Source organism: Symphalangus syndactylus, chromosome 18, assembly GCF_028878055.3.
Source record: "Symphalangus syndactylus isolate Jambi chromosome 18, NHGRI_mSymSyn1-v2.1_pri, whole genome shotgun sequence".
Taxonomy (NCBI): domain Eukaryota; kingdom Metazoa; phylum Chordata; class Mammalia; order Primates; family Hylobatidae; genus Symphalangus; species Symphalangus syndactylus.
In genome coordinates this window covers 29,065,484-29,353,841 of record NC_072440.2, presented here as the reverse complement: position 1 = coordinate 29,353,841, position 288,358 = coordinate 29,065,484, and the positions used below count along the sequence as shown (strand labels likewise).

The following is a 288,358-nucleotide window of genomic DNA, read 5'->3' as shown; positions in this document are numbered from 1 at the left end:
GGAAAGAGTAAAGGAACTATGGTAGATTCATTCTATGAGCTACTGTGCAGCAGTTTTTAAAAATAGATTTTTACATATTTGAAAAGAGCTCCAAAGGGAAAATGCCATTTGAAGAACAGTATATAAAATATTGTTCTATTTATATGGGGAAGATACATGTATACAGTCAGCCCTCTATATCCACCAGTTCTGCATCTGTGGATTCAACAAACCATGGATTGTAATTATTCAAAAAATATATATATAAAAAGAATGGTTGAATCTGTTCTGACCATGTGCAGACTTTTTTCTTATTTCATTATTTCCTAAACAATACAGTATAACAACTATTTACATAGCATTTACACTGTTTTAGGTATTATAAGTAATCAAGATTATTTAAAGTATATAGGAGGATGTGCATAGGTTATAAGCATCATTTTATATAAGGAACTTAGGCGTCCCTGAATTTTGGTATTCACAGGGGAGTCCTAGAACCAATCCCCTACATATATGTGTACATTCTACACACACACACACACACACACACACACACACACACACACACACACACACACAATAGTTTAGCCTCTAGGAAGGGGAATAGAACTAGGGGTAGCAAAGAAGGAACTTTTATTTTCTTTAGGATGTGTTTTGTTTTTCTTGTTGTTGAAGGAGAGTGATGGGAAGGACCCAGTTCGCACAGTTAGGAAAAGGGACTTGATTTCAGTCAATTGGCCTTCCAGTGTGATATTTTTTTCCACTGTTCCACCAAAAGAAAATAAGAGGCACTTTCAGAGTCAAGGATGATTGAATAGAAAGAAGTATAAGACATTTTCCTCTGGCTATGAAGCTCACTACGGAATTTTCAGAAACATCCCTCTTCTAACTAACCTAATAGCCACTGTTAAGAGTTAGGCCCATTTATTTTATGGGCATAGAGAATGGCTGCAGCCATCAATGATACAGTGTATAGATTATCCTTTTAAAATGTTCTCTAATACTTCATACCTTGTAAGTCTTTTCCCTGATTTTCCTTTTGTTTCTTTCCCCAGGCTCTCTGTAATTTTTCTATAGCTAGCTTAAAGTTTGGAAAGGAAGGACTGATAAATGCTGAGTAAACAGACTATTTCTTGACACTTAAATGACATACTGTCTTAAGTTACACTCTAGAGAATGACTTTAATTCTAACTAACACAACACTGGAGGCTCATTCAATGTGAGATTTACTCTGACTCTTTTATTCTTCCCACCAATCAATACTTGGGCTGTGCTTCGTTTCCTTTATTTGCTTTAATTCCTATAGCACCAGGGAAGGTGTCATATAGGGGAGGTCATAGACTTTGAAATATGACATAGCAGAATTCTTTTCAAAAGTTTTCAACTTACTATCTTTGTGATTTGGAGGAATTGTCTAACTTTTCTCCATGTCAGTTTTTCATCTGTCAAACAGCAATAATAATAACTAATGGCTAAAAAGAAATCACAATGACATTAGAAAATATTATGAAATGAATGATAATGATAATAAACATACAACACATCAAAATGTGTACAGGGTAGCTAAAGCAGGAGTTAGAAATATTTAGCCTTAAATGTATTTATCAGAAGATAAGGAAAACTGACAATCAATTACTTAAGCTTCTCAAGCAGCTAAAATAGGAAGTAAGATAAAACCCAAAGAAATTAGGAGTAAAACAGCATAGATAAAAACAGCTTCAGTGAAAACATATATACACTTACATAAAATAGCAAACTATCAATAATGTCAAATGTAGGTTTTTGTAAAGATTAACAAAATTGATAAACCCCTAGCTAGACTGATCAAGAAGAAAACAAAGAAAATAAAAATTATCAAGATCAGAAATGAGAGACGTCAATACAGACTTTAAGCCATCAAAAATATAAATAATATCAATTTCTTAGAAAGTTTGTGGGAATTCACTGAAGTACTTTAAGCACCTAGCACACTACCATGGCTCATAGAAGCCATTCATTTAGTCATTGAATATGCTTTGACTGAGCATATGCCCTATGCTGAGCGAGAGGAATACTAAGGTATATCGGTGACTGGGTGGGTGTGTAAAGGGTGTGTGGGGGTGGGGATAGACATGTTCTTGGCTCTTGTAGAGCATAGAGTTCAACGGTGAAGGGTGAGACAAATTTTTTAAATTGCATATATAAATGCAAAATTACAATGTTGAAAAATGTCAGTGGGGCATGGGACTAAAAGTGCATTTAAAAAGGTTAACTGACTTAATGAGGAAGGTCAGAGTGGGCTTCCCTAAGAAAGTGATAGCGGAGATGCTATCTATGAAATGAGAAGATATTAATTAGGTGAAGTTAACTAGTCAGTGTTTGCTATGTTTAAATGTGTCCTCCAAGGTTCATGTGTTGGAAACTTAATTCCCATTGCAACAGTACTGGGAGGTGGGGCCTGATAAGAGGTGATTGGGTCATGAGAGATCTGCCTCATGAATGGATTAATGTTGTTATCTCTGAAGTGGGTTAGCTATCCAGAGAGTGGCTTTGTTATAAAAAAGTAAATTCAGCCTTCTCTGCTCTCTGATCTCTCACTCTCGCCCTCTCTTGCTCTTCTGTCTTCTGCCATGGGAGGATACAGAAAGAAGTCCCTCAGCAGATTCAGTCCCTCCATCTTGGACTTCCCAGCCGCCAAAATAAATGTATTTTCTTTATAAATTACCCAGTCTGTGGTACTCTGTTACAGCAACAGAAAATGGACGAAAGTAGTGCTCTCATCAGGGGGAAAAGCAAGGGAAAGGCTGTGTTGGAGGGAAGGATGGTCTGGCACAAAGTCATTGTGGCTGATGCTGGAAAGTAAGGGCAAGTGGAGGGGCCAGATGAAGCTGCTGAGATAAATGGGGACCAGACTTATAGGTGACACTGAAAAGTTTGGTCTTTATCCTAAAATGGGGAGCCATTTGTGTTTTAAGTGGAGATGGGGCAACATAACCAGATTAGAAAAGATCATTCTCTATATGGTGTGAAGCATGGATTGGGTGAGTCATTGTGGATACACAGATGCCAGTAAGGTGACTATCGAGGTTGCATAGGGAAAAAACAATAGCTAGACCTACTCTTTACAATATAAATTAAACTGGAAATAGCTCAAATGTTCACCAACGATGGACTGGTTGAGTAAATTATAGTAAATAAACATAGTGGGTTACTATGCAGCTATAAATAAAAATGAGGAATATTAACATATATTATTGTAGAGTTATAGCCAGGATACAGTGTTTGATGAAATAAGCAAAGTGGAGAAAATTGTATGTATATGCTGCTACTTGCATTTTTAAAGTGAAAGGCTAAATCAAGGTAAAAAAGTGTTACTCACAGGAAGAGACAGGGAGAAAGCTGGAGGGGACAGGGATAGAGGCTGAAGTTCTCCAGATATAAATTGTTTTGTAGATTTCACCTTGGAACCATGTAAATATTTTACATTATTGTAAAGCAAAATTAAATTGTAAAAATCAATTCATAAAAACTGAAAACAAAATGAAACAAATGAACATAACTATGCACTGAGTTAGTGGCATAATTATATATAACAGAATTAATTACACTTTAAAACTATATACCTTAGGCTGGGCGTGGTGGCTCATGCCTGTAATCCCAGCACTTTGGTAGGCTGAGGCGGGCAGATCACCTGAGGTCAGGAGTTTGAGACCAGCCTGGCCAACATGGCGAAACCCCATCTCTACTAAAAGTAGAAAAATTAGCCGGGCATGGTGGTGGGTACCTGTAATCCCATCTACTGAGGAGGCTGAGGCAGGAGAATCACTTGAACCTGGGAGGCAGAGGTTGCAGTGAGCTGAGATCGTGCCCTGCACTCCAGCCTGGGCAACAAGAGAGAGAATCAGTCTCAAAAACAAACAAACAAACAAAAAAACTATATACCTTAAAATGTTTTTAGTAATCACATTGTTGGCAAAAGTGTTGCATCTGTATCTAAAACTACCGTGAAGGTAATTTGCATATATTGTGGAACAAGAAAAATGAGAAACTATCTGCTGTTCTAATTCTGTCACCTTGGAGTCTTTGAAAACTGGAATTCTAGGCATAGGACAAAGGAAGTACAGATGCAACATAAAACGTTAAGCAAAATCCCTGTAGTCCTGATTCAGAGTTAGAGGTGTAAGTATGAACTCATACTTGAAAAACAATTTATTTCATATTTCTGTCCACTGAAAATATCTAGAAACAATGATCAAAATAGTAGTAACACCTGGTATACAGGGGTCTTCAAATACCATTACCCACTTAAGGAACTTTGATTCCATAGAGAAACAGCTAATTCCAGGTTCTGAGGCCAGATATGTGCAAGGTAAGCTAGGGATACCTTACCATACTACCGGCCAAAGATGAAAAAATGAAAGCATCAATATGAATAATATAAGTTATATTTTTAATGATACAAAAAATTAGTCACCTTTAGAGAATGATTTGGAATAAATTAATTATGTTGAAAATTAGTAAATAAAGAGAAAAAAATCATGTGTTTATCCTTCCTTTCCTGTATATACTGTACCTCAGGGTAATCAACTGACAGGATAACGCTTCTCCTAACAGAAGTCTTCTAGCTGTCAAATAAATAATAACAAAATTAGAATATTATCATTTTTTCAATCCATAGTGAAATAATAGATCTAGGTAATGATCATCAATAGCTGCTAAAATCACAGAATGAGGGTTAACCAGTCTTTAGGTGCCTTCTGATGGAAGACCACAATGTTACCTATGAAGTATACTTGTAAAAAATATCATATCTGCATCTGATCAAGCCTTTAGGTCTCTCGGAAAATTCAGAAGATAGAAAAACATGTTAAATAACACAACAGGTGATGCAATCGGCAAAATTTATGCTTTGTGAAACTCTGCTGAACGATGTTGCCACTATTCAACAGAAAATTACAAGGAAAAAAACAGTAGGATTACATAGATCAAAGGAGTTTAAGACTGATGAATCAGCTGAAATATATAGACATTATTTCAATCTTGATTTAAAGAAGCAAACTATAAAAATCTATGGATTGGGGATAATGGGTATGTGGGTGTTACTTACATTATACTCTCTCTCTGAAATTTTCCATAGTAAAATGTTAAACAATAACAGCCAAAAACAACTAACCCCTATACCAAAAACAACTAATCCCTATTAAGTGCTCATTATATACAAGGCACTGTTTTAAGTAATTTACATATTTAAACTGTCCTCCTGTCCATGAGGTTGGTACTCATCTCTACTATACAAATGAGAAAACCAAGGTATAGAGTGGTTAAGCACCTTGCTTAAGGCCACACAGCTAATAAATTATGGTATTAGGATTCAAAACCAGGCAGTCTGACTCCAGAACCCATTTTCTAACTGGTACTCTAGTATCTATCACAATGATGCTAGCTTGGACTAGGTTGGTGATAGTGGAGAAACGTGGATGGATTGAATAGACACTGAAGGTGAAATTGACCAGGCTCCATGCTGGGTCAGGGGAGAGTCCAAAATATTTGTGAGGTTTTGGCTTGCATCATGGGATACATGGTGTTATGGTTCATTGAAATAACAAAAGTGAGAGAGGATCCGGTTTGGAGGGAAAAGATTTGGGTTTGGAGCATGTCAAGATTCTCGTGCCTTTGGTATACCCAGGTGATGATGTCAGTTGAGCAGCTGGCAATATTGGTGCTCTTATATGTTAGTTTTCCCCCTTTTTCCTCCTTAGAACTGTATACATTTTCTTGGGATGAAGAGGGGAAGGGGCTACTTTTCTAGTATTGAAGTATAATAATGTAATATTCTGTTCTTGTTTCAGAGGTGTTGTAGCAGTATCACGTGCACATTTTGTAAGACTGCTTTTGCTCCATTGTCTTAGTAACTGGGAGAAAACAGGTCAGTGAATCAACCATCCCTTGATTGCTTACTATGCCCAGCCACTGTATTAGGTGCTTACACATTCTATCATTTCCTTCTTTCTTACAGTTACTTAAACAGTTATAAAGATGTTATTCTTCTCATTAAATAAGGAGATGGAAGATCAAAAACAGTAAGTTGCTTGCCAAAGTTACAGAGCTGTAAAGTAGCATTCTGCATCCCTAGTCTGTGTTCTCCCATTATGCCTCTATTTTTCAAAGTGTGGGTGATGACTTAGGTGGTCACGGTCATGGTGTTTAATTGCACAGACACACACAGTAAGAAAGCGCTCTGTTATAATTTTCATCCAATCTTCTGTTACAACATGGAGAACAACTCAGTTAAGTGTTAGTATCTCTTTAACACCTCTCTAACACTTGGCCAATCTCTGTTTTCAACCAAGAAAGGAGAGCCTTGGACTCAAGAGTCTTGAGCAAATCTTAACAGTATGTAGCAAGAATTTGATCACATCTTATCTTCATTGTGTATATTTTTAGGGATACTTTCTATTAATAAGTGATATTAGTGTTTCCATTTATACAGCAACATAGAATTGCATTTAAAAATAAATTTAAGTAAAATAAATAAAATGCGTAAAAGAAAACTATTACATACATAAAAGTAACAGTGGTTCAAAGAAAGGAAAACCAAACACAAACTAGATGAGGCCGGAATCCAATGGATGACCTTTGGAAAACAGTGCTCTTCACCATATTTCCTGCCCCTCACCCCGATTATGGACTTTGGTGCCGGCCTTACTTCTCGAACAGCAATTGAATATCTTAACCAAAATATTATCTGGAAACACTTCATCTAGTTGCTAGTGAATGCAGCTAGTTGGAAACACTTCATCTAATTACTGGTGAATGCAACTCTCTAGTGATCCTGTCACAGACCCCAAATACTGCGGGCCAAACGGTATTTTCATTCTGCATTGATCAGATTGACATGTTGGATGGAACCCCCCAACCCTTGGCTGCCCAGCATGTCTCCCATGCCAGGGTGTCGGGAAAGATATAAGAGCAAAGAGTACATAACCAATAAGTCATGACAGCTAACACCTAAGACACTGGGTTATTTTGGAAATCTTAAGAATATCTAGGTGATTATCTACCTATTCTATCTATCTATCTATCTATCTATCTATCTATCTATCTATCATCTATCTAATTTTACTAACAGACATTCTAGTATTAAAGCTATGTTGACTAATTTCCATCTATTCCTCTTCCTTAAAGCTCGAATTCCCCAGTCTTCTATGATGATACCACGTTTGCACATTTTGTTCTTTCCTCACCCTCCTCCCCTTTTCTGGGACAGAAGCTATATTCAGTATGTTTGTGAGAAATGGTTGTAAATAGGCTGCCTTAAAAACAAAAACAAAAAAACACATTTTTGAGTTCTTCTAAACATAAACAAAGGCAATAAAAATTCCCAATGCTACATATATTCTAAAAGACATCATTGTCACGAGATAATTTTGCCTGTGTGTTCCCCAAGGAACTGAAAAGTACATTATAGTCACTGTAACCCTGCTGGGTAGAGACAGTATCTTCTCTTTATTCTTATTACTGATACTATCTGTTCAGCATATTAAGGAAAGAAATTGGTATCTAATATAATACATCTGCATTTCTCTCATTTCCCATGAGCACCACAAAGCCAGTACTTTTTCATCCTTGGCCCTGCCAGAGTAGAATCCAAGGCCTGAACAACAGTAGGCTTAAGTTTTGCATTTTTGATGTATTCTTTAAGTGAAGGTGGTAAATATTGACATTGGTAAATATTAGTAAATTCGTCTTCTTAAAGCCACAAGGTCAAAGAAAAGACAGGTTCCGTCTTCTTAGGCGGGGTAACCACAGCCCCGCATCTGCCCACTGTGGCTATCCCAGTTTCTGAGAACCTGGCTACATCATATATGGCACACAAGGCAGAGGCCTGACTAGTGCAGCTCGGACAAGAGAAAGACCCCCACTCTGAAAATGGAAACTCATCCCATTCCCATGCAGACAGGGTGAAGGTGAGGAGTGGGCAGTGGGTGTCTACGTGGTGGGTGGCGTAGGTTGAAAGCGTCTTCCCCCTTCACGGCTGCAGCAGAAGCTCAGCGGGCGCCCCAGCCCCTTGGCTCGCGGCCCTGCCCCGACCATTGTCCGCACACCTCGTCCCTCCAGCTTCCGGGCCGCGGGCGAGATGATTTGCTGCAGATGACATCAGCCCCGGGCCAACGGCTGGAAGAGCGGAGGCAACCACCGCGTGAGGATATGCCGGGTGGTCCTTTCTCCTCCTCTTCCTCCTCCTCCCCGGCTCCCTGCCTAGTCTCCATATAAAAGCGGCACCGCCTCCCCGCCCTCTCACTCCCCGCTCCTCTCCGCCGCGCACTCTCCGCGGCACTAGGAGAGGGCGGAGGGGGAGGCGGCGCGCGGCGCCAGAGGAGGGGAGACGCAGGGGGCGGAGCGGAGACAGCACCTTCGGAGATAATCCTTTCTCCTGCCGCAGAGGAGAGGAGCGGCCGGAGCGATACACTTCGCCGAGGCACAGCAGCCGGCAGGATGGCTACCGTGGTGGTGGAAGCCACCGAGCCGGAGCCGTCCGGCAGCATCGCCAACCCGGCGGCGTCTACCTCGCCCAGCCTGTCGCACCGTTTCCTTGACAGCAAGTTCTACTTGCTGGTGGTAGTCGGCGAGATCGTGACCGAGGAGCACCTGCGGCGCGCCATCTGCAACATCGAGCTCGGTAAGTGGCCCCGCGCCCCCAGGGACGCGTGCTGGCAGACGCGCAAACACGACCCCACCCAGGGCGCGACGGTCACTGCGCTCCTCCCGCGCGCCCCGCACCCATGTCTCTCCTCGCCACCTCTCATACTTGGTCCAGACTCTTTTCTGGGCTAATTAAGAATAATCCGAATTATTAGATATGAGACCCACAGGGAGAGTCTCCAATAACCTTGAGGGATCTGTCACCACGCTGGGTCCGCAGCCTCTGCTGAGTTGGCCACCGCCTCTCCCGCTAAGTGAAATGCAGGTGTCAGGGGAGCAGAGGCCACAGTAAAGCCGCTACCGCAGGAGGCAGAAGGGTGGGGGAGACCTGATGCAACCGCTCCTTTCAGTCCCCTTCTGGCCTCAGGAAAAGGCTGGGACCCCCACCACCGCAGACCTGGGGCCAAAGCCCCATGTGCCAGGGGCCTCGTGGGATTCATCCTCACCACGGCTAACTCAGCCCCTGAGAAACGCTTTTTCTGATTTCAAACCTCCGGATCCTTTCTTTCCTCAGAATGACTAGGCTAGTCCTAGGGCCACGCCCGCTCCCCCCCCCGCCCCCACCCCCCCGCGAGATGCTGGGATGCAGAACCGCCTGCGCTTCGCCACCAGACAGAGCCTGCCTCGCTACCGCCCCTGGGGCCTGGGCTGCAGCTCTCAGAAAGGACAATGGGACCCCAAGTTGTGGGGTGGGGCTGCTGCTTTTAGAAGTCCCAGCCTCGGGAGTGGTAGCTTGAAGGGGGTCGGTGAGGGAGACGTCAACGGGTAGGGTCAGCTCCTCGCCCAGTGCGCGCACCAGTGGCGCGCTCTGCGGAGGCCGAATAGCGGTACGGCGGAAACCCTGGGCGGGGCCGTGAGGGTCCGGGCGGGCACAGCCTCGGGCGCACAGAGAGACCCGCCCCCAGCCCCACCCGAGCTGCCGCAGTGCCCCCGGACCGACTGCCACACCTGCCCCCCCCACACTGCGGCTCCCCCCGTCGGGCACGGCTGGCTGGGCGTGCGCCCCGCCCGGGCCTCGGGCTGGCGGGGGCCGCGCGCCCTCACCTCTCAGTTTGCCTGGCTTTGTTGCACTGGGAGTCCCTGGGTGGGCAGCTCTGGTCTCTGCCTTTCCCTTTATCCCCAGCGTCCCAGCCCTCCCCTCGCCCCTGACAGAGGTCGCCGGGTCCCTCCGCAGCCCCAGCCCGCGCTCTATTCTCCTGGGGTGGTGCTGAAGCGTTTCTCCGGGAGACACCGGTTGGTGGGCGTGGTGCAGTCCGCACTGCGGTCTCTACGGCAGCCCGAGGCGGACAAAGGGCGTTCACGCAGCCCTCCTTACCCGCTCCCCCTCCCCAATAAAAGACGAAAGAAAAACCTTGTTTTAGATGAAAAAATAAATGCTTGTCATCTGCCTCTGCAGTTGGAAACGGCCACTTGTCCCCAGAACAAAAGGCTGCAGGGTGGGGACTGGAGTTGCGGACCTGGTTCTTTTGTTTAACTTTAAAGCACTTGATTTTCCCTTTTAGCTTAAAAAAAAAAAAGAAAAAAGAAAAAAAATGTGAGCAGAAAGTCATAGTATTTTATTCCAAAAAATTCAAGAACAAGAGATATTTCAATAGTGAAATGTCTTATTTGAGCATCTCAATAACCCTTCATTTTCAGACTATAGGCCTTTGGTCTAATCTGTTCTAATTTAGTTTATTTGCACAATTTTCTCCTTGAAAAATTTTACACATACTGACTTTGGGTGTGGCTATTGTGGGAATCAATGACTTTGGATTTTTTTCATTAAAAAATTATTTGTAAGTGGCATTTCTGGGAAATAGGAATATATTAGGAGGTGCTTTTCTATCTACAAAATCTTCATAACCATTCGATGTGGTAGTGCTAGGAGAGGCATCATCGACCCCGTTTTAGAGCTGGGGGCCCAGAGAGGCAGGAAGGGTAAGAGAACCGGCTCAAGGTCACAGCACTCATAAGTGACAGAAGTACCAGTACTGCAGCGTCACTCGTTTTCTGACCCTGTCATGATGTTAGTGCAGGGTTGGCTAACATCCTATGATGGGAGGAAGGTTTCAGTACAACAGTTTTCAGGGCTTGCCTTTGTATGGCCATCCACTTGTGGGCAGCGCCCCATGCTGGGAGATGGTTCAGCAATCACCTTCGGGCCGTAATTACCTTCCTGCTTTGTTACTCATCTGATCATCCTTTCAGTGCCCTATTCCTCAGAGGGTTTATTCAAGATGCATCTGTTTATGGAGAAAACAGACGCATCCACGTACTGCTATGAAGAAGGGCTCCCTGCCTTTACTCGTTTTTACACTACTAGCACTTAGTGACAAAATTCAGATTTGTCTTCTTGACATTAATTTTTTTAAAAATTCGGTTGAAGTATTATATAGAGATGAAAGGGCGCAAATCAAAGATGAGCAGCTCAACGAATTTTCACAAAACGGACATGCCTGGGTTACCCAGATCAAGAAACAGACATTACTGGAACCCCAGAAGCCCCCTTGTGTTCCCTTTGCGATAATCATCATGGCTTCCTGATTTTTTAATTCCCTAATTTGGTCAGGTTTTTGCATGGAACTCTGAAATGACTGTATTGATCCCATTAAGAATCAACCAACTGAGTGAGCAGAGCCATTTCTTTACACACCATAGCAGATGCTGCTTTTCCTCTTAAGATGGCTCTCCTGGGTTCTGGGGTCTTGGCTGCAGCTCAAGATGCAGGCCCGTCCAGCGCTAAGTGAAAATCTTGCTCCCATAGCTTTTCAGACAGTCTGAGATGACTTAGCAACAGAGCAGGCTGGTCCTGTTTTCCTGTGCACGACAAGCTGCTGCTTCAGCCGCCAGGTCTCAGCTGGGCCTCCTCCAGAGGCCACTGCTGTTGTTGCTTGGTGCCTTTGGGTCTTGTGTGAAGCAAGATGGAGCTGCTCCAGGGGGCTAGCTCTGATGATTGTGTGTTGCAGGCTGGGAAAGCAGTTCCTCATCTGTTACTCTTTCTTCCTATTTCCCCTCCTGCCTTAACTGAGAGTCTGGGTTTGGAGACCCTTGCGACTTGGATTCTTGCCATCTGATTACTGAGGGCTCTCTGGGAAGCCTAGAAAATAATCTATAAATCTGTAGAGACATGGTGGTAATGCAGTAAATCAACAGGCCTGGAACGTCCCAGTGTGGATGCTTCGTAAATGCCTCTTGAAACCAGGGAAGAGAGATGGTCCCTCTTGTTTTCTCAACTATATTCGGAAAGCATAATGAAGGCTTTGGACATGTATCCTCCAGAGTTTGGAACAATAGTGTTTCCTCGGACTAGGCTAGCTTCATTTATTTAGTTATGCAGGACTTTATTCCAACTCGTTTTCGCTACCATCAACTACTACTCTTTGGCACCTCCTTTTTCTCCACCCTAATTAGCCCCCAGCATGGATTTAGCCAGTGGTTCTCATTTTCAGCAAAACCCTGCTTCTTGGTTTTATTTTAATACATAGAGGACATACATCCATGCCTTGCAAACTGAATTCTAGAGCTTTGTGAAAGTTTTCATTGTTTCATTTTTTTTTTAAGGAACTAAAACATATAAAGAATACTAAGTGTCTGTTTGATGTTTTCAATTACCGTTAGATTATAACTTTTCCTTTAGTTAACCCTGGGAATCAGCAAGATTTGTTGGTGAAAAGATAGATGAATGTAACATCTACTGCTCTGCATTTTTTACATAAAAGTTTAGCTGATTACAATGTAGCATTCTGATGTCACTTAACTGAATGTCCTTCAGTCTAAGATGGTAAGAGAATTTAAAACCCAGGAAAGATTTGGAGTTTAGTTTTCCTTTTAACAGGGGAAATAAGAAACCAATACTATATGTGGTAAGAATTAAATGTTAGAGAGTCTTAAATTTACTATATTTGTCTTTATACTTTTCAAAGTCAAAGACAGATGGATTTCTGCTTGCACTGCTTAATTGGTATTATCTACGACAGCTCTGTGATCCATGCTGAAACACAAGCCAGTCCCCAAATTTAAGGTCATTAAATTGTTCACCTTCTCTAAGGGCTTACTTTAAAAAAATAAGTATAACTTTTTAGACAAGCAAATAATTATAAGTCACTTCTCATTTGCTTCTATTGTAAGATGTTATCTCCGAACTAAATTATTTATTATCAATGCTTTGAAACTATGAGCTCTGTATGTAAGATATTATCTTCATACATATATATGTTATGAACATCAAGTTGCTGGCTTTAAAAAAAGAAAAAAAGCAAATTAAAGATGAGTTCAAGAGAAAAAATAAGAATTTTTTCCTCTGAGAAATAAAGCATTCCTAAACGTAGCATTTCCTTTAGTTTATTTATGTAGTTTATGATTTCAATCTGATTTCAGACCACTTTTTAGCATAGTTTTACAAATGTAATCTTATGATTATAGGTTAATCATTTAGGTACTTGGAAAAAATATCCAAAAGCCTGTTTTTCAGAGGGAGCAACTAAAGCCCATAAAGGAAAATCAACTTGCCAAAGGCCCAAATAACTGTCAGATAGAACCCATGTGCCATCAACGTACAATGCATGGTCATTTCATTTTGCTTTCCTCAATCCACTGTCACCTTTAGAAATATGAATTTTAGCCTTTAAATGGGAGGTGCTTTTTTAAATTGTTGGTTTCATTAAACAATCCTGCAAATGCTTACATGATTGGTAAACTTGGAACAATCTAGCCTATATACACCAAGAGTACCTGACTCTTCCTCATTTTTCACCCTGACTTGTTCTTTGATGACCACCCCTGCCTCCCTGCCCCATAACCTATTCTTTTCTCCTTTTCTCATCTGTGTATATCATGTGCATGTTAGCCTCCCTTGTGTGCACTGCTACCACCTGGGGTCAGAGAACTGAGAAGGAAAGATCTTTTGTCGCTCCCTGGTCCCAAGGAGCTCACTTTCAGGGCTGGGCAATAGCCACAGAGCAGGCCCAGATTGTTCTCAGAGATGACGGATGCCTTTTGGCTCCAGACATTGAAAGAATGGGGTTCACTGCCTCCAACTGCCTGGAGTTATTCTGCCCCTACCTGGGTAAGCCCAGAAGGGGTACAGTCTTAGACTGTTGAGGAAACAAAGCCTCTGGGAAGAGCTTGACTTGGGGCATATTGGGGTGAAAATCAGAAAGAGGGCTTCCCTGCTCCCCAACAGAGACCAAGATGACTTGCTTCTGAAAGCCTCTTTAGAACCTCTTCACCAACACCCCAGGATGCCCTCCAGCCAGATTCAGAGAGGGGAGAATATGGGAAGGGCCAAAAAGATATTTTTCTGTCCTGTGAACTTTAGAGGGCTCGCTGTTGGCTCCTTGTTAGGCACAAAGGGGAACTACATACACCTACTAAATGCAATATGAACCTTCATTGACAACTACTCTTTGCCTTTACCAATATTATCCAGCAGGAGATACAAAGGAATTGCAAATTATTTTATTTCTAAAATTGGTATGGAAAGTGGCCTGATTCCAAAATTTTCCTTTCCAACTAAAATAGCTGGCAAATCCATCATAACCTTTATTTTATAAGTGGTAGTAGTGGTTGTGCATTGCTAAGAAAACAATTTGGGTGGAAATTGCTCTCTTGAAAAAAGAAGCCTACATTTTTAGTTTCATTGGGAGTGTAAAAATGAGAAATATTTTTATCAGCCATTTACTAGTATAATTTAGAAATTACTAAGTGGATTTATCATTTAGTACTTTTTCTATTGCTAAATTACAAATATATCAAAAATAAAATATGTATGAAAATATAAAGCAAACATTTAATTGTGTGTGCCATGACAAGTTAACTGAAGCCAAGGGAAAATGGCAAGTAACAATGTAAGAGCAAGTCTGCAGATAACCCTGGATGAAGTCATTCAAATAATGTACCAATTTAGACATTACTTAGAACAAAGACGGAAAAATTGTATGAATTTAATTTAAATGCATATGTCTCATTATTAACTTATTGACCCAGCTTGACAGGGTAGAAGACAAAGTGGAGCTCAGACCTGGAACATGGAGAATTCAGTCAACAATACCAATTAAGCAGCCCAGACAGGAACTCGATTTTTTGGCACTAGACTAGTATATAGTGTATAGGTTGAAGTAAAATATTCTAATGAATTCAGACCTCTCAACCTGTCAAGCTCTCTGTGAAACAAAAAGAACCCATTTATCATTTCTGCACTAAAAAGATCTGCGAAATCTCAACATGCCTTTCTTGTTAAAATTTAAATACTCCATTAGCACAAATGCAAACTGAGGCTATTAATGTTTCCAGGGAGAGCCATAAAATTCTCCCTTATAATTTAACCTTTCCTTAAACGTGTTAACTCTTCCACACCTGAATTCTTCCCATTGATCATATGAGAAATTTCTGCCTCTATTTAGTGGACACACATCTATCTGAAAATATTCCTCCTGGTTGAAAAGGTCTGTGGTGTGTAATCTAAAGATATTTTAGATGTGCAGTGAACTGAGTTTCCAGAATCTTTTTTTTTTTTATAATGTCTATGTATAATCCACCTTGATTCTTTACAGGATAGGAAGACTGAATACAATCTAACCAAGGGTAAATACAAATATGCCGTAAGGATCCAGTGTGTTATTTAAGTAACACACTGCTATTTATTCCCCCAAGTGTGTATACATGACTAATGTCCAACAAAAATGATTACGTGACTGGGTGTTAATTTAGAGATAGTTCACCTGCTGTGTTCTGCCTAGGGGTTCAAGCCCTTAACTTTAGGAGGTATGCAATAGATGTTTGTTGTTCTAGAGATTTGTTTCTGGCAATTGAGAATGCTCTATACAAAGGTACAACGATGGATACCACACACTGGCTCCACCATGAGCAACCTATTAGGAAAAATGTAATACATAATATGTAAACATGTAACACACACACACCAGAGTTCTGGGGTTCCCCAACTTTCCCTGGCTTACTCTCCAGACCTCCCTTCTGTGATGCTCTCTGGGGTTCCCTCTGGGCCATCCCCTTTGGGAGGGCAGGAGAAAGAGGACAGCGGGAGGAGGAAGGAAGAGGTTAGAGAGTAGGGCATGAGCACAGGAAGCTGCCCTCATCTCGCCTCTTGCCCTCCTGTTCCTCTCACCCCGGATATTCCTTTCAGCCTAGGGAAAGGAAGTCTGAACTTTGGTAGGAATAGCTGATTCATGCCCCTAACTCCATAAATGTTTTATAAAGTATAAAAAGTTGCCATTTTTCTTTGCCTCTGGATAAGAAAATTGAATACAATGAACAATTGTGAATAAAAGAGCTGCCTGCCAAGCTACTCAGGTAACAGAAAAATGCCTGGAAGGACAGACAGGCCAAGTCTCGAAGATTGAGTGGACCCACCCTGTTTATCAAAAATCACATAAATCTTGGATTGATATCCAGGGCTTGATAAACCAAAGTCAAAAACGGGATTGGTAAAGGAAAGAAATTATACATGTATACTACCGGAACATCATTTTAGAAACAAAGGCCTGTGCTTGAATGGCAGCCCCCATATATTTTCTTTGCCTTTATTCTACATTTTCTTGCCACCTACAAGTGGAGTTAGTCTGTCTACAAGCTAGATTTAGTCTGTTGGCCTCTTAGCTTCTTAAGAACTAACCATCTTCCTGCCCTTTCTAGTCCCTCCCTGGAGTACAGCCTGTCATTTTCCTAATAACTGTTTTCTTTGACTCTTCCAGAAGAGGTGCATTTACATTTTATGAGGGGCAGAAGTTCAGTCCACACTGCTAATTATCCCTCCCTTGTGGCCTGGTGGAGAGACCTCCCTGGCCCTCCCCTTTTGTGGGCATCCACTGCTAAGCCACCAAGCTCTTCAGAAAAGGAGTTCCCACATCCTCCCTGATAGCCTGAGAAATGTTACAGTGATGTTGTCCAAACCACTCTGAAATGACTAACTGGAAGTCTCTCAACTCTCTTTCTTTCCCTCCCTAGGAATCCGATCATGGGACACAAACCTGATTGAATGCAACTTGGACCAAGAACTCAAACTTTTTGTATCTCGACACTCTGCAAGATTCTCTCCTGAAGTCCCAGGTGAGGCTTCCGCTCAGTGTTGGTCAGCCTAGAATTCCAAAGGACAAGCAGCAAGTTAGAAAGCTTTGTCTGGGGCAGCAAAAAGACTCTCTTATTGCTAAAAGGATACTTTGTATTTGTTATTATTACCTAGGTTAGCCAGCAGCCACAGTTAAGGAAGTCACTCTAGGTTATCACTGTGTGGGTTATCTATTTTGTGGATTCTTAATGAGTTTTTAAGTTCTAGGGTTGTGTATGTGTGTATATATATATATATACACACACACACATCAATGATCACACAAATTTTGAATTGATATCCAGGGCTTGAGAAAGAGAGAGAGAGATAGTAGAGTGTGTGTATGTGTATCTCACTGTACTCTGAGCTCAAGGGACTACAAACTATTTAAATGTTAATCTTACACAAATGAAATTGTGAATACAAATTGGATGCTCCTAGGATCCCAGAACTGTCTTCCTGCAAAAGAAAAAGGAAACATATACTGCATTTCAAAATGAAATATACATCATCATTTCATAATTGCATTATCACCTGCCATTGCATTACCACTTATCTTTCTTAGTGTGGGTAAAAGAATCTGACATTACAAACTGCTGTTAAAATAGCCTTTTTTTCAGAGATGAAAAAGAATACCAAAGAATAATTAAAGGTAAGGATGCAAAAATTTGTCATATGTGAAGATGTTCCCACTAAGCAGCCATCTCCCTGGGGCTATGCTCTGACCCATGCCTCTGGCACGGGGGATGTGTTAATGCTGGCCCATCTCGTCTTCTTCTTGTGAGCAATAGCCTATATTCCTCCCATTTGGTCACATTTAGGAATTATGAGACAGTTTCTGGCCCATAAAGATTCCAAACCTGGAATATATTTCTCCAGACCTTTGCCACTGACCCATCAGAAGCACTGTATTACATCTTATTTCTTGACCATCACTTGAATTTTACATAAGAGAAAGCTATTTTCTGTCCATATGCTTTTGTTATATGATTCCTAATTTTATTGGCATTGATACAACATCAGGAATGAGATTCAGCCTATTTTGACTGGTTAGATCGTATTCCATTAGTCTTGTATACACATTGATATTTGAAATCCCTTTTATAGAATATCAGTGCCTTCATGAATCACCTTTGGCTGCAGTAATATGCCCATAGGACTGTCTCAGTTTTTCCTTTTGAGTTTAATATTAGAATAAAATCCCATATATTTGAGTTATTGAAATGCATTGTAGCTTTCAAGTATGGAATTGAGTAAATGTGCTAAGAAAAGCTTAGCAAGAAATGGTTTATTAAAAGTTAAACTTGCTGCAAAGCCACATGAAAAATCAGTTTTTAGGTAACTTTGCTTTGAGAAAAAAGGAATCCAGAGACTGTCAGACAGCATATGATTGCTGAAGGAAAGGTACAGTATAAGGTTGTTTCTCTTGTTGTTATTTTATTGTATTTTTGTCTTGCAATATTTCCATATCTTTTAAAACCATCTCACAAAAAAATGAGGGAAGTGCTGTTTTCCAAAAAGTATGATTATTTCAAAATGTAAAAACTACAAGCTTTTATTTTTTCTCTGTAGGTTGTTCTGGCTTTTTTACTATGATTGTTTGTAAGACTACTTTTTTTGTGTGTACAAGTCATGTGGTTCTCATTGTGTTCATTCATATTTGGATTGACTTTTTAGAGTGACAACTGCATATTGCATAATGAAAGGCTGCAAGCATTGCTGAAGAATTAACCATTTCTAGACCCAAGACCTAGTATTGCTCTTGTGGAGTAGGAAGATCAAGTTCCCCCAAACTGTCACTTTAGCCTAATGTACCCCATTCTCCTCTCCTTTCTCCTGCTATCACCTTCAGTAAGGGTTGGTTACCTACCTAGTTGTATAGTGTTATGCTAGAGGCTGTGTTTGGAGATTGGCCTTTGGACACACAGCATCTTTACTATTCTTGCCAACGCTAGAAAGGACTGATATTACGACTTTCCCTCTCAAGCCTATAAGTACACTTTACAGGCCAAGGCTCCCCTCTGGGAATTAAGCATCTAGAATAGAGCCATTATAGTCATGCTCCTGTGTCAGGAGCATGAAGGTTTCCAACCAGGACTGTAAGGTGATAACAGCACATGTCAGATTCAGTTTCAGATAAGTGTGTTTTAAAGAGAAGAGATGTTAGAGGATAAGAAGACATGGAGATCACAGGATGATCACTGGATTGTGCCCAGGGAAGCCTTTAGCTTTTCCCAAACAAACTGGAAAGGTTTTGTGGGAAAATTTGAAGTCTGTTTTTAAGTGAGTCCAAGTCTCGTGGTCTCTTCCTGTCTCACTTGAAATAATGTAAAAGCTAACTCATGTACTTCAGTTCCCCTGAAATGGAATTAGCTGAACATTTTCCTTTAGAGTTTCAAGAATCTTTCATTGTTTTTTGAGACAGCGTCTCACTATGTTGCCCAGGCTGCTGTCAAACTCCTGGTCTCAAATGACCCTCCCACCTCAGCCTTCCAAATAGCTGTGATTACAGGTACATGCCACCACATCTGCCTAATTTCAAGAATCTTAAATTAACTTAGAGCCAAGGAGCAAGATGAAGGATGGATCCCCTAATAAAAATAGAGCCATTTTTCAGCCAGGTGAAACATTGTTAAATAGCACCTACAATATACCAGGCATTATAGGGTGCTTGGTGAGTGAGGACGCTGTGAAGAGCAAAACAAATACAGTCATTACCTTTATTACACTTATATTCTTGTGAGAGGAGAAGGCATTTAACAGTCATATACAGACCAGCATAAAATCTAGCCCCTTGCATCAAATCCAGGCTTCAAACAGATTTTTGGGGGGTTTGGGTTTAAAAAAACATAGAGACAGGGTCTCATTATGTTGCCCAGGCTGGTTTTAAACTCCTGGGCTCTAGCAATCCACCTGCCTTGGCCTCCCAAAGTGCTAGGATTATAGGCATGAGCCACCATGCCCAGCCACGGTTTTGTTTTGTTGTTTTAAGGCCAGCAGAGTTATAGTAAAATATTTATTGCCTTCTATGACATAAGTAAATTAAGGCTCAGATCACCCATATACCTGTCTTATGTTCCTGTTGGTTATGATAGCTTTTGTTGTTTTTTAATAACTAGAGATCACTTGTAAAGACTGAAGATAGCCTCAAATTGCAGCTAACAGATTGTGCAAATGGCACAAGATTGATTCCTTTGTACTAGTTTACCCCTTATACTAGTTTTTAAATATGGTTTTGAGATTTGATTTGACTATTTCTTCAGGATTGTAGGTCTCATTCAAGACCACTCTGAAAGACTTAGTCATCTTGAATAATATCCTTTGAGCAGGAATCTGGAATATGAGTGCTTTCTCTACACAAGGTGGGTGGTGGGTGCCTCAGTTCCCCAGAATGTTAGTCCTGTGATCTTTAAGCCCTGTCCAACTCTGGCATACTGTAATTCTCGGAGTGGTCAGTCATCTGGGTTTATCTTACTATTACTTTGCCTTACTATTGCAGCATTGCCGTGCCTAAAGATCACTCAACAAACATTTGCTGTGTGCCCAGGGCAGGTCTCTGCTGATTTGCCTTGATATAAAGCCGTTCCTGGCCACATCTAAGCTGGCTCAGTGAGAACAGTCATCTTGAAAGAAAAGGTTAGGTGTTCTTTTATGAACACTCTCTAGTCTTTCACTCAAAGGAAAGTTCAGTAGTTGAGTCTTTTCAAAATAGAGGAACAGTCTTTTGTTGTTGTTGTTGTTTTGAAACAGTCTTAGCTATGTCATCACCCAGGCTGGAGTGCAGTGGTGCAGTCTCGGCTCACTGCAACCTCAACCTTCTGGGCTCAAGTGATCCCCCCACCTCAGCCTCCTGAGTAGCTGGGACCATAGGTGTGCACCATCACACCCAGGTAATTTTTTGTATGTTTTGTAGAGATTAGATTTCCCCATGATGCCCTGGCTGATCTTGAACTCCAGAGCTCAAGCAATCTGTCTGCCTTGGCCTCCCAAAGTGCTGGGATTATAGGTGTCAGCCACTGTGCTCAGCCAGAACCACAGTCTTATATTTCTTTATAGTTATGATTTTAAATACTACCATAAAATTTTTATTTACCTATTATATAATATGTTTTTTGTACTCTAATCATGTTGGATGAGAATCATCTTGGTTAAGTCTGACCACAAAAGCAAAGCTAGCCTTACCATGCTGTACAGGGTTTATTTCATTTTCCATTGCCATTTGCTTCTTTCCCAAATTTAACTTTAGGACTGTCTATGTATAGTAGTAAAGAAGGATATCTCCCAGGGGTTGTAAGAAGTGCCCCATAATTATCTGTGGTAGACAGACACCATTTCAAAACAAGCAAACAAATAAAAACTATTCCCAGGACAAGTGACATCAGACTGAAAATCAGTTTCAATTTTTATTTTTTCCCATCATTTTGCCACTTTTATCTGCCTATTAAAATAATTTAAAAATTTTGATCATCTGAACTCCTCATCAGCAGCCTAGCATAATGATGAAGAGTACAGATTCTGGAGTCAAACTGCCTTGTTTGATCATAACCCCAAGGTTTATTTGCTGTGTCATCTTGGACAAGTTACCTAACTGTTTTCAGTCTTCTTGTTTGTAAACAAGGATGACCACTTCCACTTCATAGTTTCTTTTTTTTTTTTTTTGAGACAGAGTCTTGCTCTGTTGCCCAGGCTGGAGTGCAGTGGCATAATTTCAGCTCACTGCAAGCTCCCCCTCCCGGGTTCACACCATTCTCCTGCCTCAGCCTCCCGAGTAGCTGGGACTACAGGTGCCCACCACCACACCCGGCTAATTTTTTTCTATTTTTAGTAGAGACGGGGTTTCACCGCGTTAGCCGGGATGGTCTTGATCTCCTGACCTCATTATCCGCCCACCTCAGCCTCCCAAAGTGCTGGGATTACAGGCATGAGCCACCGCACCCGGCCCCACCTCATGGTTTCAATGCAGATCAAATGAATTAAAGTGTGTAAAGCTCTTCAGACAGGGCTTGTCACATGGAAACAAATGTGAACGAGTGCTGTCGTCCTTGTGGAGTATCTATTTGACTTGTATATTTGGTGATTGTTATTATCTGTGGGAAATACTGGGTATTGATATTTGGCTCGTTTCCTTTTTGTAGTAATTTTAAATTTGTATTAAATATGTTTCTCAGAGAAATGATTGCTTTCAGCATTCTCAGAAGGCGCAGAGCTGCTGATTATGTGTAAAGGGTGACAACATTCTATGACTGAGCTTCTAAGGTCCTTTGGGCTTGAGAGCAAAAAGCCGGCAATGCTTTAAAGTGCTGGCTGGTAAAGCAGAGCCTGAGAGGGGGGTTGGAGACCATTTGCAAAATGGTCCTGTGGGTGCCCACACAAGGGCTGTCAGGGAACATGTGCACAGTCTGAGGGCTGGCCTGCCTTCTTGCTATGATAACCCATCCATGGTCACTCCCTCCACGCCGTTCTACACTCGCTTTTCTCTTCTGCTCTCACCAATCAACAGGTGACTATAGACGTTGCCAGGTTTAAGAAACAGATTTCTTGTGGTTTATTTTCTTAGCTGAATACACAGTAAGACCTTGATATATTTACATTTTGTCACTAGTTTTATAACATCTAGATCACATTCACAAAAATCATCATAAAATGTGATGGATGGTGTATATGGGCAGTTTTGTTTTAAGAACTGATGCCTTTTTCCTAGAAGATAAACAAACCACAGCTGAGCATCTTTAGATTTGTGCTGAGTGATTGCTAAAAATATCTTGCCTGGAGATTGGTTTTTGATGGAGAATTAGAATCAGCCCTTTGAATTTCAGTCATGCGAATCTTCCCCTTTTGACATTAATGAGGCACGGGTTACAACTAATATTTACCAGTTGAGTGATAAGAAAATGAGAAAATACTCTTAGAAAAGGTCTAAGAATATTTTAAGCCATCTTTCTCTGTCTAGACTTGTGTGTTTAGTCTGTCGTGTGTAGAATTATAGCTTAATTGTATGTGCCTAGAATACATCAACTGCTCTATGACAGGGAGTAATGAATGTGTTTTCAGCCCTGCTCCAACCATTAAACAATAAGGCACACAAATATATGTTCTAGCGGCATTCAAGGGGCTGACTCACCCTCAGGGAACCTGCAATTTCAGAGGGACAGCCGATTCTTTATCCTCATGTTTTCTGTGTTGCTTACGCACACACACAGGTCTAGGTACTTGTCCCCATGCCCATGGGGCTCTGCTCATCTTTCCTCATTGCATCATCATACAAGGTTGTAGGGGGAATGGTGGTGTGTTAGAAGAAAATGACAAATAGAGAGCATTATTTTCGTTAAGGTAACCAGATCTCTGTTTAATATTCCTTGAGGTCATTGCTGCCTGCCTGGGAAGGAGAGTCCCATTTTAATGCAAATCCCTAGCCTTTCTCCCACTTGCCCTGTGCCCTGAGCCCTCCTGGCCCAGTTGCAGGGGACAGAGTGATCGGCAGCTCCTCATGCTGTCCGCTGTCACCCCAGTGCTCCCGTTGAGACTTTGCCGCCTTAGCAGCAGACTGCCCAGTCACCCCCACCTGCATCCTTCTGTAGCGGTGAAAGAGCCAGACCTTCCAAGGAGAAGATTAGAATTTTATAGTGTACGCAGCATAAGGCATAATTCCTGTTAGCTTTACATCTTGGTCCACTTTCAAATTTCAGGATTCTTTATATCCAGATCCTCACAAGGTGAATTTTTTCCCTTGGTGCAGGTATGGCCAGCAGAAAGGAATAAAATGGCGTTTCACTGCCTCACAAGGTGAATTTTTTCCCTTGGTGCAGGTATGGCCAGCAGAAAGGAATAAAATGGCGTTTCACTGCCGTGTTCAGGCTTCCTCATTCCTCAGGGTAGTTAATAATGGCTCATTCAGACCACCCTAGAAATACCTATTCATCTCACTTTTTTTTTTTTTTTTAAGAGTGGAAAGGATGTTTTACTCTGCTGACTGTAATGGCTCTCACGCAGTTCCTAATGGGCACTGTGGAACCACTCAGCATAGACAGGCATAGGCAGGAAGGTAGCAGAAAACTGGCTGCCTGGGCCCGGGAGCCATTTTAGGAGATGTCAATAACCCCTCCATTAAACCCAACTAAGTGCGTTCCACGACAGCTGCTAACCAAGGACAGCACCTCATGCTGAGTGCCACAGCTTTTGTCTTCATCTCCAGAGACCAAAGAGAGCTCATGATTTTTGTTAGTAGAGTTTTTTTTTAAAGGTTTTTTTTAAGTATGCAACAACAGCAAACCATCAAGCAAGCACAGTCCCTTTGCTTTTTCTGCCTGCTTTTTGGTCTTCCTCTGGGGCAGTTTGTTCAGCACCTATGGTAGCATACTAGAAATAATGGTGGAAGATGAAGAATAAAGCATAAACTAATAGATCGCTTTAAAAATGCCAAGTAATGTTTTCGAGTGCTTATTAATAAGAAAGCAACTGTAAGGGAATATTTGGAAGAATGAAGTATTTCCCACTATTTATAATTTTGTTGGGAAAATAAGTCATTCACAGCTTTAAAATTCATTGTGTTGTTCAACAAAGAAAGAGAGTTTCTTTTTATTTTTTTTAAATCTCTTTTTGTTTTTGAGACAGGGTCTCCCTCTGTCACCCAGGCTGGAGTGCAGTGGTGCAATTACAGCTCACTGCAGCCTCTGCCTCCTGGGATGAAGCTATCCTCTCGTCTCAGCCTCTGAAATAGCCGGGACTACAAGCCTGCCACTATGCCCAGCTAATTTGGTTTTTTTTTTTTTTTTTTTTTTTTGAGACAGAGTCTTGCTCTGTCACCCAGGCTGGAGTGCAGTGGCGCGATCTCAGCTCACTGCAAGCTCCGCCTCCCAGGTTCACACCATTCTCCTGCCTCAGCCTCCCGAGTAGCTGGGACTACAGGCGCCCGCCACCGCACCCGGCTAATTTTTTGTATTTTTAGTAGAGACAGGGTTTCACTGTGTTAGCCAGGATGGTCTCGATCTCCTGACCTCGTGATCTGCCCGCCTCGGCCTCCCAAAGTGCTGGGATTACAGGCGTGAACCACCGCGCCCGGCCTATGCCCAGCTAGTTTTTAAATTATTTTGTAGAGAAGGAGTCTCACTCTGTTGCCCAGTCTGGTCTTGAAGTCCTGGCCTCAAGCTGTCCTCCTGCCCCGGCTTCCCAAAGTGTTGAGATTACAGGTGTGAGTCACCCTGCCCATTATGAGAGTTCTCTTAATTTGCAAACTATGTATATGTGTCAGAGAGAGAGACAGAGAGAGAGAGAGAAAGAGAGAGTGTGTGTGTGTCTAATTCCTAAAGAAGAAAGGGGTGAGAATGGAGAGTATAATAAGCATTGCATTTTGATTGTTCAACCATGGGTTTAGTCACAATGACAAAGGTTACCCAGGTACCAGCACCCCACTCCCAGCTGCAGCCCAGGACTAATTAAATGCTACCTAGGCAACGATCAAGTATCCCCAAACATCATACTCCAGGGCTTACCCCTTTTGTTTTCTTGGCTGTGATCTAAGGGTAATTTCTATTGCATGTGAAGTCAGATTTCCTTGGTCTGAGAGAAACGTGAGAAAGTAAGAGGTACTCTGGGGAAGCGCACTTAGTGCACCACAGAGACTGCAGAAATTAACATAAATACAAGACAATAATAATGCTATTTTAATAAACTCTTCTAGGTTAAAGGATTGCCTATAGTCAGGACTGGTGAAATTGATGCTTATAGAAAATGCAACAAGAACGTCTACATATGATTTAAAAATAAAAGTATGTAATTAGGAATGAACATTGAAAAGCTAGGGTAGTGTTTTATTGAATGTGGCTCCTCTCTGCAGTTGTACCGCACCTCATTTGAAACACTCAAGCTGAGGTTGCCTCTCAAAATTGCTGCCTTGCATTCCTGAGGGGTTAAGATGAAATATGAACATCCTGAGGACTGTCTTTGTTGTCATAGAGGAAAGTCCTCTAAACACGCACTTTGCCGTTAATCTGGCCGTTTCTTTCTCGATACAACAGGTTTTCAATGGGAGCTGTGAGTAAACACGCCACTGTTGAGCATTGTGGCTCAAATTCAGATTTCTTGTTGGCTTCTCACGTGGATAGTGCGAGGAAGGAACAGCTATTCCCCTGAGGGAGCAACACGTTTTTAGTGCACCTGGCCCCAGGAACACTGCTCTACATAGATATGGCTTTTTGGATCCTGAAGTATATCCATCAATGAGAATGTCACATTTGGAGAAGTTATCCTTATTGCAATAAAATTAAAGATCAAATAAGTTCTGGAACCCAGGCGAACAATGCTTTCTTAGTGCAGAGCTATTTTGAGCAGTTGTCTCTTGTGCCTTTTAAAAACCTCTCACTTGGAAGTTTTGATGTGTGAAAGATGTGAAAACTGCCTAAGAGAATTCTTCCTCTTTTTAATGGAGCTCCATGCCTGTTTAGGGATGATGTAGCAACCGCTCTTTTATCTAGAATTCCAGATAGTTTCTCAGCTCAAATACTAGGAGTTTTTGGCGGTGCAATTCAATTGAAAGTGGTATTTGGTGTGAAGTTCCAGCAGCCCCACAAGATGCTCAAGTGCCTTGTGGTTAGTTTAGTATAATGTGCATATGTGTTTGTGTGTGTGTGTTTGCATACATGAGAGAAAGAGAGAGAATACCTTATCCTGTTCACATCTATTGTAAAGGAGACAATCCTTTCATTTTATATGGTATCTCCTTTTAGAAGGTGTCCTATTATCAGCCAATCTGTCATTAATTATTTATGTTCCTGCAGCAAGGCACAGTTCAGTTCCTAGTTCTGCAGGCCATAAGAAGACTTGTAAGTAAATCCTGTCTTCAGTTGTTTACAATTGAGTATGGAAATAAGATAACTAATGAAACAAGCCAGTCTATAATAAGTGCCAAATGAGAATTTTGCAAGGAGTTCCTTCTGTAAATTCTATTTGTTCAGGTTATTTTAAAAAAAATCTATGTGCATAAAAAAAGCATTAAAATAATATTATCCATGCAAATTGAGGCATAAATGCAACAGATCATAATGCACTGAATTATCTTTGTGACCAGGGAATTTTGAATCCAGCCTGAATTAAAATATTTCCTAGTTTGGAGCTACATTTTAGATTAAGACCATTAATTGAATGATGAAGAGTTAGAATTGATAATTTAAGAATTCACCCTTCTGAAATCATGTGAGAACAAAACTCCTGACCTGGATGTATAAGCTTAATTTCAATATTGTCTTTATCTTTGAGTTCTGGAAAATTGTCCATTGGCAGACTCTGAAGACACTAGGGAAGAGATTGTGAAAGTGAAATGTTTTAAGGAAATAAATGTGAAGTAATTGTTTCACTGCCCTGAGGCTAGAATGGGCACTTTGGAGAGTGTCTGGTTCAGCTGTCCCTGTGTTGAGGGAAGCAGGGAGGGGACACCAATTGCAAGCTGCTTTCCAGGACCCTTCCCCCTCCAGAGAGACCAGGAAGCCTGACCTAGTGCAGCAGCTCTGGGCCACACCTGAGACCACTGTTGCCCCTGGTGCTCCCTGAAGAGTTGCTGTCAGTCCTTTCCTTTTCTGTAAAATAAAGGGATTAGGCTAGATCAGGTCATCTTAACTTTGTTCTGCCAGCCATTAGTTCTGCAAAACATTAATAGTCAGTGGAAAAGAATTTCATGGTGACATAAGTTTGAAAACTGTGACATACTCAATCTAATTTTTTTAGGAGGCATAAATTATATGTGTATAAACTTGTTCAATTTTGTCTAACCATACATTTCCTTAGCCTATTTGACTAGTCACTTCTATCACCACTCTCTCCCATGGATCTAGATTCCTGTAGAACACAATTTGGGAAAGGATGGATTAAATGATTGCTGAGTCCCTTCCAGTTTTTTTATTCCATTATTCTATGAATTTTTACCAAATTGCCTCATCACTCGTATGTAGATGGGAGCTTGTCTTACTTCATTTAGCTTACAGTGGCTTTTAATCCAGGCTTTAAAATATCAGTGAAAGAATTTCATTTAGAAAAAACTGCCTGTCCCATCCATGAGGAATCTTAATTTTAGGAACGATGCACAGCTTTATGACACTCAGGCTGATTTCCCAGTTTGGGAATTCTTGGCCCTGGCTTTTCCCACCTGTCTTTACCTTGCAGAAAAACCAAACAAGACAAAACTTAATCATGTTTGCACAATGTCAAGCACTTGCATAGAGACTATCCCCAAAGTCAGCTCATGGGCGTTTTATCTTCATGGTGCCAAATAGGAAATAGCTACATATGTTTCCTATTAAAATGAGAATTTCCGTGTTGGTGTCTGGTGTTGCACTGAGCTTCAGGTTAGCTGCTTATTCACTGCTCTTTGGAAGGAGGCTGAAGATTGCACCTCAAGAGTTCTAGGGATTATCTGCAGGTTGAAGGTGTAAAAATTCCCAGGCGCATTGTTTGTTATCGCTAACTGCGGATGGCCTGAATTTTAATAAGCATGGTCAACTGTGCATATCTTGTCATGTGAACTACCAATTAGCACACCATAATTTAACAAGTTAGTACATGCAGATATGAACACCCTTGGGAAGGAAGCAATTTTCAAATCAGATTATTACTGACAGCGTACAGTTTACATGCAGGTAATCATTATCAGAAAGTCATGATTATCCAGAAGGAAAAGTGATTTTTGTGATAATACATCTTTGAATGGCTGTTGATTTTTAATACCTTTAAGGTAAAAACTTCAATTTGTTCCCTCCCTAATTTGATCATATTTGCAAAAAAGTGTTAATTCGCTCATTAAAACCTAGGCGTCTGATGGGTACAGCAAACCACCATGGCACATGTATATCTATGTAACAAACTTGCACATTTTGCACATGTATCCCAGAACTTAAAGTATAATTTTAAAAAAGTTAAAAAAAACCTAGGTGTGATATTATGTGTTTACAACAAACCTTACCAAGTATTCTAAAATAACAGAAAGAAATAATTTATGTACAATAACAACATTAATGATAATATCTCTATAGATAATATGTTTTGGTTAATCAAATATTCTAGCTAATCAAGAGTTGCCAATAATCCCTCATGGGATTATTATTTTTCAAAGTTGTAGAATCCAATAATACAGTCATTTCTTTTATACAAACACCTAAAATTTATCTAGAATTAACTTAGAATTTCCTAAACCAAATTTATACATTAGCCCAACATATACTTAAATTATTTATAAAGACATGAACTTACAAATCTGTTGTTTCTTCCCCCACCCAAATAGAATAATATCTTCAAAGAGAGTCTTTTTTTAAAAAAGGACATATTGTTCCCCTTAGGCAGATACTGGCATTTTATTGAAATATAGTTCAAGAGACATGCATTCAGGCAAGATGAGTGCACACCATGCCGCCTACTTGGAACCCAAACTCAGAACAATGGAATTGAATCTTCCTTGGAAGACTCAGGAGGAAGATCATCTTCCTGTGCCTCAGGGTCCTCACGATGAAACCGTATTGGTAATTATGCTGTAAACATGAGGGTGTGCGGATTAGTAGCGATTTCTTATTACTGAAACATTAGTGAGCAAACTATTTTGAGGTGGTGTCCTCAATACTAATATGATTGTGCTTCAATATAGAACAAGGAATATCCCTGAATATAGTGCTTCTGAAAAAGAGTCATTGATTGCAGATATTGTTTAAAAAAAAAAAAACACTCAAAACTGCTACAGAGAAAAAACAAAGTGTAAAAAAAGAGACCATGGCTATCTTCTAGTTTATTTGAAGAAAATACCTGAGTTTGCAAGTATGCACTAGCCCACTGCATTTGCACTGTCCTGATGTACATACAGTGGGGTGCACCCACCTCTAAGTCCCAACCATTTTTTTCTTTCTACTTCCTGTATCCCCTTGCCTATGAAAACATAATTTTTATTTTATTTTATTTTTTGAGACAGGGTTTCACTCTGCACCGAGGCTGGAGTGCAGCAACACCGTCACGGTTCACAGTAGCCTTGAACTCCTGGGCTCCAGTAATCTTCCCACCTCAGCTTCCTAAGTATCTAGGGCTGTAGGCACACGCCAAGGCAAACAACTAATTTTATATTTTCATTTTTTAATTTGTGTAGAGACAGGGCCTTGCTAAGTTGCCCAGGCTGGTCTCAATCTCCTGGCCTCAAGCAGTCCTTCTGCCTTGGCCTCCCAAAGTGCTGGGATTACAGTGTGAGCCACTGCATTTGGCTGAAAACGTAATTTTTTAAATAGACAATTGCCTTATCCATTGCACCATCTCCCTCCAAATAAGCTAATAAACACAAAAATCCAACCAAAAGGTAAAAGAGATGAAAAGTGAGATTTTTTTTAAAGGCTTAATCACTTGTGCTTTAAGATTTATCTGGAATATCTTTAGATCCTAGGAAGAGACAAGGTTGTCTACCTAATTGTGTAGCCATTTACATGTACATAGGTAATTGCGTGTGTGTGTGTGTGTGTGTGTGTGTGTGTGTGTGTATGTGTATGGCTTTGTTTTTATATTATATCAAAATATATTTCGCTTTTCAAGAAGCATTAGAAGATCCAAGTAAATAGGGCCGAGTGTGGTGGCTCACGCCTGTAATCCCAGCACTTTGGGAGGCCAAGGTGGGCAGATCACTTGAGATCAGGACTTCAAGACCAGCCTGGCCAACACAGAGAAACCCTGTCTCTACTAAAAATAGAAAAAATTAGCCAGGCATGTTGGCAGGCACCTGTAGTCCCAGCTACTCGGGAGGCTGAGGCAGGAAAATCGCTTGAACCTGGGAGGCAGAGATTGCAGTGAGCCGAGATTGTGCCACTGCACTCTAGCCTGGCTGACAGAGCGAGACTCCGTCTCAAAAAAAAAAAAGTAAATATCTGTTGATGAAAAAACTGACACTTCCTATGGGTTTACCTCCTTTCCTTCTATTGTTTTCTCTTTGGTATCCCTCACGCGTTTTCCCCTCTCCGCTGCATTCACCTATTTCCCACTTGTTTTTCTTCTCTCCTTCTTCTTTTTCCTATTGTGTCCTTCCCGCCACCAGTCACAGGCTTGTGGTCTACAAATAATGCTGGTTTGGGTTTATTTTAAAACATCTAACATGAGATCAGTGCCTGCTTTTTAAATAAGCATTACATTATGTATTAGTTATAAAAATTATTAGACAATGTCTTATCTTTATTTTACTGTTTTACACATAGAACAGCGACTATTTGGAGCCTTTGGAATAACATTCCAACGTATAAATATAAATGAAATAGTTTGGCAAATTAACTCTCTCCAGGGGTCATCTAGAAATATGGTTCCATCATCAGATAGAAATTCTGTTGCTAGAGTCCTTTAGCCGGCAAATGGATTTTCTATGCTTGGTAAGCAAATTCATCACAAATTTGAAGCTAGTTACAAATAAAATAAAATAAATTAATTAAAAAGAAATTTTAAAAATCCCAACTTACAGTTTAAAAAGAAGAAAAGTGAAAAAAAAATGAACAAACAAAAAGATGAAAGAGCTTAAATTAAATAATCATAGGGATACATTGTTTAATCTTTCAGAATTCTAACTTTTCAGAAATGGCTTTTTCCCAATGGCAACTGAATCATAAGAAAAAAGGAATGCAATTATCTTTTAACCATCGAAATAAGGAGGCCTTAGGCTAATTAATGGCCCTTGATAAAGAGCCTTAGAATAGTGCCAGGCATGTGGGTTTAGTATGTGTTTGACAATGAATGATGAGGTGTCACAGGCTTGAGAAACTAAAGTTAGCTCTTAGGTTTGAAAAATAAACTGCATAAGAAATCTCACATTTTTTATTAATTATCTATATTGCAAACGATTTCTTTGTTGCAGATTTCCTGTAAACATTAAGATGTGGTAAAGTGTTTATTTACAAAAACTATCAAGTACTTTTCAGAGAGTTGGCAGTCTAGAAGCTCTGGTAAAGAGCCAGTGTCTTGAAACTCCATGGACAGAGCCCTTAAGGAATGGAACCAGGGGCAGAAAATCTGAGCTTTAATCCCAGTTCTACTGCTAAGTAGATTTGTGCCATTGTGGACAAATTGCCTAGCATTTATGAACTTCAGTTTTATTATCTCTAAGGTCCTATTTATATTGATATTCTCTGATACAAGTGAAAAAATGTTCAAATAATGTTTTTTCAAAAAATAGTTTACATATAAAGTTGGCAAACATAGCTGATGTATAAACCAAGATGTGTGGTTTTCCAGAAAGTTTTTTGAGATTCTTAGGACACAATTACTTACTTGGCTGAATATATTCATTTCACAAATATATTGTTTGTCTAATGGGATCTGGTAATGTGTCAATACTAAGGTTAATAAAAATAAGCAAAATAAGTAAATGAAGACACAGTCCCTATACGGTCTCCCATGGAGCTCTCAGTCAAGGTGAGGAGACAGTCATTGATGAAATAGTCACACAAATATGTATTACAAGCTGTGCTAAGTAGGAGGGAAAATAATATGGTGCTATCTAAATATGTAAAAGGAGAAACTGAAGTGGTAAGGGGAAGTAAACTTTAGAGCTGAGATTTACGAAGAGTGCTTTTTATTTTACATTTAAGACATTGGACACTGTGTTTTTCCCTTTTTAAAAATTAATTTTATTATTATTATTTTCCCTTATGTTTCCTTTTTAATACAGCATTAGCAATTCAGCCTAGTTTTATAGGTATAGAGTATGCAGAATTATCCTGGACTTCATATGGATCAATGTGAGGTTATAATAGCACATTTCTGAGGAAATAGGAACAATCAAATAGAAGTGATTTTAAAATGTTTTCCTAAGATATTCTTACAAGGATTCCACTACTCTGCTCTGAGTTAAGAATCACGTAAAAGAAAACTATCTAAATATTCATTGGCCTCTTAAAAACATGGGATTGATTACAAGTTTGCTGGGTTGCAAAAATTCTAATGATAAATAGAGAAAGGAAAGCAACCAAAATTTCTGAGATCAGAATGGAAAGGTTTGTGTTGTAACATAATTAGGGCTCCAGAGTCCCTATAGAATCATAGTTTATGTCCATGGTACTTAGAGGTTCATTCAGTACCTTCCTCCCAGTGTCTCCTCTGTACTTGCTTATGGGTTCCTCACCTGGTCATTGTTAGGCCAGTCACCTGTCAGAGTGTTTGCTTTCTTCAGGCCAACAGTATGCAGCCTTCTTGCATCATGTCTGATTATCTTTCATACACCATTTACTTTTTGGTTGAAAGGTCCACTTCTTTTCTACCATGTTGATTGATATCTCTTGGTCCTATGTGATGAAGTATCTAAAATTTCAACTTTTGCATGTAAAGATACTTCTATTACTTGGAGGATATTACTGAAGCAAATAACCTTTATATTATTTAGAACCAATTGGCCTTATTGGAAAAAATATAGCCTGCCTTAACCATTAAATCTAATGAAGAACAGATTTTCTTGTTCTATGTAGTATTTTACTTGAAGGTGTTCATAACTCAGTTGCAAAGTAATTTTCTCAGTAGTGTTTGCACAAATCTCAGCTGATCTGAATCTATGTGAAATTAAAATATGGTGTAAGGAAATGTTGAGATACAAGTATTTTTCATTAATTTTTTTTCTGAAATGCTCTGAACCCTTTCAGCCTGGAGACTTTTCAGGTAGCAAAGTTCTTTCCCATATACTCTTATCATTGTTTCTCTTCCTGTTCTGATTTTAGCCTTAAGAATATGTATAATTTTTAAAATGGAACTTCTTCTTAGATTGCATCCTCCAACTCATCATTTCCTCTTGGATCTTCTTCTGTGTATTCTAGGAGAACATTTCACATTTGTCCTGTACATCACTGAGTCAGTATTCTGCAGGATTTGTTCTGCTCTTGAGTGCCTTAAATGCAGATTTAAATTCTACTATTGCATTTTGTATTTCCTTGAATTCTTTTGTTCATTCCACTGGGGACTTCTTCCTAAATCTCTGCCTGTCATTCGGCCCACCCTGTTTTTATTGTTCTCTGTCGTTTCATAAAGACAATGTCTGCCATCTTTTCTAGGAGCCAAGTGTCATTTTCTAAAATTTTATTTTGTTCCTATGGAAAGTCATTTTTAGAGATATATTTTTTCCACCAAATCTCAAGACAGTGCTCATTTTTCCTTGTGCTGCAGAGTCTTTTCAAAGGTCCCATTTGGAGTTCTGTTTGTTTCCTCCTTCCTGTATAAGAAGGAGGTTCAGGAGTCCCTGAAACTCCCTGTCCAGGTTTAGCATTTGCCAGCAGAGCGTTATAGGGACTCCTTAGCAAGTCTTGCTGCCCACTTGGGAGCTGGCAATTTCACCCTCTCATCTAGAACCTGGAAGTCAGGTTCAGGTGTATAACCTCCACCCTGGGTCCATGGTCCCTGAGCAGGCATGCATCTGGTGGCGTGGGATGCTAGCCTGGGAAGAAGTAGTCTGTCTTTACTGTCCAAGTTTCTGCCTGTAATCCTGGAGAATTAGACAGAACTTGCATTTCTTCTTTGTACAAATATTACAGACCATGACCAGCATGTACTCCTCTCCAGCATCCTCCTGCCTCTGCCTGTACTTACAGGTGTTTTTCCTGAGACAACTGTCCAGCTCAGACTGTAATGCAGAACAGCTGTCTCCTCTACCCCCAGCTCTGTTGGACTCTGAGGTGAGGCGCTGGAGGAGGGGTGGAGAGCGATGGAAAAGGAGGTATCTGATACCCTGCAGTAAGCTTCTTTTTCCTGTCTTGCATCCTAGGATTAGGGGCAGGTATTTGAAGAGTGTGTCAAAAACTTTCCAACCTTCTTTGAGTCCAGCAGAATGGTTAAGCGTGGGGGCCCAGGAGCTACAGTGGCCAAGTTCAAATATGGGCTTCACCTCATGCATAAGGTCTCTGTGCCTCAGTTTCCTTATCTATGAACCTACTTTACAGAGGATTTATGAAAATTCAGTAGCTATACGGCATATAAAGTGTAGAAATACTTTTTAAGAGATGTTTAAATAACAATGCTTTTACAAAACACAAAGACAATCTTAATAATGATTCATGCTTTTAACTTGCCATTCAAGGAAATGAATAAGAAATGTTGGTAAAGCAGGAAAAGCTGATTCATCTTGACTCAGTGTTCAAACCAACTGTACCATTTGCCGCTCTATAAAGTCTACAGTATTATTCAGCCATAATTGGTTCAGGATTATGATTTCTTTATAGCATTATCAGTTCTTTATACTTGAAGTTCCCAAGAGCCAAACATTTCCATTTTTCTTTAATCAGAATCTTTCACATTTCAAAACTTTATATTAATCCCTTTGTTCCTTATGGATATTGTGGAAAATCCCTTCCTGCAACCTCCAGCTTTTGCCAGAAGTGCCACATGCATTCCTATTGTCACTATGTGAACACCTCATGAATGAGGGCTTTCTTTTTTAACTTTAGTTTTTACATGTTTGTGAGTAAGAGTTTTGTGTGTGTACATGTTGTCTTTTGTGACACCACAGTTTGATTTGATTGAAAAAGCAAAATGCAATTTTATTTAAATTGCTACTTGGGGATATAAACTTTGCATCAGAACATCAAGCCTGAATCCATGGTCAGTGAAGTCCTTTGATTTCTGCTCCTTTTAGTATTGTCACAGCAAGACTCCCCACTACATTAGTGGGTTCCATTGTATTCCCAAGGAGGGCCCAGTGAGAAGGGCTTGCCTGCACCTCAGGGCCACCTCCCTTCTTCTGCAGAGTAAGCCTTGTAATTACAGCAGACATTACATTTGTCTCCAGCTTCTAGGGGATGATGTCATTGCATGTCAAACGGGATTAGCATGAGGAGAGAAGTCCTATTGACATTTTCATTTTCATTAAGAAGAATTTGGTTTTGCTTCATTTTGTTAACGGAAGCTGTTGTCTTACCACATAGGAGTTTTTTTTTTTTTTTTTTTTTTTAAAGAAAACTTGAAAACGTAGAAGCAGGCATGTGCTGACTGCATGAATAAAAATATACTCTGTAGTGGCACTCTATCAATTAGTGAAAGCGTCTGGGACACAAAGCATGCCTGGGAAATCTCCTCCTTTTCTTACAAAAGCAGAATATCATTCTTCCCAAAGCTCACAATGGCCTGGGCCCTGCTGCAGAAAATGTTCCTGAAAAAGGAAGGCAGAGACTTGGCCACTGCTGAGTAGAAAAGGAAGGCAGGCGTCTGGTCCCATCAGACCTCTGAAATGTTTTGCTTTTTCATGATGGCATTGATCTAGTATGTCTTAAAAGTTTCATTCCTTATGTCTCAGGGTAAGGCTGTTAGTTCCCTTCCCATATGAAAAAATTAATCAGGAGCGAGGTGGAATCCTGATGCTTCAGACACTTTGAGCCCAGAGCTGAGTTAGTGGAAGAGTATAATTTTTATCAGTCATTTCCAGCCCTTCCCACAATAGGAAGAAAATCATTGTCAGACTTGGGGTAGGGAGTTGTGGCTTCCTTTCAAGCAATCTAACAATAACCCTGAGTAGAGTCAGAAAATCTAGGTTCAAATACCAGCTCTGGCTTTTACTGGGCTATGTAACTGTGGGCAGCTTATGGGATTGCCCCGAGCCTTAACTTTCTCATGTGTCCAATGGCATTAATTGGCAATAGTACCTGCATCTCAAAGGGTTATGCCTGGTACCTATCAACCATTGTTTTTCACCTCTAAAAATTACTTCCTTTCAAAACATGGGCTAGTGTTCTGAGGTGACCTTATTACTCGAGTGAGTAAAGGTGGTGTTTTTCTTTTTTTTTCTGTCTCTCTCATTTGTGTCAGTGTTTTGCAAGTACAGGTCAGGTAGCCAACTCTCGCCAGTCTTGATTTCCTCCTTGTGGAGTAGACCCAGTAGCTAAGATGTTGAGGGTCACCTGGATGAGACTGGCTTTGGAATTTCAGGTTTTTTGAATTTTCCCAAAGCACTGGAAGAAAAAGTGTCCTTATGAATTTTTCTCGGGAGGTTTTAGAAACCCTTACAATAGTTCTCAGTTCTCCATATTTGGATCCCAGAATGTTCCTAGCATCTAGTTTCCCTGGAACAGAGTCATCCTGTGAAGAAGGATGAATCCAATCCAGATCAGACCCTCTTGTGGGGTGATAATTTTCCATCCAGATTTCCCTGGGACCTTTCCATTTACATTCTTGTTTTGCCTTGAAAGGCAACTGGTGAGCTATTTCTTTTTCCTCATCGGACTTTTCATGTCCTATTACCTAGATGATTATTGCTCCTGTAAGACTGATATTTTAGAAAGAATTCTGAATAACACTGGCTTTTGAGGTGTAGCCCAACTGGATTTGACCAGAAGTCTCCATTTATAGTTCTTCAAGGCCAGTGCATTTGGTGATCTGGTTGGAAGGAAACTTTGGAGTGTTCTAGAAAGAACTAGACCATCTAAATCACCTGTCCTGATGCCCTTGTGTGGAATAAGGGAGAAGGCACTGCCTTGTGCTGAGCACTTAAGTGTGCTGAGCACCTAGGTACTAAGTAAAGTGCTAGTTACTATACTAAACATACCCATGGGCATGTGCTGTCCCCTGAGTTTCTCCTGAACTTATGGAATATCGCCCTCATTTCCTCCATTCCCACCTCCGGCACTCCTTGAACTATCTGACATACAGGACAGCTCTCTTACCACAAGCTACCTGAATGTAAATGTAATTCAAAGGAAGGACATTACAAACAGGAAATCAGCTGATTTTCTAAGTTTCTGTAGAACCTTGAGTGTATTATTTTCTTAGACTAGTCTACAAGGGATGATAGGCAATAAATATGTTCCATGACTATTGTTTTATGTAAGCCACAAATTAAATCATATTTTCTTGTTGAATTACATAAAAAGCTTATGATCTTTAACTGCTCAGATCCATCTTCATCCAGAATTAAATGGCAGCAGCTTCCCTTAATTTACCTGGCCAAATCAAGCAAATATTGATTTTAAATGATCTGTATAGGTCTGAAGCTCTGGTTTGAAGATGTCTGTTTGAAAATGCCGTTCGTGAAAATAAATAATAAAGTTACTTCTCCCTGTTTATCTGATTGTTAAATTTTGTCAATAATTATTATTATTATTCCTTAAAACAAAGTATAGGCTCCTATGCCCAGAATTGACAGCAGAAATGGCTTTGAGATGATTCAGAACTATACTTTGTCTTATTAACGTCTAATATGAATCAAAGCCTTTTCTCCCCATTTAAGTAGAAAAGTAACCTTAAAAATATTTAAATGTGATCAAAGGATCTTGGTCATAGGATTCATGTGTATGAAATGTCATAAACAGCTTCAATCAATTACTCATTTTTCATTTCCAAAGTTTTAAAATAGTTGACATGGAAAAAGTATTAATATGCATTGTATCTTGGAAACATGAAGAATGATCAACTATTCTGTTTCTTTACCAGCAGGTGGCATGACTTGTTGCTCTGCTGATGACAATATAAAATCCAACCCATCCTATTACTTTACATTGTTACATAATTAAAAGAGATTCCTAAAGTACTTGCCCCAAATATAAAAGTTGAAAGTTTAATATCCTTATGATATAAAGAGTTCTTACAAATAAATAAGTAAAACTTTAACACTTCAGTAGAAAAATAGGTATAGGATATGAACATTCAATTTACATACACACGGAAGGTGGGTAGAGAAAGACACACATATACACATACCAAATGGCCAATAAACATATGAAAAATGTTCAACCTCTTTATAAATTAAGGAATACAAATGAACACAGGAAGATACACATTTTTACCTCCAATTTGCAAGGTTTTAACAAATGATACCACTGATCACTGGCAAAGAGGACAAGATAGGCACCTTCATATTCTGCTATTTGGATATAAACAACCTTTCTGAAATGAAATTTTTCAATATATATGAAGAGTCATAGAAATGCTCATGTACTTCACCCAGTAGTTCCCTACCAGGAATTTATTCTATAGAAATAAGCAGAGATATGCACAAAAAATGTTATGTAAAAAAAATGCTTATTGCTACATTATTTCTCTATGTGAAAAACTGGAAAAAAACCCTGAAGTTCTCAACAGTAGGGCATGTATAATCGGTAACGATTAATCAATAGAATTCAATATTTGGCCTACATTATTATAAACCATATCTTCGAAGAATCTTTACTGATATGTAATGTTGAGTGACAAGGGAAGGGTTCATGAAAGTATTTTTCAATTTGATACCAAAATAATTTTTGTCTTTTCACTGACACCCAATTTCGATGACACCCAAATTGTAATATGGGTTATCACTGAGAAGTAGGTGAACAGGTTATTTTAATTTTCTTCCTTATCTTTTTCTGTGTTTTTTACATTTTATGCAGTGGGCACACAGTATTTTACCGTCAGGAAAAAGTATACACATTTTCAAAAATGGTAAGCCTAGCATTGGAGACATGAATCACTATCGCTTTTGTATTTCTCATGGAAATGAGATTCAATAGTAAGTTACTTGTCTGGGGAAAATAGAGCTCATTTGAGTCAGAGGTTGGAAAGCTCTTATGAATACTAACCTCAGAAACCTCAAAATAGTATGTGGTAGAATAATGACATGGCACGAAAAGCCACGGATGTCAGTCTGAGTTAAGGTTAGAGTAGATACATACAACAGTCATAAGAGAAAAAAACGTACTAATCTATGATCTCCAGTTCTGGTAACCTCTAGGGTCGGTCTGTGCCTCCATATCAAACCTTTATCACAGTGCATTGTACTGGGGCTGCTGCAACTTGGAAGCCTGGATTCTCGTTCTGGCTGCTCTGCAAATATATTTTGTACTTAACCTTGGGCAAGTCACCAAACTCTCTGAACTGAGAGTTTTCTTCCAGGGCTGGATCGTTATTCATTTTTGGAGTTTGGCATTCTGATGCACTTTCTAGCCCTGCAAGGTAAGATGCAAGTCTCCGGGGTGTCTGGCCAATGCTGAAGCAGATTGAGGGTCCCTTTGGGCCAACCCTTGGATCAGAAGTGTCTGAAGTCATCTTAGTTCAGTCGTTTTTTAATAAGTTACCGTGACATAAGTTATTGGAAAGGACTAGTTGAGGGTAAGAAAGGCAGTTTGATTCTCTCGTGGAGGTTATAAAATGAAAGCAGAGATCTGTCCCTGAATATGAGGAAACCTCGTATATAGTTTAACAATATATTTTTTTCTTACATAAAAATCTAAGTTTGAAATTACCATCAGACTAAATTTCATCCCATCTGTGGTAGAGATGGTTTTAAAATTGAGACTTTAGAGGCAGCAGATCTTTATCCTGTATACCTGATACATAAGAAAAGCCCAGTTCAGAGGACTTTAGTTTTTTTTTTTTTTTTTTTTTTTTTTTTTTTTGAGACGGAGTCTTTGCTCTTTCACCCAGGCTGGAGTGCAGTGGCGCAATCTCGGCTCACTGCAAGCTCCGCCTCCCGGGTTCACGCCATTCTCCTGCCTCAGCCTCTCCGAGTAGCTGGGACTACAGGCGCCCGCCACCACGCCCGGCTAATTTTTTTTTTGTATTTTTTAGTAGAGACGGGGTTTCACCGTGGTCTCGATCTCCTGACCTTGTGATCCGCCCGCCTCGGCCTCCCAAAGTGCTGGGATTACAAGCGTGAGCCACCGCGCCCGGCCAGGACTTTAGTTTTTAACCTTAAGGACAAACATATTCAGACATATATTGTATAAGAATGTTTTACAAACTTTTTTTTTTTTGAGACAGGGTCTTGTTCCGTCACCCAGGCTGGAGTGCAGTGGTGCGGTCTCAGCTCACTGCAACCTCCGCCTCCAGAGGCTCAAGCAATCCTCCTGCCTCAGCCTCCCAAGTAGCTGGGACTACAGGTGCACGCCACCATGCCCAGCTAATTTTTGTATTTTTTGTAGAGATGAGGTTTTCCCGTGTTGCCCAGGCTGGTCTTGAACTCCTGGGCTCAAGCGATCTGCCCTCCTCAGCCTCCCAAAGTGCTGGGATTACAGGCAAGAGCCACAGGACCTGGCCTACAAACTTCTTTTACCTTAACCGCGATATAGAAAATACAGGGTGATCCATGCATACGTCTAAAATTGAAACAAAAGTTTAACAAAACAATGCCTATCCTTATTATCTGCAATGCATTATGACATTTTCTAGTCTGTTTTATTCTATACTATTAAAAAATACGGCCGGGCGCGGTGGCTCACGCTTGTAATCCTAGCACTTTGGGAGGCCCAGGCGGGCAGATCACGAGGTCAGGAGATTGAGACCACGGTGAAACCCCGTCTCTACTAAAAATACAAAAAATTAGCCGGGCGTGGTGGCGGGCGCCTGTAGTCCCAGCTACTCGGAGAGGCTGAGGCAGGAGAATGGCGTGAACCCGGGAGGCGGAGCTTGCAGTGAGCCGAGATGGCGCCACTGCACTCCAGCCTGGGCGACAGAGCGAGACTCTGTCTCAAAAAAAAAAAAAAAAAATACTGGTTTTGACCAACTACTTCCATTTCATGCTACAGTAAAGTATTGTAGCCTTCATTTGAAGAATGCTGGTTATAGAGGTTTTTGAAGAGGTGCGCATAAGGGAGAGAAAAACAACTGCATGTCCTGACAACTATTAAGTGTCACTCATAAATTTATTTTCAGCAACATGGGAAAGGAAAATAGATCCTTTCTTTATTAAGTTAATTGTGACAGAAACTGGGACAAAAATAACATGGGAGGAACATGTTAAAAGAGGAGATTTACACATATCCAATGTTTTTCAGCAAGAAGAATGCATCTGAAAGAGGTAAAACTGTGATTATCCAAGCAATCCTATTACACCTATGCAGATGAATGAAATCACCAACTTTAGGCAACATGAAAAAACAAAAGGGCCAAGATCAAAGTGGACCTGGTTTTATTTCTAGCGTCCATCTTGGATTTTTCTTTTTTTGTCTGAATCCCCATCTCAGGGTATGAGTCGTTATGAATCAAAGGATCACCGCCCAATAAAACCATTCTAGACAGAACCTTTTGGGGTGGGGGGGTGCACCATTCTCCTCTTCTACAGCTTCCAGACCACTCATTGCCCATGGATACCCACCAGCCTCCCACGTTCACACGACTCCATCTGCTTTTTCTGGTGTCTGTGTCTTCTGGAGCATTGACCAGGCCAGTGTAGGGTGCCGTTCCCTGCACCCAGAGTTTCACTCCCACCTCAAACTCTTTTACCTCGTGGGGTACATGTCCACACTTCACTCCTCTCCTGCCCTCCAGCTTCTTTCTTTCCTCCCATTTCTCCTCTCTTCCCCTCCCTTTTGCCTTTGCTCTGCAGAGACACTGGTGCCGTGACACACATCTGAGCATGGCTGGTGGGGCTGACCAGTGGTCACCAGTGCAGGATTTAAGTGGTTGGAGCTTAATAGTAGCTAGAAGTCTTTAATTTCTTCAGCAGGTTTTTAATGGCCTTTGATGCACGTTAGAAAAGACATGGAAAGTCCTGAATTCAGAGCCTTCGTGCTGGGTATTGTATAGTCAGACCAGCCCTGTCTCTGGACTGAATGGGTCTCTTGAAATCATAAATGCATTGCTTAGGGATCAATAGCCTCAGAGTGACCATTCTCACTCATGGCTTTCCTGAGGCTCAGAAAGGCCAGGCCTTGTCCTGGGTGAGCCAGCCTCTCAGTACCCAGATGGCGTGACTCAGAAAGCTGGACAATGCCCTAGAATGACTTTCTCCATTAAGCCCAAGAAATATTGCATAGAATCAGTCTGTCTGGAAACTCCTTATATGGAGAGATTCTGAGACGATTGTATGTTTGGTTTGCAAGAAGATCATGGTTTAAAAAAAGAAAAAAAGCCTAAGGCAATGATATCATATTACTTACAGGCTTGGTTAAAAAAGAAAGAGAAAATACTCCTTCAAAGATTTCCACCCTAATTCTGGATTACACTGGGGACAACAGCAAATCCCATTCCACTGGTTCTGGCTGACCTTGCCTGCATCTTGGAGCAAGGAACTCTCACTGTCTGCCTGTTTCTCCCAGCACAGCACTGCAGAGAGAGAGGCCCAGAGGCTATAAAGCCCTGCCACGTGTTTCTCCAAATGGGTGGTTTTTATTATTTCTGGAACGCAGCCCCCAGCCCCAAATCCTAATATGCTGACAAGGCAAAAGCAAAGGAGACCTGTGGAACCCCACCCAGTGACAGTTTGGTGTCCCTCCCCATCTGGGCTTGGTGCCCACCCTGTGACCCTCACTCTTCCTACTTCCCCCAAGGTGTCTGGGAGTGGAAGGCGAATTGGAGCTCATTCAAAGCCAGAGTGGAAGGGAGTGATTTAAGATCTTCCTGTGAGATGGAGTCCTGGGCGGTCGCTTATTGTGCAGACTGGATTGTGCTATGGGATCTGCTCTGCCTGTGGAGGGGGACTGTCTTTCTACATCCACCTCATTTCATCAGGCAAAGAGGAGGGGCAGGCAGTCTGCAAAATTCTACTATGTGGTTTAACACAGTGAAGACCTGAAACCTCCTTGATCACCAGGAAAGAGATGGGGAAACTGTACCTAGGCGTTTCTAAGCCGGGAGACTGGAGCTCGCTGAGGAATAATTACGTGGAAACAAATATAAAGTCAAACCTTAAAAAGACAATTTAAAATATATTTACATAAAGTTATATACTTCTCATTTTAAAAGATGATTTAAGGAGATTTGGGCCTAAGTGAGGAGACATGAAATAAAAAAAAAAAGAGATTTTTTTGTGCTCCCCAAGTAGAACAAGAAAAATTCTCCAACATAAGTTTCAATTAAAAAAAAAAAAGTAAATTGACTCTAGCACATGGTATGGGGCTAAATAATAGAATGGAGCAGAACTGTTATGGGCCATTTTTATATGGGCCGTAGTCCGTAAACATTTTCGACTGTGGTTTTTATTCTATTTCTTAATAGATGAGGGGTGGCATTGAGGCATAGAGTTTTTAAGTGATTTGAAGTCAAGATATAATCATTCTTGGCCCAGCTTCATAGTTCATTCTCCAAAAATAAGATTTTCTAGTTGTTGTGTGAAATCCGTAGTGAAAAGTCTGATTGCATAGGTGTCCATATGCTGGAGTTCTAATCATAGATTCTTCTGTTGTGTTCTCTTGTGTGTGTGTGAGTGTGTGTGCAGTTGCTATAGAAAGACAAATACCAACTAAGTGTAGAAACATCTTTGCACATATCATAGATAAGCTGTGTAATTTCATCAGGATTCTCAGAGAAGAAAATGTGAAATGTTAGTCCCGATAATTTAGTAACAAAAGAATACACTGCTGTGTTGAGATGCCAAATAGAAAAGATAATATTTAGTGCAATCCAAGTGGCAAACAAATACATTTCCTTTTTAGGGCTATGGGGTGAGGCAGTACAATGCGGCCTTGTTTAAGTACCCTCAACAGAATCCAGACTTTTAAAAACCAATTCAAGGTCATCATTATGAACGTCATCCACAATTGAATTATGTCTTTATGTTTGCAGTGTCTTCTTGGAGAGGACCTATCAGTTTGCCACCATACAGAATGATGCCAGCTCTGGTTTTTTAATTCATATGTCTTTTAAAAAACATATCTGTCTTGGCATCCTCCCTCGATATCACACTGCCAGTAGTTTTTTTCTAAACTACCTTCAGTGTGCTTGTTTCCAAGTACTCCTCTATATTAGTTCCCCGAGGCTGCCATAACAAAGTATCACCAACTGGGTGGCGTAAGTAACAGAAATTTATTATCTCACATTCCAAGAGGCCGAAGAAGGCTGGTTCCTTCTGGGAGCGCTGAGGGAGAATCTGTTCCATGCCTTTCTCCTCATTTCTAGTGATTTCTGCCATCCTCTTTCGTTAGCCTCCCAAGTAGCTAGAACCACAGGTGTGCACCATCATGCCCAGCTAATTTATTTATTTTTGTGTAAAGACAAGGTCTTTTATGTTGCCCAAGTTGGTCTTGAACTCCTATGCTCAATACTTGGCGTACTTGGCTTGTAGATGTATCATTCCATTATCTGCCTCCAGTGTCACATGGCGTGTTCTCCCTGTTTGTCTCTGTGTTTTCTCTTCTTATTCAGTCATTGAGTAAGATTCCCACCCTAATCCAGTGTGACCTCATTTTAACTAATGACTTCTATAAAGACCCTGTTTCCAAATGAGGTCACATTCTGAGGTTTCCAGGTGGACATCTGTGGGGAACACTGTTCAATCTAGTACACCGTCCTTCTATTTTGTTCTTCTGAATCTGCTGTGGATTGGGAAACCTAGTCACTAAGCTTGTTGGACCTCCTCTCTAAAGAAGAAAAAGAGAGAGAGAGACTTGATCCCGAATCTTCCCTAAGGAGTCTTCCGTTGTATAAAGTCTTTGAGCTGTAAGTGCTTTGACTTAGTGCTGTCTATTTTGCCTGCTCAGAGGCTTTCCCTCGCTCTATCTTTTAATGTTTTTTTACTGAATTGAAAGCTAAATTTTAAAAGTTTTCTTTTCAGAGACAGGATAGTGCAGGGACGTGATCCTGGCTCACTGCAGCCTTGAACTCCTGGGCTCAAGAGATCCTCCCTCCTTAGCCTCCCAAGTAGCTAGGACCACAGGTGTCCACCATCATGCCCAGCTAATTTTTTAATTTTTTTGTAGAGACGAGGTCTTGCTTGTTTCCCAGGCTGGTCTTGAACTCCTAGCCTCAAGTGATCCCCCACCTCAGCTTCCCAAAAGTACTAGGATTACAGGCATGAGCCACCATGCCAGGCCCACGCTGAATTTCTCACAGCTGATGCTGCTGGATAAAGAACTTCTGACACATGAAGTGTTACGCTTGGGTCTTTTAAACAGTTTTTTAGAGTGCTGGGGAGAAAATTAGCTAAGTAATGCTTCTGAGACATAGTCTAGGCCATGACTAGAAGTGCACGAGAAGAGGCTGCGTGGGAGAGGTACTAGAATACACTCCTTCTTATAACTGAAACACAGATCCTTCTCTTCCCCTGGCCATCTGAGTTGCAGGAGACTGTTGCTGCTTGTGTGAGATTCTAGAGGGCCCCATCCCTGCCTATCTCTGGTGCTGCCTGTGAATTATACTCTGTTTTGGTGAAAATCACACTCTGTCCAGCTGTGGGGAGCACTGTCTGGGACAAATTCCCTTCTCAGTGGAGTTTGTTAATAGTTTTTAAGAACTACCTTTGTGCAGATTTGTTCCCTGGACTGTTGAAGGGGAGGGCACTAGTCTCTAAAGACAGTGATAGAAACCCTAGTGGAAAATGCTCACCAACACTGTATGAAATGATAGAAAGATACTCTTGGGAATTTGGGATCTCTTGCTTCAACCTTTTTATTTCTCTGCCAAAAGAAAATACGAAACCTCAGAGGAACACAAAGAAAGAGAATGATATTAAGCACAGAATGATTTTAATCTTTGGCAGCAACCCATATGCTTAAAAAAAAAAAAAAAAGACGGAACCATGTTTCCATTGTCATGCACCTGTCATTAGACTGAATGAGTTCTTTTTCTCTCTTGATGGATGGTGGTCTTAAAAGCTTGCTGTTTTTCATTAGCAAAGTGAAATGGGGTGCCAGTGCTAATGCTTTGTCATTCTGATGGAGAATAATACATGAATCAGTGTAATTATTCAGTGTTTGCATAATCAGCAAGATTTTGAAGGGGAATGTTGCACAACTCAGAAGTGGCCTAATTTCACCTGACAATATTCCATTCAGACTCCAAGCATCTCCTTCAAGAAGCAGTGAAGTGTTGGTGGATTTCCTTAAGGCCCCATACAATGATGATGGGAAACTGAGTTGTCCTAAATCACTAGTTAATTATGATATGCCCAGTGGTCACTTGGAGGTTCTTGCTCTAGATCTCAGTTTATATTCATCCCTATTGTTTTAGAAATGTCATTTATTTATTATGCATGAAGCATGACATATTGTTCCACATGGGTTCAGTAATGAACCACCAGCCAAATCCATTAAATTTCATTGAGGAGTGAAGTAAGACCCAGAAATATGGGCAATTTGAGAGGAATCCCCCCAGGATGGCTCAAGCTGGATAAAGAGATAGGTCAAAGAAGAGACGCATTGGGAGTGATTTTGGAAAGCTACGTAATTTTAATTTACACGCTTTTTTTAAAGAGAGTCTCTTTTACAAGAGAGTAGCCTATTAGTTGAGATGTTTTAGGGACCTTTGCAATACCAGTTGGAAGGAGGGAGACTGAATTTTTTATTAACTCTTTTAAATCAATTTATTCCAGTCCAGCATGACACCAGAACCAAAAAATCTGAACAATGGCCCCAGGCTGGATCTTACAGTCACCCAGCTCATCTAATTTGGACTAGATTGCCTTTTTCATTAAAGCTAAAAATAATGTCAGGCAGGCCACCTTTCTAGTGATCTCTGTGGGTGAATCGTATCCTATGGAGGAGGCCTTGCCTGTCTCAGATGGAGCCAGTGCCATTTGAGTCCGGGTTTGTTCCCCTTTTCTCTGTGAAGCCAGCCTGCATTGATCTTCATGAGGGAAGTGAACAATAATCGTAGATAACATTTACTAAATGCTTCCCATGTGCCAGGTGCTGCTCTAAGCACTTTCCGTGTATGCGCCAATGTAATCCTCATAGCCTTCCAAGAGGGAGGCCCTATTATTATCCTCATGCCACCACGAGGAACCTGAGGCACAGTGTGGTTAAACAGCATGCCCAAGGTTACACAGCCAGTGAGTAATGGAGATGGGGTTCAGATCCCAGCAACCTGGTCCTCAGAGCTTACTGCTCAATTCTGAAGACCCTCAAATACCACTGGGAAGTTCTTTAACTCAAGAACTTCTGTTTTCCAAGGCAGGGCTCCTAAGAACCTTATAGGCTTGAGGCAAATGTATTTCACGTACAGGAGGTATGTGCTTTTGACACATAGCATCAGCCTCTTTCTGGGGCAACTGAAACCTTTTTCAAAAGCAGCACCTCCTTGGCTATGGGATGCAAGGATACTGTCATTCACGTCTGGTGGAAAAATACATTTTATCAAAATCTTCTTTTTTTTTTTTTGAGACAGATCTTGCTCTGTCGCCCAGGCTGGAGTGCAGTGGCATGATCTTGGCTCACTGCAACCTCTGACTCCCAGGTTCAAGCGATTCTCCTGCCTCAGCCTCCCGAGTAGCTGGGACTAAGGGACTACAGGCCTGTGCCACCATGACCGGCTAATTTTTGTATTTTTAGTAGAGACAAGGTTTCACTGTGTTGGCCAGGCTGGTCTCGAACTCCTGACCTCAAGTGATCCACTCACCTCGGCCTCCCAAAGTGCTGGGATTACAGGCGTGAGCCACCGTGCCTGGCCCAAAATCTTCTAAAAAAAGAAAATGGCAAAGCCTAGAACCAAGATGTCACCTTTCTCGGTAAAGCTGAATCAGAAAGGCCCATCTTTGTTGCTGGGCCAATATCTTGAAGGTTACCTGTGCCTCATCGCTTGCTCTGTAACTATTTGTATTCCAGGTAATATGCATCACTGGATGAATCCTTTTTAGTGATAAAAAAAAAAAAAAAGAAAGGGGGTCTCTACCCTTATGGGGTAGTGAGACGTTAAGCAGATAATCACAAAATGCAGAGAAAGAAAGGCAAGCCCCTGGCATAGATGCTTGGTCCCTGGAAGCCCAGGGCAAGGCCTGCGAGGACATGCCCCAGCTGTGCATCTGCTGGGCGATCAATTGGCCAGTATTCCTGTACCCTCCCAGGGACTACCCACCCTCTCCTCCAGTACAGACAGAAGGTGAGTGGTGTGCTGATGGCCAGCTGGGAGGGAGGTCTTGGGAGACATGTCAGGGGAGAAAATTGGTTACTATTTGATGGAGTAGGCTTGGTGGCTTGTTGCCTGGGAAACTTGCTGACTATCAAATGAACCAGAGGAGGATCCAGTTTGCTGTCTGCACTGACAGATTTACAGACAGAAAAACAAAGCCTTCTTACCGGATCCAAGTTAACATGAAAATGGAAAGGAGTCTATGCAAAGCGGAGTTCAGGACAGTGGTTTCTGAAGGTTTTTTAACTTACACAGGAAAGAAAATCACCCAAACTAGGGGAATGGTAAGTTTCTCTAAATGTCAGAACAATCGATTATAAGGCATTACTCAGTTTATAGCCAATTATCTACATTGATTAAGTATAAATTTCATGATAGTTATGAGAGATATTAAGATTGCAAAAATGGAAATTATTTTATAAAATACTTTTAAAAACACATCTTTTGCACTGCACTTATGGAACCAAAGAACAGCTTAGTCAAGCCACTTCTGAAACCGTCTTCCATGAAAATTTCACCCTGAGGCTGCACAGGGCTCCTTAACACCCCCTCTCCTTCCTGTCTTCTGAGAATTAGGGGGACAGTCCCTCAGCCCCTCTGTTCATGGAGACCAGCTGAGACCCACAGAAGGGCCCATACCCAGGGAGATCTTTGCTGAGAGCATGTAGGAAATTAGCCACCTGTCCTTGATGTTATCCTGCCAGTTTTGAGTATTCTTCTTTTCAAATTAATTGCAGAAAGACCAGACTAGCTAAAACATTCATCAGAACCACTTGGTAGGGCAGGGGGTGCATTTATGAATGTACAGTTTTCAGAGGGTCTTCCAGGGTAGGACCTGGGTATCTGCGTTTTGAACAAGCTCACAAGATGATTCTTCTGTTCATCAGACTTGGAGAGCCACTGCCTTAGGACATGGATCCACTTGCCACACACTGAGGAGATGTTGAGGTGGGAAAAGGAAACAGGAACAAGAAGGAGGTGTGTTTGCAGTAATGCGGGAAAAGACTCCTTGCTCTATAATGCTCTTCAAAATAGCCCAGGCCATGTGTTTGGACTGTGTACAAAGGGAGCAGCCACACTGTGGTGTGCTGAGGGAGAGGAGTTAGGAGTTGGCAGCCTAACTCTCCAACTTGGAGCATTCACGTGGCTGATCTTTCTCCTTGAACTTACTGAGGTTCTTCTCTGCTCATTTCACTTAGCTAAGAATTACTACCCCCTCTTCATGACCCAGCCTTCCCCTTCACCTGAATTAATTTAGGTCCCCTCTTAGGTACCCTGCAGCTTGTGATTATCTGCTTGTACTACCTCACCCTCCATGAGGGCAGAGACCATGTCTTATTCATTGCTGTATCCACCAGCACCTAGCACAATGCTGGCACATAGTGGGTGCCCGTTAAAGATTATTTTATTTTTTAAAAAATTGAATATAGTACTCTCATGTAAATCCCTGCACAGTTTTCTGCTCTTTCTAGATTTTAGAAAACTATTAGGTTGGTGCAAAAGTAATTGTGGTTTTTGCCATTAAAAGTAATGTAGTAGACCACCTCTGAGGTCTTAAGCCTCACTGTTCCCTCAAACTAACTTGGAAATAAATTTCCTGTTTCTAACTAAATGATTTATTCCCTTTTGGAAAAATGTACTAATTAAGCCTGTTTAAACTTAGGAGGGGCAGTAAGCAAAATCTCCAGTTTTTCTTTTTTCACAATAGACATTTGTTTCACTGTAGGCTCTCATCATCTATCAGATGAGTACTGAATTTTATAAGACACGTTTGGTGATTTGTTGGCTTTATTGAAAAGATTGCTAGCTTATTAGTAAGACTCTGGCCCAGCCTTCTAAGGCTGGAGAAGAACTTGATTTTTAAACAGTTTGTTAAGCGTCTCCAGGACACCCTCTGGACAGGGTCTGTTTGCTCAGTGGGGATACTGCTATCCTCTTCTGTCACCCCTGTGTGCTTTTATTCAGAACCATGGAGATAGGGGGCTGATGGGTTGGAAGAGAAAATGAGACAGGGGTGAGGGCAGGAGGTGAGGGCAAAAGGGAAGAACTTCTCTTCATTTTCTACTTCCAGATACACCCTGTATCCAGAAGGGAGGAAGTGGGGCAAATGAAATAGAAATAAGAATTTAAGTGTATTCCTCAAAGCTGGCTTCTCTATGCGTGTTTGGTTTTTCTTCCTGAATATTGATGTAGCCACTTGAGTGCGCCATGGGGAGGAAAATCCTTAGCAGGATTAAGTTTATTTTAGGATTTGGCTGTGTGTATGCGTCTGAGTGGGTATATCATGTGGGATCTCATTTTCCAGAATAAGAGCTAGGCCTAGGCCATTTCTGCATCTTTTACATACCTAGGTTTTTACCCATTTTTTGAAATTGGGCTGATATTAAGTCCCATTTAGCTTTTACAAAAGTAAATATGTTGACTCGGTGTGCAATATAAACAGATTGGCCCATTTAAAACAGCACCATATTTTCCTAGGTCTTGATGTCTGCTATTTTTACTGTATTATATATGAATTCCTGACTCAGAATCCAATTAATATTTTATACCGTTATTACTCAGAAAACCTAATTTGCATTCTTGTCTCTCATGTTTTAAATTTTTCTCTGGTGGTAACTGGCATGTATTAATATTTTAAGCATCACTGACTGGCTGCAAGCCGAAATGGCCCCAAACATTCTGGAACTACCTGTTCCGCCTAATTTGCCAGTGAGGGATAACTTAAGCCCAGACAGGGCTGCATATAGGATAGATTTTTTCCTTAAGCACCCATAACTTTCTTTTTTTAACTTTTATTTTAAGTTCAGGGTACAAATGCAGGTTTGTTACATAGGTAAATGTGTGTCATGGGGGTTTGTCGTACAGATTATTTCATCACCCAGGTGTTAAGCCTAGTACTCATTAGTTATTTTTCCTGATCCTCTCCCTCCTCCCACCCTCCACCCTCTGATAGGCCCCAGTGTGTGTTGTTCCCCTCGATGTGTCCATGTGTTTTCATCATTTAGCTCCCACTTGTAAGTGAGAACATACAGTATTTGGTGATCTGTTCCTGCGTTAGTTTGCTGAGGATAATGGCCTCCAGCTCCATCCATGTCCCTGCAAAAGACATGATCTCATTCTTTTTTATGAAGCAGCCGTAACTTTCTTGCATCCTAATAGTGCAGTAGTTGGTGTCTGGGTAGGCCAGCTGTGGAGGTGATGCACAGCGGAGTTAGTGGGCAGCTGTTGAGTGCCACGTTTACAAAGCTTTGGATAAATGGGGGTGTCTTGGTCCATTTTGTGTTGCTATAAAGGAATACCTGAGGCTGGATTGTTTATTTAAAAAAAGAGGTGGGTTTGGCTTATGGATCTGCAGGCTGTACAAGAAGCCTGGCATTGGCATCTGCTTGGCTTCTGGTGAGGGCTTTTGTGCTTCATCAAGACATGGAGGCAAAGGTCAAAGTGAAAGTGGGCATATTTGAAGAGGGACCAAACAGAAGGAAGAACCTTGCTTTATAACAACCCACTCTCCTGGGAACTAATCCCATCTCGCCAGAACCAGAACAAACTCACTTCATGAGAACAGCACCAAGCCATTCATGAGGGATCTGCCCCCGTGACCCCTCCCACTAGGCCTCACCTCAGACACCCTCACATTGGGGATCAAATTTCAACATGAGATTTGGCAGGAACAAACAAATCATGTCCAGAGCATTGCAGTGGGGAAGTCATTGATCATAGAACATAAAGTGAAGAAAACAGGACCAAAATATTGTGTTTCCACTGTGCCCTCAACTATGTAAAAAAACGACTATGTGGAAAAAGTGCTGGAAGGAAACATGGTCAAAGATGAACAAGGATGATTGTCTCTGGGTAAAGTGATTAGACACCTCTGCTTGCTGCTTCTTCATTTGTGGCATCCATATTGTCCACAATGGGTGTGGATTTGTTTTCATAATTTTTTAGAGGGTTTTAAAGAAAAACTGTCTCTGTGAGACTGAAATAGGTGTGGTCCCAAACTGGCAGTGCTGAGCTGGGCTCACCCGGGGGCCAGCCTCTCCCTCTGTGTTTTTTACAGCTCCCTCCCTGTTCTTTAGATAGTAAATAATCACTGTGTCATCACTGGGTTGTGTTTTTAATCACTTTCGACATATCACAGTGATTCCTTTTTCTAAACACATTTTTATTTTTAGATAACTTTATATTTACAGACCAGTTGCAGAGATAGTACAGAGAGTTCTTGTTTCCCCTTCATCCTGCTTCCCCTACTGTTAGCAACTTACATAACTATGCTACTTTTTATCAAAACTAAGAAATTAACATTCTGTTAGTTAAACTACATGGCAGATTTTTTCCTGATTTCTCCAGGTTTTCCACTGAATGTCCTTTTACCATGCCATGATCCAATGCAGTATCCCACATTGTATTTAGATGGTGGTTCTTTCTAAAGGTACACACCGGAACAGCATCCTAGCAGGGTGTGTTCCTAAATTATCCTATCTACGGATATGTTTTTTTTACGTAAAAAGTAGATGTTTTTTTCCTCTAGGAGTGGAGAGAGGGACACAGTGAAGCAATTGGCCTCTAGCTTTTTGAAATAAATGGGATTCCTTGTTCTGCAAAACCTGGGGTCTGCAAAACCTGGGGTTGGACCCCGTTCACTCCCCTTCCTACCCTGAGCATTATGTGGACCAACACCAGGTCTGTGAAGGAAAAACTGAAGAATAAAGAAAGCATTTGGAAAATCCCTTGGTTGTTTTATTTTATTTTGTTTTATTAGACAGAGTCTCGCTCTGTCACTCAGGCTGGAGTGCAGTGGCACAATCTCGGCCCACTGCAACCTCCACCTCCTGGGTTCAAGCAATTCTCCTGCCTCAGCCTCCTGAGTAGCTGGGATTATAGGCACCCGCCAACACACCCAATCAATTTCTGTATTTTTAGTAGAGACGGAGTTTTACTATGTTGGCCAGGATGGTCTTGAACTCCTGACCTCGAGTGATTCACCCAAAATGCTGGGATTACAGGCATGAGCCACCATGCCTGGCCCCATGGTATTTTTATAGCATTTCTTATAAATCAACCAAATTTCTTGAAAACTGTAATTTTTGTTCAGAAGTACTGTTGTGAGTGAGGAGAACATTGTGCAGCTCAGCCTGTGGACATACAGTGGCTGCAGCGTGGGCCCCAGGCTGCTCTCCTGCTCGCTGGGTCTGTTGGGCCTGCTGGAACAGGAAGCAGCAACGCAATTCCACCAGAGGAACCACAGGGAAACCAAGGCCGACTGAAGTCTGAGAGAAAGCCTGTCTAGAGTCACAGGAGTGAAAATAAGAAAATAAAATTTAGTCAGGAAATTGCACCATGGAAATGTCTGGCGTCAGGTTCTATAAATTCCGACCTGACTGTAGTCAAGTATTTGCCGAGCCACCTCGTATTTGCTTCAGATCTGTGTTTGCTGCTTCTTTTTGCACAGATTTGTTTTTGTTTCCTTCCCATTAAAAACAGGAGGCAGCGGGTTAGCTGTGCTTGATTACACAGCAGCAGATGGTGTTGCCCACCATGGGCAGAGATCTCACATGAGAGAGCAAGGAGGGAGGGTGGACATGCCACGCCCATGCTGTCTTCCTGCTGGAAACTCTACCTCACATATGCAGGGACTACACCGGATTTGCAAGAACCACTCATATAAAGGCAGAAAGTCTTTTAATTAGCTAAAATCTGAAACTATGTGTCTCTTGCCATTTCTGTGGATACCCATCTTCCATATAGTCTTACTCAAAGTTAATCGAAGACAAGCAGAAGTGAGGCCTGGAGTCAGTGTGGGGGTGATTTGTAATGACAAGTTGGAACTGAATCCTGGTGGGACATCACAGAGATGGGTGATATGTGGCGTGTGGTGGTGATGGTGGTGGTGAAGAAGATGGGTTCTTAAGAATACAAACCCTTGAACATGTCAGATTTAGTCTACTTTCCCTTCTTGATTCTCTGGGTTCCCCTTCTGTTAGTCTTCAATCAAGTCCTTTTTGGAAAGATTCCGTTCCCTTTGTTTAGCGAACATTGGTCAACTTTGAATAACCAATGAGAGTAGAAATGACAAAAACATCTCCAGGTCTCAGCTGTGGGACCTTATGAGCAGTGTTGCACAAAGACATTCCCCCCAAAGCCTGCTACTGTTACTTTTAGGATGTTCATTTAAAAAAAAATCTCTTTTCCCTAGGTCGGGAAGATGACTTTCAACGTATAATTTCGGACTAAAATCTGCAGATTGTAACTATAGTTAGGAGGCAGTTCTTGATTAAAATACCCTGCATTTAATCTTTCACATATTGAACAAAAGTAAAACCAAAACAAAATAGTACTAAATGGTAAAGTAATATTATTTTTTTATTTTGCTGAAATTCCATGGGGTGTTCATTTTCTTTATGACTTGTCTCTTATTCCTAGCTCATTCTCGTGTGTCTATCACAGTGAAGATGCTGTGGACACCCTCAGATTTCTAGAAATAGTGAGTATCTGAAGTGTTCCCAGAGGGAATAGGATTTAGGGCCAAGGAATTAGGATGGACCCGCTCTGTGCCCATGTATAATGCCACACAGACTGAGTGACTTTCCTCTAAGTGGATGTCGGGCTGGCATATTTTGGGACCTATTGAATGTTTTTGGTCCCATTCCAGTTTACTGTTAACAGCGTCATCTATTTGTGAACAGACACAGAAGTAGTATCTATATGACACAAAGGGACGTTTGACAACTTTTAGCTAATTTGGCCACTACAGATGGCCATGGGCAGGTGAGAGTCAGAACAAAGTGTTGGAACACTGAGGTTTATCATTCAGCAGTCCCCGGCTTCCTGCCCAGCTGAGCTCATGACCTTTGCCAACCAGAGTTTTCCTGAATAAACAAACACAGGTCCCCAACCAGATGGAGAGGTGCTTAATAGAACCAGGCTGCCAGGCCTAGCAGTTGTGCCACTCTTTGTGACCAGGCTTGGGAAATTTAGAAGCTGTGTCTTGTTCGCTGGGGCCTCTTTCCCCAGATCTGCTAGTTCTGGAGATTCCAGTAGGCACTGAGCATCTCACTGGTTCCTCTGTGTGCATTTTTCCTTGTGCTGTGAACCAGCATCCTAGTAATTCCTGTTAATCTCTGCACTTCTTTGGAGTGTCTTCTAAACCAGGAATCCTTTATCTGGGGAACTTTTACCCTGATAAATGCTGGTGCACTGCAAATTATTGAATGTCATTAGGGTGCCCCAGAAGCTAGATTATTCTAGACTCCAGATTAAACAATGGCTTAAGTATTTTTCTGAGGAGGGCATATCCTGCGAAGGGAAGCCCAGACGTTCTGGTGAGTTGGAGGTGCATTGTTACCATGTCCTTACATACTGTGTCTGTTCACTGGTTTAGCACTTGATTGTAACAGCATATATTATTTTCTAAACTTTTTATCTACAAAATCTCGCCTCATCAACAAAATTGTTAAACTCCTCAAGAGTAGTGATCCTATGTTTGGTACATTTTGCTCCCCCCAGAGTACTGCATAGCAAAGAGCTAATTGGTGAAATGGCTTAAATTATAGGTCAAGGAGCTGGGATTTAATCCTGAGGGAACTGAGGAGCCATTGGTGGTTCTTGAGCTATGGACCAACTTAACAAAAACAGTAATTGAGAATATGATTTATCGAGAGTGTGTTGGCACAAAAATGGAGGTTATAGTTTCAAGTATTCCTGTCCCTGAACGTTTCTGATAGTTATACTAACAATAAGAATATGTGACAGATTAAATGAAAAATACAGCAGGATGTTTAAGTCTACACAAAGGTAAGGTCCTTCATTGCGAGAATATGCAGTTTTGCACATATAGCCATATTTGGAGCCTGTCTACACCATGTTCCCAGCATCAGTGGAGTCAGGAGAGTGGTGATGTTCTGACTGATAGGGGCTGTTTTTGAAATATTTTCTAAAATCTCTTCATTTGTTAACAGTTTCCTCCCTAGTTTTCAGTAGCCTTTCTGTAGAAAATCTGAAAGAGTGTAAGAGGTAATTGATTTTCTTTTCTTTTCTTTTCTTTTCTTTTCTTTTCTTTTCTTTTCTTTTCTTTTCTTTTTTGAGATGGAGTCTTGCTCTGTTGCCCAGGCTGGAGTGCAGTGGAGCAATCTCATCTCAGTGCAATCTCTGCCTTTTAGATTCAAGCGATTCTCCTGCCTCAGCCTCCCAAGTAGCTGGGATTACAGGGGCCTGCAACCATGTCTGGCTAATTTTTGTATTTTTAGTAGAGACAGGGTTTCACCATGTTGGTCAGGTTGGTTTTGAACTCCTGACCTCAGTTGATCCACCAGCCTCAGCCTCCCAAAGTGCTTGGGATTACAGGTGTGAGCCACCGTGCCCAGCTTGATTTTCATTTTGAACATGCATATGGCCCCCCAAGCTTGCCTCCCTGCCCTCCCTTCCTGCTTCTCACCTCCTCTCCTTCGGAAACACTGGTTTTCCTTTATGGCACCCACCACCACACTTGCTACTCCTGGCTGCCGCTGCATGAAGGCAACAGGAAAGCCCAGCCTGGTACCCTATGCCTGTGTACTGACCACCTCTGCTCCTCAACCTCACTTCCTTATGTACTGAATTTCTTAAGTCCTCTCTTGGGATAAACATTAAAGGTAGCAGCAAAAAATAGAAATCTGTCTGACTAAGTGAGCAGGAAGGCGATAGGTGAAGGCAGGAAATTTTTTAATCTCATCCTCTTAAAACATAAACAAAAACAAGGCAACTTGAAAATGAAATAGCATGGCCACAAAATAAGAGCTATGGTGTGCAAACTGAGGAGTAAAAGCATAAGATATGATAGAGATGCTTATGGACAGTAGAAAGATGAGCTGTCCACTTCTGACGTCAAATTTCATGGATGTTTGTGATAATTCAGATTTGGACAGTGCTTTCCAATGCAGTTCCCATATGTTACCCCATTTAAATCTCAGAGCAACCCTGAGATAAGAATTGTCATTGTTCCCATTTTGCAAACCAGGACTTGGTATGATTTAGGGACTCAAACATGATTCTTCTGGTTCCAGCTTCTGTTGCCGTGCACAATATGGGAAGCAGTGTTTCCTCTGACCCACAAAGGAACACAGAGCAAGACCAAAGTACCCCAGAGGTCCAGCTGAATATCAGAGCAGAAAAGAGCTCTAAAGAGTAGCCAGTCCAAACTCACTCCCCATTCCCCACTGCCCTTTTACAGATGAGGAAACAGACTCACGAAGACCTTGTAAGTCACGAGTCAGAACTGAGTAGTAGCATCATTACGGGCTGGAAGATGTTAAGCCTTCCCAGTTCCTAATCCTTGTAGGTTTATTTGTAGAAGGCAATAAATTATAAGTCAGCTCCTTACAGCAGCCCAAGTGGCCAGTGACCAGCACTTAGTCAGTGCTTAGAAAATGTGTGTTAAACAGATGGATGAATGATTCACTGACTTTAATTGTAACCGTATGCAAATCAGTGCATTTCTTTTATATCTGTCTTGACCTACTTTTCCTACCCAAAGATGTTGTTTTTCACTTAGTTTGGAATGAGAGGGTAATGTTTGTAGAAATCCCAAGACAATCAGCTGAGAGGCCTTGTAAGTGCATAAAGTACCATTAGTGGTATTATTGAGTTGCTTTTCTATGGTACTGTGGGTTAATCAAAGGCCTTTGTCATTGTTGTTTTAAACACAAATCTCCAATTTATTATTTATTTCGTTGCTTTTATTAACTTATTTGAAATGCAAATAGCAGCAAACACAGGTCAACAGCTGCAGCTGTGGGATGCAGCCAGTGGGAGCCAAGGGACAAGATGGAGATGGGATTCCCGGGGACAGTGAGCCATGGGCTTCCCCACCCTCCCTGGGGACTGACTGGGGAGGACACCTTTGATTACAAGGATGGGGGAGGGTCTTGGGGGCAAGTGGGCAGCAGAATCTAAAAGGAATGATTGATCTCAGTCCCTGGAAGTGGAGAAAAATGACTAGACAGGCTGCACCTTCCTGATAAGTTTCATGACCATCCCCTAATAGATTCTTGCTGTAAAAGCGAAGCTCAAAACCTTCCAGTAATTGCTTCTGGACTATGGGAAATGACAGTGCTGAAGGAAATAATACAGGCATAGCAGTTTCAGTAATGCCTTGCACATAGAAAGCAGTTACTAAATGCTAGCTATTATCACTCTTTCTTGCTCTGTCGCCCAGGCTGGAATGCAGTGGCACGATCTTGGCTCACTGCAACCTCAGCCTCCTGGGTTCAAGTGATTCTTCTGCCTCAGCCTCCTAAGTAGCTGGGATTACAGGCATCTGCCACTACACTTGGCTAATTTTTGTATTTTTAGTAGAGATGGGGTTTCACTATATTGTCCAGGGTGGTCTCGAAATCCTGACCTTGTGATCCGCCCACCTCAGCCTCCCAAAGTGCTGGGATTATAGGCGTAAGCCACCATGCCTGGCCTATCCCCTGATTCTTATGATAGCCCTTGTAATCTGATGTATTAGTAAGAGATAGTGGGAAACTAAACGATGCAAACCTAAATGAACCTTAAATCTTGTCTCACTTCATACAACGATTTAGGTGATTAAAGCAATTGGACAAAAGAAAGAGGAGAGGTGTTTGGGAAAATGTGAATGGATTCCTTTAAACACAGCACAAGGGAGCTGCCCTATGGTTGAAGGGGAAGGAAGTTTTCAATGGTGTTTGAGTTATGTGATTAGAGTATGACTAATTTGGAGAGGACCACTGGTGTATTGATTGGTAAAGTAATGACAACTTGAAATTTTGGTGATTTCCTAATGAGACCCAAATCCTGGGCTCAGTGGAAATGAATATGGAAGGCGACAGGTAGGAATGATGTAATAAAAAGCTGGTGCCCTTATTGTTCTAAGACTCGTATGTGGTGAGGCAGTTTGGGTATAAGTGCTCATGGGCAGAAGACATTTGAATGGAGCATACCTAGAGACAAGAATCTGGGCCCAGAGAGGTTTTATGTAAATGTATATAATTTGATGTTGAAAGGGTTCACTTATGCAGAAAGTTAGAGATTTGGGCAACATGGCCTAATCACTAGAGTGATTATAGCAACACCCATTTATTGAGTATCCATGTGCCAGGCTTCTTACCTGTAAGACCTCACTTAATCCTCACAACAGCCCTATGGGGTGTGAGTACTGTTATACCCATGTCCGAATGAGGAAGCTGAGGGTCAGAGAGATTAAATAATCAGCCCAGGGTCATAGCTAGCAAGTTGTAGGGCTGGGATTTGAACTCAAGTTTGCCAGTCTCCAAAGCCTCTTTCAGAGCTTCTAGAAGAGAAGGAACCTTGTACAATCAAGACTGGAAGAAAAAAACAAAACAGTCCTATATGAAAGATTGTAAAAAGGCTGCTTTTGGAACTCACAGAGGGGTACTGAAAAAAAAGACTGTAGAAAGGTGATCTTTCTTTGAAGAAGAGTGTTTCGATTAGTACAATATGTTACTACTCTGTTGTCCCTACATTTGGACTTATTTTTTAGGAGTCCTTGGTGATTCTTTGGAATTTCTCTGAAGAGAGCAAAAATGTCTGGTGTCTGAAAGCTACTAAAAAGGCAGATAGTGTATGTTAATATAATGAAAAATATCACTAGGTGCCTACTTCCTGTGGACTAGCAAGTAAACACTGGGCCATCTTCAAGCTTGGCTGTGTATGTACAAATATGTGTTAAGTTGACCATCTGCTGTTGTATTGTTGATAAACACCATTATACCAGTGATTTAACTTATGCCCTGGAGGAAGAAGCGCCTTCTAGAATCTCTTAATGGCCATAAAACATTGGCGTTGGTAGATTTTAGAGGCAGGCAGCCTTCAAGGCATTCAATGATGAAAATAAAGAAACATTTGTGAAAATTCAATGAAGATTTCAGAGGCCCTCCAGGAACTAGGAGCTTCGTACCAAGTTCACATCTGAGTCTGAGGTCAATTTTAAAGGAAATGACTCTCCATGACAGAATAGTGTGAGATCCAGGCCTTCCTCATGGTTGTTGAGTACATGCAGCCTCCAGCCACACGAAATAATATGTTCACCTGGTGGAGAATGGGGGCTTTATCAGAATCACACCCAGCTAGCTCCTTCTCTATGCCTTGTCTTCCTCCAGCGTCTTGTAGAGCTAAAATATGATGACTGTTTTAGTTTGTATGGAGGAGGGTAAAAATGTGTTTTCAAACTAAGCAAGGGAAGAAGTTTTAGCCATTCCTTTATCTTCTTCCCATTTTTTTGTATTTCCATTTTCACTTTGAGCATAAATGGGAATCAGAAGGTAGGAGGAGGATGTTATTATGGATCAGGGACCAAGAATAAAGGGCAGTTTTCAGCTGTATGTTGGGAACTTAAAAAAAAAAAAATCCAAACCAAAAAAACTTTCTGTATTCGTTCCGTTTTGGAAAAGACTCTGAAAAAGGAATCACATCTTTAATCAAGAGCAATGGTATTAGGTCTTTTACTACAAGTTATACTTTTCTGTGAGCCTGTATTTATTTTGCCAGGCTCGAAATAGCTGATGTTATTTAAACAACTGTGAGTATTGTCTAGGAAATGAGTGTAGGCTGGGAATAGCCTGGCTGATTACATTGTTTAGAAATGAGCCTTATTTTTTGCAGTCCCTTTAGGTGGGAGGGTTCATGAATGTTCTTGTGGTTGGTTGTTCCATGGTGTCTTCTGTTTATATCAATTCAGTAGCCTCATGATGTCATAATTTTATTCTACTGTATATAATTTTAAGCCTACTGAAGAATGAACAGAGCTAGTTCCATTCCTTGAGACAGATATATAGGCAACATCAAAGAAGACTAATCTTTGATTAGTCTTTGAAATCTTCTAATCTACAGAAAGTAGAGACTAGGGCAAACAGTGGGGCTCCCACCCTCTCCACCTCAGGGACCAGAATCCTCATTGTGATTTGCTACAGGCTTCTTTGTCTCTGGAGAGCTTCAAGAGCAAGCTAGACTGACCATGAGGTCCGGGGCCTCAAAGTGTTACCTGGATGAATGAGAGGGTCTAGACTTAGGCCCAGAGAGAGCTGGGGATTTCATAGGCCAGAAAGACCCCAGAACATAGTACAATTCAGTTGCCTAACTCCAGTGTACACCATTTACATCATATGACTAGTGAATGGTACCCCCGGGCCTGGGGAGAACGTGTTGTTTCTCCTTAAGATTCTGGTAAATCCACCTTCAAAGATCCCAGGCCAGGGGACTGAGAAGAGTGCAACCCTGAGTCAGCCAGGGTGTTTGACTCAGTGGTACTCAGGGGACAGAGAGAGAAGATGAGCTTCCATGCCAGATGCATGTAGGTTTGAGTCGCAACTTTGGCACTCACAAGCCACCTGTGAGTGGAGTCAATCATACAGCTGTCATTGAGAAATGGAATCAATGTCATAATAATACTCAAACAATACATATAAACAGTCAATACATGGTGGCTGTTGTGGCTCATATGAATAATAGTACTAGTGCTGGTGTGCCAAGGAAAGGACGAACAAATGAAAAATACTGCTCTGTGCGACTCTTTTCAACCCAAAAGACATCTTGCCCTGCACGGCCAGGATTCTGCAGATAGATGGACAGGGAAGTCGCAGTTGGTGAAGAGTCATGGTGGCATTCCTGACTCCTCTGCCCGTCTTTTCTATCCCAAGGGACTTCTGCTCCCTCAGCTCACACTTAGGTTCTGCTGATGGTCTGCTGAAAACCTAGGTGTTGAAAAAAAGCAGAGTTGGCTCAGCGCAGTGGCTCACACCTGTAATCCCAGCACTTTGGCAGGCTGAGGCAGGCAGATCACTTGAGGTCAGGAGTTCCAGACCAGCCTGGCCAACATGATGAAACCCTGCCTCTACTAAAAATACAAAAATTAGCCAGGCACAGTGGTGGGCGTCTGTAATCCCAGCTACTCTGGAGGCTGAGGCAGGAGAATTGCTTGAACCCGGTAGGCGGAGGTTGCAGTGAGGTGAGATCGCGCCACTACACTCCAGCCTGGGTGACAAAGTGAAATTCCGTCTCAAAAAAAAAAGAACGAAAGAAAGAGAGAAAAGAAAAAAAACAGAATTGACAGCCAGTTCAGAAACCTTATGATGAGCTAGTACTAAGTTATCATCACCAGAGAGTGAAAAGGACCTTCAAGTCCAAGACAGCACTGCAGACACATCACGCCATGCCAGGCAGGGGACTGAACTCAGTGCTGCGTGCAACCTAACATTCTGTGATGAAGGATTAAGTCATGCCACTAGCAAAGTGGGTGTGATTGGCGAGAGATAAGTGTCTGAGCTGGCGAGAAAGGAAAGAACCAAAATAGTGGCAGAAATATTTTTATCTTGTAATAGTCACTGTCAGTGTGACAATTGAAAGACCTTTTCATTCCCTCTGAGATATTTTCAAAGTGATTAACTTGAAAAATCTTTGATGTAAGGGCCGTAACATGACTGGGGGGCATCTTCTTCTTTTTTTTTTTTTCTCCTTCATACTTCTTGGAGGAAAGATGAAATAAAATGGTTTTAAGAAAAAGACATCCTGAAAAAGGAAGTTAACAAAAACACAAAAGGAAAAAGCTCCCTATAAAAAGCTTACTACCTGCTCCCTGCAGTTACAGGTATCATTTTATGTTAGCGCTTATGAAATATTTCTAAAAAAAATATAAGGATGTTCACATGATTTTTGCTTCCTTGCTTAAATTCTATCACCTCGGTGGAGTCCAGGATCTTTGCTGCTTATACGCATTGTGCGGGACCCAACATAGTAGGGACTTAGTAAATGTTAAACCATCATCATTAAAAAACACTTCCTCTTCCACTTTGAGTCCTTTAAGTTTTATGAATGCATGTGGGTAGAATATTAATTCCAGCACAGTGAGTGTTGCTCAGCAGCGATTATGCCACCTGGCTTGAAGCCTTCCAGTGCACTTGTGGGGATTTTCATTTCATTCATCATTTAGAGTTTGTCATGAGGGGTCTCTGTGAAAGAAAAATATAGAGGAGCCTAGGCTGGGTGCGGTGGCTCACGCCTGTAATCCCAGCACTTTGGGAGGCTGAGGGGGGCAGATCACGAGGTCAGGAGATTGAGACCAGCCTGGCCAACATAGTGACACCCTATCTCTCCTAAAAATACAAAAATTAGCTGGGCATGGTGGTGCATGCCTGTAGTCCCAGCTACTTGGGAGGCTGAGGCAGGAGAATTGCTTGAACCTGGGAGGTGGAGGTTGTGGTGAGCCAAGATCACGCCACTGCACTCCAGCCTGGGTGACAGAATGAGACTCCATCTCAAAAAAAAAAAAAAAGAAAAAGAAAAATATAGAGGAGCCTAAGGAGAGGAGGCTTACTGGACATTCTGTGTGAAGAGTTCTCTGACTCTAAATAGCTTTAATAAGGCAGTTGTTTCCTAGTCTATTTCTTTTCCAAAAGAAGGGAGGATGTGTGATCACCTCTAGCCCAACATTTGTAGCCAGCTGGATGAGATTCCATGCTTTTATCATCATTGACCGAAATAGGTAACCTAAGAATTGAGCTTAAACTGCTTCTCTTGCAGCCCATCTGTGCTTCCAATAAGGAATCTGAGTCATGTCTAGATTAGGAATCAGATACTTTTTTTGCCACTTGAGATGAGATCACTTAATAGAATGCTTCCATTTGGTATGGGATAAAGTATGGATGTAGGAAGGAGGTGTTGGGATCATAGAGCTGTAAGGGCATGAGGTCCTGTGGGAGCAACCTCAGCTTCTTGCTTTGGGGAGGGCGAATGTGTAGATACCTGCACTTTACTCCTGGCTCTGCCATTATCTTGCTGTGTGACTTCGGACAAGTCATTTAGCCTTTCTGAACCTTAATGTCTTCATCTGTAAAACAGACGTTTGGAATAGATCCATATAAATTCACATTTCTATAACCCTATGTTACAGGCTATATGACTTTTTTCTTTTTTCTTTCTTTCTCTTTCTTTCTTTCTTTCTTTCTTTCTTTCTTTCTTTCCTTCCTTCCTTCCTTCTTTCTTTCCTTCTTTCTTTTTTCTTTCTTTCTTTCTTTCTTTCTTTCTTTCTTTCTTTCTTTCTTTCTTTCTTTCTTTCCTTTCCTTTCCTTTCCTTTCCTTTCCTTTCCTTTCCTTTCTTTCTTTCTTTCTTCTTTTTTTTTTGAGACAGGGTCTTGCTCTGTTGCCCAGGTGGTACAATCAGGGCTAACCGCAGCCTTGACCTCCCAGGCTCAAGTGATCCTCCCACCTCAACATCCCAAGTAGCTAGGACGAGTACTTGGGACGTGTACCATCACACCTGGCTAATTTTTTGTAGAGGCAGAGTCTTGTTATGTTGCCCAGGCTGGTCTTGAACTCCTGGGTTCAAGTGATCCTCCTGTCTTGGCCTCTTAAACAGCTGGGATTACAGGCATGAGCTGCCACGCCCAGCCTGCTATAAGACTTCTAATTGGACTGCATCATTTCATCCCAGAGACCTGGTTCCCAGGGTTTTCACAAGGTAGGAGGCATTGTTTCATAGTTCAGGTGAGGGTGTTGATAATCTAGGCCAGGACTGTGACAAGGGTGACATCATCTGTGGTATGAAATTTATTTTTAGCATCAGAATTTTGGGGGGATTTTGAGTTGAAGAGCAGTGGTTCTTTCACTGAATGACACTAAGTTGGCTATTCTCTAGGTCTCTTCTTACGGTTTAAAAACGGGCTGATTATGGGCTGGATGGGAATGTTTCCCTGGTAATGTTATCAACTCATCTCTTTGCTGGTGCCAGCTTTCTTGTCTGAGTCGTAGAGCTCATGCCTGATATAACAGTGGCAAAGGATCATGGAAGTCGTGTGCAGGGTAACCAGGGAACCAATACCGTTGCCTTCAGTAATTAACTAAGACATCCATTCTGAGGTGGGTGGGACCTCAGTTCCAGCTCCTCTGTGTAGCCTCAGGGACAGGGTAAGGCTTGTGGTCTTAAACAGAAAAGCTCTCAGTCTGTTGGGTGAACATTGCTTTCCCTGTGTGTTTTTGCTTGCAAGGGTATTTTGTTCAAACAATTTTAATATTTATTTGTTAGGGAGTTTTATCTCTATTCATAGGTGATATTTACCCATGAATGAGTATTTTTCTTGGAAGAGTCTCTTTCCTTTCTTCCTTGCTTTTTTCCCTCTTTTCAACTGGGTTCACCTGTTAGCAATTGGACATGTATGTCTTGTACGATACACTGCTCTACTGTTGCTATTTTAATACCATGAGAACTTTGAAAGGCTAAAACCAAAATACAGGACCTACTGAAGCCTACACTTTAGAAATAAAAGGTAATTTTGTCAGCTAATTTGTAGTGGATTTCTTGACCTTAATCTTTCTTGGTCTCCTGGTCAAAATATAGTCACCCAATTTGTTTTTTTTTCACATGTTCATATTTTAATTCTTTGCCAATCATTGTCTGGTAACTGTCTTAATTATTTGTTTATTTTTGCTCCTCTGCCCCTACTAGAATGTAAGTCTTGTTGACCACTATCTCCAGGACCTGGCATATAGGAAGTTCCTAATATATATTTGTTGAATGAATAAATGAATGAATGAATAGATACTTAAGTCATACAATATAGGTCAAGTCCATGGACCCAGAATCTAAAATAAATCGGAATTTAAAATGTTGTACATCAGTTGGTTAAAACGCTAATAGAATAGAGATGTTACCTGTGGGATTCAATGGTCCCGAAGGAGTCTGTGGCCAGGAGGAAGAACCAAGAACAACCAACAGTCCTGTTCCTGGCCAAAAACCAGGAACAGGACCTTGAGCAAGTCACATGACCTCTTGGGCTCAGTTTTCCCATCCACTAAACAAGAGGATAGGATGTAATGATCATTAGTTCACTTAGCCATTTATGGAGCAGGACAATATCACTACCCTAGCTGAAAAGGCAGTGCCATATAACCATAAACATATTCATTATATATAAAATATGCATTACTATTAAAATGTGAAAAAACTCATCAGTGTATCACCCCAATCTTGCATACTGCCAGTAGAACATGTACTGCACGTTGGGAGGCACCGTGATAGAGCATGCTATGTGCTATGATAGAGCAAGCTGCAAAGCCTAACTGTAGAACCAGATAGACTAGAAGGGAGAAATCCGAGTGATAGCAAATATTTCAATAGCTCTGAGATCCCATCATGTTCTACCCTCACAACAACTCTTAGGGCAGGCATTATTATTATCCCCATTTACTAGACAGGGCTTAGTGTTACGTGCTCCAAATGACACTAGTGGCAAGAGGACTTAAACCCAGGTCTTCTGGCTGCAAGTCCCAGGCCCTGAAATTTTACACTGTAATATGCTAGCTGTGGTTTGGCAAATGTAGGAGAAACTACATCATGCACAAGGTATATCCCAGCACTTTAAGCCTCAGAGAGTTTTCTCAACATTTTCTCCTAGAGTAATAGCTTCTGTGGCTTATACAGAGCCTCCCCAAGCAGCATTGACTTTTTCATGATCGTCAACAGAATCCAGGGAGGTAAGGGCAGCGTGCAGACCCCTTTCCAGCCTCTGGGGAGAGAAAGAAGTGGCCACTGGAACCTTGGTGGAGAGGAGTATTCCAGGATCCCGGTACACGATGGCATCTGTTTGTAAAAATGCATGTAAATTTGGCCTCCAAAATATTCCATGTAGTCTAGTTCTCACTGAACTGTGGCCCACTGATAACAGCAGTGTTCACTCCCTAGAGAGGTCGAGACAGCAGCTTCCCAGCACTCACAGGTGTCTTCCTGATTCTCCCCCTGGCTCTGTGAGATAACTCCCTTTAGCCCTTTTTTGGCTACAGCCAGCAAGACCTGGTAATAATGTGAGACCCGAGGCTGAGCTAATCCTCCCTGTGGAAATCCAACAGTGAAGCGTCTTGTCTTTATGACTATTCGCTGAGGATGTGTGAAGGGAAATGCCAGCCCCAGGCAGCAGTAGCTGGCTGGGTTCCAGAGTCAAAACCGAATTAAAAACTCATTAAGTAGTACTTTGAGCCTGCAAGCTGACTGGCGCGCAGTGCTGGGAAAGCTGATGGCGGAGGAAGGGAAGGGGTGGCTTCTTCCCGTTGGCAAATGGCAGGCTGTGGGCAGGACGGGGCAGTCCAGGAAAAAAGATGAAACACAGCCCACTTGTCTGTCATGCAGACATGTTTGTGAGTATAGCTTTTGGTACAGCCACATAATGTATGCTAATTGCTATATTCCTTCTTTTTTTTTTCCACGGGAAATGGCTCAGTGAGAAAGCTCTGAAACCAAAGAGGCAATGCAGAAATGCCAAAATGCAGACATTACAAAAGAGAGAGGAGGAACAAAGGGAAACAGGGGATCCAAATTTACATCATGGTTTAGTGTTCTGCTAAATCAGCACCTCCCTGGTCCATGCAAGTCATATGGAAAATAACTGAGCAGAAATTCCTATTTGGGTTGACTTTCGCTGCATCTATCTCATAGTTTGCAATTTGTTAATCAGATTTTTTTAAAACAAGAAGCAAAAATTTTACCCCCAAGGACTAGAAAGTTAGCAAGTTAAGATGAAACTCCAAAGTAATTATTAGAGCTTCCAGAAAATATTAATAAGACAGTATGGGCTGGTTCTGTCTCTACTACTGTTCTGAACAAGACACTTCTCAGTTGACCACAAGACTCGGATGCAAACTGGGGAAAGCACACAACTGGGCCCACTTAAAAGAATCATCCATCTATAAGAAAAGACTCATTCAGAATATTTTGTATGTGCCAAGCTCTGTACCTCTAGTGTTCCATTAGATATCCTTTTGCAACTGTCATTTTTTAAATCAAATAAAAACAGACCAAGATATTAAAGGAGTGCTTTGTCTAATGAAGCAAGAGTGCACAGACATTTTATATTGAAAGAGAATGGACCAGAAATGAGAAATATATTTTACTTTGTCATTGGAGTCAAAAGAAGTATTGATAAGTAGACTTTCTTTCCCCCAGTAACCCTTAATTTTTTTTAAATAAAAAAGTAACATTCTTTAGAGCAGTTTTGTAGCTACGAAACAGGAAATTTTATAATGAATTTGATTAGATATGACAGAAGGAAATGCAAGTATTTTTCAGGACGATGTAGATAACACATTAAGGCATCATCTTCTGTCGTTTAAGAATTATGAGAATAAAGTGAACTGGAGTCGGGAATGTAGTTAGACTCTCCTCTGGAGGGATAGCTGACCCACGGAAAGCACTGCTCCTCCACTTGGCTCCTGCCCCTGTCCAGCTCCTGTCACTCGGCCAAGGCCCTGAGCTGAGGAGGGCCTCAGGCTTGCTCAGCTCCTGCCTTTCCAATCCTTCACTTTGAAGCCTTGCATTTTCCAGATATCTGAGTTTACACTGAGCAGTGGTGCCCTCTGCAACCTTAGGGTGCTCCATCTCACCTTCCAGCTTCTCCAGCGACAGCCTCTGCTCCAAAATAAATGAGGTGTTCAGTGTTGCTTTCTGGGCAGGAATCAGATGTTCTTTCTTTCAGCTATACTCCAGAGCTCTGGCAGAGCTTGATTTGGTCCATTTTTCTCTAGGGCCGGCTTACCTGTTGGCATTTTTCAGGGACAAAATATGCTCCCAATTTATATTATTTTATTTATGAAAGAGCAAAGCGTAATACATTGTAAGAACTTTGATTAGCATACATATGGATCATTGCATATATTCCAAGTGTATATAAATATATAAAAAATACCCAATGGAGAATAATGCAAGACAGGAATGTAGAAAGTGATTTTATGCCTGCTGCCTTTCTTATGAGAACTTGTTACTTCTCATGGAAATTAAAATCTGGGGATTTGCTCAAGGGCAATTTTCCCCAAAGTCCCCAGATTATTTCCCTCCCTCCTTGAACTCATTTTAAACTAAAATTTCAGTCTTTTAAAAAGAAGATAGAAGAGGACAGAATTTATTTGACTACCTTGTTTGACTTGCTCTTTGTCATGGGTTTCAGACCTGTTTCTCAGGAGAGCTATGTCTGCTGGTTCAGAGTATATTTATCAATGCCTTGAAAATGCCCATTGGCCAGATTTGGTTGAATTGCCTCAGAAACAAATCTCTGTTTGTTAAGTAAACCATTAATTAAATATATGGCCCAGAACTTAATTCCGTTGGCTTACTACATCACATTTTCCTAAATAAGCGGATGTATTCTTTCAGTTATAATCTCCCAGAAGTCAATCGTATTCATCTTAAAATAAATAAAAAATACGTTGTTAAGGTAAGAAATCAACCTTCAGCAAAAAATGTGGTTTGGGGACATGCTGTGGCACCCCATTAATAGTGACCTTGTGAAGACCTTGTAGTTGAATATAAAATCAAAACGAAATCTAATAATGCCTAATTTTAATTCCTTAAGAGCTCTTAAGGGGTGGCAGAATGACCACAGGCAAAATCCAATGCATGTGTGAGAAAACCAAACACACAAACGACTCCTGACACTTTGGGGCAGTTTTTGGCCCTAATCACTTGAAAAGAGCTAGGCAGTGTCTTCTTTTTAATTATTTATGCATGGCAGTGGGTTTTCTGCTAATGATGGCCCAGGTGTGTATTTTTCAGATCCTGAAGGTAGATCACCTGATTTGCTTACTTCTAAAGACAAAGTAAGCAAATCACACTTTGTTTACTTTGCTTGTTAAATCCCTCTGAGTGGGATTTAACATAATAGAGTGGATTGAATCACACACACATTTCAATCCACACTATTATGTTAAATCCCACTCAGAAGTGGAGTGAGTGTTTGTGGTAACTATGGGTATCTATATTTTTATTTGTCCTGTTTTGCAAAAGATTGTCATCACCTAAATCCCTATAGGTGGAAGGCTCGGATCTAGGCTCTGTGAGATTTACATAGAAATTGCCACCTTCACAGGAAGTTCAATGAGAGGTACATGAAAGTATGTGAAAGCATTTTGTTAACTAGAGTCTTATAAGTTGGTTGGAGGCAATAGCTCATATAAATACTATGTACTTCCTGTAATTGAGCTATATAGTATAGAGACTGTTAACTGCTATACCAGAATTTGGGGATAAGAGACAACTGTGGAAATTGAAGTGGACAGAGAGATATTCACAGAGGAAATAAAAATATGAGCGGGACGTGTAACAAATGGATTAGATTTAAGTAGGTGTGATGCCTTATTTTATGGCACAGTAAATTCTATCACCAAACAACACTCTTTATTTAAAACAACCTTCAAGCAAAGTATCCCACTAGGGCAAAAAATAATGCAGTGACCAACTGGCATGAATACCTGATTTACTAAAAATTTAGATTCCTGTTAGTGGAAATTAAATGAACACATCAGCATTGTAAATTACCGGTTTATTTCATGTAAGCTTTAGTAGTATGGTTCTTTAAGTTGAATGGCATTAGGTAAAATGAAAAACTCAATGGCTAATTTAAAAGCCAACGGCCTGCATCCTATCCGTCAAAGTATGATTCTCCATAGGACTGAGTCAGCAGCAAGCTGGGTTTCACATCCTTTATCTGCTCTAAAAACAATGGTATGAAGGGAAGCTTACAAGAAGGTCAACTCTCCGTATGATGTTTCCAAGAGAGTACTCAATAGTTCGTGCAAGTATTTACCCTTTACTAAATATTTTATTTAGCCTTTTAATAATCGTTTACTGCTGAAATACAGGGTTTGGATTTGGTTGAGGGAGAAGTGGTGAAGGGTTTAGTTGGAGAAAGTTCTTCTATTAAATTTCTCCTGCTTCTGCCCACCGAGAGGAGCTGGGACTCTCCCATACACAGTGGCTCAGTATCCCCTGTGGCAGAGCCTCTAAAGAGGTGGTCAGAACAGTTAACCTGCCAAGACCTTGTTGCATGGTCCTCTTTAATGTTTAATACAGCCAGACACGGTTGTTCATGCCTGTAATCCCAGCACTCTGGGAGGCTGAGGTGGGTGGATCACCTGAGGTAAGGAGTTCGAGAGCAGCCTGGCCAACATGTTGAAACCCTGTTTCTACTAAAAATACAAAAAATGATCCAGGTGTGGTGACAGGTGCCTGTAATCCCAGCTAGTCAGGAGGCTGAGGCAGGAAAGTAGCTTGAACCTGGGAGGTGGAGGTTGCAATAAGCCGAGATCACGCCACTGCACTCCAGCCTGGGCAACAAGAGCAAAACTCCATCTCAAAAATAAAATGAAATAAAATAATGTTTAATATATAGGGCTAAAATATCTACCCAAAGCTTTATGTTCATGTAGCTTATCAAAGTCATCAAAAGTGACACCCTTCTCTTGCTGCTGTGTGTCAGGACAACATAAAGAGAGTAGGAAAGGGTAAAGTGAAAGGGGGAAAAGACTTCAGTCTTCCCTGCTCAGAATAAGGAAAAGGAGTAAAGAGGAAAACATGAGCAAATATGATGGCTTTTCGGGGGCCATTTTTGAGATTAAAATAGCAAAGGATAGTGCTTGAAGATGCAGTTAGAGGTCTTGAAAGACCATCTGTGGGCCAAGAGTTTAAAGAAAAGGCATTTAATAGTGTAAGAAGGACAGCTGCAGTGGCTCATACTTGTAATCCCAGCACTTTGGGAGGCTGAGGTGGGAGGATCACTTAAGTCCAAGAGTTTGAGACTAGCCTGGGCAATATAGTGAGACCCCCATCTCTACAAAAAACAAAAGAAATTAGCTGGGCGTGGTGGCACACACCTGTAGTGTTAGCTACTTGGGGATGCTGAGTTCGGAGGATTGCTTGAGCCCAGGAGGTCGAGGCTGCAGGGGGCCATGTTCATGCCACGGCACTCCAGCCTGAGTGACAGAGTGAGACCCTCCCTCAAAAAAAAATTTTTTTGAAGTGGAAGAAACGTGTTTGGGATTCAATCGAACCCAAATGGGAGAAGTTGAGAACTAGGCTTTAAATGAGACATCATTTTGGGTTCCCAGACAGGGCCTGTAACTGAGGGCCTGTAACTGGAGTGCAGTGGTGTGATCTTGGCTCACTACAGCCTCAACCTCCTGGGCTCAAGTGATCCTCCCACCTCAGCCTCCCGCATAGCTGAGATCACAGGCATGCACCACCATGCCTGGCTAATTTTTGTATTTTTTATAGAGATGAGGTTTAATATATAGGGCTAAAATATCTACCCAAAGCTTTATGTTCATGTAGCTTATCAAAGTCATCAAAAGTGACACCCTTCTCTTGCTGCTGTGTGTCAGGACAACATAAAGAGAGTAGGAAAGGGTAAAGTGAAAGGGGGAAAAGACTTCATATTGCCCAGGCTGGTCACTGTATTTAAAGAGACCTGGAGTTGGCTCCCCTGACAGGTTACTACATCGCCCTTCACTCCATGTGCCTTTTTTATTTTTATTTTTGTCTGTAGCTTCTGTACTTTGTTGAAGATGTGACCCTTAGGCGATCTTATCAACCACAGCTGGTGCCAGGATTGGACTTTGCTGGTTCTACTTAGGTGCCCTCCAGGGAGCCCAAGTTTCAACACCATCTATGTTATTTATTTCTACTTCTTTCAGCCAGAGGATAAAACAGAGAAAAAGGGAGCAAACTTCTTCCTTCCACTGTCTTTCACCTTAACCCTTGATATCCTTGATTCTCATCCCTTTGCCTTGATAATTTTTAAAAGGAAAAAGAAAAAAAGGAAGAGGAGAACCTAAGAGAATGGGACTGGGTAGGAGAGAAACACCGAAGAGAGGATTTAGAAAGCAGGTCAAATGAGAATCCTGCACATGGAAAACCAAACCAAAACCACCGACAACAAAAAGAAAACTAACAACCATAAGGTCCAGGAAGTATAGAGAAAATTAGGTATAGACTCAAATTAGGTAATAACTAAATTCCCTGTAACACAAAAGATATCCAAGGTAAAAAAAATGTTGTCTAACTCACAAGCAATGATCAATTTATTTAAACTAAAGAAAATTATTTGCAAAGTCTCCTGAACTTGAGTTTTTTTATTCTCTTAAAAAAACAAGTGTTCAAAATTTGGAGAGCCATAGATTCAGGAACATATATCAGAGATGAAACAGATGCATAAACAAAAATTTATTTCCCACAGAAAAGAAATGTCATTTCTAGGAATATTGGGGGAAGGTGGGAAAGAACTTGGCTGATGGTTCAGCAGAAACCAAGAAGGAATTGCCCTCAGGGCGTGTGTGGGAGGCCATGGTGCCCTGCTGGGTCCACACACACGTGTGCATGTGCACACACTCACACACACTCAGGCAATTCAGCAGGCGTTGGCTGACCAGCAGCCAACCATGGCTGCACACTTACCTCTTACAAAGGAGAAGCTTGGCATCACAGCTTGAAAATCTTTATTTTGGACGGGAGTGGATCAGGAAAAGGAGAAAGGAATAGTGTCACAGCACTGACCTTGGCCTTGAGTGGCCTCATGGAGCGTGACAAGGGTCCTCAGGCCTGTTCTTCCACACTGTCAAGTCAGTAAACCTCTGCTCTTTCGTCCATGAAGAGAGGATAATATTTGCCTCACTACTTCATAAAAATGCTGTGAGACTAAACAAAGAACTACCTCAAGGACAAAATGCTTTGGCAACTCTAAGGCACTCTACACATGTAAGATTTTATTGCTGTGTTCTGGTGATGGACTCTCTGGTGATCAAAGGATTAGATTTTGTCACCACCCATTTCTATGTGTTAGCCTTGTATTCAGTCATTTTTGGACCCAGGTGGGATGGCACCTGGCACATAGAAGGTGCTCCAACGTGTGCATGACCTTAAAACCAGCATGCACATTGAATTATGCTTTTGCCACCTGTTTGCTCATGTTCCCTGTTGCCTCTGAGACACCCAGCCTAGAAAAAGTTCTTTTCCAAGCCTCAGGCTGAGATGCGCAAGAGCGGATGAATGCGAAAAGATGAGTGAGTTGATTGGGGGAGTTAATTTGATGCGGAGGACCCCTGAGAAATCCAGCTCCCTCCAGGGCTAGGAGTTTTACTTCCCTGGAGACAGATTCTGTGTAATTTCCTGGTAACAGCTGACCTTCTGTTTTCTCTGCTGATGCTGTTGGTCTTTGGGGATCCGTGGAATTAGAACCAAGTCTCCTAGCTCCTTTGTTTTCTAACAGCACCTCTGTGGCAGGGGTGAGGGTTTTGTGTCTCACCCTGCTTTGGGATCATGTCCTCCCTCAGGGCTGAGGTAGGTTTTTGCTCCAGGGGAGCCGAGAAAGTCTTCTGTTAGGCTGGGTTGCCTCGATCCTTCTCCTGGACCCTCTCCGGAGCTCTAAGCTGGGGCACCTGGGATGGAGAGCTGCTCATTGCAGCTTCTCAGAGCATGGTTACTGGGTAACCTATGTTCACCTCTTTCTCTTTCTCTCTGTTTTTCTTGCTTAGAAATGATGTAGTGGGATAGAGGGGCACAGGGAGAACCACCTGGGGGCTGCTCATGAGGCTTCCTTATTTGCTGGTACCTTTCCTCCCTCTGAAAAGGAAGTTTTGGGGATACCTTCCTGCTAGGCGTCTGGGCCCCAGTGTTCGTTGCCAGGGATAGAGAGGACTTCTGTGAGGGGCTCTGGAAGAAACTGTTCACTACGAAACTCTGCTGCTTCAGGCGTCTCCTCTCCTGCCTCACCAGCTCCCGTTCTCTTCAAATCAACCACACATTTGCTTTACCTGCCATGTGGGTTTCTGCAGAAAGGAGGCCTGGAGCTGGAAGTGATTTCACACCAAAAGCTGCCTGTTGGTTAGTTATTAATTCTTAGTTCCTGTACCAAGCACCTTTCATTTCTTGCTCTTAGCCATTTAGCTAAATTTTACTCTTGGGAGTATTTTTTGCACAAGGGGTTGGAGGTTAGAGGTTTCCTCTCAAAAAAATTCACTTTGGTAAAGAGGTTGAGTTGAATAACTCTGACTGCTGTCATTTTCTCTTCCTTCCCTTCCTCCCTCCCTTTTTTCCTTCCTTCCCTCCTTCCTTCCTCCCTCCCTCCTTCTCTTCTTCCTTCTAATGAAAACAGACTTTATTTTTTATTTTTTGAGGCGGAGTCTCACTCTGTTGCCCAGGCTGGAGTGCAACGGCATGATCTCAGCTCACTGCAACTTCTGCCTCCTGGGTTCAAGTGATCCTAGTGCCTCAGCCTCCCAAGTAGCTGGGATTACAGGCATGCACCACCGTGCCCAGCTAATTTTTGTGTTTTTAGTGGAGACAGGTTTCACCAGGTTGGCCAGGCTGGTCTCAAACTCCTGACCTCAAGTGATCCACCTGCCTCGGCCTCCCAAACTCCTGGGATTACAGGCATGAGCCACCGTGCCTAGCCTGAAAACAGACTTTAAAATCAAGACATTTAGTGCTTGTGGTCTTTCTTGATCGACCAAACTTTACTTTTCGCTAAATCAACCCAGTCCTTTTTTATCTCACACATTTTTCTCTCTAACTCCAGAATCTTCACATTGTAAGTTATTCCAGTGTTGAATCTGGGGCGGGGGTGGGGAGCTGGAAGTAGTTGGTAGGTGAAGAGAGGGCGGCAGTGGGAGCTGACAGAGCAGGGAGGCAGAGATGGAGGCAGGACGGCTTTTCTCCTGGCTAAAGCCCCTGCCCATGCCCTGCCCCTCAGTCCTGGTTACCAATAGTTCAGGACCCTCCTCATCATCTCCCTTTCATACTGAGTAGAAATCAGAGGCTTTCTTTATTCTTCAACTACCATTTCTATTTTCTTCTTCCAAAACCAGGGTGAAGCCTCTGAGGGGTGTGTGTGTGTGTGTGTGTGTGTGTGTGTGTGTGTGTGTGTGTAGATGAATCCTAAACTCTGTGGAGAAGAGATCCCGCAAGCATCCTAGAAATTTACCTACATAGAAAATAACATTTTGCTTTAAGACATTTCAGAATCAACTGAATATAGTAAAACATAAGCTACTAAAAAAGCCAAACCTTATAAGACACATAGGTTCAATTAATCTGTCACATTTTCAAAAAGGAATAAAATCCCAACAACAACCAAAAAATGCAGGCTTCCTTTTGAGTTCCAAACCCAGCTTTGGGAGAGCACAAACAAAAGTCTCATTGTCCGCAAGGCCCCTGCTGCTTCGAGGGTCCTCAGACTGTCCTCTTTTGATTCTGAGGTGGCGCGGACCCCTTTTGTCACACACAATCTTCTGCACTGCCCCGCCCCCCCACCCAGGTCGAGGCTTCACAATCATGCTGAGTTTTGTGGGGAAGCCCTCAAAGACTTTTTCTTATGAAGCAATGACACAATCATTCCAGGTCGAGCCCCCGCTTTTGCTGCCCTCAGACCGATGCCGGGGAAAGTTAACTATTCATGGGGCTGCCTAAGGGTTTCCCTGTGAGGTGTCGAATGGAGAATGCTGACTACAATGGTGGAGAGAGAGGCTGGAACCCGGCCGCCTTTCTTTCCTGGGAACTTCTTTTCTGAAGCAACTGAATGAGACCTTTACAAGCCAGGGTGGTGGCCTCCCTTCAGAATGCCTGGCCCGTTTCCCAGTGTGAAACATTCCCCAAATATGCAACTTCGTGAGCATCCCAGCCGCCTGCGCTGAGAACCCGCCCGCTTGCCGCAGGAAAGCTGGCACCCACGGGGATGCCAGGGGTGGGGGCGCATCAGGGCCCCTCTGCCAGGCTTGGCCAGATGCTGGGCGGCCCGGCCCCAGGTTACATCGTCCCGGGAAAGAATCTGGCCAACAGTCTGGCTGTCACAAGAGCTAGAAGCTTCTCTCTCTCCCTTTAAATCCCCTCCTTCATTCAAATCCGATCCTATAAAAAGGCTTTTGTTGAAGGAGCAGCCATGGCATCTTGGTGCACGTCTGTGCCATTCCTCTCAATATTTCCAAAGATGGACAAAAGAGAACATCGTTAGTTGAATTCCTGGGCAAACTGGTCTGAAGATTGACTTGGAAGGAGTGGAGGTAAATGGCAGCTGTCACGTGGCATTTGTTTTGTTTGCAAGTGATGAAGCCAAAGAGGAAAGGAACTGCTGGTGGATGGTAAGAAGCCTCCTGCCAGGGGCCACCTCGGCAGCAGGCGAGTTCACTGTGTGTTTGGGGAAGAGCGTGCTGTGGAGGCAGGTGGACTGTGCAGGCTGCTGTTGCCTGGACGTGGGTGTCTGAAGGGTGCGGTTAGCAGGGCTGAGGGCGTTGTGTAGGATCACTTCAGAAAGAAAGAGGCTCTGATTTCATTACCATCACTTGCGGAGGGAGCCACTTTATGTACCTTGCTGAAGTCTACTTATATGGATTCCTGCAGAATACAGACATGATGACAGTCATACCTGGACACTGCGCTGGCTGATGCTCTGGGTGCCTACCACAACATTGTGACCAAAGAAATGACTATTCCTTCTCCTTGGTCTTAAGCTTTTGCTTAATTTCACCTCAATCTAGTGCCTTTGAAGCTCTTGAAATCTTTGTTTCAAGAAGACCACTGATGGAAAGACCTAGAAAGAGGATAGTTTCATGTGTCTTGCCAATTTTCATTTTATCATTTGCTTATTTAATTTGATTTTCTTTTGCTTTAGCTTTAAATGTACATGGTTGTCAAAACCAAAAACAACCAAAAAGCCAAAAAGCAATGTCCAATAAATTACAGTATTTAGCATTCATAATAAATGAACTTTCTTTTCTGTGGTTTATTCTTCTTAAGCCTCAGTTCTTTGTCTGCTCAAACTGTGGAACTTTGTTCTGTTTTGGAGTTTATTTTTAGGCTTTTGGAGTAAGACATCACATATTTTCTCTTAATTTTAACTTCTTTTATGTGGGGTATTCTGACACCTTTGCCTTTTTTTGGCCAATATTCTTCTCCTAATATTTTCTGCCTTCCTGCTTTTGTAAGCTTATCTCTGATTTTATTTCTTTGGACCTTTCCCTAACTGTCTTTTGGCATTTGGTGTCTGTGCCTTGTCTGTTTTAACAAATTTTAGTTCCAGTAACCAACCCCATAGGGCAGTGAAGCAGAAGGACTCTAGATCCAGGTGACCCAGGTCCAAATCCTGGCTCGACCACTTACTAGTTGTGTGACTTTGGGCAGGTTAATTCTCTTCTGTAGACTCACTGCTCTCGACAGTAAAGGGGGATAATCATAGTAGCTACGTCACAGAACTCTTCTGAGGATTAAACGAAGCCATGTATGTGAAGTCTTCCAGTGCCTGACATCATCATTGTTCTGTTTAGGCTTCTGTCTCTGATGTGGGGTTTGTTGGTAAATGTTAGCTGTTATGGAAAGTAGGATGGTGGGGGAGAATGGGCTTGGTAACAGTGATGGTGGTTGGTGGTGAGTATTTCAATATGTTGCTGTTTCTGTAGTACTTCTGGTCCTTCCTGATATAAAGGAAAAAGAACCAGTGTATCCTGAGCTGCTTTATGTTTTTTATTTTCTAATTGCTTTATTGAGATCTAGTTTGCATACCATAGAATTTACCCATTTATAGTGTACTAGTGAATGTTTTTTGGTATATTATTAATTTTTAAGTCATGATAAAATATAAAATTTGCCATTTTAACTATTTTTAAATGTACAATTTGGTGTCATTAATTACATTCACAAGGTTGTACAACCATCCCCTCTTTTTTTATTTTATCAGTTTTTTGAGACAGAGTCTTGCTCTGTTACCCAGGCTGGGGTGCAATGGCATGTTCTTGGCTCACTGCAGCCTCGACCTTCTGGGCTCAGTTGATTCTTCTGCCTCAGCCTTCCATGTAGCTGGGACCACAGATGGGTGCCACCACACCCAGCTATTTTTTTTTTTTTTTTTGAGATGGAGTCTCGCACCGTTGTTGGGGCTGGAGTGCAACAGCGCAATTTCAGCTCACTGCAACCTCTGCCTCCTGGGTTCACGCGATTCTCCTCTTGCCTCAGCCTCCCAAGTAGCTGAGATTACAGGTGCACATCACCACACCTGGCTAATTTTTTGTATTTTTAGTAGAGACGGGGTTTCACTATGTTGGCCAGACTGGTCTCGAACTCTTGACCTTGTGATCCGCTTGCCTTGGCCTCCCCAAGTGCTGGGATTACAGGCATGAGCCGCTGCACCTGGCCATTTTTTTTTTTTTTTTTTGGGAGACACAGGGTCTCACTTTGTTGCCCAGGCTAGTTTTGAACTCTTGGGTTCAAGCAATCCTCCTGCCTCGGCCTCCCAAAATGCTGGGATTATAGGCATAAGCTACTGCGTCCGGCCTTCATCACCTCTATTTTAGAAACATTTTCATCACTCCAAACAGAAATTGTACCCACTAAGCAATAACTCCCCATTCCCCTTCCCTTAGTCCCTGGAACCTTCTAATCTACTCTCTAATTCTATAAAGTTGCCTATTCTAGAGATTTCATGTAATTGGAATCACTATATTTATCCTTTTGTGTCTGGCTTATTTCATTTAGCATAATGTTTCCTAGGTTCATCCATGTTTTGGCATTATCAGAACTTCATTCATTTTTATGTTTGAATAATCTTCCATTGTACTGATATACCACATTTTACCCAATCATCCATAGATGGACATTTGGGTTGTCTTACCATTTGGCCATTGTGAATAATGCTACAATTAACATTGGCATACAAGCATCTGTTCGGGTTCCTGCTTTAAATTCCACCTGGAAGTGGGATTGCTGGGTCATATAGTAATTCTATTTTAGCTTTTTGAAGAACTGGCAAACTGTTTTTCTAGAAAACGGTTGCTTTTGGTCATTCTCTCCTCTTGTATTTCTCTCCTCTGGTGTCTGCCTCCCTCAGATTCTTTTCCATTTCCTCCTGCTGCCTGAGAGTCATTGTACTTCCAAGCAGCAGACATGTTTGTGTCTATCCTCCCAACCATGCGTCTCCCTCCCACATTTCGGAGAGAACACCCACTTCCCTGTCCTTAGCAGCTGCCCGAGCATGTATCACCAACTCTGGCCACACATCCGCCTGATCATTTCATCCATTGTCTAGGGACGGGGAGTCTTCATAGAAGGTCATGCACAGGTCTCCGTCCACTTTGGCTGGAGGGCTGGTTCAGCCACCGAATGACCCTAGGACCTGTGAGCGGGGGGAGTCAGGGATGTGGAGCCACAGCCCTGCAGGGTTTCAGCTCTCCTTAGACAGGCGGTCATCACACCCAACGCCTTGCTTTGTTGTTCTCCGTCCACTGTGCATATTTTTAGGGGGCAGTTTGGCCACCCTGTTTTGTGGGGGGGTTGTTCTCCACTTTTCATTTGCTTATGGTGTCTCTAGTTTCCTATGAGCAAGTGAATTAATTAACGAATACTCCAACAGACTGTAAGCCTGCCTCAGACAGCCATTCTGGTTGTTAGGCTAATTGTTAGCTGGGGTTTCTGGATGTCATTCATTTCACAATAAGGCTCCTAATTAATCTCAGTGCAGTTCTCACCAGAAGAAAGGCTGATACGGAGAAACATCCCCAATTACCATGAGAAAGGAAATGTCAAGAGCCCCGTTGAGTTTTCCTGGCACCCACCCTTGTCTCAGATGAAAACCGCCATTACCGCAAGGAGGCTGCCTAGCCCGGCCCTGAAAACTGGCGAGTGTGAGAGCGGGAGGAGCCCCCGACCACACGAACCCAGCTTGGGGAGGAACCTGCTAGTGGCTGCACCCTCTTTTTTAATAGCACCAATTGTGTTTCCCAAGATGATGTAGAGAATTTCGGTGCTGTGTACCACGTCGGAGGCAGAAATTCCTCTGCTGTCCCAGGAGCAGGCAGGGCAGTTTTTATCTGGAAAAGCTAAAGGTCTCCTCTTTTGTGTGTGTTTTTGTGCCTGCAGGACAAAAGATCCTTCATCACCGAAGTGACGTTTTAGAAACAGTGGTCCTGATCAACCCTTCTGATGAAGCAGTCAGCACCGAGGTAAGCATTCAGCTCTGTAGAATCTGGGGCCGGGCCCCACACACTGGATAGGGACCCAGTGGATTAGAAGGGCCGGGCAAACGGGGGCAGGAGACGGACACAACAGAGAGAAGTTCTGGGTTAAGAGGTCTTTCTTAACCCCCATTAAGTGGCTGGTTCCCTGCATCAGTACCACCCAGACCGCTCCTCCTAATAAGGACAAAGAAGAAGATAATAGCTGGAACTGTAAGATTTTGTCCAGGCAAGGGAGTATGAATTTGGGGTATTTATGCTGGGGGTGGTGGGGAGTGCTGCTGGGATGGAGTCTGATAGGGATGTATTAGGGAAAATAGATGTAAGCCCTCAGGCCGCGACATACAGGAAAAACCTGGAGAAGAATGGCATCTCAATGCAAACCCCATTCAGAGCTCTCCTGCACACTCCTATCGCTGTGGAAAGGCAGGCTAGCATAGTGGTCAGGAGCATGGGCTGGCACCAGGTCACCTGGGTTCATAATCCCACATCTGCCTCTTACTAGCTGGGAGCCTCAAGCAAGTTATTTACTGTGTTTGTCTCAGTTTATACCTCTGTAAAACGGGGGTCATAGTAGTTTCTACATTTAACGTTCATATTTAATGTGCATAGAAGTGCCAAGTGCTTAGGACAGAGCATGGCACATAATGACTGAAATGTAAATATTAGCTGTGATTGTTATTATTACCACCATATGAAACTGTTGCTATGGAGAGTAACTGGGTATTTCGGAGCCCAGTGTGACATAAGAACTTGGTTGAAGCCAAAAGTCCCTGGTCACCCAGGCCAGAGGAGTTGCTATCACTCCACTTTCCACTTGCTTTATTACAGTTGAGCGCTTTTGAGTTGCTTCTTGGACATGAAAGTAGCCAAAGTCCCTGGGAGCCTCCGTTACTTGCAGTGTCCCTTCTACCCACACGTTGAGCATCTCTGTGACTGTATCCTGTTTTTGTAAATGGAGATATAATTCAAGGACCATAAAATTCATCCCTTTAAAGTATGTAATTCGGTGGTTTTTAGTGTATTTACAAAGTTTTGCAACCATCACCTTTATCTAATTCCAGAATATGTCCATCATGCCCCAAAAGCCCTGAGCTCATCAGCAGTCACTCTCCATTCTTCCCCAATGCTGACAACCGCAAACCTGCCTGTCCTGATTTGCCAATTCTGGACATTTCATATAAATACAATGATATACTATGTGGCCTTGCGTGTCTGGCTTATTTAGCCTAACAGTTTCAAGGTTCATCCATGTCGTAGCATGTGTCAGTACTGCATTCGTTTCCGGGCTGAACAGTGCCAGTGTATGGATAGCTCACATCTGTGTATCCATTCCTCAGTTGATAGACACTTGAGTTGCTTCCACTTTTTGGCTGTTGTGAGGTCACCTGTTCTGACTTACTTCTGCCTGCTTTAGATCAGCAGGACCTCTGACAATCCATGAAGGTGCAAAGCTGAGGAAAGTGATGGGATAGCAATCTCTGTTACTAACAGAATCAGGAAGTAATTACAACTTGAAAAAAGCTGGAGAATTACAGCCTGGGCAACATGGTGAAACCCTGTCTCTACCAAAAATAAAAAAATTAGCCAGGCATGGTGTTGCATGCCTGTGGTCCTAGCTACTCAGGAGGCTGAGATGGGAGGATCGTTTGAACCCAGGAGGCAGAGGTTGCAGTGAGCCGAGATGGCGCCACTGCACACTGCACTCCAGCCTGAGCAACAGAGTGAGACCCTGTCTCCAAAGGAAAAAAAAAAAGCTGGAAAACTAATATATGTCCAGGCAAACTGCCCGGAAGAGTTGTGAGAAAGGAAAAATACCGAATGTTATAAAAGGAATCCAGGCTTGCCTGTGGAGCAGATGGGGCTGAAATAATTACTTAGGTACATGTGTGTTTTGCATGATTAGACTGTGGGGTTCTTGGGTAAGGGGTCAAGGTCTGTTTACTTTTGTATCCTCCCCTCAGTGCCTAACATGATGCCTGGCAAGTAGGATGTGCTGAACATTCATGAACTGGGCTCAGAATGGATACCTTGGTGCTTAGAGTGGTGTTTGCTGAAGGACAGCTGGCTTCCTGCCACTGAAAAGTTCACAGAGAGTTCCTTAGCGCAAACCATGTGCAATTATCTCAAAGATTGCTATTTAGGGGCAGCCTTTTCTTTACATTCAATGTCAAGCACCTTACTGATGCCATTGGAGACTGCACTTGGAGCTGTGTGTGTGCTTGCTGCACGCCTTGGAAGGGAAGAGATGCCGTATGGGAGGGGTTGGTTTGGGACCCTAGTTTGGAACCCCGTGCTTCCTGAGGAGGCCACTGGGGAACCTGGACTGTACATGGTGATTCAGCCTGTGAGATAGTTCCGTCTTCCCTGGTTTCGCAGACCACGTGCTGCTAGCAGACATTTCTAACAGCTGTGGAACAAATGATTACCAGCTGTGAAGACTGCTTTGAAAAAGTAGGAAACTAGGGGGAGAAAGTCAACTATTGCTACTGTCTTGGTTGTAGAGAAACTTTGAAAATGGCATTCATGGGAAACTGATAACTATACTTACTGGCTTTGTGGATGATCCTACAGCCAGGGATCCATTCAACCCTCCCGTGCTCTTCTGGCCTCCAGGAGAAATTAGACCTTTGGGGAATGAATGCTTTTTGCTGGTAATAAACTCCCATGGCTCCGAAGGCTAGCCCTGTCCTGAAGGTGGGATGGCAGCACTGCCTATGGCTCAGGGCCTACGGTCTGTGCTTTATTTCAGGTGCGCTTAATGATCACTGATGCTGCCCGACACAAGCTGCTGGTGCTGACTGGGCAGTGCTTTGAAAATACCGGAGAGCTCATTCTCCAGTCCGGCTCTTTCTCCTTCCAGAACTTCATAGAGATTTTCACCGATCAAGAGGTAGGTTCATGTCCGAGAATATCTGTGCTTCTAGTGGCTTGGTTGCCTTTGGTTCCTCTTTGAGAGCACTGGGGGAGACAGAAGAAGAAGGGAGGGAACCTCACAGCTCTCCTGAAATAAGCAAAACTGCATGATCCAAAATACTTTATTTCTATGGCTCATTGCCAAAAGAATTTAGAGCACTCATTTACAATTATTTGGAATCATTCTTAATATGCCTGAGATACGGATGGGAGGGGTTGGAACAGTCAACACTTTACAGATGGTAAAAATGGTGGAGAAACTTGAAATGTCAGAGCCCAAAAGAAAACCTGCGTTTCCTGTTTTCTGAAATAAATAATACTCCAAAAATATCTTGCGCTTTTGGCACCTCGTTTTCCAGGCCTAATTATTTCAGATTTTTCTTACTTTAATGCCTGGCCCCAGTGTTTAAACTTGGGCTGTTTGAACAGCCTACAAAAGAGGGAGGGCTTTACAAAAGGAGCCACGTAGGAAAATGGGGCACGTCTGTGACCCAAGAAAAAGATGGCTAAAGTAGTTGGACTGAAGCTGGATCATTCATATTTCTAATGCGTATCTTATTCAAAGATGACACATGTGAAGTGCTGAAAACTGTGTGAAGTTAGTGGTATTTTGTAAAATGAGATCAAAGATTTTGATATGCTTATTTCTGCTTGGGAATTTTTCCTGGCTGGGAAACTTTACAAAGTAATGCACCTTGTTTATCTAGCTTATATGTTTATAGCAATTACAGAAACAATTCAGACCCATCCCCGTAGCAGGTTGGGGCCTGCCTGTGGCCGATAGCAGATTTCTACATGGAGGGACTGAGGGATGTTCTGATAAGAAGAGTTACCACATCTGTTTAAAACTGTCTTCCTGAGATGGTAGCTTGTCTGTCTCATGTGTACTGGAAGAGCCACGTGTCCTTCTGCACTTAATTTTCCTTGGCCCTGTGGTTCAGAGAAAGCTCTGTTTGTACTTTTCATCACTGGCAAGAACTGTAAGCACACTGCCCAACTTCATCTGGGTCACCTGGAGGCTTCTTTTTTTTTTTTTTTTGAGACGGAATCTTGCTCTGTCCCCCAGGCTGGAGTGCAGTGGCGCGATCTCGGCTCACTGCAAGCTCCGCCTCCCGGGTTCACGCCATTCTCCTGCCTCAGCCTCCCGAGTAGCTGGGACTACAGGTGCCCGCCAACACGCCCGGCTAATTTTTTTTTTTTTTTGTATTTTTAGTAGAGAGGGTTTCACCGTGTTAGCCAGGATGGTCTCGATCTGCTGACCTCGTGATCCGCCCACCTCGGCCTCCCAAAGTGCTGGGATTACAGGCTTGAGCCACCGCGCCCGGCCTGGAGGCTTCTTTAAAAACACTGATCAGATGGCATAATAATGTTCACTCTCCAGCCACTGGGGTGGGGAGAATGCAAAACTGTGAAAAGGAACATTTTTGAAGCCCCAGCTCTCAGAAGGTGTGGCGTCATCTGCATCTTGAAACACACACCAGGATGGGATCCCCCAGGCAGGCAGCTCCTTTCTCAGAGGCTTCAGAGCTCACTCACAGTTGGTTCATCTTTACCACTTCAAAATGCAAGCTTTGGCTGTGTCTTCTTCCAAGGCCGCTAGAGTTCACGCATCTTGCCTCATTCATCTCAGTATCCATTGCACCTGCACATAGTAAAGGCCTAGTAAGCCACTGTTCGATTGCATTGAAATTCCAAAGCTAGGGCTACAATTCTCACTCTGCCTACTGTCCTGAAGTTGTTGTTTGATCACTATAATGTCAGAATGTTTTGCAAGATTAGGTCCCCATGTGCATGTTGTACCCGGAGGCAGGTGGGCATTTGTCTAGTAGCTCTGGGGTCACACACATTATTAGCATCTTGCCTCAAGGAAGAGAGAAAGCTGCAGAAGGCTGGAAGTGGCCCAATGACATGGTGAGCAGTTAAGTGGCCTGCTTGTAGCTCATTTGCATGCACATGGGCACTTTCCACATTCCTGTGCAGTTCTGTAGTTATTTTCTAGTGGTTGGTTTCTACCCAAGTCCTTGGTTTGTCTGTCTTTTTTGCCGAAAAACCAGACAAAGGAATTATGTAAAGAAAAGTGTCATTGCCAAGATTTTCAGTAAGGAAGTAACACGATTTGGCATATTTGCATCTCAAATAATATCCCTCCTTCCCCTTCTTTAAATAAGGTTGTTATGAATATTGCTGCTTAATCATTTCTACTAGATTATGGAAGCAAAATTTTAGCACCATGGACTGTGCACGTGTCAGATTTTGCCACTAATTACAGAAAAAAAAATTGCCCTAACTGAAGAACTCGAGTTCCATGGACGGGCAGATTCCCCAGGGTTTATACTTATTGGGGTAGGTTCTGGAGGACACATATTTTGATTATACTCAGGCAGGTATCATTATGGTCAGAGACCATGTCATATTCTCTTCTGCCACCCACAGAGAAAGGATGCCACAGCTAAAATGAATTGAAAATCACTGGACTGGACCAGTGGTTATCAGCCTTTTGGAGCTAGGATTGCCCATTGTTGCCTTGGAAAAAGTTGAATAACAAACAGACCTTGAAGACCACTTGTTGTCCAGCTCTGTTCCTTTTATCTAGTCCTTGAAACATACTAGTTAACTCCAGGGAAACCAAAACCACAATTTGGGATGAACAAAAATGAAACTTTTTAAAAAATATAAGAACAGCTAAAAATAAATGGACTGAAAAGATAGAACTATCAGTACACTTTGAGCTTCAGGGTTTTGGAGTCTTAATCACTGTAGATCAATTAACAAAACCAGAACTAACAGATGGTACAATTGTCTGGCTAACCCCACTCCTCTCTGAAATCCAGGGATGGTGAAATCATCATCTCCTGGGGGCATTTTTCAGTCTCTGTGTTGGAAAGTTTTTCCTTATTTGTCTCATTGTATCTATCTTCAAGGAAGTGATGTGATCCCTTTCCCACCTACAGTGTTTTAGATACCCTTCACCAACACTGCCGATTTTTTCCCTTTCAGATTAATCATCTTCGGTTTTACCCACAGTTCTTCATAACCCTGCTCACTGTCCTTCAAACTTGTTCCTCTGTCAAGAAAGGGAGGTGAAGGCCAGGTGCTATGGCCCATGCCTGTAATCCCAGTACTTTGGGAGGCCAAAGTGGGAGGATCACGTGAGGCCAGGAGTTCTAGGTTGCACTCAGTTATAATCTGCACTGCACTCCAGCGTGGGCAACAGAGCAAGATTCTGTCTCTTAAAAAAACGAAACAAAACAAAAAAAGCTATACTTAAAACATTAAAAAAATAAAATAAAAAGAAGAAGAGATGGGATGGGTATGGGGGGAATTCACGAGTTTAGTCCTGGTCATGTTTTAGTGCCTTGAAATCAGACAGTTGGATTTATGAGAACAGAGCTCAGGGAACTCAGAGTTGGGCTGGAGATATTAATTTGGAATCCATTAGCATATTAGAGGTATTTAAAGCCCAGAAGATACATGATGTGACCTAGAGTAAGAAATATTTTAAGAAGAGAAAGGGCCCAGGTCCAGTGTTGAGAGGTCATAAGGCCAAGAGGAAGGAGCCAGTAAGAGAGACTTGAGGAAGGAGCCAGTAAGGGAGACTTGTTTCAGATTTTTGCTTGTTGGTCTAATTTCTCTAAAATGTCATGACTCAAACTGGACACCCTATTCAGGAGTCATTTGACCAGGTTAGGATTGTGAGAGTCGATAATGTCTATAGTTTTCAATACAATCTTCTATTAAAGATGTCTAAAAGTGACTTTTGACCATCACCATACACCATTAAATGTCAATGGGGAAGAGATGCAGGCTTTGAGGGGCTCTACAATTTATATAATTTAAGGGCTCTTTCTTAAGAAAAATGAAACAATTATTAATATGCAATTAAGTACAGGGCCATGCCAATGAGGTACCTTGAAGTTTAAGCTTCTTTGGCTTCATGATAAATCCATTTGAGTCAGCTAAAATCCCTGAGTCTTCTCCATGGATATTATTGTTAAGCCACATTTCCCAATCGTGTAGTTTACCCTGCTGGTTTATTGAACCTTACATTTATCCCTTTAGAATGCCATCCTGTTAGAGTTGACTTAGCCACCATCATCCCAATGTCAAGGGCTTTTATAAATACCTTAATTCTGCCATTTCCACATTTTGCTATGTCTCCCATTTTCATACCATCCACAGATATGATATGCATGCCTTCACCATTTTTATCTAAGTGAATACAGGCCAGAAAATGAGACTTGAGGCAGCCCATCATAGACTTCCCTCCAGGTTGACATTAAGCAGCACTGTCTATATGGCTGGCTGGAAATCTACCTAATTCCGCTATCACACTGTTCAGGGATCCTATTAAATGTCTGGCTAAAGCCCAGAGATACATTGTCTACTGTATTTCCTCATCAGCCAAGCAAGTAACCTAATCAAAAAGGAAATGTAGTTAGTAGGCCATGGTTTAGAAATTCAAATCTTGTTTCATTAATATCATCTGCAGTAAAACCATTTATTTCTTATATCCTCCTTCCTCTTCCAGTATGCCTGCATTTAATCAGAAAAAGGAATTAACAAAAAAAGATTATCTTTGTCCCAAAGCATATTCCTCCCGGTTGCATCTGTCATCCAACTTTGTAAGAACCAGGGTAGCACTCAGTGTGGTTACATCTGAAGTACCCACTCCAGGAAGATAACATGTGTTGAACTGGCTAAGTTTGGCACACAGATCAACAAACATCTACTGAGCCTGATTATGTAATGAGGAAACAAAGATAACTAAGATACAAAGATACAGAAGATATATTTCCTGCTATCAGAAATGTTTAGAGTAGTGGGTTATAATAGTTACCATTTACCATGATGATGATTTCCCAATTTGTTCAGAAGAAGCCTCAGTTTCCAAGTCTAAGAACTAGTCACAAGCTTCCTTGCCACTGCTAACATTGTTGGATCCTCCTTATGGTTCTCATCTATTCATTGAACAAGCTTGGTTGGGTGCTGCCGTGGGCTGGCCACTCTTAAGACCCTGTCTTTGCCCTTGAGGCACTCTCTACTGTGCTTGTTGGCCCACAGGTCTGGAAAGAGGCTGTGGGGGAAAACACGGGCTTCATTCTGTTGTGTAGTTCCGAGGATGTAGGAGTTGTTCTTCCTCCTCCTCCCTCTGCCTAGTTCCATCTGTCTGTTTTATGGCTGAGGGCTCTGTCCAGCCCTGTCTCTGCATTCTTGTCTCATCATTCAGAATGTGCAGCTGTTTCTTTGGAGGGACCAGATTTTTCTTCTTTGGAAAGAAACCTGTCAAAGCAATGCTGGCTTTCATTTCTGCTTTGCCTTGTACATCACGGTTGTTCATTCACCAGTGTCTCTTGGCTATCTTTCATGACCTCTGACTTCTCAGAATTCTGTGCAATCTTGTTTTGTTTTGGGGTCATTTCCTGCATTTCATAGAAATTCTCTAGATAGAGGTGAAAAGACGGAAAGTAGGATGATATTCCTTAAGTCTTTCTACCTTCTGCTTCAACCTGGTAATTACATACTTTACATAAAAAGAGCTAGTGATTGAATGCCCCCTACTCACAGCTGGATTATACCCTTGGCTGCCACACCTCTCAGCTAGGGTGGAATTTCAGAAATTAAAATGAACTAAACTTGATTTTCAAGTTTCACTATTAAAGATTCAGCAGTTATCCTAGATTTGCCCCCTAAAATATATTATAAAACATGAATAGTTTGCGTGTGCTTTGTGTGAAAATTGGGATCTAGAGACTTTTAATTGTGCTATAGTGATTGTGATGAGAGTCCCTGCTAATTATTGTACAAAAAACCATATTTGATGCCCTATGTTTGCTTTGGCCAGCAAATCATTTGAGAAAAGATGCCTGTCTCCTCCACCCAAAGATGGTTACCATTTGCTTTTTCACTTTTCTTAGCTCCCAAAAACAGGAATTGATTCTTATCCTTTTTATAGAAAATTGTAAAGTCACAGAAAAACAACAAAGTTTTATTATTTTGCGACCCTTTACATAAAATGTTATGCTTAGGACTAATATGCTAACAAAACAAAAATGACTATTTTACTGCAATATTGCAGTCGAATATAGGAAAATTCAGATTCTATAAATTATTCTTACACACATTCATAATAGTAGCCTCAGAATGCTGATAGTCAGGAGATAGAGGAAACTAATCTAATACTAGAAGGTAAGATTTCAGATCTGCTGGCTCAGGGATGCCTGGACCAAATGAAACCTTGGCTTTACCCCTTGATCATTTGTCATCCAGAATATAGAGCCCTTTTTAGTCGAAACTCTGAGCTGATTTGTGAGCTTTACTGAGATGGAAGGAATATTGGAGTTGATGGCATGATTCTCCATCACTAATTTGCTAGGCTAAGACCATGAAATATATGGCCATAATATGGAGTGAGAGAGAAAGTAGTGTTTTTATTAAACCACAATTTCTGTCTTGGTCCTGATTTGCTTTTCTGTGTTTACATCCTTGGGAAGTACTAAACAATGTGTTGAAAAATGTTTCAGCCACATTTGATCTTAGCTGCTCACACCCAACTTGCCCTGAAAAGAATGGGAGCAGTAAGAGAACAGAGTGGCTCACTGTGGAGTTAAACATGAGCAAATGGGGAATTTGGCCACTGGCTTTTATAATTACCCAACCACTTTAATGTCATGGCTTTAATAAAAAAGCATTTATATCTGCAGAGAATCTGCTGGGTGACCCACTCATGTTTCAATCAGTGTGCACTGATGCCAGAAACCAGTAATTTTTTGTAGTATTAGGCAATCCATAACTTCTTGTCTCCTATGGGGAAAAACCCACCAAGGTTTTTTCTTTTTTACATGCCAGATTCTGAAAGGAGGCCACAACAAGTGCCCTGTTAACCTGAATTCCTTTAAGGTATCAATCAGGCCTTTTTTTGGCCAAGTCTAGTGGAATAAAAGAAAACATTTTTTATTAGTGGTGAAATGACCCAGACAGCTTTCTCTTGTGATAGTTTAATGTTTTTTTTTAAAGGGCATCTTTGCCTTTACTCTAGGGGTAATATTCAAAGTGTTTCATAACCACTGCAGCACAATCCCCAATTGCCCAGGTGGTCACTGGTCTTAGAACTGGAGCAGAGTTCTGGCATTCCCCTGCTGGGCAGGAATAGATGGTGGAGGGGTTGTCAGGGAGGTGCCGGGGTGAGTGGATACTGGTTGAGGTAGAAGCCAGTAGTAGCAGGGCTCTGGACAAAGGCTGTTCACCTTCCAGTAGGGAAGTATTTCAGCATTTAAGCAACTAACATCGCTACATGAGTGCATGTCTGAAACTGGTCCTATGTGCATCCTGTGATCCTATAACACATAGTTATAGCTGGAGATGATGGATCAGTAATGATAATCACTTACACCTTTTCTCTTTCTTTCTTTCTTTCTTTCTTTCTTTCTTTCTTTCTTTTTCTTTCTTTCTTTCTTTTTCTTTCTCTCTCTTCTTTCTTTCTTTCTTTTTTCTTTCTTTCTTTTTCTTTCTCTCTCTCTCTCTCTCTCTCTCTTCTTTCTTTCCTTTCTTTCTTTCTTTTTCTTTCTTTTTTCTTTCTTTCTCACCCAGATCGGGGAGTTACTAAGCACCACCCATCCTGCCAACAAAGCCAGCTTAACCCTGTTCTGTCCTGAAGAAGGGGACTGGAAGAACTCCAATCTTGACAGACACAATCTCCAAGACTTCATCAATATTAAACTCAATTCAGCTTCTATCTTGCCAGAAATGGAAGGACTTTCTGAGTTTACCGAGTATCTCTCAGAATCAGTGGAAGTCCCATCTCCCTTTGACATCCTGGAACCTCCCACATCGGGTGGATTTCTGAAGCTCTCCAAGCCCTGCTGTTACATTTTTCCAGGAGGGAGGGGCGATTCTGCCTTGTTTGCAGTGAATGGTTTCAATATGCTCATCAATGGCGGATCAGAGAGAAAATCCTGCTTCTGGAAGCTCATCCGACACTTAGACCGAGTGGACTCCATCCTGCTCACCCACATTGGGGATGACAATTTGCCCGGAATAAACAGCATGTTACAGCGGAAAATTGCAGAGCTCGAGGAAGAACAGTCCCAGGGCTCCACCACAAATAGTGACTGGATGAAAAACCTCATCTCCCCTGACTTAGGAGTTGTATTTCTCAATGTACCTGAAAATCTCAAAAATCCAGAGCCAAACATCAAGATGAAGAGAAGCATAGAAGAAGCCTGCTTCACTCTCCAGTACCTAAACAAATTGTCCATGAAACCAGAATCTCTGTTTAGAAGTGTAGGCAATACTATTGATCCTGTCATTCTTTTCCAAAAAATGGGAGTAGGTAAACTTGAGATGTATGTGCTTAATCCAGTCAAGAGCAGCAAGGAAATGCAGTATTTTATGCAGCAGTGGACTGGCACCAACAAAGACAAGGCTGAACTCATTCTGCCTAATGGTCAAGAAGTAGATCTCCCAATTTCCTACTTAACTTCAGTCTCATCTTTGATTGTGTGGCATCCAGCAAACCCTGCGGAGAAAATCATCCGAGTCCTGTTTCCTGGGAACAGCACCCAATACAACATCCTGGAAGGGCTGGAAAAGCTCAAACATCTAGACTTTCTGAAGCAGCCACTGGCCACCCAAAAGGATCTCACTGGCCAGGTGCCCACTCCTGTGGTGAAACAAACAAAACTGAAACAGAGGGCTGATAGCCGAGAAAGTCTGAAGCCAGCCGCAAAACCACTTCCTAGCAAATCCGTGCGCAAGGAGTCGAAAGAAGAAACCCCTGAGGTCACAAAAGTGAATCACGTGGAAAAGCCACCCAAAGTTGAAAGCAAAGAAAAGGTAACGGTGAAAAAAGATAAACCAGTAAAAACAGAGACCAAACCTTCAGTGACTGAAAAGGAAGTTCCCAGCAAAGAAGAGCCATCTCCAGTGAAAGCCGAGGTGGCTGAGAAGCAAGCCACAGATGTCAAACCCAAAGCCGCCAAGGAGAAGACGGTGAAAAAGGAAACAAAGGTAAAACCTGAAGACAAGAAAGAGGAGAAGGAAAAGCCAAAGAAAGAAGTGGCTAAAAAGGAGGACAAAACACCTATCAAGAAGGAGGAAAAACCAAAAAAGGAAGAAGTGAAAAAAGAAGTCAAAAAAGAGATCAAGAAAGAAGAGAAAAAAGAACCCAAGAAAGAGGTTAAGAAAGAAACACCACTGAAGGAAGTCAAGAAGGAAGTTAAGAAGGAAGAGAAGAAGGAAGTGAAAAAGGAAGAAAAGGAACCCAAAAAAGAAATTAAGAAGCTCCCTAAAGACGCAAAGAAATCATCTACTCCTCTGTCTGAAGCAAAAAAACCAGCTGCTTTAAAACCAAAAGTACCCAAGAAGGAAGAGTCTGTGAAGAAAGATTCTGTTGCCGCTGGAAAGCCAAAGGAGAAGGGGAAAATAAAAGTCATTAAGAAGGAAGGCAAGGCCACAGAGGCTGTCGCTGCAGCTGTCGGCACTGGAGCCACCACAGCAGCCATGGTGGCGGGATTAGCGGCCACTGGCCCTGCCAAAGAACTCGAAGCTGAGAGGTCCCTTATGTCATCTCCTGAGGATCTAACCAAGGACTTTGAAGAGTTAAAGGCTGAAGAGGTCGATGTAACAAAGGACATCAAGCCTCAGCTGGAGCTAATCGAAGATGAAGAGAAACTGAAGGAAACTGAGCCAGTCGAAGCCTACGTCATCCAGAAGGAGACAGAAGTCACCAAAGGTCCTGCTGAGTCCCCTGATGAGGGAATCACCACTACTGAAGGGGAGGGCGAATGTGAACAGACACCTGAGGAGCTGGAGCCCGTCGAGAAGCAGGGAGTAGACGACATTGAAAAATTTGAAGATGAAGGAGCCGGTTTTGAAGAATCTTCAGAGACTGGAGACTATGAAGAGAAGGCAGAAACTGAGGAGGCTGAGGAGCCTGAAGAGGATGGGGAGGAACACGTATGTGTGAGTGCCTCCAAGCACAGCCCCGCTGAGGATGAGGAAAGTGCCAAGGCAGAGGCTGATGCATACATCAGGGAGAAGAGGGAGTCTGTGGCCAGTGGGGACGACCGAGCTGAAGAAGACATGGATGAGGCCATTGAGAAAGGAGAGGCTGAACAATCTGAGGAGGAGGCTGATGAGGAGGACAAAGCTGAAGATGCCAGAGAGGAGGAATATGAGCCGGAGAAAATGGAAGCCGAAGACTATGTGATGGCTGTGGTCGACAAGGCTGCAGAGGCTGGTGGTGCCGAGGAGCAGTATGGATTCCTCACCACACCAACCAAGCAACCAGGAGCCCAGTCTCCTGGCCGAGAACCAGCATCTTCAATTCATGATGAGACTTTACCTGGAGGCTCAGAGAGCGAGGCCACCGCTTCTGATGAGGAGAATCGAGAAGACCAGCCTGAGGAATTCACTGCCACCTCTGGCTACACTCAGTCTACTATTGAGATATCCAGTGAGCCCACCCCCATGGATGAGATGTCTACCCCTCGAGACGTGATGAGCGATGAGACCAACAATGAAGAGACAGAGTCCCCTTCTCAGGAATTTGTAAATATCACCAAATATGAGTCTTCATTGTATTCTCAGGAATACTCTAAACCTGCTGATGTTACACCGCTGAACGGATTTTCTGAAGGATCAAAAACAGACGCCACTGATGGAAAGGATTACAATGCTTCAGCCTCTACCATATCACCACCCTCTTCCATGGAGGAAGACAAATTCAGCAGATCTGCTCTACGTGATGCTTACTGCTCTGAAGTGAAAGCCAGCACCATGTTGGACATCAAAGATACCATCTCAGCTGTTTCAGGTGAAAAGGTCAGCCCGTCGAAGAGCCCGTCCCCGAGTCCATCTCCACCATCACCCTTAGAAAAGACCCCCCTGGGTGAACGTAGTGTGAACTTCTCTCTGACGCCCAATGAGATTAAAGTCTCTGCAGAGGCAGAAGTAGCCCCGGTATCTCCTGAGGTGACCCAAGAAGTCGTTGAAGAACATTGTGCTAGTCCTGAGGACAAGACTCTGGAAGTGGTGTCACCATCTCAGTCCGTGACTGGCAGTGCTGGTCACACACCTTACTACCAATCTCCCACCGATGAGAAATCCAGTCACCTCCCTACAGAAGTCATCGAAAAACCACCAGCAGTTCCAGTGAGTTTTGAATTCAGTGATGCCAAAGATGAGAATGAAAGAGCTTCAGTAAGCCCCATGGATGAGCCCGTGCCTGACTCAGAGTCTCCTATTGAAAAAGTTTTGTCTCCTTTACGCAGCCCGCCCCTCATTGGATCCGAGTCTGCCTATGAAAGTTTCCTAAGTGCTGATGACAAGGCTTCTGGCAGAGGTGCCAAAAGCCCCTTTGAAGAAAAGAGTGGAAAACAAGGCTCTCCAGACCAAGTAAGTCCAGTTTCTGAAATGACTTCTACTAGTCTTTACGAAGACAAACAGGAAGGGAAAAGCACAGACTTCGTACCAATAAAAGAAGACTTTGGCCAAGAAAAGAAAACTGATGATGTTGAAGCCATGAGTTCTCAACCAGCACTGGCTCTGGATGAAAGGAAATTAGGAGATGTTTCTCCCACACAAATAGATATCAGTCAGTTTGGATCTTTTAAAGAAGACACTAAGATGTCCATTTCTGAAGGTACTGTCTCAGACAAGTCAGCTACTCCTGTTGATGAGGGCGTAGCAGAAGACACATACTCTCATATGGAGGGTGTGGCCTCAGTGTCCACAGCCTCAGTGGCTACAAGCTCATTTCCAGAGCCAACAACAGATGATGTGTCTCCTTCTCTGCATGCTGAGGTTGGCTCCCCACATTCCACAGAAGTAGATGACTCCCTTTCAGTGTCTGTTGTGCAAACACCTACCACATTCCAGGAAACAGAAATGTCTCCATCTAAAGAAGAATGCCCAAGACCGATGTCAATTTCTCCACCAGACTTCTCCCCTAAGACTGCAAAGTCCAGGACACCCATTCAAGATCACAGATCTGAACAGTCCTCAATGTCTATTGAATTTGGCCAAGAATCTCCTGAGCAATCCCTTGCTATGGACTTCAGTCGACAGTCTCCAGATCACCCTACAGTGGGTGCAGGTGTGCTTCACATCACTGAAAATGGGCCAACTGAAGTGGACTACAGTCCTTCTGACATGCAGGACTCCAGTTTATCACATAAGATACCACCTGTGGAGGAGCCGTCCTACACCCAAGATAATGATCTTTCTGAGCTCATCTCAGTATCTCAGGTAGAGGCCTCCCCATCCACCTCTTCTGCTCATACCCCTTCTCAGATCGCTTCTCCTCTCCAAGAAGATACTCTATCCGATGTTGCCCCTCCCAGAGATATGTCCTTATATGCCTCACTCACCTCTGAAAAAGTGCAAAGTCTGGAAGGAGAGAAGCTCTCTCCAAAATCCGATATCTCTCCACTCACCCCACGAGAGTCCTCTCCTTTATATTCACCTACTTTTTCAGATTCTACCTCTGCAGTCAAAGAGAAAACAGCAGCTTGCCACACTTCCTCTTCTCCACCAATAGATGCAGCATCCGCAGAGCCCTATGGCTTCCGTGCCTCAGTGTTATTCGATACGATGCAACACCATCTAGCCTTGAATAGAGATTTGGCCACACCTGGCCTGGAGAAGGACAGTGGAGGGAAGACACCTGGTGACTTTAGCTATGCCTATCAAAAGCCTGAGGAAACAACCAGGTCCCCAGATGAAGAAGATTATGACTATGAGTCTTATGAGAAGACCTCCCGGACCTCAGATGTGGGCAGCTATTACTATGAGAAGATAGAGAGAACCACAAAATCCCCAAGTGACAGTGGCTACTCCTATGAGACCATTGGGAAAACTACCAAGACCCCTGAAGATGGTGACTATTCCTATGAAATTATTGAGAAGACCACACGGACCCCTGAAGAGGGTGGGTACTCATATGACGTAAGTGAAAAGACCACCAGTCCCCCCGAAGTGAGTGGTTACAGCTATGAAAAGACTGAGAGGTCTAGAAGGCTTCTGGATGACATCAGCAATGGCTATGATGACTCTGAGGATGGTGGCCACACACTTGGGGACCCCAGCTACTCTTATGAGACCACTGAGAAAATTACCAGTTTCCCTGAGTCTGAAGGTTACTCCTATGAGACATCTACAAAGACGACACCAACCCCTGATACTTCCACATACTGTTACGAGACTGCAGAGAAAATCACTAGAACCCCTCAGGCGTCCACATATTCCTACCAGACTTCAGACCTATGCTACACTGCGGAAAAGAAGTCCCCCTCAGAAGCCCGCCAGGAAGTCGATTTATGCCTCGTGTCCTCCTGTGAATACAAACACCCCAAGACAGAGCTTTCACCCTCCTTCATTAATCCCAATCCTCTTGAGTGGTTTGCCAGTGAAGAACCCACTGAAGAATCTGAAAAGCCCCTCACTCAATCAGGGGGAGCCCCACCGCCTCCAGGAGGAAAGCAACAGGGCCGACAGTGTGATGAAACCCCTCCCACCTCAGTCAGCGAGTCAGCCCCATCCCAGACCGACTCTGATGTTCCCCCGGAGACTGAAGAGTGCCCCTCCATCACGGCCGATGCCAATATCGACTCTGAAGACGAGTCGGAAACCATCCCCACAGACAAAACTGTCACGTACAAACACATGGACCCACCTCCAGCTCCCATGCAAGACCGCAGCCCTTCACCACGCCACCCTGATGTGTCCATGGTGGACCCAGAGGCCTTGGCCATTGAGCAGAACCTGGGCAAAGCTCTAAAGAAAGATCTGAAAGAGAAGACCAAAACCAAAAAGCCAGGTACAAAGACCAAGTCATCTTCACCTGTCAAAAAGAGTGATGGGAAGTCTAAGCCCTTGGCAGCTTCACCAAAACCAGCGGGCTTGAAAGAATCCTCGGATAAGGTGTCCAGGGTGGCTTCTCCTAAGAAGAAGGAATCTGTGGAAAAGGCAGCAAAACCCACCACCACTCCTGAGGTCAAAGCTGCACGTGGGGAAGAGAAAGACAAGGAGACCAAGAATGCTGCCAATGCCTCTGCATCCAAGTCGGCCAAGACCGCCACTGCAGGTAGGTTGAGAAGGCTGGGCATTGGATATATGTCACAACCATTCTACTTGCATTTACAGCCTTTATATTTCCCTGTTTGGCTTTGTACTGGGAAGATGAGGGAGCACAACTGATGCTTTACCTTCCCTGTACTCTTCTCCTCTGCCCAAAGGTATATATCTCAGTCCAGTGTGGCCTTAAGGCTTGTAAATGGCTCAGTGTATGGTTCAAAGCAGCTGTGATTCATCACATGGGATTCCTGATTTTGTGCCATTTTGGAATACAGCAACTACAGCCCTGTTCTAAATCTTCAGAACCAAGGATGTGTCTTTCAGGTGCTTCTGGAAGACTGGTTTCAGCCATACTGGCCTCAGAATCCAGCAGGGTAACACAGGCCAGGAGCTCCCAAAGGCCTAAGGAGAACCAGAGGTTTCACACCAAGACTGGATCGACCAGTCTAGACCCAAGTTTTAGAGTCCTTTTTTTAAAAAAAATAAATTTTAAAATTAAAAATGTTCACATTTTTATTTAAAACATTGCCAGGCTGGAGATAAATCGTCATCAAAGGCAGTGTTCCATTTTCTTGTCAGCCAAAAAATACTATAATTTCAGTTGACCAGTGAGTGTCCAGTGAAAATTGAGAGAAAAACATTGATGGCTCTTTTCTTACCCTTCTCTTACCCCATGGCCTCATTAGTAGAGACTCAATGCTATTTTAGATTAGATTAAAATTCCACTTGGAAGCTGGGTGCATGGCCTCATGCTTGTAATTTCAGCACTTTGGGAGGCTGAGGTGGAAGGTTAGCTTCAGCCCAGGAGGTTGAGACCAGCCTGTGCAACATAGCAAGATCCTGTCTACACACAAAAAAAATGTTTTTTAATAAGCTGGGTGTGGTGGCACATGCTTATAGTCTTAGCTACTTGGGAGGCTGAGGCAGGAGGATCACTTCAGCCCAAGAGATCAAGGCTGCAGTGAGCCAGAATTGTATGTATCACTGCATGCCAAGCCTGGGTGACAGAGCAAGACCCTGTCTCTCGAAAATAAATAAATAAGCAAATTAAATTCCACTTGGCAAGAGAAGATATCCCTGATTTTTGATCATTCATGGTTTGGTCATGATTCCCAGATTTATCAGGTTCTCAGCAATGACCTGGGCTTTTGATGGAACTGGTCTCTGGCAGTACTGCTTCGTTTTGTTGCTTCACGTCAATCACAAGGATTGGCATTCATACATTTTATTTGCTTTAGGTAATTATTCAGAGATTTTAGATCACAATTCACAAAGTAATATAAATGGACCCAAACATGTAAGGCACAACCTAATTTAAGTAACATTGCCCTGATTTATTAGGGAAAAATCTGATAGCGTCATCTTTGGAGCTCTCCAATTAAGTACACTTTAGGATACATTTGTTAAAACTGCAAATTTTTACTTTAAACAATAATGGAGTATCAATTTTAAGACTCAGTTCTCACCACATCTGGCCTTTTTACATGCACATAGAAAATAATCGGAATTTTTTCATGTTTAAAATGAATGAAAAAACCACCAGATAATTAACCCTTTCATCTGAAAGAGTTGACAACTGACCTGCACTTAGGAGAAAACATGAAATCCATTTAAACAGATAAAAACCAACTGAAATTTGCTCCCAAATTTGCCAGAACATATACATCCTAGCCCACACAATTTTAAAAAAAAACTTTTTTTGGACATTTAAAGAGGTAATTTAAAGGCAAAGTAATAAGTGAAAATGAGTTAATTTTCATTTATTTTGGAGATGCTTTTAGATATCTAAAAAGGCGAAGTTGCAGTACTAATTGACTTTTAAAGCAAACCTGGGCCAACTTTCAGCAGTTCTGTCAGTGTGTCCTTCTGTGAGCAATATTCATTTGATGTTGATGGTAGTGATTTAGAGTAGAGGGGGAAATTGCAGACATGTTTAATTACTGGAAGAACTGTAACTCACAAACTTCTAGTACAAATCAGAATTCTTTAGGAATTCTTTGGATATTTTGAGGGCTCTCAGCTCAGATTCATTAAAATAACCTATTGATATTCATAGAATGAATTAGCTTATCTAATTATTACTTTGGCTGATTCTCACCACTCCCTTACCTCTAAAAATGAAACTGGACAGTTGATAGAATTATCTGGTGGTTTTGAATCTGGGATGATAGTCTTTAAATATCCTATGGAGAAAGAGGATTAAGCATATAAAATCTAGCTGGTGTTTTAATTGGCTTTACAGCAATGAAACCAGCTGCATATTAGAATCGCCTGGGGTGCTTTTAAAAGACAGTAGTGCCAGGCCCCCAACCCAAGCCCACTTAAGTCAGACTCTAGAGAATGAAGCCTGAGTGTGAGTATTAAGCATCCGAGGTGATTCTGATTATATAGTCAGGCTGAAGAACCACTGCCTCAAAATGCTAGTTCTATTAACATTTCAAAAGCTTTACACTTCCTAACTGGAACAAGTTAGTCTTCCCAGACCTTTGTGATTTGACTGGGGGTTTTGGTTGTAGTCTGATATGTCCTGATTAGCTAGAGAAAGCCTAGTCTTTCTGAACCTTCCTTTGCCCAAGTTTGGCATCCAGCCTTGTCTAGGGAAAGAAGTATTACTTTTCAGAATACTGTGCTAAGGAGAGAATATGGTGTTTCATCAGTTTATGAATGAGATGGAGGTGCTGAGGGCCTTGGAAATCATGTGGGGTTAAGATCAAAACTATTTATTTACTAGGTAGAATGTTAGGGTATAATATCCAGCTGTGGACAAAATCGCTATCAATGAGACCCTAAAGTAGAGTACTAAGATCACTTAGCTATGTTTTGCCAAATACAGATGTTTTCTTTTGACTTTTAAAATCTACTTCTTAGATCACTTATCAAATAAAGAAGCACATTAACAACTTCTTTAGGAGGGATATTATATCTAGTGCCATCTTGGGAAAGGCCTTCAAACTCTTCTTGCTTCCTAATGTTGGTTGTCCACAAAGGGAAACTATCCCATTCTTCAGTTCTCCTATTGAGGTGGTAAACAACCATGTTATGTTTTGTCACATTGCTAGCGTAAGTGCCCTTGACAGATTACCAGGGAGATGGAAATGCTGTCACCACTTTGCATGTCTCAGAGGACCTGTTTGTGATTGAATAGGGAAGGTGTGATTGAGTAGGGAACATGTGCTGGATGTATGGTCTCTTCAGCTTGCTATGACCTTGCTTTGTCTTTGTTTATTTACCCAAGGACCAGGAACTACCAAGACGACCAAGTCCTCTGCTGTGCCCCCAGGCCTCCCTGTGTATTTGGACCTGTGCTACATTCCTAACCACAGCAATAGTAAGAATGTTGATGTGGAATTTTTCAAGAGAGTGCGGTCTTCCTACTACGTGGTGAGTGGGAATGACCCTGCTGCTGAGGAGCCCAGCCGGGCTGTCCTGGACGCTTTGTTGGAAGGAAAGGCTCAGTGGGGCAGCAACATGCAGGTGAGAACTCCTTGACAGTGTCTGCACTGCAGATTGAGCTGTGTCCAGAGGCAACGGGAAGGAACCGTGTTTAAAGAGGCACCTCATGTGGCTGATTGTGGATCCACATGAGGTGCCTCCTGTGTCTGTCACACACGAAATATCCTGAGAGCAAAGTCAGTTTAACACACAGTAGGTAGTCTGAAATATTCTTGGCATCACCACCAACCACGGCCGTGGAGGAGAGACACCTTAACTAAAGCAGAAACCATTTATCTGCAAAATGGGCCTAAGATTAATTGCCCTTCTTCCAGTATGCCAAGAGTCTTGTGTGTGTGAATCGAAGCGGTCATATTTCCATATGAGAGCTGCTGAGGAATTGCCTTTCTTCCTTTGTGTTTTATGAGTAGACTGCAGCTAGGAATGTGGCAGTTTAGAAAAACAGCTCTCCATGTGAAATTCCACAGTAGGAGCATTGCTGAATATAGTCCCTCACAGGACACTCCCAACTCCCAAACATCATGCCTGACCACAAACCATCCCTTATTTATTTAATGACAGGGTCTCTGTATGTTGCCCAGGCTGGTCTCGAACTCCTGGCCTTAAATGATTCTTAGAACCAGCCATTATTAATTCAGCTGTGATCTTTGCTTATCAAGTTTTATTTATGATTCTATACAAAATTACCTAGTAAATTGTGCTTGTATCATATTATATAGAATTACTTGTTAGTTAATCATATGAAATCTAATGAGAGGCACCCAGTGGCTCCCTACTAAATACTAGATGGAATTTATACTATTCAGGACATTACTTACCCACCCCATACCTCCATCCCAAACCACACACATAAAGTAAAGGTGCAGATCTTTGTTCTCAGGACAAAATGTTAGTTACGCACAATGATCAGGCTTTTGAGGGCTTTGAAGTGCACGATAAAACTCCTTGGATTAAATATGCAATATCTTTTATGCAAAACTTACTAGTTGTGTTAAAGGAAATACAAAAAATTGTACCCTAACAGAAGCACTTCGCTTAACAGTGAAGAACTGAGAAACTGATTAATTGCTTTTGGTTCCAGGCTTCAATTTCCCTTAGAAACAATAGCTTTTCTTTGCAGCTTTATTCTGGTTCCTGGAAAATATACATTGAAAAATCCTTTGCATTTCTTGAGGAAAATAGAAAATTTTTCTCTCATTTCCCTTCTTTTTCCAGTGGTCTAATACCTTGCTATTCAATTTTTTTTTCATGTGGTTTCTGTTTCTGCCCTTAAATAGCTGTTTTTTTTTTTTTCTCTCCCTGCAGGTGACACTGATCCCAACTCATGACTCAGAAGTGATGAGGGAATGGTACCAGGAGACCCATGAGAAACAGCAAGACCTCAACATCATGGTTTTAGCAAGCAGCAGTACAGTGGTTATGCAAGATGAATCCTTCCCTGCATGCAAGATTGAACTGTAAAAACCAAGGCCAGCCACACCACAGGATCTGAACTTTGTTTCCAGAAATTCTTCAATTTGAAATCACCTTTTCTAAAAAGTCAATTCATCTAGTTAAGTCGCTGAACAATTACCTGCCAAATGCTATACTGTGTCATGGTGATGCAAGTCACTAAATTTCTCAGTTTTTGCTGATTGCTAAGGGAAATAACAGTATTCCCACAATAGGGTTCAAATTCCTGCAAAATTACCTACCCCACTTCATCTCTGCCGAACATTTGGAAACCATGCACTAGCCAACCCAACTGACTTCTGCTAGGTAGAGGCATTTGTCTTAGAGAGAGAGAGAGCACGGGAGAGAGTGAGAGAGAGTGAGAGCACAAAGATAATGCAGGAGAGAGAGAGAGAAAGAATGAGAAAGAAAAGGAATGCAAGAGAAGGAGATGTAATGACAGAGAGTTCTGGTGAGATACCCAGAGAGAAAAAGAGAGAGCAGGGTGGGGTAAGAAGGAGAAAATAAACCAATGATTAGGTCTGCATTTTCTCAGGCAGTAGGCATTCTTTAGTCTACACAGGCAGTTTTCCATTTTTGTCAGTCTGAGTCATCAAAAAGAGTCTTAATTTTCTAAAACAAGTTGGCTAGAAGAAAGTAAAAAGAACAACACTTGTTATGAGGGCATGTGATATTTTCACATCTTAATTAAGCTCCTTCAGTTTGAAGGCTGCACACTGACATAATGTAGTGAGTGTAGACTGGCCATGCAAGTGGTTTGGGCCCCATTCAGAACTCTCAGACTCTAAACACACAAGTAGATTGATCTAAGGCATGCTCCCAGCATTTGTCCACCCACTTAGTCCACTCTGAGTCGATTAACCTGCATGCAGCAACACCCAAGTCCACCCCAATTAACTGAAGCAAATACCAAAGCAGTTGGGAGTACATATGGTAGACAATTTGCCTTAGGAAGTGACTTGAATGTACAAAGATACTTGATGCACTTATTTTTTAATGTGAGACAGCAAGTTTATAAAACATCCATATAGGATTATAGATACTTAAAGGAGCATGTGGGTGAGCGTGTGTGGGGGTACTAGAAGCTGATCTGATTGGCCCAACAGTTTGATGCTGAGTCATGTGTGTTGAATCCTACTTCAGTGCACCTGTGGCCTCTCAGTCAAACAAGTTGTGCCTTTCACAGCTTCTTTACTACTGCAAGTTCAAGACTGAAATGGCTTCTATGATCAGAACTGGGAAAACAGTGAATCTTATGGTGGAAGAGGTTCTCAGCAAGTGTACAGTATTTACCTTCCTTTGTCTTACATTGGCTTTTTAAATTTTCCATTAATTTCAACATAATTATGGGAACAAGTGTACAGAAGAATTTTTTTTTAAGATATGTGAGAACTTTTCATAGATGAACTTTTTAACAAATGTTTTCATTTACAGGAAATTACAAAGAAAATTCTCAAGTGATAGTCTTTTTTTAAAGTGTTTCGTAAGACAAAAATTGAATAATGTTTTTTGAAGTTCTGGCAAGACTGAAGTCTGATATTGCAGTAATGATATTTATTAAAAACCCATAACTACCAGGAATAATAATACCTCCCACCCCTTGATTCCCATAACATAAAAGTGCTACTTGAGAGTGGGGGAGAATGGCATGGTAGGCTACTTTTCAGGGCCTTGACAAGTACATCACTCAGTGGTATCCTACATACTTCTTTCAAGATCTTCAACCATGAGGTAAAAGAGCCAAGTTCAAAGAACCCTAGCACAAATTTGCTTTGGGATTTTCTTTTCTGGAAAAAAAATAAAAGAAATAGTACATTGAAAACAAATGAATTCTCAACTCTTACCGTTCATGTAGAGTTTAGAGAAAATTTCCATCATTGTCATCATTGAACTGTGAACCTGGGAAGCCAGATCATGATTAAAACTGACATCAAGTTTCAAGTTGCAGATCAATGCACCCAGTGTTCAGATGCGGCAAACTTCTCCGTGACAACTGTGCTGTGCTCTGTCACATTACATTTCCTGCAGACTCTAAGATCTACGGAGTAGAGAACAATGACCTCATTTTATTTTCTATGTTAGTTATTTATTTCAAAATTAACATTTTAGTTTATTTTTGTCTGATAAGTCTATGTTTTGCACTGCTAACTACGATGAGGGTTTAAAAAAATGCTTCTTCAGGGTCCTTTCACTGAGGACCTATGCAGTCTACTTAATGCTGTGAATTACATTTTTCAAATGTTTAATTTTTTTAAAGAAAATTAATATTCTATTTTTGTTAGGCTTCTCTAGAAATGCAGCTTTTATTTATTACCCCATTTCTTTCAAGTCCTTGAAAAATAACATATTAAGGGTACAAGAAATTAACACATGATGGAAAAGTCATTGTGACGCAAATGAATTTCATTGAGTATAAACTCATCTACTTCAAGTTTATTTTATAAGACAACCTAAGATACTCAAGATAATTATTTAATGGTTAGCTCTTAAGTTGAATTGGTCTACATAATGCGTGGGAAGAAAACCAGATTTTCAGCCTTCTTGCCAAATCCAGACCTCTGGTTGATTTTTCTTTGACAGAAGATGCAAGTTATTTTCCAATTTCCCAAATTAAATGTATTTAACATGTACATTATTTTGCTTTAAAAACTATAAACATTGTAGGAGAATTATAGCCAGTCTTCAGTTATAACCACTCCACCCTCCTCACTTTCTCTCTCTCTCTCTTTTTTTTTTTTTTTTTTGCTATGGGATTTAATGGGAAAAGTATGTAAAAACTGTCACTAGTCAGCTGGCTCTTTTTCCTATGAAATCTATCAGTACCTTTCTCCATCCATTGTTCTCAATAATGACCACAGAGCCTGAGTATACCAAGAAAACCAATATTCGCATTACAGGTTGCTCCTGTCCTTCCAGACACCTTTCCTGCCTGTGTGACTAACCTAATTTTGCTAGTTCCATAAATACACGATTAGTTTAGTAACAGCCATCACAATGTACCATGTACATTCATGGTGAGAGCTAAAGATCGACACAGACTTCTAGGAGCTTTGTTCATACTGATTACTTAATCCAATTGTATAGATTGAATATTTGAGTGGAAGGAATTTACACTCTGTTTAAACGATGGGATTCTATCGAGATAGCACTCATGATCATGACCTTTTTGGTAGTATTCTTAAACAAAATTTTGCAGAGACTAAATGTTAGAGATGATCCTCCATTTTCAATTTTAACCAATTCTGTCCCCTTTCTCAAAACCCTGAGCCCTGTGCATGCTTTCTCAGTCTTGTGGTGGGACTGGATACAATGACTAACTTCCCCTCCTCCCCTCTTTAAACACCATTTTCCATGGAGTTCAAAAAAATTTTTTTTCTTAACGTTACATATCATAGTGAATGGTTTCCCCAGTGTATATGAATGTTTTAAGTGTCTCCAATAGCTTATGCAGTCTAGGAGCTTTCCAATACTCATTTAATTAAGATTTAATCATTTGCTAATGGAAATCTTACCACCTTTCATTTTCCCTCTATTACCAAATTTCAGCTCTTAGGAGCTGCTCTACAATTCTGAATTTGCTTTTCTTGCCTCTCTTTAGTCACCTGTCACAGGAGGTTCCTGCTCAGTAATGATATTGTGAGTTAGGATAATAACTTTTTTTTTTGTGCTTCAGATTTAGAAGAAAAGATCCTGTTTCCATTTGAAAGGAACTGTAAGCTTTTATCTTTTAACCAACTGAACAATACACCAAAAGCAGCCTAGGGATGAGCATTTCTTTGAAAGCAATTAGGTTATTCACCTGGTATTAAAACTATTTACTGTTAAAAAATCTGTGACTTCATGAAGTTGATTTTTAAAGGCAGCATCAAAAACTGAAAAGGAAGGGAAAAAATAGGCAGCTTCTCTGCACTTGTTTGGAGCTCCCCAAAACAGGAGCCATGGAGAAGTGGCATCAAGACCGGGCTGCCCTTTCGAGAACACCCTGTGGCAGTTCAGAGACACGCTTTTCCTACACTGCATGCAGCCCCTCTTTCCAGCACTGGAAAGAAGTGGTCTTGAGCCCGGCTGAGAAGCACTTCACACTCCTCTCTCTTGTTCTGAATGGTGTTTGTGTCAGTCTGCAGCTGTGTATGGTATTATGTCTTATAATCCTGCATCACTTCTATCCTATCCAGTCATATCTAATGTAGAAAATTAGTTTCCAGTGAAAGTAATATGTAGTGCTTTTATGATATTTGTGTGCAATATCCCCTCTTCCATTGAGGATATTTGATGTAAAGGAAAAAAAAAAAAACTCAGTTCCACAATAAAATACAAAAGTGGCAAAAGTTCATGTGTGTGCTGTGCTGTCTTTTGCTTTGTGTTCCTGAGTTGGGCTTTGCCACTCACACAGAATGCTGGGCAGTCAGGGCATGATGGCAGGGGGTGACCACGTTCTTTTCAAGATGGGCTCCCTGGCTTTTGGCAAACTGCCGAAAGCGTCTTGCTAATGCTTGCAACTGCTACCTCGTTAACTTTTATAGCCAAGCCCTAGAGGATGTGAGCGTCTAAGGATAGAAACTGGGAGGTGAAGGGAAGGAACAATTAAAATTATTGCTTAAAAAAGAAAAAAAAAAAAGCATAGCTGGGTGCAGTGGTACATGCCTGTGATCCCAGAACTTTGGGAGGCCAAGGTGGGAGAATCATTTGAGCCCAGAAGTTCAAGGCTGTAGTGAACCATGATTGTGCCACTGCACTCCAGCCTGGGCAACAGAGACTCTGTCTCTAAAAAAAGAAAAAAAAAAAAACAAAAAAAAAGAAAAAATAGACCAGACCAGAACCTGTCATATTCAGCAGTTGTGCTCAGTACCTATTTTTCTCTTAGTTCCTTGCTCACTGTTACAGAATATCCTCTATCTAACTAACATAATATGTTGTGGATTTGACTCACACCCAGGAACTAGCAGTTGTTGGGAAAAAGTGATTATATATGTAGCAAAGAATACCTAACAAGAGGAGGATTTCCTCCCTGTCATTCAAATGATTATTACACATTTACCCTGTACCTGGCAGTGGGTTATATTACGAGATATAACCTAACTGCTGCCCTAACTGATTGGGGGAAGACAGACCAGCAGAGGCAATGATACCACATTGTGACGGGGGCTCCTAAAATTCAAGAGCGAGCTTAGGTGACCATAGGAAAAGCACTGCAAATGATGTCTCGGCTGAGCTCTGGAGTGTGTGTGTGTGTGTGTGTGTGTGTGCATTGGTTGGACTCTGGAGTGTGTGTGTGTGTGTGTGTGTGTGTGCGCGCATTGGTTGGACCAAAAGTAAATTCCAGGCAGAGGCAAGAGCTCACACAGCGTCTCAGCAGAGAGCAGGATCAGCATATGTTAAGGAGCACAGACTGCTCACAATGGCAGCATGTAAATGGGGAGGCTCTGGCACTTCAGTTTCCCGCCATGTGGCCACAAAAAAACATGCCCATAAGGTTCTCAATAGAGACCTCCAGGACTGGGCCCTGCCTGTCTGCAGAGATGGTCCTTTAGCCTCAAAAGACCCCAGAGCCTGTCCTGAGTTATCATGATATCCCTCTGTGTGTCATATCCACTCCTTTTGATTTTAACATTTCCCCTCCAAACCATGGGGCTACATTGAATGGTCCTATCAGAAATCACTGCTTGCTAAGAAGGATTCTGAAATCCCTCCAGAAATTAAAGGGTTAAGCATGTGAGCACTCAGGGTGGGAAATCATCACAGATTTTAATTTCATCTATCAGACTCAAATTAAGTAGTAAATAAGTTGTTGTCTACTCCACTACCAAATTGTTCAGTTCCAGGAAGCCTTCCCTCTGGCCTGAAGCCAGGGTGGCCAACTATCTTGGTTCAGGACTGCCCTGATTTCAGCACTGAAAGTCCTGTGTCCCAGAAAACCCCTCAGTCCCTGGGAACCAGTGAGGGCTAGTCACCCTACCTGAACCCTGCCCTGCTGTTTACATCCCCTTATCCCCCCATCTAGGCACAATGGAGGGGAAAAGTTGGCGGCAGCTTTCCTTCAGTTTCTTTTTTCCTATCTTCTGAGAAAATCAACAAAGGTCTGTTGAGGTCCTGTGATCATATTTTCTCTCTCTTCTTAATTGTACTGCTCATTCTGGATGATTTTCTATATCCCTACAATGCTTTTTTTTAACACATTCCTGACTCATGAATTCTTGGTCCCTTGCATAATTCCAGAACTATTTCCTCTTTGATCTTGTATGTCTTGGAAATTCACTGGAGCCATATATGCAGTTTTGGTCACACCCAGTTCGTTTAATATGAGCAGTTCTTCTGGATACTTCTCCAGGGGTTACTGGCAATGTTTTCAGAGATGGTGGAGCAGGGCTTCTGAGGTCTGCTTGATTCACAGGGAGATCTCTCAGTACACCAACAGACACAGCTCTACTTCATGGCTCAGATTGTCCCCACTAAAACTAGAAACGCATGCTGCTTTAATACGGTCTCAGGAATTTAAATGCCATGTGTAAACTGATGATTTTTATAGTCATATCTGCAGCCTGTATATCATCTCTTACCTTCAAATTCATATATCCAGTGCCCATTAAAATCTCCATGTGGATATCCAATAGGAGTCTTTAAAATACCCTAAACCAAATGTAACATGTCCCCAAACAAACCCCTGATCTCCTTTTGCAAACTGCTTCTCCCCTAGGCTTTTCTACCTCAGTAAATGGCAAATACATATTCTTGCTGTTCAGGCCAAACATTTTGGCCCATCAGCAAATCGACTGGCCGGCAAGTACTGCTGGTTTGACCTTCAAAATATATCAGTCTGATACCTTCTCCTCACATTCACGGTTACTACCCTTGTCCAAGTCAATCATTTCTCTCCTGGTTTATTGCAGGAGCATCCTAATTGACCTTCCTGTTTCCTATCTTTGCCCTCCTAGCTTATTCTCCATGTTGCAGCTACAGTAGAGTAATCCTTTAAAAATGTTAAGTCAGATCATGCCACCCATGCTCAAAGCTCTTGAGTAAGTTCTCATCTTAGAGTAAAAGCCAATGTCTTTACTGATGGGCTAAGAAGCCTTACACAATCCATTCCTCCTCTACCCCTTCTCTCTGACTTCATTTCCCACTTCTCTCCACCTTACACATTCTGCTCCAGCCATACTGGCCTCCTTGCTATTCCTCAGCCATTCAGCCTTTCATCTCGAGGCCTTTAAGCTATTTCCTTTGCTGGACATGCTTTTTCTCCAGGTGATTCCACGGTTTTCAATCTCACCCATGTGGGTTTTTGTTCAAATGTCATTTTCTCAGGAAGGCCTTCCCTAACCACCTTATCTTAAGTTGCAGTCTCCACCATTTACCTAGCACTCTCTTTTTCTCTACCTTCCTGGTCTCCATATGACATATTATTTTTGTGATCAAGGTTGGGGCAAAGCCCGGTGTGGTGGCTCACGCCTGTAATCCCAGCACTTTGGGAGGCCAAGACGGGTGGATCACTTGAGGTTAGGAGTTTGAGACCAGCCTCACCAACATGGTGAAACCCCGTCTCTAGTGAAAATACAAAAATTGGCCAGGCATGGTGGTGCATACCTGTAATCCCAGCCACTCAGGAGGCTGAGGCAGGAGAATCCAGCCTGGATAACAGAGTGAGACTCTGTCTCAAAAAAAAAAAAAAAAAAAAAAAAAAAAAGATGGCAGCTAATGAGCCAGAGCCTGGGAAACACTCATACCCAGCAGGGGCCCAGCATGCTGTCAATGGAGGACATTTGTAATGGGCATTAATGGTCTATTCTACCTACTATCATATGCATATTCACTTTGGAGGGTGTTTTAAGGATTAGAAGTTTGAACTCTGCAGAGATGAAGCATCATGGGAAACAAAAGCCAAAAAACCAAACAATTCTACCACTGAGGGCATCAGAGGATATAATACCCCTTTTATAAATCTTCATCATAGTCCTTGATCCAGCATTTAAAATCCATGATGAAATTTATTTTCAGGTGCTTTTACAAGAATAAACTTCTTGTTTTCTGAATATGTCCAACTCAGATCTGGAATCTCTTTCGTACATAATAATCACACAGCTCAAGCAATGATTTTGTTTTAAACAAAGATCCCAGTGGTTACTGCCACAACCTCAGCAGCGTTGCCACCATCGTTTGTTTGGATTTCCCTGTTACCACACAGGTAATAACATCCTCAAAGCAGTATGCAGTATCAGCAAAAAGGCCAAATCAATGGGGAATAAGAGGTTACTTTCAAGCTAAGACACTGTTATTTAGAATAAAAGGCAATTTTCCTTTGTTGAAAAGCACTCCTTTCCAACTATTTCCTAAAGCAAAATTTTAAAAATTGATCATTTTCAGAATTTGAAAAGCTCATGAAAATACAACCACATCACATTTTCTGCTTTGATGACTCACTAAAGTCAAAGCTCTGAGACCTTTTTCCACTTCATCTCTTTCTCACCTATGCCCAGGGTGCCAGTGGAATCACCTTCCACTGACTCATGCAAGGTCACTTCACAGCATCTATATTTTGGAACTCAAAACTCCTGCTCCAGTTACAACCAGACAGCAAAACCATATAAATCACCATTTACTCTTTTCCCTAATGGATCTGACTTACGAAGAATAATGGCCTACTCTGCATCATTGCATATTTTATATTTATATTCAGAGTTAGACAAGAAACAGCTACTATTAATTATTCTTCTAGCCTGAAATACCATTTGTGAATGAGCTATTTGCTACAAATATCATTGTTGGGTCTCATCTACATTCCCTGAAAAAGTCCTGTGAATGCCCCATCTGCAAACCCTATGCCAGGGTTTCTAATGTCGACACTACTCACATCTTGGACCAGATAGCTCCTTGTTGTGAAGGACTGTCCTGTGCACTGTAAGATGTTTAGCAGCGTCCCTGACCTCTATGAACGAGATGCTAATAGCAGCCCCTCAAAATACCTTGACATTATCAAATGTCAGTTGCTAATAGCAGCCTAATAAAAAATACCTTGGCATTACCAAACATTCCCTGGAAACAAAATCACTCTTGGTTGAGAACCACTGCCCTGGGCTTACTCCTGGTCATCTGCAGACAGTTCTCCACCAGTGGATGGTGTTTCTCTAACGACACCTTTCAACTGTGTGTTGACAGGTGCGAATGTGCCAGCCTCACTAGAATCTAAGTTCTTCCTGGTCTCTGCCCAAGGGTGTTTCCTGGTCATGGGAGTGTGATGGCGCTGCACTAGGAGTAGGCTGTAGTGCTCCCAACCCATGAGGGAATAGACTGAATGGGCAAATACTTAGCTGCTTCCTTGCCTTTCAGAGGAAACTGCTGAGGTGTGCTCCTCACAGTCTCTCAGAGGGTCCACGGCAAGAATGAGCCGGTTTCCACAATCCACTCAATTATGCACTCTTTGTTGGCTCTCCTTTCTACCCTGTCTCAATTTCTCCTTCCCTCACCTGCTTTCGTAAGATCACCTCCAACTAATGCACCGGCACTCAAATTTCTGTCTCCTGTCTTGTTTTAGGGGGAACCTAAACTGAGACAGTGATCTTCCGAGTTTGGGAGTGCACTTTAGGAGTCAGATATGGGTTTGACCCTGGCTTTCCAATTCACAGAGGGAAACCCTGGCATTTAATCACTTCTCTAAGTCTTTGTTATCTTGTATATAGAAAGAGCTGTAATAATGGTCATATTCTTGTGGGTTAAATAAGATCATGCATACAAAAATTTAATATGGCACTTGGCTATAGATGGTCAATAAACATTGGCTTTTATTATTGGTCAATAAATGGTAAGATTTGTGTTATAGCTTCATCACTTCCTAACTCCCTGCTTTGAGGCAGGTAAGTGTGATACGCATATGTAGAAGAGAATTCTGATATGATACACCATGCTCACCCGCCTATTTTTTCCCCACAAACCTTCCTCCTGGTGTCAATTTTGGCTTACACTACACTTTGTAGAAATCCAAAGAGGCTTTCTTTGGCATTAAACTACCTCAGCTTAGGACATATGGCTTCTAGCATCTCAGTATTTCTGCTGGGAATTATACCTCAGTGGGAGGACTTTCCTTTCAACCTAATAAAAAATAATTCATTCAATAAATGTTTATAAGCCCCCTCCTCATGGTAATGCCTGTTCTCTATGTTGGGCCACAACCATGAACAAGATACAGAGTGCCTGTCTTCGTGGAGTTTAAAGTCTCAGGCCAATCTCACCAATTAGTTCTAAATAATTAATTCAGAATCCATAAAATGCTTAAGGGGTTTAACACTCCAGGGGGTGTTGCAGACTTGCTGCAATGATGGCTCATAAAAAAAGCCTGGAGAAAGGGATAGCCTGAACTGAGAACCACTGAAATACCCGAATTGACCTAGCAGATCCAGGAGAAAAGGATTACAAGTCTCAGTGTGGCCTCCTGGAGTGGATACATATATCACAGGAAGCCAGAAGACCCAGCAGAGGACTATGTTCCCTCGAGGGCCAGGTGGCACGCCACTCATCAAGGCCATCGGGAATGCACTGGGGAAGGGCACTGGTGAGCAGGCACCTGTGTCACCAGGTTTGGTAGTAGACTAGAACTCACAGTAGGAAAGGAGGTTATGCTTGGTGTTGTTGGCAATAGGGATGATGGGTGTTGAAAGTCTCCCCTCTCTCAAGCAATAGAGGCTAGGCAGTGGTGCTTCCTCCCTCCTTTCCTTTTGCAGATGTAGGACCTCCACCTGAAGGCTTTCCTCACCCAATCTCAATTCCACCTCCTTTCATTTTTCACAGGCTTTATCCCCACAAAACTGCTTTCACTGCTACCTCTGACTCTGATGCTGATCTGCTTCCTGGGGGGCCTAAGTGACACAATGAGCTTCTAGAAATGTTTTTCATACCTAATTCTAAGTTCTTTGTTCCACCACAGCAGCTATTTTTCCTTTCCTCAGTGGTTAAGAGTTTCCCAAAGCTCATCAGATACCTGCAGCAAAAAGAAAAAAGCAGAATGCTGCATTATATTTTCAGGGAAGACGCACAAAGTAAAGACAACAAAGAATGTCAAAACTAATTGTTTTCAGTGTGAAAAAAAGGTTTTAATCAACTTTTTTGGTCTTGCTCTGTTGCCCAGGCTGGAGTGCATTGGCTCAATCTCGGCTCACAGCAACCTCTGCCTCCCAGGTTCAATTGATTCTCCTGCCTCAGCCTCCTGAATAGCTGGGATTAAAGGTGCCAACCACCACGCCCAGCTAATTTTTGTATTTTTAGTAGAGACGGGGTTTTGCTATGTTAGCCAGGCTGGTCTCGAACTCCTGACCTCAAGTGATCCTCCGGCCCGGCCTCCCAAAGTACTGGGATTACAGGTGTGAGCCACTGTGGTATAATCAACTTATTTTCAAGGCCTCTGACTACTTCTTGTAGAATCTAAACCAATCTTCTCACACACCTACCTGATTCCACAGCCAACGAGAAGGTGGGAAAACAAGATGCAAGGCTGGGTGCCAAGGCAACACAGCACCGAGGGGAGGATAGTACCTCATCATTTTTCTTTCTTCTCTTCTTCCCACCGCCTTACTTTTTCTTCCTTTTCATGGCCAAGGTAAGTACGGGATGAGAGCCAAAACAAGTTTAATCTGAATTGTTCATTTTAGCTTAATTTAAAATATTTTCTCATGAACACACCACACAAATCTCTGTGGAAAGAGGACCCCAGGGCAGCTTGAGGCAGTCGTATGTGACTAATTAATGCACAAAGCAGGCAATTAATTCCCTTCATTAGAGTTCTTCCCATTGCTGGGCTTAAAGTGATTTTCCTGTGAACTCCCACATACATTAACTGTTTGTCTAACGACACCTTTCAGCTGTGTATTGATGGGTGTGGATGTGCCAGCCTCACTAGAATCTAAGTTGAGGGTAAAATCTATAGTTTATTCATCCTTGTAAACTCCATAGCACTTGTATAGTGCCTTGTACACAGTATACACCGAACACTTGAGAGCTTGCGAAAGCAGTGCTGGAACAGACAGTAAGTCTGCTGCAGACAGCAAGCTTATAAGGGGTGGTCAGTGGTACCAAATGGAGCAGAGCATTTAAAAGGAAAAAAAAAAAAAGATCACTGTAGTTGATGACCATGCTGTGCAGCAGAGTGGTAAAGCAGTAAGCCAAATTCTCAGCCTCTAATGAATGAACAATGAGCCAGTAAGTGTAGATACACTTTCAAGAAGTTTGGAGACATAAGGAAGGAGACATAACGTAACAGTTTGACTGACGGCAGGGTAAAGGATTTTTTGCTGTTAAAAAGTGTTGAATAAGGTCTTGAATAAGACTGTAGACTTAGAAGAAGAAATCAACAGAGATGCTATAAGATGGAAAGGGAATGCTTGAATGTGTAGAACAGGTGGGCAGGTATGGGCCAAGGTCACAAATGAAGAGCCTAACCTTTGAAAGGAGGGAGGGGATACCTATTATTTGAAAGTAGGAAGGATGATGGAGAGAACATCTGCTTGTAGTTCTGAGGGCAGGGCTTCGAGCTAACGCAGAATAGAAAAGCTATGGAAGCAAAAATGAGAGTCAATTAAAGGAAGGACTATTGAGTTGAAAAGAACAGCCATAATTTTGTAGAAGAATCTAATCAGCCTAATATTATGACTTTATATATCTACACTTAGTAAGTCAGAACCAAAGAGAAAATGAATGGTGGTGTTATCAGTTTCCTAGGGCTGCAGTAACAAAGTACCAAAAATGGTGTGGCTTAAAATAACAGTTCTGAAGGCTAGAACTCAGAAATCAAGGTGTCTGCAGGGCCAAGCTTTCTCTGACGGCTCTAGGGGAGAAGTGTCCTTACCCCTTCTAACTTCTGGTGTTTGCTGGCAAGCCTTGGTGTTCCTGGGCCTGTATGGTCACATGCTCATCTTCCTTCTGTGAGTCTGTGTGTGCAATTTTCCCCTTTTAAAAAAAACACCAAATTGGATCAGGCTGACCCTGATGATCTCATTCTAAATTTGATTACCTCAATAAAAACTTATTTCCAACTAAGGTCAGATTCTAAGGGACTGGGGATTAGGGATACAACTTACCTTTTTTAGGGAACACAATTCTACCCATAATAGTTGGGTGCAAGGATGTAGGTCGAAGGCTGGCAAGTGAGTCTGGATAAAGGGAGTGAGAGAAAATGAAGATGCTAATGAGAACATCGGGACGGCTGACCATGGGGCCCACACTGGAAGAGAAGCAGACTCTGGAGACCAAGAGTTGGGGTGATGGGGTAAAGGCTAAGGACTAGCAGGCGGGAAATTACAGAGCAAGCTGGTTCAGCAGCAGTCATGGTACGAGACAAGCCTGAGAGAGTGGGGACTTCAGGATCTAAGATCTCGGATTCGTGATGAGGCTGGAGGTTTGGCTGTGACTATGGCAGGTCAGCTGCAGAAGGTAATTTGTTACTGGGAGATGATCCAGTTGAAGTCACCTCCAGAGGCCAGGGCACCAAGAGCAGTTTCTCCATCCACATGGAAGAAATATGGAAGATGACATCAGGGAAAGGGACAAAGGACAACTGTATTGGGAAGAGCCAATTGTGAAGGAAGGCGGGAGAGTAGCCTATAGCTCAGGAGATAAGGACATGGGGAAAGGGCAGAATATTTGGAGGGGAAAGACTCCAAGAGTCCTGAGAAATGGGGCACAACTGTGGAAGGAATCCTGAAGAGGAGGGAACATGGAAATTCCTGTGGGACCACAGTACAGTGGCAGAAGTGGTCTCTTTTGGTGAAGAAGAGAAGTAAAGTGCATTGGGGCTGGAGGGGGAGGAAAAATGAAGGCAAAACGATGAGCCAAAGCCTTAACCAGATACTTGATGTCGTGACCATCATTAATTTACTGGGCAAAAGTTGCCCTTTTGTTTGTGTTGAATGTTCCTCTTAACGTAATAAGAGAGTGGCTGAAAAACTCCTGTCAATGGTAAACCACAATGTTGGAACTGACTTTTGGTCACGGCCCTCTACCTAAGTAAGAGATTCAGCAGCTTTGCTAGTCTAAAGGGCCCTGTGTTGGATCCTAACTGCAGTTCTATATGGAGGCCACAGGCAGGGAGAGGAGCAGCAGGAGAGCTGCTTGGTTTCATAAAATGGGGACACTGGTACCTCCCTCATGGGGCTGCTTGGGTTTTCAGCCTACAGTTAAGTCCTTAATAAATATTAGTGGTGGCAGTTATCATTATTATAATAAATCCCATAGTTTAATGGGGGAGGGTTTAAAGTACGCTCCACAAAATCATAGTAACAATAATGAGTCCCTCTCCCTCCTCCCTTTCTCCAAAGAGTACACTAACATGATCCCAGAACATTTATTTCCAGAGGTTTTTGACAGAAGAGCACAATCTTGAATAAAATTACACCACTGTACTTAAGGGCAACACTACATAGTAAGCAAAATCTGCCCTGACCCCTTTCACAGAAGAGAAACTTCAGAAAGGAATTTTCCATCTCCTGACAGTTTTACAACATTCATACCTCTGATGCACTTCAAGCCCCAACCCATTTCTCCTTTTCTAACTTCAACAGAAATGTGTGTTCACAAGTTGTGTGCGCGCGCATGTGTGCCTCTGTGTATGCAAAAAAGGCTCATTTTAACTACTTGATAAATGAGCTGAGACGATGTTTTGGAAAAAAAAAATTGGAAAAAAAAATGTTACCACAACACGATGGAGTAGCCAATCCAAAAGGCTTCATGCTAGAGCTAGCTTTCTCCTCAAAAACTTACATCCTAAAAATGTCCCTATGGGTGCCTAAAAATGGAAATCCAGTGAGTTCATGGCCTTGAGTTCACTCCTGTCCTGAATTTCTCCCAGTGCAGGTCCAGAAGGGCGAGATGTGGCAGAAAGGAGAATGTGGGAATGTGTGAGTATCCCACAGCGAGCTCACAGTGCAGCTTGCACTCAGAAAGGAGACTCAGGGACACAAGGTCTCAGGATGCACAGTTCACCTTGGCCTCATGTACCTGGGCTGGGGAGAGGGAGACCATTCAAAAGCCTGTGCTTGGCCAGGCGCGGTGGCTCACGCCTATCATCCCAGCACTTTGGGAGGCTGAGGCGGGCAGATCACTTGAGGTCAAGAGGTTGAGACCAGCCTGACTGACATGGTGAAACCCCGTCTCTACTAAAAATACAAAAATTAGCCAGGTGTGGTGGTACGCACCTGTAATCCCACCTACTCGGGAGGCTGAGGCAGGAGAATTGCTTGAACCTGGGAGTCGGAGGTTGCAGTGAGCCAAGATCGCGCCACTGCACTCCAGCCTGGGTGACAGAATGAGACTGTCTCAAAAAACAAAAACAACAAAAAACAAAAGCCTGTGCTTCAACCTGACTCTTCAGCCTTGGTTTCTCCCAGTACCGTCATTGGGTCTTAGGAACTTTAATGCTCATAACTAATCCCTGTGCCCCAAGAACTCCATCATGAGCCTCAAGGTCCTCCTTAAGGTATTCAGCTGGTGACTTCAGTCTGACCACTAGCCACCTGCATAGTTCCACAGCCCTTCTTGGGATCTCGATGGGCAGTCATGGTGCCTTGCCATGTAGGGCACATAGCCTGCTTTAAGAAAAGAAGATGGGTAGAGGAAGCTGAGGCTGTTGTCCAGGCCACTGCTGAGTCCTGGCATGGGGTTGAGTGAAGTTCTTGTGAGAGAGGTGGGGCCCTGGGGGACCCTATTAGGCAGATGCCTTTGCTGCTTTCTGAGCCTGGTACTCCTGCTTCGCTTGCTCCCTCTGCTGCTGTTCTCTCTGGATCAACTGTACACGGTCTAGATGCCACTGCTGCAGATTCTGCTCATAGGTGGTGATGTCCTCTGTTTCACAGGTGGAGAGATTTTCCTTGACAAGCTGGGTGGTCAGACTTAAAAGACTTTCTGACTCAATTTTGCCCAGAGCCTGAAGCTTAGAATGTAAGGCCTGTTGGTAACAATGGGAAAAATGAGAAGAAAGGTAGAGAAGTGAGAGAAAGATACAAAGAGGAAAAACTAGCCCTGAGTGACTGACTTTAGATTTGAACAAAAGTTTGCTGACTCGTAGTTTAGTCCTCATTCTAGTGTCCCAGAATGAAGTCACCTGCAAAATAACCACACATTTTGCTGGTAGAAAAAAACCATTTTGTTGGGAAATGGACATGCTGCCTTTCGTCCAGGTGCTGTTAGCTTTTGTTTTTTTTTTTCAGCTCGGCAATTTTGCTAAGATGCACCACATGTGATTTCTCCCCTTTCACTCACGAACAGTAAATGGAACTCCATATGCTGTGTCTCCCTGTGTAATTTCTTGTTTTAAACCACAAAGATGGCCAGCCTCTAACAAATCTATGTTTCCACCCTGACCTAACCAAACCAAGCAGCAAACTCCAAGAATAAGAATTCTAATATGCAAACAAAATGGCAGAGGCATCTGATAACTGGATCAAGCCCAACCATACATGTGCCTTCAGAATAACTGAAACAAGTATTTGTCTTTCTGGCATTCCTCTCAACAGATGGAAATCAGTTCAAGGAATAGCTCCCCTGAGTGTCTGCACCGTTAGAAGGGTCCACCTGCTGTGCTCCACTGCACTGGGTCTTAGGAACTCTAAGACTGCAGGTCAGTCTTTACGTATTGCCTGCTTACAGCTCCATCTGAAATGGCAGCTTGGTTTGGTTGGTGTTGTGTTCCTGGAGAATTAAGTATTAAAAACATTAATCTATTTAAGTACTTTAAGATGTACTCTCTCATTAGAGAGAGGGCCACTTACGGGGCCAGCTATAGCTTATATCACACATCCCCATGTTCCACTAACAAATGCCACTCATTGGCACAGGAAAGGAGGCTTGCTTAACAGGACTGGGGGTGGGCAGGGTGCCTAGGCTCCAGGAGGGGCCAGATGCATAGTGTGAGAGTCAATCATATAAAAATGGCTCCCAAACAAATGACCTCTGACTAATAAAAATCAGGCAACAGGAAGAAAAGGAAATGTAAAACGAAAGTGATCTCTCTCTGATAACGCTCTCCATGTGGGGTTCAAGGCCAACAAGACAGCTTGGGACACCAGAATGAGGACTAAACTACGAGTTGGCAAACTTTTTTTTTTTTTTATTTTTTTTTTATTTTTTCCATCTTAACAAACCCTTGTGTCGAGGGCTGACTTTCAATAGATCGCAGCGAGGGAGCTGCTCTGCTACGTACGAAACCCCGACCCAGAAGCAGGTCGTCTACGAATGGTTTAGCGCCAGGTTCCCCACGAACATGCGTTGCGTGACGGGCGAGGGGGCGGCCGCCTTTCCGGCCGCGCCCCGAGTTGGCAAACTTTTGTTCAAATCTAAAGTCAGTCACTCTGGGCTAGTTTTTCTCAGCTTTGCTGTCTCTAACATGAGAAAGGTAGTCTCTAGCATCCAGAGCTCTCGCGAGGAGAAATGCACTGGTGCCCAACATGCAGTTAGTAGTCAATAAATACTTGCCTTTTTAAAATTTTCATAAAAATACATTTGTAGAGTAGTGAGGGCTGAGAACTTAATGCAGGCACAGGTTTCTATTCTCTGGGGCAAAGTATATAAGAAACAAGAGAAGGAAGTTTTAATTTTTAAGAATGGTGTGGCAACCTTGGTCAATGTGAATGCAATGAATCACAATATATGGGCCTAAGGAGATTTTTTTCTTTAGCCTTTCTAAATACACAAGGTTAAGCAAAGAGCCTGAAGGGGCAGGCATGCAAATTCTCATCCCAGCTATACTGCCAGTTCTCTGGGTACCTTGGGAATATTGATTAATCTTTCTTCCTCAGTTTCAAATTATAAGAGGGATGTTGAGTAATGACTTTATAGAAGTACTGGGAGAAATTGCTGCTAAAAATACAACAGCCTTCCCCTTACAACACTGGGAATTAGGTTCTAATTACTGAAAAGATTTAAACATAATAATCTAGCAAAGTTTACATATTATCAGTACCAAAATGACCAAAGTCACACAAAATAAGTGGGAAAGTTTTTTTGCTGTACAAAGAATTCCCATTCTGACAGCATTTTTTTCCCCCTTTGCACTAGACAAGAATCAAAGCAGCTAAGAAGCCAAGAGTTCAAACACTGAACACGGTTCTTTCCTGACACTGATCACAGAGCATTTTGGGATGTACAGAGTTAGAAGCTACCAAAGGTAGCTTGAGTGCTCAGGGCTGTTCTGGAAAGAAACAGTGCAAACTGTTTATAGCTTCTACGCAGCACAAGAGAACAACACAAAGCTGCCAAAGATGAGCAAAGAAAGACACCCATGTCTTATCTCTACATACTCAAATGTGGCATTATAGTGTCTAACTGGGTTTTTAGGTTATCAAGCACATTTAATGCAAGATGGAGAAATGGCCAGATACTTTCCACCTGGGGTGGGAGTCAGGTTATGGCTATGAGGAGGCAAGCCGACAGGCGCATATCAGGAATGAGTGGGTAATGACATGCTACCTTAGTGAACAAAACTGTGACCGATTAGCTCAAGTACAAAAAGGGGCATAAAAATTCCACTGGTTTCTTTTAAGACTGCTTCCTGTGCAAAGCAATAAAAATGTAATTTTTGATGTCAGTTTTTAATGCCTCTTTGTGTGACACTGATGCAGAAAGAATGCTTGTCCATCACCACAGGAGAGAAGTGTGTTTTATGCACTGCTAAGAGAGACACATTCTGTTATGATTCACCTTAAATCGTTCCAGGTATTGAGGAAGCTTGGACTGCTCTGTTTCCTCGATGTCTAACTGCTCCACCAGTTTTTCTGACCCCTGGTTGTCTTCATCATTTTGGGACTGCTCCTCTGAAGCCCCATCAGCCGAAGTCAGAGCCTTCAGCACTGCATCCAGCACATCGAGCTGTGGAGCAGAAGGAGGGTCAGCAACTAAATGTTTTATGGCCCAAAAGCACATGGTGAAGAAAGGCTGGAGAAGGTGAAAGAAAGGAAGAATGAGCTCTAAAAGACTGAAAAGATTTCTCTTATAAAATTGTAGGAAATATAAATGGTTATATTTTTTCACATTATAAACACCCTATCAGATGGCATGGAAAACAGTACAAAACAAATAGAAATAAGCAAGCTAGCCTGGGTATGGTGGCTCATGCCTGTAATTTCAGCACTTTGGGAGGATGACGTGGAAGGATTGCTTGAGCCCAGGAGTTTGAGACCAGCCTGGGCAACATAGGGAGATTCCATCACTTAAAAAAAAAAAAAAAGCCAAGTATGGTGGTGCACCCCTGTGGTCTCAGCTACTCAGGAGGCTGAGGCAGGAAGATTGCTTGAGCCTGGGAGGTGGAGACTATAGTGAGCCATGATCACACCACTGCACTCCAGCCTGGGTGACATAGTGAGACCCTGTCTCAAAGACAAAACAACAAAATGCCAAATAAGCGAGCTACGAATTATTTGTATAAGTGAATCCGCACAATGGCAGCTAAGTTTGCTTTTAGTTAGCCAGACAGGAATCCAGGAATTATGCTTGATGGGCACTAAAGTACCTCCCACTTCCATGTCTTTCTTCCTCAGTCAGTTTGGATTTGGGACAAAGGGATAGACAATTACAGAACAGAATCAACCAAAGGCCATTTTAAGTGTATGTTAAAGCCTCTGGATGCAGGCAAGGGTCCCCCTCAGAGAAAGATTTTTGGCTCACATGGTATCTGTAAATTAAGGATCAGTGTAATCCACATAAGCTGCTGGCAAAGACCAGAGATGCATACATGAAATTCATTTGAATGAGGTGATTTCTGTGACTTAGGAAGTAAATTTAAAAATAGAGCATTTTTTGAATTTTGTCAAAGGCCTTTTCTGCATCTATTGAGATAATCATGTGGTTTTTGTCTTTGGTTCTGTTTATATGCTGGATTACATTTATTGATTTGCGTATGTTGAATCAGCCTTGCATCCCAGGGATGAAGCCCACTTGATTATGGTGGATAAGCTTTTTGATGTGCTGCTGGATTCGGTTTGCCAGTATTTTATTGAGGATTTTTGCATCAATGTTCATCAAGGATATTGGTCTGAAATTCTCTTTTTTGGTTATGTCTCTGCCAGGCTTTGGTATCAGGACGATGCTGGTTTCATAAAATGTGTTAGGGAGGATTCCCTCTTTTTCTATCGATTGGAATAGTTTCAGAAGGAATGGTACCAGTTCCTCCTTGTACCTCTGGTAGAATTCAGCTGTGAATCCATCAGGTCCTGGACTCTTTTTGGTTGGTAAACTATTGATTATTGCCACAATTTCAGAACCTGTTATTGATCTATTCAGAGATTCAACTTCTTCCTGATTTACTCTTGGGGGGGTGTATTTGTCAAGGAATTTATCCATTTCTTCTAGATTTTCTAGTTTATTTGCATAGAGGTGTTTGTAGTATTCTCTGATGGTAGACTGTATTTCTGTGGGATCGGTGGTGATATCCCCTTTTTCATTTTCTATTGCATCTATTTGATTCTTCTCTCTTTTCTTCTTTATTAGTCTTGCTAGCGGTCTATCAATTTTGTTGATCTTTTCAAAAAACCAGCTCCTGGATTCATTAATTTTTTGAAGGGTTTTTTGTGTCTCTATTTCCTTCAGTTCTGCTCTGATTTTAGTTATTTCTAGCCTTCTGCTAGCTTTTGAATGTGTTTGCTCTTGCTTTTCTAGTTCTTTTAATTGTGATGTTAGGGTGTCAATTTTGGATCTTTCCTGCTTTCTCTTGTGGGCATTTAGTGCTATAAATTTCCCTCTACACCCTTCATGCTAAAAACTCTCAATAAATTAGGTATTGATGGGACGTATCTCAAAATAATAAGAGCTATCTATGACAAACCCACAGCCAATATCATACTGAATGGGCAAAAACTGGAAGCATTCCCTCTGAAAACTGGCACAAGACACGGATGCCCTCTCTCACCGCTCCTATTCAACATAGTGCTGGAAGTTCTGGTCAGAGCAATCAGGCAGGAGAAGGAAATAAAGGGTATTCAATTAGGAAAAGAGAAAGTCAAATTGTCCCTGTTTGCAGATGACATGATTGTATATCTAGAAAACTCCACTGTCTCAGCCCAAAATCTCCTTAAGGTGATTAGCAACTTCAGCAAAGTCTCAGGATACAAAATCAATGTACAAAAATCACAAGCATTCTTGTACACCAATCACAAACAGAGAGCCAAATCATGAGTGAACTCCCATTCACAATTGCTTCAAAGAGAATAAAATACCTAGGAATCCAACTTACAAGGGATGTGAAGGACCTCTTCAAGGAGAACTACAAACCACTGCTCAATGAAATAAAAGAGGATACAAACAAATGGAAGAACATTCCATGCTCATGGGTTGGAAGAATCAATATTGTGAAAATGGCCATACTGCCCAAGGTAATTTATAGATTCAATGCCATCCCCATCAAGCTACCAATGACTTTCTTCACAGAATTGGAAAAAACTACTTTAAAGTTCATATGGAACCAAAAAAGAGCCCGCATCACCAAGTCAATCCTAAGCCAAAAGAACAAAGCTGGAGGCATCACGCTACCTGACTTCAAACTATAATACAAGGCTACAGTAACCAAAACAGCATGGTACTGGTACCACAACAGAGACATAGATCAATGGAACAGAACAGAGCCCTCAGAAATGATGCCGCATATCTACAACTATCTGATCTTTGACAAACCTGACAAAAACAAGAAATGGGGAAAGGATTCCCTATTTAATAAATGGTGCTGGGAAAACTGGCTAGCCATATGTAGAAAGCTGAAACTGGATCCCTTCCTTACACCTTATACAAAAATTAATTCAAGATGGATTAAAGACTTATATGTTAGACCTAAAACCATTAAAATCCTACAAGAAAACCTAGGCAATACCATTCAGGACATAGGCGTGGGCAAGGACTTCATGTCTAAAACACCAAAAGCAATGGCAACAAAAGCCAAAATTGACAAATGGGATCTCATTAAACTAAAGAGCTTCTGCACAGCAAAAGAAACTACCATCAGAGTGAACAGGCAACCTACAGAATGGGAGAAAATTTTTGCAACCTACTCATCTGACAAAGGGCTAATATCCAGAATCTACAATGAACTCAAACAAATTTACAAGAAAAAAACAAACAACCCCATCAAAAAGCGGGCAAAGGACATGAACAGACACTTCTCAAAAGAAGACATTTATGCAGCCAAAAAACACATGAAGAAATGCTCATCATCACTGGCCATCAGAGAAATGCAAATCAAAACCACAGTGAGATACCATCTCACACCAGTTAGAATGGCCATCATTAAAAAATCAGGAAACAACAGGTGCTGGAGAGGATGTGGAGAAATAGTAACACTTTTACACTGTTGGTGGGACTGTAAACTAGTTCAACCATTGTGGAAGTCAGTGTGGCGATTCCTCAGGGATCTAGAACTAGAAATATCATTTGACCCAGCCATCCCGTTACTGGGTATATACCCAAAGGACTATAAATCATGCTGCTATAAAGACACATGCACACGTATGTTTATTGCGGCACTATTCACAATAGCAAAGAGTTGGAACCAACCCAGATGTCCAACAACGATAGACCGGATTAAGAAAATGTGGCACATATACACCATGGAATACTATGCAGCCATAAAAAATGATGAGTTCGTGTCCTTTGTAGGGACATGGATGAAACTGGAAAACATCATTCTCAGTAAACTATTGCAAGGACAAAAAACCAAACACAGCATGTTCTCACTCATAGGTGGGAATTGAACAATGAGAACTCATGGACACAGGAAGGGGAACATCACATTCCGGGGACTGTTGTGGGGTAGGGGGAGGGGGGAGGGACAGCATTAGGAGATATACCTAATGCTAAATGACGAGTTAATGGGTGCAGGAAATCAACATGGCACATGGATACATATGTAACAAACCTGCACATTGTGCACATGTACCCTAAAACCTAAAGTATAATAAAAAAAAAAAAATAGAGCATTTTTTGTTTTGACCCCTCTCCCCTCTACTTTCACTTTGAGGTATATCTCCCTTGACCCACAGAGGGCCTAATAATCAGAAATGGGATATTAACAACAGCAAGGCCAGTAGAAACACCTACCTGAAACCAATTAATCCTGTCCATGTCATATCAGAACAGAAATCCTAAAAATATGCCAAGGCCTTTTAATACCACTAATACATCACATCCAAACTGGACACATAGCACATTCTTGCTGACATGTGAACTCATTTTCTACTGTTAGAATGCAAAGAATGCGAATCTGGCTGAGATTGGAAGGCGTATTTCCCTGGCAAAGGATTTATGTATAATTTCGTGTTTTCAATCACCAGTACTGACTATAGCAGGGTTAAAACAAGTATAGTGAGAAATGTATATCCTTTGTTATAAACGTCTGGCAAAGAGCATAATAATTCACTAGACATAAGTATAAGGTGACAGGACAGACACCAGACCTGACCACCTCAGGAATGAAATGAAAGCCAAGGGATGAACCCTAGCAACCAGAGTCAAGAAAAAATAAATACATGGCTCTACGGTAACCTTTACTCCATGGTAACAAGACAATCAATGTCCTTCTCAGGCCTTACACTGGCTGTAAAAGCTGTTTGGACAGGAGCAGACACTGCAGCTGCCTGTGGGGTGTAAGGCACATCATGTCTCCTGGAGTTCCAGCAACCCCATACCGTCAAGGGTCCTAGGTGACCAAGAGGCATGAGCTTTGGGGCTGGTGGGAGAGTAGCGTTCTCGTCCTGGTAAAGTGAACACCTTAGAACTTTGAAAGAAACATCTACCGAGATCTCATCAGCATGACACATTCACACAGAATGGTTTAAGATGGTTCCATCTCTGGTCCCCAGATTCATTTCTTGAGGACTTTTATGGGGAAAAAAGCTATGTAGTCTCTCAGGACTACATGGGGTTACAAATGGGAGAAAATTCGCAACCTACTCATCTGACAAAGGGCTAATATCCAGAATCTACAATGAACTCAAACAAATTTACAAGAAAAAAACAACCCCATCAAAAAGTGGGCAAAGGACATGAACAGACACTTCTCAAAAGAAGACATTTATGCAGCCAAAAAACATATGAAAAAATGCTCATCATCACTGGCCATCAGAGAAATGCAAATCAAAACCACAATGAGATATCATCTCACACCAGTTAGAATGGCCATCATTAAAAAGTCAGGAAACAACAGGTGCTGGAGAGGATGTGGAGAAATAGGAACACTTTTACACTGTTGGTGGGACTGTAAACTAGTTCAACCATTGTGGAAGTCAGTGTGGCGATTCCTCAGGGATCTAGAACTAGAAATATCATTTGACCCAGCCATCCCATTACTGGGTATACACCCAAAGGACTATAAATCATGCTGCTATAAAGACACATGCACACGTATGTTTATTGCGGCACTATTCACAATAGCAAAGAGTTGGAACCAACCCAAATGTCCAACAATGATAGACTGGATTAAGAAAATGTGGCACATATACACCATGGAATACTATGCAGCCATAAAAAATGATGAGTTCATGTCCTTTGTAGGGACATGGATGAAACTGGAAACCATCATTCTCAGTAAACTATCGCAAGGACAAAAAAACAAAACACAGCATGTTCTCACTCATAGGTGGGAATTGAACAATGAGAACACATGGACACAGGAAGGGGAACATCACACTCCAGGGACTGTTGTGGGGTGGGGGGAGGGGGGAGGGACAGCTTTAGGAAGATTTACCTAATGCTAAATGACGAGTTAATGGGTGCAGCACACTAACATGGCACATGGATACATATGTAACAAACCTGCACATTGTGCACATGTACCCTAAAACTCAAAGTATAATAATAATAATTAAAAAAAAAGAAAAAAAATGAAATTTTACCCTCTCTTCAGTTCCCACTGAGATTTTTTTTTTTTGGTAAAGGAGGTGAGGGACGAGGCAGTGGAATAGTTTTTTTTTCCTAGACAATGAACTATAAATCAATGTTAATATTTTCTAGTGCCTTTGGTCAGGAGCATTGAAAATGTTTGTGGTTTTGCATTTTTTCAACTGGATAAGTACCTATTCTACAGAAATATAGAAAGTAGGGGTAGCAGAAAGACAATGAAAACAAATTTAAAGCTCAGGTTATGGGAAACAGATGGCTAAATCTCACGCCTTGGAGCTGAAGAACATACCGCTTCTCTACACAGCTTTATGTCTTCTGGCGAGGCAGCCACTTTCTCCATCACTTGAAGGGCTCTGTCAAGGTAGCCTGGTGTCCATATCAGAGGCATGTTGTGGTACACAGCCCACAGCCCTTGCTGCAACTCCACCTTCCCTGTGGCCAAAAAGAACAATAAAGAATGCTCAGCCATGTCTTCCTACCATTTCTAGGACTGAAGACCTGAAGGCCCAAGTGAATGTTCACCTGGCAGCTCTAGAAATAGAGAAGGATCATTTTAAATCTGTACCAAGAGACTCATCTCATCCGGTGACACTTCAGATGGATAATGATGAATGTGGTAAAATTCACTGTATCCATTTTGTAATGCAAAATTACATGAACTTGCTTTTCTTCTTTCTCATTTGGGCTGGTGGATATTTTCATGAGGATGTATATATAAACCACTGGGCTGAGGACAATTGAGAGGCTGACATATATGGCTCCAGGTAAGGATACCCTTAAAAAACAAGTCAACTGAGATACAATTTTTGTTTCAAGAACAAAATCTTCCCCAGAAAAAGAAATCTCACAACTTTCCTACTGTGAAAATTTTGTCAACATCCGACAACCTTCCCTGCTAGGAAATATTTGTCATTTTTTGAAATCCTTCAAAACACCCAATCCTTATGAAACAAACCCCTCATCTTTCCCTTCTTTCCTTTGAGTTTCATCAGTTTTAAAATCACAGAGTTCTCATGATCTTTTCGGATCTCTGGACATGAATGTTTCTCTGGGTACCTCAAGCCATCACACCTGGAGTTCAAGATGTGGACTCTAGACAGCAGGGTCTTCTGGTAGGGAGATGGCTGTCTGCATTCCTGTGGCACAGAACCTATCTGCACTAATGACCAAAGTCACCTTGAGCTGCCCAGTCTTAAATCCACCTTCTTTTATCTTTCCTGGGAAGGAGGATTTGGGAAAGCCAGAGTAGGACACAAACAGACAAAGCTTATCAGGCGACAGCTAATTTTAGACCTTTAAGGTGCTTGGGGCTGGACTGCAGTTACATTCTGGGCAGCTGCTTCCATCAGGGTTGAGTGAGGCTGCATGGCAAATGACACAATGAGAGCAAAGAGCTTCTGATCTGATGGCTGCCATCACAAAGAACCAGGGCCTCTGCTCACAAACCATAACAAAGTACGTATTCTTTGCCCTGTCACTTCTGACCAATTCAGGCTGTATGACAGTCCTGAATGCTAATCTGAAAGCAAAGGAAAATACATGTAAGTCAACATCAAAAGTAGGTGGCAAATAAGGAAAAAATGATTTTTAAAAAGAGTGGTCAACTCCTTTGTTAGTCTGATAGACAGTCAATAAACTCTGAAGTTCCTCTGAGTTATTATATCAGAATCAGCACCAAGAATAACACATTACATTCTGTTGGCAAAGATTAACTTCAAAAGCAGTCAAACTGCTATAACTTTATGATTTTTTAAAAAAAAAGGTAAGCAGAAGCAATGTATAATTGAGAGATGCCTAACAACTTAAGAGACGATGGGAGAGTAAGGAAATAACATAAATTTAATAAACCTCTGTAAATCAGGACAATGTTACATTGAGGTTGAATCTTATTTGCCCAGATTCCACACAACCCAGGTTCCGAGGCCACTCTTCAGAAGGCTTTGTCCTCTTAACCTGTCTGATTTTCCATGCAATCAGGGCACAAGAGGAAAGCCACCATTGCACCTCCTGGTGCAATCACATGGTACCCATGAACCACTCCGCTTTTCCTGAAGTGCTACTACTTGTGCTCTTAGTTTATCTTCCCTTACCTGAAAACAATACCAAAGATACAAGTTCAACTCTAACTCTTAATTTCTTACCTTCTGGACTTTAGATCTAAAGAGACAGAAAGATCTTTGTTAATACCAGAAAAGATTCTACAGGCTAGTCTCCCTAAACAGGGCCAGAACATCCCTTTCTTTATTTCTTCAGACTGATTACCACTGAATATTATTACCTATATTATAGGTAAGAGTTTATTGACTCTTAGACAGAGTTTATTGACTGTCTAAGCAGAACTAGTTCTTGCTTTGCCAGTGATGGCAGGTTTTAAGAACCCTCTTTACTCTCTTATGGAGTAACTGTAAGGCCACCAAGGTCTATTTTTATGTCTAAAAACGAAGGCTAATTGGATTTCACTGGTAAATTTAAATCAAATTACAATTTTATTATGAACTGGAAGAATGCAACAATTCTGACAATAAAGAACAGTATTTGTAAGAATCATTAGCTTACCAAGAAGTGCATAGCCATACAACTGGGAACTGAAACCCACTGAATTCTTTTGTTTTAGGCCTGGAAGCAATAGGGATGCACCAAAGTTCCTCTCCTCTTCCCACTGCAACAGAATATACCAGATCATGATCCATCTAAGCAATGAGTACTTTATACAAAAATGTGACTTTTAATGACATGAGGAAAAGAACATGTTACAGCAGTAAGTAAACAAAGAAGAAGAACAAAGCTATATATACATTATGATCCTAATTTGGGGATTAAAAGGTACTTATGTCAAAGAAAAATATAGGAAAGAAATACCCTATATGTTAATAGATTTTTGGGCAGTGAAATTATGAGAAATTTTGGTTTTATTACGTGTATATCTTATTATTTTCCAAATATTTGGCAATGAATAAGCATTTCTTTTACAATCAGAAAAGCAAAACAAAACAAAAATAAAGAGTACACTTTAAACCAACACTCGAGACAATCAATAGATTCAACATGCTGTCAGCCCCACAATCACTCATACTGTTGTGGCCTGATGGAACAAGCTTTTGAATTTTAAACAATTTAGCAATGATAAGACTTCTCCTTCAGAGTGTTAGAATAAATACCACTATTAAATTGCTTTTAGATAGATTTGTGCCTCTCAAAAACAAATTAGGCAATCAGAAACAGTGATCGTTTCTTTCAGCTCAGGGTGCAAAATAACGCTTTAATGAAAGTGAAGTCTTTAGAGACATGGGGGAAACAAAGGGCAAAAACACAAGCATTGCTAAATCTGCTGCAGACTAGTAACAACGATGACTGGAGGACTTCCTGGCAATGTGGCCAGGGGAGAGCCTTGGCAACTCCCCAGTGGGATCTGTGATTTTCTTGGTGCCACATGAGTACACACTGGACAGAGCTGGAGCCCTAACTCTGGCTTCAAAACATAGAACACTAAGCTTAGGTTGCCCTGCACTCGTCTCTGCATCAAGAGATTAGGGAGGAAGCAGAGAATGAATAATGTCTGCAGGCTGCAGTTACAGCCACGGGCAAGTGAGGCACCCCAGATGTTCATAGGCACCCAAACCTCTTTACTGTGAGTAGGCTTTGTGCAATACAAGTGTCATTTCTTGAGGCTGCTCTCCAGTCTTTGAGAAAAGCAAAGACCTCAGAAGAAAAACAACACCCCCCAAGCACTTCTGCAGCACAGGTAAATAAAAGAGCTGGTAATTAAAAACCAGGTCATTTTACTTTCAAAAGGAAACCACTCTAAGAAGTTTGATTTTCTTTTTTTTTTTTTTTTTTTTTTTGAGACAGAGTCTCGCTCTGTCGCCCGGGCTGGAGTGCAGTGGCGCAATCTCGGCTCACTGCAAGCTCCGCCTCCCGAGTTCACGCCATTCTCCTGCCTCAGCCTCCGAGTAGCTGGGACTACAGGCGCCCGCCACCGCGCCCGGCTAATTTTTTGTATTTTTTAGTAGAGACGGGGTTTCACCGTGGTCTCGATCTCCTGACCTCGTGATCCGCTCGCCTCGGCCTCCCAAAGTGCTGGGAGAAGTTTGATTTTCCCCACCTAAAACTGCATGAAAAGTAGGGCCAGCGAATAATAAATAAGGAGCCTTACAAATATTTTTTCCCCCCGTAGGGAAAAACAGGAGCCACAGTATCGGGCTGTAGTAGGGGTTAAAGCCAAATGAACACTAAAATATCTAAGCACTAGATACCTTTGATGTGTTAGGAGTTGAGCAAGGGTGGTGACAGTGACTGGCATCGTGATTCTTCCAAAGGAATTCAAAAAAGAAGAATGAAAACAAACCAATGACCGTCTTAGAAATTTTCTGATCATTGTCTGGGACTGCTGGAACTACTGCTGCTTATATGAAGCTATTCATGTGTCAACATAAATTAACAGATTATCTCCCAAGCCTTTAGTTTCTTTTCTTTTCTTTTTTTCTCTTTGGAGACAGGGTGTTGCCCTACTGCCCAGGCTGGAATGCAGTGGCGTGATCACAGCTCACTGTAACCTCAAACTTATGGGATCAAGGGATCCTCCCAACTCAGCCTCCTGAGTAGCTAGGACTATAGGCATGTGCCACCATGCCTGGTTAATATTTTTTTTATTTTCAATTTTTGTAGAGATGAGGCCTAGCCTGGTCTCAAACTCCTGGCCTTAAGCAATCCTCTTGTCTTGGCCTCTCAAAGTACTAAGATTACAGGCATGAGCCACTGCTCCTGGCCCAAGCCTTTAATTTCTATTGTAGACACTGTAATGGACTAATTCAGGTGTTGTTTCATCAATGCCCTCAAAGTTTTTCCATTTTATGCTTTGCCTCTTCCATTAATACAAAGCAAATCCTCATTCTCCCAACTTCCCCGCTTTATTCTCCACTTCATAGCTAGGCGTCTTAAAAGAGTTGTCTATACCTCTAATCATTCTACAATCCATTCCAATTTGGTTTCCTGCTCCATTACTCATATGGAAACAAAGGTTACGATTTAGTGCCTCCCATGCCACTAATGCATTTAATGAACTTTTTTTAATTCCTCATTTTACCCTACCCCTTTGGAAGCATTCTACATAGTAGACCATCTCTTCCTGTGGATTCTGTGGTCCAACACATTCCTGATTTCCCTTCTTTTTGCTTTCTGGCTCATTTGCAAACATTTACACATGGATGTATAAGTCTCCAAAATTGTATCTCCAGTCCAGATCTTTCCATTAAGCCCCCAGTTCCTTGGTGAAATCTCGTGACTGTCTCAAATGAATTTCAAAATGCAACATGTTCAGAGCCACATTAATGACTTTTCTCATAACATCCAGTCTTTTCCCAAAGTTCCCTTTTGCAAACAACACATGGAACCCCTTCCATCCAGACATATGAGTCAGAAACTGAGGAGAGAATATGTGACCCCTGCTTTCCTGCCTCATCTTGTTATTTACCTTCCAAATATGCTCATTGGCTACTCTCTAACTGCATCATATCCTGGTCTCTATGCTACCATTATCCCTTGCTCAGATTCATGGTAGTCTCTCAGATGGTCTGACCATAGCCATCCTTGCCCTGCTCTGATAGCTTATCCACAGTACAGCCAGAAGGACCTTATCAAAACACAGATTGGATTATTATATGCCCTCTGCTTCTAACTTTTCAAGGGCTTCTCACTATTTTTAGAATGAACACAAAATGGCTTAGTATGGCCTACATTCTCCAACCCTATCTCACCCCATGTCCTCCCTACCATTTTCTGTTGTAACTACATTGACTATCTTCTTCCAGCCCATTTCTGCTCACTAAGTTTTCTGCCACAGGACATTTGCACATGAAATTTCCTCTTTATGGACTGTTCTTCCCCTCCTTAGCCAGTTAATTACCAGTCATCCTTCAATAGTAACCTAAGAAGTATTTCCTTAAGGAAGCCCTTCCTAACCAATTTAAGTTTAAAATACAGAGAAAACTCCCTATAATATAGTCTTTTCATAGATTTCTCCTTTGCAGTGTTCATTATAGTCATAGTTTTATATCTGTGTGATTGTTTTGTTTAAACATCTGTGTTCTTCCTAAATCGTAAGCAGAAAATGTTTGCTCACCATTATATAACTAGCACTTGCCAATGTATGGAATTTGTATGTGTTCAATATAGTATATTTAATGAATTAATAATGAATGTGGGGTATATCATAAGACTATGACACTCATCTTAGAAAGGCATAACATGCCATCTACTCTTCAGAATGTGGGCTGGACTAAATGACCTCTTCAGTTCCTACCCAAACTGGGATTTTTTGATGTTTACAATTGAGGTTAAGGGCAGATGGCAGAGGCAGACTGACTGGCTTTACCAGGTGGCTTCCTTACCTACTAGCTGGGGGGTTACTCTGTAACATCTCTAGGCCTCAGTCTCCTTATCTGCCTAGGGTTGTTGTGAGAATTAAATGTATTAATACATTTAAAACAAGAACATAGCCTGGTGTAAAGTAAGTGCTACTTAAAATATCAGTTATTGCTATTGTTATTCTTAGGACAACAATAAGCAATGATTAAATATGCGAACTTAAGACCTGAAACCAAAACTTGATATTCTAGACTTTCCAAAACGGAACTGCCCTAGAGAAACCTTAGGAAAATACTGATACAAATGAAACAATTAGTATTTAATATCCCAGGTAATGGTCAACGTTAGCTGCCTCAATGCCTCTTTGACATGCCATGTCCAGCTCTCAATGACTACCAATGACCCATTTCTGAATGTCTGAGGTGCACTCAGTCTAGCTCAAGTTTCAAAATATGCACAAGGACTTTCTTTTGAGATTCTCTCAAGTGGAAGAACCTCCAATTCCATTTGTTAGAAACCAGTAACCAAAATGTATACAATAAACACACATTCCTGGTTGTGCCTGGCCACTGAGCTGCAGACACCTTTTTCTAGCTTTTGAGAGCAAGCCCCTGCTTGCCTTTTCTAAAGTTCTTAATAACTGCTTTAGGGAAGATCACTTACACTGAAGTCTGTCTTCTTTGCCAGACAATGAAATAAAACATAGAGGGAGAGAAGTTGGGTGGAAGGCACTTCAAAGGCTTCTTGCATCATGACCTCAAAAACCACAGATAAAGCATCTAACAAGAAGATGAAAGTAAAAATGAGAGGAAATTAGTTGTAGGTAATATAACCAAATCTCTATTTAACCATAAACACTCTTAAAACGTGGGGCATGGTAAAAAAAAAAAAAAACAATGCAGAATTAAGAAGTAAAATATGCGGGCTCAGGCTCTGGCCCTAGTTCTTCCACAAACAAGGTTTTTCCTCAGCCTTTAGCTTCTATTTTACATACCAGAACGAACTAAATCAGGTTCTACTGCACCAACGTCCTGAAGGACATTAAATAAACCACTCATTTCTCTTGGCTTCCAGTATCATCATCATAATGATAAAATACTATTTGCTTCACCTACTTCAAGAGAATTTTGGACAGTTCAACCAGATAATACATATGAAAATGGCTCAAACTGTGATGCAAGTTTAAGGCATCATGTCTATCAGCTAGAAGAGCTAAGGCATAAAGGAGACACATATACTCTCAAGGTCACCCTGACAGGCAGAGCAGAGAGGCTGGTCTGACTGCCCTATTCTCTGCTCTGGTACCTTCTCACTGTTAAGGCAGAAGAGGACAAAAATGCTAAAGGAAACCCTAAATGTCAGGTGTTATTTCAAAGAAAGCAAAATAATGACTATAAAAAGGACAATAAGGCTCAGTTTAAAATACTTGTTGGAAGGGAATGAGAAATGCTCATTCATAAATTATAAGCCCCTGAGTATAACGTGTAACATAAAATACTTGTTTGCACATTAATGCTGGTCATTAAAGCCTGGAGAGCAGGCTTTAAGCAATTTTTATTTTCCCTTAATATTCTACAACATAGATGGAGGCCAAGAAAATCAAGTCAAACAATTTCCTTTCTGTAGTTATTTGGTGGTAAAGCAGAGAATATTAACAATGGCTTAAAATATAGTGCCTGTTCATATCACAAGTACAACAAATGTTTTTCACTTATTGAATTATTTTTTTAACCAGTTTTTACATATATTCATAACTACAAAATAGCACTGGTTTGCAGCTGTTGCTAGCCAGCTGGTTTTGCACATGTTGTCATGGTTCTGAATGAGGCCATAGGCATGAATTTCTATGTTCTTTTTGCAAATGGGGAAACTGAGATAGGCAGATCAGGTAGTCATCTAATAAGTCAGTAGAAAAATAAGAACCTGGAAGGGATTTTCTTTTACATAAACAAATAAGCCAGTAATATTTTAAAAGAGCATAGGCTAAATATTCAGTTGAAAAAAAAAATCTCATTTCTGTTAACTGTTCATTACTGAATCCAAAATTACACTTGAAAAATAAATTTACTTTATCCTTTATTTATATTCTGCATTTCAGTCAGTTTGGGAAGTGAAATTAGATTGGCCTATATAATTAACTTACTTTTCCTCTATAATCATTTATGTACTTTGATATTTTCTATCTTAACAAAAATAATGCTTTTAAAAATTTTGCATAAATGATAATCATCAAAACTTTTCTGACTAAAAGAGTAATGAAGAGATGTTATTAAGAAATAAAAAAGGGGAAGTTTCTACATTTGTACACCTCCCTTTGGGAGCTGGAAGCCCTATAAACACTGAATCTGGGCTTAATTTCTTACCTTTGTAATTTTCTTTCTTTATGAAAGAATCCATCAGTAAATTGAATGTAAAGTTATCTGGAAAAATTCCATATTGAACCTATAATGAAAATGAACATAACAAGAAAAAAAGAGAAAATTATCTAATTTAGTCTGTAATATATGCCTATATATTAGTCAGAATAAAACTTGCCACTATTAGCTTTAAAATATTTGACTATCATTTTACAGCATCTGTGACAGTGAAACAGAAGCCATGACTCATGAGGTTTGGTAACTGGAACTGTTGGTCAGGGTGAGAAAGTTGTGAGTGGGTGTCTGATATAAGACAACTGATATGTAAAAACTAAGGCTCCAATTCTAACACCTCATCATAGCTTAAAAAAAATAAAAGAAAAAAGAAAAAAAGAAACCCACACAACCCCCCTAACTGGTTCAGTGACTCTTTTTATAAAGTATGAATAACAATGCAAAAACAGACTCTCATGAGAAAGCAGACATTACATAGCATTTTCTGGTTCTTAGCCTGGCTTTTAAGGTCCCAAGAAATATGCCAACAAATATTTGCTACTAAGTTTCTAGAATGTTGTGTCATACAACTGAATACTTGAGAATTCAGATTTCTTTTTTTAGCATCAAAAAAATAATATATTTAGGAATTAAATTTTTTAAAAAATTATTATTATACTTTAAGTTTTAGGGTACATGTGCACAACGTGCAGGTTTGTTACATATGTATCCATGTGCCATGCTGGTGTGCTGCACCCATTAACTCGTCATTTAGCATTAGGTATATCTCCTAATGCTGTCCCTCCCCCCTCCCCCCACCCCACAACAGTCCCTGGTGTGTGATGTTCCCCTTCCTGTGTCCATGTGTTCTCATTGTTCAATTCCCACCTATGAGTGAGAACATGCTGTGTTTGGTTTTTTGTCCTTGCGATAGTTTGCTGAGAATGATGGTTTCCAGTTTCATCCATGTCCCCACAAAGGACATGAACGATAGACTGGATTAAGAAAATGTTGCACATATACACCACAGAATACTATGCAGCCATAAAAAATGATGAGAATTCAGATTTCTTAAAATGTAGACCCTTTAGCACCTGCAGGATGTCGACTTTCTTGGAGTGTTTTTAACAATATAGATTCCTATGTCTCAGACCTATAGAATCAGAATCTCCGGGAATTGGGCACAAAAACCTGAATTTTTAGTGAGCTTCTTGTAATTTTCATGCATACTCATTTTACTACCAATGATCCAGATTGTGGCTGCATTTTTATTTGTTTCAAATTCTTCAGGAATGTTAACCACCATTCCCCACAGGGCTCCATTCTTCCCTCTTGCAACCGGTAGAAACACCTGATGAGTTTTTCCAAACTATATCCATATCCCCTTGAGAGATTTTGATACGGTCCTAACCCCCAACTGTGAATCACCACTGAGCTGACTCACTGTTTCCAGGAGTTATATATAGTAGCCTCAAGTGTGCCGAAATGGAAAAATGTCTAAAAACGACTGTTTTAAAGGTTGTAGCTCATGGCCAGTATCTATATTTCTCAAAGCAGTCATCCAAATCAGTATTAATCCCTAGGGCAGGCTAAAAACCAAAATATTTTAGGATGACAAATCATTAAAGCTGAAAGGGATTTTAGAAATCAACTGGTCAGTGATTCTCAACCCAGGCTGTAAATGAGAATCAACTGAGAGCTTTAAAAAACAAACGAACAAACAAACAAACAAACAAGCAAGCAAACCCAATGAGGGATGAATAGGCAGGGACGAGGGATGATACTATAATGGTGGATACATGTCACCATACATGTGTCCAAACCCACAGGGTGTACAACATCAAGAGTGAACCCTAATGTAAACTAGGGCCTTTGGGTGACAAGGGTTTGTCAATATAAATTCATCAATTGTAATAAATGTACCACGCTGGGGCAGGATGTTGATTATGAGGAAGGCTATGCATGTGTTGGGGCAGGGAGTACATAGAAAATCTATGTACTTTCCACTCAGTTTTGCTGTTGAAGGAAACAAAAATATTTCTCCCCAAAATAATTGAGGATGTTAAGTTAAAGACACTGAAAATGCAGGGGAAGACTCTGCCATAGCCTCCAATTCCGTGATGGCAGCACATAAATCCTTCCTTCCTACAACAGCACTTGCTTCTGAGCCCAGAGAAGGCATCAGCAGGCACCAGAGGAATCTGAGAACAGATTTTACTATCTTCCCACATTTTCCCACCTTTTAAAGACTGGAACTTTTCCTTCCTTTGTCTTGTCACTGTATAGGATTTATGGCCCTTGGTTGAAATACTATTCAGCAAGGCCATAAGCCACTGCCTTGAGATAGAAATGCTTTTGAACTGAAGCCTTTCCTGTGTGATGAGTACAGCATGTGTTAATAAACTTCTGCTTGTTTTTCTTTTGTTAATCTGACTTTTGTTTTCAGCAAAGTGTCTCAACTAAGAACCTAAAAGGGAAAGAAAATAAATTATGTTTTCTCCCCTATACTGTGAACCTGAAACTGACAGAAAAATTTAAACTTATTAAAAAAATTTTTAAAATTCCAATGCCTGGGCCCCAGACAGATCAATTAAACCAGAATTTCAGGAGTAGAGGCAAATATCTACAATTTTTAAAAAGCTTCTTGGGTGACCCTAATGGGCAGCCAGAGTTGGAAATCACTGATTTACTACAACCCACTTGACTTAGAGTTGAAAAAACTAAGAGCTAGAAGAATACAGTTATTTGCCTAAAGTTAGCAGCAACCAGTGGAGCCTGTGGGGCTACAGCCTGGATCTTCTGATTTCTAGCTTGATGTTCTTTCCACTAAAAGACTCAAGAAGCAGCAAAAATTCTAGACTCTCCTAGTTTTGTTATCATAGGAATCTTTGAGTGTCATCTGTGACATTACACTCTGAACTGAAGAAAACAAGATTTAATCCATTCCTTCCTCTGGGCCTTCCATTTCCTCCTCTTGGGATTCAAGGCTGTCATCTTGATTGGACTTATCCAGGGACCTGGCTCAATCTTTTACTCGCTTCCTTACCTGGTTCCTCCCTTAACACACCCTATACCCCAGGAAAAAGGCAATGTATTACTGTTCAGACTTAGTCTTTATTTTCACCCAGATATACCTCTGGTAATACTGTTTCTGCCAGCCCATCTCCATGTGCAAGCATGCACCTTTTTGTGACCATCTTAAATGGTACCTCATGTCTCTTTTAATTATTTCCTTCCAGTCAGATTCTCTCATCTTAATTCTCCAAGTTGTTTTTACTCTTTTTCTTTTCTTTTTTGAGACAAGGTCTCATTCTGTTGCCTAGGCTGTAGTGCAGTGGCATCATCACAGCTCAGTGCGGTCTCCACCTCCTAGGCTCAGGTGATCCTCCTACTTGAGCCTCTAGAGTAGCTGGGACTAGAGGTCTCGAACTCCTGGGCTCATGTGATTCTCCTGTCTTGGCATCCCAAAGTGCTGGGATTACAGGCATGAGCCACGGTGCCTGGCCTTTACAAATATTCTTGTGTGGCACTTACATTTGCCTAATATTAGATTTGTAAGTAATCCTGCTTATCTGCCTTATTAAATTGTAAACTTCCTGAGGGCAAGAACAGAATATTGCTCATTTTTGTATCCACTATCAATAACCAATCCAATGTCTCACAAACAAACTGTATATAATATATATTAAGTTGAACTGGGCCCAACTCATGGAAATAAAACATTCTGCACAGAAGGGGACTCAAAAACAAAATCAGTATTCCTTTTCAGTGCTAACTTTCAGGGTCTAGTGACATTATAGACGTAATACCTTTACATAAATATCTTTACGGTTCAAACTAGTGTTTAGCTTCAGACTCACAATAATAACATTTTAACCTCTGTTCATTTTGTATTTACTGCATACAGTGGAATGTAAGTAAGACTCAACTCTTGGGTGGTGTAACAGTCAGAAAGATCCTAATCCTAGAGGGCTCTCAGGCTTGATGGGAGGAGTCAGGGAACTCAAAAGACATACGAGCAAACATGGTCTTGTTTTTCCCCTATACTTCACCAGAAGGAAACGGGCAAGAAATCTAAGGCTTAGCAACCAAGAATGAAATGACCACCACTGCAAAGTTCTTCCTTTTGCTTATACCTGTCCTTTTCTGAGTCACTGTATTTGGAAAAGTAGTAGCTACAGGATTTTTTTTTTAAATTTATTAATGAACTTACACCCAGCTCCATTCTGTTAATAAGAGTATTTGAGGCCAAATAATTTTTTAAAGTTATTTCTGGTGTTATTCTTTGCTGTACTATAGTAGGTACAAACACCATATCACCTAAACTCAGGAAAACAGGCTGCAGATCCATGGAACCACTCACCTTATTTACAAGGGTATATAAGGCTTTGTCTTGTGCATCATATTTTAGACACTGCCTAATCCAGGTGTGGATAGTCCAGTTTCTTAGGTACCAGCAGTTGGGGCTGTGTCGAAATCTAAATAAGCACAAGAAGAGAGAAAACTGGTGTTAACTGTTATAGGTTAAAACACATCTTCCATCGATAGGTCCTTCTCTTGGATACTGACAGAGTGCAATGTGACAGAAATTCATAAAAGTCAACAGTTGATAAAAACTTGAGAATGAAACTCATTAACCACAAAGTCTGAAAAGGTAAAGAGAAGGCAAACTAATAAATAACAAAAAATTTACAAAAATTGTATTCTTTATACCCCTTACTTCAACATCTCATTTTAATGGACTTATAAAAAATGATTTGAGGAAAATACTAATCATGGCATTATGTAAACAGATATTTCATTAGAAGAGATGTGAAGCTTAAGCTGAAACTTTGGAAGTTTAAAACAAACCAAGAAAATGAAAAATAGGATAGCACGGCAACTCTGTAGAGGAGAATCAGCTTTGAGTAACAGTGATATTTCCTGTGGCTCTTAGAAGAGACTGGGACACTCTTCACTGAATCAGAGGAAAAGAAATAAAAGTTGAGTAAAATTTAACATTCATGTCCTCCAAGATCCACAATCCCACACTGCCTTCTTCACAGTTCCATTGTAGCTCGTCAGTTTATCCCTTACTTCCTATAGCTCCCCACAGGGTTTTAAAGTCTGAAGCAGCCCAGGATGAGTTATATACAGTAACAGTATACCTACAAAGGAACAGTGCTTGGAAAGGAATTCCAAATGCTGCTTTTGCCTTACTTCACACACATTGCTAACACCTGGGATGGAAGCTGCTACTCCTAGTTCTTGGGGTTCATGATAAAAGACTGACTGGAGATTGAGCTGTGAGATGGGGGTGGAAAGGGCTCTGTAGTCCCTCTTTTTATTTATCTACTTTGATTAGGATGGACCCTCATATACTATACTATATCATGTTAGCTGAAATCCCCATGTTTTCCTTAATCATTCAGGAAGCAGGCCAATTGCTGGGCTCCACAAAAATCAAACTCTTTTCTTAAAAAGAAAAAGGTGAGACAAAAACCTAGTGCTAAAGGATTCCATGCCATATTTGAGAGTCAAGGGTACAGATGAATACTAGTGGCTTTTAGAGGCTGATTATTCAGTCTGCCTCCTGCTATTTCCTGCCATCTGCTATTGGGATAGTTTCCTCTGAACAGGTTCTCTGCCAAAGTACTAGTTAAGAAAAGGAGAGGAAGTGAGAAATAGTATTTAATATATGATATCTATTAGTGCTCTGGTGAGAGATTTGGCAAAAATAAGATCCAAAGATGTTTTATGGATTTAGGGTCTTCTGGGCAGGCTGATTCTCTTCAATATTTTAGGTTTTGCTAGAAAATGTCTCTCTCACTCTATTTTCCTCTACAAATTAGCCCCTTTAAAATCAGAAATAGAGAAATATGTCAAATTAGGTTTAGAATAAGAGTGACGTGGCCAGAGAAAGGCATTGTATAGGGGACCTAGATACTCAATCTTATAAGATCTTCTGCACAGAAATGAAACAAAATACACCTTTTAGTATTCCATGTTTTCCCTCATATTTGTTTTTTTTATTTTTATTTTTTGAGACAGGGTCTCACTGTCACCCAGGACGGAGTGCAGTGGTGCAATCCTAGCTCACTATAACCTCAAACTAACTCCTAGGCTCAAGCAATCCTTCCTCCTAAGCCTCCCGAGTAGCTGGGGGTATAGGTGCATGCCACTATGCTCAGCTTATTTTTTGTAGAAACAGGATCTCGCTGTGTTGCCCAGGCAACATTTTCAAATCAATAGTTTAGCTACTTGATTATTGTTTCTCTGAACAATCTGAGATTTAACATGAAATGACCAATTAAAAATGAGTTTTATTTTTTAAAGAAAAAAGTCAAGTGAAGTATCAGGTGTACTGCTTCAACGATGGTGACGCTTCCTCATCAGCCTGTAAGTTCCTGTGTCAGCAGAGACAGAGACTGACTTGCTCAATACTGATTCCTGTACTGACACAATTCTTGGCCCATAGGTTTTTCAGCTAATAAAAAAAAGAGCTTTAATCAACACTGGTATTAAATGCTGTTATGTCCCGATCATTTTGTTAATGTCTATGGTATATATGAAGTTATGTAAATTTCCTTTTCAGGGCATTTAGAGTCTCATTACAAAAAAGATGCACACATAATTTAATAATAATACAAGGTGGAGCATGATAAGTGCTAAAGACAAAAGGGATTGCTAGAGGCTAAAGGGTTTTTGGTAGTAGCAGTTGTTGGGTTTAGTCAATTTTTCCTTTAAAAAGAAACAAAACAAAATATAATTTTTTTGGTAATGAGTTTGGGAAAAAAATATACCAAATGCCATTTACTACCCTCACTCAAGATTATTTTAAACCTAATCCTCATTTTAAATCTAAGGTTCTGGCTCAGGATGTTTCCAATGACCACTAAAGTTGTAACTTTTTTTTGATGATGAACTTTACAATAAGAACACCATGACCATATCCAACCAAACACCTTTCTCTTATTCATGATCAGCAAACCACATTTAGGCTTTGAAAAAATAGCAAAGACTGATAATGAGAGCCTAGTTTCAGACCTTCAAAGCTCAAATTAAAACATATTTAAAGCCATTTGCTAAGCTTCTAAGGCTAACTTCAACACAAAGAAGAGCAAGAAAGTCTTTTCTTCTCAAAAGCTCTTCCTTCACAGACTTTCTCTCTTAGAAGTCTAAAGGGAAAGTTACTCAAGACTTCACACATCGAATATAATCATCTCTGCACAGCAGCCCTTTGAGATATTTGTCAAGACACTCAGAGAAGTCTTTAGTAAGTCTACTCCCTCTTCTGTCCTGGGACAAGGCTACTTGGTATGAGCTCTGCTCTCTAAGCCCTAACAATCTTAGACCCAATTATGTCTAGGGCATTTTCTTTCTTTTTTATTGTATATACCTTTTGAAAGACGAAGTCTCACTCTGTCACCCAGGCTGGAGTGCAACTGCAAGATCACAGCTCACTGCAGCCTTGAACTCTTGGACTCAAGTGATCCTCCTGCCTTTGCCTCCTTCTTTATTTCTGTAGAGACAGGGTCTTGCTATGTTGTTCAGGCTGGTCTCAAACTCCTGGCCTCAAGTGATGCTCCCACCTCGGCTTCCTAAAGAGCTGGGATTATAGGCATGAGCCACTGTGCCCCGCCTTGGACATTTTCAATGAACTCTCACAAAAAATAAACTGAGGAAAAGCAGTGAAATACTTACACACATACTATAAAATACGCTGCCCAAAATGCAATTCCTGAATTTCCCAGCCAGGCAGCAAATGAACTCCTTTCTTGGCCCCCATCAGCATTAAAAAGATAAGCTTATGTGAGTGGCTATCTGGAATATAAACAAGTCAAAACACTGGGCCAGCAGGGTTCAATTTTGGATGGCAAGTTTGAGAAGAATTCCTGTTGGTGACTTTTTAAGCAGTTCAGACAAATAAGTGTGGGGACTTTTCAACTTCCAGTAGTAATATGTCAGGTGCGTGAGTCTCTGGAATGGGCACTTGCCTGGAATGAATTCTGTGGACTGCTGGATGAGCATTCTCCCTTTCTGTCAGAAGAAAGGCAAAGAGAAAAGAATACAACTAACACATTGATTTTCTAATTTGCCTGCAAACAGACTGGCTTTTGTTCTCGCCTGCTCTGACCACCAGCCTGGCAGATTACAGGCCACTGTAGGAGTCCCCTCTGTGCGCCTATGCCATCAGCTGTTTGCTCACCTCGACAGAAGCTTTATTATTGCCTAGGCCAGCAGGCTGTCAAGATAGGCAAACATGGGAGTGTAGAAAAGAGAAACAAATACAACCCAAATATCCCCAACAAGGTTGTGCTCATGAAGGCTAAAGGTACTCTGAGATTTCAGCTTATAAAATGTGATTACACTTACAACAATTCTAAGGAAATGTGTATTTCTTGGAGGAGCATAAGAAAGAGTGACAAAGTGCACTCTCAAGTTCTAGCTCTAGTTCTAAAAGTTGGTATCCCATGGCTAAAGAGATCTCTGTCCCCAGTGTTGAGTAGGATTTTCAGGTGAAGACAGAGCTTGCCTAGGAAGCCAAACCACGGCCAATAAAATAGCAGGAACTGAGAAGCTTCCTCTGCTCAAAACTCAGGCCATACTCAGAACTCTTAAGGGCATCTGCCTGCACTGCTGTTCATTCAAGACTGATGTTACCAGGAAAGAAGGAGAGCAGAATCACAGGCTGCCAAACTGACATGGGAGTGAAAGTCTTGGATATCACAGAGATTTCTTAGAAGGGAAGAGAGGTTATATAAAACAGATCAAGAGTGAAAAGAAAAACACCAGAGACTGACTGTGATTATATAGGACGGACTCTATTGTGTGTAAAAGTCGCATGGGATTTCCTGTTTGACTAATTTCATCATTTAATCAAAAAAAAAAAAAAAAAGTGACCTAGGCACAGTAGCTCATGCCTGTAATCCCAGCACTTTTGGTGGGTAAAGTAGGAGGATGTCTTGAGGCCAGGAGTTTGAGACCAGTCTAGGCAACACAGCGAGACCCCGTCTACACACACACACACACACACACACACACACACGTCTAGGCAACACAGCGAGACCCCGTCTACACACACACACACACACACACACACACACACACAGCACTCAAAGCACATATACACACCAAAAATAGGGGGAAAAAAAAAAGTAAAATACAGCTTTTCTTCCATGGGGTTGAAATAAAGGTTTTGTTATTGTTGAATGGCTAAAGTGGCAATGCTCATCAGCTCTTTCAGTCTCACAAATAAAAATGCTCCAGGCTGGGCAGTCCCAACGCACAGATGCCAGAGCCTGAAGCCCAGCAGCTCACAGCTCTACCATTTAGCTGTAACACACTGGCTCTTCCACATGAATGAGCAAGCTTTCCACAATGTTTATCCAATTCCGAGAGCCACCAGCCCTAAACACACACATGCAGCTTTTCCTCCGCTCCAGTGAATTCTGTATCCTGTGGCAACAGGCTTTACAGATGGGAACCTCAGCCACGGAGCTGGGTAGACACAGAGATGGGAGAGGGGGTCAGGGTAAAGGGAGGAAAGAAAGAATGCCAAGAAGAAAATATGGCTGGCTTCAAAGCCTGCAGTGTGGACTGAGGATCTTATCAATGAAGGAAAGTTAGCAACTATCAAAAGGAATGAGCGCTTCCTTGAACTAGAACCAAAGACCAAGAGTGTCATGTGACTATTGAAATCAGAATCTGATTCAATCACTGCTACTCACTTTCTCATTATTTTCTTTTTCATCCTGCTAGAAGTTCTGCTTCCAGAATTGTTAATTTCAAAACTAACAATTATTAGTTGCCCCCAACTACCACAAATAAAATCAAATTTTGATGAGATAATTTTCTAATGACTATTATATTTTTGTCAAGTACTTAAAAAAAGAGGGGAGGGTTTAATACAGAAATTGATAATAAAAACATCCGTATTATACGTTAAAATTTCCTGCTTGGGATCTCAGATTCTTACTCAAAGAATTTAAGGTAATTTTAACTTTCCACATACACACACTTAGCCTGCACAAAATAAAAGCACCAAGTGCAAGAGTCCCCTCCAAAACACCTCTCCCACCCTGCCAACAAAAGTCAACCAGTTTGGGCTTGAATATTTCCAACGAATTCACTATCTACCTTCACAATGCAGATAAAAATGTCTTTCTTTAAAAGTTCTAATTTTAAAAAAATTAAAGTCAATTTTACAGATACAATGTACAAAAAAATTCATATTTTCAGTTTATAGTTCTATGAATTTTGACAAATGCATCCAGTTGCATAATCATGACCACAATCAAGATAAGCCCCCTTTGTAGTCAACCTCTCCAGGGTTTGCTGGTCAATTTAAGCAATTTTTTTATAGGTAACCTCCTTGGGTCCCTTTCCAAATCTAGAGTTATTAATTTTATAAGAGCAAAAGCAAATAAGGTAATAAAACCACCAAAATATCTACTGGTTGGTTTATAATGTATATTCTGTCGATTTCCCGAAAGAATTTGAAAAAATTAAAACTCAGCTTGTGAGTAGTTTTTTTTTTGTGTGAGTAGTTTTTTTTTTTTTGAGCCCTACATATAGTCATTAGACCTTCTGGAATCTAGTCTGCTAGTCTAAAAAGGTGATGAGTAAGTAGATTTTTGGTAGAGAATAACAGGGGCATAGAATTTTGCAAATGTGGCGTGCTAAATAAATGCAGCATAACAACACATTTTTTGAAATGAAGATAACAGAGGGACTTGTTAGATATCAAAGTCTGAATTTGTCAGACCAAGGGCTTAAAAAAGAGGCCCTTAGCATTTTACCTGGAAACACACTGGTATAAATATGACATACTAGAAACTACTCCAGGAGAGTTATTCTTATTATCCACACTCTCTCATGAAAGAGAAAGCAATCAAAAGTAGGACACATGTCACCACATTATTCTCTCTCCCTGCTCTCTGATCTGCCTGCTGTTTTGCCAGATTTAACTCTCAGTCTAGAAGACATATTTCTGCTTCATTTAAGTATTTACTGAGTAGCTACCTTTTGCTCAGGCATGGTGATCTATATTCTTTATCCACTGATCTACTAATTTCCTTTAATTCCAATTTTTTTTTTTTTTTTTTTAAGTAGAGATGGAAGTGTCGCTATGTTGACCAGGCTGATCTCAAACTCCTGGCCTCAAGTGATCTTCCTGTCTTGGCCTCCCATCATGCCTAGCCCTAACTCCTATCTTAAAGATGACATCTCTCCCTTTCTGATACAGAAAAAATACCTATAGATAGACTCTAAGCTCTGCTGCTCTCTCTCTCTTTCTCTCTCTCTCTCTTACTTTCATGGTATATAAGGGAGGCAGTCAGAATGAAGCCAGTTGTGTTCTTTGTCTAAAGCCTGGAACACTATTTTATCAGCCTCCAAAGAGCAATATGTGTAGATAACCAGGGAGGATTACTTGTGGGGAGAATGGGAGAAGAAACAAGTATTTACAGTCATCACTGAGGTGCCCATCTGGAGATGGTCCTAAAAGCAGAAAATGGCTTTGTGGCCACCACCTGACCTATCAGTGAAACTGCACCCAGAAGCAGCTGGTAAGACTTCTCCAGCCTCTCTAAAGCTGTACACACACTGGCTCACAGGTCAGCATCATGACTGAGAGGCAGTTGCTGGAGGCCAAGGTTAGACTACAGAGGGCCTTTACCTAGGAACAGCAGGAAGTTGAGAAAAACTGGATCCTGGAACCAGTCCTGTTTATAAAAGCAAATAAAGTTGTGGAAACTGGCTTGGTTTGGACAGAGATAAGAGAAATATTTTGGTTTTTGAGTAGGAAATTTATGAGCAATAAATGAGCCAGTTTTAAATACATACAAACATTTCCTGATGTCTCCTAAAGCTTTGGCTAGGAACTGCAGATAAAATTTCTGCAAAATCATAAATAATACAATGACTAAGATAGGAAAATCACATATATTAATTAAACACTGGTTTTGAATAATTCTAGGAAAATGAAAGGTGAGAAAGAAAAAAAAGGAGGAAAACAAAGGAATAGAATAGAAATAAAACCAGAATTTCTGGAGTATGCTAGGCTTAGTGAAGCTGTCAGGATTAAGTCTGCCACAAAAGAAATGAGCAGGCAAAGAGCCTGGCCCAGGAGACGAAGCACACCAGGGTAAAAGCAGAAAAGAATTAAGCCAGTGTTGAGCAGATTTATATGTGTTTGTATGTGAGATTACGGATTTCTTTAGGGGTATTTCTGAGGGAAGAGAAGCTCAGTACTAATCAGGATTTCTTAAGAATTAGATTTTTATTAAAGAAGAAAAGCATCTCAGTATTTTAAACATTCTGATTCTCTAACACATGAAGAAGTTGAATCCCTAGGCATTCTTTGTTTGTAGCAAAACGAAGGTTGGACATACTTCCAGTGATACAATCCAATTCATAGCTAGTTTCTATTTCTGTAACTCTACTGACTCCTCTATTAAGCTTTTAAGCTCTTAAAAGGCAGGGGACAAGTTATCTATCATTTGGCGTGCTACAAACAAGTGAATAAGGACTCAAGTAGGTGCCTGATAATTTGGCAACAGTGACTAGGCCTGCTAAGACTATATAAATACCAATAATGCATGCTGAAATTCATGAGGATTATTTATATTTGAAACAGTAATTCACTTCTGGGTGTGAAGTATCATCCTGGCTAAAATAAAGTTGAAGCCAAGAAGAAATGCTGCCTTTTTTGTACAAGGCAGGAGGAGATGAAAGATGGCAGAGGAAGTGGAGTAGTATGTGGTCATTGTGGAAAGCCACCTAGTCCTCACTAACTCATAACCCCTACTGTTCCTTCCCATAATACATCAAGGATGATACATGGATTCTTTAATGCAAGTTGAGGGGACAGACAAGCTGCTAGGAGAGTGAAGCCATTAAGTTGAGGACAGAAGCCAGAGTACATGGGTTCAAAGAATTTCCCTAACAGGAACTCAATAAAAAAACAGACTCCTTTCAACCCTGGAAGAGGCTTTGAAAGAAACCTAGGCAAAGTAAACTGGGGATAGGGGAGAGAAAAAAAAGTTAATATTGAATTAGGGAATCTTTAATTTAGTGCTGGTAGGGACTTTCAATATCTATTGTATACTGGACTATTTATTGAGAATTTACTAGCCCTGTTCTAGGTGATGTAAAATTATGTAGTCTAATTCCTTTACTTAATAGAGGAGGAATCTTGATGTATATAGTGAGATAAAATGATTTACCCAAGATAGTTAGCAATAGGACCCAAATTAGACTCTTCACTCTCATTATTCCACCATTGCCTCTCAACTTCTTTTATTTGTATGACATCTTTAAAAAACATTTTTGTGGTTTCACAAAGGTATCTAACAGTGAAAAACAAACATCTCTTCTAAATTTAGGAGCAGAATCAACAGAAAAATAAACTCAGTGTAAAACAGTTCTGGAATTGCCCTGAACTAGCTGTTTAACTTTGGAAAGTCACTTGATCCTTCAGGGTTTCAGTTCCTGCAACTGTAAAATGAAGAGGTATGGTTATCTGGATCACAAACTCAAATGTCTACAGGGGCCAGTCAGTTAATATAAATGCATGAATCATGTAAGACAATAGGTACAAAGCTGCTTGTATTACGATCAAGCAAAGTGATTTCATTATACTGTTTATAAAAACACAGCTTATGGGCCAAACAAAATACACTTGAACTTTGGACTAGACCAGAACCCCGGAACTCCTTCCAGCACTTAAGTTTAATGACTCTAAAAGACAATAAGCCTATATCTACTCATTAAAACATCAGTCATATACAAGTTTCTATTAAACCAGAAAAATGGCAGTGATACAAACAAGTGAATAAAGACTCAAAGATAAACGAGCAACCATTCAGTCCACAGCTGATTTTACTTTATTCCACTAGCCTCCAGTCCCCCACCATATGGTACCCACTTTGGGCAGCCAACAGAGATTATTATTATGGGAATGGTGGGCCTTGCAAGTTGGCATCTAAATTTTCAAGGTGAAATGATAAAATCAGCTAAAGTTAAATTCAAGGTCCCTAAAGTACATTATAACTGAAGATCAAGTTTTATAGAAAATAAAATTTTCAGCAATTGAACACTCCATTAGTAAAGCATTTTATTTTCTACTCAAATATTTCAGTGCAATTCAACTTATATCTAAGACAGTCATCCAAAGTAATTTTCCTACATAATAGAAATTATTGATTTTATACTGTTACTTTATCAAACCTCTGTTATCTGGCAATTCCTACAGCAGAAATGGTTGAACTCTAAAAAAAGGGGAGTAGGATGGGGTGGGCATAGAGATATTAAGAAATTACTTGACAGTTTTTGGAACATAATGACTATTTGTAGTTTAAAAAGGAAAGATATTTAAAAATTGAGATTTATATCTTTGAGTCCAATTGGTTTTTAGAAAGGTTTACTTTAACACTCACCAAACAAGCAAAAACCCTTAGTTGTTTACATGTAGAGACAGAAAAATTAAGGTGACCTTTCTTTCTTCTGCTGCCAAATAGTAAAAATCAGTATGACTATAAAACATTTAATAGGCAGCTCCTCTATTTAGCTCAAGCTAGTCTCTCATACCAAAAACCAAATTTTTAAAAACTGAATATTTGAAATTGTACAAACAAAATATGCTAAGAAAATTCTTAACAATGACCAAATGCAAACTTCACGTCATAGGAAGGTTAAGTACCAGAGGCAATTCCTTTTAATAGGATGACAATCATAAGAAGGAACAGTTACAATTCTGAATATGAAAGAGCTGTTTCTTTAGTAATAAACCAAATACAAAGTTCCGGGTTCATCTGTTCTAGCTGGCAAATCTTGCATAAAAAAGCCATACTTTAGCTAAACAAAAGCTCTTAGGTTGGCCCAGAAAGAGGGAATGAACAATTTGAAAAACATCTTTTATTGCCTGAGAAAATTTAAAAAGTGTCTGAAAGTGCCAGGAGACCTGCCTCAATGTGAGTCAGGCAGCTTTCCAAAGTCCCTCAGCTTTCCTAAGTATGAGTCATAGGGGAAGGAGAGAGAGCTCCTTGGCAAAGATATACGTTTTCCTCTCTGGTTCCACCCCTACCATTTTCATTTAAAAAAAAAAAAAAAAAAAAAGCTTTGACGTATAATAGTTAAACAGATTCCAGACAAGCTTAACTGAAGAAGTTTGAACACCAGGGAGGCAAAATATCATTGCAGAAGTTGCTATTGTTTGCCATTGTGATCCACAGACACAGAGAGCATCTTCTGCATCCTAAAAAGGGCTCGGCCCATTGATCATGTGTCAGATCATGGCTGCACTTTGTGGGAGAGAAGAGGATAACAAGCTATGAAAATACCTCTGTCTCCCCTCCCTAGTTTCTTAAACACCACAAGCTCATATACTGAATAATTACACTGAGTTTGAAGGGGTGGGAGCTTGTCCTTTATGAGTGCACACTAAGCAGAATTTCAAGTGTGGTAGCAAGTAGGCTGTCCATGTATACATGGTTGCTACAATGAATGCAGCCTTTAGTGAACAGATACATTTTTTCCTTCAATAATCTTAGGCAAAAAAGTAAGAAAGCTGGGATTTTTAAAGCATGAATAAGGCAAAACTGAATGTTAAACTGCAGAGAGAATAGTTCTACTTCTATACTTATATGAAATTACTTATTACAACAGAATGGAGCATTTGATGAGGGCAAAGCTCCTCTCTTCTGCATTTGATCATTTATCAACCTACTATGAATCAGGATATTATGTGGGGCACTAAGCGGCAAAGATGAATAAACATCTCCTTGCCTTCAATGAGGTTAGAGTGGGATGATCAAAAACAAGTATTTTCAGCCCCACGCGGTGGCTCACACCTGTAATCCTGGCACTGTGGGAGGCCGAGGCGGGCAGGTCACTTGAGGTCAGGAGTTCAAGACCAGCCTGGCCAAAATGGTGAAACCCCGTCTCTACTAAAAAATACAAAAATTAGCCTGGCGCAGCAGCGCATGCCTGTAATCCCAGCTACTTGGGAGGCTGAGGCAGGACAATCACTTGAACCCGGGAGGCAGAGGCTGCAGTGAGCCAAGATGGCACCACTGCACTCCAGCCTGGGCAACAGAGCAAGACTCCATTTCAAAAAAACAAAAACAGGCTGGGCGCGGTGGCTCACGCCTGTAATCCCAGCACTTTGGGAGGCCGGGGCGGGTGGATCACGAGGTCAGGAGACAGACACCATCCTGGCTAACACGGTGAAACCCTGTCTCTACTAAAGCAATACAAATAAATTAGCCGGGTGTGGTGGCGGCTGCCTGTAGTCCCAGCTACTCTGGAGGCTGAGGCAGGAGAATCACTTGAACCCGGGAGGCGGAGTTTGCAGTAAGCTGAGATCACGCCACTGCACTCCAGCCTGGGTGACAGAACGAGACTCCATCTCAAAAACAAAAACCAAAAAAACAAAAATGACAAAAAAACTCCAAGTATTTTTTGAGCATTGATAACAAGTTTAGAAGGTTAATTTATAAGCATCATAGGTAATTCCCTATGTATATAACACTGATTATTTCCCAACACCCTGGTAATAAATTTTGAAAAACTGGCTCTCAATAGGAAAATAAATCCAGCTTTTCTCTCTTCTTCCCAATAGTCTGTCTTTTTTGCTTCCTTGGGTATATTTAAGAAATAAAAATGTTAGAGATAATGGTGTACCCTGATTCTCTCACTTTCTAGAACAAGAAAGTTGGTGTCCATCATTCTCATGTTATACTTTTACTACTTAGGGATATGTTCTGTGTTGAGTTTTTCAAGGTGCATGACTTTTTGACTCTGCATTCAAGGGCCTGTCTGATAGACAACTGAAGCAAACCACAGTAATGCTGCTTCTCCAGGGGCAGAAGAGTAGGGACAGAAGTGACAAAATTACTGTTATCACAGACATGAGAGAGGACTCGATGCCACTTTCACTGTGAAAACTAATTGCACTGCCACCAGGGAAATCTCTGACAAAGTGCTGCTCTGTGTTTGATTAGAACCCAGCCCTGACTCACTAACTGAGTCATTTAACCTAAGAATCAGTTTTATCATTTTTAAAATAGAGATGATAATACCTTAATCACTGGGTTATTATGAAAATCACATAGGAGCTATTTAGGCATTTTTCCGGCTTATAATTCTTTTTGGAGCCAAACACAGCAAAAATATGCACACATACAAGCAATATTAAAATATATATTTTTAAAGACAAGGTCTCACTCTATCACCCAGGCTGGAGTGCGGTGGCGAGATCATAGCTCACTGCAGCCTTGACCTCCTCGGCTCAAGGGATACTCCCACCTTAGCCTCCCGAGTAGCTGGGACCACACATGTGCCACCATGCCTGGCTAACTTTTTTTATTTTTTGTAGAGAAGAGGTCTCATTATGTTGCCCAGGCTGGTCTCAAACTCTTGGGCTCAAGCAATCCTCCCACCTTGGCCTCCCAAACTGCTGGGATTACAGGCATGAGGCACCGCATCCAGCCTATTATTGTTATTATAATCTACTTGATTTAGCACTTGATGACATTCTGCCTGGTACTGCTTATGTGCATCCTTTCTAAGGCTAAGGCTTGTGGCATAACTGTCTTTGGTAGTAGAGAGGTAGTTAAGATATCAGCATCAGACAGAACTTCTCCTATGTCAGAACCTCAGGAAACTGATTCTAAAATGGATTCAGGATTCTAACCGGTAAAAGTTGTATCCAGTTTATCTGGTACAACTCTAGATTGATATGAAGATTAAAGAGATAAAACATGTAAAATTAAAATGCCTGGCACATGGTGCTTTCAGACAACTTGGACAGAGCAGTCAGCAGCAGCCTCATTCTAAGGGCCACTGAGTTAAGTATGAACTCTTATGACTATTACCATCCACATGGCAGGTGACTTGCAGAGCGCTGGGTACCTGTGTGCAGCAAAGACCTGACTGCCCATTAGCCAGAGGGGATGGAATACAGTAGGAAGAACAGGGTCAGTAAGAGGGTGAAGAGTCCTTTGCCCTCTCATTCCTCTCAAGACAGTCTCAAATGAGGAGCTGGAAGGTGAAGGAAAGGGGACAACACAGAAGCTTTTTACAATCACAGAGGCCCAAAGCCAACCAGCAAAGGTTTGCCAGTCAGGCTGATGACTGGTGGCAGGGTTTCTGATCTTATTTATGACAGAAAAAGGTCTAGGAAGGAGAAGCAAGGGGATGACCTAAGGAGGAGTCAATTTACCTATCATGTTTTGCTCTTGGACTGCTTTCCACATGCTTGGCAAGGCACTGCTATAATACAATGGGGATTATACTGGTTTCCACAAGCTTGGCAAAGCACTGTTATAATACAATGGGGTTTATACCCTGAGCTTTGTGTCAGCTCAGTGCCCACTAGCCTCTGGTTGAGGTTGACAGCTAAGGAGTGTGGATGCCTATGGAGGATAAACCGAACTACTCAGAAGAGAAGCTGCTAAGTGCTGCTCATGGCTTGGATCTGTGGTTGGGGCAAGAGCTCAAAAGAAGAAAGTAGTTGTTTGTGTAGAACATGCCACCCATCCCAGGCTGGGAAATAAAGGAAAACAGCAACTAAAGCAAAGCATTTGCTGCTGAGCAAGCCACTGACCCAGCTTTGTTTCTAAGAACCCCCTTTTCCATCATGTACCCACCACTGGCAACCTGAAAGGAGTTTAAGGCTGAAAGCACCTGCTCCTGCTCCCAACCTAAATGGAACCACCAGCTCTTTCAGACAACTTGGAAAGAGCAGCTGACAGCAGTCACATGAAAACAAAGGCCACTAAGCTAAGAGAGTATCTATGAAAAACAAATATACAATAGTTTTTCTCATGTTGAAAAAAAATTATGGGTACAAATAACCAATAATAACTCTGTTTTAGGATTCTGATTTAAGACAGGCTCAAAAAAGGAAAGACAAGGGTGAACTGTTGCTATAGTGACCACAGCATTTGATTATCCCAAGGGTTTTTCACATTCCCATGCAACCACAGGAAAGTCTAATTTATCAGCAATACTTGCACCATAAGTATATTTCTGCGAATGAATGCTTATAAAAAATGTAGCATACTAAAGAACTTGCTTTTTTTTCTGAGCATTTAGAACTTTTAAAGAAAAATCATACTGAAGGAAGGCTTCTTTCGCCCTGATCAGTTTGTGAAAAATCTTTAACTGTGACTGAAAATGAGGATGATGATGATAACTATTAACTAAAATGTGCTGAGCACTTACCATGTGCCAAGCATTATCCTAAGTACTTTATATACATTTTCCCCTTTTTACAAAGTAGGAAAGTGAAATTGAAGGGGATTAAAAACCTAGCCTAAGAGCCCACAGTGAACCTAACACAGGTGGTTTTCCCTATAGCATTCGAAACACACTGTTGGTTGTTGTTGAGCACAAGTAGGTAGCTTGCATTCAGATGGCCTGCTTTATAGAAAATGTGTCACTCTGAATAATGGAATTGCATTTGGCATAGCAGGAAATTCATATTATGAGAGGAATGTAGAAATGAAAACAACATGTTCTCATCTTTCACCTCATGTCTTTGCCAGTGTACCCTGGTGGTGCTATTTTGTTGGGGGACCGTCAAAATCCCCATAGGTCTTTTCGCTTTGGACAGTCAGAGTACCTACAGAGGGCTCATCCAATTTCCTCACTGAGAGGTAAAATAAGCCTTGTATACCCAAGTCCAGAGTCCTTCTGACTCACTCTCTCCAGAAAGAAAACGACCACTCTTCTGCTAGAGTTGGGTATTTCACTAACTTGTATGAAGACTTCCCGTCAATCCTCCTGTCTCAGCTCCACTCACATTTCTACTTTGGGAATCATGCTGCTTCTCATTTATGAGGCTTTCTGGGGTCCTATGGTTCGACTGCCTTGCTTCTGGACTTCCTCTCCTGCCAGCTTAGGTTGTAGCTTTCTTTTTCTGCTAACTCCACTACTTTTGTTTTCTAACTTCCGAGCTTTGCTGTTGTCTCCTCTCCTAGTCTCTTTTTTTGTCAATTTTTGTGTCTTCTACCCTTTACTGTCATATCTGTGGAGGTTTCTGTAGGAAATAGAGATAACCACATATGATCAATCTATCATGTTTAATCACAAGACTTCCACAGGCAGTTTGATCTATAAACTAGTCAATGGATTATATAATCATCTAAAAGTAATGATAAAGAAAATAAAACATTCAAATATATTTCAGCAGTAATAGCCCTCTGCTTAAAAAGGAAAAATAAAATTTCTTGCGTAAGACACTCAACTCATCTGGATTTCAAATTTAAAAAATTGTAAGACAAAAGGTGAGAAGAGATCTTTAACAACCCTTTCACCTCTAACATCCTTCCACCACAAAGGCCAAAAATAAATCACTGCACTATATTTTGAATTCTCTGTTCAATCTAAAATATTTGTATAGGGACAGAAATTAAATAAAGGATAAGCCAAAATTATTTTAAACCACAAAATGCATATATTAAGGTCCCTGTATATGGATGGTGTGCTCAGTGTTAACAAGAAATATTGTTAAGATATAGTCTTTAAACCGTAATACATCTTTTTTTCCTGGAAAAGTCACTACTCAGGATTACACTGAGTAGTGAAAGATACTTAAATCAAGCTTGGGAAATTCTCTTTTAAGAAGATAGAAAATTATGTAATGTTGCAGTAATTTCCTTCTTCCCTCTCTCCCTCTTTCTTTCCTTTTAGACGTTAAGTCTCACTATGCTATCTAGGCTGGTCTTGAACTCCTGGGCTCATGCAGTTCTCCTGCCTCAGCCTCCCAAGTAGCGAGGACTACAGGCAGGTGACACTGCATCTGGCTTAATTTTTCCTGAGAATGAAACTCCAATAATACTCATAGAATCTTCTTTGCTCTGATGATTTTTCAAAAAGCTAAGTTTTATCTACATTTGAAGGGCCAAGAAGCTAGAGGAATGGCTCCCACAAGATTATAAAACCAGCACGAAGGAATACCTAACCTAAGTTGAAGCCTAGCAGAGAACTAAGGCACTTAATGAGGCAACTTCTCATAGCCGGTTCACACAAAACCTAGGAAACTAGGGAGCACACATCATGCCATAGCCTAGCTTTCTGGTGTGTGGCGGTGTGCACACACACACATAGATTAATATGTATAGAAGGGATAGAAGGAAAAAGAGACCAAGGGAGAAAAAAGACGAGAAAGGAAAATACAATAGCTACCCCCTTATTATCCTTGGGAATTCACACTAAACACTAAACTAAATACTATTTCCTCCTCCTGGAATTATATATGTGGAGCCTTTGCTTTACATGGAGGGCAAAGTCATAGCCTAGAAAGAGAAAAATGGTAGAATTTAGTGAATTCAGCACCACATTACAACAGGAACAAGGATCTCTTCTTTATTCCCATAGTAATACAGCACATAGTAGCACCTACTTCCTCTAGCAAATATGAGTGAACTTTTCCTTCCTTGCAAATGCCACATGGGATGTAACATTACACGAGCCATGTCATTAGGTACATTTTATTTTGTACCAATTCAAAGGATTAAAAAAAACTAAAAAGTTGAGTTAAAAATTCGATTTGAGAGAATTCAGGTCATTCAAGAATCAGTTCTGTTGTTTGAAATGTTTAATGGTCTTTTGCTTTCTGGTTACCACTGTTCTTTTCTTCAGAAAAGTGTCTGCTGCAAGAAATCTGAATGTCATATTTAAGTAAAATGCAGAATTTAGTAGTCTATATAGCAGAGCTTACCCTACCACATCTAAAATGTAACATATTTCTTTCTTTCTTTTCCTTGTTTTTTTTTGAGACAGAGTCTTACTCTGTTGCCCAGGCTGGAGTGTAGTGGCATGGTCTCAGCTCACTGCAACCTCCACCTCCCAGGTGGAGTTGGAGAATCAAGAGATTCTCCTGCCTCAGTCTCCTGAGTAACTGAGATTACAGGTGCGTGCCACCATGTCCTGCTAATGTTTATATTTTTAGTAGAGACAGGGTTTCTCCATGATGGCCAGGTTGGTCTTGAACTCCTGACCTCGGGTGATCCACCCGCCTCGGCCTCCCTAAGTGCTAGGATTACAGGCGTGAGCCACTGTGCCTGCCTGTAACACATTTCTTGATATACATTCAATATAAACAAAAACATCTGAGATAAGAATAGCACAAGTGGATATAGGGCTAAGAGCCTATTAAGTCAGTACCAAACTTTTCCTGAGTAAACACTCATCAGGAAATACTACTTTACCATTGTTCAATGCCCATGCCTCACACAATTCTTTCCTCTTTAGTCCAGGCTGACAACATATAGATGACATATTCAATAATAAAATAAGTGCTTCATCATTTTTTGAACTCTTACATTATTTTAGTAACTATGCGAATTGCTTTTTAAAGATTATTTCATTTACTTATCGAAACAACCCTATATAAGGTAAGTATATTATCCACACTTTACAGGTGAGGAAACTGAACATCAAAAGGTTAAGTAACTTTCTCAAGGTCCCACAGTTAATACTGAACAAGGCCAAAATTCAAACCCAGACAGTCTGACTCCAGACCTCTTGACTACTAAGCTGTCTTGCCTGACACTAAAATAGGTGATCTAGGGAGCAAAGTCTCTATCAACTTTGAACCAACAACTGGGGCTTCTTCACGACCCAAGCAAGGAATCAATAAACTAGGGAGTGCTATCTCAATTAAGATTATCCTCTGGAAGAAGGGGTGTTTGTCTAGAAAACTTTGTCATTTCAAATGTTAAAGATAAAATCATTTGGTTTCAATCATACCGAATGAAAGCCATTGTCTTGTTTCTCTCTTGATCCTGGAATGAAATAAGTAGATTTGGCAAGCCACCTCAGCCCTAGAATTTCCACTACTATTTCAATAATCAAATGTCACCATTTTCTATTATATCCCTTCAATGACTATAATATCTAAGGTTACCACAAATGTGTATATCCGATATATTCCACGTATTATGAAGTTCTATGTTTTGTTCACCTACAGGCTTATGCAGAAATTGCTATCAAATGGGATAGCATGCACTTTACATTCAAGAAGCACAACTAAGACATTTCAAAATTTTAAGTACTTACAGGTATTAAAAAAAGAATGAGTAAAATAAAATTTAATGGAGTAGGTTGGAGAAAAACCTTTGCTGACTCAGTGGCAAGACATCCTATGATTGAATACATAGAGCTGAAAAGGCATTCTCTTCAAATTATCCATTCAACCCTTTCACTTTCATTTATAAACAAGTTTTTTGGGCCAAGAACACTTTGACAATTTCATTATGCAAATTATATTAACTGAGCCTTAATGTATTGCCCTCTTTCTTTTCACCCAGCTATCCAAAGTCACTTTAAAACTGCAGTGGGTGGAACTGCAGAAATAGATGGGTGAGGCAGACAGGAAGCAATTTAGAAAGAAGACTCACTGAGGTCAGGGAATTATTCTATGTGATCTGATATTACATATTTGCTTAAGTGATCCTCAAAACAAAACAATAGGTCTGTTATTTTCTCATTTTCTCAGAGCCTCCATGCTGACTCATGTTATGCTATCAGATCTCCAGAGTAAGAGGAAAACATTAGGAGACTCTTTATAGCCTTGTATATTGATCCACTGATCATCAGAAGATATCACTATTCTTGTAAGATGCCATGGTACGATCCTGTACAGAACTAGACATGCCATTCTTAGTAAGCACAGGATTTGAGGTAGTCCCTAAGATGATTTCTTGAAAAAATGTAAATGGGAGAATAAGGATAGGAGATGTACAATCATGTCACATATATACCACTAATAGGAAGGAGAATCAAACCTAAGGTATCCCAGGTACCTGAACCCTCAGCTTTGATTCTCCACCCTCCACCCAATTTTATTTATAATTGTAATGATTTTTAGTAGAATTTTCATATAACTGTACACATGCCAGCCCTATTACAAATAGCTATGTGTCTTTGGGAAAGTCTGATGTTCCTTCTCTGTTATCGTTTCCAGCTCTGTAAAATGAGGGGGTTAAATGAGAAGATCTTGAACAGCTTGAACAGACTGAAAATCAATAATATAATCCTGCCTTTGAAGGGACCACAAGTGCTCAGATTATTTTTTCCTCTCTATACTAAAATGATTACAGATTCCTTCCTCCCTAGCTGGTAAGTTTTCTGTTTCTTCTCTCTCAGAGGGCTGCTAATGAAAAATTGACCGCTATGGCTGCTACGTTTATCCATAATCCTCCATCAGTTGAATCTGGTGGTTCCATTGCTCCCATGAAGATTCATGTGCATGGGTTTTATGAAAATTGTTTCAGAAGATCAAAATTTCATATTCTTGGCTGTGGGAAGAAAGAATAAGAATAGGACTTTTATGACACTCCAAATGTCCTAGTATTTTACTGTTGTTATTTATTCAGGATGGATTGGAGACGTGGTGGTAAAAAGAGCAGGGATTTAAAAAATGGCTATCTCAGTTGAGATGGGATTATGTGAGTAGCGGGATGTACTGTTTATCTACCCAAGGACTTGATCTACAAGATTAAAGAATTGGAGGCTGGGTGCGATGGCTCATGCCTGTAATCCCAGCACTTTGGGAGGCTGAGGTGGGCAGATCATGAGGTCAGGAGTTTGAGACCAGCCTGGCCAACATGGTGAAACCCCATCTCTACTAAAAATACAAAAAATTAGCCAGGTGTGGTGGCAGGCGCCTGTAATCCCAGCTACTCGGGAGGCTGAGCCATGAGAATTGCTTGAACCTGGGAGGCGGAGGTTGCAGTGAGCCACGACAGGGCCACTGCACTCCAACCTGGACAACAGAGTGAGATTCCATCTCAAAAAAAAAAAAAAAAAAAGGATTGGAGAGTGACTGGGAAGCTTAAAAAGTCCCAGGCACCAGAGCATCTATAAAGATCAAGAAGTTCAAAACAAAGAGATGATATTAAAACAAGCAAACACTCTGCCCAGGAAAGCTGCTGGGAAAACCCACACATATAGAAGAAGGGCCTACTGTTTCAACATGCACTAATATCTAATGTGTGATATAAAGAAGTCTACTATGTTCTCTGATTTTTGTTTCTAGAGGCTTGTCAAGCAAAGAGAGACAAAAAATTTTGGGTTTTCTATGATCTGAACTGAATATGAATCACCTTGTTTTCATGATTTCAATGACCAAAGACCTTGGAAGAAATATAGGCACTATGGTTTGAATGTTTTTGTTCTCTCCAAAACTCAAGTTGAAACTTAACCCCCAGGACAACACTGCTGGGAGGTGGGGGCTAATGGGAGGTATTTAGGTCATGAGGGTTGAGTCCTCATGAATGGACTAACGCCACTAGAAAAAGGGCTTGTGGAAGTGGGTTTGCTTTCTCTTTCACTCTCTTCTGCCATGTGAAGAAGAGTGTTCCTCCCCTCAATAGAACATGGCAATCAAGGTGCCATCTTGGAAACAGAGAACTGCCCTCACCAGATAGCAAACCTGTGTGTATGCCTTGACTTTGGACTTTCCAGCCTCCAAAACTGTGAGAAATAAATCTCTGTTATTGATAAACTACTCAGTCTCAGGCATTCTGTTATAGCAGCACAAAATAGACTATGACAGTAGATAATAAAATAGCTTAGCTATAGTTGACCACTAAATCTCGTTCTCCAGCCTAAACATCTCTCCCAGCTCCAAATCCATATGTACTATGGCCTCCTGGACATCTCCATTTGGACCTCACACAGGCTCTTTGAATACATCACAGCCAGAACTGAGCATATTATATCTACTTTCTCTCTCTCCCTCCCCCAACCATGGTTCTTTGTTCTGTGTATTTGATCTCCATTGGTTCAAGATCACTTAAGATCACTCCCCATCCAGAAAACTCCATGGTCTGAATTCTACTACCAGACCTCCTAAATATCTGTTAGCCTATGTTCTACTCAGTTTAAAAATCCGATTCCCAGCCGGGCATGGTGGCTCTGCCTGTAATCTCAGCACTTTGGGAGGCCGAGGCAGGTGGATCACCTGAGGTCGGGAGTTTGAGACCAGCCTGACCAACATGGTGAAACCCTGTCTCTACTAAAAATACAAAATTAGCCAAGCATGGTAGTGCATGCTTGTAATACCAGCTACTTGGGAGGCTGAGGTAGGAGAATTGCTTGAACCCGGGAAGCAGAGGTTGCAGTGAGCCAAGATCACGCCACTACACTCCAGCCTGGGCAACAAAAGCAAAACTTCGTTGCAAAAAAAAAAAAAAAAACTCCAATTTCCTTAGTGGCTTCTTCACAAGCTTCCATTTGAAAATCTTTTTTAAATTGCAAGAAACTATCTTTTCTGATACAATATGGTAATTTTCATATAAATTTAATGATTATAGAAACATACAGAGAAATAAAAATCACTTGGATTCTCACCATCCAGAGCTGGTTTCTGGTGTTTATTTGACTAATTCCCTAATGATAAACATGTATTCAATAAGATGCTTCTATTTATTTTCATTATTATAAACAAACTACAGATAATTTCCTTGACTTATATATAAATTTCTCCTTAGAATAAATTCCTTAAAAAATGTGCCAATTTAAGTTACTACCACTGTTTTTTGAGTATGTGTTTCCATGAAAATAGGTATTGTTTAATTTTAAATTTTTACCAATACGACAGGTAAAAAGTATTTCATTATGTTATTTATTTGCATAATTTCTTTAGTAGTTAGGGTGGATGGACATCGTTCATAGTGCTTATTGGCTATTTGCCTTTCTTCTTACTAGAACTGCCTTTCCTGCTTTTTCTATTGCAATGTTTATATTTCTATTATTGATGACTAAAAAATCATTGTTTAATCAGTTTAATAAACAACCAATGCTATAATTACTATTTCTCATTTTTCATATCATTTTTCTTAGATTAAGGCATTTTGCTATATTTGTCATTTTAAATTTTCATATGGATAAACATGCTTCATTAAAATGCTTTTTGACATTTATGCCATGCTTAACAAGGCCTCTATGCTTCAAGAGTACACAAATATTTCCTTATTGAATTTTCACATAGATGACTTCACTTTTTAAATTTAAATCTTTTGTCCATCTGGAATTTATTCTGATGAAGGGACATAACACTGCCCTAAAAGTCCCTTTGCATTATGTATTTCCTAGGTTATATTTTCTGTCTTCCAGGCGTTGATCTTTGTTTTTCCTACTGTTTTATTTAACTTTTCAACCTACGGACTCCTAATTTCAAGAAAATCACATTTACTTTTCAGCTGCTATGGTCTAAGTCAAACAAAGCTACACTTACAACATATAACATAGAAGAGTTTACTACAATGTGATCAGAAAAGGAAGAGGGTATCACTTGTTCCTTAACCTACCAATTCTGTTTTTCTTTTTGTCTAAAAACAGTAGAGACAAGTGGCCATTGATTGACACAGAAGGTAAAATTACAACATAATAAAATATGTATCAGGTACAAAAAAAATCTAGTCTAATAATGAAATGGTCAAACAGTTAAAATGTCACAAGTAATTAGGTGGTTCAAAATATACATGGAATGCTGAGTTGTGTTTCTGGGGCAACAAAATGCCAAGTTTCATATTACTTTCTGCAGTAATTAACTAAATAATTTACATTAATTAATTAATTGTTTTTGAGACAGAGTCTTGCTCTTTAGCCCAGGCTGGAGTGCAGTGGCGTGATCTCAGCTCACTGCAACCTCCGCCTCCTGGGTTCAAGTGATTCTCATGCCTCAGTCTCCCAAGTAGCTGGGATTACAGGCATGTGTCACCATGCCAGACTAATTTTTGTATTTTTAGTAGAGACAGGGTTTCGCCATGTTGCCCAGGCTGGTCTCGAACTCCTGGCCTCAAGTGATCCACCTGCCTTGGCCTCCAAAGTGCTGGAATTACAGGTGTGAGCCACTGCAACTGGCCAATCACTTACATTTAAATGGAACCTTTTTTTAAAAATTTTATTATTATTATACTTCAAGTTTTAGGGTACATGTGCACAATGTGCAGGTTTGTTACATATGTATACATGTGCCATGTTGGTGTGCTGCACCCATTAACTCGTCATTTAGCATTAGGTATATCTCCTAATGCTGTCCCTCCCCTCTCTCCCCACCCCACAATAGTCCCCGGTGTGTGATGTTTAAATGGAACCTTTTACATTCTCCTGAAAGTTGCTACATTGGTGTGATTATAATGCTGATCAGGAAATGTATGTATGTATGTATGTATGTATGTATGTATGTATGTATGTATGTTGAGACAGAGTCTCGTTTTGTTTCCCAGGCTGGAGTGCAGTGGCACGATCTCGGCTCACTGCAACCTCTGCCTCCTGGGTTCAAGCAATTCTCTTGCCTCAGCCTCCCGAGTGGCTGGGATTACAGACGCCACCACATGCCTGGGTAATCTTTGTATTTTTAGTAGAGATGGGGTTTTACCATGTTGGCCAGGCTGATCTGGAGGAAACTGATTTTTTTTTTTTTTTTTTTTTTTTTTGAGACGGAGTCTCGCTCTGTCGCTCTGTCGCCCAGGCTGGAGTGCAGTGGCGCAATCTCGGCTCACTGCAAGCTCCGCCTCCCAGGTTCACGCCATTCTCCTGCCTCAGCCTCTCAGAGTAGCTGGGACTACAGGTGCCCGCCACCACGCCCAGCTAATTTTTTTGTATTTTTAGTAGAGACGGGGTTTCACCGTGGTCTCAATCTCCTGACCTCGTGATCCGCCCACCTCGGCCTCCCAAAGTGCTGGGATTACAAGCGTGAGCCACTGCGCCCGTCTGAGGAAACTGATTTTTAAAAAACCCTAGTTGCTATAGACTCATAGGAAAAAAAAACAACAAAAACTGTGTACTTGGATGCTATCCTGCGCTTTTGTACTAGATTATGAGAGTAGAATAAAATAGGGGTGGAAAACTGAAATAAATATTCATACTTTCAGAAGCAATGGCTGATACTTATCAGAGTATTATGAGATAATTGCTGATGTAATGATTAAAGTCTGTACTATGTAATGTTATGTCTGTACCATAAAAGAGAACAAGGGAAGTCATCATAATCCATAACTTCTTTCCTGTCAATTGCCCATTACCCCATAATAAATATTAATACTTTCAGAAGCAATGGCTCTGATACTTATCAGAGTATTTATGAGTATTATGAGATAATTGCTGATGTAATGATTGAAGTCTGTACCATGTAATGTTATGTCTGTACCATAAAAGAGAACAAGGGAAGTCATCATTATCCATAACTTCTTTCCTGTCAATTGCCTATTACCCCACACTCCAGCATGGCCGTAAGGCAAATACAACATAGAGATTTCATTCGTAGGTCAATTCCAGTCTCTTGGTAGTGGCTGCCACATTGCTATATTGAGCAGAATTCTGAGGGTGAGTCACGACTGCTGAAATGAGTCCCAGGACCAAAGGGTGATGTCTGCCAAGAGCAGGTATCAACTGTGGCAGGATAAATGCAAGTTACATGCCATATCTATAAAAACACCAATCTGTTCTGCCCCTAAACCCTTTCTAGTCAGCAAGTTCAAACACATATACCTATGCACGTGACATTCCCTAACCTCTATTAGGGAAAAATAGTATGGCATACTAGTGAAAAATTTGGCCTTTAACTCTCTGGCGAGCTATTTGCTAGCTAGCCGTGTGAATTTTGAGGCAAGCTACTTAATATTTTCTGATTCTTGGTTCTTAACTATAAAATGAGAATAAGAGTATTCACTGAAAGGGCTGTGTGGGGACTCAATCAGTAACATACGATCATGTGGTTAGCACTCAACGAAAGGTGCTGCTGCTGCTGCTGCTGCTATTATTTCTATGCTGAGGTTTTTTGTGAGGCCCATTGTCTTACAGCATCCCCTCCCCCAGAAAAAAATCCATAAAAAACCCAAACAAACCCAGAAAAAGCATCCCAAAACTCAGCAAACATAATTCAGCAAACAATAAATACTCAGTATATACTGAATACTGCTGAATGCTAGAGATACAAAGATAAATATGGCAGGACCACTTCTAGACTGCTGTTGGACAACCCATTAAAGGATAAGCCAGGGCTATATGAAAACATCTACACTATAATCAATAGTAATAAACCAATTCTCCAGAATGAAGAGGGGTGATGAAAGCAAGTGGACAGAAAAAAAGGGGAAGAGAGTTCCATCTTGTAGACTGATGGGAGAATGTATACTGTGAAACTCCTTCCTGGAACAAAGTGAGGTCTTTTTTTATTATTATTATTAAATATATTTTTAATTTATTTTATTTTAGAGATAGGGTCTTGCTCTGTCCCTGAGGCTAGAATGCAGTGGCAGGATCATAGCTCACTGCACCCTTGAACTCCTGGGCTCAAACTATCTTCCTGCCTTGGCCTCCCAAAGTCCTGTGATTACAGGCATGTATTCCATGCCCAGCCCAAAGTGAGAGATCTTTATGATTGCCTTTGATATCCTGTAAGTATTGAATGGATCCTATATTTAGTACAATTATTTGCACAACTGGGTTAACCACACATCCAGAAAAAAAGCAAAAATAAAGGTTTTCTCATTTGGTCACAAGGCACCAGTTTTCATGGTTATGAAAGGCAAACTCTGGTTTGCAATGTCTAGTAAAACGAAGCATTTCCCCTTGATTATTTCTTAGGGATTTCCTTCATCAGTAATACAGTGAATTAAATTAGACCATAAGACCTTTGAGGCTAGGCACTTTCAGAATTTGTGAATATTATCCACTATTGTGCATAGTAGTAACATGAACTCAAATGAATCAATGACCATAAGACTTAAAAGCCATAAAACCTTCAGAAGAAAACATGGGGTAAATTTTCATGACACTGAATTTAGCAATGGATTTTTAGATATGACACCAAAAGCATGAACAACAAAAGAAAAAATAGAGAAACTGGAATTCATTAAAATTAAAAACTTTTGTGCATTAAATATTATCAAATAAAAGCAAAAAGACAACTTACAGAGTGAAATATTTGCAGTTTCTTTGACAAAAATCTAGTATGCAGAATATATAAGGAACTCTTAACAACAAAAAGACAACTCAATTAATAAATGGCGAAGCACTTTAAGAGACATTTCTCCAAAGAAGATAAACAAATGGCCAAAATAAGCACCTGAAAAGGTGCTCGACATCATTAGTCATTAGGAAAATGCAAATGAAAATCATGGTGAGATATTACTTCATATCAATTAGGAGAGCTATTACTAGAAAAACAGAAAAGTATTGGTTGAGAACGTGGAAAGACTTGTACACTGCTGGAGCAAAAGTAAAATGGTGCAGCTGGCCGCTATGGAAAACAGTTTGCCAGTTCCTAAAACAGCTAAAGACAGAATAACTGCAGGACCCAAAAATTCTACTCCTAGGTAGATACCCAAAAGAACTAAAAATAGGTTCTCAAGTACATGTACATGCATGTTCGTAGCAGCACTATACACAATAGCCCAAAGATAGAAACAACCCAAGCATCCATCAACAGATGAGTGAATAAATAAAATGTAGTATATACATACAAAGGAATATTATTCCACCATAAAAAGAAATAAAGTACTGATACATGTTAAAATGTGAATGAACCTTGAAAACATGCTAAGTGAAAGAAGCCAGACACAAGGGTCTATATTGTAGGATTCCATTTACATAAAATATCCAGAATAGGGAAATTCATAGAAACAAAAAGTAGACTAGGTTGCCAGCAGCCGGAGAAGCAGGTAATGAAGAATAACTGCTTAATGAATATGAGCTTTCCTTTTGGGATAATAAAAATACCTCAGAAACAGAGATAGTTATTGCATAACATTGTGAATATACTTAATGACACCGAATTGTTCATTTTAAAGTGGTTAATTTTACATTATCTGAATTTCATTTAAAAGAAAAAAAAAGAGAGAGAGACTTACAAATTGAATTGTGTCTCCCAAAAATATAGGTTGAAGTTCTAACCTCCAGAACCTGTGAATGTGATCTTATTTGGAAATAGGGTCTTTTGCAGATGTAATCAAGTTAAGATGAGGTCCTTTAGAGGGGGTGTAGGGGGCTTAATCCAATACAACTGACATCCTTAGAGGAAGAGAAGGGGCACACATGCGTGCACACAGACGGAGAGTGCCATGTGATGGCAAAGGCAGAGACTGGAGTGGGTGCATCTATAAGCCAAGAAATGCCAAGGATTGCTAGCAACACCAGAAACTAAGAGGAAGACATGGAACAGACTCTCCTGTACAGCCTTCAGGGAAAGGATGGCTCTACTGACATCTCTGATTCCAGACTTCTAGCCAGAACTATGAAAGAATAAATTCTGCTGTTTTAAGCCATACAGTTTATGGTACTTTGTTACAGCAGCCCTAGGAAACTAAAAAATAATGGAAAAAACAAGGGAAGAAGTAGGCTTAGAGAACGAAGTTAAGTATGAGAGGTATGTGGAGCAACTGGACTGTGAGGGGAGCTCAGATATGAACTTCAGAGTACTTCTATGGGAAGAACTTGAGAAAATTATTCTAACCTTGCAGCTTAAGGCAGCAATAAGATTTCAAGAAAGAAGAGTTGTAGCTATTTATTTGTGTAATAGGCAATTACTGAACATTTATTGTCTTTTTAAGGACCTTTGCTAATTACGAGTTTTTATTAGACAAGTTTTCCTTAAAATGCTGATAAGCTCGCCATTTGATAATGGCACAAATCTAGGCCACATATGACCAATGTAACCTGAGTAATACAAACTAAGTGCTACCAGTGTGCAATGTAACCTGAGTGATACAAACTAAGGCTGTTTGCTGGCTGAAGTGATCTGAAATGGCATCACAGAGTCTAGGCACTTAAGATTTGGCAGACTTTTAGAAGTAAGGGAATGATTCCTCACAGAAAGAGCAGTGCCCAGTTTACAAAGGAAATACAATTAATATTTGTTGGGCAACACTGAATGATCCAGAAAAGATAATTACATAAATGGAGGATTTACATTAGAGATTAGTGATATCTGGCTGGAAAAGCAGGCTGGAATCAAATTATATAAACAGTCTGGGCTATTCTCAAAACATGTGACATCAAGAACAGGACTGAGCCTTGGGGTGGTGGGAGGGTTCTTTACTAACTTCTAAGCCAGTAAATGACAGTGGATTTTTCTTTATCACCTCAATAAAGAAAGTTTGGACACATGTCTCACAGAGCTATAAACTAAGTGGATGATGATGTTCACATCTCTGTTTTACAACCGAGAATTGCCAATCCAAGAAGCCATTAATATAACTTGTAAAACACAAGGAATGTTAAGTGTCTTAATTGACAAAGGAGCCTGGCTCTGTTATGAAAACAAGGAAAATGACTTCAGGTAGACCTATGACATTAATAAATTTAAGGCAGAACACCTTATTTTAAATGAATGATTAGTTCACTAAAATGAAAGCAAGATTTTGATTTGAAATTTGTTAATGATTTTTTCCTCCTATGAAGGTGGTGTATTCGAAATTTGAATACAGATGCAAGAAAACAAAGCTTCACCTAAGATAGTATCTCACAGGACAGAGGAGGGGAAGATATAAGAAAGTGGAGGGAGAAACAGTAGGTCTTGGTGGAGTAGACAAAAAAATGAACCAAGCATGATGGGATATTAGAAGTTAATCATGAAGAATAACAGTGAGGCATGATAATTTGAAAGAGCACACATATCCAGATATGCAGCAGTCCCTTTATTTTCACAGAATTGAAAAGACATTCTCAAAGGCCTCCTTCTCTGACTTTTAAGACCCACACTTTCCTTAGCTGAACCATCTGTAACGTGGTGAAGTGGGTATCCTTTCTCCACCTCCCCCAAGGATTGCTAGATGTAGTAAATACATGACTGCCTCAACTCCTAGCCTGAGTAAAGGAGTTAAACAGCAATGTTTCTAGGATAGGAATCTAAGTGAAGGCTGCCAACGTGGCACCGTGTGCTTTTTCATGCTCTACGTATCCATTGGCTGCTGGCCCAATTCCTAGCTACAGGTAGAGAAATAACAAGGAAAATGTTATTGAACTACAGGAGAAGCAGCAAAGAAGATGAAGCCCGAAATGTGGTTACCACTAGGTTCATGAATCTTTTCTCACAGTAGAAAATATGCTGAATTTTATGGCTGCAGAGTCCCTAAATCTTCCCGAAGTGAGGCTCAGGGCTTCAGAGATGGCTATCTACAGAGCTTTGTATCTAAAGTGCTTCAACTTTTCCAGAGCACTTCTACATGTATGAGGTGAGTGATTCCTACACAACTTTATATGTTTATTTTAAAGATAAGAAAACTGAGGTCAGCAATGCTAAAGAATCTGACAAGAATCAAACTATATTAATTTTGGCATAACTACACGGAGTCTTCCAATTCCAATCTAGTGCTTACTGCTAACCACATGACTTCTCTGGACTGATATTCTAAGTTCAACAATGTAATTAATTTGAAACCGCCTAAAAATTTACCCTTATTTGCTCATTAAATAAGTTTAAACAACGTATGAACAGAGAAAGACGATGTATACAGAGTCAGGATTTTAAATGGTATTAATTTGCTTATAGACTTCAGTCCATTGTTCATTCAACAAATATGATACTCTAAGTTCAACTATGTAATTAACTTGAAACCACCTAAAAACTTATCCTTATTTGCCCATTAAATAAGTTGAAACAATGTATGAACAGAGAAAGACAATGTATACACTGTCAGGATTTTAAATGGCATTAATTTGCTTATAGACTTCATTCCATCATTCATTCAACAAATATTTATTGAGGCTCAGCTATGTTCCAAGCACAGCTAAGTTCTGGGAATATAAAATCAAATAAGATATAATCATTACCCTCAAAAAGTACACCTTAGTTGGTGGTTCTCCAGAAATACATTTTGTCCAAAGTAAAAAACGCCTGCAGTCAAAATCAAATTTATGACTGCCAAAGATTCGGATATCAAAACAAATTAAAAAGAACCTGTGCTGCCTTGCAGTAATAAGATATTGAGATCATTAAGAAAAAAAAAGTATGCTCTCAGATGCTGCCTTCCAAATAAATGTTCAGCGAACTTACGTGAATCACTGTAGAATACCTGGCCAAAAAGATCTGCAAGTAGAGCCCAAACGATTACTATTTGCAAAGAAAGGTAATACTTAGAAATGAAAACACAGACAGAAGAATGATTTTCAGAGGCATTAAAAACTCCTCTCACAGTGACCCCCAAACCCAACAAACATGTGCACCAAGATCAGCCTCAACAATTCCTCCCCTTGGTTTCAGACCTAAATTCTGTCCAGAGTTGAAAGCTAACTTTGTTTCTTAGGTGGGGAAAGAGCACCCTAAAAAGAAATAAAATTATAAGTCAAATCCTTAAAACATAAGAATTACAAATACAACAAACTTAATTTATCATTGCACTGTATCAGAATACAATCTTACCCTCAAAATCATTATCTTTCTTACAATCTTCTAGAAGTCCAGAGGCTTTATAGACTTCTACAAACAAGTAAAAACAAATACTTGGCAACGTTTGCATTTATCCTTAATTTTTCTCTTTGCTTCACAAATGTTTCTGAATAGGAAGTAAAGTATTTTGGCACCACTGGGGAAGGCGATATGAACATGCCAGAAATATCAGAGTGTACTTTCAGGAGGATGAAACATACTAGTATAATTCTGTGATAATTTAAATTTAACCTGCTTGGAGATCTGTGGAGCTGACAAACAATGTTTTTATGAAATTGAGTGATAATGGGAAATAAGTGCTCCTTCAGACTTAGAGAAGCACCCCAAACTTCAAAAAATTATGGATCAAGGTCTTCTGTCATTCATTAACTGTTTGATTTTGGAAGTGTTTCCTCTTTGATTTACTTTCTTCTACAAAAGAGGAGCAAAAATAATATCTGCCTTTGGAATCTTGCAGGTCTTATATGAGGATGATAAAAATGAGAGGACAATGTACTCATATAGATACAAGTAATTATTACTTGACCTTTATCTTGATGTGATCCACAATGTCACTCTAATTGATAGGGGGTCAACTGAACTTTAGAGAGGTTTATTTATTCTCACTTCAATTTGACTAAGTATCTCTGAAGGCAGGGGGTTAGTGTAAACAGCCACTTGTACATCCACTTAAGGAAGCCCATAACTGAATGATGTAAACTAGTCAGTTCTGGGGCTAGCAGCTCAGATGGGGAGGAGGAGGGAAGGGAGGGAATATGCATCTGGTTTTCCTGTATGCTTGCTCTGATTACATTATTTGCAGGGTGCAGTATAATTCAGGATTGTTGCATACGAGTTTTCCTTGTAAAGTGGTTTATTTTGAGCACTGCCAAAAGGTGTGAACAGGAACTAAAATTGGCTGTAGCCACCGTGTACTAAGGTACAAGGCTGCATCTTTCCGAAAAAGGTACTTTTCCCTGATTATCTGTCTAGAAGAGGCAGTGTTTTTCTTGCTTGCACAAAGATGCCCTAAGGCTACTTGAGGTCCTGGTCACATATCTGAGACTTTCAGCCACCATCTCTCCCCCTGCTGGAGAAAGGGAGGAGGAAATGTATATTCAAACAGGTATCTGATTAATATTTCTAACAATTAATGAGGCTATTAAACTTAGTTTGAGAAAGGAGGATAATGGAGGCTGAGCAAATAATTGTAAACTTTTTCCTAAATATTAAAATATACTAGCAAGCTATAATAATTAAAACAGGTATGATGCTATTGAATGAAAGGCAGATCAGCGGAAGAGCAGAGAAAATTCAGAGACAGACTCAAACACAAATAAGAAATTAGTAAAATAAAGATAGCATATTATATCATCAGGCAAAGGATGGATTATTCAATAAATGGAATTAGGATAGCTGGGCAGCCATTTGTTTTACACGTGTGTGGGGTACGTGTATGCATGGATTTGTACCTCACACAAATCAAATCAAACTCCAGATGAATATTTAGGTGTTAAAAACAAAAGCATACATTTACTGGAGGAAAACATAGAAAAATTTCTTGGGATGGATAACATCTTTCTTAGTCTAATATAAAAGCCATAAAAAGATTGATAAATTCAATTACATAAAAAATAAAAATGTGGCCAGGTGCGGTGGCTCACGCCTGTAATCCCAGCACTTTGGGAGGCTGAGGTGGGCAGATCACCTAAGGTCTGGAGTTTGAGACCAGCCTGGCCAACATGGTGAAACTCCATCTCTACTAATAATACAAAAATTAGCCAGGCATGGTGTCGCAAGCCTGTAATGCCAGCAACTCAGGAGGCTAAGGCAGAAGGCAGAGGTTACAGTGAGCTGAGATTGCACCATTACGCTCCAGCCTGGGTGACAACAGCGAAACTCCATCTCAATAATAATAATAATAATAATAATAATAATAATAATAATAATAATAATAATAAAATGCCTACATAGCAAAAACTATCATAAAGCAAAGTAATAAAAAAGAAAAAATACCCATTAATTAAAGGCTATTCCTTAAATCAGTAAGACAAGACCAATAACCTAGCAGAAAGACAGGAAAAGGCAAAAGAAAGTCCATGGAAATATAAATGACTCTTAAGCACATAAGAATATGCTTGTGAATTTATGAATTAGTTGAGTTAAAAAAAGAACATGCCAGCCTCAGTAATAACAATACAAAATAAAACTACATTGAGAAGTCATATCTATTTTAAAATATTAATTTATAATTTAACATCTTCTTAAGAAAACTCCAGGCCCAGATAATACCTTTGGTGAATGCTATCAAGCACCAAAGAAACTCTTAAACAAACTTTCAGAAAATAAAGAAGGGAACATCTCCCAATACATTTTGTGACATTATACAATCCTGATGCCAAAACTACACAAGGCATCATAAGCAAAGACATTTGGAGTCCAGTCTTACTGACATCATAGTGTTACTGACAACTTAAAAAATTTGACAAATTAATACCACATCAGGACAATACACTCTTGGGAATTCATCCCAAGAACGCAAGTCTGGATTAACATTTGAAAACTGATCAAAGTAATATATTATATTAAGAAAATGAAAAAGAAAACTCATGTAATTGTCTTTATTTGTAGAAAAAACATTTAACAAAATTCAATGCCCATGTTTGATTGAAAACTCTTAGAAAACCAGGAATGAAAGGGAACTTCCTCAACCCAATAAAGGGCATCTATGAAAAACCTACAGCTAACATCATTGTTAATGGTGAAATATTAAATACTTTCTCTCTAAGACTGGGAAGAAAGCAAAGACATGTGTGCTCCCACTACTTCTATTCAACATCGTATTGGAAGTCCTAGCTAGTGCAACAATGCAAGAAAAATTAAAGGGCTTGAAATTTGGAAAGGAAGAGTAAATGTATTTCTAGTCACAGATAATATGGTTGGATATGTAGGAAACACGAAGGAATCTACAAACAATTACTAGCATGAATAAGTGAGTTAATCAAGCTCTCAATCTGGGTCAAGATACAAAAATCAACTCTCTAGCAGCAAGCAATTGGAAAGTGGAATTTAGGAAAATAATTTCACAAATAATAACATCAATATAACATAAACATACTTTAAAATACATTTAACAAGACTTGCAAAATGCCTACACTGAAATTTATAAAATATTGCTGAGAAAGAACAAAGGCAATCTTAAAAAAAAAAAAAAAAAGAGTTAAACCCCATTCATGTCAAGAAACACTCACAAATGGCCTAGGAAGTGCTCTAGATTAAAAGAGACTAATGAGATATGACAGATAAATATAATGTGTGATCCTGGTTTGGATCTTAGACTAAGAAAAAACTACGTTCATAAAGAGGATTAATGAGACAACTGACAAAATTTGAATATGGACTGTATTACAGTATTATAATTCTGTTAAATGTTCTGATTTTAATCATTATATAGTAGTTACATGGGCAAAATCCCTAAAGTTCAAATAATCAGTATTAATAAATAATACCCATGCAAGTTAGCTGTCTATCAGTTAATAAAGTCATCTTTCTGCTTCTGAAACTGTTGAAAAAGGAGCATGTGCCAGCCATCTGCTGATATCCAGCATCTGTTGCAGGGCTCATAAAAATTATATATAGGCTCACACTGGGACACAAAATAGCCATCCAATGAATTATTTCTCCTCAAGCTCCAAAGTGCACAATCAAATAGCTCAGGAGTTATTTTAAACTCTAGTTTTTACATTTTTCCCCTCTAAACAAACAAACAAAGTAAGGATGGTTGCAATGAAACACTGGGAATCCCCCCCATCTCCTGCCACATTTTAAAGATCAAGAAGTGAGGGTATAAATCAAGGGTTGGCAAACTAAGGCCTATGGGATACTTTAGGTCTGTGGTCTGTCTCTACAGCCTGTGAGACAAGAATCGTTTTTACATTTTTAAAGGGGAAGAGCCATATCAGGCCTGATACTGTTATCCTTAGAAAGGTCTACTTGCAAGGTTGGCCCTTCACTGGTGTCTGGAAATTTGGATTTTGAAGACATTCCCACCATTCCTTAAAACTGGTAAGAGTAGCTCACTGTGCATAAACTGTGTGAATAATGTGGTTTATGCTGAACACTTCTTTCCTTCTGGGAGTATGGAATTTTGTTATGTGCTAGGCAGAGGATGCCTACATGACCAGCTCTCAGTAAAAGCCTTGGACACTGAGTCTCTAATGAGCTTCCCAGGTAGACACATTTCATGCGTGTTGTCACAATTTGATACTGGATAAATTGAGGACATCCTGTGTGATTTCACTGGCAGAAGAATTCTGCAAATTTTTGCTTGGTTTCCTCCAGACTGCCCCTAACCTTTCCCCTTTGCTGATTTCACTTGGCTGTGAGTATGGCTTAGCTGCAAGTATGAGTATAGGCTGTGTCCTGTGAGTCTGCCATGGAACCTGAAGATGGTACTGGAGACTCCTGACACAGAATGGGTGAAGAAAAATGATAGCAATGACTACAACAGAAACTGTGTGGCCTGCAAAGCCCATATTATTTACTATTTGGCACTTTACAAAAAGTTTGTCAACCCCTGGTATAAATGAAACAAAGATGGGCTAAGGGTTGAAGGTAGGTGTTGAGGCTGGGTAATGAATACACGAGTATATATACTATTTTGTCTAGTTTTATATATGTTTAAAATTTTCTATAATAAAAATAAGCCAAACTCATTCTAAAGCTGTGTATCTTGTGATAGTAATAAATTTATTATTTACATATTAGATTTCTAGTCAACTAGGATCTTATAAGATTATCCAGCATTTTACTCCCTTTTCTCCTGAGAAATTCAAGTCTTATCTCATCCCTGGAAGCTACCCTGTTCTTACATTATCACACCTCTCAGTGGATTGATCTAGGGGTAGTTACCTGGCCCAAGCAAATATATAAGCCTATCCTTCTTGCCAAAGTGGACCATCACTCAAGCTGGGCCACTGGTCCGGGATTTTTCGAGAAAGCGAGAAAAAATTAGCCTCAAATATGTTCAAGTAATTTTGTTTTTTAACAAATGTGAAAACTGATTATTTTCTGTGTGGTAAGAGAAGATAATAAAACCCTATAAAGTACAGTCATCCATTGCTTAACAATAGGGATACGTCCTCACTTTCTGAGAAATGTGTTGTTAGGTGATTTTGTTGTTGTGTGAACATCACAGAGTGTACTTACACAAACCTAAATGGTGTAGCCTACTATACACCTAGGCTATATGCTATAGCCTGTTGCTCCTAGGCTACAAACCTGTACCGCATGAGACTACACAGAATACTGTAGGCAACTGTAACACAATGGTAAGTATTTGTGTCTGAACGTATCTAAACATAGAAAAGGTACAATAAAAATACAGGATAAAAGATATAGAATGGTACATCTATATAGGGCACTTACCATGAATAGAGCTTGTAGCACTACAAGTAGCTCTGGGTGAGTCAGTAAGCAAGCAGTGAGTAAACGTGAAGATCTAGGACATTACGCTACTGTAGACTTTATATATAAACACAACATTTAGGCTACACTAAATTTATGGAAAAAAAATTTCTCTGCTAATAAATTAACCTTAGCTTCCTGTAACTGATTTACTTTAAAAACTTAATTTTTAGAAACTTTTGACTTTTCTGTAATAACACTTAGGTTAAAACACAAACATACTGTACAGTTGCACAAAAATTCCTTATGATCTTATTCTATAAGCATTTTTCTATTTTCAATTTTTTTAACTTTTTAAAATTCTTAGTTAAAATTTAGTTAAAAACTAAGACACAGGCTGGGCACAGTGGGTCACGCCTATAATCCCAGCACTTTGGGAGGCTGAGACAGACGGATCACTGGAGGTCAGGAGTTCAAGACCAGTCTGGTCAATATGGTGAAACCCTGTCTCTACTAAAAACACAAATATTAGCTGGGCATGGTGGCTCACGCCTATAATCCCAGCTATTCAGGAGGCTGAGGCAGGAGAATTGCTTGAACCCGGGAGGCAGAGGTTGCAGTGAGCAGAGATTGCTCCACTGCACTCCAGCCTGGGCGACAGAGTGAGCCTCTGTCTCAAAAAACAAAAACAATAACTAAAAACTTAATACACAAACACAGACCTTAGCTTAGGCCTACACAGGGTCAGGATCACTGTCTTCCACCTCCACATCTTGTGTCACTGAAAGTTTATCAGGGCAATAACAGACATGGAGCTGGCATCTCCTATGATAACAATGCCTTCTTCTGGATACCTCCTGAAGGACCTGCCTGAGGCTGTTGAAAGTTAACTTTCTTTTTCATAACTAGGAGTGCACTCTAAAATAATGATAAAATGTATAATACAGTAAATACATAAACCAGTAGTATAGTTCATTAACAATTTTTATTATTATGTACTGTACATAATTGTTTGCGCTATGCTTTTATATGAGTGGCAGCAGAGTAGGACTGTTTACACCAGCATCACCACAAACACACAAGTAATGTAGTTTGCTACGATGTTATGATGGCATTATGAACGCTACAGTGTCACTAAGTAATAGGAATTTTTCAGCTTCATTATAGTCTCATGGGACTACTGTTGTGTATGCAGTGGGTGGCTAACTGAAGCATCGTTATGCAGCACAAGACTATTCCAAACATCCAGAAAGTAAGCAGAACATGGAAGCATCCCCCTTGAAAACCAGCACAAGACAAGGATGCCCTCTCTTACCACTCCTATTCAACATAGCATTGGAAGTTCTGCCCAGGGGAATCAGGCAAGAGAAAGAAATAAAGGGTATTCGAATAGGAAGAGAGGAAATCAAATTGTCTTTGTTTGCAGACGACACGATCCTATATTTAGAAAAGCCCACTGTCTCAGCTCAAAAGCTTCTTAAGCTGATAAGCAACTTCATGAAAGTCTCAGGATACAAAATCAATGTGCAAAAATCACAAGCATTCCTATGTACCAACAACACACAAGCAGAGAGCCAAATCATGCGTGAACTCCCATTCACAACTGCTACAAAGAGAATAAAATACCTAGGAATACACTAACAAGCAAAGTGAAGGACCTCTTCAAGGAGAACTACAAACCACTGCTCAACGGAGTAAGAGAGGACACAAACAAATGAAAAAACATTCCATGCTCATGGATAGGAAGAATCAATATTGTGAACATGGCCATACTGCCCAAAGTAATTTATAGATTCAATGCTATTCCCATCAAACTACCATTGACATTCTTCACAGCACTAGAAAAAAACTATTTTAAAATTCATATGGAACCCAAAAAGAGCCCATATAGCCAAGACAATCCTAAGTGTTAGGAATAATGCTCAAAATCCTAAAGAAATTGAACACTCAAACAAAGGATTCTTAGCAAAGCAATTTTACTTCTGCGCAGAGGGGTGCCTCCTTGGCCAGTTGCCATGAGAGCACACCTGAACAAAGGGGCATGAAAGCCTTTATTCCTAATGCAAGTCCTGCCCCTGTACCCTTTCCCCATTGGCTGGGGTTGGGTAGTACAATCTAAACTAATCCCAGTTGGCTAAACATTTGACTTTTTTTTTTAGGTAGGGTGGGCACGTAAAGCAAGTGGAGGGAAAGGGGAAGGGGTGCCTACAGTGAGCCAGAAAGTTAGTCCTCTTTCCAAATAATGAAAGGAATGTGAGCTGGTACTGATAACGCTTGGTACTGTGGTGTGCCTGGGCATTTAACAAAGGCAAGAAGGAAAAAAGGAGAAAAATTGTGGGGGGCGGGTACTATGAATTAAAGAATAAAAGATTGAACAATTATTTGAAGAGAAACCTCATCATATCCCACGTTAAGTAAAAAACAAAACAAAACAAAAAGCTGGAGGCATCATGCTACCCAACTTCAAACTATACCACAAGGCTACAATAACCAAAACAGCATAGTACTGGTACAAAAACAGACACATAGACCAATGGAACAGGCTAGAGAACTCAGAAATAAGACCACACATCCACAACCATCTGATCTTTGACAAATCTGACAAAAACAAGTAATGGGGAAAAGATTCCCTATTTAATAAATGGTGCTGGGAGAACTGACTAACCACATGCAGAAAATTGAAACTGGACCCCTTCCTTACCCCTTACACAAAAATTAACTCAAAATGGATTAAAGATTCAAATGTAAAATCTAAAACTATAGAAACCCTAGAAGAAAATCTAGGCAATAACATTCAGGACATAGGCACAGGCAAAGATCTCATGATGAAAATGTTAAAAGCAATTGCAACACAAACAGAAAATGACAAATGGGATCTAATTAAACTGAAGAGCTTCTGCACAGACAAAGAAAGTATCATCAGAGTGAATAGACAAGCTATAGAAAGGGAGGAAATTTGTGCAACCTATCCATCTGACAAAGGTCTAATATCCAGAGTCTGCAAGGAACTTAAATTTACCAGAAAAAAAAAAAATGCCACTAAAAAGTGAGCAAAGCACCAGGCGCGGTGGCTCATGCTTGTAATGTCAGCACTCTGTGAGGCCGAGGCGGGTGGATCACGAGGTCAGGAGATAGAGACCATTCTGAATAACACAGTGAAACCCCATCTCTACTAAAAATACAAAAACTTAGCCAGGCGTGATGACGGGCACCTGTAGTCCCAGCTACTTGGGAGGCTGAGGCAGGAGAATTGCTTGAACCCAGGAGGCGGAGGTTGCAGTGAGCCGAGATCATGCCACTGTATTCCAGCCTGGGCAACAGAATGAGACTCCATCTCCAAAGGGGGAAAAAAAAAGTGAGCAAAGGACATGAACCGACACCTCTCAAAAGAAATTTATGCAGCCAACAAACATATGAAAAAAAGGTCAACATCACTGATCATTACAGAAATGCAAATAAAAACCACAATGAGATACCATCTCATACCAGTAAAAACAGCAATTATTAAAAAGTCAAGAACAACAGATGCTGGTGAGTCTGAGGAAAGATAGGAATGTTTTTACACTGTTGATGGGAATATAAATTAGTTCAACCATTGTGGAAGACCGTGTGGCGATTCCTCAAAGACCTAGAACCAGAAATACCATTTGACCCAGCAATCCTATTACTGGGTATATACCCAAAGGAATATAAATCATTCTATTATAAAGATACACATCCTGGCCAACATGGTGAAACCCCATCTCTACTAAAAATACAAAAATTAGCTGGGTATGGTGGCACATGTCTGTAATCCCAGTTACTCGGGAGGCTGAGGCAGGAGAATTGCTTGAACCAGACAGTTGGAGGTTGCAGTGAGCTGAGATCGCGCGACTGCACTCCAGCCAGCCTGGCCACAGAGCAAGACTCCGTCTCAAAAAAAAAAAAAAAAAAAAAGATACATGCACGTGTATGTTCATCGCAGCATTCTTCATAATAACAAAGACATGGATTCAACTAAATGCCCATCAATGATATATTGGATAAAGAAAATGTGGTACAATACACCATGGAGTACTGTGCAGCCATAAAAAAGGAACAAGATCATGTCCTTTGCAGGGAAAGGGATGGAGCTGGAAGCCATTATCCTCAGCAAACTAACCCAGGAACAGAAAATCAAACACCGCATGCTCTCACTCATAAGCGGGAGCTGAACAATGAGAACACTCGGACACAGGTAGGGGAATAACACATACTGGAGCCTGTGAGATGAGGGGGTGGGGGAGGGAGAGCATCAGAAAAAATAGCTAATGCATGCTGGGCTTAATACTTAGGTGATAGGTTGATAGGTGCAGCAAACCATCATGGCACACGTTTATTTATGTAACAAATCTGCACATGTATCCTGAAACTTGTATTTAAAAAAAAAAAAAGCAGAACATAACACCCACATACTCAACCACCTATCTTCATCAAATTTTAAAATCTGGCCGGGTGCAGTGGCTCATGCCTGTAATCCCAGCACTTTGGGAGGCTGAGGCGGGCGGATCATGAGGTCAGGAGATCGAGACCATCCTGGCTAACATGGTGAAACCCTGTCTCTACTAAAAACACAAAAAAATCAGCTGGGCATGGTGGTGAGCACCTCTAGTCCCAGCTACTTGGGAGGCTGAGGCAGGAGAATGGTGTGAACCCAGCAGGCGGAGATTGCAGTGAGCCGAGATCGCGCCACTGCACTCCAGCCTGGGTGACAGAGTGAGACTCCGTCTCAAAAAAAAAAAAAAAAAAAAAAAAAATTTAAAGTCTGTCACACTTGAGATTTTCTTTTTAAACCAATAAAGCATTATAGATACAGTTGATGCTCCCTCATGTATATCTCCGGATCCTACTCCAACCCCATCCTCCTTCTTCACAGGTAGATAATATCTTGAATTTGTTGTTTACCATTTTTGGGCATGTTTTTTATACCCTTCACTTTATAACATGTATCCATGTAAGTGATGACATTGCTCTGCATATTTTCAAACTACATAAACGGTATCATATTATATGCATGATATTTCACCTTTTTTCACTCATTATGTTTTGAGATAATCATCCTGATATATATATGTATGTGTGTATAGATATGTATGCATGTATAGATAGCTTTGGTTTATTCTTTCTCACTGTTGTATGGTATTCCATTGTAAAAAAAAAAGTGTATCACATTTTTCTTCTTTTTCTATTGGAGGATATTTAAGTTGCTTCCAGTTTTTCATATTATGAACAATGTTAAAATGAACAGTCTTATAACTTAATCCTTATACATGCCAGAGTTCCTTTAAGGTATATACCCCAGAGCAGAAGGCTGAGTAGAAGATGACCACGCCCATCCTCTTTTACTTCATATTGCCAAACTGCTCTTCGAGGTGACTATATAATTTTAAACTCCCGCTAGTAGTGAATCAGACTTCCTGTTGCTCCTCTTTGCCACAATTATTATGGAAGTCTTATTTTTGCATCTAATAAATGTGAAAATGTATCATTTTAATCTGTAATTTATCTGATATTGAGAGTGAGCATCTATTCATATGTTAACTGCCATTCTGGTTTTTTATTCTGTGAACTGCTGGTTCATATTCTCTATTCACTTTTCTAAAATTCTTATCTTATTGGCCTACAGATGTAATCTAGATACTAATCTTTGTTAGCTACATGAATTGCAAATCTTCCCTGCCCTTTTAATTTTGTTACTGGTGGTAACAAAATTTTTGTAGAATAGAACTTTAAAATTTTAATGCATTAAACCTTATCAGAGCATGTGCAGTGGCTCATGCCTATAATCCTAGCCATTTAGGAGGCGAAGATGGGAGGAATGCTTGAGGACAGGAGTTCAAGACCAGCCTGAGCAACACAGCGAGACCCTGTCTCTTAAAAAACCCACAACAAGCATTAAATAACAACAACAACAAAAACCTTTCTGAATCATGGAAGACAACAAAACAAAATAAAACAAAAACAAAACCCCCAAAACAATTATCATTTAGTAATAAAACAAAACAAAAAAATTTATCAACCTTTTGTTATGTTTTTTGTGTCTTGTTCAAAAATAACAAATCCTTCAGTGTCCCCAGTGTTATACTACTATTAATATTCTCCTATATTTCCTTCTAAAAGTTTTGCTTTTTCCATTTCGGTTTTTAATCTACCTAAAAAAAATGTGTGTGGGTATGTTCATATACTTTGAAGTAAGAATGAAGAATTTTCCCATATAATTGTTAGATTATCAATTGTCTAAGTAGCATTTATTAACTAATTCATTCTTCACGCTTTGATGTAAAAAATATCTCAGGTTTCCAGATATGTAGATACATTTCTGGGTTCTCTCTATTCTGCTCCACTAGTCTATTTGTCTATATCTAAGCCAATATCTTCATTTGTATTTTTCATAGCTTTCTAATAAGTCTTGCTGTCTATCTTGTGGACCAATCATTTTACGTTAGTCTTCTTAAAACTGTCTTAGCTATTCTTGGTTTTATTCTTTCACTTGAATTTCAGGGTCATCGTCTCAGGTTCCCCAAAAATTTCTGCTGAGATTTTGGTTGGAATCGCACTGAATTTATAGATGAAATGTGACAGTTACTGTTTAATAGTTTAAAACAAATAAAATGGAAAGATACACTTAAAAGACTGGCAAGAAACGCACTGAAAACAAACGATTTTTCCTTTATAAGTATTTTTTTTAAAAAAGAATATGTTTTCCATAAACAAGAAATGATTTTAAAAATATGAAAAAAATGTACATTTCATTCTAACCTGTAAGGCTGCACAGCAGCCCAGTTTTCCATATAAGAAGCAGCTCTACAAATAGAAAATCTTGCACAGCTTCTAAAAAAACCAATGAAATAAAAGTGGGGAATGCTGACAACATTAAACAACTTTAGCCATTCTGAGCTGCTCTTGTGCACGCCAGATATCAAAACTAAAATCTCTGGAAGCAGTTCCTCAATTTCTGTTTCAATTGCTTACATACTCCCAGCCCAAAGAACAGACCTCTCTTTTTGTGTCTAATCTGTATTTTGATTATTGATTCAATAACATCTTATCAGAGATCAGTTATGGTGCAGTTTTTTCCTAACTGGGAATCATTTTCTTGAGGCTTCTTCTCCCTTCTTCACAGATAGTAAGCAGATCTGCTGCCCCCTTCTGGTTTGTGGCTGTAAGCTTAGCAATACGGGTACATGTATGACAGCTTTGGTTTGTTCTTTTAGGGCCAGGAAGCTTCCCCCAAAATGTGATAGCCTTTCTAAATGTGTGTTGAACTACTAGTGTTCCTAAGCATCTACTTCTCCATATTCCTGAGCCTTGATGGCCCTTATACCTTGATGCCCTTGGGGCGGGGGTGGTGCGGATGGTTAGGGAATAAGGTCCTAGAAACCTAAACCAGAAATCAAATACATTTTCCCTTAAGAGAGAAGTATGGGAAATAAATACTCCTCGCTTCTCACGATGTTACAATCTAGTATAGTCAACATCAGAGCTAAATTTTACTGAGCACTGACCTTCTTTGTCCCAAGACTGTTCTGAGGGCATTATAACGTATCAATTTCTTGGAGTCTCATAAATACCCTAAAACACAGGCACTATTTTAACACTCATTTTATGAGGGAGGAAATGGATGGCACATTCGACATTCAAATCCAGGCACTCTGGCTCAAGTCCATATTCTTATCTACTATACTATACTGTGTCTCAAGTAAAGAGAAAGAAATACATATTTTTGATTAGACAAAAGACAAAACAAAATAAGCACCCCTGAATAGGTAAAACAAAATTTTATAGATGGGTCAGAGAGATCACATTCAACCGTGAAAGTCAGGGTAAGTTTAAGAGTGTAGCAGAATTTGGGACAGGCCTTAAAACACAGGCTGTATTCTGTCAGAAAGAGACAGTGGGGAGGGAAGAGCATAGGCAAGATATGAAAGTAGAAGGCACATTCGGAGAACAGTAGTCCATTCCAAATGCAGTCTGAAAGCACTGTGTAAGTGTGTAAGTCTGTTATTACCTGCTATTATTCAGCAAATGGAGGACTATACTAATCTGTACGTATGAGATGCACAAAGTTCTCACTTGAATAAATAATTTCAGTGTTTCACTTATCAAAACTCTACCAAGATTTTACCAGTGAAGACTAATGATTGAGTTTCACCTCTTGGTAGTGTCCATCACTGAACTATGTAACAGCCAGTGCATAATGAATACACTGTTCATGTGCTGTAATGATCTGGTGTTGGAAGACCTAGTTTTAAGTCCCAGCTCTGCCTATTACTAGGTATAAAATGGTGATACTATTTGTCTTAAAATCAGCATTGCTATTTAAAAAACAGAATAGACTTCAAAATGTAAAATCTGCCTGTTCAAAACAAACATACCTGGAAATCTATCATGAAAATGAAAGCAGCCTAGACCACTAAACAGAATTCACATCAAATACTTCTAGCTCCTCAGATGTCCTCTTGCCTAGACACACAGCATCTGGAAATACTCAGGAATTTATTTGCCTTTGGCCTCAAAAACCATGATGCAATCAACTGAAACTTCTGTTCCCATAAATCTCTCCTTGAAGCTTCTGTTTATCTACTCAGCTCTCCCTTAAATATTATACCAGTTTCTAAAACGATCTCTTAATTATCTTCAAATCAAACTGCCTTACACTTAAAACCCTACTGAAGTAGGGTTTATATAATAAATATAAGACTATATTTTAATTATGCCTTTCTCATTGCCCTATAGCTATAATTCCTGGTACCCTAATTTGACTTTACAATTATAAAAATAGCCAGGAGAAATATTTTTAAATAAAAGGGGTTTATACTGTAGAAAAAAAGAACTTGGATACATATTCTTATATGAAATTTTAGGAGTTTAAGGTTTAATTTACAAATGGTTCTGTAGCTATTAGAACAGATTTACTTTAGCCTTCTCCTTTTAAATTTCCTGTATATACAAGGCATCAAAAACATGTGGTTTGTGGGCCTTGCAGGAAAAAGGCAAGTACATATGGTATAAAAATTAGTTACCTAGAGGATAAATAAGAGTGGATACCCAACTTCTCATACCACAAAATTTACTAAATATATTCATAAACAAGATAGTAAATGAAGTCTGTCACCTAAATCCAGAAGAGATTAAGAGATCTTCTACCCTTTCTGTTGTTTACTTTTACATCTAGTAGTTTTTCTCTTGATATTCATGGTTAAGGTGGCTGGAACTTCAATTTTAAAGTGAATAAAATTCTGTGTGAGAAGCTAAACAAAAAGCCAGAGCTTCATGCTTTCAAAGTCTGAGGCATCTGGTGACAAAATCTTATCAGTGACATTAAGAAATATTATGTTTTAGCCATGGAAAGTGCCTTGGGAGGCATCCAAGATTATCTGCTCATTTAGAAAGCTGATGTCCAGAGAGTTCACTAACTAGTTCGAAGCTACAGATCAAAGTGGGGACTAAACCGGTCTTCAGACCCCAGTCACCTCTTTCCTCCCATCCTGACTCCTCCAGGGTCTTTTTAGTACCTCCCCCACAAGATAATACATTTTCATTGTTGAATTTCTTTTTATGTTAGTTTTTTTTCTAGGTTTAATTAATTCTATGTCACACTGTTATGAGGTTTTAAAATATTCATTGAGTCTATATCTTTTGGTATATTACTGAAACTGCTTAGGAAAAAGAACTGACACAGAGATACACTGGGCTAGCTGATGAGCCTCTGAACTTGAAGTCAGGCCTCATCCACAGCTGGAGCATGGACTTGTCACATGGCTCCAAGGGAATCACTTAGTCTATCCAGGTTGCAATTTCAGATTGCGAAAGTTGGCAGGACTTTAGAGGTCATTTGGTCCAAAATTTTCCAACTAGTGCCAATACACCAGGAAGACCCAATGGGTATGTTTTGGCAATTGTTCTTTCTCCAAAGGTCTGCGGCCAGTTCCTGTCAAACAGTCCAAGTATGGTCAGTAGGCAAGATGTGATCCAGCAAGCTTAGAAAGAAACATGTGTACGCACAAAAAAAAGGCAAAAGAAAAACTCATCCTCTTGCTGCCTTCTAAATCTGCTTCCAATTCAATACTTCTATCATGCACAAGCCACTTTCCCACTGAGGTTCAATTTTCAGTTCATTTTTGATGCTCCTTGTTTTCTGTCTCTACATTCAACCTGCCATTAATCCTGCTGATCCAATTTTTCCCCTCCCATGTATATTTCTCTCTTTATTTCCACTGTCTACTACCACAGGACAGGTCTTTTTTCTCTATATGCATAGACAATTTCCTTATAACATTTACCAATTTTAATAAAAAATTTACCCTGTTATTAATCTTTCTGAAATACTTTTATTATGATATATACTTCTTAAGAATCTGCAGATCACTATCTTGAGGATCTTTTAAAAAATATTTTTCAGGCTAGGTGTGGTGGCTCATGCCTATAATCCCAGCATTTTGGGAGGCCGAGGCAGGTGGATCGCTTGAGTCCAGGAGTTCAAGACCAGCCTGGGCAACACGGTGAGACCCCCATCTCTAAAAAAAAAAAAAAAAAAAAAAAAGGCCAGGCATGGTGGCATATGCCTAAAGTCCTAGCTACCTGGGAGGCTGAGGTAGGACAATTGCCTGAGCCTGGGAAGTTGAGGGTACAGTGAGCTAAGATCCTGCCACTGCATGCCAGCCTGGGTAACAGAGTGAGACCCCGTCTTTAAATTAAAAAAAAAAAAAAAAATTTGGTTAATTTCCGTGTGTGTGTGTGTGTGTGTGTGTGTGTGAGATATGGAAAAAGAGAAGGGGGGAGGGAAGGGAAAGAAAGAAATGAAAAATATGTATTTTTTGAATAAGTAATATACACCCATGATATAAAATTCAAAAGTTACAAGAGACAATTCAATGAGAAGTCATCCAGGTTTCTTCCCTAAAAGAAACCAATGTTACCAGTTTTTGTGTGTATCATTCTAGAGACATTTTATGCACACACATACATATATACACATAAGCATCAAAGCACATGTATACATTATTACACATAAACCACAGTGGCTACATCACACACTAAGTCCTACTCTTGTTTTTTTCACTTAATACATTTCACAATTTATTCAATAGGAAATACAAATAAAGCTTTCTCATTCTTTTAAATCACTGCACAGTATTCCACTGTACAGCTGTAGAATAATTAATTTAAACAGCCTTCTACTGATGGACATAATCTTTTACTTTTTCCAATGGACATTTTTGGCATGTATATGAGTATATCAGGAGGTTAAATTCCTGGAGGTGGAATTATTGGGCCAGAGGGTATTGTAATTTTGACAGATGCTGCCAAAGTTCTATCTATACAAGTTGTAGCGATTTATATATCCACTAGCAATGTATGATAATGACAGATTTTGAACCCTCCCTTCTCTCCTGCCAACATTCTATTCCCTCTCTAATCTGCCTTCCTTATTTCTCATTATTCCCCAACAAACCCTAATCTCTTTGGTTAAGGCAGTTTCCATAAAGCTAGTTCTCACTCCCTCCTTCTAACTCCAGCTGTACTATTTGTTCCACCTTGAACACTTGCTCCTGTTTCCTCTACTCATCTAACCTTCAAGGCTATCTTAAGTTCTACCTCTTTTATGAATGTTTGCTGATAACAACATCAATCCTTCTTCTAGCCTGCTCCAAACACGTTTTCTCTAAAACTTACATTTTGTTACATAAATTCAGTAAATTTATCTACTTATCATATCCTGGATTTGTGTTGATTTTGAATTGTTTCACATATCTAATGATCTTCAACCATCTAATAATCTTTTTTTGGGAGGGGGACAGGGTCTTGCTCTAGTACTCAGGCTGGAGTGCAGTGGCTTGATCACAGCTCATTGTAGCCTTGAACTTCTGGAATCAGCCTCCTAAGTAGCTAGGACAACAATGCCCAGCCTTAGCTTCCTGAGTTGCTAGGACTATAGGCACACACCACCATGCCCAGCTAATCTTTAAAAACATTTTTGTAGAAACGGAGTCTCACTATGTTGCTCAGGCTGATCTCAAACTCCTGACCTCAAGGGATCTTTCCACCTCAGTCAACCAAAGTGTTGAGATTACAGGCATAAGCCACCGCACCTACTTGTAATTTTTTTTTTATTGCTGGGATTATATAATATCCTTCCTTTGAATACACCACAGTTTTAGTGCATTAAAAAATACTCTGAAAGCCTCTATTGGCTTTAAAATTTCCCTTATAAACAAAGCTGAAAATCATTTGTCTTACAGACACGAATCCGTCCTCACTTATTTCCATCTCAAATCCTGTTAGGGCAGTTTAAATTTGCCCGCAATGGAAAAAGAATGACTTTTGCAAAATCAGTCTCTTCCCTCATATTCCTTATAATCTTCTTTGTTAGTTCCTAAATATATACTATACATTCAATACGTATTTCTTGAATTGATATTGTTCCTATGTCTCTACATTAATAATGCATGTGAGTGTGTGTATATACCTAAATATGTCTGTGTGTATACACACACACATATACAAGAGGTGATTCTAAAATTGATACGGAATGGAAAGGACCTACACTAGCCAAAATAATTTTGAAAAAGAACATGCAAAAGTTGAAGGGCTTACACTACCTAATTTTAAGACTTATTTAAAAACTACAGTCATCAAGACAGAGTAGTATTGGCATTAAAATAGATAATAGAACAGAGATCAATGGAACAAAGAAGTCCAGAAATAGACTCACACAAATATAAACTAATTATCAACAAAGGTACAAAGGCAATTTAAAAATAGCCTTTTCAACAAGTGGTGCTGACACAATTAGGCATTCTTATGCCAAAAAATTAGCTTTGATCTTTACCTTATAACATACACACACACAAAAATTCAAAATCATAAATCCGTAGGGAAAGAAAGTATTTTGCTCAACCGTTTTTAAAATTAACATGGGATATAAAAATTCTTTTAAACAAATATAAAAAATAAATGCAGTCTTTTTATGCCCACTGAACAGATCTTTCCTGTCAGCTGCTGTTAGCTGAGCTGTCCTCTTACCTCTCTTTTCTGTGTCACAGAACCTTTGCTGCTACTGCTGGGAAATAGTATGGCTTCTCACCTCACCAAGCACTGGGTGATGGTGATACCAAAATAAAGCCGATCATAGACCTAATTATAAAACCTAAGACTACAAAACTTCTAAAACAAAACCTAGAAGAAGAATCAGTGTGGTGCTGGGTTAAGCAGATTCCTTAGATCTGGGGTCCCCAACCCCCAGGCTGTGGACTGGTACCAGTCTGTTAGGAACTGGACGGCACAGTAGGAGGTGAGCGGTGGGTGGGTGAGCATTACCTCCTGAGCTCCACCTCTTGTCAGATCAGTGGTGGTATCAGATTCTCACAGGAACAGGAACCCTCCCTTTGCAAGGGATCTAGGTTGCATGCTCCTTATGAGAATGTAACTAATGCCTGATGATCTGAGATAGAACAGTTTCATTCCCAAACCATCCCCAATACCAACCCCGAGCTGTGGAAAAACTGTCTTCCACAAAACCAGTCCCTGGTGCCAAAAAGTTTGGTGACCCCTACCTTAGAGAACACCAAAAGCACAATCCATTAAAAAAAAAGTTGATAAATTGGACTTACATAAAAAATAAAAACAGGCTGGGTATGGTGGCTCATGCCTGTAATCCCAGCACTTTGGGAGGCCGAGGTGGGCGGATCACCTGAGGTCAGGAGTTCAAGACTGGCCTTGCCAACATGGTGAAACCCTATCTCTACAAAAACACAAAAATTAGCCAGGCGTGGTGGCAAGCGCCTGTAATCCCAGCTACTTGGGAGGCTGAAGCAGGAGAATTGCTTGAACGTGGGAGGTGGAGGCTGCAGTGAGCCAAGATCATGCCACTGCACTCCAGCCTGCATGACAGAGACTCCATCTCAATAAAAAACAAACAAACAAAATGGACAAAAGATTCGAACACTTTACCAAAGGAAATATCATTACTCTTTGGGCAAATAATTAAAGCCACAATAAGATACCACTAACCACATGTTGGTATGGCTAAATGTGTTGGCACAAATGTGGAGGAAGCAGAACTGCTGTTGGGACTATAAATGGTATAATCACTTCAGAAAACAATTTGGTAGTTTCTTAAAAAGTTAAACATTTACTTACCATATGCTCCAATCATTCTACCCCTAGCTATTTACCCCACAGAAATGAAAGCACGCATCTACACAAAGATTTGTGCATGGATGTCTGCGGCAGCACATACTCCTAGGGACTCAGGACTGGAGCCTGCAGACGTACGTCGTTAGCACACCAGAGGAATAAAATGGAATAACCATCTAAGGTATGAGATCATTCTGGGAAAGCTAGGTGGAATGCTTAAGCCAAAGCCAAAAAAATACCTTGAAGGTTCACTTCTCCTATGATGAGGCTCCAGATGAAATAACAAGACCAGTGGGAAGAGAAGTAGAGTCTGAAGCAGTGGAGGGCAAGAATTCTTTTTTTTTTTTTTTTTTTTGAGATGGAGTCTCGCTCTCGCCCAGGCTGGAGTGCAATGGCATGATCTCGGCTCACTGCAAGCTCTGCCTCCTGGGTTCATGCCATTCTCCCACCTCAGCCTCCCATGTAGCTGGATCTACAGGTGCCCACCACCATGCCCGGCTAATTTTGTTTTTGTATTTTTGGTAAAGACGGGGTTTCACTGTGTTAGCCAGGATGGTCTCGATCTCCTGACCTTGTGATCTGACCGCCTTGGCTCCCAAAGAGCTGGGATTACAGGCGTGAGCCACTGCGCCTGGCCGTGGAGGCCAAGAATTCTAATCCTTATCACAAAGCTCCCATGATCTCTGGCAAGGCATGCACTATGACCAATGATCTGCTATTTTCCAGTACAGAGCTATTAACAATAATAAGCAATCTCCCAGGCCTGTGGTAAGGATCAGCAAATAAGAACTAAATAAAGAACTAAGCAATATTAAAGTATAGAAGTGCTACTAAAAAATGCTCTCAGACTCATTTCTCTCCCCTTGGTTTCTTACTCTTTTCTTAATAATGTTCAGGCATAATGTGACCTGGCAATATGCTAACAGAAAAATTTAGGATTACCTTTTATTGCTGTGAAACATAAACAGTCTCTATGCCCTCAAAGGAAAATGACTGCTGCATAAATGAATGCATGCTGTTCCCTCTTAATAATCCCTCTTAATAAACTCCCATCTTCCCCTTTTCCTACAGGCAGAAATGGATTTTTACAACATAGGCCTGGGGTGGTGCTATAGCCTTCCAAAGAACCATTGGGTATTTTTGCTTCATGAAAAATGAAGCTATTTTGGTCCTTCCTTTTTAGGCTGGCTGCCAACTCAGGACCTGGAGACATGCAGGCTGCCATCTGCCTTGCCCCAGCTGTTCCTGATCTGCTATCCATTTCCAACCAGGGATACCTGGTATCTGCCAGGTTGGCTAAGCAAATAGTGAAAGATACTTGAGACCCATGTACAGCATGGATGAATGTGTTGGCAGTACACACCTTGCCATGCAACCTGAACTTCCCTTCTTACTGGGTGGCATGCCACTCTCCATAGCAACACTGAGAGCTGTATTCTGAGAAAAACTCACCTTCCACTGAGCTTTGCAACAGTCTTTTCTTATTGTATAACAATTCAGCATTCCCTACATGTTTGCTAAAAACCAAAAGGCTGCTTTAAAAGAATGCTATATTCTTTTTTTTTTTTTTTGAGACAGGGGTCTCACTCTGTCACCTAGGCTGGAGTACAGTGGTGTGATCTCGGTTCACTGCAGCCTCGACCTCCCAAGCTCAGGTGATCTTCCCACCTCAGTCTCCCAGGTAGTTGGGACTACAGGTGTGCGCCACCACACCCGGCTAATTTTTTGTATCTTTTTATAGAGATAAGGTTTGTTATGTTGCCCAGGCTGGTATTAAACCCCTGTGCTCAAGCAATCCGTCTGCCCCAAGTGCTGGGATTACAGGCATGAGCCGCTGTGCCTGGCCTAAAAAAAAATTTACATTCTTAATATAAAGAGTATATGTTATATATGTTAGAAATTTCTATGACTTATCCTTCAGGAATGACTGTTATGTTGCAGATCAAATTATCAGTTCTGATTACTGACACCCTGATAGTAGAAGGCGCAAGTTTAATTTCATGCATCTCTAAACTACCATGGTCCCAACATGATTCGAAGGCCTATGTAAGCCTTTAAAAATGCAATTTGCAAATATCCTCAGTGAAGATGAGGACAATAAGTGGAAAGAAGAAATTTTTATCGCTTGAGTTTGCATTTTAGCAATGTAGTAATCAAATACTAACACAAGAATGGTTAAAGCTTGTCATAACCATGAAAATAATGGTTTTTGCCAATGGCACAATTTTACCAGTAACATGCTGTCTTATCTCCTGAAAATGGAGACATAGAACACGCCCCAAGGTTCACTTGTCTGCATTTGGGCAGTATACATTGGGCATGTGGACTTGGAGGTTATGGGGGGAAAGCTCAGAACTACAGACTAGGTGGCCCAGGAAAGATGCTCTCTAGAAAATGAAAAAGGAAAAAGTTCCCATTGTATAAAACTCTACATACACTCACCATAACTGACTCCAGGCAGACAGATCCCAAAAGCGGATCTCTTGTAGAGGAACAGCTAAGCCTCGTCTCTTTGGAATTTCTTCTGCCTTAGTTTCCTATAAAGAAATTGTAATCCCATCTGGGATCCTTAACAATAAAACCTTGCACTGAGACAGCACTGCATTGTTTTTATAACATTGCCCCACTGCTCACATCTGATCCTTGTGGTTTCTCTCTCAGGACAGGCAGTGGCTTATACGCAGTCTCTACGTTGCGTGTGATCAGCCAATCTCTATGTTTTAGTCTCTGCATCAGTAAAATAAAGATGCAAATCTAATTCTTAGGAATGCTCTAAGCTTATAGTAAAGCAAAGGTAGGAACCCTTTTCTCTTCCAAATATTAACGACAAGGCATGTGGATAGGAAGTAGAAATTAATCCTTTGCCCAGAAAAAGAAAGTATTTTGCTCAACTGTTTTTAAAATTAACATGGGATATAAAAATTCTTTTAAACAAATATAAAAAATAAATGCAGTCTTTTTATGCCCACTGAACAGACATTTCCTGTCAGCAGCTGTTAGCTGAGCTGTTCTCTCACCTCTCTTTTCTGCGTCACAGAACCTTTGCTGCTACCGCCGGGAAAGAGCATGGCTTCTCATCTCACCAAGCACTGGGTGATGGTGATACCAAAATAAAGCGGAAATGTTCCTGCCTAGCCCCCTGCCAGTGCTGGTCTCCTGACAGGTAGCATCTCAGGGCCTGTCCAAATCTTCTCACTCCTCACCGCACCTTTTTTCTGGTGTTGTAGGGAAACTTGGGAGACTGGCTGTATCTAAATTTTCATTGTGAAGACAGAAAACCTATCAATTATATGCTTGTCTTACTTGGTAAGGTCTAAACTAAAAGTCTTCTTTGTAAGAAGAGAAAACGAAGACCCAGAGTACTTAAAACCCAAAAAACCTGAGGGAAGAAATAAAAATAAGTCTAAGCAAAAGAACCTATTTTTCAAACAAGATCTCACAGCAGGGTTCCTAACAATTTTTTGTCTTGAACCCTCCGGCAGTCTGATGAAGGCTTCTCAGAATTAGTTTCTTATAACAGAAACCAATTATATTGAAATACAATTATCAAGATATTAAGAAATCCTTGGGATATGGTAACATATGTGCTGCTTTATTAATGCATGAAATAACACTAGCCAGCGGTAGGTTTAATTATTAACATAATTTCTAAGCAGTGATGATATCTGTAACAAATGTAATGTGATATGAAAAAATCAATTATTTTTATTGGCAAGAAAGACACAGATGCTGTTAATATTATAGTCATCTGCTGCCTACATTCATAAGTGAAAGAAATGCTAAATATTATTGAGGTTAGTGAAAATAAAAATATAATTTTATTCTTATTCAAGTTAACAGTCCTCTCTGAATTTTCTCTGTAGACTCCGATAAGGCAGCTGGAGGCACAGTTTCTCTGGCAGAAACAGAAGCAAAAGCAAACGGCCTGTGGCAGCATGGTCTGGCCTCTCTCCAGACCTATTCTTCCTCCAAGCCACGCCCTAGAGGGCCTGTAAGAAACCAGCTCCAGGGCTTCTCAGAAGACAGCTTGAAAATCACTCATAAAGAGGTTTACCATTTAGCCTGCTAGTAATATCTGTGCAAGAGCACAGCTATGCCTATTTTCCCAACCTCCCAGCTTAAACTATACATATCGTGTAAAGTCCCTGGCTCAAATCCTTATTTCATTTTACTGTATTTGTTTTTTATTATCTTATTTAAGTTTTCTTTATTTGTCACAGCCCAACAGTATGCCTTGTTTTCTTATTTTGTTTATTTTACTTTGTTGTAACCTTGTTGCTATTTTAATCACTTTTACTCTTGGTTTTTGGTTTATTTTCCTTTTATATGGGTATTATCAGTTTTTTTTTTTTTTTTTTTTTTTTTTGCCAGTGAATATAGTTGCTGATATTGCCTTAATCATTTTTAGTTCACATTATTCTTTGGTTAGAGCTTCACCCTTTCCTTGGTGTTTTCATTTTTTATTTATAAACAGAAGGCAAAAATTGATCATAGGATTGCCAGCTCCCAGAGAACAGACCATGGCCCAAATAAAAGTACTTAGAAATTTGTTCTCCTGCCTGCTGTCTGAATAGCAGCCTTTCTATCTCTCCTTAAAAGATCCCTTTAATGTTGAAGTCCCTAAACATTTAAGCCTATGTACTTTCGGGGATTCAAAACTTCAAATCTTCTGCTGGGATGATAGGGTGATAATAAGCTGGCAGGTACCAGCAGCACCCTGAGCTGCTGGAACTTGGAACTGTTTACTTGTGTGCCTGATGCAATGGCAGAAGCTCAATCAGCTCTTCACTGATCATTCAAGGTTTCTAAACTTCTTTCGCTCTAGACTTTACATAATAATTGTGGAAATTTGATCATTAGAAGAGGAGAAGATGTGGCAGCTACACTCCTGCTAGCAGAGCCTGGTGTTCACAGGTTATGTCAGAGAAAGAGGTGAACCAATGCAAAAGTTCTCCTGTGGGCTTCAGCTTCACTGTTAAAGACGGTACTGCTTAAGGACTGAGAAATCCTAACCCCAGGCCTGCAAGCTGTGAGTTGTCTAAAATTAAGAAGTTCCTTTTTCATTTCCTCACCTTAGACCTGGAATTGTTAAGTTTGCTCCGAGATGTCTAAAGTCATCCCATGAGGAGATGTTAGGCATCATAACGACTGAAGGCCTAACTGTAGAAATATCACATAGTAGTGAGTCCTTGGTGTCTTCAGGATTAACATCCCTGATTTTGATTACTTGAGAGAAACCCCAAGAGTTTATAACTTGTAATTTTTAATTTTGCTAAGGCATAAGTATGTTCTGTATATTCTCTAAGGGCGGAAAGCAAGAGTGAGGCAATTAGCTAATGAGAGAACCCAGCCAATCTCCACTGTTTCGATGCAGCTTTGTAGAGTTCTACCTAGTCTCATATATACACAAGCACATGAAGTCATAAAAACATTTCTGTCTTAAAAAAAAAAAAAAGAGCTGATAAAAAGAGAGTCAATTTTCTTGGTAATGGAAGGGAGGAGAAAGAACTAAGATAAATGATAAATCATAGCTAAAGAACTAGTTTTGATTAAAGCAAAAAATGGGATGTCCAATTAAACAGTGGCTCAGATTTATGATGGACAAGAGTCTTTTATTTGATGTATATGGAAATAGGACGTAGTGATCTTACGAAACTTTCAGTTATACCCTAGGCCACACAAAACTGAACATTATGTGAAGAATTAATCATAGAAGGTCTTAAAAACAGAATTTCAACTTTTCAGTTATACTTGGAGAATGTCTAACTTATTCAACATTAGATATCCAGCACCCAGGACAGGGCCTGTGCACATAATAGGTGCTCGGTAAATACTTGTTGAAATGCTGAGTCACTGAAATCAATTATATGCTACAGAAGTACTTATGAATTTGGAACATACTTCTCCCAACACTATGGCACTGTATCTCACAGGATGAAATTCTAAAAAACAGTTTATATTTAGAAATTGAAACTATGTTCTGCATTTTGTTATAAATAAAAATCTGAGAACTGGCCAGATGCCAGCCCAAATACACCCTTCACCACAGACAAAAAATAACTACCAAAGCAGCCCTACAGTCCCAAAGAGCCACTAAAGGAAGGCAGGGCCGGCTCTCATCAAGGGGTTCGTTTATCTTTATCCTAATGAAGTACAAGAGGACACTCACAACTAAGATGACTTGCAACTAAGTTAGGACCTAAAATTTCAACTTAGGACATTGTTAAAGCCAATCTGAGATTTAAAATAAATGTTTTTTTAAGGTGTGGAATCTAGCCTACTTGAGGTTTACATTTAAATAGAAAATACCCAAAAAGTGGTAGCATCTACCCAATTCAGAAATTAAAAAAAAAGAAGCCTAATTATTATTTAGCAAAATCAAAGAAAAATGAATACATTTTCACTAAAATCCAGTAAGTTTTAAAAAATGCATCTAGAAAAAAACTACTCCCCAAAAAACCCCCCAAACAACAACAACAACGAAAAAATAAAAATGCATCTAGACAGAAATAACTAAAAATTCTCTTGATCAAAACAAGCAAGATCAAATGGGAAACTCTAATGCAATGCTTACTGGAAACATTTAAAATTTCAATCTGAGTCTATTTTTGGAATACAGGAACTGGAACAAATCACATATCAGATTTTTAAAACTGAAATCACAATAAAAATTTAGTTGTAAGGTACAATTCTGACAGATACTTGTTTGACCAGTTCTTTATTTAATGTACATTAGGTTGTTTCAGTCTTTTGCTACCATAAATGATGTTGTACTAAACATACTTTTTGTACACACGGCTGAGTTTTGTGGGTAGTTCACAATGGAACTGTTAGCAACTGTGAGAAAGAATGAAGTAAATGTGGTAATGTAGAAAAGGTTTCAAAACAGTGTTAACTGAAAATAGGTACATAAACAGTTCACATCGGGTATAATTCCACCTGTAAAAAAAAAAAAGGAAAGAAGAGATATACATACAGATTGAGTATCTCTAATCCAGAATCCACAATTTTTTGAGCACCAACATGATGTTCAAAGGAAATGCTCACTGAAGCATTGTGGATTTTCGAATTAGAGGTATTCAAACAGTAAGTATAATGCAAATATTCAAAAATCTAAAAAAGTCCAAAATCTGAAACACTTCTGGTTTCAAGCATCTTAGATAAGAGATACTCAACTCGTGTGTGTGTGTGTGTGTGTGTATAAATTTTCACCTATCAGATTGGCAAAAAAGTGCAAATATGTGAAAATACCTAACTATTGGCCAAGCTGTAAAAATACATGTCTCTCATACCTTGCTAGTGGGAATGTAAAAACTTCAACAGAAAGCAATTTGTCAACAGCGATTAAAACTATAGATATATATACTCATGAAAATTAGGCGAAAAATTACATATGTACAAGATTATCAATTATAACATTGTATACAATACAAAAAATAGAACAACCTAGAGGTCCATAAAAAGGGAACTGGTTTAAATAATAAACTCACAGTATGGAATAAAATGCAGTTATAAAAAATCAGAAACTCTCTCTATACTCATATGAAAAGATCTTTAAAATGTAAACTTAGAAGGTGTCAAAATTATACATAACATATACCAACTTTTATGTAAAGAAGGGGTGTGAAATCACAGAGTACATAGCCAAATCAAATGGAAAACTTACTTGTAAAGGTAATACTCTGCATGATCTATCTCTTCCCGAGAGGAAATGTTGTCTATAAGCTAAAAGACAGAAAAAGAAATCTTTGGTTGAATATAAATTATGTCATATATTTGGCCTAGGGCCTAGATCACACAATGACCTTAGAAAACACAGGACACCCATTTTATTGGAACGATGGTGATGCTTAGTGGAACAATGTTCACGTGATATGGCTCCATCCTTGAAACCCCTTTATGCCAATGCAAACAAAGAATATACAATGGCTTCTCTTTTTCTATGTGTAGAATAACCTTGATCAGAAAATGGATTGAAAGCCAAACATGAACCTTGCTCAGAACAAGGAGAGTGTTCCACTGATTATAACTAGTTACCTATTTTTTCCTTTATCTTTAAACCCTGATATTATTTTCATTATGTTCCAAACATGGGAACATACGGCTGAAAGAATGAAGACTCTGATGGCTAAAAAACTATTGCCCAGAATATAAACATCTAAATTTAGAGAACTCAGTCTTACAACCATTTTTCCTACTTTGATTTAAGCTCTGCTATGCAACAGTAAACTTATGATTCCTTTACCAACAAACTCTCCCTTCAAACCATAAAATCTCTGAGTATGCTCATTAACTATGGTCCAAATAAACAAATAAAAAGGATTATTCCAAACACAGATTCTATTCTAAAATAGAGACTCAGAGGCAAAAAAGAAAAAAACAAAAGCGTAGAAGACAATGCATGTTGTGAATATAATGAAAACCTCACAAAAGAAAGAGAGGAGAGTAAAAAGAGGGGGACTTTCTAAAAATGCCTAGCACTTCTGGACTTGACTTAGAAATCCATTAAGTGCATATAAAATGTGGTTCAAACACAGAACCTGAGCTTAAGAAACAGCTCTGATTGTTTGCTGTATGGCATAAACAGATGGCATAGCCCCTCTGGGACTTGGTTGCTCCATCTGCATAAATAGGATAAAGGCACTGGCCTCAAAGAGTATAAGGCACCAATGAGAAAATGTACAAAAAAGCTGTAAACCTTGAAGTACTACCTAAATAAATACCAGGTATTATGGCATACAGAAGTTTTACCCATCATGTAAGGGATGAACAAATGGCCTTTCCATTCTCCTCCAATACGCCAATTATGAGTCTATTAAATTAAATGTAACTTATGACCAGTAAAATTGTTTCTCAATTAAAAGGCAGAAAGAAAGGACCAGGATTCAAAAGAAAGGTAATTTCTTTCCTCTCTCTCTTCCATATTTAACAATATTTTAAATTTTATGATGCCATTAATTTCTGTAATAAGTTTTCACAGCTAAAATCTCATTTTAGCATCCCATTATTCCCTGGGAGGAAGATGCAACCATACCCATGCTGAAAATGAGAAAACTGAGAGGGGTCTCATTGCCCAATGTCATAAAGTGAATTCATGATAAAGACAAGCCCAGATATATTTGAAGCAGGCAACAGAAGAGAACCTAGATATCTGGGTTTGAATCTCAGTTTTTCCACGCTTACAAGCTGTGTGAACTTGGGAAAGTTATTAAACCATGTCTTAAATAGACTGCTTATTGCATAGGGAGCAGTGAGAATTAAAAAAATAATGTATGTTAAGGAACTAATACATTCAAAACTGGCACAGAAGGTGCTCAGTAATGGTTACTATTCCTGATTCCTAACCTAACATTATTCTTCCATCCATCACTCTGCTGCAGTTTAACTTTAGCATTAATATCCATTCTTTTACAGACTTTCTTGGCTACCAAAAACACTTCCAATACTAACGGGTAAATATCATTACTTTGAAGGATGTATCAACTTAAAAAAACTGATGGTATCATACAGCAGAATGTCATATCCTGAAAAAAATAAATCAGATACATAAAACTGATTACTGATATCAGAATCTGGTAAATGTATTACCTTTTATTTCAGCCAAAGAAATTTGCTACTACACTATAAAATATCTATTAGTAACTATAAAAACATACCATACTCTCAAAAAATATTTCCTATGCAAACTATTTTTTATTTACACAGCCTCATCTACATGAAGGGCCTTTCTGGCTTTCTTCCTTGTTCTTGGAAAATATATATGTTAAAATTTTCTTACCCGTGATATTGTTAAAGAACTAACAGGCAACTTTCTCTCAAATGTTTTATCCATTAAAGATGCAAGATCAGCTGTGAAGACAAAAAAAGAAAAAAAACCTTGTTAAAGATACATATCTTTTTACAATTCTTGCCAGATGGCTGCCAACATGAAGTATTAAAAGAGATGTTCTTTCTTGCTTTTTAGAAATTATTTTTATATAAATTAAAGAGGAAAAAATATTCTTTAAAACATTTAAAAAATGATTTAATTGGGTTGAGAATTATTTTAAAAAAACTTCTTAGCATGTATTTAGCTTTTAAAAAATGGATCAATTTGAAAACCTAGGAGATGCTATTCTGGACATCGGCCTTCAGAAAGAATTTATGACTAAGTCCTCAAAAGCAATTGCAACAAAAACAAAAATTGACAAGTGGGACCCTAATTAAACTAAAGACTATCAACAGGGCAAACAGACAATCTACAGAATGGGAGAAAATATTCACAAACTATGCATCCGACAAAGATCTAACACCCAAAATCCGTACAGAACTTAAACAATTCAACAAGTGAAAACCAAATACCCCCATTAAAAAATGGGCAAAAGACATGAACAGATACTTCTCAAAAGACATACAAGCAACCAACCAACATAGGAAAAAATGCTCAACATCACTAATCATCAGAGAAATGCAAATAAAAACCACAATGAGATACCATCTCACACCAGTCAGAATGGCTATTATTAAACAGTCAAAAAATAACAGATGCTGGCAAGGGTGCAGAGATAAGGAAATGCTTATACACTTTTGGTAAGAATGTAAATTAATTCAGCCACTGTGGAAAGCAGTTTGGAGATCTCTCAAAGAACTTAAAACAGAGCTACCATTTGATTCGGCAATCCCATTATTAGGTACATACCGAAAATAAAGTAAAATATTCTACCAAAAAGACATACGCACTCAATGTTCACTGCAGCACTACTCACCATAGCAAAGACATGGAATCAACCTAACAATGGTGAATTGGATACAGAAAATATGGTACATATACACCATGAAATACTACACGGCCATAAAAAGAAATGAAACCATGTCCTTTGTAGCAACATGGATGCAGCTGGAGGCCATTATCCTAAGTAAATTAACGCAGGAACAGAAAACCAAATACCACATGCTCTCATTTACAAGTGGGTGGTAAGCACTGGGTATACACAGACATAAACATGGGAACAGTAGACACTGGGGACTCCTAGAGGCAGGAGAGAGGGAAGGGGGCAAGGGCTGACAAACTACCTATGCTTAGTACCTGGATGATGAAATCACTTATACCCCAAACCTCAGTGCCATGCAATATACCCATGTAACAAACCTGCACATGTACTCCCTGAATCTAAAATAAAAGTGGAAATAAAGAAGTCCAATATAATTAGCTCATGAAAGAAAAAAATAAGAGAAAAAAAAGGCCTGGGATGGGGAGGGGCGGGGAAAGGATCAATAAAATATTTCTGGAAGGAGACACAAGCAAGTGTATTTCCTGATACGTTCCCCCCCCCAAAAAAAGGAAATTAGATGACGGGAGATCCAGGGAAGAATACTCTTCATTGGTTACACATTTATTCCTTTTGTATTTTGAAATATATTAGCTATATATCAGGTTATAGGTGTACATTAGCTATTCAAAACATTTAAAAATTGAAATTTATCAAGTGACTTTTATATCTACCCTGAACAAATCAGAGCAGCACTCTGGTTATCCTTAATGATTTTTGGCCTGAATGATTTCTATTTTGGTTCCTTTCAGCAGAACATCCATAGGAATACTTGGTATTTCTGAGATCACACTTTTATCTCAGAGTCTGAAAATATCTGAAATCCTAGGCAGCATACTCTCCAAAATGTTTACTTCACATCTTGTCATTGCTTTTCAAGTTTACAATATCCTCTTTCCCCTTCTCCTCACTCTCAGCTCATGATTTTGTGTCTCATTTCACTGAGAAAACAGAAGCAATCCAAAGAGAACTTTATCCTTCTAGCATCATGTCTACCAGGTTACTAGCATCTGTGCCCATATTCTGTGTCCTCTATTCTGTTATTTTTGTTAAACAAAAAAGCTCTCCCTTGCCCTCATATTTCCTACTGTTATGGCTCCTTTTCTCTGCTCCTCTTAACAGCAAGACTGCTAAAAAGAGTCATCTTAGATACAGCTGTTACTACCTCCCGAGCTCCCAGTCTTCAACACATTCCACTGACGCCAATAACCACTGCCACGTTGTTAAAATCCAGTGGTTAATTTTCTGTTCTCATCTTACTTGACTTCTATCATTTGATACAGTTGACCATTCTATCCTTCACAAAATATTCTCTTTTTTCTCTCCTTCTTGTGTTCATTTGCAGGAGCTCCTCTTCTTGACTTCTAAACATTGGAGTGCCTCTAGGACTCAGCAGTAGACTGCAGACTTCCCTTCTCCATCTATGCTCGGTCCCTAGGTGATCTCATTCTCTGCCACGGCTTTAACCATCACCTACAGATGGTTGGCTCCACATGTACATACCTACCCTGACTTCTCCCTTTAACTCCAGACTTGCATTTCCAATTACATAGGTGCTATTTCCATTTGGGTGTCTAACAGGTATCTAAACGTCACATGTTCTCTTATTTCCTCAACCTTCCGCTCTCAATCTGCTTTTCCTGTTTCAGTAAATGACCACCACATTGGCCGGTTTACTGAGGCCAAAAATGTAGGCATCATCCTTGACTCCATTCTTTTCACACTCTATAACCAATTTGTCAGTAAATCCTATAGAGTCTAGATTTGAAAAATAACTATATATTTCTCATCATCACTACTGCTAAGCCACCAGTATCTCTCATCTCCTGACCTTGTTTTAACTACTGTCCCTACCCTTATTACCTAATCTCCACCCAGCAGTCTGAGTGAGCCTTTTAAAAGATAAATCAGCCAATCAGGATAAAAACCAACAAATGCTAATCTGTGTTGTTTTTTCTGCCTCTTACACCAAAAATAAAATAAATGTAATTACTAATACACACATTCTCAGTCCCTAAAAGAGTTCCACAAAAGGCACCTAGTAAATACCTAAAGAAATGAATCAAAGGAAGAAATGGAAGAAAGAAAAAAGCAATTGGGTTTCCAAGGTTTGTTTGCTCCCTGGTGGAAGAAATTGGTATCAAGTAATAAGGACACACCAGAAATGATCAAGTAATAAGTATTTGTTGAAAACCTATTGTTGTGCATTTAACCATTTTTCCTTTTTTTCCCTGAGGGATTGATCTCAATGACTCAGTACCTACTGGGTGAAAACAACTTTAGAACTTTAGAACTTGATACAATATAAAAGCGATTAGCTTTTCTTATGACTATCTTAAAGGGATTGAAGCCAAGTGATTAAAGCAAAATAAAAACAAAAAAGTCCTTAAAGCCCCTTCACACTAAGGCAACTTAATAGCATTAAATCTACTTGCTTACAGATGTTAAATGTCTCTCTCATAATGGCAAATCTTTTGATCATTTCATAATGAAGGCTCTTGTGTTTAGATGAGAGGCAATATGAGAAATTACCTCCCTCTACCCGAAATTTACAATTTAACTTAAAATAGCAAGATCAGGATCTATGGCCTAATTAAAATGAAAAACCCATCATTTGTTTGTGGGTTTCACATCATGCACAATGTATAACCAAACTCTGGAATGAGGTGGCTTCACTGATCACCTCTGTAGTGTGGTAACTCAAGATTGCATGTGAATCCTTCGCACCAAGGCATCTTTAGTCAAGTGAAATTGGCTGGAGCCTCAGAAAAGGTAACAGCTGCAGAGCCAGCATCTAATGAATAACATTTGCATTTTCCAAGTCAGAGAAAGGTTTGCTGCTAAATATATTATGCGGCCAATCACCTCACAGTATAGCACTGCCATGATGAATGCGGCAGAAAACTGCACAGAGCAGGGACGGCCAGGAAAGCTGGGACAGCTGCGGTGTGCAGAGGGCCAGCGCCACAGGCTTCTGGACTGTGGGCTTCCATAGTCAAAATCCCACCTCATGTTTCAGTGAGGGGCCAGCAGATGCCCAGGTTTTGTTCAAAGAGATGTGCCAAAGAAGATACTTTTTTGCTTGCTATTCAGCTCTTCAGGAATACATACTGTGGCTGATGGTTGTGGACAACAGACTATATGGGAAAATAGATCTGAAATTTGAATTCTTCATTTAACAAAACTTAAAGCTAGACAGACAATGTGGAAGTATGTCCAGAAAATAAAATGTATACTAAAAATGCCCTTCCCATTTGAAGAAAGCAATACTATTAACGATCTCAGAATATACAAGATTTTATTGAGAACCCTGCACTATTCCCAGTAAGAGTGCAATGGCCCACAAGCCTGGGTGAGGACTCAGATTGCCTGAGGGGCTTTAAAACTTCAGATTCCTAGGATTCTTTTCACCCAGAGGGAGGCTCTAATTCTCTGGGTTTGAGGTAGCGCGAGAGACTTAAACAATAGCCCCAGAAGATTGTAGCCAATCAAGCATGTCAGTTATGTTTGGGAACAACCATGGGAGGGAACACAAAAGAAGTCTTAGATGTTGCTCCTAAGCTCAAAGAAGATACTGAATAGGAATTCCATTGCTGGAATAAAATGAATTAAATATGTTAAAAAAGTTCCTCCTACTATAAAAATAAAACAAAATATCAGTTTTCCCCCAAATATATGACTGAGCTTTCAAGAAGGTAGATGTAACTGTCAGAGGCCAAAGGCAAGATGGAAACACAAACTTGGAGTGTTTGGGGGAGTAGTCCCTTTGAGGGGAGCAGTCCTTTTGAGAGCATGTGATGATCTACAGTGATGGAGAGCTTTAGTTTCAGTGACCTATGGGGAACAGAGGATAAAACCAATACTTGTAAGATGAGAAGCTTGTTCAGAGATCCTCAGGTAAAGCCAGGACCACCTAGGGGAACTACATCTGAAGTGAAAAGGTAAAACTTATCACTACAGTAATGCACCCTAAAAAGTAAACAACTGGGACACTTGTCCCCTGAAGATTATAAACTACAAAGTCAGCCCTCATGCCTCTTTGGGGATTTAATCCACTCTTCTTTTGTGATCCAAAATATACCAAGCTGAGAATTCTGTTTAAAGAGTTGACTTTACTTTATAAAATTCTAAAAAATGTGAACTATTCTATAGTGACAAAAAAGCATATCCATGGTTGCCTGGGAATTTGGGGTATAGGGCGGGAAGCGGAAGGAGAAAAGGGTTAAAGAACAGGAGAAAACTTTGGCAGGTGACAGATATGCTCATTATCTTGATCGTGGAGATGACTTAATGGACATATACACCTGTACATTGGTCAAAACTGATCAAATTGTACATTTAAATATGCATAGTTTATGTGAAGAATACCTCATCAAAGCTGTAAAAAGTAAACAATGAATAAGTTAAAAAGCAGGTTAGACACAGGTGAAGTGAGAGTGAACTGAAAGGCAGATAAATTACACAGAATGCTGCAAAGATAAAAATGAGAACTGTAAAAGAGCAAAGATATAGAAAAATGAATAAGAATGTATGACGAGACAATGATGAGAATTTTTCAGAATTGATAAAAATATAGGTTTCTAGATTCAGGATATGTATACAATCTCAAGTCAAAAAAGTAAAATTATTATTTTGAAAATGATGAATGAGGATCTCAAAAGTGGCCAGAAAGAAAAGAGAAATTACAAAGAAAGAAATAACTATACCAGCAAGTGTTTTCTCAATAGGAATGATAAAATCCAGAAAATAGAATAAAATGTTCAAAATGTTGCAAGTATAAACTATCAACCTAAAATTGCATATCTAGCAAGACTATCTTTAAAAAATAAGGGCAAAATACGGGTATGCTGGCATGTACTTGTAGACCCAGCTACTCAGGAGGCTGAGGTGGGAGGATCACTTAAGCCCAGGAGTTGGAGGCCAGTCTGGGCAACACAGCAAGACCTCATCTCAGAAAAAAAAAAAAAGAAAAAAAGATAAGGGCAAAATGAAGACATTTTTGGACAAACAAAAACAGAAAATGTATTAGCAACAAATACTAAAGGAACTTTTTAGAACTCAATAAAATTGGTTAAACTGGGGGGGAACTGACTGTTTAAAATAATGTTATATGTGTTTTAACGGATAAAACTTTATTATTAGACAAGAGCATATGGTTAGATGTGTGTGTGTGGACCTAAGGTGTCCTAAAGGATAGTAGAGTGTGATGAGCATTACAATTTAAGCTAAATATGCATTTTAGAAGTTAAAGGGCAACAATCTCTAAAAAAGTAGAGGATATAATCTCCAGACCAGTGGAGGGGAAAAAAACGTAAAAAACAAAAACAATCCAAAAGTAAAAATCAATCCAAAAATAAAAGAAAGAAAAAAAAGAAAGATGAAACCAATCACAAAATGTGACAGAAATAAATCCAATTATATTGGTAATCATGAAATGACAATGTAAATAGACGAAATTTTCTAGTTAAAACATAATGATTGTCAGATTGGTTAAAAATATAAAAGCTAGCTATATAAATCATATAAACACAGAAGAGTTGAAAATTATTAAAAACACACTAGGAAGCCAAAATAAAGCTGGTACAGTTGTATTAATATCAAACACAATAGATTACAGGCAAAAAGCAGTTTTATAGATTATGTGGGTCACTACATAATGACCAAAAATTCATTTTGCCAAGATAATTTTAACCTGGTGCACACCAAAGTAACACAGCTTCACAGTACATAAAATTCTGTCACAAAATCTGTAGTAGAGATGTGTGGAAAAACAAGCCTCTTATAAAAGAGTGTGGTCTCTGGGGCAAAGTTGTGATAATGAAGGTCACTGAAGAAAAATATGAATCCTTTATTGAATCCTTGTAGCTTCAGGTGAGAAATGGTTTCAGTTTTTCTTTTCTACATAACTGCGCATTACTGTTAACCTTTCAGACAACACTAAACTCTTTCTGGGCTTATGGTCATCCGCATACCTTACCTAATTTATATAATAAAGAAACAGGTACAGATTATTATTGTCCTTCCTAGAATAACTGATCTTGAAAAATACAGGCTGAAACTGTTTTTGTTTCCCACATTTTAAAAGAAAAACAAGGACACATGACATATACCATGCATTGAATATACAGAAGGAAGTATGGAAAACTAGCCCAGCAACCAATTTGGACATAGATTTTTAGACTTCCTTCTATTTGTCTGTCACCAGAAGCTTTAACATATAAATCCAATAAAAGAAAAACATGAAAGCAAGCTTTGTGTACATATATACTAATGAGACTAAACAATGGTGATGTGCACAAGTCAGACCCATCTCTAGAACTTGGCAAATATGAAAACTGTAAAATGAATAGATGCCACAGAGATGCAAATACAGAACTGACAAAAGTTAAGAAAGCAGACTTCAGAAAATCTCCATCAGGCCTCAAGAGCAGGATCTGAAATATTCATGCAAAAAGCCAAAGGCCTCTACAGCTGAAATGACACAGCAAAACTAAATCTCAGCTAAAATGGAAGAAGTGTCTGTAAGAGACAGACCTGAATGCAAATATGTCAACGAAATACTCTTTGGATTCAAAAAGGAGGTTCTCCAAAAACAAACCAACAAACCAACAGAAACCAACACAAACAAGCAAAACAGTAACCCAAACCAAAACGTGTCCCATACTTTGTGATTTGAAAAATCAGAAATAAAATATTTAATCCAGTAGGGCTCATGAATCCAATTCAGCTCAAGTCACCTGAGTGCTCACTCCTTGTCAGAAAGACTCAAGAAAACTTTCTCTCATGGAACTCAGGGAGCTTCCCCATAGGGCCTGCCCTCCTACCAGCACCCTACCCAGTTCTCCAGTGGTTTTCTCCTGAGTCCTGTTCACAGTGGATCCTATTCTGTTAACTAGTAAATGTTGATTAACTTTTACCCTGTAAGTTCCCAACAAATCAGCAAGTTAGTGGAGGAATTTCAGAGACAATGCTTTAACTCAGTGTTTATTTTAGCCAAAGGGAAGCCCAGTACAGAAACAATCAAAAGTTGAAATCTGATTGAAGTAGGAAAGCCCAGGGCTCTACAGAGCTCAGTTGAACTATGGCCCTATCAATAAAAGTATCAACAGCAATGGATCAAAATGTCTCAATTATTTAAATCCATGAGTTCTTAATGACATTTAAAAAAGTCCTCATTCATCATTTTTGCAAGTTATTTTGAAAGCTAACTCATATACAAACTGTATTCAGGGTAAGTAAACTATTGATGAATGGAAGTTCTGTCATAAAAATTTCCTAGGTAATAAATGAAATGATAGAATTTAAACAGCAATAGTATGCAGCTTCAAATGAAATAACAAATCTAAGTAAAGATCATGAATGGCCTTTAACTTCGCAGAGGGGCAACCAAATGCTGTGTGCTTACTGACAAAAGTAAACACTTACTATGAAGTATTTATACCAAAAGAAAAAGAAAATAAAAAGTCTTGAATCTGATCAAGCCCTTTTCTCCAACTACCAGTTTCATAGGACATGGAAAGCAGAGGAACACGCTAAACACCACAATAAGGATGAAATCAGCAAATCTAGAATGTGGGAAACTCCAAAAAAGACCTGTTTTGTTAAATAAATAAATTGCAAGAAACTTACAAACTAAGATACTTGAGACAACTCAACACATTGCAAGGTATGGATGGACCTTATCTAGATCACATTTCAAAAAACTAAATTAAAAAGAAATTTATAAGACGTTTGGGAAAATGTGAACATTAATGGAATATTTAATATTACAGAAGTACTAGTTTTTTAGAATAGTACGATGTTACGTTTTTAAAAATCCTTATCTTTTAGAGGTACATATCAAAATACATATAAAATAACCCGATAATTAAGTTTGTTAAAAAAGTAATCTGGTGAACAGGTGGGGAGTTGATGAAACAACACTGGTAGGGAATTGATAATTGCTAGAGCTGGGTGACAGTACATAGGGGTTTATTCTACTCTCTCTACTTCTGTATGTTGCTATTAAAAAGATTCAGAAAGAGTTAACGGGGGCACATAGCAACCAATTGTATTATACGAGCCTTTATTTGGATCCTGATTCAACCAAATCATAAAAAAAAATTATGAGAGTATCAGGGATACCTGAGCCAGGAGCGGTGGCTGATGCCTGTAATCCCATCACTTGGGGAGGCCGAGGTGGGCGGACCATGAGGTCAGGAGTTCGAGACCAGCATGACCAAAAAGGTGAAACTCCATCTCTGCTAAAAATACAAAAATTAGCCGGGCATGGTGGCGGGCGCCTGTAATCCCAGCTTCTCGGGAGGCTGAAGCAGGACAATCGCTTGAACCCGGGAGGAGGAAGTTTAAGCGAGCTGAGATCGTGCCATTGCACTCCAACCTGGGCGACAAGAGCAAGACTCTGTCAAAATAAAATAAAATAAAATAAATAAGAGTATCAGGGATATCTGAACACTAACTGGATATTTCGTGACATTTACAACCCTATTAATATTTTAGGTGTGACAATGGTATTGAAAAGCACCCTTGTCTTTTGGAGATCTATATCAAAATATTTACGGATGAAATGACTTACTGCCTGGGATCTCCTTCAAAATTATCCAAACCATCGGGATGGGGAAACAGTAATCAAGATAAAGACTAAGAGCTGATCATTGTTGAAGCCAGGTGATGGGTAAAGGGGGCTCCTTATACCAAGGTGTCTACATCTTCAAATGTTAAAACATTAAAAAAAAAAAATTTGTGGCGTTAGAAGTCAGGATACCGGTTACCTTTGGAGAGACTAAGTGGGGGCCACAAGAAGGGCTTCTGGAATGGTAGGAATGCCCTGCTTCCTACACAGGTTTACTCGCTTTGTGATAATTCATCAATGTCTATATTATGACTTGCACACTTTTCAGTATGTATCTTATACTCCAATAAAAAAGTATTTTAAAGAAGAAATCGACTACTTTAATGTAGGCGGAAGATCCTATGGTAGAGTCTCAGGTACTACAGCAATCACTGAGAAAGCTTTTTGGGCGGAAAGGAAAGTGAGGCTCGCGCCCGGTTTCCTCCTCTCCACAGTGGAACTGGCAGCGGCCCTGGCTGGCTGCTGAGAGCGAAGAACGGGGCGGCGTTCTGACGTTCGCGCCGGGGCCCTCGGGACGCAGAGCGGGCGCAGGTCCTAGACAGCGGCATTGGCGTCCACCGCGGCCCCGGCGCTGGGAAACTGCCCTCACGCTAGGGCCCTCCCCGAGGAGCTCTCTGGCACAGTCAGCCACGAGGACGAAGACAGGGAGCACCGGAACCGCACGCCCACTCCGAGAGGCCAGAATGTCTCTCTAGCCGTCCGTCCCCCCCCCCAACGCCCCCGGCAGGGCACAGCTCAGGGGAGAAGGCGCTCTGGCAGATGAAACTCACACCCACACGCCGCAATGTCCCTTGCTGCCTCTTTCTCCAATGGGGACGGGAGCGGCGAAAGCCTCATATCGGCCCTCCTCCCTCCCCCAATCAGCGAGCCCGCTCCGAGCACCTCACGGCCCTCCGGCTGGCGGCGCCCAATCACAGCGCTCCACATGCTGGGCGCGACCTGCGCGGGCACGCTACCCGACAGCCCCGCGCGCACGCTACCCGACAGCCCCGCGCCCACTCGCCGCCGCGTTCCACCTGCGGGGCGGCGGATTCCCGCAGGGGCCACACTGCCACCTACTGTCCCATCTCCAGAGCTGGAGCCACGGGCGCTCTCCCTATCATGCGGCCTCCCTGCTAAGTGCCAGGAGCGCAACCCAAACGCTCAAATAAAAATGAGGGAAAGCAAGTAGCGAGGTCGAGTAAAACCGAAAACAATGTCCATTTTGAAAAAAGCGGCAATAATTACCTTCCAGTACACAGTAGGAAAGTCTCAAAAGCTTTCTTTCTTCCAAGCAGTGTGAGTTCCAAAACCTTATTTCACCTCACACGTTTTATATAGGGCTAAAAACAAGGGGCCTAAGGACTCTTCAGTCCACATATTTCTGAAGCACCTGCATGTCAGACGGAGAGGCAGGCATTACCATCATCTCTAATTTATAGGCACAGAAACCGAGTGTGACAGCTGAAAGCTGCAGAACTGGGACTGACACCCAGAAGTCGGCCTCCCAAGTGCAGACTTCAGCACATCATACACAAGGAAGGCACAAAGTGCTGAAAGAATATAGGGCAGGAAACATCGATTCTGACTGGAGAGATTCAGGATGTACAAAGATATTCTAGGCAGAGGGGACAGCTGTCACGGTGGCAAGAAATAATTCAGTAAATGGTGGCTAGTACTGCTTTTCCAAGAAAACTAGTCTTAACTGAGAAAAGGGAACAAATGTCTCTATGTGATATTTACTCATTGCAGACTTATTTTTTTGAGACAGTCAGCTCTGTCGCCCAGGCTGTAGTGCAGCAGCGTGATCTCTGGCTCACTGCAACCTCTGCCTCCCGGGTTCAAGCGATTCTCCTGCTTCAGCCTCCGTAGTAGCTGGGATTACAGGTGTGCGCCACCACGCCCGGCTAATTTTTGTAATTTTAGTAGAGACGGGGTTTCACCATGTTGGCCAGGCTGGTCTTGAACTCCTGACTTGAAGTGATCTGCCTGCCTCAGCCTACCAAAGTGCCGGGATTATAGGCGTGTGCCACTGCGTGCAGCCCCGTTGCAGATTTTTATACTCATTATTTGGCAAACAGTTACTGCTTACTCAGGTATCCATGACAATGTTCCCTGGATTTGTGTGACTGACTATACCCAACACCAAGACACCAAACCTAGTGGCCTCATTTCCTAATCTTCCCTACATACCTAGGAAAGTGTTAATAAGCTTTCCTGGAATTCGTCATTCCTTTATCTGTACTTCACTGCACTTTGCTTATAATTCACATATGGCACATCCGAACACGCCTTGCTGTATAACTATGAGTCCATACTGGTCTGATCACTAGAACAGTATAGTATTGGCCCTACAAAGCATTTTAGGATATGTGGAAGTTGTTCTTGATTGTCACAATGACTGGAAGGCATTACTGGCACTTAATGGACAGAAAACAGGGAATTCAGATGACCTGCAATGCTGAGACTGTCCCATACATCAAAACACTGTCTCTAGTGGGAGCCACGGCTCAGTATGGAAGATGGGAGATACAAATATGGACTGGAGCAAGGCAAGAAGAATCCCATGGGGATGAACTTGGGATTGGTGTGAACTCATAATATCTGCAAAATATATACAGTATATGTACATGCATATGTGTACATGTATGTTTATGTGTATGTGAATCCATTTTTTTTTCCAGAACTGTTCACTGAATGGGCCAAGAAGCAAAAATTTCACAGTAGCAAAAGGACACCTGGCACCTAGATCTTGGTTTCTAATGCCATTCCTCACCAAAAGTAACCAGAGCTCCAAATGGTTGATTCCAGGGCTAGGCCAGGAAAGGTACACACTGAGCCTGAAACACCTTGTTATATGAGAGAAAGTAAGTTATCAAAAAAGAGGGGGGTGGGGGAAAATGGAAGCCAGCTGGAAAGGGCTTCTATCAGCCAAGTGTGGGATATTTAGACCACCAAAATAACTGAGGGTAATGAATCATTTAAAAAATTCACAAGTTGATGATTTAAACATAATGCATGATAATAAACAGATAAATGAGAAAGAAATGAGAGAAAAGGAAGAGTTCTTACTTATATTAGAATACTGAGTGTTAGCTAGTAAATCTGGACAAATTTTCAGAGTTGGAAAATCATTACTTTGCAACCATTATAGTAAAGATTGATTCAGGCTAAAGCCATGAATGGATGCTAAATCTAAGAGCAAACTTTTGATAAGCAACATATTTGCATTGTATTAAAGTCTCTGAGAACAGCCTATTAATCAGAAGGGAGAAAAACAGTAACTCTACAGTGGAGACATCAGACACAGTTGACTAGGTGATCAAAATTGACATCACCAGTGAAGGCATATGGTATCAGGTATGTCCACATGTGATACCCTGGCGGGGGCACAACATCACTGAGAGTATTCTGGCTGGGGAAGCATAACAATGAGAAAATAGCAGAAAAATCCAAAAAAGAGGAATATTCTATTTAAAAAAAAAAAAGATTGGGTTCTTTAAAAATATATAGGACAATGTCATAAGAAACAGAAAGGATAAGGAACTATGATTCTAGACAGCATCCTGTACTGGAGGAGGAAAAATGCTATGAGAGACCCTATTATTGGTTCAATTTCCAAAACTGGGATATGAATAGTAAAGTATTAATGTCAAAATTTCTGAAGTTGGTAACTGTGCTATGATTATACAATAGAATATCCTTATCTCAGGTAATGTACATTGAAGTATTCAGGATAAAGAGCTATAATATATAAAACAAACTCCCAAATGATTAAAGAAAGTGTGTATACAGGGGGAAGGAGGAGAGAGAAAGCAAAAACAGATGAATCAAAATGGTAACAACAGGTAAACATGAGTAAAAGTAGTGCTGTGGTTTAAATATTTGTCTCCTCTGAAACTCATGTTGAAATTTAATCCCCAGTGTAACAGTTTTGAGAGGCCAGTGGATCATAAGGGCTCTCCCCAATGAATGAATTAATCCATTCGTGGACTAATGGGTTAATGGATTAATGGGTTATCATGGAAGTGGGACTGGTGGCTTTGTAAGAGGAAGAGAGACCTGAGCTAGCATGCTCAGCCCCCCTCGCCATGTGATGCCCTAAGCCACCTCAGGACTCTGAAGAGTCCTCACCAGCAGGAAGGCTCTCACCAGATGCTACCCCTCAACGCTGGCCTTCTCAGCCTCTCTAACTGTAAGAAATAAATTCGTTTTCTTGATAAATGATCCAGTTTCAGGTATTCTGTTATAAACAACAGAAAACAAACTAAGACAGATATAGAGGAGTTCTTTGCAGTTTTTATAAGTTTAAAATTATTTCCCGCTGGGCGCGGTGGCTCAAGCCTGTAATCCCAGCACTTTGGGAGGCTGAGGTGGGCAGATCACCTGACGCCAGGAGTTCAAGACCAGCCTGGCCAATAGGCAAAACCCTGTCTCTATTAAAAATGCAAAAATTAGCTGGGCGTGGTGGCGTGCGCCTGTAACCCCAGCTACTCAAGAGGTGGAGGCAGGAGAATCGCTTGAACCCAGGAGGCAGAGGTTGCAGTGAGCCGAGATGACTCCACTGCACTCCAGCCTGGGCGACAATACAGACTCTGTCTCAACAACAATGACAATAACAACAAAATTATTTCCAAATTAAAAGATTTAAAAAATTTGCCATGCCATTTGTGACATAACAATTATACCACCAAAAACAATCTGTTTATCATTAATGGAACTAACTCCATTTTTCATATAAGCAAAGTTTTTTTTATGGAAAATAAGGTGAATTTTGCAACTCTATATTGTGGGAAGACATACCTTTCAATCAATCAGAACTTTACCAAGAGTTGTTCATTCTATAAATAAAATTATGTCATTATGATACTGCCACTCCTGGTATTTGAATTTGCCAGTATACCGCATCTGTACCCATCTACACTTCTTCCATGTCTATAATTATTCCACATTTATATGCAATATTTACCTGCTTCATTGTTTCTTACTGTAGTTTTGCCTGGACATTTGTTTACAAATTGAAATATATATTGTTTAAGTTACTTCCCCTTTGTTTCTCCTCTGTATCATGGCGAAGGAATAATACTGATTTTTTTTTTTTTTTTTTTTTTGAGATGGAGTCTTGCTCTGTTGCCCAGGCTAGAGTGTAGTGGCAAGATTCGGCTCACTGCAAACTCTGCCTCCCAGGTTCAAGCAATTCTCCTGCCTCAGCCTCCGGAGTAGCTGGGATTACAGGTGCCTGCCACTGCACCCGGCTAATTTTTGTATTTTTTAGTAGAGACGGGGTTTCATCATCTTGGCCAGGTTGGTCTCGAACTCCTGACCTCGTGATCCACCAGCCTCAGCCTCCCAAAGTGCCGGGATTACAGGTGTGAGCCACCGCACCCAGCCATATACTGATTTTTAAAACAGTAACTATGAATTTAGTTTCAAGGTGGTAAAAGAAAAGTATGATAAAGTACTTGTTGTAAGAAGGCTACCCTGGGTCTCTTATAGAGAGAATGAGACTATAAGTTTCTCATGGAGAAGCTGCGATTACTTATCTTCAGATCTCCCACAGCTCTGCTTCAGCTGGCCTGTGCACATACACCCATCTCAGAGCTCACAGCCAACTCCGCTTGTGCAATCACATCATCAGTAAAGAAAAGGATGAGATCTTTGAAAATCCCAATAAGGTAGCCATTACAGACAGCAATGTCTCCTGCACTTATGGGAAAAATCCATAAACACAGGGGACTTTATTCTTAACTGACATAAGCCCAAAACACAGCGAAAGAAATCCGGGGGAATATATTAGATCAGCACAGGAATTGATCCAAAAATTACATCAGTCTCATAAAACTATCACCAATCTATTTACTTTATTAATGTTCCGATGATGTTATATATACCAAAGGGCAGGCAGTACCAAAAGTCTGAAGTATGCACATTTTTAAAAACTGCTCATTGAGTCAGTGATTTCTTTTGGGGCTTGGTATTTTACAAAAGAAAGGCTGTTGTCTGTGTAATATGACATAGGGAATAGGAGAAAAGAAAGTATAATTACAAGCCCAAAGCCTGGGAAGATGTTAACCAACTATTTCTCTAAACAGCTTACATGAGATTGTAACATTGCCTTCAAACCTGTCACCTGGTAATGAAATAGAGAAGAGTCAAAAAGGGCTCTGAAGACCACAAGAGGAGTTAAGAAAATAAAGAGACTGACAATATGACAAGACGAAATATAAAATACGAAATTCTGTAAAACAGACAGGCTGCATGAAAACCATATGGCAAAAATGGACAAAAAACAGAAGAAAGGAACTGTTCACATATTCTAAGGAGACTAATCATGGAGGCAAAAATGAAATATTAGAAATGAACAGGATAAAACTGATTTTGCCATGTATAAAAATCTAACTCTTTAAGACTTAAAACATGCTTATCTGAATTGAATCATCATAAAAACATAATTTCATATATACGTTATATGAATAAATGATGGAAGACATACGGAGTGGCTGAAAATGACACATATAATAGTCTAGTAGGTACCTACCAAGACAATAATGTTCTTTTTCTCTTGCTTCCCATTTGTGGCTGTCTACATAGGCTGCAGAAAGCAGGTATCTTTTACCTGAGAAAATAGGCAATTATTTCAACATGCATGGTTTTACAAGAGGTTCATTTTATATGTTTTATTAAATATATCTTTGCTATCCTTTCAACTACTAGAATATATATTTTAAATAATCTAATACAGTGCAGCAACCAATATTGCATAGTTGACAATTCAGTGAAGAACAAAATGCATTCAACCCCTAACAAGTGGAAGATGCAGAAAAACTGAGAATTTTCACAATAATTTTTTAAATAAAATAAACAGGATCTTGCTATAATGCCCAAGCTGGAATGCAGTAGCTATTGACAGGCACAATCCCACTACTGATCAGCACAGGAATTTTGATGTGCTCAGTTTCCAACCTGGTTCACCCTTCCTGAAGCAACCTGGCAGTCCCCTGCTCCTGCAACGTCAATCATCATATCGATGCCAAACTTCGTGTGGACACTTTATCGGTATCGTGCACTACAGCCTAGAACTCCTGGGCGATCCTCCTGCCTCAGCCTCTCAAGTAGTTAGGATTACAGACACATAGCACTGCACTATGCCCATAATTTTATGGATAAAACTGCTGATAATTTTGTTCCTATAACTTTAAGACTAGGAGCCACTGTTGCTAGTAAATTATAATCCAGGCAAGCCCTAGAACACCTTCTTAGAACCAAAAACACCTGCTGACTGCCGGGCGCGGTGGCTCACGCTTGTAATCCCAGCACTTTGGGAGGCCGAGGCGGGCGGATCACGAGGTCAGGAGATCGAGACCACGGTGAAACCCCGTCTCTACTAAAAATACAAAAAAATTAGCCGGGCGTGGTGGCGGGCGCCTGTAGTCCCAGCTACTCGGAGAGGCTGAGGCAGGAGAATGGCGTGAACCCGGGAAGCGGAGCTCGCAGTGCGCCGAGATTGCGCCACTGCATTCCAGCCTGGGCGACAGAGCGAGACTCCGTCTCAAAAAAAAAAAAAAAAAAAAAAAAAAACCTGCTGACTGTTGCTTAACTCATTAATTAAATGCCTTATAATTATTATGCCTAAAAACATTTTCATCTTAGATCCACAGGTTTCAATCATTTCACATAAAGCAAAGAGTAGTATCTTACCCAATGAGCCAGCACCCTAGTGATAAAGAAACTCACTAAGCCAAAGCTGAGGTAACATAGAAGATAGCATACCACTATTCCTAGCTCCTGGCACAATGCCTAGCCTTTGGCAGTGTTTAACAAACATGAGCTCAAGGAGTGAATGAGAAAGAATGAATGGCAAGTTCATCAAAATTTAAAACTTTTGTGCTTCAAAGTACAATCTCAGGAAAGTGAAAGTACAACCCAAAGAACAGGAGAAAATATTTGCAAAACATTTATCCAATACAAGACTTGTATCCAAAATATTTCAATAAATCTTACAACTCAAAAATAAAAAAAAGACAACCCAAATGAATGATGGGTAAAGGACTTAAACAGGTATCCCTTTAAGAACATATATACACTGAGGTGGGTGGATCACTTAAGCTCAGGAGTTCAAAACCAGCCTTGGAAACATGGTGAAACCCCGTTTCTACAAAAAAACACAAAAATTAGCCAGCCATGGTGGCATGCACCTGTAGTCCCAACTACTCAGGAGGCTGAGGTGGGAGAATCGATTGAGCCCGGGAGGCAGAGGTTGCAGTGAGTCAAGATCATGCCACTGCACTCCAGCCTGGGCAACAGAGTGAGACCCTGTTTCGAAAAAAAAAAAAAGAAAAAGTAAAATATATATGTATACACACACAAATAGCCAATAATCATAAGGACAGGTGCTTAACATAATTTGCTATTAGAGAAATGCAAAACAAAATCACCTGGAGAAACGAATGATACTACAATGACCACCATCAAAAAACAGATAATGACAGCTGCTGGGGAGGATGCAGAGAAACCAGAAACTCATACCTCACTGGAGAGAACATAAAACAGTGCAGCTGCTTTTTAAAGAATTTGGCAGCTCCTCGAAATGTTAACATGGAGTTACTCTATCACTCAGCAATTCCACTCCTAGGTTTACAACCAGGAAAAATGAAAACTTGTGTCCACAGAAAATGTGTACACAAATGTTCACAGTAGTATTATTCATAATGGACAAAAAGTGGAAACAACCCAAATATCCATCAATTGATGAATAAACAAAATGTGGTCTATCCTTACAATGGAATAGTATTTGGCAATAAAAAATGAAGTACTGATACATGCTACATGGATGAACCCTGAAAACATGTTAAGTAAAAAAGATGCTAGTCACAAAAGACCACATATTATACGATTCCATTATATGAGTGATCCAGAATAGGCAAGTCTGTAGAGACAGAAAGTAGATTCACGGTTGCTAAGGGCTAAAGGTGAGGATCAGGAAAGCTAGAGGAGAAATGGGGAGCAATTGCAAATGGGCATGGAATTTCTTTTTGGGATAATGAAAATGTCCTAAAATAGCTTGTGACGATGGCTCCAGAACTCTGTGTTTATACTAAAAACTTTGAATTGTATACTTCATTTGTTGTTTCTTTGTTTTTGAGACGGAGTTTCGCTCGTTGCCCAAGCTGGAGTGCAACGGTGTGATCTCGGCTCACTGCAACTTCCACCTCCCAGGTTCAGGTGATTCTCCTGCCTCAGCCTCCCGAGTAGCTGGGATTACAGGCGCCCGCCACCATGCCTGGATAATTTTTTGTATTTTTAGTAGAGACGGGGTTTCACCATGATAGCCAGGCTGGTCTCAAACTCCTGACCTTAGGAGATCCCCCAGCCTCGGCCTCCCAAAGTGCTGGGATTACAGGCGTGAGCCACCATGCCTGGCCTGAATTGTGTATTTTAAATGGATGAATTGTATGGCATGTGAATTATACCTCGATAACTGTTTAAAAAAAGAGAAAAACAGCCAGGTACAGTGGCTCATGCCTGTAATCCCAGCACTTTGGGAGGCCGAGGTGGGCGGATCACCTGGGTTGGGAGTTCGAGGCGAGCCTGACCAACATGGAGAAACCTTGCCTCTACTAAAAATACAAAATTAGCCAGGCGTGGTGGTGCATACCTGTAATCCCAGGTACTTGGGAGGCTGAGGCAGGAAAATCGCTTGAAGCCAGGAGGCAGAGGTTGTGGTGAGCCGAGATCATGCCATTGCATTCCAACCTGGGCAATAAGAGTGAAACTCCGTCTCAAAAAAAAAAAAAAAAAAAAAAAAAACCAGAAAAAATGACAGATAATTATGCTGAGGTCATAGCAGACCAAAAGCCCAACATAACTAGATAGCATGGGGGCTGATTAAACACAATATTGGAATGCTGTTTTTATTCTCTACCTACTTTCCAGCTCAAACAAACAAATACAAACACATATGTGTGAATTTATACACAGTTCATTCTCTTACTGTGAGCACAGATCTTTACTAGAATAATATATCTAAATTCGAGTTCTACAAATTAAATAATGAGGCAACAATAAGGTTTCCAAAGATGGTTTCAAAAGGAGAACTAAGAAAAGACTATAATTATTTAAATTAATTTCCATTTATTTTTTTGTTTAGGAAACAGAGTTTTGCTCTTGTTGCCCAGGCTGGAGTGCAATGGCACCATCTCGGCTCACTGCAACCGGAAGGCGGAGGCCTTCTGGGTTCAAGCAATTCTCCTGCCTCAGCCTCCTGAGTAGCTGGGATTACAGGCATGCGCCACCACGCCTAATTTTTTATTTTTAGTAGAGACAGGGTTTCTCCATGTTGGCCAGGCTGGTCTCAAACTCCTGACCTCAGGTGATCCGCCCACCTCGGCCTCCCAAAGTGCTGGGATTACAGGTGTGAGCCACCACACCGGGCCTAATTTTATTTATTATTATTATTTTTTTTGAGATGGAGTATCTCTCTGTTGTCCAGGCTGGAGTGTAGTGGCGTGATCTTGGCTCACTGCAACCTTTGCCTCCAGGGTTCAAGCAATTCTCCTGCCCCAGGGGGATGGTTCTAGAATACCCCCTCGAATACCAAAATCTGAGAATGCAGAAGTCTCTTACATAAAATTGCATAGTATTTGCAAATAACCCACAAACATCCTCCTGCATTACTTTAAGTCTGGGGTGTCCATTTTTTTGGCTTCCCTGGTCAAAGGGAAGAAGTACAACTGTCTTGGGCCACATATACATAACTACACTAACATTAATGATAGCTGATGCGCAAACAAAACAAAAACTGCTAAAAATCTCCTAATATTTTAGGTAAGTTTACAAATTTGTGTTGGGCCACATTCAAAACTGTCCTGGGCTGAGGGTTGGACAAGCTGCTTTAAGTCATCTCTAGATTACTTATAATACCTAATACAATGTAAATGCAATGTAAGTGGTTGTCATATTGTATTTTCTTTGTATTATTTTACTGTTGTATTATTTTTTATTGTCAGTTTTTGTTTTGTTTTGTAGTATTTTTGATCCGCTGTTGGTTGACTCTGCAGATGCAGAATGCTCGGATAAGGAAGCCAACTGTACTCCTGGATACCAGTGACTTGCTTACTCTCTACTTATTATCTGTTATTCTCCATGCCTTCATTCTAGCATATGCTTCATTCTAGCATAAGTAATCACCTTTCTACATTCTGGAGTCAGAAAGGACAATATCTAGATCATTGCTCGAGAGTTCTGAACTGGGAGATTAAAAGGCTGGGCCAGCTGGGCACAGTGACTCACGCCTGTAATCCCAGCACTTTGGGAAGCAGAGGTGGGTGGATCACCTGAGGTCAGGAGTTCGAGACCAGCCTGACCAACATGGAGAAACCCTGTCTCTACTGAAAACACAAAATTAGCTGGGAGTGGTGGCACATGCCTGTAATCCCAGCTACTCAGGAGGCTGAGGCAGGAGAGTCACTTGAACCCGGGAGGCAGAGGTTGCAGTGAGCCCAGATCGTGCCATTGCACTCCAGCCTGGGCAACAAAAACGAAACCCGGAAAAAAAAAAAAAAAATGCTGGGGAGGTGATGGTGGGGAAAGACAGGACTCCCAAAATGCCCTCTGTGTGTAGTTGTTCACGGAAACCACATGAACAGAAAATAGCTACAACAGCTAATTCTTACTCAGGTGTCAAGCATTGTGCATAACACTGCCTAATGTGTGACATTAAACGTTTTCACCAGGTCAGCCACTTAATCTTCCGAAAACTGGTGGCCAACTATGAGGTTTCACATTGACGTTTAATGGCTGTTCCTAAAGAAGTGTGTGCTTTTTAAAAAAATAGAGGATGGGAGGTAGGTTGGAAAGGGAAGATAAGCGGCATTGGAAAAATCGAGTGTGATTATTGCATTTTTATCAAATATGTCTGTCTGGATTATGTGGTTAGAATCACTGCAAATTTGGCTTCTATAAATACTTTAAAACTTTTTTCCAATGTTTTCATTGTCAGATCCACTAAGCAGGCTTTGAGCGGGCTGCCATTTAGTTCAGATATCGAAGCACTTTACAAGTAACTATTAGCATTTATTATCTACACGTGGAAAACTATAGCAAAGAAAGGTCAATCAAAAGTTGTGCTCAAGGTCATCAGATAAAATGAGATTAATACTGAAAAATTCTTCCACGAAGACCAGGGGTCCAGTTAAATGTGTGGTGGTGGGAAAAATGTTTATCTGACGTCCCTCTAAAGAAACCTCAGATGGGAGAAAAATGTCCCAGCCCCAGGAATGGACACATTTGGGTTTTTCCTTTTTCTTTTCTTTTTTTTTTTTTGAGACAGCGTCTCGCTCTGTTGCCCAGGCTGGAATGTAGTGGCGCGATCTCTGCTCACTGCAACCTCCGCCTCCCAAGTTCAAGTGATTATCCTGCCTCAGCCCCCCGAGTAGCTGGGATTACAGGCGCGCGCCACCACACCCAGATAATTTCTTTGTATTTTTCAGTAGAGATGGGGTTTCGCCCTGTTGGCCAGGCTGGTCTCCAACTCCTGGCGATCCGCCCGCCTCGAGCTCCCAAAGTGCTGGGACCACAAGCATGGGCCACCGCGCCCGGCGCACATTTGGGTTTTTCGTGGTCAGCAAAAGCACGACCACCCCAACACATAAATCTGGCGAATCATACGCAAATTCCCTCATGCTATATAACCTTCCACTGCTCTTCGTACCTTTGGACAGGCACATACTGTTATTTTAGGGAAGGAAACGGATCAGATACCTTGTTTCCTTCTTCTGCACTACCAAACACCCCAAATGGCGTCCCTAGAAATCAGATTCCAGAAACATTTCCTCTCCTCTTGAAAGCCCACCGCTCCCTTCACCCAAAGAACAGAATAATCAGGGGCCTAATGAAGCTGTCCCGCCAACCTGCAGGAGAGAGCTGAGGAAGAACGACTTGCCGCGTCAGGAGCATCCCGCGCCGCACTATGGAGGCAGCCATCTTGGAGCGTACCAAAAGGAACAGCCAACGGGTTACGGACAGAGGAAGGGGCGGGGTTACAGCTCGACCTCTCGGGGCGCCCAGAATTGGACGAATCCCGTTTGTCGCCCTCGGAGACAGGACCGACGCTCCGCCTCCTCGCCCCGGTTCCAGTAGTTGGTATGGTCCGAGACAGCATGGCTGCTGCACTTCGGCCCTCGAATCGAGTTCTCCTGCAGGCGCTGCAGATTTTGGTGTATCCTGGGGTGGGAGGCTCCGGCTCTGTCAGATGCCGCTGCCCTCTCGGAGGTATCCGCGGCCTTAGCCTAGGGAAGGAGGGGAGGGATGGGAGAGAAGGGAGTGTTAGACCCCAGCTAGCATCTCTGTGGAGCAGCCACAGCTCCTAAGTCACTCACTGGCCTGGAGCGCACCCTCGCCCTCTAGTTGCACGTGGGTGCAGTGGTGACCCCTGTGGGTCGTGGATACCCCCAGTGCCTGCAAATCGAAGGACTGCTGGGGTCTTGACCTTGGGGCTGTAGTGCTCCCTCAGATGGGGCGATGTTGGTCTTCAGGAACATCCCTCCCGCCTTGGGTGACTTTTTTTTTTTTTTTTTTTTTGAGACGAGGTCTCTCTCTGCCGCCCAAGCTGGAGTGCGGTGGCGCGATCTCGGCTCACTGCAACCTCCGCCTCCCGGGTTCAAGCGATTCTCCTGCCTCAGCTTCCCGAGTAGTTGGGACTACAGGCGTGCGCCACCACGCCCGGGTAATTTTTTGTATTTTTAGTAGCGACGGGTTTCACTATATTGGCCAGGCTGGTTTCGAACTCCTGACCTCGTAGTCCACCCGCCTCGGCCTCCCAAAGTGCTGGGATTATAGGAGTGAGCCACCGCGCCCGGCCTTTTTGTTATCTGCAGAGTTTGGAAGCAGAGGTCTTATGGAGTCTCAGTTCTGCTAACAATCTAAAAGACTTTCGGCACTTTTCTTCATTTTTCAAAACTATCCTCTAACATCTCTATGCAAAGAGTTAAATCTGAAGATGCTAGTGAGTGATAGTAAAAATGTTTGTCAGGCATTACTTTAATGTATTTTACATACATTAATCCCTTTTCTCTAGACAACACCCAGCAAGAGAAGTACCATTCTTTTCTCCATTTACAGAGGAGGAACAAGGTTAAGTAATTTGCCCAAGGTCAGAGGGAACTGTTAGAGGTGGGATTTGAACATACCCAACAATAGAAACCTGCCCCTAACCACTTCACTGGACTGCCTTTCTGTAAATAAATAGCAACTTTTATTGTTACCTTGTTACTGCAGCTCACAGAACTCTGCTAGTGCGTGATTCTTTGGCCACGCTTCATCCGTTTTATGTCATGCACAGCCAAGGATCCTAAAGAAAGGATGATGTTTCCCAAATCTACTAAGCTGTGATCAATGATTTCCATGTATCTCAAATATATTTTGAGTCCACATCTGAGAGGTCTTAACCTTAACCCTCATTTCACAGAGGACAAAACTGGGAGTTCAGTGGTCACGCTGCAGCTTTTTCCACTACTCTGTGCTTCTCCCTGGATAAACCAAAACTAACTATGCCTGTTTTGCATTTAAATGTTATTAGTTTTTTTTAAATGCCCTTGATACCCTTTAACCAGATGGCAAATGCCCATTTGTACTTCAAATCCCAACTTCCTGTCAACCAGTCCCCACACAGGTTTATCACTAGCTATGGTTAATCACTAGCTTCTTTCACACACACAAATAAAACCTGTTTTGCTGAGGATTTGCATTCTCTAGTAGTTCAGAAATGGTTTTTCCCAGGATTTGTATTTGTACAGTTTGTACAGTCATATTTGTACCTGTCTAATGGATTATTTATAATAGATGTTAGAGGCAATCAAGCTCTATCGTGTTATTTGCTAACTTCTAAAACAGTCACAATGACTTTACTTTTTTCTTTCTCTGATTTTTAGCTAAAAGATACCTACTTACAGATAATGTGGTGAAATTAAAAGAATTTCAACAAAAGAAAGTGGCTGTTGCATGTAATCTTTCTGGCACTAAAGGTAACAGAATCTATTTTGTCAATTCTGTCATTTATCTGTCATTTAAGTTTCTCTGTCTTTATCCCTATTCAGTGTCTCCTTCAGTGACTTTATTATGCCTTAGAAAACGTTGAGACCATTTATTGTTAGTTTCATAGTGAACTCTTATATTTATCTTGCATCTCATACTTTGCTGCTACAATGTCTACAGCTCTCCTCTTATTCCTTCTCTTATGATCTCAAAGAAATATTAAAGCTAGTGCTGCAATTGGTCTTGTCTAGATCTGTGCCACTAAAAGTGTGGTTTGAGGACCAGCGGCATCAGCATCTATTGGGTGGTTGATAGAAATGCAGATAGAAAGGCCCTAGATCGTTCATATGCACAATAAAGTTTAAGAACTTCAGATGATTGGCTTTCAAACTTTTTGATGTAACCTTGAGTGAAAAATGCATTTTATGTTGCATCTCAGTACACACAAACGTATCTATATATAAATGAAATCAAATGAAACAAAACAGTACTATGTGTGATGATACATTTGGTATTTTTCACTCTGTGCTAGAAAAATCAGTAGGATCAAAAATTTCTTAAAAAACAAGAGAAACCTGACTACCAAACCTAGGATTTGGCTGGGCATGATGGCTCATGCCTGTAACTCCAGCACTTTGGGAGGCCAAGGCAGGAGGACTGCTTGAGCCAGGGAGTTTGAGATCAGCCTGAGCAGCATAGACCTCATCTCTACAAATTTTTTTAAAGTTAGTTGGGCGTGGTGGTGCATGCCTGTAGTCACAGCTACTCCAGGGGCTGAGGTGGGAGGATTGCTTGAGCCTGGGAGGTCTAAGGTGCAGTAAGCCATGATCACACCACTGCACTCCAACCTGGGTGACAGAGTGAGACCCTGTCTCAAAAAAAAGATAAATCTGGGATTTGCTTTGAAAAAAAAATCCAGTGTGTTTGAGGATTGTAGAGTAGAAGAAACATAATTAGCAAAATATTGATAATGTTTGAGGCTGGGTAATGGTACTTAGTGAGGGGGATTATTATCCTTTTCTTTCATTTCTTGGGTATGTTTGAAAATTTTTGTTACAAAAAGCTAAAAACAAGAACACCACCCTAGGTCTTTTTCTGTTTCAGCACCTGAGAAATCTTGTTGCATTCATTCTCTCCCGCCTGCACATAGAGTTCTTCCCAGCATTTCATACCTTTTATTGTGTGTGGATGCAGCAGTGGTCCCTGGGGGTTATGGATATACCCCCTTGATCTTCCTTTATGAACACATCTAAGACTTTTCCTTTTTTTTTTTTTAATAACTCTTGGTGTCCCTACTGACTTTTTCAGCCATAGACCCAGCTCTCCTTCTTCTCACTGCCAGATGTTTGTGAGCTCCTGATTAACACATTAACATTCTCTTTGTTTTGGTTTGTTTTTTAAGAGACAGTCTCGCTCTGTCACCTAGGCTGCAGTGCAGTTGGCACCATCATAGCTCACTCTAGCCTCAAACTCTTGGATTCAAGCAATCCTTCTGCTTTAGCCTCCTGAGTAACTAGGACTACAGTGCCACCATGCCGCCTAATTTTTAATTTTTAATTTTTAATTTTTTTTTGTAGAGATGGTCTCACTGTGTTGCCTAGGCTGGTCTCGAACTCCCGGGCTCAGGCTAGTATCCCGCCTCAGTCTCCTAAAGTACAGGCATGAGCCACTGCACCCATCCTGGTACTTTCTGCCTCCATTCCCTCACAATTCAGTCCTCCAGAAATCAGTGTTCTCTCGCTGCTCCACTAATCATACTATTATATAATACCATATAGGGGGCAAAAAAATAAACCTTTGGAATAGGGGGAATATATTTATCCCCAGTGGAGTAGGCTTAATCTAGATTTCACTTCAGTCTTTTCTTTCTACCCCAGGTATTTTAGATCTGTGTGAGGTTTGCAGTTAGGGCTTCATGTCATCCAGTTGTGATTTCCAGTTGTCATAGTCTTCATAAGGCTGTGGCAGTTGTGTACATGTTCTGAAAGGCAATTAATATAATCAGTGCCAATCTGCTCTATTGTCAGACTGATATGTTTAAAGTCCTGTCAACCTTTCAACATTTTGAGAGCCCACAGTGGTACTCTGTTGTATACCACACTATTAACATACTCATCTCTCTGGCATCCTGGCTCTCCCGTGATGGACTCCGCCCTTTCTAGGGTGGTTTCTGGTTGACTAGTCACGGCTTTTCCCTCCACACCTTTCATTCCAAGTTCTGTTCTGTTGCTCATGCTGATTCCCTTACCTAGAATGCCCCCCTCCTCCATTTCTCCAACCTGATTCAGCCCTTTCCTTTCTCACTGGTACCCCTCCACTTTCACCAACCTGGTCTGTTCTGAGTCATAATAATAAAGGTTGTAACAGGACTCTTCTGTCCACTCTGAGTTGTAATAGGTGTCGTAACAGGACAGAAGAGTCCTATTATGTTTATAGTATTCATGTGTCACCTCCTCCATCATTGTTTTCAGGTATCTTTGTATAAATTTAGCCTGCCCTCCCCAAAACGCTTTAAGTTCTTCGAGGGCAGGAACTATTACTTACCCTTCTTGGTGTCTCACACACAAAGAAGGATACTTCTGAGTATGATCACATGATAAACAAATGTTGATTGATTTGTTTTAAAACACAAGTTATATCTGTTGAAATACTGGATTCTTAAGGTGCTGTTTTTTGTTTTTTGTTTTTTGTTTTTCTGAGACGGAGTCTCGCTCTGTCACCCCGGTTGGAGTGCAGTGGCATGATCTCGGCTCATTGCAACCTCTGCCTCCCAGGTTCAAGCAATTCTTGTGCCTCAGCCTCCCCAGTAGCTGGGATTACAGGTGTGCACCACCACACCTGGCTACTTTTTGTATTTTTGGTAGAGACGAGGTTTCACCATGGTGGAGAGGCTGGTTTCAAACTACTGACCTCAAGTGATCTGCCCACCTCGGCCTCCCAAAGTGCTGGGATTACAGGCCTGAGCCACTGCACCCGGCCTCTTAAGGTTTATTAAGGAGGATTAGGAAGTACAAGATGTAATGTCATCTCTTTGATGACTTGAGACTTTTTAGACTGGAAGTTGCTTAGAAATATTTAATAGACTAAATCCTCTTAGATCTAACAGGTGACACAAGGAATGAAAATGAGAACAATAATGTTTCTATTTACTGGCAGTTACCATATGGCAAATGCTTTACATATATCATCTCAGGTAACCCCGTGAGGAAGGTACCACGATCCTTACTTTACACATGAGGAATCAAGTCTCAGAGACAAGGGTCTCCATCAGAATGCAAGTGGCTGAGCTTCGATTTCAGCCCAGGTCCTTCCATCTCTAGAGTCTTTAACTGTTACGTGGTTCTGCAAATAAAAATTGGAAGAGCCACTGCATTATCTCAAACCTAGTAGGTCTTTTAAATTGAGAAAGTGCCTCTGCTTCTAGTTCTTGGGTTTTAGATGTATTTGTGCCTCTCCTTTCAGCAGCATTCCTTCAAAGCTCTGGGCCTTGGAACAAATCCTATAGCTATTTCCTGGCAGCTTCTGATACTGACAACAGTTCTGCCTTCTGGAAAGCAGATGCTTGGTTGGTGCCTGCTTTGCTTTTCACCCCACATTTTGGTGGGAATAAAGCCCCTTATTGATGCCAAGAAGAGGTGCCTCCTTTTGGTTTTTGTCCCCACTGTTGATCAGATACAAAGACAAGGGAGAATGATAGACGGTGATGACATCGAAACAATTCTGTCACTGAAAAACTGTTTGCTGCTGTTTGGAGGACTGTTTCCCCCCCCTGCCCATTACATAGTACTTTGGCATGCCTTTTAACGGCTGAGTAAAAAGAGACCAAGAGGAATGAAAAAGAGGTAAAGTTGAATCAAATGAAAGAAACATGAGTCATGTGGGTCCACCATTGTGGACAAACCTACCTTCAACTCACATTTTCTTTTTAGTTTTCCCGTTTGGTCTCTGCCAATTGACGGTTTGGGTGTCTGGCTACATTTTCTTTCTTTTTCTCATGAGTCACCTAGAGATTCAGTTATTTGAGCCAAGCCTCTGGAACAGTAATTCTCAAACTTTAGTATACTAGAGGATCACCTAGGGAATCGAAAATGCCAATTCTTGAGCTCTTACCCCACAGATTTTATTTTAGAGAGTCTTGAGGGGGCCTGCCCTGTGCCCATGTCCCTGCCTCCTGTGACAGATGCCATCTGCTGACACTGTTCTAGAGGAAATTGGCCAGTGATGGCAGCTGTGTGTTCCTGAACCCCTCTCAGTGTCCCTCTGCAGTGAGCCAGCTTTGGGCTTCCCCATCTTCCTGAAGTCAGACTCCTTATACTCCCAGTCAGCCTGAGTGATGGTCACCATACTGTGCTTTCTTCCAGAAACGTATTTTAGAAACTTGAAAGAGAAACTGACCCAGAACAAGCTCATCTTGAAGGGGGAGTTGATAACCTTACTTCATTTGTGTGAGTCCCGGGACCATGTGGAGCTGGCTAAAAATGTCATTTACAGGTGAGGCATTTCCTTAGAATGTTGCCACCCTTATCCCTTCTTACTCTGTTCCTTTCTATGAGCAGTCTCATCCACTTCGAAGATGTTGCCACCTCTATACCAGTGACTTCCAGATCTCTTGTTCAGATGCCTACCTTGAACTCCAGACACTTACATTCACTTATGGAGCACACACTTACTGGGTTCCTACTATATGCTGGGTGCTAAGAATAGAAAAGCAGATATTTTATGTCTAAAGAAGTTACCAGCCTATCACTGACGTATACCCTAGGCCTTCAAATTCATTATGTACAAATTCACTCCTCTTCTTCTGTTTTCCTTCTCACTGGCTAGTCACTCAGGACAGATATTTTGGAGCCTCTTTACTCTCATGTCATTTGCCTCTCTTTCCTGATAGGGTAAGAAATCCTCTTTGTTCCACTTCCTTGGTATCTCCCTCAGCTCCAGCCTTCCTCTCTCTCTCTCCGTTAGCAGTGTCTTAGTTCAGGCTTTAATGTCTCTCACCTAAATCCTTTCAGTGGACTCCTATTTTCCCTCCTCTAGTGCTGCTATACCTTTCTGATCCATTATTAAAGTTTCCCATGTCAGAAAGAACTCACATGTAAGCATAGTCTGCCACTGGGAAAGCCAGCAAAGGCCTCGCTTACCAGGGAGCAGTGTGACATCAAATCAACAGACTTCATTTCTGAAATTAAGTTCATTGCTCTTTTGCATTTTTTTAAAAACTATATTCTTTTTTTTTTTTTTTTTTTTGAGATGAAGTCTCAATCTGTTGCCCAGGCTGGAGTACAGTGGCGCGATCTTTCAGCTCAATGGCAACCTCCACCTCCAGGTTCAAGCAGTTCTCCTGCCTCCGTCTCCCAAGTAGCTGGGGTTACAGGTGCCTGCCACCACACCCGGCTAATTTTTGTATTTTTAGTAGAGAATGGGTTTCGCCATGTTGGCCAGGCTGGTCTCGAACTCCTGGACTCAAGTGATCCACCCACCTCAGCCTCCCAAAGGCTGGGATTGCAGGCATGAGCCACCACGCCCAGCCCTGCTTTCCATTTTTAAAAGATCTGTTTCTATATATGAACCTGCATTTATATGTACATTTATAGAGAGAAATACAAGATAATCATATAAAGAATACTGGAAGATTCTCTACCAAAAGTTAACTGGTTCTCTGGGAATTATGGATTATGTATTTTTTGTTTATCTAAATGTATATTTTTCTGATTTCTCAAACTTGTCTACAGTGGACATTAATTTTAGAACATGAAAAAATGTCTTTTCTAAGTAAAAATTAAAAAATTCATTGAAAAATTGAAAAACACCAAAAAGTAGAGAGAAGTAATGTATCACAGATTCTGCTGTTTCAGTTGTCTGTTGTTGTATAACAAACCACACCAGAACTTAATGGCTTAACACAGTGACTATTTATTATTTCTCATAATCCTGGGATCAGGAATTCAGGCCCATCTCCACTGAGCAGTTCTTGGTTGGTGTCAGATGAAGCCACTCACTCATCTGCAGTCAGCTGGTAGCTGGGCTATACTACATGGTCCAAGAAGGCCTCTCTTGAGTTTGTGATGCCTCATTGCTCCTCCATGTGGCCTCTCCCTGTCTTTCTGGAGTGCCTCATTATTCATTTGTTGGTTTGAGCTGTACTGGCCCACAGCCCAGATGGGAGCTGCCAGGCATGATAGAGCTGCCCAGAATTGGCATGGCTTCTCTTAGTTAAGGCAAGTTGCCTGGCCAGACCAAAGTCAAGGGGAGGGGAAAAGGATTCTACCTCTGGATGGATGGAACCACATGCACATACAGAGAGGGAAGAAATTGATGGCAACCATCTTTGGGGCCTGTTGCTCCCATCTAAGAAACCACTGTTAATATTTTTGTGTTTTTTTTTTTTTTTCACAGATGTAAAGATTTCGTTGTTTTGGTAGATTTTGCTTTACATTGTTATAGTTATTGCTGTATAATTATTTTCTAAATATAAATATTTTCATGTTAATCATATCTTTAGGAATCATAGTTTAATGGCAATATAGTATTTATTACATGTTAGGTATTTTCATCAACTATGCCCATATTGTTGGACATTGAAGTTTTTTCTAATATTTCACCAGTATAAATAATGCCATGATGAGGAACTCACGGCATAAAACTTACTCTTTGTTTCCTTTTGGGGATCAGCGGTATGAACTTTTTAAAGTTTATCAATATATAACTGTCAGGTTATTTTCCAAAAGTGTTATGCCAATTTAAAGTCACACTGTATCTACAAACTTAATTCTGTATTTCAGTTTCACAAAGTTAAATCATTTCCCTTTGGCATGTTTTCCTCTCATTTTACTACACAAAGCTATTCAATGTTTATAAGAGTAGTAAAATGAGATAAATATTCTGAACACTCTTTCCACTCTTATTTTTATCATAAATATTCAAAGTATGACTCAATTCCTTTACTGTTGCTAATAAATCTCTACCCAGTTGCTGACCTTTTCCTTCTCTACTTGTAGACAGCTGGACAAGTGGAAAGATGGGTAGATCCAAGGTTCAACCAACATGTTCTTTTTCTCCCTGAGTTAGGTAGCCCGTGGCTGGGAAAGGAGAGTCATGAGCTGAAACATAAGCTTTTTATTGAGCCCAAAATGGGGAGCATCTTAATACCCTCGTTATGTTGACCAAATGCTATCTGGTTTATTGAGGGATTTTAGATCCTCTTGAACATTTCTTGTCCAGCAGGCAATTCGTTATCTCAGTGACTTTCTAGCACTTTTATTAATGTGACTGTCATTTAGCATGTTAATGTCAAATCAGAAACTTGTTTTTGCTTTCTTTTGCTTTTAATCTGGCACAAGTTTCTCATGAGAATATTGACTGAAATATGTTGATTTTTGAAGATGTTTTCCTTAGCATGCCTTACGTTTTATAAAGATTTATATGTTGAAGACTTGTGTGCCAGGCACATCATCTCATTTAATCTTCACAAAAAAACTGAGTTAGGTTCTCTTCTTCCTTCCATTTTACAGATGAGGAGATGGAAGCACAGAGTAGTTAATTAATTTGCTCATCGTCACACAAGTAGAAGAGCTAGGATTTGAATGATCAGTTTGGATTCAGAGCCTAAAAACCCTTAACCACTATCCTATATTGCCTTCCAAAAACTTAATTTATAAGTGTTGTAATGAAGCAATGAATATTATTTGTAACTTCTTTTTTTTTTTTTTTTTTTTTTGAGATGGAGTCTCGCTCTGTCGCCCAGGCTGGAGTGCAGGGGCACGATCTCGGCTCACTGCAAGCTCCGCCTCCTGGGTTCACGCCATTCTCCTGCCTCAGCCTCCCAAGTAGCTGGGATTACAGGCATCAGCCACCACGCCCGGCTAATTTTTTTTTTTTTTTTTTGTATTTTCAGTAGAGACGGGGTTTCACCATGTTAGCCAGGATGGTCTCGATCTCCTGACCTCGTAATCCGCCCGTCTCGGCCTCCCTAAGTGCTGGGATTACAGGCGTGAGCCACTGCGCCCGGCCTATTTGTAACCTCTATAAGTGGATAATGAAATGTATCAAAGTACACCTCATCGTTCTATTATGGTATCATTGTAGTATATGCATTTAGAATAGACTAGCGTAATACTACTCTGACTCTTCGATGATTTTTAGCAGAAGGTAAAAAGTATCCTGTTTTGTTATCAGTGCTTCTCCCCAAGGTATTTTAGATTCGCTCATTATATGAATCTAAATCTAAAAGAAATATGAAGATGAAGATTCTTAATGAATAAATGTTTCTAAAATCTGATTTACGTGTAATCATGAGGTGTTGATTTTGCCACATATTGTCCTCTTGGTGTCTAAAGCAAAACAGTTGGTTATTGAAAGTAAATTTACAGTAGTGATATGCAGTTCTGACTGGCAGACTGGCTGCCTGTAGAAATCTCAACAGAAGATTTAGAAGACATCATTGAAGACATCCTTGTCTTTGAGATTAACCTTTTCCTAAAACTTAAACATTCAAAACCACATTTAATTTGTTTAGCCAGGTGATCATAGCCCCTGTGTACCTTTCCCGAGCTTAGAAAAGCAGAGAGTTGCTGTAAATTGTCAGTGTGACTGTTGGTTGTCTGCCATCCTATATGAGGATGAAGCCAGCCTCCAAAAAAAACCCCCAAAAAACAGTATATTGTTTTGAAATATGTATACATTACAGAATGGCTAAGCCAAGCTAATTAACATACGCATTACTTGAGGGTCTTGCTCTGTCACCTAAGCGGGAATACAGTGGCACAGAGCATCACCCCCACTTCTTTCCCTTGTTCTCCTCTGGGTAGGCCCATTCTGATGCACTTACAGATGCTGCTAGACTCCTGCCATTTCCTAAGGCGTGCTCACACTCAGTTTCAGGGTTGTTTCTAAATTTAGAGAATGATTACAACATACGTTTTTCCTCTGTTTCTTTTATTTTATGTCAGTCTGCTATAAACTCTGTTTACTTGTTTAAACGATTGGTATACTTCTGCACTCCAGGATTCCTGATTGTCTGAAATCTCCACTTCTCCCCCTCCAGACTGTGAGAGAACTTCGTTCTCTGTTGTGTCCCAGCACCTGGCACAGTACATGCTGTAGTCTGTGTCTGTCCTTTTTCCTGTGTCCTACCTTTTGGCTCATTGAATCATTTCCATTACCAGGTACCATGCAGAGAACAAAAATTTCACTTTGGGGGAGTATAAATTTGGACCGCTTTTTGTGAGGTTGTGTTACGAGTTGGATCTTGAGGAATCTGCAGTGGAGCTCATGAAAGACCAGGTTATTGTTTCCTAATTGTTTTCTCTGTCAATGTGTGTGTTTTTGGTGATATTGGAAAAGGCATCTCTTCTATGTACATTATTCCTGCGTTAGATTTTCAAAGAAAGGCTGCTGGGGCTGAATGAGCACTTCTCTGCATTTTTAAGTTTCCTTGCAGTCAGTTTGTGTGAAGAGGGGTGGAGTAATATAGAACAAGTGTGGAAGAGGTATAGGCACAGATGATCCTACCTTGGATGTGTATCAATGTGGGTTGTACACCTGCTCTTTTAGGGGCTTTCAATAGAGAAGAGCTTGAGACAGTCTCCATTTAAAGACTGACATTCCTATCCTTTACCTGTATTCTCTCTTGATTTTGTGTTTGTATTTTTCTGGTTGAAGACTACATTTGGGAAGTGCTTTTCTATTTCTAAAATACTTTCCGTCACATATTCTGACTTTCTGTTCCTAAAAACAAAAGTAAATAATTATTTTTACAGCTACTCATTGAATATTTACTATGTCTTAAGCATTGTGTTTAAGTACTTTAAATGTTTCATTTTATTTGTTTCTCACAATAGCCCTGATAAGGTAGATTTCCATTTTGTAGATAAAGAAACTAGGACCTAGAGACATAAATTCATTCATTCGTTATAAAGTCATTTTGATTACCAGATACCATGTAGAGAACAGAAATATCACTTAGGGGGAGTGTAAGCTTAGACTGCTTTTCATGAGGCTGTGTTTCCCATAATCAGAAACATTTGCTAAATTTTGGGGCCATGGCTGGCCACCAGGTACATTTTTGTATATTTAGGAACTTACATAACAAGCTGAGTTGTTCTTCTGCCTCTTACTCTTTTTTTATACAAAATTTTCTCTGTACATGGTGGGCATGTTAACTCTAGGCTTGCCCCTATTTAATGACACTTGTGTATTAGAAAGATGACCATAATATATTGGTAAGCAGAGAAAAGGTTGTTTAAGAATGGTACAGATAGTTTGATCCTGTTTTTTTTGTTCCATAAAAAAAGACACATATTAACATTAACATTTTAATAAAATATAAATACATATATACTGAAAAGATATACACTAAATCACTTTATCTTTGGGGGTAGAATTATTAAAAATTCTCACTTTTTACTTTATACATTTTTGTATTATTTGACTATTTTTAATAAACATATGTTAATGTTTCAGTTAAAGGAAAAAAAAAATTTCCCACTGTAATAAATCATAGCCATGAGTATGGTGATAAAAACAAAAATAAAAAAGATGAAAGCAAAGGGTTTTTTTTTAGCCTGCTTGTATATGGAAAAGTCACGTATAGGTAAGTTTTCTGGAGTAGAATGGACAAATTCGAGTAGGTGACATAGGACCTAATCCTGCTTCTACCCGAACTTCTCTTGTTCCCTACTTACAACCCTGTAGTATTGCCAGCATGGTAGCCACGTGGAGTCATTGAACTGTGGCTAACTCAAATTTACATGTGCTATAAGTATAAAATATATGATGGATTTTAATTACTTGTTATAAAAAGAATGCAATGTATGTTAATTTTTATATGGATTACATGTTGAAATTACATCTTGGATATAGTGGGTTAAATAATTTAGTCTATTTCTGTTTACTTTTTTAAATGAGGCTAATTGAAAATTTAGAGTCACATACATTGTGATTCTAAAATATCCTTGGTGACTCAAAATGCTTTTCCATTGGCTGGGGCTGCGCTGGTGGCTTTCCCTCACACTTAGAAGAAAACCCAGACCCTTGACTCTGACCTAGGGGGCCCGTTGTGTCATCTCCCCTTTCTCCCTTGCTGACTGCACTCTGGACCTGCATGTTCTTCCTCGGCCATGGCGAGCTCACAGCCTCTAACTGGAACATTCTGCATTCTTATCCTTGAGGCTCCCTCCTTGACCTCACTGAGGTCTCTTCTCACAGTGCCTTCCCTGACTACCTTCCATCCATCTTCTCTACTTGCTCTTCATAGACCTTACTAATAGCTGAAATGAATATTTTTTTCACTTGTCTTATTCACTGTCTTCTCCACCAGAATTTAACCTCTACTAGATTACAAACCCTAGTAGGGTTTTGAGCAGGGTGTATATCCTGTTTATCATTTCTTTATTCTCGGCACCTAGAACAGGGTCTGCATAGTAGGTGATCAGAAAAGAGTGAACTTGAGCAAGGCATTTAATGACACATTTGAATACCATGTGCCCCATTATCATGGCACACAAAATGTTGAGATGTTAGCAAGATGTTGGTCAAAGGATACAAAATTTCAGTAAGATGGAATAAGTTCAAGGGATTTTCTCTGTACAACATAGTGACTATAGTTAATGACAATGTATTGTATTCTTCAAAATTGCCTAAAGAATAGGTTTTATGTACTCTCACCACACAAAATGAGTATGTGAAGTAATGCGTATGTTAATTAGCTTGGCTTAGCCATTCTGTAATGTATACATATTTCAAAACAATATACTGTTTTTTGGGGGGTTTTTTTGGATACAGGGTCTTGCTCTGTCACCTAAGTGGGAATACAGTGGCACTATTATCATAGCTCATTGCAGTCTCATAACTCTTGGGTTCAAGTGATCCTCCCACCTCAGCCTCCCAAGTAGCTAGGATTCCAGCCTTGTGCCACCACACAAACTTTTTAAATTTTTATTATTTTTTTAAGAGATGGGGTCTTGCTGTATTGCCCAGGCTGGTCCTGAACTCTTGGCCTCAAGCGATCCCACCTCTCCCTCCCAAAGTACTGGGATTACAGGCGTGAGCCACCACACCTGGCCAAATATATACAATTTTTATTTGTCAATTAAATAAATACATACAGACAAGTTGGAAAAAAATGTTGAGAACCACTGTTTTGGAGAATTATTTCAAAAGGCGAGTAATCAATTCTGTATTATCCGTTGCCAAAAAAAGACCATAGTTGTGTGAGACCCTCCTGCCTTAGTCCTCAAGTATATTTATAGCTGCCATTTCATGTTAATAGCTGGCACCTAGTTTCCAGGACCACTCTGCCAGAGTTAATTGGCTAGTTTCTTTTCTCCTAAGCATGATAGATGACAGTTCCTTAAAGATGTCCTTCATGGTAATTATGAAACCCAGAGATCTCTTGCTGTACCTCTTAGCATGACAGCCAAGAGAGTGGACAGCATTTTAACTTTTTTCTTTTTTTTTTTTTTCTTTTTGAGACAGAGTCTTGCTCTGTTACCCAGGCTAGAGTGCAGTGGCACGATCTCGGCTTACTGCAACCTCCACCTCAGCCTCCTGAGTAGCTGGGATTATAGGTGCCCACCACCATGCCCAGCTAATTTTTGTATTTTTAGTAGAGACGGGGTTTCACCATGTTGGCCAGGCTGGTCTTGAACTTCTGACCTCATGATCCACCTGCCTTGGGCTCCCAAAGTGCTGGGATTATAGGCGTGAGCCACCATGCCCAGCCAACTTTTCAAAAATAAAACCTGGGTATATAAAATATATTAGAGAATTCAAAAGGCCAAATGAGTAAAGTATGTAGAAAAATAAGACCTGGCTAGATAAGAGACAGCGAAAGTACCTCCTCAATAAATAGTTTTAATTTTTAACCAAACTGTATTGTTCTTCTTTGTTAGCATTTACGAGGTTTCTTCTCAGACTCCACATCATTCAATATTTTGATGGATATGTTATTTATCAAAGGCAAATATAAAAGTAAGTACTGCAATTTCTATTTGCCGAAAAATTCTGCCATGTTTGCTGGCATAGGGGGAAAAATGAGTCGTGCAAAAATGATTCTTATATCCCTGATAAGTGGCTGAATTCTAGAGACCTTATGAAGTTTGAAAACATCGCATTGCATGTCATCCCTTCAACTAAATATCCCAGATTTTACTTAGGCTAAAATTGTGAAGCAGCTTTTAAAACATTAGTTCTTCATGTTTGACCTGATAGTTTATTTCAACATTTAGTTAATTGCTAAATGACTTTGAGAAATAGCTTTTATTTTGTTGAAATACACTTTTCTGTAGATGGTGCTGAACAGATGAGAGCTTTGGGGGCCAACAGCAGAGGAACTCTGACTAACACTGTGATCCACTCTTCACTTTTGGCAGGTGCTTTGGAAGTATTGATAGAGATGAAAAACCAAGATGTGAGGTTCACGAAAGATACCTATGTTCTTGCTTTTGCAATTTGCTACAAACTGGTAAGCCTCTTTCCTCTTAACTTTGAGAGCATTGTGTGTAGTCTTTGAGAGAGGATTTTTTTTTCTCTCTACAAATAAAATTCAGTTCCTCTGAAGTCTGTTTTCCATCTGGTGCAAATGTTTTAATTTTAAATGTTTTTATTTTTAGAAAACTCAAGTTAGCCATATCAGACAGTTTTATGGGAAAAGTAATTTTTTCATCTTTCACTCTTCTCTGGTGATTGTGTAGACAGTGAGAACAAGAGGCAATGTGTTGGGTTCAGGCTCTGCTTTGAAGTCATCTCGCATGCTGGACTCTGCTAGATCCATCTTCCCTGTTGTCCTTGTCTATGGAAATCTTAGCTTCCTTCATTGGTAAGCTCAAGGACTACTTTGTCCTCATATGTGAAGGCTTTTGTAATCACCGAAACTGGAAGTGATGTTTGTCACCTCCAGGTATCCCTTAATTGTGCTCTATTTGTATCACCTCCCTGGTACTTCTGACACAGCTTAATGTTGTACTTAGTAGATGCACGCTCCATTGTCTCCACTTGAGTGTGAGCTCCTTGAGGTTTCTTTGTATCCCACCACCTAACACAATGCCTAGTATCCAGTAGTTCTTTAATAAATGTATGTGACATGAAAATGAAGTCTGAGGACAGAGACCATGACTTATACGTTCTTTTATCAGTACAAAAAATGAGCCAGGCGTGGTGGCATGCACTTTGTAATCCCAGCTACTCTGGAGGCTGAGGCAGGAGAATTGCTTGAACCCAGGAGGCAGAGGTTGCAGTGAGCCAAGGTTGCGCCACCGCACTCCAGCCTGGGTGACAGAGTGAGACTCTGTCTCAAAAAAAAAAAAAAGTTATTTTATTATTACTGTACCAGGATTATTTCTTGCCCATAGAAACTCTTTCTTCAATGTTTAGTGACTGATCATTGCAATAGTGAAATGATCAATGTTTAATGTATTACTGTTGTCATTCGTATCATTTAAACTTTGGAAACCTGGCACACAAAACCTCTTTATACTGAAAACAAAGGAACACGAAGCAAAGTAGAAGAACATGGGCTGTTGAAAAATTCCCCTGAAGAGTGTAGCAATACCAGTTTTCCAAAACAAGGGGATAGCTGGGTTATAGTGGAAAGAAAACCAAGTGGAAATTGAGAAACTTGGAGTCTAGTCCAACTTTGGTATTATATAGCTTATATATATGACATATAGCTGTGAACTGATCACCTATCTCATTTTACAAATGAGATGGTTAGATTTGGGAGTCAGCAAACTTTTTTTATGAAAGGCTAGATAGTAAATATTTTAGGCTTTGGGGGCCACATGTCTCTGCCTCATATGATATCTGCCCCATATTCTTTGTTTTTGTTTTTACAGGCCTTTAAAAATGTTAAAGTCATTCTTAGCTGTAGGCTACATTTAGCCCAAGTGTCATAGTTTGCTGACCTCTGGATTCAATAATTCTTTCCATTCATACCACTCTACGATTCTAGGAGGCCAAAAAAAAACAAACAAAAAAAAACCACCACACAGCACTAGAGCATCACTTACTCAGCATTGTAATTCCCAGCCTTCTTGTCCTCTACTTAGGGATGCCTCCCTGAGTGTATACTGCAATGACGAGAATTTCAGTTCTACTTAGAGGCCATGCGTAGTGGCTCACACCTGTAATCCCAGCACTTTGGGAGGCTGAGGCAGGCGGATCACCTGAGGTCAGGAGTTCGAGACCAGCCTGGCCAACATGGTGAAACCTTGTCTCTACTAAAAATACAAAAATTAGCCAGTGGTGGCACATACCTGTAATCTCAGCTACTTTGGAGGCTGAGACAGGAGAATCGTTTGAACTGGGGAGGCAGAGGTTGCAGTGAGCTGAAATCGCGCCATTGCACTCCAGCCTGGGCAACAGAGCGAGACTCTGTCTCAAAAAATAAAATAAATAAATAAATTCTACTTAGGAAAGGCCAGAGGACTTTTCTCCCCTGTGTCGTGTCCAAGAATAACTTGTTTCACCCAGTGGAGATGAGTTGAAAAAGTGATCTGGTCAGCCAGTACAAATTCCACATCAATTCTGGGAACTGTCCTCTCTCATCCCATTTGAACTCTATTTTGACAGGAGTTGCAACTCCTGTTATGACAGATGACATAGTTGCACAGCCAGGCTGCTCTCATAAACCTAATCCCCCACAGCATGCACAAAGGAAGAGGATTTGGTTTTACCACTGCTGTTTTTATATCACTGACATTCTTGGATTTTTTTTTAAAGGTTTCTGTTTTCATGGGATTCTTTTATAATTTATGTTCAAATTAGTGTTCGTGTTTTCAAATATTTGACATATGAATATTTTCAGATTGGAAATCTCCCAGGAACAGTTTCCTGGTGTTGTTGAGCCTTAATCAGCTATTTCATATAGTAGCAGGCAGAACCTTTATACTCGTAAATTATGGGGTCTGTGTCTAGAAACTAGCCTGCCCAGATACAAAGAGATGTGTATGTTTTCTAGTTAAAACTGCCCCAATTCAGAAAATTGAAAATGAGTTTTAAAAATAAAGTTAATTTAGATTTGACCTGCTAACCTATCAGTAGCCTGGTGTATTTGCAAATAGTCTTTATATGGGGCTTAATCTTTTAAGTGGCTTGAGGGAGGCTCTAGGAAATCCTTACAAAAGGAACTGTAAATACTGAGCACTATTAATCATTTTATTGAACTTAAAGATTTATAACATTAATCGAACAATCCTGTCTCCTTACAGAATAGCCCCGAGTCTTTCAAAATCTGTACTACATTAAGAGAAGAAGCTCTACTCAAAGGAGACATTCTCTCCAGGAGAGCATCCTGTTTTGCTGTGGCATTAGCTTTGAATCAGGTAAAGCCTTGTGGTGTATTAAGTAAATTGGGAGTGGCCAGGACTTCATTACTTTTATTTGTTCTTGCTTTTCCTTTTTTCCTTCTGACTGCATCATAAAGAAGTAGTCACCATAAAGAGACCAATGCGTTTGTTGCCATGGCAACCTATATCTATACCTATACCGGCAAAGAATGATTTTATTTACAGTTGGGGACCTAACATGCATTTCTAAATAGAAGGGTAGAGAAATTTCTCAAGTAATTAAAATGAAAATTGCAAGTTATCAGATTACGTTGTAATGTTCTCAGAGAACAGTTTAATTTTATGCTCTCCAAAGTTGAATTAGCCTCAGATGAATGAGGACTGCTGTGTCAGCCCATTGTAGAAGTGGGATCCATCACATATTTCATAGTTATATCCAACTACTACTGTTATTTGGGTGAGACGTTAGTGATCATTTAACCTCATTCCCCTGACTGGACAGGTGGAGGTAGCAGAGACCCAGACATAAGCGGGGACCTCCCTGAGGTCATGCCTCAGTGATGGACAGAGTTAGAGCTGGAACCCTGGAACACCATCTCTCTGGAAGAGCCTCTCCTGAGATTTCCTATTCCAGAGCCTAAAAAATATGAAATGCTTTATATGTTTCCTATGTAGTAAAAGGAAATTTTACAGCAGAAAAATAGTAACCAAGCCAGGTTATTTTCCTGGCTGGTAAAATATAGCTGGAGAACTCTTATAATTAATTAGAAATCAAAACGTGAGGGTGATCCATTTCCCTATATTGCTGGGCAGAGTCATTGAAGGACAAAACTTAAGAGATTGTACACTTTCCAGGCTTCTGCTGGGCCAAGATCATTTCTTTAACTTTCTAAGCTTCTCTTGCTGTCCAGGGGAATTATTTTGTCTTCTTAGTCTGTCATGAGGTGAGTGAGGTGAATTAAAGTCTCTTCGAAGGCATGTGTTTTTCTTTCTTTGTATAGCTCCTGTAGTTTTTATTTATGTCTAAGTTATACTGTTTGGTGCACAGATATATCATCACTGTTACATCATCATTGTGAATCCCTCACTTTAGCATTATAAAGTGCCTATCTAGGTCATGTTTACTGCTTTTGCCCTGAATTCAACCTTATTAATATCTCCACCCCTCTTTTTGCTTGTTTCTCTCTTTGTTTCGATCAGGTTTGCATTTGACCGATATACAGCTTTTCCTATCCTTTATTTTTGCAATCTTTTTGAATGGTTTTGTTTTAGCTTTGTCTCTTATATACTGCATAAATTTCTGTGTTGCTTTATAATGTGATACTAATCTTTTAATATAATCCATTTATATTAATGTGACGTATTTGATCTTGGGTCTCATTTGATGCTTTCTGTTTCTATAACTTTTTCTACTCTCTTATGCCATGTGGTTATTTTCTCTAGTTGTTATTTTTGCTCTAGTGGTGACTTTAAAACCATAGTTTTGATTTTCTTAATTATTCTTTTGACAAGACCTGTTAATTCCCTAATATAAGTAATGGTGAAATTACTATATTTCCTCTGTTTTTCATCTTATTTTCTTCCTCCCCCATCCAATACCCAATTTTAGCTGGTATTTTACTCTGATAGTGTTCACTTTACTCTTAAATGTACTTGATTTGTCAGTTTTCTTTTTTTTTTTGAGACGGAGTCTCACTCTGTCACCCAGCCTGGAGTGCAGTGGCGCGATCTCGGCTCACTGCAAGCTCCGCCTCCTGGGTTCATGCCATTCTCCTGCCTCAGCCTCCCGAGTAGCTGGGACTACAGGCGCCTGCCACCACGCCTGGCTAATTTTTTTGTATTTTTAGTAGAGACGGGGTTTCACCATGTTAGCCAGGATGGTCTCGATCTCCTGACCTCGTGATCCACTCGCCTCGGCCTGATTTTAAGTGATATTTTTTGGCCTGCTGATAATAAAGATAAGGAAATGGGAATGCCTTTTCTACCTTTCATCTCTTTCCGTTCTCTTTCTGTCATTAGTATTAACATTGCTTCATTGTCCAGGCATATAACATTTACACTCTGTTCTATAGCCATACTCCCCACTTTTGAGTCCTTTGTATGGTTAAATAGGTTGTTTGGTGCTAGTTGTTTTTCCAGTTTTCTCTTTGTTGGCTGAAGTGAGTATTTTAGTAAATTCTTTGGAGGAACAATATCCCCTGAGTTCTTGGTATTTTAAATTATTTTATTTGCCTGTTGTTTTTGTACTTGAACTACAATTTGGCCAGATTTACAATTTCAGGGTGACATTTGCTTTTCTTGAGGTACTTTTAGGCATTGCTTTTCTGTCTTCTAGTATGGAATATTGCTGTGGAGAAATCTAAGGCCTGCCTGATTTTTTTCCACTTGATTGACGTGATCTTGTTCATTTTTCTCATTTCTATCTTCTATATCCATGGAAATATTTTTCAATTAGAGTTTCTTCATTGGCCAGTTCTTTTCTTTTCTTTTTTGAGACAGAGTCTCACTCTGTCTTCCAAGCTGGAATGCAGTGGCGCGATTTCGGCTCACTGCAACCTCCGCCTCCTGGGTTAAAGTGATTCTCCTGCCTCAGCTTCCTGAGTAGCTGGGATTACAGGCATGCGCCCAGCCAAATTTTTGTACTTTAGTAGGCGTGTGTCCAGCTAAATTTTTGTATTTTAGTAGAGATAGGGTTTCACCATGTTGGCCATGTCCAGCTAATTTTTGTATTTTAGTAGAGACAGGGTTTCACCATATTGGCCAGGCTGGTCTTGAACTCCTGATCTCAAGTGATCTGCCTGCCACAGCCTCCCAAAGTGCCGGGATTACAGGTGTGAGCCACTGTACCAGTTATTTTCTTAATTTTGTTCTACTGTGTTCCTTTCCTCTTTTTAAAAATATCATCTTTATGAGTATCATGTGGTGGTTCTTTTTTGACTATTCATCATTGAAAAGTGTAAGTTTCAGGCCTAGCACAGTGGCTTCTGCCTGTAATCCCAGCACTTTGGGAGCGGGGGGGATCACTTGAGGCCAGGAGTTTGAGACCAGCCAAGACAACATAGGGAGACCCTGTCTCTACAAAAAATAAATAAATAAATAAAACAGGTGCAGTAGTACATAGTACATGCCTGTAGTCCTTGCTGCTCAGGAGACTGAGGCAGGAAAATAGCTTGTGCCCAGGAGTTTGAGGCTGCAGTGAGCCGTGATTCCACCACTACCCTCCAGCCTGGGTGACAGAGCAAGACTCTGTCTCTAAAAAATAAAAATTCTGGCCAGGCACAGTGGGTAACACCTGTAATCCCAGCACTTTGGGGGGCTGAGGCAGGCAGATCAGGAGGTCAGGAGATCGAGACCAACCTGACTAACACGGTAAAACCCCGTCTCTACTGAAAATACAAAAAAAATTATCCGGGCGTGGTGGCGGGCGCCTGTAATCCCAGCTACTCTGGAGGCTGAGGCAGGAGAATGGTGTGAACCCAGGAGGCAGAGCTTGCAGTGAGCCGAGATTATGCCACTGCACTCCAGCCTGGGCAACAGAGCAAGACTCCGTCTCAAAAAAATAATAATAAATAAAATAAAATAAATAAATAAAAATAAAAATTCAAAAATAAAAGAAAAACTTGTTTCTTTTAGACCAGTCATTTCTAGATTCATGTCAGAGAAAGAGAGAACAACAGAGCGGGATACCAGAGCACTGTTCTAGGCTAGCAGGATTTTTCTTCATATAACCCAGAGTTTTTGTCTATAAGTATGCACAGGCCTCATTTCTTTTAAGTCAACAGAAATAGGCACTGAGGTGGTTTTTGGTACGCAGTCTCTTCTCTGCTGCTGCTGTCTTAGGAACATACTGTTTCCTGTGAGTATGTCTTATCTATGGAAACGTTTGGCTAGCCTCATCTCTGCCACCACAAGGATCCATGGAAGTTCTCTTTACTAGTCCTATGCTCTGTTCTCATCATTGTAAATAGGAATTTAGGTTTTGTACTTCAGGTCGTGCCCTTACCTTTGAGAGCTGTACTGTTGTAGGTTCTTTGTGAGATACAGAGCACTGTCTGCCTCTGACTGCTTTCTCCTGAACCCTGCCAGCCTCCATTTCCAATGTTTCTGGCAGTGTTTCCAGCTGTGCTGTGGCTTGAGGTTTCTATGTTCTAATTATGTATGTCAAAGACAGGCTTTGCACTTTGTTTCTCATTCCTATTTTTTTAGAAGCTGATTCCAATAGCAGAAGGGGAAATGCCAATTTTATGCCTGCATCTTAAAAACTGGACTCAGGCAGGTTGTTAAAACATTCAACAATATGCGACTAGATGCAGCATTTTATGGAATGTTTAGTTTTGATTTCCGAAACATTTTTTCTTTGTGGACGTCAAAACCCTGAGGTCACCTTAATAGGGACATACTGCCTTCTCTAAGTGATCTTTTACAATAACATTAGTTCCTATGATATGGAATATGATTTATTTCTCTTCCTTCTAGAATGAGGTGGCAAAAGCTATGTCCATTTTTTCTCAAATCATGAATCCAGAAAGCATAGCCTGCACTAATTTAAATGTAAGTGATTATGGTTTAAGGTAAGCCTTGAAATATAATAAATGTATTATAATAAAATTATGCCTAAATGTTTTAGCTGTATACAATGACTTGCTCTCCCAAGGTTTTCATTCAAATCAACAGTCATTTATTGAATTCCTTTCTGTGAAAATTACAGTATCACCCTTGTAAGAAGAGTCAACACAGCTGTCGCTTCCAGGAGTTTGTAAACAGGTTGGAGAGAGGTAGATATGCTCATATATAAGACATGGCTAGATGCTGAAGACATGAGACGTGGCTAAGAAAGCTGTAGATGTAGGGAGGAGAAGGGGATGGAGACAGATCCTCCAGGCCCTTTACCAAGCCTTGAGAGAAACCCATGTGCTAACTGCATCTTATTGGTGGCACCTAACTCATGGCATTGTTGCAATTAATGAGCTTATATACTTATGGTACACAAAATAGTGCCTGACATGTGGTAAGCATTCAGTAAATGTTATCTATTGTCATTCTTATTATGTTGCCAGTATGCCCATAGTCCTCTTCCCCATTAACTTACCTGGGTCACTTATTTGGGACCTTGTGGTCTGGGTCAGCAAGTGGCTGCACGCATATCACCAAGATATGCAAAACCTTAATGCCTAAAACTAAAAGCACAGGAAAAAAATTATCTCAGATTCACGCTAATAATAAAGTTTGAGGCATATTACTACTCCCAGAGTTTGAGCAGTGAGTCACAAAACCTTCTTGGACCAATTATAAAAGACTATCTTATCATTGAGGACACCATAGCCCCCATTCAGCCTGCCCGTATTGAGACTCCTTGTATACTGCATCTACTTGTGTGGGGGGAGTTGCAAAAGAAAAAAACTTTCGGGAGCTTATTGTCTCCTGAAACAGTCAAAGGGTTGAGATGAAGAAAACATTTTCAGAAAAATGGAAATGTGTAAGCATTAGCATGATACAAACTAGGAAAACAAGTCACAATCAATGGAGTATTCCAAGATGAGTAGATGAAGGGGGTTGAGTTGGCCGGCAGGAGCAACGTGAGGGGCCCTTACGGCGGGAACCTACTGAGCAGTGCTCTGGAGGAGGACAGGACTGTGGGGTTGGAGGGAACGAGGTGGAGGGTGTTATTTGTTGGGATATTGGTTTTGGTGGAGCATCTATTTAAAAGAATATGAACTGTGGCTAGGCACAGTGGCTCACACCTGTAATCCCAGCACTTTGGGAGGCCGAGGCAGGTGGATCATGAGGTCAGGAGATCGAGATCATCCTGGCCAACATGGTGAAACCCCATTTCTACTAAAATATAAAAATTAGCCAGGCATGGTGGCGCTTGCCTGTAGGTCCCAGCTACTCAGGAGGCTGAGGCAGGGGAATTGCTTGAACCTGGGAGGCAGAGGTTGCAGTGAGCCAAAATCACGCCACTGCACTCCAGCCCTGGTGACAGAGCAAGACTCTATCTCAAAAAACAGAATATGAACTGTGAATTGTAACCACCTCTTACTAGCTCTGAGTCCTTAGGTTAATTTGCCCCTGGAAACCCCCCAATTTCCTTTGATTTGAAACAGTAATAGTTATCGGGGGAACCTGCCCCCGATAGTCATGTAGGTTCTTTTCTATTTTCCCTAAGTGTTGGCCAGTCTGAGAAATAAAGGGACAGAGTACAAAAGAGAGAAATTTTAAAGCTGGGTGTCCGGGGGAGACATCGCATGTTGGTAGGTTCCGTGATGCCCCGTGAGCCGTAAAACCAGCAAGTTTTTATTAGTGGTTTCAAAAGGGGAGGGAGTGTACGAATAGGGTGTGGGTCACAGAGATCACGTGCTTCACAAGGTAATAGAATATCACAAGGCAAATGGAGGCAGGGTGAGATCACAGGACCACAGGACTGGGGCAAAATTAAAATTGCTAATGAAGTTTTGGGCATGCATTGTCATTGATAACATCTTATCAGGAGACAGGGTTTGAGAGCAGACAAGCGGTCTGACCAAAATTTATTAGGCAGGAATTTCCTCGTCCTAATAAGCCTGGGAGTGCTACAGGAGACTGGGGCTTATTTCATCCCTACAGCTTTGACCATAAAAGACAGCTGCCCCCCAAAGTGGCCATCTTTCAGAGGCCTACCCTCAGGGACGCATTCTCTTTCTCAGGGATGTTCCTTGCTGAGAAAAAGAATTCAGCGATATTTCTGCCATTTGCTTTTGACAGAAGGGAAATATGACTCTGTTCCGCCCAGCTCACCAGCAGTCGGAGTTTAAGGTTGTCTCTCTTGTTCCCTGAACATTGCTGTTATCCTGTTCTTTTTTCAAGGTGCGCACATTTCATATTGTTCAAACACACGTGCTCTACAAACAATTTGTGCAGTTAATACAATCATCACAGGGTCCTGAGGCGACATACATCCTCCTCAGCTTAAGAAGATGACGGGATTAAGAGATTAAAGACAGGCATAGGAAATCACAAGGGTATTGATTGGGGGAAGTGATAAGTGTCCATGAAATCTTAACAATTTATGTTCAGAGATTGCAGTAAAGACAGGCGTAAGAAATTATAAAAGTATTAATTTGGGGAACTAATAAATGTCCATGAAATCTTCACAATTTATGTTCTTCTGCCATGGCTTCAGCCGGTCCCTCCATTGGGGGTTCCTGACTTCCTGCAACAAATAGTCGCTATCTTTTTGTTGTGGGGATTAAAATAAATTATGCATATAAAGTAGTTAGCATAGTGCCTGGCAGGTAGTCAGTGTTCAATGAATATTTGCTAATACTAATAGTATTTTTTTGACATGAGTTAAAAGGAATATTCATTTGTACCGAATCCTAGAACCTAGTGAATAGGAATTATGCATAACTCCAAACTTCTGAAAGGTCATACTTAAAGATAATAATGCTTTTCAGTTCTGCCCATAGTAGTTATCCTCAAATGTCATCCCACAGCAGTGCCCAGGTGACTTTTCAGAGAATGACTAGATGAGTATTTATGGTAAATTTTGGAGAACAAGGTCAGGCAAGAAGTGTGCAATAAGAATTCCTCGTATTGGACCTCAACTTTACTTTTCAAAATGCTTTCACATGAGAGAAAGGTGAGGCCAAGGAACCAGAAAGATGGAGACCGTGATAACAGAGAACTTGAAAAAATGAAATGGGTTTGTAATGGAAGAAACAAAATACTAGAAAAATATCGACAAAGAGACATTTTAGTTTCAAAGGGCATAAACTTGGAGGGCATGAACTCAACTATATACACCTGGTAATGGATTTGATATGAACTGATGAATGCCATAAGAAAGCAGGGAAGTATGAGGGCTCAGAAATGAGTTTATAAGGCATTAATGGTGAGGCAGAGGAAGCACCAGAAAAGAGAGGGAAGGACTTGCAGCTGTGTAGAAATCCAAGCGGCTGAGAGCCCTCCCTGTCTTAGCCTGCTCCAGGTAGCTCCTGTTCATCTTGGGGGCTGAAGCAGAAACTACAGGTCTGAGCAGGTGGGTCAGCCTGAAAAGCTCACACGCTAAAGCAGGTGTGGGAGGCCAAGGTTGGCAGAGGTCCAGAGTCCAGAAGGTCAGGTCATTTGAGCAAGTGATACCAGTAAGCTAAACAGACTGGGAAGCCTGGTCTTCCAGCAGGCACACTATGTCTCTGACTTATCTGCTTCCTACTGGATATGGACAGCTCTGGTATTCCAGTATATAATTGCTTCTGAGAGAGAGAGTGGCCTTCAGATGTCCCATCTATCATGATGGGACAGAATAGAACCGCTGGGATTAGCAAGATACTCTTCCACTAAAGCTAAAGCTATCCAAGTCTCTGATAACATCAGGTAGGAAAGAAAGGAGAAAAAGGGGAGAAGTGTTTTACTTGGATCATTGATCACTTTTCCTAGAGTTGAAGCAAGGTTGAGGGTTTCAATAAGAATTGGTGATAAGAAATCAAACAGTGTGGTAAGCAGGGTTTTAATTTAATTTATCTAAGGTATCATGCTTGGTACTTTAGATTTGTTATACAACTATCAAAACAATTTTTCTCCACATTATAGATGTGGAAAATGAAGATTCAAGGGTAAGTAAATTACCTTAGTTCTCCCAACTAATTAAATAGCAGAGTCAGGGTTTTAACACCAACAACTCTGTTTGACTGCAAAGCCTAGGGTTTCCCCACCACTCCAGACCTACAGAGATGAAAAAGGTGTGCCTCTTTTATCCAGGACTGGGATTAGTGGCTCCTCTTGAATAATAAAAAGAACGCAAGACTGGAAGTCAAAAACCATGATCCCACTAGTGCATGTAATCCACCTCTGGATTTAGATTTCTCATCTCCTTCCATCCTGGCCGATCTCTCACAGTTATAAGAATCTAGTAACGGGCTGGGTGCGGTGGCTCATGCCTGTAATCTCAGCACTTTGGAAGACTGAGGTGGGTGGATTATTTGAAGTCAGGAGTTTAAGACCAGCCTGGCCAATACGGCGAAACCCCATCTCTACTGAAAATACAAAAATTAGCTGAAGGTGGTGGTGTGTGCCTGTGATCCTGGTTTACTTGGGAGGCTAAGGCAGGAGGATTGCTTGAACCTGGGAGGTGGAGGCTGCTGTGAGTGGAGATCACACCATTGCATTCCAGCCTGGGCAACAGAGCGAGACTCTGTCTCCAACAACAACAAAAAGAATCTAGTAATGATTTTTTTTTTTTCCGAATGAGAAGGTGCTTTGGTGGAGTTAAACATGAGCCTGCTGAGCATGAGGCTGTCCATTTCCAGTAGGAGGAGCAATGCAGAGCATGGTGCAAAAAGTGTGTGCTTGCCCACTAGGAGGCAGGAACAGCTCCTTTCCTCTGAGGGTTGGAAAGGAAAGTCAGCCTGCGGATGCAGTGGAATGGGCGTGTTTCAGGCAAGGACTCCATAAGGAACCTTGAAGTGATACTGAGTATGAATCATCCTCTCTGAACTGCGTCACAGAATTACCCACTGTCGGGAAACTTAAAGATAGTTTCAGTGTTTAAAAATTCTCAGGAAATTCTTTCAAATATTCAACCCAAATTTCTCGTGTTGCAAGATAAGCCTATGTCATCTTCCTCGGGGATGATGAAAAAGATGTGGTTGCCATTCTCAAGTTTAGTAATCTTTTAGATTCTAGGTCTCTGTTAGTAGAGTACGTTTTAAAAAATGACTGCATGGACCTTAGCTTCTCCAAGGCTGACTCATCTACTTGAAATCCTTAAAGGCAGCTTGTTAATTATTGAGAGATGGAAACTGACAGGCTGAGTAGAGTCTGTTTAGTCAGTATTCACAGAAATAAACTTTTTTTCTGATATACTTTAAAAATTAGTGCTTTATGCTAAAATCTTTTGCTACTGTCAATTGAAATTTGAACTTACAAATTTTCTCCCTAACTTGATTGTTTTATTAAATTGCTCTTGTTGCCAGTGTGACCCAGAGGGCCCAGTTTCCTATTTTCCCAGCTAATACTTAATACATACTGCAATGATTTAACAGATCTCATCAAAACACATGTATGTTGACTCTGCCTTTTCAGTCTGAATTTAAACTTCTCAATCTCAAACATAGACCCTCTTTAGCAATGCTGCTTCACATCAAAGAATTAATTTCCACTTCCAAATATGTCTGAAAGTAGCAGAGACCAATGCAGGGTAACTTTCCACTGATCGTATTTGAATTCTAATCATTTATCAATAAACCTGACATGTCTCCAATTGGAGATCCATTTTGGAATTGAATTTACCTTGCAAGGGAATTGACAAGTGGTTTTGCTGCTTTTATCATTCATTTGTTAATACAGGTGAATGTCTTAATGCCTCTTTCTCCTACCCACTTAGGTCACCCTAAAATTCTAGCTTATGCTGGGAAGTCTAGGGTGCACAGGGAGGAAAGGAGACAGGACTCATTTCTCACAAATTCCTTCGTGGCAGCATCTTACTCATATGTGTGAGTTAAGAATTGCATTTGTTTGGGAGCAATGTAGACTCCAAAAATAAAAGCCTATACAAATTAGAGCCTTTATTTTTCTTCCATGTAGAAAATGAGTCTGGTCAGTCCACGCCTTGTGTGGCATTCCATGATGTCATCAGAAACCCAGCCTCTTTCTATGTTTCTACTCTACCATCTTTAACACGTGACTTCCATTCATTACATCCCTGGTCCAGCAAGAAGTAGGAAAAATGTGAGTGGACAAAGAAGTTCATCCCTTTTAAAGACACTTTCTCAAATGTCTCATCCAACAACTTGTACTGATGGTGTTATTGGCCAGAACTTAATCCCATGACCACACCTAATTGCAAAGAATACTGAGAAATAGTCTTTGAGTTTCATACATACATGAAAGCGTCTATTAAGGTTAGGGAGTTCTGTTACCGAAAAAGGAGGAGAGAATGGATATTGGTTAGAAAACTGGCAGCCTCTACCACACTGTGATATCCTACTTCAAATATAGCAAACCTAAAACAAAAATAAAAGAAACAAGAAATGTAAATTTCTGCATCCTCAGGGCTTCTGTTCCCTTTTTTGTTCAAAGGTATCTAGTAACGTATTTCCTGATGCCTCAGAAAATCAAAGAGGCAGGAAGCACGTGTTCTTTAAATAGTTTTTCTTACCAAAATTTCCCCTGTTCCTTACCAACTGAGTTTCCCTAGTCTTTTGTTTGAAATCTGTAAGGTTAAGGCAATGTGCTGTACCCTACTTTCGTTTTCTTTAGCTGAATCCTGAGACTGGTTTGAGATAAGCCCCTAGCTTTAAACTTTCTCTTTGCCTTTTATCAGTGACTACCTTATGTGCATTGCCCTTCATCAGTGTATTTTAAGGTAATGAGCCTTATTTTTGAAATCCCTACTGATTCAGAGATAGTTGCTGGAGGGAGGAAGAGAAGTTGGGAAAACTTAGGAATAAATATTGACATCTCCCAGGGAGCACATCATTTCTAGCAGAGGGCTCTAGATGGTTTATTTTTGTAAATTGCTGGGGGAACCAAGCTCCTCTTCTTGTTTATTGTTACCGAGGGTTGGCCAGGTGCCTTGTACTACATAGCACTGCATTGAACAAGGTAGACTTGTCTTTGCCTTTGAGAGGACACCACCATCAACCAAACTGGGATTGGTTTTTATTAACAAAGGTGTTAAGAACTGTGAAGAGTCAGAGATTTTATCCCACTTGGAAGCTAATGAGTTAGCCTGCCCCAGTTTCATGGATGCTAGTGGAGTATACAAGACACGGAGAAATAAAGGACAATTTATTATGTAGCAGTAGCCAGAATATTAGCATCTTTGCATCAGTTTCCTGAGCCCCAGTTCCTGTGGGGAGACATGAAAAGCTCTATGTGCCTCTTGCACACATAGGAAGTTGCTTTCAAGAGAGGAACCCTAAGCTTAGGAAACCCAAATCTCTTATAATGGCCAGTAAGCATGCCTGTCCTTTGCTTTGGATGCAACACTGTGTTTGTTTGTTGTCCACAAACATCCTTGAAAAGATAGTCTGGAATAAAAGCAGTCAGTGCTTTTGCTCTCAAGGCATGCAGAAATTTGAGAGACCCATGGAAAGCTGTCTCCCAAAAAGGGTGTGCTCATGATTTTGCCTGGGCTTTAGACACTGAATTTAAATTGGGTTCTTTGTATTTAGTTTACCTGGGATCATTTCATTCTGTTCTTCAGAACCAAAGACAACCCCTCATCCTGATAAGTTACTCAACAAATACAAAATGTTACCAAGTAGACTGGTAAGAAAACATAGCTGGTTTAATATAAAAAAGGTAAATCTCTTCCAGGAAAACTATCTTTGTAAGGATCAAGAGCCTTAAAAATGTCTCTATGCTTTGACTTGGTAATTTTACTTCTGGGAATCAAGGCTAAGACATTACCAGTTTTTAAAAGTACATATGTACACATTGTTCAGTATAATAAAGTACGGTATATTTCCATGATGAATTGCTATGTACGTGTTAAAAATGGGGTTTCTTTTTTCTAATATTAATGCTATGAGGAAATAAATGTCTGTTGTGTAGTAATTGACCGAAAGTATAATCAAATTTTGGGGATAAGTTAATACATTTGGAAGATTTATACATCAAATTATAAACAGTGGTTGTAACATTGATTGGTGAATTCTCAGTTATTCTCACTTTCTTTAAACTTTTTCTTGAATTATACTAGTGAATATTGGTAATTGGGGGAAAATGTGTTTTTTCTTGTGTTAGTTGCACCTGTCTGGTGGAAGATAGGTGGTAGTGTCATTCTGAAAGCACACTACAGTACCCAGTTTTGAAAGTTCATTAATAGATAGCGTAAATAGGAGTGCCTCATTAACATTCCAGCCAGCTTCCACTCTATGCCTGCAGTAACCTGTGTGCCTGCAACTTCCTAACAACAGAAAATGCTAAAGGTACCATTTGCCCCTAGCCAGTTCCTGTTTTCCGTTTTCACACTGCTATAAAGAATTGCCAGAGATTGGGTAGTTTATAAAGGAAAGAGGTTTAACTGACTCACAGTATCACATGGCTGGGGAGGCCTCAGGAAATACAGTCAGCGGGGAAGGTGAAGGAGAAGCAAGTATCTTCTTCACAAAGCAGCAGGAAAGGGAGAGAGCAGGGGCAACTGCCACTTATAAAACCATCAGATCTCATGAGAACACACTCACTATCATGAGAACAGCATGGGGGAAACCGCCCCCATGATCCAATCACCCCCCACCATGTCCCTCCCCCGACACTGGGGATTACCATTCAAGATGAAATTTGGGTGGGGACACAAAGCCAAACCATATCACTAGTCTTATGAGATTGATTGTCATATCCTCTGAATCTAGAGGATGTAGAAAGGAGAAAACCAGTATTTTTGTTCATTGAGTATCTTCTGTATACCAGTATTTTATTTAATGTTCATAAAACCCAAAATGTGAGATCTAAATCTATTTTTCCCCATTTTACAAATAAGAGCATTTAAATTGAAAGATTAAGTACCGGTCCATAGTCACTTAGCTGGTACTTGCCAGTGTCTAGATTTCAGCCCGAGTATCCAGACACCAAAATCTCTGCTCTCTCAAGTGTTACCCATAAACAAGTTTTGAAGTTGTGGTATTTTATTTTATTTTTTTGAGATGGAGTCTCGCTCTGTTGCCAGGCTGCAGTGCAGTGCCGCAATCTTGTCTTACTGCAACCTCTGCCTCTCAGGTTCAAGCGATTCTCCTGCCTCAGCCTCCCAAGTAGCTGGGACTACAGGCGCATGTCACCACTCTTGGCTAATTTTTGTATTTTTAGTAGAGATGGGGATTCACCATGTTGGCCAGAATGGGCTCTATCTCTTGACCTCGTGATCTGCCCGCCTCGGCCTCCCAAAGTGCTGGGATTACAGGCAAAGTTATAGTATTTTGATTAACTATTTGGAAAGCACATTTTGGCTCGTGAGTGTACATTTAAAGCACTTTTTTGAACTTGTGCAAGCAAATAAATTAGGAAGTAGGATCAAAGCAGACTAGGTGCATAAATGAAGGCTTATCTAACCAGGTACATTTCTCAGCATTGAGACACTCAGTCTTGGTTTTGCTTTTGTCTTCTTAATATTCAGATTATAATCCATATCCAGTCAAATATGTTGGGAAATGTGATAGAGACTCTAAAAAATGCTGCAGAAGAAAATTTATCAAAATTTGTGAAAAGACGTGCGTTCTCGGAGGAAGTGGTGAGTATGCAAGTGCTGCAGAAATCATTTAAAAGTGAAAGGACACTCTTACAAATGTCCACTAATTTCTCAATTCTAAAGCTTACTTTAAAGAAATTGCCAAATATGGCAGCTTCTCTGTTGTTCCTGTTTTAAGACTTCCATGTATATGTGCAAAGATTTTTTTTTTTCTTCCAACAGAATATATCCTCTGAAATTCTAGGAAACTTTTTCCTTTTACCTTATTCTTTTCTCCACATTGTATTCATGGGCCCTGGCTCTCTTTTTCTTCTAGATGACAATTTTACACCTTTTTCCTTTTCCCTCAAGCCTTCAATACCTTCTCCTCACTTTTCACTCTCAGTTGATCACTGTATTTCTTGTTTCGTGGAGAAAATAGAAGTAATCAGAAGAGAATGACTGCTACATGGACAGCCTCTGGCCCCTTGCCCTATGTACCCATGATGACTGGATGCATCTCTCACGCCAGGCTCTTCAGTCACACACTGGATCCCATCCCCTCTGACCCACTCCACAGCATCAGTCTAGAAGTTGACTCACTCTTTTGGGCATCATCAGTATCCCCTTCCCTGTGGGTCATTCTTGTCAGCAAACAGTAGGATATAGTGCCTCTCATCTTAAAAAAGAAAAAGAGTCTTCTGTACAAATGAAAAGACAGACCATGTGTTTAGATAAGAAGACCTAGCCTCATAAAAACTCACTTTTTTTTTCAAGTTACTGTGATAATGTAGTAGGACTCCAATAAAAATATCACTTTGTGTTTTCTATAAAGGTTAGTTGAAAGAACAAACAAGACTAGCTAGAAAAACCCTGTGAAAGAGGGGCAGTAAGAGTTGCTAGGTCTAGCAGATATCAAAGCATGTTAAAGTTTCTATAATTCAAACTGTGGCTTAGGACATGAATAGGGCAGCTAATGGGACAGAATAGAAAGTCCAGATACAGACCGAATTGCAGATACAAATTTAGTGTAACATAGAGACAAGCATCTCAAATCAATCTAAGTGGATAGACTAGTAAGAAGTAGTACTAGGATAGGTAGAGAGCCAACAGAAAAAGATACAGTTGTATATATTCTTACACCACAAACCAGGATACATTCCAAATGGATGAGAATTTAAATTTTTAAATTGAAACACACAAGTACTAGATATAAACATTAGTAGATTCTTTAATATCCTGGGAGTGGAAAAACTTAGCTTTCAGTCAAAATCCAAATCAGTAAAAGAAGTGATAAATTTGACTAAATAAAAATGTTAAAACCTGTTTTTTTGTGTGGCAAAAAGTCCACAAGCAAAGTCAAGAGGTAAGTAATCAATTTTTAATCATACTGACAAAAGGCTAACTAGCCCTAATATTTCAAGGGCTCTTTTTGAGGCCAGGTGCGGTGGCTCATGCCTGTAATCCCAGCACCTTGGGAGGCTGAGGCAGGCGGATCATGAGGTCAGGAGATTGAGACCATCCTGGCCAAGATGTAACCCTGTCTCTACTAAAAATATAAAAATTAGCTGGGTGTGGTGGTGCACGCCTGTAGTCCCAGGTACTCAGGAGGCTGAGGCAGGAGAATCGTTTGAACTAGGGAGGCGAGATTGTGCCACTGCACTCCAGCCTGGCGACAGAATGAGACTCCATCTGAAAAAAAAACAAAAAAACTCTTTTTGAAAATTCTGAGAAAAGAACCAACAACCCTGAAGAAAAATGGGTAAGAGATGTGGACAGAATTTACTAAAAATGAATTGTGTATGGCCTTTAAACTTTCGAAAAGATTCTCTTGCACATATCAAGAAAATGCTAAATAAAACTACCCTATGATATTTCTCTTGAATAGAAATCTGCAAGTTTGCCAGCCTACTTGGTTGGTGAGGCTCTGAGGAAATGGGCGCTATCATCTGATGCTGCTAGAGGGAATACAGATTGGTACACTACAAATAATTTCACCCTTTGACTCAATCCTCCCACTTCTTGGAGTATATTCTGAAAATATACTGGCAAATATAAAGAAGTTGTATGTACAAGGCTATTTGTTGCAAGCCAATTTGTAATAACAGCAGACTGGAAAAAAGCCCAAATTTCTATCACTAAAGGACTAGTTGTACAAATTAGGGTCTGTTCCTACAAAGGACTGCTATGTAACTCACAGGAAATAAGGAACAGCTACATCATATATTGCTATGGATTACCAGTTATATGGATCACTTAAATATGTTTTTAAGTGACAAAAGCAAGATGCAAATGGGTATGTGTAGTATGCCTTAAGAAGGCAGGAACATATAGTTATTTTTATATATTTATGTTTTTGAAAAACACTATGATGGAAAAAACAAAACTTAAGTGGTTATGTTGATTTCTTTTTCAGATCTTTTTTTATAGAAATACTGCTGATTTTTGTATGTAAATTTTGTAACCTGCAGCTTTACTGACTTTATCAGTTCTAAAGGTTTTTTTGATTGAGTCTTTAGGAACCACAGTTAATTATTATGCATATTTCAAAAATGCCAAAGAAGTAGATTTTTAATGTTTCACCGCAGAAGACACATTGGTAGGTGATGGATAGTTTTGTTAGCTTGACTGAATCTTTCTACAGTATACACATAGATTGAAACATCACATTGAACTTTATAAATATACACAATTATTATTTGACAATTAAAATAATTGACAAATTATTTTTTAAATTTAATTTTAAAAAATTAAGAAACAAAAGTTTTGAAAGTGAAAGTGAGGGACGAAGCATGACTTCTCCGAATGTACCTTCTTTATATATTTAACTTAGGAACCATGTAAATGCTTTGCAGAACTGTAAAGCAGAGTTAAATAAAAATGAAGAGAAAAAGCAGTTCCTAAAAATTGAAAGGGAAATGAAACAAATGAACCCATGTATCACATTGATGGCTTAAGTACACAAATTGGAATTCTTGTAGGTCATTTGAAATATAGTAATTTGTACATCTTTCATAGCATATAACTTAAGGTGAAAAAAAGAAGTGTAAAGAAATTGTACGTTATTGACAGTGATCATATTGTTAGTAATAATACTGATACTGTCATTGTGACCAACCAAGCGGCCTGTTGGTTGGTCCTCCCTTCCTCCCTCATTTCTCCTGCCTCTCTCTTTTATAGTTTGGTCCAGGCTGATGGCTGAGACAGCAGGATTGGCACTAGAGGGCAGTGGCTGCTTCCTCCTCCTGCCACACTGTCGCCTTCCCAGCCCTGTTCCATTTCCTCACTTCCACCCAAAGGCTTCTTCCTGCTGATAAAAGGGAGCTTGTCAGGAAAATGACTAAACTGGATATGGTTGATTTAATGCTTCTTTCTATTTGCAGTCTTAGCTCTGTGTAGGCTGTGATCCACCCAACCCTTTTGGGGTAAGTTTAGAAAAGTAGGGAAAGTAGAATCATGAACAGATTTTAAAGTGCATAGTCACGTGTGTATGTGTACATGTGAAATACAACTTTCCTTTTCTCAGCAGCATTGATGTTAACAACCATTCCTTAGACCTGATCCATCAATACATTGTTACCCATTTATATGGCTAAAGCACCCAAACAAATTTCATATTGAAAAGTACTCATATAAGACTCTTTTACTTAGAAAATGAACCCTCTAGTTCAGTGTCTTCCCTCTCATTACTGTGGGACCACTCAAGGAACAGCTTGATGAGAAGTGGATTGATTCATGTAACTCCAGTAGCTTTTGAGCTAGTTCTAAATATATATGTGTGAGATTGCAAGTGGAGTCCTATATTGTAAAAGTCTGCATTTTACAAATGGTGCATTTAATGTTTATGCCAGCAGTTATTTAAAAAGTGTTATGTAGGGAGATAAGACTATAAACTATCATAGGTGCTATTATACCACCACAGGACTATTGAAAAGAATTGCTGATTTATTTGTGTAGTTATGTAACAGAACTGTTACAGTTTTTAGATCAAAATTACCTCCAGCTTGGCATGTTTGCTCTGCTGCTTTTAGAAGCCATATGCTGCACATTAAGTCATTTTCACCTTGAACATGAGGACTAAAGAAGCTATTCTTTTTTAAGAACATTAAGAAGTGCTTAAGCTGCTTGTCCGCAGGCATGGTTGGGAGCCCTTGTCTAAAAGGAAGATATGCAGGTGCAAACAGTGTTATATATTTGGAAGAGGTGGAAGAGGGGCAAAGGATTTGTTAAGAAGCTTGATCCCAATTAAATTCCATCAAGAAATGTGTTGAGATTGTACCCTTGATAAGGATTGAACTTAGTAAAATACTGATTTTATTCAGAAAGCAGCTTCACATTCTCCATTCTAGTTCACCCATTTTTGGGGTTAAATACCATCATATACTTGTGACTATACTACGCATGCCTCTAGCCTAGACCTCTCCTTCATGCCCCAGACTTGTATATCCAACAACCTTCTATACCCATTTAGATGGTTCACAGCCATCTCAATTACGTCCAAACAGAGCTCTTGATTTTCCCTTCCAAATCTCGCCTCCCTGTCTTCTCTATCAGGAAATGGTAGCACCCATCATCCAGCTATTAAAGCCCCAATTGAGAAGATAGCTTTGACTCCTCCCTTTCCTTCACCGATTCAAAAATAAGTCCTTTCAGTGTAAACTCCAAAATATACCTCACATAAGTGTACTTCTCTTTCTTTTCTGTACCTTTCCCAATCTCAACTACCATCCTTTCTTATCTGGGATATGATGTGGGCCTCCAGAATAGTCTCCACATTTCTGTACACTCCAGTTCATTCTCTGCAACTTTTTAAACAGAAATGAGATCATGTCCCACTTTAGATGCTCTGATGGCTTTTTTAGAATAAATTTCAAAAAACTTATTGTGGAATATATATAAAGCCCTATGTAATTTGGCCGTGCCTCCTCCTGCTGTAATCATTACATTGAACAAAGTTGATTCCACTGGTATATGACCTCCTTTACTTGGTTTGTTTCATTATATATGATGTGTTATTTGAACCCTCCTTTCTTTTATATTAGGTATGATTTTCAAGTACTAATTTTGAATTTTGTGTGTAGCTTTTGGAATCCCTCATAGTAATACTTCTGTCTGTGTGCCCCAGTACCCTGGTTTTCACCATTTTAGGTGTATACCATACTTTTTTTTTTTTAAGACTCACTCTGTTGCCAAGGCTGGAGTACAGTGGCACCATCACAGCTCACTGCAGCCTCTGTCTCCTGGGCTTAAGTGATCCTCCCACTACACCAACTAATTTTAAAAAAAATTTTTTTACAGACAAATTCTCATTGTGTTGCCTAGGCTGGCCTAGAAATCCTATGCTCAAGCAATCCTCCTGTCTCAGCCTCCAAAATTGCTGAGATTAAAGCACGAGCCACCTCGCCTGGCCTACCATACATTTTTGTTCATGTCCATTTCTTTTTCTTAGGGTTATAGTAAGAACAAGGAAGAAATCTTGCAGAGATGTAATGATGTGTTCTTGCTTTTTTCCAGCTGGCCAAAGTGAGGGAAAAAGTGAAGGATGTGCCTGCCCTTGTGGCCAAATTTGATGAGATCTATGGGACACTGCACATCACTGGCCAGATCACCACTGATTCTTTGGATGCTGTGCTCTGCTACACCCCCAGGGACAGGAAATCCCACACATTGCTATTAAACAAGAGGATGGTCAGCCGTCGCACCTTCCAGCCACTCAGCCAGTCCCTGTTGGCTGAGTAACCCTGGTTTCAGTCCACCTATGGATCTGAGGGACCTGCTTCTAGTGAGTTACTGCCTTTCCTGAGAAGCCAGGCATCGCACTTCAGCAGACAGTGTGCTGACACTTGGTCTTCTCCTGAAATTCCCAAATTCACTGAATGGTACCATGCCGATCTCTGAGAAGTTATGTTGCACCACTGTGAAGGTCTAGATGCAAGCTTGGCTCCCTCAGAAAGGCGCTTCCCTTTTGCATGGCTGAGGATCCTTGAAGAAACATGGTCAGTCTCCAGTTCAGCTTCCGGCACCAGAGTGGAACCCAGTAAGCACCATCAGGAATGAATTTCACTACAAGTGTGGACAATTCTGATTTTCAAAGGAGTAGTTACTTGCAAATTACATCCTTGCTGAATTCAGGAGATCTGAAACCCTATTTTACCATGTTAGAAAACAACCCAGGATTTTCTCATTGCTCTGCCGTCATATATGTCTATGACTTGAGCCCTCATTTTTCCATCTGCAAAACAATAATGCCTATGTGTATTTGCATATAGATTTGAAATCTTCATTCAAGGTTTAGTAGGATCAGATTTTCTCAAAAACAAGAGAAATAAGGTTCATAAGCAAACTTGATGGGATTGTGGTTGTTTTGTTTTCTCAGCAGCACAAACAAAACCAGAATTTAGCCTTTAGGACTGCTGAGTAAGCCAAATTTAAATGATTACTGCTTTGATCATGGGTAAGCCATGTGCTTTTCAAAATAAGTGCCACTAAAAACCACATAATGCTTAGGTTTCTATGTGGATAATAAATATTTAGTCCTATAGTTTACCTTATTTGTTAATGATTTTTCTCTCTTGAATGCTTCATATTAAAAAAAAATGTGCCATGAGAGCAGTTCAAAGCTGCTTCATACTTATGATGGTCTGAAATACAGTATGTGTTGAATTTTACTGTATCTGGTCACCAGTAAGCAGAAGATACACAGTGACCCCACCTCACTTGCTCCTTTTGTTTCAGAAAGCCCAGAGGTTGCTCAGACCTCAGGAGCTGTCTGCCAAGATTGCTGCAGACTCTTCATTGCCACCTCCAAAACTAAGACTGTTCACTTGGTGGTTGTTCTGAGGCAAGGATTATAGAATCAGAAATTGTAGACTAGGAGAAGTCTTCTGAGTCTCCTAATTAATTCCTTCATCTTTCAGGTTAAGGAAACGATCCATGCAAGACAGGCCCAATCTCAACTGTAGACTGTGTCCTGGTAAGAGAATCACAGCTTCAGGTGTTTGCTGAATCCAGGTCTGAGATCACAGTCCCACCTGAGGACAGGATCCACATATGAGAGTCACACATTGGCATAATTGATTTGTGGTAGAGCTGAGATTAGAATCCAGATTCGTAGTCTAATATCCTTCCCACTGTACTACATTGTCTCTTTTCAGAGGAGAAAAAGGAGCAGCTCTTAAGAAACAGAATAACAAGGGCCCCCATGACTGTGTGGCCCTGGGCATCCTCAGTTTCCTCATTTGGTAAATGGGGATAATAGTACCTGCCTCTTAGGCTTGGTGTGAGGATGAAATGAGATAGGGAATATAAAGCAAGCAGATAGTGGCTGGCACATAGTACATGCAATATGTTTGAAACTAGTTAAGGAATTATAAAAACAAATGAGTTCTTCCTTCTGCTCAAAAATATTGAATTTCTTTTCCTTGTGCTCTGTGAAACATTGAACAGCCCCATTTAGAGAAACAAATTCTCTGCCCTGATAGAATCCTAATTGTTTCTGTATGTGTCTGGTGTTTTGCACATGCAAAAAAAAAAAAAAAAGTGTTTGGATTTCTCCACTTTCAGTCTTAGGGAATAATAGGGCATACTTCCTGTCCCCTCAACTTACTTTTCATCTTCTCCAACTCTCACAGTTCAAATGGCTCCAGTGCTGTGAGTGAGTGTAGCCTTGGTTGTTAGCTAACAACCATTCATTAGCAAAATAACCAAATTTTGTGAGCAGTAAATAGCAACAAGCTTCCCAATCCCTGCTGCCCTGAGCAGCAGGTGGCTGCTTCTCAGCCGACTGGAATAACTGGTCCATTCCACCTGTTCCCAGAAACCTTAGTACAGAGGTACTAAGAGAGTACTATATGCATAGTGTTCACCCCAAAGTAATAGATGATTTTAAAGTCTTAAAAATCCAATAAAAAAGTGTTCAGTATAGGTTATGATGGGCATTTCATTCTTTAAAACTCAGTAATTCCTTTGAAAAAATGGTGTTTCTTTATAAGCAGTAGTTTGCCTACATCATTTACTTGTTTTTTTCTGCTTTGGGTTTTTTTTTTTTGAGACACAATTTCACTCTGTCACCCAGGCTGAAGTGCAGTGGTGTGATCTCAGCTCACTGCAACTTCTGCCTCCTGGGTTCAAGCAATTCTCATGCCCCAGCCTCCCAAGTAGCTGGGAATACAGTTGTGTGCCACCACACTAGCTTATTTTTTGTATTTTTTTTAGTAGAGATGGGGTTTCACCATGTTGGCCAGGCTGGTCTCTAACTCTTATCCTCAAGTGATCTGCCTGCCTTGGCCTCCCAAAGTGCTGGGATTACAGGCATGAGCCACCACACCTGGCCTACTTATCCCATTAACGAAAATATTTGATTGGACAGAACATCTTATTCCTTAACTCTGTTATGTGCTTTTGTAGATTGTTTTTACTTACTATAGATGTCTGTTGTTCCAGAGTCCCAGAAATCAGTATGGTGAGTTCAGCACAGTTACTAGAAGGAGACAAAAAGATATCTTCTTAATTAGGTGATATCAGGGATAGTTCTGGTTATTGATTGCTGTATGGAAAACACTCCAAAACTCAGTGACTTTAAACAACACCAGTCATTGAGTTATTTCTCATTTTCCTAAGTACTGACTGGGCTCAGCCAGACAGTTCTTATTCGGGTTCTCATGCAGTTATAGTCATCATCAGATTGTGGCCAGGACTGGAATAATCTCAAAGGCTTCCTTAGTATTTCTGGCAGTTGATGCTAGGACCTCAGCTAGTGCTGGGGCTGGAACATATCTACACATAGCTTCACCACAGCATGGTGGCTAGGTACTAGGAGTGACTGTCCCAAGAGGACCAGGCAGAAGCAGTTACATTTTATGACCTAGTCTCAGAAGTCACATAATATCACTTCCACTAAAGTCCCAAGCGCCCCCAGATTCAAATGGAAGGAGCATACATCCCATCTCAGTGGTAGGAATTTCAAAGAATAAATTCTGTGAAACTGTGGTAGATAGTCTGTTTTCTCCCGTTTAAAACCTCCTGAGGACCCCACATGCTTCTGGATAAAGCTTAGGCTCTTCAACATGGTTTAGAAGGTCCTTCCTAATCTGGCCCACATTTGTCCACCCAGCTCCAACTCTTGCTACTCTACGCCCCTCTTCCCCTCTTGTGGAATGGCTAACTCCTACTCATTCAGGTCTCAGCTTAGACATCTTTTCATCTGAGAAGGCTTTCTGGTCTAGCTCACCTGGTTAGGTGAACTCCCCATGTGCCCCATGTACCTCGTTTATCAAAGTGCTTATCATATGCCTTTCACCGTCCGTTTTCTTCACTAGACTCAGGTGCCATGTCTGTCCTTTCTGCTCTGTTTGCTGGGTGCCTAGCATGGTAGGGAATGTATCAGAGGATTAGTACTTATTTAACTCACCAGCTCATTTAACTATATTGTATAACAATGTTGGTCATATTAGTCCCCCATGGACAGCTTTTCCTCTCTAATACCATACACTCAGTGCAGGGTCTGAATGTCCCCCCAAACTCCTATGTTGAAATCCAAATCCCCAAGGTGTTGGTATTAGATGATGTAGCCTTTGGGAGGGAATTAGGGTGGTGCCCTCATGAATGGGATTTGTGCCATTATAAAACAAGCCCAAAGAAATTTGGTCGCCCCTTCCTTTAATTGAGGACATGGCAAAAAGCCACTGTCTATGAACCAGCAAGTGGGCTCTCACTAGACACCAAATGCCGGCGTCTTGTTCTTGGATTTCCCAGCCTTCAGAACTGTGAGAAATATATTTCTGTTATTTATAAGCCACCCAGTTTTTGGTGTTTTGTTATAGCAGCCTGAAGAGACTAAGACAGCCAGTCCCAACCTTCCACATTTAGACCTGACTCCAAGTTTTGCTCAGCCCACTGTGTATCCCTTCCTCCTCCCAACTAAAGTGTCCCCACTCTCTATCCTGTTCTGCCTATTATTCAAGGTCTAACTCGTGTCACTTTTTCAATGAGGCATTTGCAAGCTCTTTAAATCCTCAAGGATTCTCCATTCACCATATCTATTTTGAGAATCTACAAAGGACAAGGCACTACAAAAGACTCTACATGCCACAGGGAAAAGACAGACAAGATCTCTGTCCCAACACAGAAAATTTTAGCCTGCCACGTTGACTCCCAGGGACCTTTTTGTTTCTGTAGGAGATGCTCATTACAGAGTGGTCAAATTCCTACTGAAGAATGGACTTGATTGTGAAATAAAACAATCCTGTGCCATATTTGTTGATAGTTTTGTTGAGGATGATTCAGGAAGTAAATACAAACTTTAACTACTCATAATGAATATTGTTGGGATATTATAATGAGGAGGTAAGGATGTACCGGCTACAATTCGGGTAGGCAAAAATGTAGGCTTCTCTATTTCTTTGCAGTGAGCTAAAACTTCTTATGAACTCTGGTTATACTGAAAACAGGAGTCATGGGAGACTTGATCCTGCTTAAAGGATATTTTAGTCTTTGATTTCTTTGAGGTAAATGTTCAATCTTTTTGCGTATCTTCCTCCTACCTTTTCATAGCCAAGATGATAGCTGAGTATAAGGCTGTGGCTCTTAAACCTGAACAGGCATCAGAATCACTTGGAGAGCTTGTTAAAATACAGATTGATGGGCCCCACCCCCAGAATATCTGATTCTATACATATGAGTCAGGGCCCAAGAATTTGCATTACAGATGCATTCTCAGATGATGCTGTTGCTAGTCTGGGCAACACACTTTAAGAATAGTTGGTATAACAGAAAGCTTGTGTGTCTTGTGTGTCTCTGTGGACAGGAGTTGTGGGCTTCAGATTCATCCTCTGTGTCCTCTGGTCTCAGTTGTGAGGAGGGGGAAGAGTGGGAAGTCTGGCCTTGTCTCTGGACTCCTGAGTAAATAATGTGCTGAGGGAGTGTTGGGCCCAACAGGCCTTTTAGAGGGTCATGCCAGCACCCACTGCTAAGGTCTGTAGTCTCTGCCGTCTGCCCTACACATAATAAGTACCTTTCCTCTGCTGTTCTCTCATGTTGACCCCAAGCCCACCAATGAATTAATTGAATCAAGAGTTCCAAGGCATTAGGATTTAAAGACAATGAGAAATATATCCATTTATTTTTTTCAAATATACATAAAGAAATCCATACAAACTAAGGCCAGTTGTGGCAAAACTACATGAGACTTGACTAAAATAACCCACAATTCAAATTTCCTTCATAACATTTCTACCTATAAATTTGATTCAGAGAAATTACACTTCATAGATAAACTAACCATAAAAAAGATTATAGCGGCAAAGGCTATCATCAGTAACATTTGATATGCATAAGAAACTGTGAGGAACCAAATCATGGTAAAATTGATTCTAGGGAAATGATTTCACAAAAATAAAAGTGAAATGATATTTTTTAAAAGGAAGTGGTTCAACTGTATTGCATAGAAAATGAATCAAGGAATTACATTGGCTTAAATGGCATTAGCTCAAAAAAGTGTTCTCAAAAATTAATGGAAATTGGTGTATTCTGATTGAGATATGTTTATTCAATAACATGGAGTCAAAACAAGAAGATTTTTAAAATGTTCTCTGTTCCCATGGAGCTTGCAGAACAACAGACATCAAAAAGATAACTGGACAAATGACCACATGATTGCAGTTAGGATAAGTGCTAAGTCTAGGGTAATCTTCATAGCACCCTGTAGCATGTATAAAGGAAGACCTTTTGCTGGTATTTTGTAAAACCAGTTGTCTGTGTCATTTATTTTAATATGTAAAGTACACTGCCTTGTATTGTTACAGATCTTTTTCTCCATATCTGGTCTCTCCTGAAGAACAGAGTATTCTACATTTGTTTTATATGACCCCAAGGTGCTTATGTTGCATATTATTTATATATTTAATGGGTTCTTAATATTTTTTGAAAGAGTGATTTCATTAATTAACGGCAGATTTTAGTTAATATGTACAGTCTGCCACAATATACTTTAGGCACTTCACAGTTTTCTCATAAACTGGTTGCTGTTTCTGTCCCGGTTTTACATATGACAGAGCCAAGACACAGACAAGTAGAATGATTTGCCTGTGTGGGGATCCTGGGTTGGCCAGTGCATTCATGTACTGGACCAGAGCCCCTGTATCTTGCAGTAACGTATCCATGGGAGTTTTTTCCCCCCAGACATTCCAAGCACACAGCTAATCTGACAAGTGATTTGGCGAGGGGTTGGGGGAGTAGGCGGTGGGCACAACGGTTCCAGGTGACTTTCAAGTTGCTAATGAAAGAGGATCAAAGCGCTGCTGAACTGCTCACCTCCCCACTTGGCCTGCCTTGCCCAGCTGACTTTCTTCCAAGGGCCTCAGAGGCAGCATTACCACAGCCATTAAAGATGGGGATGGGGAAAGAAGGCCCAGAGGGAAAGGGAACCACATGCTTACGTGCTAGTCACTGCCCTGCAGCTGAAACACTGCAGAGCTGGCTGCTCTGGCATAGGAGAGGAAGGCCTCATTTAATCAGGAGAAGAAAGAGAACCAGGGGCCTCTGAGATGGCCTGCCAGGCATCACGGTCTGTGAACTGCGGGCCTGCCTGGAAATGCATTGTCAGAGTAGAGTGATGCTTTGTAAATCTCTTGTCTTCCCTAATTCCTTTTTCCTGACGGAAGTCAGGCCAAGATGCTCACCCAGAAGAGCACAGCATCACCCTGTCTTTCAATCCCCAAAGTAGCCCTTACCCCTAGACAGCAACATCATCTGTTACAATTGACAGCACGAAGGAAGGCATAACCCCTGCAAAGGGACTGCCCTACAACTCAATTTGATTTTGAATCCACAAGTGCAAGTCTCATTCCTGGTAACTAATAGTAACAGAACCTGCTGATGTATTCTACCGCATCCCAGGGAGACCCATGTAGCCATGAAGATTGAAGAGGATTAAGTTAAGCTTCCGTTTTATAGCTGGAAATTACTGGGTTGATGTCAGGTAGGGTGAGGAGTATGTTCTGGTTATGGCTAGTAGCAAGATGGCTGCATGCATCATGAGGCTTTGGCCTAAAAAGCTTGTCATTATATAAAAAAGCTGTAGAGAGCAGAGGAAATGTCATTTCCAATTTAGAGGAGCATAATTGATTTTTAACAGATTGGTCCTTAGGTGATACAGAATTCAACAAAAACGGGGCTTATAAAAAGCCAGGGTTCATAAAATTACAAAGATTATAGACAAAAATAGATAACATATAAGACTTACCAGCTGGGCAAGGTAGCTGAAGCTTGTAATCCCTGCACTTTGGGAGGCCGAGGCAGGCAGATCACCTGAGGTCAGGAGTTCTAGACCAGCCTGACCAGCATGGTGAAACCCCATCTCTACTAAAAATTCAAAAAAATTAGCCAGGCGTGGTGGCGGGCGTCTGTAATTTCAGCTACTCAGGAGGTTGAGACGGTTGAGAATTGCTTAAACCCGGGAGATGGAGGTTACAGTGAGCCTAGACTGCGCCATTGCACTCTAGCCTGGGTGACAAGAGCGAAACTACATTTCAAATAATAATAAGACCATTTGCCAGGTCCTGTGCAAAGCACTTTATCTCATTTAATCCCTAGGAAACCCCATGAAGTACTATTATCCCATTTCACAGATAAAGAAACTGAAGCTCAGAGACGTTTAGTTGCTTGCCTGTGGATATAACACTAGAGAGTGGGAGAGCACAGTATTTGAACCCAGGAGGTCTGATGCTGGAGGTCATGTTTTTAACCCCATCTCTGTATTGCCTGCCCAAGTGCTGGCTGTGTGCGTGTATTCTCAATAATCCCTGGCCAACTTCCTGCTTTGCTGTCAGTAGCAGAGCTGAAGAACTTAACAATAGACAGCAGAGGGCGTCCAGAGTCACTATTTTTAAAAGGTGCTAGTTTTCAAAAGCATTTCTGGAATTCAGAGAGAACAGAGGTCCACATAGCAGGCTAGACAGGAAAGGTAGTTGTAGATAGACTTTAGGGAATATATAGAATATTGCCTTCACGCAGGTTAAGAAATATTTAGTGTTGAAAGGATACTTTTAAAAGAGAGAAAGCAGTAAAGTTGATCCTCTGCAGAAAGTAGACCAACGTAAGTATCATGCAATGTGTCCATGTGCGTGTACACGCGAGCACACATGCACACACACATTAGATGTTTTGTGAGAAAACATACACTCAGTTTCTTATGAAAGAAAAAGGATGGTCATTTGTCTCACTTGGGAAAGGGTTTCCTCCCAAATTGAGAAGGAAAATTCCCCCAATTAACTGTTTGCCTTTATTAACTAAAATCACATTTGTGTGTGAAAGAAGTAAAAAGGAATTAGGATCTTGGTTATTTTGATTGTCTCTCTACCTTTCCAAATTCATCAAATGATAGTCAACCTGACTGTCTCTTCCTGCCATCATCAGGAATGACTAAATCTTGGAGCGTTCTCCATTTAAGTGAGGGAAATGTTGGCTTCCCGGTGTATTTATCACTGCCCATCTCTAAGAATAGGTCAAAGATGAAATTCCCATTATCATGAGCCTTTAATATATATTGAGACTTCACAGAGCACTAACTATACTGGGGCTGGGATGGGGATTCTGATGAGAGATATCCCTGACAGACACCAGAGCTCAGGAGGAAGAAAGGACAGATGCCCTTGTTCAAGATGACTTCTTCATGGGCATCGATAGATACATTCTTGAAAACCACCCAAAGTACCTGAAGGAGACCCTAGTGCAACTGTGCATTGTACAGCAACTGATGGGGTAAAAGAAACAAACTGTTAATGACTCTAAACAATGTGGCCTGCAGAGTTGGTGTGGTTTGGCCACACCAGCTCAGGGATAAAGGTACTAGAAAAAATCCCGGGGAAAATCCTATTGTACATATTCCTTACATAATGTCTGCGATTTACCTCACTTATCAAATGAAAAAAACCCAAAACACCTGGTTGATGGCCATTTGGTCAAACACCTCTAGGAGTCTGGAGTTGAGTGGCCAGAACTCAGTCTTTCTTTACATGCTGTGTTAAGCAGGCTTTTATCTCATTCAAGTGTTAGAGGTGGAGTGAGGAACACAGTTAGGCTGTATTCTACTGCACTGCATAGGGAGGCAGGGTATCACCCAGGCACAACACCCACTTTGCAAGTAAATAATCAGTAGCATGAAGCTCACTCCTCCAGGACCCACCATGACAAAGTGGAGAGCTGGGTGGTTAACCAGTGAACCAATTGAGTGGCTCTGGGCACCTATACCCCTTTCATTCCACAGCCTGTGATACACCCTTAGAGTCAAAATATCAAATTCAGTGGGCCATGAGTCTTGCCCAAAAGTGTAAATCTTTTTTTCATATGGACTATTTGGGTCTGTTTTCAAAAATCCCTTTTTCTTCTCTAAACTATCTCAATTCCACATTTCACTTTGCAGGTGTAGACATGACTTTTAGGTTGTTGATGATTTAATGCTTTTGAAATGTTCTTAGATGCAAAACACCTAGATAGATGCAGAGTGGGGGACAAAGACAACCAGCACATTGCTAAGCCCAAGTAGCAAATTTCCTGACCCCATTTTAAAGGTTCTGAGACAAATAGGCGGAATGGGTCCCCGTGTCTTTGAGTAGAAGAGTTGGCAAGCAAGCTGGACTAGAATGGGCCATGTGCAATTTTGCCGTCTGTTCACATTTCAAATAAACTAATGTGTTATGATTTTTTTTTCCTCCTTGAATTTTACTTCCTCTTTCTTCTTTCTCTGTTCTTCTATTTTGTGTCTTCCCCGTCATTTTGTTAATGCTTCTGTCTTTGAAAAAAAATATTTTAGGTCCCTTTTTCGGGTTCTTTTGTGACAGAGCTTGGCTTCCTGTGTTCTCACTCTTTCACTCACTGACTCAGAGTAGAGGCTGCTTTACTGGAACTTAGGAGAAGCCAGAGGTTTGCTTTCAGTCCTGTTTTCTCCCAAGCCTAAAACTCTTATTTCAAGGGAGATGTGTAGGCCAAGTTGAGAAAAGCAAGCAACAAGCCTAAAAATCATTTTCCCCACCAGCTTCCCTTGGGCTACATCCTGTAGAAAGGTGACAAGGACACTTGGAGCTGCCAATTTCCTCCCCAAATGTGTCTCCCAATGCCCAGCATCTTATGCAGCCTTTGACATGGGTAAAGTCCCTCAAGGTAAGCCATGGGAAAGATCAACCTACTACAACCATCTTTTACTGCAACCCAAGGTACATTTTAACTTTCCCAGTTTGTTTGAAGGAGAATATTAACAAATATCAGCTTTTTCCCCTGGAAAACATAGAGGAAAGATTAAAAACAGAAAAATGTTTGCCAATTCAATATTTCCAGGCCTAATATTCAGATACCTCCTAATAACAATGAACTTTAGATGTAGGTTTAAAGTCCAGCTCTGGAGCTGCATGTCTCATCCTCTACTTACAGCTTAGAAGATGCTTACTACCACAAAATTAATTATATTATACTACTACTTTCATTTTTATTGTTTTAAGTTGAAGCAGCCAAACTGCATTTGTCTGCAGCAATTAGGGAAGGAATATTCATTTGTAAGTTAATCCCAGTAACTAGTTCTTAGAATTGACAAATAAATAGAAAATGCTCAATCAAACCTCTGGGTAAGAATTTGAAGATTGTTTCAAGTGAGATCAGGGAAAATTGTGCAGCTAATTAAGACAACCATGGGAAAAGAGTGAACCATGTTGTTCATTATGACTCAGTTGATAATACTTCTAGGTAAAATCCACACTATCTGGAAAGCACTGCTGCATTCCTGGTGTCAAAACCTCCAAAAGCACATTAGAAAAGTGAAAGATGTTGGTCCATGATGAGCTCGTCTAGTTATTTTAGGATTTCTGTAGTCACCTATATTTGGTATTTAATGATGATAACGAAAATGCCTTTCATTATTTATCCCTGGTTATCATGCTTTCCATTCAAAATAATAAATAGAAAAGAAAACCAACTAACAAATAGCTCATGGCTGGATTTGTTCCAGTCAGTTCCAACAGAACCACAAATTGCTAAAGAAATTTACCCATTGACAATAACAACAGCACAGCAGCGAATCTCGAGCCTTTCTTTCACACTTCCCACTGTCACTCGCTGTAGGGGCTCAGATTTTGAGAAATTTAACCTGCATGCAAATGTGTGACAGTGCTTTCCTGGCAACCTGTCATTTAATAAAGAATAGGAAATGAAAGACCTCACTATTGCCACAAGGTTCCTTTTATGCAAGTTTCCATAACTTAGAGAGATGCCTTTGCTGCTTACTGTTTGTTTCCCTCATTCATATCGCTTTGCATTACCTCAAAGCGAAGAAGGGGGACTGCTGGTCCCAGCAGGGAAAGGTATCAGGAATGGGTCGAGATTCCTTTCAAGGGGAAAGGAAGGACACCTTCAGATTAGATGTTCTCCAATCTGCCCTGGAACACTGAGCTGGAGCCCCAGAAACCACTGCCTAATAACAATAATTTGCATACCAAATATATTAAAGTCCCAGAAAGTCTGAAGAATACCATTTGCTTAAAGTTTAAGTAACCTCAGCAGCACTTAAGACCAAGGACTGGAGTGTACAGCTGTGCAAGTTGTACCCCAACTAAGGGCATGTGGCAGAGGTAGGGAGTGGAGGCCAGGATCCAAGGCTGCTGCTGCCAATAGGGAGAGGCACCTTTCACTAATTCACCCAAACCCACGTGTGGATGAAGGGAGGCCGTGAAAAGTCACTTGAACTCTTCTGCTTGATGGTGAGAACGTGGAACATGGCATCCCTCTCCCAAAACCCCCAAGGCTTCTCAACACCCAGAGCATCAACTCCAAAGTCCAAGCGCTAACATGTCCTGGCCCCACTGACCTCTCCAACCTCAGCTTCCCCACACCTTCCGTGCATTATTCCTGCCACCCTGGTCTTCTTTCTGTTCCTTGAAGACACCAGCACATTCCTGCTTCAGGGCGTTTGCTCTTGCTGTTCCCTCTGGCTCAGTCCTGCATGTCATTCAGGTGCCTGATCAAATGTCACCTCCTCAGAGAGGCCTTCCCTGACCACCTAGTCTAAATTGCTCCTTTCCTCCTCTCTATGCCTTATCTTGCCTTTTAAAAAATATATAGCACTTACTACTTGAATTTTATATTTGTTTGTCAATGATTTGTCTTCTCCCTAGAAGAGTTGGCAAATTACAGCCTGAGGGCTACATCATACAAGCTGCCTACTTTTGTAAGTCAGGTTGCATTGAGGCACGGACACTATCGTCTGTTTGCACATTGTCTTTGTCGGTCTTCACACTGCAATAGAGACTACATGGTCCACAAAGCTGAAAATATTGATCATCTGGCCTTTTACAGAAAAAGTTTGCCAACCCCTGCTCTAGACCGTAAGCCCCGTGAGGGCAGGGACTCTGCTTTTTGTGTCCACACCTGTATCCCCAGCACAGAATATCGTCTGGCACTTAGTAGGTACTCAATATCCACTGAATGCCAGTAGCAGTCCCCGGGTCCTGACAACCAAAAATGTCTCCCAACTTTGTCAAATGCTTTGTGAGGGGCAATATCACCCGCTGTGGAGAACTGCTACATGAGCCCGAGTCAGGAAGACGCTGGGCAGCTTGAAAGTGAAGTATGTTAAGAACTCGCGGCCGGGAGTGGTGGCTCACACCTGTAATCCCAGCACTTTGGGAGGCCAAGGTGAGCGGATCACAAGGTCAGGACACCAGTGATCAACCAGTCTGGCCAACATAGTGACATCCCCAGTCTCTACTAAAAATACAAAAAATTAGCTGGGTGTGGTGGTGTGAGCCTGTAATCCCGGCTACTCAGGAGGCTGAGGCAGGGAAATCGCTTGAACCTGGGAAGTGGAGGTTGTAGTGAGCTGAGATCACACCATTGCACTCCAGCCTGGGCGACAGTCCAAGACTCCATCTCAAAAACAAAACAAAACAAAACAAAACAAAATAAAAAAAGAACTCACAGATGCCACACGGGGGAAGGGGGCTATTGAAAGCCTGAGGTGATTGGGCCTCGGCTTTCTCTTGGCTTCTTTTGCTCTTGAATAAAAACTGCTGTGCCCCTTCATCTCCAGATGATCACCCAACATGATTATGACAAGTAACCATAGAATTTGAAGAATGAACTTTAGCTACTTCTTCGCTTGGTTACCCAACTGGCCTTTCTTCCTGGGACCCATGGAGTCTGTATTATACTGAAAACCGCTGCTGAGTTCAATATGCACGAGAACAATTGAATCCTATTAATCAATAAAAAACTACTAGTTATTGATAAATGCAACAACATGGATGAATCTGAAAGGTGTGATGCTGAGGAAAATAAGGCCGTCTCAGAAGCTGCATACTGGCTGATGCCAATACATAACTGGCAAGTGTCATTTACATGACTTTTTGGAAAAGGCAAAACAATAAAGAGAACAGATCAGTGGTTATAAGGTTTGGGTGGGGGAGAGTGTGACTACAGGGGGCAGCATGAGAGTTTTGGGGGATGATGAAACTGTTACGTACCCTGATTGTGGTGGTGGTTACATGAATCCATATGTGCATTAAAACCCATAAAACTGTACACCAAAAAAATGATTTTACTGTTTGTTAATTAAAGAGCAAAACAAGTAGTCTTTGAAGAATACGATGGGCTTTTAATACCACAATAAAATATTGAAAGTGATAATTTAAAAAATGCACCCGGCAACAAGGCCTTGACTATTCGTGGCAATTGAAAAGCTCAAGAGGAGAGGAGAAAGTCGATATTCTGGAACTACATGAAGAACTTTAGCTTCCTTGCTTCAATTCCTCTTTCACTTTCCATAGAACAAGGTGATCTTCACTTCTCAATCCGGGATTACCAAATTCCACTCCTGAATTGTCTGAGTTTTCTTGACGAGAAGAGAGAAAATGATTTTAGAAATCAATAGATACTGGAACAGATGTGCCAGTACACTTTGAGGTTGTGCACAGGTCACAATATTGTGTCTGATGCTCTTGTGCAGATGAAAGGGGCTTAGAGAAGTGATAAGGGAGAGCCTAAAGGAGTGTGTGGGGTTAGCTTTCCAAGGCTTCAGGCAAGAGAAGGCAAAGAGCAAAATGAAATGAAAATGACTCTTGGGAGATCAATATTCTGTGTGTATTATTCATATGAATAGTATCAACAGATTCATGCATATATGAAATGATCAGTACCTCTGGGAGATTTTTTTACTTGGTCAAAATATCTAGTTGCTCGCCTATGCCGATGGTGGTGAGGATGGGGGCCCAGGGTATGCATGGAAGGCAGTGGTGACCTCTACACTGAATTGTACCCTATATGCATCCAGTTGAGAGTAAGAATATTCAGCATCCCTCTCTTTTTTTTTTTTTTGAGGAACTGCAGACTGTGGTTTACATATACATGAGAGTGCTGTTCACAGGAAAAATATTGCTTAGTTGCTTCTGCAATAAAAATAATAAGTTGCAGCATTATTGCATTAAAAAAAAAGAATGTGCTTGACTTCTCAGAGAACGTAATGCATGGCAACTGTAAGAATCATAGTGTCATCCACCTGATAGTTGTCCTGAAAGAGCTGCACAAAGCACAGATGATGATGGCACAGTTGCCAACAGTAGACTTCTTTCTCTTCTCCCATCACCCAACTTTTTCAGTAACAATTTTAGATGGACAACTGAAGTGCTTGCACATATTTTCAGAGGGAGCCTGGTGTACCAAACATCCTCAGGAACTGTTGACTCTTTTCCCTTGGCTAAAAGTAACTGAAAACAAAATTTTAAGTTATAGCCCTTCTGTTCCTGTACGGAGCAGGTAGAGTGGGGTGGCAGAGAAGAAGTGTGTTGCAGTGGAAGTAGCTCTGACTTCAGATCATGTAGAAAGGAGAGCTTTGAATTTTTCAGTAGCATTTGACATCATCACAACCATGCTTCCAGCTCCTCCCCCTCCACAATGTGAGGAAAGATTGTTTTATTCTCATTTAACAGAAGCCAGAACCAGAGCATATGTAAGCTAAGAATTTGCCAGAGATCATACAGGGAGTGGATGGGAAAACAGCATATAAAACCTGAGTCTCCCGGTTCTGGCCCCACCCATGCCCACCCCCAGCTCCACTAGGCTGGCCGTATGATAAAGCGTCATCTGGCTTCACCAAACACAGATCAAAAGCTAGAAGATGAAGATGGGAGATTCTCATGTGCTCTGTAGGAATCACTCGGAACTCCCCGCTCCCACTCCAGGCCTGAAGATCTGGCACATTCCCACTTGAGAATGTTCCTGACCCCTTAAGACTTACCTCAAGCACCACCCCTACAATAAGACTTTTCTGACCTATTCCTATCCTCAAATAATTGACGACTCCCTCTGTAGAGCCAGATTATACCTTAAACACAGGACCATTTTTGTGCCTGTAACTTCTTCACATACCTCAGGGCTTGGGTCTGGCTGTTACTCGTATTCTTGAGCCTAACGGGGTGCTTGTCTCATAGTAGACACTCAATGTCTGTGTGCTGAATGAAAACATGACCTGAACTTTATTCCTTAGAGGTGCAAACCAAAGGCAAGCTCAGCACGGAAAATCCTTGGGAAGTCATGTACCCTCTCTAGGCTTCAGTGTCCTCATCTGTAGAAATGAGGAGAGTAAGAAAACAATAACTCTGAAGGATTACTGTATGTAAGGTTATTGGCAAGGTGCCTGTCTCACAGTAAGCTCTTAATAGGTAGTGGCTATTTTTGGTGGCCAGTCTCCGAGGTGGGCCCAGTGACTCTGACCTCCTGGTATTCGTGCCCTTGTATATAGTCCCCTCCTACACTGAATAGGACTGATCTATGTGACCAATAAGATATTGGAGAATTGCCTGAGTGTGACTTCTGAGACTAGGTTGCAAAAATTACTGAGGCTTCTCTCTTGCTCTCTTTTGGATCACTTGATCTGGGGGGAGCCAGATACCAGACACCATATTGTGAGGACACTTCAGCAGCCCTATGAGAAGTCCAGATGGTGAGGAGCTGGGCTTCTTGCCAGCATGAGGTTATCATCCAAGTGAGACATCTTGTAGACTGATTCTCCGGCCCCAGGCAAGCTTTCAGATGACTGCAGTCCTGGCGATTTCTTGACTGCAACTTCAAGAGAGCCAGTTAAGCCACTCCTGAAGTCTTGACTTATAGGAACTATATGAGATAAATGTTTATTGTGGATTTAAGCTGCAAAATTTGGGGGTAACTTGTTACAGAGAAATATGTAATTAATACATGCTTATTGTAAATGGCGGTACAAATATCAATGGAGACACCTCCTACATGGTCAGTTCTGGTTCTTGACTGATCTCTGTTCACAGGGGCTACAGGGCAAGATGACTGGTTTAACCAAATCAGGACTTCCCCTTCCCCAGATCTGAAGAGGTAACTAAAGAGAACATTCTCAGCAACTTAGTATTTTCAGATCCTCACCTGACCTGAGGAAGGTGAGAATGTCTGTCATCTTGGTGCTATCTGCCACATCAGACAAACTTTCAGAGAATATCAGAGGACACCAAGTCAGATAATCTCCTCTTACTTGTGTCCTGTATGTAGGTCATCTCTTAACATAGAAGGACAAGTCTTGCCCCAAGAACTAATCTTGGGGTCCCTTCTGTGTTCCCCACCCCCAGCAGCTGGCAAACTCTCCACATGAGTCCCTGGCATGAGTCCACCTTCCCAAGCCTTTCACATCACAAAACTGATGAAAATGGTAACATTTTTAAAGTAGCCAATATTTGACAAAGTGTTGAGAGAAACTCTTGGTTTTTCAGGCTACACATGCCTTGGCGATATTCACAGCTTGGGTGATGGGCACAGAGACATTTGGCTTCAAGTTCTCACATAGTTGTGTTACTGTAACTCCAAACCCCCAGCCCCCTGCATTCCCCAGTGATCCTTGCTATCTCCCTAGAGTTTTGGCTGCTGCTTCTGGGGTGTTGTATTTCTCAACAATTGCTGTCATTCTTTCCTCCTGTCCTCAGTTCTCCTGCAGTCCTTGATCTGCTCTGTTCCTGTCAAAACTAAAGGTATTGGATATCAGCCCCACCCCAAGCAAATACAATTCCTTCAGGTAACCTTGAATTGTCTGACCCTTAAGTGACCACAGACTTTTAAGGCCCCTTGAGACAACCTCAATATAGGAATTTACAAATGCCCTGGGCAGAAAGACAGCTCTTTGTCATACACAAAAGTATCCCTTGACTAGGAAAAAAAAGTGTCTCAATATGGGGAATATGAACTGTGTCCCTCCTTCACCTCAGAAGGTGAATTCTCTGCCTTCTTGGGGCACTCCTTCCTTCTGAGTGGTTGACACAGGCCAAGCCTCCTTTCTTTATTCAAGAATCCCAAAGTTCCCACTATTTTTTCCCAAGGACTTTAAACACCAATAGTCATTAGTTCTATTATGGACAGTCTGCCTTGGCTCCCCCAAATTCCCAGAGGTGCAAATATATAGATGAGACCCCACCATGATGACCTCCTTGGATTTGAACTAGATACCAAATAGGACTGTGCACAAATCTGGCCTTGACCAATTCAATTCTGTTTGAACGATTTCTCACCGTTCCTACCTACAACTCTAGTACCCCATAGGTCCACCCAATCCAGTTGTGATGGGACCATGAGGGGACATGGTGAACCTAACCAGCAGACCATTCAAAGGTGTTGGTTTGAGAATTACCCAGCATCTGGCCTGACCCAGGCCTGACAGCAAAGTCCCGTGACTTGGTAGCCAGAGGTTGCTTTCACATCTTGACATCTTCACAGTCCCCTGAAAATGTAGCCATTTCATTGAGTCCCTGGGTTTAGTGAGTCTAATGACCTATGCTTTAAACGCTAAAGAATGCAGTGAGTTGATTTTTCACACTCAGCAGAGAAAGCACTGGGTAAAGAGTGTGCTCTTGGAATTATTAAATAGAACAACTCTCTTCTGCTTCAGTGAAGATTGTCGCTATTACAGTAAACAATTTCTCTGACACTACACTCTTAAGGAAAAGTTATTTAAGTTCTCTCCTAGCACAATACCCTCCACATTGAGGGCAGCCAATTAAAGTTTCTGCTTTAGTTGTATTGCTGTTTCCTTGGGTGGGGGGACCACAAGTTTAACTTTTGCTTGAAGGACCTCTTCCAGTGATTTTTGTCAAAGCTGTGAATTTTATTACCTCAAGTGTGTCAAGGAAGACGGGCTCCAAATTTAGCCTAGGGCAAAAGGAAAACGCAGATCAACCTGTTGCCATTTTTCTTTCTTCTTAGAGAGAGGTACTGTGTTGCCCAGGCTGTACTCAAACTCCTGGGCTCAAGAGATCTGCCTGCCTCAGCTGCCTGTGTAGCTGGGACTACAGGCACCTGCCACCATGTCCAGCTGATTTTTTTTAAAATTTTTTTGTAGAGGTGGGGTCTTGCTACGTTGCCCAGACTCCTGGCCTCAAACAATTCTTCCTCCTCTGCCTCCCAAGTAGGCGGGACTACAGGTGTGCCACAACCCTGCTGCCATTTTTATCCACTGGATTTCCACCTACGTGATTACTGAGCCCTGCAGAGTCCAGGGATTAAACTCCACTTCAGTTTTCTCACCAATAAAACTGACAAACTAATTCATTGCCAAACTTGATACTTAATCTCTGGTAAAGGAAAGATATGTTTCAGTAGCAATACTCTTTATGTTAGCCATGCCCAAATTAAATAAGTACCCTCAATAGCTGCAAAATGTGGGCAAGAAAGCATTTGCTGATTTTTACTCTTCCCAAAGCAAATCCACAAGTACCTTGGCCAAATTGCCTGCAACATCTTATAATTTCATGGTGATTTTACTTTGGAAAAGAAAAAGGAGAAATAGAAGGTAAAGTCCTAGGAACTGGACTTTATCTTAATCATCTATCTCTTCTCACACTTGGAGTGACAGGAACAGAGAATGAGGATGGAAATGGTATGATTGATACACATACAAAATCTCACCCGTGGTTAAGACTTTCAGGGGAAATTTAGACCACAGCCTTGGCTTCCCAGTACTCACTACCCTTTGGAGTAGTTCTGTTTTTAAAAATCAAAAACACAGCATTCGGAGGCTTCAGATAGAAATTATTCCAAAAAAATTGACAGCATTTCTCTTCATCAAATGCGATGCTGTATAGCAAACTTAGTTTCTGTGGAGGACAGGCAATTTTAAGCCTGTGACTATTACAGAGATGAGGAGGGAGAGGGACTTGCTTAAGAAAATGAAGCCAGCTGTGAAACATTCCCTGAGATTACAGGGGCCCTCCACAGTTATGCATGCCTAAATCACCTCAAGTCTCTTCCTATTCCAATCCGTCTGACACCTGTCTCCAGGCTAATCCTTCTAATCTGAACAGCTGCCTTGGAGACGTCATGCCTTGCCTTGCCTTCAGTGACTCCCCAAGGCCTCCAAAAATGTCAGTTACGCCCTGGCCTGGCCTTTATATTGTGCAAGAATCTGGCTGCCTCTGACATTTAATCTCCCTCTATTCCAACAGAAATCTGTCACTCTAGCGCCCACACCACTTTCTATTTACCCACCTTCACATATTTACCTGTAATGGTCTCCATTTTCTTCATCTGGAATATCTCCCTCTAACCCCTTCTCAACCACCAACTTCAACATATGACGCAAAGAGTGTGATTTGGAATTAGAGAGATCTGGGTTAAATTCTAGCTCTACTACCTGCTTGCTGTGTGTTGCTGGGCAGGTGTCTCACCTTCTCTGAACCTCAGGTTCCTCATCTATACACCAGATTCTCTATACACATCAGGTTCATGGTAGGTGCTCAGTAAAGGTTAACTCCTTTTTCCTGCATGTCTACCCAGCTCCCATGCATCCCCCCAAGCTCCTAAATCAACTAATTTCTATCATATGGGCCATAGCATAAGGTTTGCATGTGAGCATAAGGTTTATGTTCAGTGTTGCAGATTCACCTCTATTCATTGAAGGTGTCATAAAGGAATGGGCCAGGTCAGGAATATAGAGATCATAAGGCGTTCTCAGGACAAAGCTCAGAGGCCGAGGCATATGGGTTCATTCTCTGCCAATGGCACACTGAAATTTCAGCCTCAGGGGAGTGGAACCCAATAGGAGTACTTGGAAAATAGCCAAGCAGTTCACAGACAGGAAATTATAGCATTGCCATGACTCACTGTTAGATAGTTGAAAGAGTTCCTGAATAACATTTTTTTTTGTAATTTCCAAGAAATTTACAAAAGATGCCAATTAGCAGATTCAGTTCCATGGTACTTAAAGCTTAATTAAAAAAAAAAAATCAGATGCATTAGACATGCTTACAATTCCTGTCCCCCTTCTAAAAAAATTGCCCCACCAACAGATGCTTAATTTGCCAGATAATTTGCCATGTGATGAAACTCCTCTTTGCCCATTTCTGATTGGTGCAAGATATGGTAGTCACCTGACCAAAGGGCAGCCATCCCCATAGGCTGGACAGTAACTATGAGCTATGTCCTAGTGCAAAAAAGATGAGCTGAGCCAATCATGTTCTCTGTCTTTCCTAAAACTAGGAAACACAGAAGGAATGAGCCCAGAGCTACAAGAACAGAAACTGCAAGGTTGCTGTGATATTATAAAGTATATATCTGGTCTTTGTCTCATTTTCTGTCATACAGCTCCTAAAATCCTTGAAATCTCCAAAGTGATGAGAGTATCTTTTGTATACAAATGAGAAGACTGGTGGCTGGCAGCCCTAGGTTGCTTCAGGATGGGGGTTGGTCCCATAAAAAACCAAGGGAGGATTATAGGGTTGGAACGTTCAGTCCCATTCTCTAACCTTGGGGGAGGCTGAAGGTTAAGTTGATCATCAATGGCCAGTGATTTAGTCAATCATGCCTAAATGAAGTTTTCCAAAAACCCAAAAGTACTGGGCTCATGGAACTTCCAGATAGCTGAACAGGGGGGAGGTTCCTGGAGTGTGGCTCGCCTGGGGAGGACATGGAAGCTCCTTGCCTCTTCCCACATACTTCGCCCTATGTCTCTCTTTCATCTGGCTTTTAGCTATATCTTTTGTAACACCTTTCATGATAAACCAGTAAATTAAGTGTTTCCCTGAGTTCGGTGAGTCACTCTAGCAAATTAATCAATCCTAAGGAGGGGGCCATGGGACTCCTGATTTATAGCTGACTGGTCAGAGCACAGGTAAAACAACCTGGAGCTTGTGATTGTCGTTGGAAGTGGGGGACAGTGTTGTGGGACTGAGCCCTTGACCTGTGGGACCTGACGCCATCTCCAGGTAGACAGTGTCAGAACTGAATTGATTTAGAGGACACCCAGCTGGTGTCTGCTGCAGAACTTATTGCTTGCTTGGTGTTGAGACAATACACCCACACGTTTGGTCGCAGAAGCATTGTATGTTGAGAGAGCATAGTGGGAGAAACAGAGTTTGTTTTTTTCCTATATCCTTGGAGATGCCCTGAGGGAAAGTCAGGGACATAGCAGGCAAAACCTATGAGTAACTCAGAGTTAGGGAGGTTCAGAATAAGCAGGATAAGCCAGGCGGTAGAGCGGAGATCTGAGTGGAAGCACGAGGAAGAAGAAGCCATGAGAAAGCGATGGAGACAGCACTGGGTCCCCAGAGCAGACCAGTTTCTCAGGTGACCTCAGTCCCTAATACTATCTCAGTTCCTACAGTAAAACCCCCTGGTCTCAAGCTCACTTACAGCTGTATTCCTAAAAACAAAAGAACCCAACTTAGGATGAAAACAGTGACACATTTTACTGCAAGAAAAAAATACAACTACTCTGAACACATGCACTATGACACAAGTCACAAACCCAGGAGAATCATGAGGATTTATTTTCAATAAGACACAAGGTGCAGGGTTAGACTATCTTAAAGGAAAGACTGTTTTCTCAGAGTATTGAAGGAAGCAGGCCTCTTAGGATTTCTGAGAGCAGCCACTAGAGTGTGAAACTTTAGGAATGTTTGCACCTGCTCCGAGGACTCTGACCATCCCTGGTGGAAAATGCCAGTTACTTGGTAAAGCCCTCCTTGGCAATGAGAAGCAGCGCAACCTGTGCCCTGGGATGGGCATGCGCCTGCTGGCCCTGTGACCCTCAGCGAGTCACTTCATCTCCTTGACACTCAGTTCCTCCTTTGTGATAGGTGACCAGCAAAGTGACTTCTGGGATATGAATCTTCTAAGTAAATGTCTTCTTTCAACTAGATTAGGAAAGGGGGCAGCCTAGAAGAAGAAAGACTGTGGACCAGGAGTCAGGAAAGCTGCATTTCGGTCCTGTCACTTGCTGGCTGGGCAAGCTGAGCAGCTGTCTGACTTGTCTTGGTCTCACTCACAAAATGAGGAAGTTGATTTGTGTCTCATCAAAAGGGCATTTTCACTCCAAATTCTGTGATTCTAAGACCTAAACATTCCTCAATCTATGATTCCAATGGCTCTTGACATCTGTATTTAAAATTCTTTGCTGTGTTTTTTCCCCACCCTTGACTGTGTAGAAAGAAGTCTGTGCCACAATTTCTAGGAGAACTTATTTATTTCAATTTGTCCAGTTACAGACTAAGTATAAAGAATGTTGGGGGAAAATCTGGTGTGAGTTTCACTCCAGCACTAGTTGGAACAGACACGTGGACTAATTTGTATTCCTAACAGCACAAGATCAGGGCTGGTTGCTGATGGAGAACTGTGAAGTCTAAATAGGAAGACAGACCAGGCCGTATTCAAAGGAAAAGATGTGTCCTCTTCCTAGAAAACTATAAATCCATAAATGGAAAGTGAAGGTGTGATTCCCAAAGTGATCCTGAGAAGCATTTTAAATGTCCTTCTCAAAAATATTAAATTTATTGGTGGAAATCAGAAGTTTTGAGGTCCACAGACATGGTGGTAGAGGCCAATAGAAAAAGCCAAGAACAAACACTGCTAGTTATAGAAGTTTAATGTCCTGCAATTTCAGTAAAAACCTAAAGGCACACATGCTCCAAGATACTGAAGGTCAGTGACTTTCATTGTTTCACCAGTTAGTTAAATGAAGGTGCAAGACTCTACAGTAACGCTCGTTTCTTGTTTTGGTGGCATGAGGCACCAAGAGCAGCAAAGCCTCTCGAGATACTCTGTACTAGGCGTCCCACAGAGGAACCAGTGCAAGCACTGGACACTTTTGGGTATAGCCGAAGATCACCTTGAAGAATGATGAACTCAGAAGGACAAGTGCTTCCCCTGCAGGCTTTAGTCCACTCCCCGCCCCAAGCTCTGTGTGTACGCTGGGGACCAACAACACTTCGATGAAGCCAAGGCTGCGGCTATCACCATGTGAGCTTCGGGGTGCTGAAGAAACTCAACCAGAATAAGAAGCTCATCAAGAAGCTGGCCATAAAGTATGATGACTGTGATCAAACACATCCTCAGCCCCAGCCTGAATAAAGCCGGCAAATTCCCTTCCCTGTTCATGCACAATGAAAACATGGCTGCCAGAGTTGATGAGGTGAAGTCCACAATCAAGTTCCAGATGAAGGTGCTGTGTCTGGCCATGACCATTGCCATGTGAAGATGACAGACGATGAGCTTGTGTACAACATTCTTCTGGATGTTAGCTTCCTGGTGTCACTGCTCAAGGTGAATTGGCAGAATGTCCAGGCTTTATACCTCAAGAGCACCATGGACAAGCCCCAGCACCTGGACTAAGGCATGGCCTGGTAAGTCCTAGTGCCACCAAAAAACAAAAACAAAAACTAATCAACTCTACAGTAGCCTATTATATCTGATTACTTTAGATCAACCACCTCTCTGTGTGGCTGATCTAAAATAATCAGATACAGGCTGGGCGCAGTGGCCCACGCCTGTAATCCCAGCACTTTGGGAGGCCCAGGCAGGCAGATCACTTGAGGTCAGGAGTTCGAAACCAGCCTGGCCAACATGGTGAATCCCCATCTCTACAAAAATACAAAAATTAGCCAGATGTGGTGGCCTGTGCCTGTAATCCCAGCTACTTGGGAGGCTGAGGCAGGAGAATCACTTGAACCTGGGAAGAGGAGGTTGCAGTGAGCCGAGATTGTGCCACTGCACTCTAGCCTGGGTGACAGAGAAAGACTCTGTCCCAAAATAAATTAAATAAATAAATAAAATAAAATAATCAGATACAAAAGGCATGGACTAGTAATTCACAGAATAAATACCTGTGGGCAAGAAAGATATGAAAATGTGTTCAACTGCAATGGTCATTAAGATAACATTTAAAATGACCTTTCGGTTTTTGCCCAGAAGAGTGACAACAAATAAATAAATGGCATCCAGTGCTGGTAAGGGTGTAAGGAATTAGCCAATCCTATATACAGTAGGTAATATAAAATTGTAAATAGGCATAGTCATTGACCTAGCAATATCAGTCCTGGAAGTTCAGCCTTGAGATATTCTTCTGTGGGTATTTACTTAACAATGTTGATTTGCTCTTAATAGCAAAAACTAGAAGCTACTCACATTGGTAGTGGGTTGCTTAAACAAACTTTGTCCATCCAAATAATAGAGTACTGTATATCCCTTTTTTAAAGGATGAATTATACCTAAATGCACTGATGTGGGAAGATTTCCATGTAGAAAAACAAGTTTTAGAAGACAATGCATAGTATGATTTGATATTCTTAAAAGGTGTACACGTGTGCACACACATTCTAAAGGGTCCTTGCCAACATCTATTCCTTGCATCTCGCCACGCCCACCTCACACTTCGGATATCAGCGCCATAGGGAACCTCCACCTTCCCTGATGTGTCATGCATTCTCTTAAGAACACGTGCTCTCCATCTGCCTGGAGCCCTGACCTCCTGCTCGGTGCCTGCCTAATTCCTCATCTTAATCCTATGTTACTGCAGGAATCTGGAAGTGTATACACCAAACTGTTAACATGGATGTTCCTGAGGCTGAGGTGTCAGGGTATTTTCACTTTCTGTATCATACTTTCCTGAAATGTTTGAATTCCTAATAATAATACATTGTAATTATTTTATGATTAGGAAAAAAGAGCACTGCAACTATACAGACTACAACTGAAAAATAAAGAGATCAGAAGATCAGATTTTTGTCTCTTATCCTACAACTATGGCTACATTCTGTCCTCTGTAAATTTATCCAGTTCCAGCTAGACAGCACCCATCTGTGGACTCACAATCTCCAAATAAAGCCTGAAAAATCTAGGATAGAGGGAGTGAGATAGAGAGGAAAAGGAGGAGATGACTTGCCAGTGATTTAAAAAGACAGAGCTTACTTCCAAATTTGAGGTTAGGAGACTTGAGTTTTTTCAGTACTATGGAATGAAAGCCCAGGCTTTGGTTCATTGCCCAGCTTTCTCAGAGAAGCTAAAGAGAAATAACTTCACTAGGATCCTAGATACATTGTTTTAATTTACTCTATATTATTTAGCACCCCACACCAAAAAGAACTTCAAAGAATGTCCTTTTGTTAACTATAAAATAAATCAAAACTCAACCAGTTAATTGATTTTAGGAAAATAGAGTATATTTGTAAAACCTTAGGTATCAGAACATCGAGGTTATAATCTGAGTCTTGCAGTAACAAGTAGCGTTCATGTTAGCACATCCCACCCTAAACACAGCAAGTTCTTCTTTATTTTCTTCCTCTCTGTCACCTGGTGACCTCCCCACCCTCCATGCAATGAGGCTCTGGGCTCCATCAATTATCTTTCCTAAGTGCCTCTCAAATCCTTCCATGGCCACTGCTCTACCTTGGGTCCACGTCCTCTCTCGCCTAGACCACTGCCTCACCTGGTCTCCTTTTCCCGAGTGTTCTATTCTCCACATTGCAGCTACACTACTCTTAAAGCGCAAAATGTAAACAGTTCTTTCTCTGCTTTAACCCTTTTGGTGTCTCCCAGAGCTCACAAGACAGTCTGAACTCTGAGTCTAGGATAAGGCTTAAGAAGGCTTTCTTATTAGGCACTACCTTGGT

The 288,358-nt window shown here is 40.7% G+C and overlaps 3 protein-coding genes, 2 long non-coding RNA genes and 1 pseudogene across 37 annotated transcripts; 4 read left to right on the top strand and 2 right to left on the bottom strand.

Annotated features, from left to right (window-relative positions):
* Nucleotides 1-8,404: 8,404 nt before the first annotated feature.
* MAP1B (microtubule associated protein 1B) lies at nucleotides 8,405-107,401 on the top strand. Of its 2 annotated transcripts, XM_055253802.2 has the most exons (7): nucleotides 8,405-8,639; nucleotides 16,607-16,708; nucleotides 81,082-81,164; nucleotides 83,929-84,069; nucleotides 91,680-98,175; nucleotides 101,401-101,639; nucleotides 102,924-107,401. In XM_055253802.2, the coding sequence occupies exons 1-7, from the start codon at nucleotides 8,456-8,458 to the stop codon at nucleotides 103,077-103,079; spliced, it is 7,401 nt and encodes a 2,466-aa protein (XP_055109777.1). In that variant the 5' UTR covers nucleotides 8,405-8,455; the 3' UTR covers nucleotides 103,080-107,401. The 2 variants fall into 2 exon arrangements, with proteins under 2 accessions (XP_055109777.1, XP_055109778.1); XM_055253803.2 differs by lacking the exons at nucleotides 8,405-8,639; nucleotides 16,607-16,708 and adding an exon at nucleotides 77,216-77,237.
* LOC134733525 (uncharacterized) lies at nucleotides 19,954-30,577 on the top strand. Its single transcript, XR_010117086.1, has 2 exons — nucleotides 19,954-23,442; nucleotides 23,513-30,577. It is a non-coding gene; the product is annotated as an uncharacterized lncRNA (long non-coding RNA).
* A 9,975-nt stretch (nucleotides 107,402-117,376) lies between the features above and the next one.
* Nucleotides 117,377-224,046, bottom strand: MRPS27 (mitochondrial ribosomal protein S27). Of its 26 annotated transcripts, none has more exons than XM_055253804.2 (12): nucleotides 223,892-223,998; nucleotides 220,639-220,761; nucleotides 217,522-217,599; nucleotides 201,343-201,413; nucleotides 199,231-199,289; nucleotides 140,997-141,111; nucleotides 136,646-136,724; nucleotides 134,946-135,061; nucleotides 130,476-130,578; nucleotides 128,209-128,351; nucleotides 121,740-121,907; nucleotides 117,377-118,989 (listed from the first exon to the last, which is right to left on the bottom strand). In XM_055253804.2, the coding sequence occupies exons 1-12, from the start codon at nucleotides 223,962-223,964 to the stop codon at nucleotides 118,750-118,752; spliced, it is 1,368 nt and encodes a 455-aa protein (XP_055109779.1). In that variant the 5' UTR covers nucleotides 223,965-223,998; the 3' UTR covers nucleotides 117,377-118,749. The 26 variants fall into 26 exon arrangements, with proteins under 26 accessions (XP_055109779.1, XP_063479274.1, XP_063479277.1 ...); XM_063623204.1 differs by having other exon boundaries at nucleotides 121,740-121,973; nucleotides 220,639-220,736; nucleotides 223,892-223,994; XM_063623207.1 differs by having other exon boundaries at nucleotides 220,639-220,736; nucleotides 223,892-223,994.
* PTCD2 (pentatricopeptide repeat domain 2) lies at nucleotides 223,697-276,007 on the top strand. 7 transcript variants are annotated; one of them, XR_010117061.1, is made up of 12 exons: nucleotides 224,121-224,252; nucleotides 225,911-226,003; nucleotides 230,375-230,504; nucleotides 235,175-235,292; nucleotides 238,901-238,979; nucleotides 239,381-239,472; nucleotides 242,216-242,329; nucleotides 246,770-246,844; nucleotides 256,386-256,499; nucleotides 261,951-262,473; nucleotides 263,354-263,409; nucleotides 275,506-276,007. XR_010117061.1 is itself a non-coding variant. In XM_055253780.2 (10 exons), exons 1-10 carry the CDS (start codon nucleotides 224,126-224,128, stop codon nucleotides 262,173-262,175), a joined length of 1,167 nt encoding a protein of 388 aa, XP_055109755.2. In that variant the 5' UTR covers nucleotides 223,697-224,125; the 3' UTR covers nucleotides 262,176-263,083. The 7 variants fall into 7 exon arrangements, 5 of the variants coding, with proteins under 5 accessions (XP_055109755.2, XP_055109756.2, XP_055109758.2 ...); XR_010117062.1 differs by lacking the exon at nucleotides 275,506-276,007 and having other exon boundaries at nucleotides 224,116-224,252; nucleotides 263,354-265,424; XM_055253780.2 differs by lacking the exons at nucleotides 263,354-263,409; nucleotides 275,506-276,007 and having other exon boundaries at nucleotides 223,697-224,252; nucleotides 261,951-263,083.
* LOC134733522 (uncharacterized) lies at nucleotides 262,606-265,798 on the bottom strand. Its single transcript, XR_010117082.1, has 3 exons — nucleotides 265,700-265,798; nucleotides 264,858-264,915; nucleotides 262,606-262,745 (listed from the first exon to the last, which is right to left on the bottom strand). It is a non-coding gene; the product is annotated as an uncharacterized lncRNA (long non-coding RNA).
* Nucleotides 276,008-283,997: 7,990 nt separating the features above from the next.
* On the top strand, nucleotides 283,998-286,082 carry LOC129467443 (large ribosomal subunit protein uL1-like; annotated as a pseudogene).
* The last annotated feature ends 2,276 nt before the right edge of the window (nucleotides 286,083-288,358 follow it).

Bases quoted from the DNA above. Each gene is read 5' to 3' on its own strand.
- PTCD2 (XM_055253780.2), top strand. From the start codon at position 224,126: ATGGTCCGAGACAGCATGGCTGCTGCACTTCGGCCCTCGAATCGAGTT. The intron at 246,845-256,385 runs GTAAGTGATTAT...CTTAATATTCAG, and splicing joins TAGCCTGCACTAATTTAAAT to ATTATAATCCATATCCAGTC. The intron at 256,500-261,950 runs GTGAGTATGCAA...GCTTTTTTCCAG, and splicing joins GTGCGTTCTCGGAGGAAGTG to CTGGCCAAAGTGAGGGAAAA.
- MAP1B (XM_055253802.2), top strand. From the start codon at position 8,456: ATGGCTACCGTGGTGGTGGAAGCCACCGAGCCGGAGCCGTCCGGCAGC. The intron at 16,709-81,081 runs GTGAGGCTTCCG...TTGTGCCTGCAG, and splicing joins ATTCTCTCCTGAAGTCCCAG to GACAAAAGATCCTTCATCAC. The intron at 84,070-91,679 runs GTAGGTTCATGT...TTTCTCACCCAG, and splicing joins AGATTTTCACCGATCAAGAG to ATCGGGGAGTTACTAAGCAC.
- MRPS27 (XM_063623202.1), bottom strand. From the start codon at position 223,964: ATGGCTGCCTCCATAGTGCGGCGCGGGATGCTCCTGACGCGGCAAGTC. The intron at 217,600-220,638 runs GTATGCACCACC...CTATTTTCTCAG, and splicing joins CCAAGTACCTGGGATTACAG to GTAAAAGATACCTGCTTTCT. The intron at 199,290-201,342 runs GTAAGAAAATTT...TCTGTCTTTTAG, and splicing joins GTTCTTTAACAATATCACGG to CTTATAGACAACATTTCCTC.